Here is a 262,728-nt window from a genome sequence, read left to right as displayed (position 1 = left end):
GATACACAGCACTGCCCAGAGTCTTCCCAAAACATGCCCTTTATAAGGAAGTCCTTTAAAGAAACTGCTCACATTCTGACATTGTCTTACTCCTTCTGAAGTGTGATTGATTTTCCTCAATCTGTCAGTTCAATTTAATAGTCTCCGCTGATTACAACCAAGATGTTAGGGGTCCCCTTTATTCTCTGGGTGGTATCAGGCCCAGGGGATGCTCCTGTTTCCCAGTGATGGCTGGTAGGGTGCTCACACAGGGCTCCCTCTGCCATCCTCCTGCCACCTTGTCAAGAAGGCCATCATACCCTGGCCAAGACCACCAGGCTTTGTTCTCACTGACTCCACTGCAGAATGTTTAAGACAGAATTCAATGTTACTCTCTCTGCTTGCGTCAGGCACAGATACCCCTCAGGGGGCTGTTCCCTCTGATGCTCTACTGATGAGCCCCTACCTCACTTCTCTTGGCCCTGCTACCCCACTCCCTTTCACAGGTCCCTCCCCTCAACCCCTCAGGCATGGGGTTGTTAACCTCATCCCAGACAGTTCCCCACTCACCAGCCATGGGAGGCTAGCTCTGTAATTTGCCACACAGCTATTGTCACAGCTGCAAGTGGGCCAGGCATTGTTTCTCCCTTTCTTTGACCATCTACACTGTTTCCAAGGCCTGACCTGGCAAAGGGCCAAGGATGTACAACAGTGAGGCCTAGGGAGCCCCCTTCACCCCAGTTTTCTACCATCCCCTCTCAGGGGTCATTCTCACTGATCCCCCATCCTCCTGTCTTGCTCTGAGGCTCATGTGAAACCTGGAATCTCTCTGTGAAAAGAAGCCTAGGGACTGGGGAACAATTAAAAAGCTGAGCTTTGAATAAGAGGCCTCTCTCGAACTTAGGAGAGCCAGCCTGGCTCCTCCAGTCTTGGCGGGCTGGCAGGACTGCTTTGTTCTGGATGGTGCTGCCATTCCCCAGAGCCTCAAGGCTGGATCCAGGGCTCCCTGAGCCTATGAGCTTAGTGCTTGCACAGAACCATTTCTGGGGACAGACCTGTGGTATGACAGCCACACACATAGGAGTGCTTGCTCTAAGGGTCCCTGGGCTCTGGCAGGATGGGCTTCTAGCTTGAATAACACATTATTTGGGAGGCAACTTAAAGCACAGTTCAGCTTTGTGCTCATGGAGCATGTAGAGACGTGCTGCATGGGGCATAGCAGAGTCTGCCTATTCTCAGATGGCATTCACTGCACACAGGAAGTTTTTCACTTCAAGATATTTAAAACAGGCATCACAGTAGAGCCTGCTAGTTGTCCGTTGATATTTGTCTTACCCTCCTTTCTTCGCCTGTCAGAAGACAAAGTCAATTAAGACTCCATACACTTCCCAAGCCCCTCACAGTGAGCTGTGCCTAAACCACTAAAATCTAGCCACTGCTGTGCAAGAGTAGGTAACAACTGCAGCTTTGGAAAACAATCCTGAATGAGAAGTGGGCCCTTCTTCCTCTCACCCTGCTAGCGGTGTTCTGCTTCAAGATTGCCCACCTGTTGCTCCAGGGTCCATTCATAGGACGAAAGGGTGTTTTTCTGTATACCCTTGTGTACCTTTTGAATTTTGAAACATGAATGAATTGCCTACCCAAAATAGCTGAAAATAAACACAAAGAAAAATGGAAGATAAATGCTAATTTATGAGAGAAATTTTGTCAGAATTTAAAGAACAGGGGGGAGGGTGGGACTTGGGCTGGAGGAATAAGGGAACTTCATCTGTAACATTTTACGTGTTATAGTTAGAAAACTAGCAAATAAAGGAATAATTGTCACTTCTGGGTGATGGGCCCATGAGGGTTTGTCATGTTATTCTTTATACAGTTCTGTATGGTTTTATGTTTCTCAAAATAAAATTTGTTACTGAAAGAGCGGGCAAGTTTTAAAGCTGAAGCTGCAACTTGGGCTTCAGGCTACTGAAACAGAGGGAATCAGCCAGACAGGACCAGGAACTCCCAGGTTGGGGGACTGGCTTTGAGCATTCATTTCCTGTCATTTTGCTGGATGAGTCATAGAGCAATGGGGCATTCCCCAGCATGAACCCAGCCTCCCCACACCTCCCTTTGTCTCCTTCACCAGAGGCCCAAGAGTAGGTGGAAATAACAGGCTCCCCATTTGGCCTCTCTTTCCACCTGAATCCGGGACTCCTCATTACTGACACTTGTCCCAGACATGGCAAGCAGCGAGGATAAAAGTTCTGGGTCCCTACATAGCCTTTTCTGACACCACTCAGCAAGGATATTGGAGCCTGTGGCATCTAGGATCCGCACTTGGCCTTTGCCAGTGGGAGATAGGATCTGTGGTATCTGCCTAGAGTAGAGCAGTCATTGCCCAGGAATTTTCTGTTTGGTCTTTTGGCTAAGAGAGCAGGCTTTCTTGGGGCCTTTCTGTTTACTCCCATTGGCATTTCTAGGTTGCTGGCTGCTTCTCCAATTCTGGGACACATGAGGCAAGAAGAAAACCCAGAATCTCACGTCATATCATTCCTTGGGTTTCAAGGTCTCTCACTAGTCCATCTTCTTTTCTCTATCTTTTAGAAGATGATGATAGGTAGATAGATAACATATATGTTACATACATTGTATTATAAATAGGTGGATATTCTATCCAGATATATAAATATCTATATATTTCTATCTCTATATCTGTAAGATATCCAGGGTTTTTACATAGTAGTTAGCAGGAGAAATAGGGAAAACTATGTCTATTTCACATTCCCAAAAGCAGAAGTTGCTTCTCTAGAAGAATTTTATTTTAACCAAGATGCTTTTAGATATGGTTATTCTTAACCCAGGACACACACCAGCATTTCCTTTGATCATCTTAAGGGAGGCTCCCTGCTGAAGGACCTCAGGCAGTGTCTCGAGAAAGTTTTGATGTGAGGACAAAACAAGTCCTCAATGCTCTCACCTTCTGCCCAAAAACCTCAATTCAGACCGCGCCCTCTTAATGCTGAATATTTCTGACTTTCCCCAGCAAGAGGGAAAACAGATATACCTGACCCAGTGACATCTATTTGAGGGCCCAGGTGAGAAGCCGGACCTTTTCAGCTTGTTCAGGGGATCCACTTGTTGAAGGCCGTTATGAGCTGTATGTGGCTGGCTTTCCCTACATGGAGCTTGTTTTCCATTTAGGGCTTGGCCCACTGCAGGGCCTTGTCAGATGGAGTCAAAGACAGGAGTAGGCACCAAGCCAGGAAGTGGGGTCCTTTAGGCTCCTGCTTCAGCCCTGACTCTTCTCACATTCTTTTTTTTAAGATTTTAAAAATTCATTTATTTTTAGAGTGGAAGGGAAGGAGAGAGGGAGAGAAATATCAATGTATGGTTGCCTGTCGTGTGTCCCCCGCTGGGAACTGGCCTGCAACCCAGGCATGTGCCCTGACTGGGGACCGAACCACGATCGTCTGGTTCGCAGGCCTGTGCTCAATCCACTGAGCTACACCAACCAGGGCTCTTCTCACATTCTAATGGATCAGGAAAGAAGGTGCTCCTGTGGTGCCCCCACTACCCTCAGACCATTCCTCATATGCTCTCCTTTCACACTTGCCCTTGACCATCTGGCCTGAACTGGTGTGAAATTCTACTTCCAGCTCCTTCACATGCCAGTTTTGGGACAAAAATGCTTACTGTCCTTCAGTGTGTGTTTCTGCTGTAAAGGAGTGTTCTGATGAAATTTGAGATAAATAGGCTTTAGCTGTCTGGGCCACCCTGTGAGATGGTGTCTGTAGCTGGAGAATCAGTGGCTCCAGGATAGAAGAGGATAAGTATTCTGGGTTCTCAGAAGTATTGACTCCCAGTTGCCTAGTGAGACCTGCTGGATAAACCACCCTTCCTTGGCCTTCTCCACATCCTCATGTACATACTGGAACTTCCAGAATACCTTCCTGAATAGTCTGCTTGCAGTTGAATCCTTGCTCTGCATCTGTTTCTGAGGAAACATAAACCTAGAGACCCTGATTCCAGGGCAGCCACCAGGAGTCCTCTTCCCGTGATGCTTCTCCCTTGAAGGAGCCACAACAGGACTGAGGGGAGGCAAGCCAGCTTTCCTCATACACTCAGCCTGAGGGCCATGCCTGCAAAGCAGCCAGAGGTGGCACTGTCAATATGACCAACCAACAACGGCTCCAGGAGCTACTTCAGAATAGAGCCCTGTGAGTTCTCTCTGCTCATAGCCATATCACAAAAGCACCCCCTTCTGTAGTCCAGCTTATTCAGGCCAGGCCTCAAGGGGAAAATAAAGGTAGAGGGTGAAGAGTGGGGAAAAACAAGCCTAGTTATACCCACTAGAAAAAGCTATTTCTCCCTTAGGCTAGTCCACTGAAAGATGCACCTTGTAGAAGGGCAGACAATAGCCATGCACTCATGTTATGTGCACATGCTATATATGTCACATGCTTCATACCTCATATATTAAATGCTATGCATATTATGCGCTGTTGCATGGTACACATCTTAGATGCTGTGCATGTTATATGCCACACATGTGGCTGATGTGTTATGCCATAGGCTACACATGTTATATACTGTGTGTAGCTATAGTATGCACTATATTATATTAAATGCTATATGTATATGTTGCATGCTATACAAATTCCGTGAATAACGTGCTAATTTACTGCATGCATGCTGTATATTACATGCCATGTGTTGTGCCATTATGTTATATGTGTGTGCTGTGTCCACATGCTAAACATTGCATGTTGTGCATATTTTACACTATGTATTCCATTTGTGTGTGTTCCACTCTATAAATGTTATACACCATGTTTGTTACCTACAACTCCTCACAGACACTGGTCGGTTGAGTCTCCCAGGAGGAGGGGAGACTCCTCCTCTCTAGCTCTAAGTCCCCTTTACTCCCAGCTATGGTTGCTGCTAAAGATCCCAGGCCAGGCTCAGAGCCTCTTCGGAGGGCAGACTGTGCTACTTAGCACACAGCATACAGTGAGGGACCTTAGTGCTTTTTTATATCTGTGTCATATTAATGTATCATAATTTTGTTATCCATTCTCCCATTGTTTAACATTGAGTTGCTTTAAATTTTTAGCTATTCATAAATAGAGTTGCTATTAAATTATTTATGTGGATATATATTTTTATTTCTCTTGGGTAAATACCAAAGGGTGGAATTTCTGGTCCATATAAAAATATATTTTAACTTTATAACAAATTTCCAGTTTTTCAAAGTATCTGAACCCCCACAGGCAGTGGATGACCGTTTGTATTGCTCCACATCTTTGCCAACTTTTATTGATGTCAGTCTTCAATTTCAGTCATTCCAGTAGTTGAACAGAGGTACAGTAGTTCATTGAATAAAATAACTTTATTATAATATTGATAAGAAGAAAATTAATTCTTGTCTGGGACCACTGTCTATGTGGAATATACTTTGTTCTACACATGTCTGTATAGGTTTTCTCCAAGGACTCTGGTTTCCTCCCACATCTCAAAAATATGTATGTGAAGTGGACAGGTGGGTCTGCACTATCTCAAAAGAGTAAGTGTGTATGTATATGTGAGAGTTTGTGACTTTGTGTGTATATGCGTATGTATGTTTATGTGTTTGTGTGTATGGTTGTGTATGTATAGGTATTTGTAAGCATTATTTGTGTGGGTGTGCATGTGTAAGCATGTGAATGTGTATGAGTGTACATGTGTATGTAAATGTGTGTGGGTGTGTGCATATGTGTGTGTGTTTGCATTTGTGAGTGTGAGCAAGTATGTATGTGTGTATATGTGTGTGCCTTGCACCCTGAGCTGCTAGTACATCCTTTAGCCACCTGGGATCCTGAACTGGAAAGTCATTATACTTGTTTTTATTAATTTTTCTTAAATGTATATATAGCACACATTAATTTTGAGGTTTAATATTAGTAGTGTCATGCATCTTAATTTAGAAGCTCAATTTTTGTAACCAGAAATATGCCATTGGGAACTTAACTCTAATATTAATTAGCCTATGGGAGAATTGATTTTGTTAGACTTTGTTTAGTTCAAAGTTACAGTCTCCAAGAATCTATCAATGTTCAGTGAAGTCTTGCTATATCTCATGTGATTTTTAATTTTTATTACCCAGATAAGTAATGAAATTAAGTACCCTTTTGTATGCTTATGTGTATTTGGATATCTTTTTTTGTGAAATGTGTCATTTGCTCAATTTTTTAAAAATTGGGTTGTCTTTCTCTTACTAATTTGTAGGAATCCTTTATATAGTCTTGACAGGAACTCTGTCAGATGCATGTATTTTGAATACCTTCTCCTATTCTTTGGCTTGACTCCCTTGATAAATTCTTCTGATGAAAAGTTCTCAATTTTAATAAAACCTGTATTAGTAATTTTTGTTTGTTTTGTGGTTAGTTTTTATGTCTTTTTTGGACAAATAAATGAAACTATAACTGTTACATAAGACTTCCAGGAAGCCTCCTGAAAAGGATAGGAAATGCCCTTCACTTTTCTCTATCCTGCTGCCTAGAACACAAATACGATGGTTGGTACAAAGCACTCATCTTAGACAATGAGATGATCTTGGAAATGGAAGCCAAAAAATAAAAAGAGCCTGAGGCATCATGAGGACACCATACTAGCCCTAAAACTATCTACTTTTATAACAGGATGCAGCCAGGGCCCCCACAAGAGGGATTTGTAATGGGATCCAGAACTCGGGGTGTCCAGAAAATACAGGATGTCCTCACCACCACAAGTCTGAACTGGAGGACGGGACCATTGAGACTTATTTTGCATATCAACAGTTTTGAAAATAACTGTAAAAAAGGACATTTAACATATCTTTAACTTTTGACTGGTTTCATAGATATGTTAAATATCTGTGCCCAAGCTTTGAGCCAGAAAAACAGGAGTGACTTTAACCCAGGACATAACTGGGAGGCAATTCCCCTTGGTTACAGTCCCTGCATGAGAACTTGGAGATGGTTGGCTCCAGCACACGGGGCCACACCCACCCCAACCTACTATGGTGGCCCAGAAAAGCCGGAAAAATAGGGGAATGCTGGCAAGTGTAGCCAATTGTAGGAGTCAGAAATGGGAATGCAGAGGAAGATTTGTGCCAGAATTTAAAGCCAGATGTGTCGGCCATGCAGGAAAACCACAGAGTTTTGGTGGAACTACAGTTTTGGGGGCTAATCCCATGTTTTTGGGGTGCCCTTCACCACAGAGCTTAGGAAGCAGAAAGCAAGATGTAGCAGTGATGCAGAGCTCTCTCTTATCAGTTTGAAAGAATGCAGGAGGGGTGCTGAAGGAAGGACAGGGGTGAAAGGACTCTCGCTGGTGGGTCATGAGAAGGTGCCATGTGGTTTTGGATTAAGAACTGTAGGTAGTGGCAGAGACACAGCTGATGGTATTAGGAACCACAGAAGGCCTGCCAGCTGAGCACAGATTACTGGGAAGAACCCGGGGCTACCTGAGCCACAGAATTCTATTTCTTTTCCTGAGATATGGTACTCCTGACTGGGCAAAGGTGGGGAGGAAGGACTATGTGCTTGTGGGTGTTTTAAGAGACTTTGGGATTTTAACAAAGACATTAAGTCATTACTCTAAGTCTGTATTACTTTTGAATAAATAGTTCCTTTCCTTTTCACCAAACTCTAGCATTGAGAGCCATAATTCTCTGGCAGCGGGCAAGGTGAACCTAGTACACAAGGAGAGGGACCAGGGAGAAGTGGGATCCATTCAGTATGTTGTCCCCGCTGCCCCCACAGGTCCATTCTGTAACACTTTCAGACTTCTTTTATATGAGACAGAAATAAACTTCTATCTTATATAAGCCTCTATTTTTCTAGGACTTTCTTCCTCATAGCTGAATCATATCATAACTGATATATTAATAAAGATCAGTTAGCAGACTAATGACTCTGCTGTTTTCACTTCACTTTCAACATTTCCATAAGTCGGCAGATCTTAATTTTGATTTTCCATCACAGTCACTAGTAAGCTTATGAAAGTGAGAAGAATGCCCATGATTTAGGTTCGGCCTGAGTGGGAGGTCCAGGAAGCCCATTTCTCATATAGAATGCAATCTCCCCAGGGGGTGTTCCAAGGGCTGTCAAGTTTGAAAACTGGTGCATCAAGAATGACAAGACATATTCCAAGTAATAAGAACCAGAGGCCTGCAACTAAAGCTACCTTACCGAGCAAGGCTCTCAATCAAGATAGAAGGCCAAATAAAAAGCTTCCAAGACAAAAGAAGTCTAAAAGAATATGCCTCCACCAAACCAGTTCTGCAAGAGATGCTAAAATAACTGCTTTAAGGAAAAGAAGAAAAAGAGAGAAACAGAGGAACACAGGTATAAAAATTCCAATAAATAAGTACCTATCAATAATAACCTTAAATGTAAATGGATTAAACGCTCCAATCAAAAGACATAGAATAGCTGAATGGATAAGAAAGCATGACCCACACATTTGCTGCCTACAAGAGAACCACCTCAGGGCAAAAGACCAACACAGACTAAAAGTGAAGGGCTAGAAAAAATTTTCCAAGCAAATGGACAAAAAAAAAAAAAAAAGCCGGGGTAGCAATAATCGTATCAGACAAAATAGACTTCAAAAAAAGGGGCCATAAAGAGAGACCCAGAAGGTCACTTCATAATACTCAAGGGAGGAATCCACCAAGAATACATTAACATCATAAATATATATGCACCCAACATAGGAGCAACCAAATATATAAAGAAAATCTCCCTGGCTGGTATAGTTCAGTGGATTGAGTGCGGGCCTGCGAACCACACGATCGCGGTTCAATTCCCAGTCAGGGTACATGCCTGGGTTGCAGGTCAGTTTCCAGCAGGGGCGAGTTCCCAGCAGGGGATGCACGAGAAGCAACCATACACTGATGTTTCTCTTCCTCTCTCCTTCCCTTCCCCTCTAAAGATAAATAAATAAATTTAAGAAAAAAAAAAGAAAATCTTAGAGGACTTCAAGGAAGATATTGACAGCAACACAATTATAGTTGGGGATTTTAGGACCCCACTGTCAAAAGTGCACAGATCTTCCCAAGAAAATATCAACAAAGATATTGTGGCATCAAACAATGCCCTAGATGAAATGGACTTAACTAACATATATAGAGCCCTTCATACCAAAGAAGCTAAATACACATTCTTTTCAAATGTGAATGGAACATTTTCAAAGATAGACCACATGATAAGACACAAAATGAGCCTCAACACATTCAAGAAAACTGAAATCATACCAAGCATTTTCTCTGACCACAAGGAACTGAAATTGGAAACCAACCCCAAAGGAATAAAACCAAAACACCCAAAATCATGGAGACTGAATGGCATGCTATTAAAAAACGAATGGGTCGAGAATGAAATTAGGGAAGAAATCAAAAAGTTTCTGGAAACGAATTAAAATTAACTCACAACAACCCAAAACCTATGGGACACAGCAAAGGCAGTCCTGAGAGGGAAGTTCATAGCAATACATGCCTATCTAAAAAAAAGATAGAAATATTTCAAACAAACAACTAACCCTATGCCTACAAGAACTCGAGGAACAACAACAAAGACAGCCCAGAGCAAGTAGAAGGAAGGAAATAACCAAGATCAGAGCAGAATTAAATGACATAGAGACTAAAAGCACAATTCTAAGGATCAATGAATCCAGGAGTTGGTTTTTTGAAAAGATAAAAAAAATCGACAAGCCATTAAGTAAGCTCATCAAGAAGAGAGAGGACCCAAATAAACACAATCAGAAATGAAAGAGGAGATATTACAGCTGACATCACAGAAATAGAAGGGATTGTAAAAAATTACTATGAAGAATTATATGCCAAGAAATTTGAAAACCTACATGAAATGGACACATTTCTAGAAAAATATAATCTTCCAAAACTCAATGAAAAAGAAGCAGAAAACCTGAACAGGCCAATAACATCAGGTGAAATTAAAGCAGTAATCAAAAAAGTCCTGTCACACAAAAGCCCTGGACCAGATGGTTTCACAGGAGAATTCTACAAAGCATTTAAGGAAGAACTAACCCCTATTCTTCACAGACTATTCCAAAAAATCCAAAATGATGGAAGACTCCCAAACTTTTTACGAAGCCAACAGCATCCTAATTCCAAAACCAGATAAAGATACAACAAAGAAAGAAAACTTCAGACCAATATCGCTGATGAACATAAATGCTAAAATCCTCAACAAAATATTGGCAAATCGCATTTAACAATATATTAAAAAGATCATACACCACGAACAAGTGGGATTCATCACAGGGATGCAAGGATGGTTCAATATTTGAAAATCAGGGATTTGAGAGAAGATGGTGGCAGAGTAAGACAAAGGATTTCGCTTCCCCCCAAGTGCCAGAAAAAAAAAAAACAAGCTGATCTGTGGAGGAGCGCAGCAGATAGCCAGCAGGGATCCAGCATATAGGAAGGGAGGACTCCAGAAATTGTAGCAGGCAGTGAAGGACCAGATGGTGAGGAGAGGAGACGACTGCAGGTCAATAAGGTCCGAGGGAAAATTACAGAGGCTGTAGGCCCTCCACCTGGCTGCACCAAGGCCCAGGTGGTCCACCATGGTCTCTGGGAGACAAGGGCTGGCAACAAGGACTTTGGAAGAGAGCCAGTCACCAGCTCCCTCCCTACCCAGCCAGTGGAAGACTGAAAAATACCAGGAGAGATCAGTTTGCTTGGAGTGTCACAGAGAGGAGTGGGCATTAGGAAGCACACCAGAGAGCTCTGATCACCCGTGGAATCAGTTTGTGGTCGCCAGGGGAGAACTGATAGTTGCCCATGCGTTTCACCATAGCACTGGGAAAGGTTCATGCCCAAGCCTGCAAGACCAGGGAAGCCTGGCCGGGAGCACGCGCACCCACACCCTAGGCCAGGACTGTGGATCCTGGGGAAAATCTGCTCTCAGTGGGGTGCTGGGGAGAGGCGCCAGTCTGGATCTTGGGAGGGCACTGGTGAGACTGGCTGAGTTCACCGAGAAGGGAGGAAGGCCACACTAATTGTCTCTCAGACTGCTGCAGCCAGTGTGACCAGAAGAAAAGGTTTGACCAGTTGGAAACCAACAAGAGGTTTTTTTGTTTATTTGTTTGTTTGAAATAATCTTTTATTTCTTTAACTTTATTATTATTTTATCTTTCAATACTTTCCCCCTCTCTCTTCTTCTTTCTTGTTTTATTCCTTCTTCCTTTCTTTCCAAACGTACTGCTTTTTCCTCCCATCTGCTGCCTCTTTTCTTTCTTTTTTTTTTGCCCCCCTCCCCGGCAAGTGAGACAAAAGATGTGGAACAACAAAAAGACCACAGTTAGACTCAAAGAGGGGGCATCCCAACAGTAGACACAGAGAGATAAAATTCACTTTGCTATAACAGAAAATCAAGTTACTGCATATTTGTATTTTTTTCATCATTTTTATATCTTTTATTTTAATAGTATCTCTGTATTCCTCCTCTTTCTGTGTAGTCTTCTTTACCTTGGCTGGATATATTGTATCACGTGACAGGTTTCCTCTGTCCCCTTAATCATACTATATTGCTAATTTACTGTCCTTTACTCCCCCTTGCCCAGTTAGCACACTATTGAAGGTCCAATACTTCCCAATCTTGATACATCATAGATTCTGTCATATGTACATACTATTGTAAATACTACACAATACCGCCCTCCCCCAGATCTTAGCCCACTTCATTGTTGCCTGAACTCTATTACTGTAGTGGTTAATTCTATTCTCTCTCACACTACACCTACTTACCATCCTTTATTCTCACCTTACCTCAGAATCTGACCTCCCTCGACCTCACTCCTTTCTACATCCAAGCCACAAACATTCCCTCCCCAACAAGAGCCTTATCTTATTTCCATCCTTTCTAAAAAGTGACTAGTTGGATGGAAGACCATGGTTATCACTATACATAGTCAAGGGATGACCTGTCTCTTCTCTACCAGCTGCTACTGTAAATATCATAAAATACTCTCCTGCTGTCATAAACCAGTTTGCCTTACCCTCAAACTGACCACACAAAATAAGAGTAGGTGGAAAGGGTGAACATCAGGATACCCAAAGGAATAAAAAAGCCAACAACATTGAAACGACCAACAGATAACAACAGAAGGAGGTGAAGGACAGAGTAGAAACCACATAAACCTCAACCCAAGACCTATCTGTAAATACAACTGAACAGCAGAAAAACTACCCAGGGCAAACAACTGAAGAAGAGAAAAAGAGAATCCTCAAAACCCTATACACGCAGAAGAACTGGCCTCAACACAACCCATCCTCAACAGCAGAGCAAATTAAAACGGGTAGTAGACAAAGGGACCATCAGTTCATCAGCTGGTGGAAAAGACCCACACAAAAAACAAACAACAAAAACCCAGAAACAACAAAAACCCAAACACAAACTCAGAGCCAACATAAAGGATAGCCCAAGACCACCGACTGGGGAAATTAAGGACACTACAACACTGAATCTCACAGGTATTATACCACAGAAGTTCACACCATAAATCCAGGAAGCCAAAACGAATCAATTTAAGAAGCTGAAACTAACAAGAAGAGTCTCACGAACAATGGGAAGACAAACAAACAACCCCCCAATGAAAGGAAAGGAGGAAACCTCACAAAGAATGCTAGATGAAATGGAGGAAAGTCAGCTACCAGATATTGAATTCAAAGTGCTGGTTATCAGAAGTTCAAAGAGCTCACAATGAGCTACCAGAAACTACAGGGGAGCTACAATGAGCTCACTGCAAACTATATCAACATGAAAAAAAATAGAAATGATCAGCAAGGGCGAAAGGAAATGAAGAATACAATTTCAGAAATGAAGAACACAGTGAAAAGAATCAAAAGCATGATCGATGAGGCAGAATATCAGATCAACGAGTTGGAGGAAAAAGTAAAAAAAAAATTCACAGAAAGAGCAAGAAAAGAAAAAGAGGCCCAGAAAGAATGAAGAGGGATTAAGAGAAATGCAAGACAATATGAAATGTAATAATATCTGAATAATAGGATACCAGAAGGAGAAGAAGAACAAGGGATAGAAAACGTATCTGAAAAAGTAATGATGGAAAATGTCCCTAATTTAATGACAGAAAAAGTCACACAAATCCAGGAATCACAGAGAGTCCCAATCAAGAGGATCCCAAAGAGGCCTACTTCAAGACACATCATCATTAAAATGGCAAAATATCAAGACAAAGAGAGAATCTTACAGGCAGCAAGGGAGAAAAAGGAAGTAACATACAAGGGAGCCCCAAAAGGTTAGCTGCTGACTTCTCAATGGAAACACTCCAAGCAAGAAGAGAATGGCAAGAAATATTCCAAGTAATGAGAACCAGAGGCCTACAACCAAGGCTACTTTACCCAGCAATGCTCTCAATCAAGACAGAAGGCCAAATAAAGAGCTTCCAAGACAAAAGAAGTCTAAAACAATACACCTCCACCAAACCACCTCTGCATGAAATAATAAAGTCTGCTTTAAGGAAAAGAAGAAAAATATAGAGACAATGAGAAGCACAGGTATAAAAATGACAATAAGTACCTATCAATAATCTTCAATATAAATGGATTAAATGCTCCAATCAAAAGACACAGAATAGCTGAATGGATAAGAAAGCATGACCCACACATTTGCTGCCTACAAGAGAACCACCTCAGTTCAAAAGACATACACAGACTAAAAGTGAGGGGCTGGAAACAAATTTTCCAAGCAAACAGACAAGAAAAAAAAGCCGGGGCAGCAATTCTCATATCAAAGAAAAAAGACTTCAAAAAACAGCCATAAAGAGAGACCCAAAAGGTCACTTCATAATACTCAAGGGAAGAATCCACCAAGAATACATTAACATCATAAATATATATGCACCCAACATAGGAGCAACCAAATATATAAAAGAAAATCTAAGAGGACTTCAACGAAGATATTGACAGAAACACAATTATAGTTGGAGATTTTAGGACCCCACTGTCAAAAATGCACAGATCTTCCTAACAAAATATCAACAAAGATATTGTGCCATCGAACAATGCCCTAGATGAAATGCACTTAACAAACATATATGGAGCCCTTCATACCAAAGAAGCTAAGTACACACTCTTTTCACAAGAGTGAAACAAGGACACAAAACAAGTCTTAATAAATTGAGGAAAATAGAAATCATACCAAGCATTTCCTCTGATCACAAGGGACTGAAATTGGAAACCAACCCCATAGGAAAAACCCCAAAACACCCAAAATCATGGAGACTGAATGGGATGCTATTAAACAACAAACGGGTCAAGATTGAAATTAGGGAAGAAATCAGAAAGCTTCTGGAAACGAATTAAAATTAACTCACAACAACCCAAAACCTATGGAACACAGCAAAGGCAGTCCTGAGAGGGAAGTTCATAGCAATACAGGCTTACCTACAGAAGAGAGAGATATTTCAAACAAACAACCTCACCCTATGCCTGCAAGAAATTGAAGAACAACAACAAAGACAGCCCAGAGCAAGTAGAAGGAAGGAAATAACCAAGATCAGAGCAGAATTAAATGACATAGAGACTAAAAGCACAATTCTAAGGATCAATGAATCCAGGAGTTGGTTTTTTGAAAAGATAAAAATAATCGACAAGCCATTAAGTAAGCTCATCAAGAAGAGAGAGGACCCAAATAAACACAATCAGAAATGAAAGAGGAGATATTACAGCTGACTTCACAGAATTGGAGGGGATTGTAAGAAATTACTATGAAGAGCTGTATGCCAAAACACTTGAAAACTTATGTGAAATGGACAAATTTCTCAAAAAATATAATCTCCCAAAACTCAATGAAGAAGAAGAAAGCCTGAATAGACCAATAACACTAAATGAAATTGAAGCAGTAATCAAAAATCTCCCGTCACACAAAAGCCCTGGACCAGATGATATCACAGGAGAATTCTACAAAGCATTGAAGGAAGAGCTAACTTCTGTTCTTCACAGACTATTCCAAAAAATCCAAAATGATGGAAGACTCCCAAACTCTTTTTATGAAGCCAGGATCATTCTTATTCAAACCAGATAAAGACACAACAAAAAAAGAAAACTTCCGGCCAATATCGCTGATGAACATATACTCTAAAATCCTCAACAAAATACTGGCAAACCACATCCAACAATACATGAAAAAGATCACTGACCATGACCAAGTGGGATTCATCCCGCGGATGCAAGGATTGTTCAATACTTGCAAATTAGTAAATGTAATACATCACATAAACAAAAGCAAAGACAAAAATTACATAATCATATAAATAGATACAGAAAAAGCTTTTGATTAGGTACAACACCCATTCATGATAAAAACACTCAGCAAAGTAGGAATAGAGGGAGCATTCCTCAATATAATAAAGGCCATATATGAGAGACCTACACCCACCATCATCCTCAATGGACAAAAGCTAAAATCTTTTCTTTAATATATTTTATTGATTATACCATACAGTTGTTCTATTCCCCCCTCTTCATTCCCCTCCACCTGCACACTCCCTCCCCCACCATTCTCCTCCCCTTAGTATATAACAATGTGTCTCAAGTTCTTTAGATTCTATATTTCCCCTACTATTCCTGCCCTCCCCCCATCTATTTTCTACCTACCATCTATGCCATTTTCTGTACCTTCTCTCCCCTTCTCCTCCTCTCACTCCCCTGTTGCTAACCCTCCATGTCTTCCTCATTTCTATGGTTCCACTCCTGATCCAGCTGTCCTCTTGGTTTGCTTTTGTTTTAGGTGTGGTTGTTAATAACTGTGAGTTTGCTGTCCTTTCACCGTTCATATTTTTCATCTTCTTTTTCTTATATAAGTCCCTTTAGCATTTCATATAATAAGGGCTTGGTGATGATGAACTCCTTGAACTTGACCTTATCTGAGAAGCACTTTATCTGTCCTTCCATTCTAAATGAAAGTTTTGCTGGATAAAGCAATCTTGGCTGTAGGTCTTTGGATTTCATGACTTGGAATACTTCTTTCCAGCCCCTTCTTGCCTGTAAGGTCTCTTTTGAGAAATCCACTGACAGTCTGATGGGCACTCCTTTGTAGGTGACTGTCCCCTTATCTCTTGCTGCTTCTAGGATTCTCTCCTTCATTTTCATCATGAGTAATGTAATTATGATGTGCCTTGGTGTGTTCCTTCTTGGGTCCAACTTCTTTGGGACTCTCTGAGCTTCCTGGATTTCCTGGAAGTCTATTTCCTTTGCCAGACTGGGGAAGTTCTCCTTTGTTAATTGTTTAAATATGTTTTCCACTCGTGGCTGTTTCTTTCCCCCTTCTGGTACCCCTATAATTCGGATGTTGGAATGTTTAAAGATGTCCTGGAGGTTCCTAAGCCTCTCCTCATTTTTTTGAATTCTCACTTCTTCATTCCTTTCTGGTCGGATGTTTCGTTCTTCCTTCTGGTCCATTCCATTGATTTGAGTCCCCGTTTCCTTTCCATCACTATTTGTATCCCAGACATCTCCCTTCATTTCAATTAGTTTAGCCTTCATATGTTCCTCTAATTTGTGATAATAATCAGCGAGTTCTGTGAGCATCCTGATAAACAGTATCTTGAACTGTGCTTCTGAGAGGCTGGCAATCTCTCAGTCACTTAGAGTTATTGGCTCTAGGACTTTGAATTCTTTTTGAGCCATCTTTTGGCTCTTTGTGCCTGTTACGTAGCAGGATCGGAGCCCTAGGTGTTCACCAGAGCAGGGCAACTCAGTCGCTGGGTTGTGATGCTGTTTGTGGGAGCAGGGTCAAAGAGGAACAATGGCGTCCCACCTGCCGCCTCCCGCCGCGGCCCCCACAGCTGGCTGGTGCCACAGCTGCCACTGTCACCTGGGCCCACGCGTTTCATACCACTGCATGAGAGTGCGCCACTGCCATTAGCCCTCCACTGGGTTCGCCTCCTGGGGCCTGCGTGGTCCGTCTCACTATGCACAAATGTGCGACTGCAGTCAGTCTGCCCCACACCCTGACTGGGTCTGGGCTACTTGTGCACCTAGGTCTGGGGATCTTTTCTGCCCTACCCTGCTCCACTGCTGGCTCCACCCCTCTTACCATCCTGGTTGAACGGTTAGTTGTTGTCAGACTTCCATATAATTCAATTTTCTGTTCTTTGGCTGTGTCTTTGTTCTCCAAACCTTTGTTGTATTCAAACTTGGTTGTGGGAGAAGGCACAGTGTTTCCACCTATACCTCCATCTTGGCGGAAGTCCAAAAGCTAAAATCTTTTCCACTAAGATCAAGAACAAGACAAGGCTGTCCACTTTTACCACTTCTATTCAATATACTATTGGTAAATTTAGCCACAGCAATCAGACAAGAAAAAGAAATAAAAGGCATCCAAATCAGAAAGGAGGAAACAAAACTGTCACTGTTTGCAGATGACGTGATAGTGTACATGGAAAATTCTTTAGACTCTACCCAAAAGCTGCTCAACCTAATAAGTGAATCTGGCAAAGCAGCGGGATACAAAGTCAATATCCAGAAATCAAAGGCATTTTTGTATACCAACAATGAAACAGCAGATGCAGAAATCAAGAAAAAATCCCATTCAATATAACAAAAACAAAAATTAAAATATCTGGCAATAAACCTAACCAAGGACGTAAAAGACCTGTATGCAGAAAATTACACAACACTGAAGAAAGAAATCAAGCAAGATACAAACAAATGGAAACATATAAGATGCTCATGGATTGGAAGAATTAATATCATCAAAATGTCCATACTACCCAAAGCAATTTATAGATTCAATCCAATACCTATTAAGGTAAGAATGACATACTTCACAAACATAGAACAAACATTTCAAAAATTTATACGGAACCATAAATGACCCCGAATAGCTGCTTCAATAGTGAGAAAGAAGAACAAAGTCGGAAGGAACACAATAACTGATATCAAAGTATTACAAGGCCACTGTGACCAAACCAGCCAGGCACTGGCAAAAAAAAAAACAACAGGCACTAGACCAGTGGAACTAAACACAGAGCCCAGAAATAAACTCAAGTCTCTATGGTCAATTAAGGTTCAACAAAGGGGGCAGTAACATAAAATGGAATAAAAACAGCCTCTTCAATAAATGGTGTTGGGAGAACTGGACACCTATGTGCAAAAAAATGAAACTTCAGCACCAAATTACACCATACACCGAAATAAATTCAAGGTGAATAAAAGGCTTAAATATAAGCTGTGAAAACATTAAAATCCTAGAGAACATTGGTAGGAAAATCTCAGATATTTCACACAGCAACATTTTTACTGATATGTCCTCTAGAGCAAAGGACCATAAAGGAAAGAATAAACAAATGGGATCTCATCAAAATAAAACGATGCTGCACAGCTAAAGAAAACAGTATTAAGATAAAAAGAGAACCAACTGTTTGGGAAAACATATTTTCCACTGATACCTCCGACAAGGATTTAATCTCCAAAATATACAAAGAACTTACTGGACTCCACTACAAGAACACAAGCAACCCAATTAAAAAGTGGGCAAAGTAGTTGAGCAGACATTTCTCTGGGGAGGACATGAAGAGGATCCAGAGCAACATGAAAAGATGCTCAATGTTGCTAGCTATTAGAGAGATGCAAATTAAAACCACAATGAGATACCACCTTACAGCGGTTAGAATGGCCATCATAAAGCAACGAACAACAATTGTTGGAGAGGATGTGAAGAGGGGACCCTAATCCACGGTTGGTGGGATTGCAAACTGGAACAACCATATTGAAAAACAGTGAGGAATTTTCCAAGAAAACTAAAACTGAACCTGCCTTTTGACCCAGCAATTTCACTGCTAGGATTATATCCTAAGAACCCTAAAACACCAATCTAAAAGAACCTATGCACCCCAATGTTCATAGCAGCACAATTTACAATAACCAAGAGCTGGAAGCAACCTAGGTGTCCATCAGTAAATGAATGGATCAAAAAATTATGGTACATTTACACAATGGAATTGTATGCAGCAGAAAGAAAGAAGAAGCTCCTATACTTTGCAACAGCATGGATGGAACTGGAAAGCATTATATTGAGTGAAATAAGCCAGGGGATAAATACCATATGATCTCACCTTTAACAGGAACCTAAACAACAAAACAGACAAGCAAGCAAAATACAACCAAAGACACTCAAATACAGAACAGGCTGACAGGGACCATAGGGGAGAGAGGAGAGAATTTCAGGGGGGAAGGAGAAGGATTCACAGGAACAAGTATAGCGGACACATGGACAAAAACTAAGGCGGGGGCAGGGGAAATGGGAGGGAGGTGCGGAGCACTGAGGGGGTGCGCTGAGATGGAAGTTTAAGACAGAAAACTGTACTTGAACTATAATTAAATTAAGAAATTTTAAAAAAGAAAACTGGTGCTTCAAATCAATGTTTTATTTTGGGTCTGAAAGTGTGGGTGTAGGCCTGGAAAACATGGTAGAGAGGTAGGTGGAAGCGGAGCCCAGTTCCCCCTGTGCCCGACTGAAACACCTAGCTGGTCTTCTGAGAAATAGAGAGAACAACCAATGTAATCCCAGCTTATATAAAGTTTGGAGGCAAAAAAAATTGCAGAGGGCATTGAAAAACAGATGGTGAGGGGATTGTGCCGGGATGGTAACGTCCCTGGGATCCGTGCAAGGACCAAAGCTGCTATGACTCCAGGCCACAGGATATGGGGCCTCCCATTATTGTTGTTCTAGTACTACTGTGAATAATTATTATTCCATACAACTGTACATACTACACAGCAACCTTCTCTGATCTTAGTCCACTGCAATCCTGAGCATTATTATTATTGTGGTTAACACTATCTTACACTACGCCTACTTTCTATCCTTTCCTCTCATTATATCTCATCACCTAACCTTGTACAAGTGCTCTGTTTTCTGGATTCAGCTCACAATCCTCCTCCTCTATAACAAGAGTCTCATCTCTCTTTCACCTTTATAAAAAGTGGCTAGTTGGGTGAAATATTATGGTTATTGGCTATACTTATCCAAAGAACCACCTATCTCTCCTCTACTTGATGGTATTTTAAATCCCATAAATACTCTCCCACTATCTTAATCCACTTTGCCTACTTTCTGCCACTGATCACACACAAAAATAGGTGGGAGCTAGGAACATCAGTATACTTGCTGGAAGAGAAAAATCACTAACACAGAAACCACCAAAAGGTAAAAACCCAAGTAAAAAAGAGCCCACAGGACTTCCCACCAAGATGGGGGTGTAGGTGGAAACATTGTGCCTCCTACCACAACCAAGTTTAAAGACAACAAAGTTTTAGTAATAAAAATGCAACCAAAACACAGAAAATTGAACTGTACGGAAGTCCGACAACAACAAACCATTCAGCCAGACCGGTAAGACGGGCGGAGCCAGTGGCTGGTGGAGCAGAATCGCGCAGGAAAAGGTGGCTGGCAGACCCAGGTGCAAAGGTGGTGGTTGGCAGATCCCAGGTGTGGGGTGGTAACAGGTGAACCCAGTGAGGGCGCAAGGTGGCTGGCTGACCGTGGTCATACATTAGCATGCAGATAAACCAGGCAGAGGAGTAGTGACACAGACAGCGCAAACCAGGGTCCCAGTGCCAGGAAATAAAGCCTAAAAGCACCGATTGGAAAAACGTTTGGGGTCGAGGTGCTGGGATAAGTTTCCAGGCTCACAGAGAGTTTGTTGGAGAGACCCACAGGGTCCTGGAGGGTGCCCAAGCCCACACACACGAGAACCAACACCAGAAGGGCCCAATTTGCTTGCAGGAAGCAGCAGAGGGGATCAAAATCTGAGAGAGAAAAGAAAAAACACCATTACCCCTCTCTGACCACGCCCCTACATACAGTGTCACAACCCAGCAACCGGGGCACCCGGCCCTGGTGAACACCTAAGGCTCTGTCACTCATATATAACAGGTGCAAACAGACCAAAACATTATGACTCAAGAACAGCTCAAAGCCCCAGAGCCTATAATTCTAAGTGACAAGAAGTAGCCAACCTTTCACATGAACACTTCAAAATACTGGTGATCAGGATGCTCACAGAGCTGGTTGATTTTAGTCACAAATTAGAGGAACAAATGAAGGCTAAACTAAATGAAATGAAGAGAAATGCACAGGAAACCAATAGTGGTGGAAGGAAAACAAGGACTCAAATCAATGGAGTGGACCAGAAGGAAGGAAAAAATGACCAAACACAAAAGAATGAAGGAACAAGAATCCAAAAAAATATGGAGAGGCTTAGGAACCTCCGAGACATCTTTAAACATTCCAATATCCAGATAATAGGGGTACCAGAAGGGGAAAAGAAACAGCCACAAGTGGAAAACTTATTTGAACAAATAATAAAAGAGAACTTCCCCAGTCTGGCAAAGGCAATAAGACTTCCAAGAAGCCAGGAAGCTCAGAGAGTCCCAAAGAAGTTGGACCCAAGGAGGAACACACCAAGGCACATCATCATTACATTAGCCAAGATTAAAATGAAGGAGAGAATCCTAGAAGCAGCAAGAGATAGGCAACAGTCATCTAGAAAAAAATTCCTACCAGACTGTCAGGTGATTTCTCAAAAGAGACCTTACAGGCAAGAATGGGCCAGAAAGAAGTATTCCAAGTCATGAAATCCAAAGACCTACATCCAAGATTGCTCTATCCAGCAAAGCTTTCATTTAGAATGGGAGGGCAGATAAAGTGCTTCTCAGATAAGGTCAAATTCAAGGAATTCATCATCACAAGCCCTTATTATATGAAATATAATAAGAAAAACAAGATGAAAAATATAAACAGTGAAAGGACAGCAAACTCAGTTATTAACAACCACATCTAAAATGAAAGCAAACTAAAAGAACAGCCAGATCAGGAGCAGAACCATAGAAATGGAGATCACATAGAGGGTTAGCAAGAGGGGAGTGGGAGGAGGAGAAGGGGGGAGAAGGTACAGAGAATAAGTAGCATAGATGGTAGGAAGAAAATATACAGGGGGCAGGGGAAGAATAATATGGGAAATATAGAATCTAAAGAACTTGAGACACGTGGACATAAACTAAAGGGGGCAATGGTGGGGGACAGGGTGTGCTGGGTGGAGTGGAATGTAGGGGGGAAGTGGGACAACTGTAATGGCATAATCAATAAAATGTATTTTTTTAAAAAGAGCCCACAAACAGAAGAAAGGGCAAACCTAGAGCATCCACACACAGAGATCAAAGAGACCTCACTCCTGAACCTCATAGCATTCCTAACATAGAAGTGTACTCTACAAAGTCAGCCAGCAAAGTAAAACATGAAGAAGTGCAGAAACAAACAAAAAGTGTCTTCTAAAATGGGGAGACAAAAAAACATGCAATTAAAAGGAATGGAAGACACCCCATTAAAAAAGCTAAACAAAAAGGAGATACCCAAATTATCACATACAGAATTCAAATAATGCTTATAAAGATGCTCAGGGAACTCACAGACAACTACAACGAAAAGAGTGAGAACTACATCAGCATAAAAAGGAAATAGAAAATATAAACAAAAACCAGGAAGATATGAATAATAAAATCTCAGAAATAAAGAACACATTGGAAGAAATTACAAGCAGGTTGGATGAAGCAGAGGGTCAAATCAGTGAGCTGGAGGACAAGAAATAAAAAAACACCCAGAAGGAGCAAAAAAAGCAGAACAGAATCAGAAAAAAATGAAGAGGGATTAAGAGAAATGCAAGACAATATGAAATGTAATAATATCTGAATAATAGGGATACCAGAAGGAGAAGAGGAAGAGCAAGGGGTAGAAAACCTATTTGAAAGAGTAATTAATGGAAAATTTTCCTAATTTGATGAGAGAAAAAGTCACACAAATCCAGGAATCACAGAGAGTCCCAATCAAGAGGATCCCAAAGAGGCCCACTTCAAGACACATCATCATTAAAATGGCAAAATATCAAGACAAAGAGAGAATCTTAAAGACAGCAAGGGAGAAAAAGGAAGTAACATACAAGGGAGCCCCGATAAGGCTACCAGGTGACTTCTCAATAGAACCACTCCAAGCCAGAAGAGAAAGGCAAGAAATATTATCAGTAATGAGAACCAGAGCCCTACGACTAAGACCACTTTACCCAGCAAATCTCTCAATTAAGATGGAAGACCAAATAAGGACATTCCCAAATAAAAGAAGTCTAAAAAATACACCTCTGCCAAACCAGATGCTAAAAGTACTGTTTTAAGAAAAGGAAGGAAAAGAGTGAGAGAGAGAACAAGACAAGTACAAAAAATGGCAATGAATAAATGCATATCAATAATAACCTTAAACATAACTGGATAAAATGCTCCAATCAAAAGACATAGAAGATGGTGGCGAGATAGGTGGGAATATAGTTGAATTCCCCTGTGCACAGGTAAAACACCTAGCCAATTTGAGGCACAGAATGAACAGCCAAAGGTATCCCAGCATATATTGAGATTAGGGATGAAAAATTGTATGGGACATTGAAAAATCAGATGAGTAGGTCGGGGCTGTGAAAACCAAGATACCTGCTGGAAGAGGAAATCCACCAACAAAGGAACCACCAACAGAGAACAACAGAAGGTGAAGGAGGGAGTGGAAGCCACACAAACTCAACCCAGCACTGATCTGGAAATACAACTAAATGGTGGAGAAACTACTCAGAACACACAACAGAAGAAGAGCAAAAGAGAAGCCTCAAAACTTGTACATGTGGAAGAACCAACTTCAACACAACCTGGCCAAAGAATTCTACACAATAGAATACAAGTCATGGTGAATGGAGTGACCCTCAGTTAACCAGGTAGTGGGAAAGACTCATTGAAGAAAGACCTAACAACAATCAAAACCCAAAGACATACAGAGAGCCAACATAAATGACAGGCCAAGACAAACAAGCTCAAGAGATCAAGGAGACTGCACCACTGAATCTCACAGGTCTTCTACCATAGAAGTTCACACCATAAACCCAGGGAGTCAGAACAGATCAACTTAAGAAGCAGAGCCTAACAAGAAGAGTCTCACAAACAATGGGAAGAAAAAGAAACAATTCCCAAATGAAAGGAAAGGAGGAAGCCTCAGAAAGAATGCTAAATGAAATAAAGGTAAGTCTCCTATCAGATACTGAATTCAAAGCAATGGTTACAAGAAAGCTCAATGAGCTCAGAGAATTACCAAAAACTACAATGAAACAACAATGAACTCACTGTAAACTAAATCAACATGAAAAAGGAAACAGAAACGATCAACCAGGGCCAAGAGGAAATGAAGAATACAATTTCTGAACTGAAGAACACAGTAGAAGGAATCAAAATCACACTAGATGAAGCAGAAAATTGGATCAGGGAGTTGGAAGACAAGGAAGAAAAAACACCCGGAAAGAGCAAGAAAAGGAAAAGAGGCTCAGAAAGAAGGAAGAGGGGTTAAGGAACATGCAGGACAACATGAAACATAATAATATCCATATAATAGGAATACCAGATGGAGAAGAAGAGCAAGGGATAGAAAATCTCTTTAAAAAAGTAATGGTGGTAAACTTCCCTAATTTGATGAGAGAAAAGGTCACACATACCCACAAAACAAAGAGAGTCCCAAAGGAGAGGCCAATATTGCTGGTGAACATACATGCTAAAACCCTCAACAAAGTATTTGCAAACAGTACCCAGCAATACATCAAAAACACCATACACCATGATCAAGTGGGATTCATCCCATGGATGCAAAGAAGGTACAATATTCACAAATAAATAAACATAATACAACATAAACAAAAGACAAGCATTACATGATCATATGAATAGATGCAGAAAAAGCATTTGATAAGACACAGCACACATTTATGATAAAAAACATTCAGCAAAGTACAAGCAGAGAGTCATATATGTAATATACATAATAAAGGCCTTACATGAAATACTTACAGCCAACATCATACTCAATGAGAAAAAACTAAAAGGCTCACTAAGATCAGGAACAAGACAAGGATGTCCACTTTCACCACTCCTATTCAACATAGTACCAGAAGTCCTAGCGACAGGAATCAGATAAGAAAAAGTAATAAACGGCATCCAAATTGGAAAGGATGAAGTAAAACTGTTGTTGCACATGACATGATAGTATACATAGAAAATTCTATAGACTCCACAAAAAAACTACTCGACCTATAAATGAATTTGGCAAAACAGCAGGATACAAAGTCAATATCCAGAAATCAAAGGCATTTTTGTATACCAACAATGAAACAGCAGAAGCAGAAATCAAGAAAAAAAATCGCATTCGATATAGCAAAAACAAAAATAAAATATCTGGGAATAAACCTAATCAAGGAGGTTAAAGACCTGTATGCAGAAAACTACACAATACTGAAGAAAGAAATCAAGGAAGACACACAAAAAAATGAAAGCATATACCATGTTTATGGATTGGAAGAATTAACATCATCAAAATGTCCATACTATCCAAACCAATTTATAGATTCAACGCAATCTCTATTAAAGTACCAATGACATATTTTACAGATATAGAAAAAACATTTAAGAAATATATATAGAATCATAAATGACCCTGAATAGCTGCAGCAATTTTGAGAAAAAAGAACAAAGCAGGAGGGATCATATTACCTGATATCAAAATATATTACAAGGCCACTATTACAACAATAGACTGGTACTGACATAAAAACAGACACATAGACCAATGGAACAAAACAGAGAGCCCAGAAATAAACCCAAGTCTCTACGGTCAATTCATATTTGACAAAGGAGGAAGAAGCATAAAATGGAGAAAAAATAGCCTCTTCAACAAATGGTGTTGAAGGATATGTACAGCCACATGCAAAAAAATGAAACTCCACCAACAACTTATACTATACACAAAAATAAATTCGAGGTGGAGAGAAGCCCTAAATATAAGTCATGACACCATAAAAGTCCTAGAGGAAGATACAGGCAGAAAAATCTCAGACATTCCACGCAGCAACATCTTCACTGATATGTCCCCTAAAGCAAGGGACATAAAGAAAAGAATAAAAAAATGGGACCTTATCATAAAAAAAGATTCTGCATGGCCAAAGAAAACATTAAAATGGAAAGAGAACCAAACATATGGAAAAACAAATTTGCCAATGATACCTCAGACAAGGGTTTAATCTCCAAAATACATAAAGAACTCACAGGACTCTACTCCAGGAAGACAAGCAACCCAATTAAAAAATGGACAAGGGACCTGAGCAGACAGTTCTCCAAGAAGAGACATATGAAAAGATGCTCAGTATTGCTAGCCATTAGAGAGATGAAAATTGAAACCACAATGAGATACCACTTCACACAGGTCAGAATGGTCATCATAAACAAAGCAACAAACAACAAGTGTTGGAGAGGCTGTGGGGAAAAGAGAACCCTAGTGCAGTTGGTAAGATTGCAGACTGGGGCAACCATTATGGAAAACAGTACAGAATTTCCTCAGAAAACTAAACATGGAATTGCCTTTTGACCTAGCAATTCCACTGCTGGGATTATACCCTCAGAGCCCCAAAACACCAACCCAAAAGAACCTATGTACCCCAATGTTCATAGCAGCACAATTTACAGTAGCCAAGTGGTGGAAGCAACCTAGGTGCCCATCAGCAAATGAATGGTGTTGCAGACCCTGGCCCGCAGAGTCTGCCTGTTGTGGAATGCACAGGCAACAACAATCCTGTGTGGAAAAAGAGAACAGACATGACTACTCTCTCAAGGGAAGAAGGCCTATGGTGCCTCAGCCACTCTCTCAAGAGGGGAGCACCTCCACCCTTGCCTAGACAGGCTTTTACTGTTTTCCTGGGGTCTTACGTGAAAGAAAGATTTATTATCTATCACATAGAACATTATTGTCTACATTCTAGGTACAATCAAGGAAATGAAAATAACATGCAGAGGGGAATGGCCATGAGCTGATTAGCTCTGTCCTTGGAATAATTCACACAGGCTTTGGAAACTACCTTGAAGATAGACAATACACATTTATTGTTTTAGACCAGGGTGATGGGGTTTTAGCAAGAGCAAGCCATAACAATCTGTATGCATTTTCTAGGCCTGATTCCCACGGGAAAACCCAGTTTGGAGGTCTGGCTCCTGCCCACCATTTCGCATCTGTAGGTTTTCCATACAGAGCTGAGTCAAATTTGCCAGGCCAAGACAAACCAGTCCCCTACAGAATGGATCCAAAAACTATGGTACATTTACACAATGGAATTCTATGCAGCAGAAAAAAAGTAGTTCCTACCCTTTGGGACAGCATGGGTGGAACTGGAAAGCATTATGCTAAGCGCAATAAGCCAGGTGGTGAAAGACAAATATCATATCATCTCACCTTTAACAGGAACCTAATCAACAAAATGAACAAGCAAGCAAAATATAACCAAAGACACTGAAACTGAGAACAGGCTGACAGTGACTAGAGGGCAGATGGGAGGAGATAATGGGGGGAAAGGGTGAAGGGTTTACAGGAACAATAATAAAGAACATGTGGACGATAACAAGGGGAGGGGTAGAAACTAGTGAGCAAGGCAGAGAGGGCTAAGGCGTTGGGGAGGGGTGCAGAGGAAAGGCAGAAAACTGTTCTTGAACAACAATAAGAATTTTTTTAATAATAATAAATTTAAAAATAAAGAAAGTGTGTGCATAATGACTAGGTAGCTCAGCTTTGCCCTCTGGTGAGAATGGACCAACAGAAATAGGTTTGTGAGATACAAATAGAATGAAATATAAGCCAAACCTGCCAGCCAGGAAAGCAAACAAAGTAGTTTATTTAGATGTATATGCAATATAAGACATACAATCCCCAGGCCCAGGAGCCAGGTCTCAGGTCCAGGAAGAATTATCCTGGACTGTTACTCCTATGAGCCTCATTCCTCCTCTGAAATATGAGTCTATTAGAAAGAGCACCTGCCTGGCCCCAGATTACTGAGGATCAATAAAATACTAGAGTTTGAAGGGCCTTGTATGTCACTTCCAGGCAAGTTTTCAGCATCTCTATGACACAGGCATTAAAGGATTCTGTTCAGCTGTACAGCATTCTGGAGGGCCATGGGCACAGCCTTGCCATCTTCAGAGATTTGCATTGAGCCACCAGAGCAAGGCCCAGGCTCCCCCACCCCTAGAGGAGCCGTCTATATTGTCCTTTGGACATGGATGCCTCGGGGAATCAAGTGAAAATTGTTGACCTTCTCCCCGGAAAAAGAAAACAAAATATGTGTACAGTTTCAGGGTTCACTGCTACCAAGAAGTCCACCATGAACTTAAAGTGAACAGTCCTGTTCCACAGTATGTCACTTCCATTCAGGACCACAGAACCAGATAGCAGCTAGTCCAGGCAGTGGGACAACCTGTTAACTAGAGTATGACAGAGAATAAACCAGTAAGTGATAAATGCTCGGAACTGGGACTACTCATTGACACCTTGGAGCCTATGTCCTAGATCCTCAACTTTAACAGGAGGCAGCTCTCCACCTTTGATGCCTGTTACAGACAGAATTGTGTCCCCCCAAAATCCATATGTTGAAACCCTACCCCCTCAATATGACCACCATACTTGGACATAGGGTCTTTAAGGAGGTAATTAAGTTTAAATGAGTTCATAAAGCTGGGGGGCTAATCCAATATGACTGATGTCCCTATAAGAAGAGAAAGAGACCAGGCATGCATATACACAAAGGAAAGGCCATGTGAAGACACAGTGAGAAGGCATCCAACTACATACCAGGAGACAGGTCTCAGGAGAAACCAAACCGACCCACAACTTACCTTGGACTTTGTCTCCAGAGCTGTGAGAAATAAATTTCTGTCATTTAAGCCACCTAATCTCTGGCATTTTGCTATGGCAGCCTGCTCAGAGTGAAACAGTACCTGTATAGGCTGAGGTTCACTCCACACAGCTGGGGTGGGGCTGGAAGGCGGTGAGTGAGGTATACACAAAGTGCAGCCCCATCATACAGCTGGGCCGCCCCTCCTGCCCACTAGCCTGAAAGTATGGGATCCCTTCAGCACTGCCAGCCCCAAGTCAAGCCCCTTTTCTACAACACCCCACTCACAACATCTGTTCATGTTCTAGGACCCTTTGTTCAATTTTGGGACCACCATCTCTTCTGATATTTTTTTAAATTTTTATTTATTTATAGAGAGGAGAAGGGAGGGAGAAATAGAGGGAAAGAAACATCAGTGTGTGCTTACCTCTCATGCATGCCCTGCACTGGGGATCCAGCCTGCAACCCAGGCATGTGCAGTGAGTGGGAATTGAATTGGCAACCCTCTGGTTCACAGACCAGCACTTAAACCACTGAACCACACCAGCCAGGGCTCTTCTCTGATTTTAAAAGGTAGGCTTACTTAATTAATTTCACCAAGAAGGAGAGTAAATCCCATTACAGAAATAAATGAAGATAACCTAGAGGTGATGGAAGATGGCAGCAAGGTAGATGGGAGCTGAGTCCACTTGCTCATGTACCCAGCTGGGACGCCTGGCTGGTCTTCTGAGGAACGGGGTGAACCGCAAACAGAATCCCCACAGATGTGGAGTTTGGAAGGCAAAAGTTGCTGAGGATGTTTAAAAACTGACAATAAGGAAATTTTGTAGGACAAGGGGAAGGTCCCTGGGGCCTGAGCTGCCACAGGAGCTTTGCAGGGGAGGCAGGTCAGTGACTGTAGGTTGATGGTTCCCTCTACTCCCAGAGCAGGTAAGTCACAGACAAGCACCAGCAGAGACCTGGACGCTTAAAGTTGCTGGGGGATAAAGACACGGTAAGAGACACAGAGCTGGCTAGGAACTCAGGCTGGTACTGTGGTCCCCAGCTAGGAGAATTCCAGAGAAATTGGGGAATCAGGTGATACCTGGAAATGAGACAAGAGATGGGCTAAGACTGGCCATGACCCACATGGTCTCTGGACTGGTCAGAGAGTTGGTCTGTGTGTAAAGTCAGGCACTTGTTAGGAACGGTCAGCCAGAACCAAAGGGAATTCACTCAATAAAGGTTCTCAGCTGCTGTGCAAGGACCTCTGGTGTACAGCAGCTGGGCCAGCTTAGGGGCATTATTTGTTCCCACTCAGGGCACCCCACGAATTAATCAGGGACTTGGAGAGGCAGCTGCACCCAGAGAAACTTAATTCAATAGGGGAACTAAACTGCCCTGAAGGGACTTTGTATGCACACAGCACCCAGGCCAATGAGAGAGAGGAGGAGGGGTACGATTTGCTCCCACTCAGTGCACTGCAAGGACCGATCAAAGTGTTGCACAACAAGGATTGTAGTCACTGGCCTGGAACAAATGTTCTGAGTGGACAATGTGGGTCACACAGCACCCTGGGGTGTGGGCTGGAAACTGAGCACCTGTGAGTGTTGTGGCCCAGACCAAGCCCCCTTTTGTGCAGAACCACAGGAAAGGGAAAAAACAAAGACCAGCCCCCCCGCCCCCGCCCCCTTTGCCTGCTCCATCCAGGAAGACCAGCAGAACCCACTTGGCAGGTTTAAAGTAAGCAAAAAGATTTTTGTTGTTGTAGTTCGTTTTTCAAGTGTAAGACAATAAGACCTGAAGCCACAAGAAGACAAAATACAGAAAATATACAATACAAAATACAAAAAAAAATTTGCCAACGATACCTTGGACAAGGGTTTGATCTCCAAAATATATAAAGAACTCACATGACTCTACTCTAGGAAGACAAACAACCCAATTAAAAAATGGGCAAAAGACCTGAAGAAACATTTCTCCAAGTAAGACGCACAGAGGGCCTAGAGACACATGAAAAGATGCTCAACATCACTAGCCATCAGAGATGCACATTAAAACCACCATGAGACACCACTTCATACCACTAAGAATGGCCATCATAAACAAATCAACAAACAACAAATCTTGGAGAGGGTGTGCAGAAAAGGGAACCCTAGTGCACTGTTGGTGGGAATGCAGACTGCTGCAGCCACTGTGGAAAACAGTATGGAATTTCCTCATAAAACTAAAGATGGAACTGCCTTTTGATCTGGCAATTCCATTGCTGGGATTATATCCTAATACCCTGAAACACCAATCCAAAAGAACCTATGCACCCCAATGTTCATAGCAGCACAATTTACAGTAGCCAAGTGGTGGAAGCAACCTAGGTGCCCATCAGTAAATGAATGGATCCAAAATTTCCAGTACATTTACACAATGGAATTCTACGTAGCAGAGAGAAAGAAGGAGCTTATATCCTTTGCAACAGCATGGATAGAACTGGTGAGCATTATGCTAAGTGAAATAAGCCAGGTGGTAAAAGACAAATACCATATGATCTCACCTGTAAATGGAACCTATTCAACAAAACAAACAAGCAAGCAAAATATAATGAGAAACATTGAAATTAAGAACAATCTGACAGTAACCAGAGAGGTGGCAGGGGATAATGGGGAAAGTGTTTTCAGGAACAACTATAAAGGACACATGGAAAAAACCAAGGGGGGTTGGAATCAGGGGAAGGAGGTGGGGATGGCTGGGGTATGGGAGTAAATGCAGACAACTATAGTTGAACAACAATAAAATAATTTTAAAAAGAAAAAGAAACAAGCCCTGGCTGGTGTGGCTCAGTGGATTGAGTGTGGGCCTACGAACCACACGATCGCAGTTCGATTCCCAGTCAGGGCACATGCCTGGGTTGCAGGCCAGTTCCCAGCAGGGGTCGCACGAGAGGCAACCATACATTGATATTTCTCTCCTTCTCTCCTTCCCTTTCACTCTAAAGGATAAATAAATAAAATATTTTAAGAAAGAAACAGATACTTGGTTTGTGCATGCCACTCACTTACATAAGATGAGAAGCCTCTCCATTCATGAATCATTCCCCCTGATTGTTGTAAGTGTGCAAACATGTTCCCAAGGTCCCAAAATCATTGACTCCAGTTGCTCTTTCCAGCTTTGTGATTGACTTGGTGGAGTAAGTGACCCCAGATCTTCATAGTTGCCATTTTGCATGTTGTTACTCCTGCTGTGTATTTTTTTTTAATTTTTTAAAATTTATTTATAGAGGGGAAGGGAAGGAGAGAGGGAGAGAAATATCAATGTATGGTTGCCTCTCGTGCATCCCTTGCTGGGAAGTGGCCTGCAACCCAGGCATGTGCCCTGACTGGGAATCGAACCGGGATCCTCTGGTTCGCACGCCCGCACTCAATCCACTGAGCTACACCAGCCAGGGCTCCTGCTGTGTATTTTTAAATAATCATTAGATGCACATATATTTAGGACTGTCAATGCCTTCTTAATTGATTGACTTTTGTCATTATAGAATGTGCTTTTTCTTCTGGTTACACTTGTTGTCTTAAAGTTCACTCTGATAATAACATAGCCGCACCAGTTTTATTATTAGTGTTTATGTACTATATTTTAGTCTTAACCTATTTATTGTGCATCTCTTATAAATTGCTTTCTAAAATACATCTGAAAACCTTAGCCTTTTATTGAATGCTTGAAACCATTAATATATGAAATTATTTTCAATTTAAAGTCCATTATTTATCCATTTTTCACTGTTCATTTTGTGTACTTGTTTCTTTGTTCCTCCTTTCCTGTTTCTATTGAGTTGATGGAGTTTTACATTTTTTTAATTAAAAAATTTAAGCATTTACTAAGCAAAATAAGCCAGGTGGTAAAAGACAAATACCATATGATCTCACCTTTAACAGGAACCTAATCAACAGAACAAACAAATAAGCAAAACATAACCAAAGACACTGAAATAGAGAATGGGCTGACAGTGACCAGAGGGGAGAGGGGAGGGAATTTCAGGGGGGAAAGGGAAGAGTTTGCAGGAACTAGTATAAAGGACACACAGACAATAACAAGGGGGGGTAGAGACGGGAGGGAAGTGGGGAAGGCTGGGTGGGTGGGCTGGGATGGGAGTAAAAGGCAGAAAACTGTACTTGAACAACAATTTAAAAAAGACTAAAAAAAGAAAAAATTTAAGCATCCCTTTTCTCTTTATTTGTGGGGGCTATAACTGTATTTTTTAATGGTTGCTCTAAGGAAAACAATGCATTTCTTCAGGTCATCACAGTTTATTTTGCATTACCATCACACCAATTCACATGTGATACAGAACCTTATAACTTTTATCCTTGGTGCAACTAACATACATTTTGCTTTTACACATTATAAACTCCACAACATTATGTGTAGGTATTATTTTTGCATTATGCAATCAATAGTTACTTTAAGATAAAAAAAGAATATATGTACCTATATATTTACTATTTCCAGTAATCTTCCTTCCTGTAGATATCAATTTCTACCTGATATTTGCTTCCCTTTTAGCCTGAAGAACTTCCACCATTTTTTTTTTAGATTTTATTTATTTACTTCTTAGAGAGAAGGGAAGGGAGAAAGAGAAGCAGAGAAAGATAAATGTGTGAGAGATGTATCAATTGGTGCCTTTTGCATACCCCTAACTGGAGAACCTGCCTGCAACCCAGGTATGTGCCCTGACTGGGAATCAAACCTGTGATCTTTTGGTTGACAGGCCGGCACTCAATCCACTGAGCCACACTAGCCAGGGCCCTTTTATCATTTTTTAATAGTCCGGGTCTACATGCAATGAATTCTCACAGCATTCAGGTACTATAGATTGTTATTTCATTTTCACTTTTGAAGAATATGTTCCCTGCATATAGAATGTTAAGACAGTTTTTCCTTCTTTCAGAATTCTTAAAATGTTATTCTACTGTGATCTGTTCTCTTTTTTCCTACTGAAAACTTGGCATTTGACTACATGTACCTTTGTTTGGCCTTCTCTATATCTATCTTGTTCTCAGGAAGTGAGGTGGCATATGGTGAGGTCAGACAGGTGAAGAGAAAGAAAGCAGAAGAGTTTTATAGTTTCGTTATACTTATATTTTGAGGCCACCACATGGGACCACTCAGAAGCACAAGGGTTGGTCATGAGAAAATAGGCAAGGTAGAAACTGTGGGCAAGAGCCTTTCTTGTGGTTTTCCTAGGAATTAACAAGTGAGGCAGGGTAAGAAGGCTTAGGAGTGGCTAATTTGATTAATTCCAGTGGGCTCTGGGGCAGAAGAGCTGTCTCTGGTTGTCTGGTATCTGGCCTTGTGTGATTAGGGCAGGTGTACAAGGTCTGTCCAGAAGGTATCCAGCCATGTAATATGAACAACAGACATTTAATTGAAGAAGATACAAGATATAAGAAACATTGTAAATAGGACAATGATGCCTCAGTTGCCTTCAAAGTAGGCAGCTTGGGACCTCACACAATTATCCCAGTCACTATCACCTGCCCCATCCTATTTTCCTGAATCTCACTGATGGTCTAAAGTCTCTTTCCTTTCAAAGGTTATCTGAGTCTTGGGAAAAGCCAGAAGTCACAGGGTGCCAAATCTGGGATGTAGGGGGGTGAGTCACCTGGCTGATTTGATGTTTCACCAAAAAACTGCATGAGATGTGACGCATGAGTGGGCATGTTGCGATGAAGCTGCCAATCACCTATAGTTGCACCTATAGCTACAGCCTATAACTGCAGCCCTTTGAATCACCTGAATAGTTTCCATGGAGAAATGTTCAAGCTTAACACAAAATCTGTTGCAGATTTGTTGCTCTACTCACTCAGTCATTTTGAATGCAATGGTCACATAGTACACATGCTCACTCAATGGTGTCTACAGCTTCCACTGATTAGTACACTGAAGTCATCATTGTTCACAAATGAGCATTTCAGTCCACTCTCCTTGGCTGCCAGGTTATGTTGATGTCATGCAAACCATTCTCGCTATATTAACAATGGTGGAACTTTTTCTAAGCAGAACTCAATATAGTGGCACAAAGCAAGAGAGTCAAATAAGTGAGGTGGATGAGGGTGTGGATTTAATCAGATTCTCAGGATAACCAGGGCATGAAAGGGAGTGAAGACATCATTTTTAAGAAACCATATTACAGAATTGTAGGGGACCTGTTTGTTTTGGTCTGGCAAATGTGACTCAGCTCTGTATGGAAAACCTACAGAAGCAAAGTGGTGGGCAGCAGCCAGACCTTCAAACCAAGTTTTCCCATGGGAATCAGGCCTAGAAAATGCATACAGATTGTTATGGCTTGCTCTTGCTAAAACTCCATCACCCTGGTTTAAAACAACAAATATCTATTGTCTATCTTCAAGGTAATTTCCAAAGCCTGTATGAGTTCTCCCAAGGACAGAGCTAATCAGCTCATCATCATTCCCCTCTGCATCTTATTTTCATTTTCTTGATTATACCTAAAATATAGACAATAATATTCTATAGAGGAGGGGGGAAGATGGCAATGGAGTAGGATGGAGCAATTCCACTTCCTGTAAACATGGGAGAAAATCCTGGCAGATCTACTAAGGAATAGTGCAATCAACCAACAGTTCCCCAGCATTTATGAAATTAAGAGATCGGAAACTGTGACAGACACTGAAGGACCATACAGCTGCAGGTCAGTGGGGTCTCGGGGACCTGAGTAAAGACAAGAGCGGCGGCAGTGGCAGCAGCGGGGGCGGCCAGTGCCCTCGGCCAGTGCCTAGCGGCCTTGGTGCCACCCCGGAGGTCAGGGTCCAGAGGCCCCAGTCTGTAATCAGCGCCGGGAGCGTCTGCCACAGACTCTTCGGGAGCCGGAACCTGGCGGGGGTCTGCGGCAGACCCTTTCAGAGCCTTGGGCCTGCTGCAGGGTCCTTGGGAGAGAGCTGGGTCATCAGTTCCCTCCCTCCCCGTCTAAGCAAGGCTGGGCAACACCGGGCAGACACCTGTCTGCTTGAGTTTAAAGAGAGGGTAACAAGGACAAAGGTCCATGTTCAACTGAGGACTCTGTGGTCGCCAGCCCGGGAGAATTGAGAGGCGCATTGTTGTCACCAGTATGGCTGCGTATTGGGTTGGACTGAGGGGCAAGCTTTCTGGAGAAGTTTTATTTTTTTGGAAAGTGGACGGAGGTGTTCTCCTGCGACTGCAGCTTTGTTTGCTTCCCACACAGCCTGGCAGCCATCCAGAGGAGGGGCCAAAACACTTTGAGTTCTACCACAGAACTGGGAAGGACCGTGCCAGATCCTGCGGGACCCAGGCAGCCTGGCTGGCGCGTATGCACCTGCACCCCAACCCATAGAGAGAACCCCCAGGAAAGTTGCTCAGAAAAGAACCTAGATCCCCTTCGGGGAGCACTGGGGAGAAGCTAGCTCTTGGGAGAGCAGTCTCAGAAAGACGACAGCAATCGAGCAGAAGCATGCTACAACCAGAAAAGCCAGTCTGTACCGTTTGAAACCAACAAGGGATTTTTTTTCTTTAGTAACCTTTTCTCTTTTTTTTAATATTCTTGTATCTTTTTAATTTTATTATACTTTTATCTTTCAATACCTTTTTCCTCTCCATTCTTTTTTCCTGTTTCGGTCCCATCTTCCTTTCTTTCTAAACTTATCACTTTTTCCTCCCTTTTCCTGTTTTTCTTTTGTTTGTTGCTTGCTTTTCTTTTAACCACAAAGGACACAAACAACTAGGAACCTCAAAAAGACCAGAGTGGGACCCAAAGAGGGGGCATCCCAAAAGTAGAGACAGAGAGACAAATTTCACTTTGCTATAGCAGAGAAGCCACAAGTTGCTGCATATTCGTATAATTTTTTTTCATTATTCTCACTTCTTTTATATTTTAATAGTATGTTTGTATTCCTCTTCTTTCTGTATAGGCATCTTAGTCTTGCCTGGTTATACTGTATTATTTGACAGGTTTCCCCTGTTCTCTCCCGCACAGTGTACTGCTAACTTTCTATACTTCATGCCATTTGTTTTCCTTTAGCACACTACCCAAAGTTCTATACCCCCTATTCAGACAGGTCACATAGAGTCTGTCATATGATTGTTGCTCTAATATTATTGTAAATAATGGCTGTTCCATACAACTGTAAATATTTCACAACATATCTCCCGGATCTTAGCCCACTTTATAGGTTCCTGAATTCTATTACTGTAGTGATTAATTCTATTTGCTCACACACTACACATATTTACTATTCTTCACTCTCACTTTACCTAAAACTCTGACTGCCTGCAACCTCACTGCTTTCTAGATCCAACTCACAAGCCTTCCCTCACCAACAAGAGACTTATCTTTTCTCCATCCTTACTTAAAATTGGCAAGTTGGGTTGAAGATTACGGTTAACACTATATATAGCCTAAAGATGTCCTATATCTTCTCTACTGGCTGTGAATGTAAATATCATAAAATACTCTTCTGCTGTCATAAACCATTTTGCCTCCCCCTCCAACTGATCACACACACAAAAAGGAGTAGGTGGAAGCGGAGAACATCAAGATACCTGAAGGAGACTACACCACTGAACTTCACAGGTATTCTACCACAGAAGGTTCACACCATAAACCCAGGATGTCAGAAAAGATCAATTTAAGAAGCTGGAGCTAACAAGAAGAGTCTCACAAACAATGGGAAGACAAAGAAACAATCCCCAAATGAAAGAAAAGGTGGAAGTCTCAGAAAGAATGTTAGATGAAATAGAGGCAAGTCAACTATCAGATATTGAATTCAAAGCACTGGTTATCAGGAAATTCAAAGAGCTATATCAACCACAAACTATATCAACATGAAAAAGGAAACAGAAACTATCAGCAAAGGCTAGAGGAAATGAAGAATACAATTTCTGAACTGAAGAACACAGTAGAAGGAATCAAAAGCAGGATCAATGAAGCAGGAGATCAGATCAGTGAGTTAGAGGACAGAGTAGAAAGAATATCCCAGAAAGAGCAAGAAAAGGAAAAGAAGCTCAGAAAGAATGAAGAGGGATTAAGAGAAATGCAAAACAACATGAAACGTAATAATATCTGAATAATAGGGATACCAGAAGGAGAAGAAGAACAAGAGATAAAAAACCTACTTGAAAAAGTAATGATGAAAAATTCCCCTAATTTGATGAGAGAAAAAATGACACAAATGCAGGAATCACAGAGTCCCAATCAAGAGGATCCCAAAGAAGCCCACTTCAAGACACATCATCATTAAAATGGTAAAATTCCAAGACAAAGAGAGAATCTCAAAGGCAACAAGTGAGAAAAAGGAAGTAACATACAAGGGAGCCCCAAAAAGGTTAGCTACTGACTTCTCAATGCAAATTCCCCAAGCAAGAAGAGAATGGCAAGAACTATTCCAAGTAATGAGAGTCAGAGGCCTGCAACCAAGATTACTTTACCCAGCAAGGCTCTCAATCAAGATAGAAGGCCAAATAAAAAGCTTCCAAGATGAAGTCTAAAAGAATATGCCTCCACCAAACCATCTCTTCTATAAGAAATACGAAAAGGACTGTTTTAAGGAAAGGAAGGAAAGAGAGAGACAGGGAGAAACACAGGTACGAAAATGGCAATGAATAAGTACCTATCAATAATGACCTTAAATGTAAATGGATTAAATGCTCCAATAAAAAAAAATAGAATAGCTGAATGGATAAGAAAGCATGAACCACACATTTGCTGCCTACAAGAGACCCACCTCAGGACAAAAGATCATCACTGACTAAAAGTGAAGGGTTGGAAACAAATTTTCGAAACAAATGAACAAGAAAAAAAACCGGGGTAGCAATTCTCAAATCAGACAAAATAGACTTGAAAAAAAGGGCCATAAAGAGAGATCCAGAAGGTCACTTTCAAACGCGCAAGAAAAGAATCCACTACGAAGACATAAACATTGAAAATATATATGCACAAAACATAGGAGCACTCAAATACATAAAGATAATTGTAGGACTTCAAGAAAGGACTTTAGAGGACTTCCTTTAGAGGACTTCAAGAAAGATATTGACAGCAACACAATTATAGTCAGGGCTTTTAACACCCCACTGTCAAAAATGGACAGATCTTCCAAACAAAATATCAACAAAGATATTCTGACATTGAACAACACCCTAGATGAAATGCACTTAACTGATACATATACAGCCCCTCATCCCAAAGAAGGTAAATATACATTCTTTTCAAGTCCACATGAAACATTTTCAAAGATAGACCACATGATAGGACACAAAACAAGTCTCAACAAATTCAAAACTTTTGAATGTGGACTGAAATTGGAAACCAACCCCAAAGGAAAAAACCCAAAACACCAAAAATCATGGACACTGAATGGCATGCTATTAAAGAATGAATGGGTGAAGAATGAAATTAGGGAAGAAATCAAAAAGTTTCTGGAAACAAATGAAAATGAACTCACAACAAACCCCAAACCTATGGGACACAGCAAAGGCAGTCCTGAGAGGGAAGTTCATAGCAATACAGGCCTATCTAAAAAAGATAGAAACATTTCAAACAAACAACCTAACCCAATGCCTGCAGAAACTCGAGGAAGAACAACAAAGACAGCCCAGAGCAAGTAGAAGGAAGGAAATAACCAAGATCAGAGCAGAACTAAAAGACATAGAGACTAAAAGCACAATTCTAAAGATCAATGAATCCAGAAGCTGTTTTTTGAAAAGATAAACAAGATTGACAAGCCATTAAGTAGGCTCATCAAGAAGAGAGAGGACCCAAATAAACACAATCAGAAATGAAAGAGGAGAGATTATAACTGACACTACAGAAATAAAAGGAATTGTAAAAAATTACTATGAAGAACTGTATGCCAAAAATTTGAAAACCTAGGTGAAATGGACAAATTTCTAGAAAAATATAATCTCCCAAGACTCAATGAAGAAGAAGCAGAAAGCCTGAACAGACAAATAACAGCAGATGAAATTGAAGCAGTAATCAAAAAAGTCCTGTCACACAAAAGCCCTGGACCAGATGGTTTCACAGGACAATTCTACAAAGCATTTAAGGAAGAGCTAACCCCTATTCTTCACAGACTAATCCAAAAAATCCAAAATGATGGAAGACTCCCAAACACTTTTTATGAAGCCAGCATCATCCTAATTCCAAAACCAGATAAAGATACAACAATGAAAGAAAAATTCAGGCCAACATCACTGATGAACATAGACACTAAAATCCTCAACAAAATATTGGCAAACCACATCCAACAATACATTAAAATGATCATTCACATGACCAAGTGGGATTCATCCCAGGGATACAAGGATTGCTCAATATTTGCAAATCAGTAAATGTAAGACATCATATAAACAAAAGCAAAGCCAAAACCACATGATCATATTAATAGATGCAGAAAAAGCTTTTGATAAGGTACAACACCCATTCATGGTAAAAACACTCAGCAAAGTGGGACTAGAGGGAGCATTCCTCAATATAATAAAGGCCATATATGAGAGACCTACAGCCAACGTCATACTCAATGGGCAAAAGCTAAAAGCTTTTCCACTAAGATCAGAAACAAGACAAGGCTGTCCACTTTCACCACTTCTATTCAATATAGTATTGGAAGTTTTAGCCCCAGTGATCAGACAAGAAAAGGAAATAAAGGCATCCAAATGGAAAAGGAGGAAACAAAAATGTCACTATTTGCAGATGACATGATAGTGTGTATGGAAAATCCTATAGACTCTACCCAAAAGCTACTCAACCTAATAAATGAATTTGGCAAAACAGCGGGATACAAAGTCAATATCCAGAAATCAAAGGCATTTTTGTATACCAACAATGAAACAGCAAAAGCAGAAATCAAGAAAAAAAATCCTATTCGGTATAGCAAAAAGAAAAATAAAATACCTAGGGATAAACTTAACCAAGGAGGTAAAAGATCTGCATGCAGAAAACTACACAACACTGAAGAAAGAAATCAAGGAAAAGACAAACAAATGGAAACATACACCATGTTCATGGATTGGAAGAATTAACATCATCAAAATGTCCATACTACCCAAAGCAATTTACAGATTCAATGCAATGCCTACTAAAGTACCAATGACATACTTCACAGACATAGAACAAACACTTCAAAAATTTATATGGAACCATAAATGACCCCGAATAGCAGCTGCACTTTTAAAAAAGAAGAACGAAGTAGGAGGGATCACAATACCTGATGCCAAACAGTATTACAAGGCCACTGTAATCAAAACAACCTGGTACTGGTATAAAAACAGGCACATATATCAATGGAACAGAACAGAGAGCCAAGAAATAAACCCAAGTCTCTACAGGCAACTAATATTTGACAAAGGCGGCAGTAACATAAAATGGAGTAAAAATAGCCTCTTCAACAAACGGTGCTGGGAGAACTGGACAGGTACGTGGAAAAAATGAAACTTGAGCACCAACTTACACCATACACCAAAATTAATTCAAGGTGGATAAAAGACTTAAATATAAGCCGTATCACCATAAAAGTCCTAGAGGAGAACATTGGCAGGAAAATCTCAGACGTTTCACACAGAAACATTTTTACTGATACGTCCCCTAGAACAAGGGACATAAAGGAAAGAATAAACAAATGGGAGCTCATCAAAATTAAAAGCTTCTGCATGGGTAAAGAAAATAGTATTAAGATAAAAAGAGAACCAGCTGTATGGGAAAACATATTTGCCAATGATACCTCAGACAAAGGTGTAATCTCCAAAATATACAAAGAACTTAACATGACTCCACTCTAAGAAGACAAGCAACCTAATTAAAAAATGGGCAAAGGACTTGAATAGACACTTCTCCAAGGAGGACATACATTGGATCCAAAGACACATGAAAAGATGCTCAATATTGCTAGCTATCTGAGAGATGCAAATTAAATCCACAATGAGATACCACTTTACACCAGTCAGAATGGCCATCATAAACAAATCAACAAGCAATAAACAACACATGTTGGAGAGGTTGTGGGGAAAAGAGGACCCTAGTTCACTGTTGGTGGGATTGCAGACCGGTACAACCACTATGGAAAACAGTGTGGAATTTTCCAAGAAAACTAAAAATGGACCTGCCTTTTCACCCAGCATTTTCACTGCTAGGAGTATATCCTAAGAACCCTGAAACACCAATCCAAAAGAACCTATGCACCCCAATGTTCATAGCAACACAATTTACAATAGCCAAGATTTGGAAGCAATGTAGGTACCCATCAGTAAACGAATGGATCAAAAAACTATGGTACATTTACACAATGGAATTCTATGCAGCAGAAAGAAAGAAGGAGCTACTACCCTTTGCAACAGCATGGATGGAACTGGAAAGCATTATGCTGAGTGAAATAAGCCAGGGGATGAAAGACAAATAGCATATGATCTCACGTTTAACAGGAACCTAAACAACAAAACAAACAAGCAAGCAAAATACAACCAAAGACACTCAAATACAGGACAGACTGACGGGGACCATAGGGGAGAGGGGAGAGAATTTCAGGGGAAAAGGGGAAGGATTCCCAGGAGCAAGTATAAAGGACACATGGACAAAAACTAAGGCGGGGTCAGGGGAAATGTGAGGGAGGTGGGGAGCACTGGGGGCGTGCACTGGGATGGAAGTATAAGACACAAAACTGTACTTGAACAATAATTAAACAAATTAAAAAATATTCTATGTAGCCCTGGCTGGTGTAGCTCAGTGGATTGAGCACAGGCCTGCGAACCAGAGGATGGCGATTCGATTCCCAGTCAGGGCACATGCCTGGGTTGCAGGCCGGTTCCCTGCAGGCCAACTCCCAGCAGGGGACGCACGAAAGGCAACCATACATTGATGTTTCTCTTCCTCTTTCCTTCCCCTCTAAAGATAAATAAATAAATAAATCTAAAAATATATATATTCTATGTAATAGATAATAAATCTGTGTATGATGTAAGACCCCAGGAAAACAATAAAAGCCTGTCTAGGCAAGGGTCAGGGTGCTCCCCTCTTGAGGGAGTGGCCGAGGCACCCATAGGCATTCTCCCCTTGAGAGAGTAGTTGTGGCTGTTCCCTTTTTCTCCACAGATTGTTGTTGTTTGTGCAATCATTCTCTCCATCAGTCACAACAGGCACACTCTGCTGGCCAGGGTCCACCACATCTGGTGCCTGAACAGGAACTCAAAGGCTATCAGCCAGACAGAATGTCATGGACTTTGTTGGATCCAAGCTGATATTTTTCATCACACTGTGAAAAATTTTGGCCAGTATTTCTCCAAATACTTTTTCCTCCAAATATTGACTCCTTGAACATATTTGTTATGCTACTTGATACTCCCTCATAGTTTATTGCATCCCTTTTTTAAAATTATGTTTTACTGTTATTCAGTTACAGTTGTCCCCATTTTTCCCCATTGTTCTCCCTTGCCCCATCCAACCCCTGCTCCCAAAGACAATCCCCACCCCACTGTCCTTGTCCATGGGTTCTTTGTACACATTCCCATTCTTTCTGCCGTTATCACATTCCCTCCTCCCCTCCGGTCACTGTCAGTTTGCATGTTATTTTTTAAAATCTTTTTTCCCCTTTGTCCTTCAATTTTTATCTTTTAAATTGTCTGCAAGTTCATTGCTCCTTTCTTCTGCAGTGCTTAATCTTTTAAGCTCACCCATGAAGTTAGTTTTCAAAAATTTCATCTCTTTTAAATTACCCCATATATTTAGCCTCTGTAGCTATCATTTCCTATACATTCTTTAACATTTTTAAATTATTTTAATTTTTTTAAAAATAAAAGTAAGACTGCCACTTTTTGTTTTAGTGGAGAATTTTTATAAGTTTGAGAAAAATTGGCAATATATGCCAACCAGCAATATACTAAGTGCTCCCTTCTAATTCTTATTCAATTATTTCAACATCTTTGATTCTGTAGGTCTGTTTCTGTTGATTCTTTTCTTGGTTGTGTGCCATACATTCCTGTTTCTTTTTATGTCTCCTATGTCTGGTTGTCTGTTGAACACTTTGAATGACTCATTGTAGTGACTTTGGATTCAGTCATTTTTCCCCCATGAAACTTACTGGGTTTTTGCTTTAGTAGGCAGCTACTAGAAGATCATTTTGATTCTTTGAAGACTTGATTTTAGGCTTTATTAGACTGGATCTATTTTAGTTTTGCCCTTAGACCAAGGGCCTAGACCTGAGTTTTGAGATGTGGTTCTAATTCTAAGGTAGTATGGTCCTTTAGGTTTTCAATAGAACTCCCAAAATGTTTACCAAGACTCTCCAATTTGATGAGACATAAAATTTCAAATTTTCCCTCCCCAGCACCCGACATCTCTGCTGAGCTTTTCCAGCCTTCCAGTTGTTGCTTTCTGTCGGGCCTCCTGGAATCCTGTCCTGTTTATCCATAATTTAGAGTCAATCTGGATTTGAAGGAGTAAGTAAGGTATATTCAAGGCTTTGTGGCATCCTTCTTTCTGGGATTCCCCTTGTAATTTCCAGTTGTGCAGACAGCCACACACTCTGACTTAGCTCTTCAGCCCAGGAAGACTGCCACTTTTTGTTTGTTCCTGGTGGGCCACATAAGGAATAGTCACTTAACTGGTGATCTTATACAATGTGTTTCTCTTGAAGTGCTTTAGCCTCCTCCAGCTTTTGTGGGTCTTTGGTTACTTTCCAGAGCATTTCAACAGTGTGAATAATTATTGGGAGGAGGGTTAGTCTGATGTAAGGTGCTCCTGCCATTACTGGTTACAAGACTGTAACCAGGTGTCTGAAGGTTAAGATAAAATAAAATATAACTTCATTTCTTTATCTGGGTAATATACTAGTGTGTTGTTCACTTTAAAAATCTATCAAGGTGCATGCTTATGTACTTGTGTCTACATTTGCTATAAATCAATAAAAATGTTTATTACAAGAATAAAACAATTTCATGTTGACACCCAGGTAAAAAACCCTCAGGGGGGACTTCTGCCAAGATGGAGGCGTAGGTGGAAACACTGTGCCTTCTCCCACAACCAAGTTTGAATACAACAAAGGTTTAGTAAACAAAGATGCAGCCAAAAAATAGAAAATTGAACTATATGGAAGTCCAACAACAATGAACCGTTCAACCGGGACCGGTAAGAGTAGCGGAGCCAGCAGCGGAGCAGGGTGGAGCAGGAAGGATCCTCCGACCCAGGCGCTCAGGCAGCTGGTGAAGCAGCGCAGACCCAGTGAGGGTGTGGGGCAGGCTGACCGCAGTCACAAATTCGGTCACAAATTCCTGCGCAGATAAACCAGCAGAGGAGTGAGCAGTGAGATGGACCAAGCAGGCCCCAGCAGGCGAACTCAGTGAGTGTGCAAGGTGGTGGGCTGACCGCGGTCACACATTCTCGCTGGACCGCACAGCCCCAGTGGCGGGAGGTGGCAGAGGGGACCACCATTGCTTTCCTTTGACCCCGCCCCCACATACAGCATCACAACCTAGCAACTGAGTTGCCCTGCCCTGGTGAATACCTAGGGCTCTGCTCCTCATACCTAACAGGCACATATAGTCCAAAATATGGCTCAAGAAGAACTCAAAGCCTCAGAGCCAATAACTCTAAGCGACCAAGAAATAGCAACCTCTCAGATGCACAGTTCAAAACACTGGTGATCAGGATGCTCACAGAACTGGCTGATTATAGTCACAAATTAGAGGAACATATGAAGGCTAAACTAATTGAAATAAAGGGAAATGCACAGGAAATCAACAGTGATGAAAAGGAAACGGGGACTCAAATCAATGGAGTGGACCAGAAGGAAGAACGAAACATCCAACCAGAAAAGAATGAAGAAACAAGAATTCAAAAAATTACTGAGAGGCTTAGGAACCTCCAGGACATTTTTAAATGTTCCAACAACCGAATTATAGGGGTACCAGAAGGGGAAAAGAAACAGCCATGAGTGGAAAACTTATTTGAATAAATAAGAAAGGAGAACTTTCCCAGTCTGGCAAAGGAAATAGACTTCCAGGAAATCCAGGAAGCTCAGAGTCCCAAAGAAGTTGGACCCAAGAAGGAACACACCAAGGCACATCATAATTACGTTAGCCAAGACCAAAATGAAGGAGAGAATCCTAGAAGCATCAAGGGATAAGGGGACAGTCACCTACAAAGGACTTCCCATCAGACTGTCAGTGGATTTCTCAAAAGAGACCTTACAGGCAAGAAGGGGCTGGAAAGAAGTATTCCAAGTCATGAAATCCAAAGACCTACCTACAGCCAAGATTGCTCTATCCAGCAAAACTTTCATTTAGAATGGAAGGACAGATAAAGTGCTTCTCAGATAAGGGCAAGTTCAAGGAGTTCATCATCACCAAGCCCTTATTATATGAAATGCTAAAGGGACTTATATAAGAAAAAGAAGATGAAAAATATGAACAGTGAAAGGACAGCAAATTCACAGTTATTAACAACCATACCTAAAACAAAAGCAAACCAAGAGGACAGCTAGATCAGGAGTGGAACCATAGAAATGAAGATCACATGGAGGGTTAGCAAAGGGGAGTGGGAGGAGGAGAAGGGGGGAGAAGGCATAGAAAATAGCATAGACAGTAGGTAGAAAATAGATAGGGGGAGGGCAAGAATACTATGGGAAATATAGAATCTAAAGAACTTGAGACATGTGGTCATAAACTAAAGGGGGGGGAATGGTGGGGGAGGGGTGTGCAGGGTGGAGGGGAATGAAGGGGGGGAATAGAACAATTGTAATGGTATAATCAATAAAATATATTTTTTTAAAAACCCTCAGGGGCTTTCTTGTCACATGGGATCAAAACCAGACCTCCTCTTTGGAATCTCTCTCCTGGCCATGACTCGGTCACATAAACTCACTTACAACTCCTTAAATGAGGTACAATAGCTCTTGTTCCATCCTCTATCCTTATCTCCCTTACTCTACCTGGATAATGTCTAATTGTTTCCCAGGCTTCAATTTAACCATCATCTCCTTATACAAGCTTTTCCTGCCTACTAATTGCCTCTTCAACTACACCTTAGGTGCTCTTTGCTGTGTTCTCATAGCCAGAAGGTTCCCCTCCACAACCTTTACTTAAGCAAGAGCACGCATTACACTAGCTTGCAGTGTCCCATGAGAACCTGTCAGGAGAAACCACATCTCCAAATCTAGTCCCAGAGAAGGGGCTTGGAGAAAGTGCAAAATGAAGAAAGCCCAGACTATCCATCCTATTATGGTGCTGCTGAGGCAGCTTGCCTCCCAGACTCTGCCTGGGGCAGTTCTCCAAGGCTGGGGGCCTAGGAGAGGCCTGGCTGCAACTGGACCCAGATCCATCACCACGTAAGACATTCACATAAAGGTTTCCTGCCTGTCTGCAAGTGCTTCTTTTGTCAGATAAAGGGGTGAAACTTTGAGTTCTAACATTCTACTGTTCCTAAACTTAAAAGCTGAATGACCAGAAAGTTTTAGAGGAAAAAAAGTTTATTGTGTTGACCAGACCTTATTTTCATTACAGTAGCAGAAACTCATTCACAGTTCACTTTGGATGCCAAGGTCTCTGCAGACATTTGAGCTCCAATGCTTGTTCCCAAGCAAGGGCAGCACCTGGATCTATGTTACATTTAATAGAATTCAGTAAAATGGAATAATTTTTATCATGAAGGATTTTCCTTCTAGGTACATAATTCTTTTTAAATTCTAACATTTTCCTTTGTTTTTCCATGTTTATATTGTTATTACCAAGGATAACTGATTGGAAAACATGGAACTTGATAACCTTTTTCTCCAATTGTTGATCATAGGTTAATGTATTCTGACACTTTCTTTCTTAAGAGGAATTATACCCATTGCTTTGGAAACCTAAATCATGACAAGTAAGGCAATGACTTAGCTTATACTTTAATCTTTATCCTACTTAATTAAATCTTCCACATTTGGCTTTTACTGTTGCTAATTGGGAAAGACTCGAGAAATAGCCTCTAGCCTGCAAAATCATCACTAGAGAGTTTAAACTTTAGGAACTACTTCTGGAGAGCATGCAGTTGTTTAAAACTGATGTTGTGGTTGTTTTTGTAAATTGTCAGCATACTGATGGGGAGGGATCCTTACTTAGTACACTGTCTCATTGCCACCCTGAAGTGCCCTGTCTATATCAGATCAAGAGATCAAAGACCAAATAATAAAAGAGAAACTGGTATCCTGCAGAGATACTTTGGAATATCAATGACGTCTCTAGTTAATGAGTCTAATTGGCTTGAATTCAATCACATAATTACCAAAGTCCTGATGAAGATACCTCCTCACTACATCAGAACAGGGGTAACATGAATTTAAATTAAAAATGTTATCCCACCAAACTAGACACATGACAGCTATATTTAAGTTGATTAACTCTACTTATCCCCCAAATTTCCCCCTTTATTAAATCAAATATTTTTTAAAACTATAACAATTACCCAATGATACATAAATTTAAATAACTTGTACAATGCACTCTCTATTTGTGTTACCAAGTAAGTTTCCACTAGGTGGCTTTACCAAAACATTTACATTTCCCTGAAATCTGATACCATAGTACTAACAGTTTATTCTGAAAAATGGACTACATAGTCCCTTGAAACTCTTTAGTTGAATTATTTTTATTAATCATTCATAGCAATATTAGATAAGGACTATTTTCAAGTCCTTATAGGGGAAATGTTGGGGAAAAGGAATCATTTTATACTCATTGTTATGAGGGTGGTATCTGACCAATTCCAAATTATGATATCAGTAAAGTAGAATTCCCAGCTACAGAATACTGGGATTTCCTTCTCCCCTATCACTGGGTCTACTCTCTTCCAAAAACTACAATGCCATCCCTAGCTTTCCAGCCCTTCACCCAGGGACTTAGTCCCTGCAACCAGATTAAAGTTGTTCATCCAGGCAAAGCTTTTACAAGGTTCAGAATGTGAGGAATTAAAGGACAGTAGAGTAAATTAAGCTCTATTTTTGGAAACTATTTTTTAGTATATGAAAAATCTTTGTGTTCCTAAGAACTGTGCTCACATAATACATGGGCCTACCACAACGCATGCACATTCAGTGGGTAGGCAAACATCTACATCTGTTTGTTTCCATTTGAAATGCTATTTTGACAGATTCAACACTTTATCAATCTTATGGAAAATAAACATGCTATCATTCTCAGTGTGTCAGTATTGAGTACAATTTTAAAACACAACATAGGAATGCCCCTACAACCTTAGCAGCAGGCTATGTGCATGGGTTTTGATCTCAATTAAAAACCACTGTTCATGGGACATAAAAGTTCCCCTGTTCCATGGATATTCTAGCATGTCACATTATTTCACATTATTGTGACACTGATTCAGAAATACAATTTTCTATCACAGCATAATTAGAGAGGAGAAAATCCATTATATACAAATGGTGGTTTAAAACAATACATTGTGATCAGTTTCCAGAAGCTTGGATGTTTCATTGTAATCAATCATTGCATTTTGGAAAAAAAGTCTCTTCTACCTGTCTTTTCAGTCACAATTTGCTTTCACACAGTAGAGTCAACAGACAAAGCTGACCAAAGCCAAATTTTAGTGGTAACATCATTTCCTAGAGAGTAATTTTGAAAGATGCTTATGCCACATGAATCAAGAATTACTGGCAGGAGATGGAGGGCCCTAGGCCATTTCAGAAGCAAGCTGGGTCTTACATATTTAGATTACACTACTAACAAGACCTCGTTTGGGGTAGTTATAGATAACAGCAATGACACATACCACATAGAGAACAGATTTCACATTGTACCTTACATGAAATATGCATGAGACCTGGCAAAAAGACATAGAGAAAGGTGGTCTGCTTCATGTCCCAAGCGAACCAACATTTAAAAAGTAACTTTGGTATTTTCTGCTCAATCTCCCAGAAAATAAACTGGGAAAATGCATAATTCTGCCCATGGTTATAGACAGAAGTGGCAGCAGCAGAAGCCTTAGAAAAATTTAAATAACTCAAAGATGAAGCTGCATAAACATTTTTACTGTCATGATTCTATCCCTTTAATTGCTCTGATCCAGTGAGGACCTGGGCAGCAGAAACTCATGCAACAGCCTTCAATAGCAATTATTCTAAGTAACTTTTTCAGTTGTGGATCAATTTATTTTAAAATGTTCTGAGCTCTCTAATCAATTTTTAATGAAATTATGAAAGGAAAATCAACAGCTTCATCGGAGTGCTTGAGAGACTCCTAAGCTAATTTTTGCATGTGAATATGGAAAAAAATACACTACTTGAAATTTGTCATAAGACTGATTTTTTAAAGAAGATTGCAAATCAATGTTACCTGGTTTAGAAGACTGAGGATTTAGTTGTCCATTTGTACCCCTCCTATTTTTACAAAGTGGCAAACATGAGAGTTCACAGTTGCAGTCCTGCTGCTGCCTCTGGGAAGGTGAGTGGAGAACCTGGGACTTCACACCCCACAGGCCAGCCACACACCAGAACACTCCTCATGGGAGCCTCCCAGAATTGCCCATTCACCAAGACACACTGCTCCAGGCCATTCTGGGTAAAAATACCGAAAGTCATGACTAAAGGGCTAATGTGGTTTCAAGATGTAATCATGTAGAGTCAGGATTGGTGGAATGCTGAATTTCTGCAAGCCAAAGGCTACCCACAGCATGAAGCTAAAAGAAATATGGAACGATGTAAAAACCACATGAATTACTGTTCAAACTCCTGCTGCTCTCAGATCTCAGAGTCTTTCATAGAGAAAAGTCAAAGCCAACTTCTCTACATCTGAGAGAGAAAAATCCTTGGAGGAGGAGAGGGAACCCTGAGGCTCCACGATATGTCACTAGAGGGTTTATTATGGCTATATCCAGTAAAGAAATCAATAAGGACACTTCTTTAGAAAGTGGAAAGAAAAAGCAAATAACATAGAAAAATTTACAAAATAATTACCTAAAAGGTAAGTTGGGTGGGGAGTCAGAATAATGTTTTCATTTCAAATTAGTCACTATGGTGCTGATGGTTTATAAGAAAGAACAGCAAATTTCTGGTTTTCCTCAACTCTCCTGCAACAACCCAGAGCCCTCCTGCTCCTAATATTTCCCACACTCTCTCCCTAACCCACCCTCATCCTGCCCATAATTTACTTATCCTGAATCAACCCTAAAGACACAAACTGATGTCTGGGTCTCAGTTCAACAATGAACTAATGTAAGGGGAAGAATGCAGGAAGGGCACAGGAACACACTGGAGTAAACCTCAAGGTTTGTAGACAATGGACAAAGCTCCTGCCAGCCCAACTCAAAGTGGTACCTGCACACAATGCATGCTGCAGACTGACTCTGCTGCCAGTCAATGGAGGCGAGGAAGAATGTGGCGGCTCTGGCTGGTTGGTTCCCATGACAGTGTGGTATACAGTGTGCTCTTGGGTGGGGGTACACAGGACTTGTTTTGCTCCCACTGCCTTTGCCATTTTCCCTTTGGGTTAGAAGACTGCTCTTTACAGTGTCCCCAAAGATCAGCCACTCACTGTGCTCCGTTGTACAGATCCAAGAAAGCCTCAGTTTCAAAGACTCACACACAGCCTGCAAATGTGCAGGAGTCAAAAGTCAAATGCTCAGCATCAAAAGAATCTGGGCACACCTGCTCAGCCAATTCATCAGCAGTTGTATAGACAGATCAGAAAAAAACTAGCTTTTAATATAAAAAGTGTTTTTCAAACGGTGCAATTTCCTATCCTTCTGCAGAGATCATAATTCTTCATGTTCCTGAGGTCCTATAGAAAAAGAGAATAATTTAAAGAGTAAATGGGCTGTCCTCAAGTTGTAAAAATACAGACTTGGGATTTTCTAGTACTGTAACCTATTATTTGTGCCAATATCGGCATTTTATCTTTCTTTTAAAATTTTTACAAACTTTGGTTTGGTCTGCTCTAAAGCAAAAATAAAATAAAAAAGATATTTTTATTTTTACATGGAAATTACCTACATACCCCTAATTAATGTGAACTGTTTGCAAAGTACAGTACTCACTTCCAGTAAAACATACACTTTTAGCCAGGATTCTTCTTTTTTAAAATTTAATAACATATACACATATTCCTATGTAGCTCACTTACCATTCGCTATGCTTGGATGTTTAAATTGCTTTCAACACTTTTGGTTTATAAGTATCAGTAAAATAATTTCTTCATGTATATAACTTTTTCTCATCTGTTGAATTATTTCTTTAAGGTAAATTCACAAGAGAGAAAATTTTTAGGTATAAATATTTTAACTATGCCTGATGACTGACTGACAGCTTTTTAACAAGGAATGCTATAATACACAGGAAGACCCAGGCAGTTTTACCATTATTTCCCCAACAATGCCCTCATCAATATGAGTATTTTCCTGAGTAGTGCATATTAATGATGGGTTACTTCAATCTCATTACTATTTCCTCAAATTCATTTATTATTTATGCTTTCCTCTTATTTGAATAGTATGCTACATTCTCTGCTCAGCTATGGAAATCCTTAAAGTTTTACTAATGAATTTGAATTAATTATTTTTATGGTAAATATCCAAACTTTTAGGTGTGATATTTAATATCATGATACAGTCTTCAGAATATGTAAGTGAATCACTCAAGAGCCATGTTCTGTGATTGCTTTTTTAAAATTAGTTTTGAGCTGAATAAATGTTAAATAGAATCCAGCTTATTAATATAAAAGGTCACTGATTTTTTTCCAAATGGCTACCATTCAAAATATAGACACAGTAGTAAAAGCACTATATGCAGACTCAGTCCTCTCTATTCTTAGCCTAAATCAAATACAGACACATCTGTCAATCCTGAATGTGTTCATTTACTAGTACCTGGACAGATTTAATGAAAAACCAAGGAATCTGGCAAGAGATCCAAAAAAATGCCATGTTTGGTTTTTATCTATGTATCACAAAACTCATGAATCTAAAATAACAATAATCACAATGAAAGCACCCTTTCTCAAAAAAAAAAAAAAGGGGGGGAGGAACAAAAGAAAAGGGCAGTGCCCTGGCTGAGGGCTCAGTGGATTGAGAGCCAGCCTGTAAACAAGGGGTTGCTGGTTCAATTTCTAGTTGGAGCATATGCCTGGGTTGCTAGCCAGGTCCCCAGTACGGGGTGTGTGAGAGGCATCCCCTCTGTTTAAAAATATATAAGTAAAATCTTTAAAAAAAATTTAAATCAAAAAAAGAAAGGAGCAGCAACTACATTAATAAATATTATTGTTTATAGGCCAAACTAAAGAAGTGAAAAATATACACTGGATAATGTAAGGATGGAAGAATTATTACGTGATTCTTATTTTCCTTTTATTCATTATTATGTCATTTTTGCAACAAATAGCAATCAGTACTGCAAAGAAATACTTTCTCAAAGCAAAAAACTACCTTCTTGGTGTGGCTCTTTTGTTATCTTCTTGTACAGTACTCCTGCTTCTTTCTCCCTCTGAAAGCGAATCTGTAGTTGCTTGATCTCTTGATCATAGTCCTGCCACTCTGGAACAATGCGAACAGCTGCTTCTAGCTTGGGCTCCTTGGTCATGGGATTATTACACTGTGAAAACCAAAATGGCATACTTCAGCTGAGTTGAAGAAAGGGAACATTATATGGAATTCAAAGGTGTTTCTGTTTCAAGTTTTAACTGGACAAAAAGAATGCCACTGAGGAACCAAAAGATAGATTAGCAGAAGCAAAAGTAGTATTTCCACTGACTGTAAATAGTGAACACAGCCCCATCAGACACTACATGACTGGCTTTCTGCTGCAAGCACAGAGAGATATCTGCTTACTGTAAGATGTACAGTCCCTAGACTATACAAATGCAGAGAAAGACTACACAAGAATCTGTGTATAATAATTATCTAGTGACACGCCCCCCTGGACTAAGACACCAAGAAGCTCAGACAGCTCACCAAATCAATTGTTTTTGCCCTTTTCTTAGAGGCGTCATCACACCACGTTTCACACCAAAGCCATTCTTGAGGGAGTGATTTAATTGGCACCTGATGGATCATGTTATTGGGCAAATCCTATTTGGTAAAAATACATACATAGATAAATAAATGCATAGTAAGTTAATGATGTTAGCTGTTCATAACATAACATGTGCCTGTTACAAATTTTTAAAAATGTGAAAGTCCTTACCAAAAACCTTAAAGAAGCTAAAATATTTTGGTACTTTGAAAACCACAAAGTTTAGAGGACCCATAAAATAGCTACCCATAATAAGCACCTGAAAATCTTCAGGGGGGAACATCACTGAGAAGCCAGCATGGCTCAGAGCAAAGCCCCCTCATCAGGCCTTTGACATTTTCCACTGGCATGTCTTCTTTTGAGGACAGATAAAAATGTCACACACATTAATACAAAATTCTTTCCCATGAAGAAACAACACACTGTCCCAAGAGAGGAGTGAACAGACAAGAAAATAATACATCACTTTCTGACACAACATGGTATACCCATCACTAAAAGTGTTAACCAAAAAAAAAAAAAAAGTGCTTACTTGATCAAGATTTGAAAGGCTGTTAGGATCCTGACTCAGACCTTGGTACTGTCCTCTGAGTCTGTCACCAGCAGCTACTTTCCTAAACTTCTTCAGATCAACAACATACAGTGCACTGGATAGAGAAGACCCATCTGTTACAACTATGGTTTATGACATAAATAGGAAAACCACTTTATAATGGAACAGGTTACTAGGCAAACATTCTGGCTTTTCTTTGAAAAAGTGAGCTGAGGCCTGATGGTGGACCTGAGGGTCAGTACTATGCTACTTCAGAAATAACTAAGAAAATCACTACAAAACCCATTTTCTGCCACCACAAGCTCAGTTTGTCACTCTTCCTTATGTAATTGCCTTCCAAAAGAAATAATACAATCTCTTACAAGAGACTTCTAGTCAAATCAACAGATTAGGTATTAAAAGCTATAGTAATTGCTAAATAACCATTAGTCAAAAATATCCTAATAATGTTTTAACTGTTACAGGAGAAAAAACAAGTTATTTTTTGGATGATAAACATACAGCTTAATACTGATGTTATCTATATCTTAATGTTAATCTTTGTATATGTTGCTTCCTACAGGTCCCCAACCCTCCAAATCTACCAAATCACAACTGTCCCAGAGAGGATGATGTAGTGTTTGTTAGAAAACTATTACACACATACATTTGTTTTGACCTAGAAGTTATACTTCTAGAAATTTATCTTATAGGTATACTGAAATACACAGGATAATGTACTTAATTATTCAGTGCAACAATGTATGTTAGAGCAAAAAACTAAATATAATAACACTACTGGAATAATATGTAGATGTAGAAAGACATAAGGTCTCTCTGTACATATAATATTTACTAATGATATTAAGTAAAAAAGCAAGGAATAAAACTATAAATAGGATGGTATATTTTGTGTAAAAAATAATTCATATTTTGTGCAAAAAGGGAGTCATAGTTGTTTATGTAGGAATTAAAAACACTCTGTGGCCATACAGTAAATTAGCAGAAAAAGTTATCTGTGTGGTATGAAAACTAGGTGAAAGAGAGACAAGATTGAGATTTTTTTCACTGTATAATTTTTATGATGTTTTTAGTTTATGAGTTGTATTAATGTATAACCTATTTGTTTTAAATATACAATATTAATTTAAAGAAAAGAAAATAAAAATAAACAGTGTTAGGAGCAATTCCTTTTCAGTACCTGATATGGTACTTCCGCCCAGCTAAGTGACTGGCCCAGTATCCTGATTTCCAGAACCTGTAGCCATCCATTTCTTTTCGGCTATCACAGAAAGGAGTATAACCATAAGGAGCACCATCCAAATTGAAATCTCTTAACTCTTTCAGATCTGTTCGTACGATCTGGAGAAAAGACATTTGTTAAACAACTATGCAGATAGCAGTTTCATGAAAATAGAAAGTATCTCACTGAAGGAATCCTGAAGGGCAGCAAGGTGGTTAATGGCACAGGCTCCAGAAGGAGACCCAGTCTGAACGTGAATTCCTCCAGTGACTAGCTGATTGCCCTCACTAACAGATAAGACACTTAGCTTCATGCTTGGCACACAGTAGTCTTAGTAGTCAAAAAAACAGAAATAAATTTATTTTGCTTAGCCTCTCTGTGACCCAGTTTCCTCATCTGTAAAATGGGGATCTCACAGGGCTATTGGGAGGTTTATATGAGTTAAACATGGACATATGTGAAACAATGCCCATTTTAGTTTGTATATGAAATGAATTAAGAGAAAAAACTGCATACATGATATTGGGTTGGCCAAAAAGTCTGTTTAGATTTTTCTGTAAAATAAAAGACACATTTTTCACTTTCACCAATAATTTTATTTACTTGGATATATTTTTTTAAAGATTTTATTCATTTATTTTTAGAGGGGAAGGGAAGGAGAGAGGGAGAGAAATATCAATGTATGGTTGCCTCTTGTGTGTCCCCCATTGGGAACTGGCCTGCAACCCAGGCATGTGCCCTGACTGGGACTCGAACTGCGATCATCTGCTTCGCAGGCCCGTGCTCAATCCACTGAGCTACACCAGCCATGTCTACTTGGATATTTTTAGTATGTTGGCTATCTCCTATGTAGTATAATATTAAATGTTCTCAATTAATGCTTTGATTTGATCACTATCGATTTTAACTGGTCTACCTGACTATGGAGCATTGTCCAGGGAGAAATCTCCAGCATGAAAATTTGCAAACAAATTTTGACATGTTTGATCAGTCACAGAACCTTCTCCATACACTGCACAAATCATTTTTTGCATTTCAGTTGCATTTTCCCCTTTCTTGAAAAAATAGAGCATAATATGACAAAAATGTTGCTTATTTTCTTCCACCTTCAATATTAAAATGGCTACACAAAATTCACCAATTTTGATGTTCTCTTTTTATTTATTTCTATTTTTTTAAAGATTTTATTCATTTATCTTTAGAGGGAAATGGAAGGACAGAAGGAGAGAAATATCAATGTATGGTTGCCTCTCATGGGTCCCCTGCTGGGAACTGGCCCACAACCCAGGCATGTGCCCTGACTGGGAATTGAACCGCGATTGTGTGGTTTGCAGGCCCGCGCCCAATCCACTGAGCTACACCAGCCAGGGCTCTATTTCTTTTTTTTTTTTAAGATTTTATTTATTTATTTTTAGAGAGGGGAGAAGAGAAGGAGAAAGAATGGGAGAAAAACTTCAATGTATGGTTGCCTTTCACATGCCCCTACTGGTGTCCTGGATCAAAACCCAAGCATGTGCCCTGACTGGGAATCAAACCAGTGACCCTTTGGTTCACAGGTCGGCATTCAATCCACTGAACCACACCAGCCAGGGCTAATGTTTTTTTAAATACACAGCAATATGACAGCTGTCACAATGCAATCTAACAAAATTGTTTTGAATGAACTAAGTGCTACTAGAGCCATCTTGAGGAAAAAAAACATGAACTTTCTAGCCAACCCAACATAATGACAACTATGTCAAGAAACATAGAAGAAGCCCTGGCTGGTGTAGCTCAGTGGAGTGAGCATGGGCCTGCAAACCACACGATCGCGGTTCGATTCCCAGTCAGGGCACATGCCTGGGTTGCAGGCAAGTTCCCAGCAGGGGACTCATGAGAGGCAACCATACATTGATATTTCTCTCCCTTTCTCCTTCCCCTCTTAAGATAAATAAATACAATCTTTATAAAAAAAGAAACATAGAAGAAGATATGAATCAAATGCAAATTTTAAAGATGATCACATCTGGGTGATACCTTCCCACAGATTCTAAATAATGTAAAATAAGCATGTATTTTTCCATAACTGGAAAAATAAAATCATTCAAAAAGGGGAAAAAAGTCTAATGCCTTTAATACAAACTGTTTAAATATAGCCTTTAAAAGCTTACCTGATCAGCATCTACAAATAAGAATTTATCAACAACCAATGGGAAGAGCACATCCAGGAAAAGGATCTTGTAACCCCAGATGATGCGTTGTTTTTCAGTCTGTTGATGAAGCCATCGGGGCCATTTGTACTGAACAAGCTCATATTGGAAATTGTATTTGTTTGCCATGTAAGGTATAAACTCCTATTTTTAGATATAGGGAACAACAAACAATCATTTGCTTTGATAAGAAAGTGGACTTCATAATCATAAGACAATTATCATGATTATGGAACAAGTAAAACATTTACCATAACAATGGTCTAATAAAATTTGACCACTGACTCACTTGTGACTACATAAAAAAGTACATACAAACTTTTGCCAAATCCTCATTTCTCTATGACTTCTGAGCACTATACAAAATGACAGAAATCTTCTTTCTCTTTTCTTATTTTCTTTTTTTAAATATATATTTTTTCTTTTACAAATCCATGTGTTGAGAGGGCTGGCTTTCAATAGACTGCAGTGAGGGAGCTGCTCTGCTAAGTACGAATCCCTGACCCAGAAGCAGGTCCTCTATGAATAGTTTAGTGCCAGGTTCCCCACATGTGGTGTGTGGTGGGCAGCCTCCTTTCCAGCAGCAGTAATCTTTAGGTGAAGGCTTTTAGATAACTAACTTTCATTTGTGTATGTGCATTTAAGAGAAATAAACTTCATTTGTCTAAACTTGATCAGTAAAACATTTTTGAGCTTGACTTTGAAGCCTATCTCTCAGCTAGGTCTAACCCAAGGGATGACAGGGCAAACCCAAACTGAACAAGTCTTTACTATTCTAATACAAGTACCTTCAGGGGACCAGACATGAATTACTTATATAGAAGAGAAATTACCGAATACATTAGAAGTTGTTTAGTAAATTCTACAGAGTAACAACAATAAAAAAAGATGCAAATAAATCAATTTAGGTGACAAATACTAATATATATATAAAACAGAATACTTTCCAAGTATGTTTTTGTTTTATACAGATGAAGGATTACTTCTATGGATCACTGGGTAGTTGCTCATGATGGAATTAATCACCTTTCTTAGTGAAAACCAGAATCACATTTTCTAATTAAACTAAGACATGCGTGCTCAGAAGAATGTTATTTCATCAAAGCAAACGATATGGACTCTCTTCCTAGTCTTCCTAGGACATAATTTTGTGTTCAGTTTTACAATAACTGTTACCTCCCAAAATGGATTAGTCTGGAAGAGTAACTGACATAGAAATATGCAATTGAATCAGGATAATTTAATAAAAGGAAAATTTAAAAATTATACAGATAATACAGTAGTAAAAAGTACACTGTATAGCACATATGTCCTTAATCTAAGAATGTTTTCCTTTTCCCTAAGGAACAAACCTTAAATGTGGGGGACAAATAATTCTTCAAAAACCAAAATTTCACAGGAGTCTTGGTATTCTTCAGTACTGATAACATCATTATGCTGTCAGAGAAAAGCAAATAATACAAATAATCTCCCAATGTGTTTTTATTTCAACAAAATCAAGTAGTCAATTACAAGATTACTAAATGTCCTTTAAGGCAGAGCTAACTGATGGCTTAATTGGGGAAAGGGAGACCCTCAATTTTCCATCATTTAATGGAAAATTGCAGTTATTCCTTCTTGTAAATATATCACTGAATGAGAAAGGAGTATTTCTTACCTACAAAACTATACCTAACTGATAAAGGAAAATGTTTTAATTACGTTACATCTTCAAATAAACTGCTTCATGAACTGATACAGTAACTATGATACAAATTAATAATGGAGGTTCTGCTTTTCTGCCCAACATCATTGTTAACAAGAAAGTCTGTAAAGCTGTAGCAGTTTTGTGGAACTGGCCTGCCCCTCACAGCCTGTACTGGAGATCTCTGCCAAGGAGAAGGTAAAGAAATGGCAAATGGTTAGTTTCAGGAGTCCCTATCTTGAAAACAAACAAAAATACTTTTTAAGTAAAGGAATTTAATTAAATTCAGTTGTTACTAACATATGACATTACTATTTTAGGTCAGATATTATTCCTTGGAAACAGGAGGTCTAAAACATGAGTAAAATGACATTTCAATTATTTTCTATACTAGATTTGTAGTGGGAGATTAAGATAAAGATCTTGGCTTAGGAAAGTCATTCGCAGGCAAAGGCACCTTCCTGATCACTGACCACAGGCACTCCTGAGAGCCTTTCCCCTGGCAATCACTGCATCAACCAGCCCCAGCCAGTGGCCTCTCCTTGGCCCTGGCTGTGTGACCTCAAGCAAGTCCCTTCACCCTGAATCTCTGTCTATAAAACAGAGCTGATCCTATATTAGAACTAAGATCACCCCACCCCATCCCGGGTCTAAAATACTATGAATCTTTAAAAGGCACGTCCATGGTGCTGTTCCACTTTGATTCTCTATTAACCTCTTAATTTGTAGTAGTTTAAGCAATGCTTGGAGACCAATTAAACACCAGTACTTATAATGTGTGCAGAGTGATATTAAAAATTTATAGCCCTGTAATATTCACACATACGCATTTACTATATAGCTTGAGTTCATGCTGTTAGCCATATGAAAACAAATATAATTATTTATGGTAATCTAGTCATAACCCTCAGAGTGCTTAAAATACACAGAAGTATAATGGAAGAATCCATAAAATATTTACTCTCCAAAAAAGAACACAGTGACAAATTCATTTGTCAATATTGAAATAATCAACGTGACTAACCGAAGAAATCGTTCATAGAGATGGCCAGATGCCACAGAGAAAATATTAATGATGTCATCTTTGTCTTGCTTTGCTGCTTCGGTGCCCTGTCCTCCCGTGAAGCTCCTGTAACAACAAAGGGAAGACACACAGCCCTTGCAGGGGAGAGTTAAAGAGACAACATTTTCCCATCCCTGCTCCTTCCCTAGAAACCAGTATAAAGGACGAGGTGCCAGGTGTCCCATACACTGTGGAGGAAGAGAAAGCACACAGCCGAGATACCACCCCACAGGGGAATGGCTTTGGGAAAAGAGTGAACAAAGGCTTTTCCACAGAATGTAGGGGGTACAATGGAGAGTCAACAGAGTAATGATCAGTCAGGCCTCTAAAGAGTAGGCACAACCAACGAGAGTCAACAAATGGAGAAGGAGGCACTTCACTGTGCGGGGATATTAACTTCTTGTTATCAGTAGGAAATATTCATGCACACTAAATTTAAGTGCAATTTTTGGCTGCACAGAGCACCAAATCTGAAAGGCCCAAGACAAAATCATTATGCTCAAAAGAAGGGAGAGATTCTGCTTGTATTACAATGATTCCTAAAAAACAATACTTTTTTTATTATGCCAATATACCATTTGAAGGAGTTCCAAAATCCAGACTCATCCTCATTAGTTCCATCACTCAGCAAGTCTTCATTCACCATGTCTGTCTTCTTCTGAACCTGCAATCACATATGATGAATCTTATTCCTCCTATTAGGTTTAATAGGCATTAAAATGGTTTTCACTGTGGGTACTGCCAACAATAGGAAACTGATTCTCATGCAAGCAGGTACAATCTACTCAGAGGCCAAATATATTCAGCAGAAGTATCTTCATCATATCACACAAAACCTTAAGTAAGAACACAGCAACCTCTTTTAATTAAACAATAACTGTTTTCAGTTTGATGAATGTACAAAGAACCTCAAGCAATTGTATAGGAAATATAGTCTGAGTAAAAATACAAGTACAATTCACTAAGATAATACAGTAAGTTCTAGGGAGTAAGTGCAGCCTACATGAGTTCTGTCGTTAGGAAGAAGCCATTTCACATCAGTCTTTTTTTTCAGGATTTAATAGTACAGAGCCAGGAGAATCTTCTCTATGGCATAGGGACCATTTTTTCAGCTCAACCATGTGTGGTCTGTGTTAGGTTTTACTGTGTGTAAAAACTGTGGGCTCAGACCCTGACCACCACAATTAAGTGAGTAGCTCAATAAAGTGAGTCAAAATTTTTTTTACTGGTGGAGGATCTTCCTTCAATTTATAGAAAACACAATACCTGTGAAGTACGAGAAAGCAAAGTGCAATAAAACGAGGTATATCTGTATTTACTCTATAATACCTTTTGATAGCTTTTAAATTTAAGGCACTAAGACCTTTAAAATTCTGAGAACAGAAAGAAGTGAGAAGAAATTAAATGAGCTACCACTTATAACTGTTGGTGAAATTTTCATTGGCATTTTCCTCAATTTTCTGAGAAGAGTCATCAATAACAATGTAAATTGTGGTTACATAAGAACACAATATCTATGAAAACATGTTTTCTAAAATGAGACTTGTCTTGCTCATTGAGGTTACCCAAAAGATGCACTCTGAGCTGAAGTCACAAATGCATATTTAGAGAAGACATTTTGCATTTTAAACAATGTTTTTATATACACTACAGTGAAATTCCAAAGATGAATTAAAGTGTTGGGCTTCTTTTTCTTCCCCCCTCAGCTTTACTGAGATTTAATTGACAAATAACATTGTATAAATTTACGTACACAGTGTGATGATTCTGTATACTCATACATTGTGAAATGATTATCACAATAGCATTATTATTGGAGTTAACCAATCCATCCACTCACAAAGTTTGGGGCTGGTTTCAAGACACATATTTTTAGATAATAGCTACTGAACAACAAAATACTGCTACTTTTACCAACTATAAAAGAGTAGCTGCCTTATATACAAAACTCACCTTCACTTTAATAATTTTGCTCTTGAAGTTATTGAGCACAACAACAACTTCACCAGTATCGGGTGGAGAGTCTGTCCCATCATGGCTTAGGGAGAAAAGGGAGAAAGTTAAGATGGACGTTACATGTCACAGCTTTCCAATGCAGTAGGTGCTCTGACACCAATCCACTAAACTTTTCCATAATTTTTATCATAAAGGAGTTTCTCAGAAAAAATTAATGTTTCACAGGAAGCACCTTCAGGATACAGAGAAGCACATGCCAAAAATCTCTATCCTTTAAACATTGAGAATTCCAGTCAGTCACAGCCCAAACTTCCTTCTTGAGTTTCGTGAAATTACCTTTCACAGTGTGAGAGAGTGCCAGTGCTGACAAGTGCATCATGAATACTTAACCACCATCAACATGCAAAAGGTATGAGTGAAGTCCAGGACCTTCAGTGAAGGAGTGCCTGGGCCATGGGCCACTCTGCACAATCACCAGAAACACACTCCTTCTTTTCAGTGGGCAAGTAGCAAAGCATGGCTCTACCTCAGAGTTTCATAAAGGCATCTACTTTGTTCTGCCTGGAGGCACATGAGCCAGTCTAAGCCCTGCACTCAATCTGGTGCCCACACTATGGAGGAAGACCTATCACAAGCTCTATTTGCAAGCAGATGGTGCGGAGGAGGCAAAACATTTCCCTACTAATGAATTGTAATACCTATAATTTCTAACCACCGACTTCAAGGTGTTAACTGCAGAAAGCCATCATAAAACATAGATTCACTGTTATTCCACAGACAGCAGAATTCTCAGGTAAAGGTAAGATTCTGAAGGGAGCACAGGAGACACTCTAGAGGCTGGGAATATCCAATGGGAAGCACAGGAGGCGGGGAGCCTGATTCAGCAGGAAGAGAGGTTACCACACTCTTGGGAGTGAAGAGAGTGGCCAGAGAAAGGACACACAGAAAAAAAGGGTTTAGAAAAACAGATAAATTTCTTATAACAAATTAAAATTCTGCAAAACTCTACTGGGAATAACACCATTTGGAGGAAAATCTACTGTTTACAATGAAGATGTCATTATAAGACAAGTCTTCTATTTCCTGGGTAAGGAACATGTAAGAATTCCTTGGCTTTCACATGTCAGGTAAGACCTTATGGAGCTAAGATGAAGACATAGCAAGAGGGTGTTTAAACAACTCTAATGGAAATCATTCCCTAAATAAATTGACACAAAGTCTTTTCTCATAGCTTACAAGTAATTTAAACTGTGTTAAGCAGAATGTAGGCCATACTTTTAAATTTTATTTATTTATTTATTTTTAGAAGGGAAGGGAAGGAGAGAAGGAGAGAAATATCAATGTATGGTTGCTTCTGGTGCATCCCCTGCTGGGAACTGGCCTGCAACCCAGGCATGTGCCCTGATGGGAACTGAACCTTGATCTTTTGGTTCACAGGCCCATGCTCAATCCACTGAGCTACACCAGCCAGGGTTAGACCATATCTTTTTAAAGGTAGTATAATTTTTTAAAACTAAGAGTCATTTGTATTAAACCTTAAAGTGAAAACCTGGCTCTTAATAAAATGCTCTGGAAGTCCTTACTCTCAACCTACTACAGACCAGGAAGGACCAGTGTAAGCACCAAGGTTTCATGACTTAAGCGCACAAATACTGCCCACCTGCAACTCACTCAGGGTTGAGAAATAAACTATCTAGGCAGAAAAGTCTGACTCTTCATTTCCTTTCTCCTTTCTTAAAATGACTCAATTTCTCATCTGCCTATGGTTTTCGTCACAGTAACAGATGGTCTGATTGAGGAATACTGATAGCAGAAAGGAATGACTGAAAAATGAAACACAAAGGCCCCATTTTTCCTCTCCTTCTCCAGCCTGCACCAGGTATCCTGGAAGGTCATGCAGAGTGGCATGATGCAAGAGCTGGCAGTCACCATGGCTAAGTGGGAGCAAACAGGGGCCGAATGCAGGGGAGTCAACCCACTCATGAAGCTGGTTGTGCATTTGACCCAGGAGGAGGCACTTTGACAAGAGGGGTTAAAGCTTGGTCCCTGGACAAGAAGCCAAGCCTCTAAAATGGTATCTAAGGGTAGCCTCTGAAGTTGAGTTGGTGGGCAAATTCCTCCGGGATCAGATTGCACCACTTGTATCCCCTACCACTCAAACCTTCAAGGATGACATCTGGGCAGAGATGAGAGAGACAGAATAGTTAAGTTTCTGTGTGGCATCCCAGAGAGCCCCTGGTGTGGCAGATTTGGCCTTGTCTGAGAACTGGGCTGGGGGGTGAGGGTGCAGCTAGAGGTGTGGATGTAACTATTATGAGAATGACTGATCCCAAGATTTCATCTCTGAAGTGACAGACCCTTTGTCTGTGCCCCTGCCTGCTGGGCTAAAGACTCTCTGGAATAGTCAGAGAAGTGTGGCTGGGAGAAACTGCAGAAAACAGCTGCCACTGATGGCTGGTATGATGAACATCATCCTGAGGATCTGCAGCACAAAGTTACTTTGTGGCCAAGGTGTATAACCCCAAATTGCCTAACTCTGAGGGCACATTAGATGCCTGGATTGACTGGTTCACAAGACCCGTAAAGACATCTAATCTTGGTAAGGAGTTTGAACCAGCCGAGTTCAGCTACAGAGTTACAGGCAGAGCTGGAGGAGATGGCCCAATGGGATGCCAAGGCTCCCCCCTGGGTTTCTGACCATTGTCACCTCAGAGGTGACCATTGTCACCTCTGATGTGTCCTATGATAAGGGTGCCAAACTGAAGAGAAGCCCCTTCGTGACCACATCCAGCTCTTTGTGGAAGGGCTGCAGTGACTTCAGGAGGGTCCTGCCAGGTGCTGCTCTGCTTTCTGAGGTGGCTGTGCAGCAGGACCTTAAGCAGGATCTGGGTACCAGCCAGGCAGAGGATGAACAAGAACTATTAGCCATCAACACACTGAAGAAGTATCTGGAAGTAAAACCAGATAGCTGAACAGCACTGACTGCACTGGCTGCAGTAACAGGCCTGTGACAGCTTGCCAGATAGGCTGTGCTACACACAATGGCCAATGTCCATCTCGCGGTAACAGGAAAGGGGCTAGTGGAACAGGACTGGGCCTCAGCAAAAGCATTCTGGAATCTCTGTTGTCCGATTTCCTGTTTCTTGAGGTGAAAGAGCACTTCCTGGTGGTAGCTGAGTGCCTAGACCCTACATCCACTCACACTGATGTGCACTATGGGTTGGGGGTCCTTTCAAGCTGAGTGAGGAGTGTGACAAGTGGTGGACTCTTTCATAGCCACCCTCAACATTTGTCCCAATGACTATCTATTATGGAATAAACTAGGAGCCACCCTGGCCAACTGAAACCCATATTTGTAATGTCTGTTCTTCCCCCCTCTTTTGCTAGGAATTGATAACAGCATAGCTTCCTTGGGTAGCTGTGTGTGGAGATTCTACCATGTTCCTCTGTGATGACTACATCTAGTCTTGAGTGTGTCAGGACTAGCTGAGCAGCGGTAAATTTTGGTGGGATATTCACAATTCTGTCATGCTCAGACCTCTCCTAGCTGTCACTTCATTTCCCTGGGTCTGACCCTGCCTGCAGGAATGCTGGCATCATTATCTAGGGTCCTCATGAGCACCATGGTAAATTGCTACAGAGAGTATTTGGGCATGGAGTAGGAGGAAAGCTTATTTGTGGAATGAGCCTAGAAGGGACCAGATGTGATCAGATCAAGAGCCCTGTTCTGGAGCTTTTGGTGGAAGGACAAAGTAGTGGAACAATGGATGTGGTGAATACAACAGGCCCTCCCTCCTCTTAAAAAGACTGGGAAGTAGAAATTGACCTAAGTCTTTTAGGAAGTTGGTTTGGAAATTACTGTCTTGCCAAATTTCTAGCAAAGAGGGACTACGGTGTTATCTTTTAAGCCTTTTCTATATTCTTGAAATGTTTCTAGGGGAGAATGTCATAAAATCTTCTTCCTCTATAGTACCTCTGCAAGGTGAAGACTGAGGAAAGATGATGGGGCATTTTAGATTCTTCTCTATGGTTCCTTGCATGGGGGAGGTACACTAACCCCTAGNGCTTTCTGGTCAGATGTTTCCTTCTTCTTTCTGGTCCATTCCATTGATTTGAGTCCCAGTTTCCTTTCCATCACTATTGGTTTCCTGTGCATCTCCCTTCATTTCAATTAGTTTAGCCTTCATATGTTCCTCTAATTTATGACTATAATCAACCAGTTCTGTGAGCATCCTGCTAAACAGTATCTTGAACTGTGCTCCTAGAGGCTGGCAATGTCTTGGTCGCTTAGAGTTATCAGTTCTGGGACTTTGAGTTCTTCTTGCACCAACTTTTGGGCTGTTCATGCCTATTACGTAGCAGGATAGGAGCCCTAGGTGTTCACCAGAGCAGGGCAACTAAGTCGCTGGGTTGTGACGCTGTATATAGGGGCCGGGTCAAAGAGGACCAATGGCCTCCCGTCTGCCGCCCCGTCCCCCCCCCGCCCCCCGCTGCTGCCGCCGCCGCCACCGCTGCCGTGCCCACCGCCACCAGAGGTGCCGCAGCTGCCACTGTCACCAGAGTCCACAGTTTTCGTCCCACTGCATGCAAGTGTGCCACCGTCAGCCCTCCACCACCAGGTTCGCCCTCTGAGGCCTGTGTGGTCCATCCCAGTGTGCGCGAATGTGCGACCACTGTCAGTCTGCCCCAAACCATGACTGGGTCTGAGCTACTTGCACACTTAGGTCTGGGGATCTTTCCTGCCTGACCCTGCTCCAATACTGGCTCCGCCCCTCTTACTGCCCCCGGTTGAGCGGTTCCTTTTCGGACTTCCGTATAATTCAATTTTCTGTTCTTTGGCTCTGTCTTTGTACTCCAAACCTTTGTTGTATTCAAACTTGGTTGNTCTGTCTCACTGTGCGCAAATGTGCGACCGTGGTCAGTCTGCCCCACACCCCGACTGGTTCTGGGCTGCCTGCTCGCCTAGGTTGGGGGATCTGTCCTGCCCGACCCTGTTCCGCTGCTGGCTCCGCCCCTCTTACCACCCCCGTTGAACGGTTCCTTGTTGTCAGACTTCCGTATAATTCAATTTTCTGGTCTTTGGGTGTGTCTTTGTTCTCCAAACCTTTGTTGTATTCAAACTTGGCTGTGGGAGAAGGCACAGTGTTTCCACCTATGCCTCCATCTTGGCGGAAGTCCTGTCCATGTGTCCTTTATAGTAGTTCCTGAAAACCCTTCCTCCCATTTTTCCCTTCCATCTCCCCTCTGATTACTGTCAGATTGTTCTTAATTTCAATATCTCTGGTTACATTTTGTTTGCTTTTTTCTTTTGTTGATTATGATCCAGTTCAAGGTGAGATCATATGGTATTTGTCCCTCACTACCTGGCTTATTTCACTTAGCACAATGCTCTCTCCAGCTCCATCCAAGACTTCTCTTTTTAAACTACTATGGTCCGAATATTTTAATAAAACTGTAAAATATTTGTTTAAAGAATAAATGGAACTATCATTAGTCTTGAAACCTGACCATACTTATTATTATTGGATAGTATTACTATTTAATTATACTCTCATAATTCTTCCATGTTTAATTTCCAGGAAAAGCAATGTTTCATCACACATATGACTGTAAATTAAATTCTTATTCCCTGGCTAACTAAATGCCAGTATAGTATGCAACTCAAGCTGATTTTCAGAGCAAAATGCTCAGGAAAAAAAATGCACCTGCATCAATTAATCCTACCTATAGATTCTATAAATATCTTCAGAACGTCCCTTCCTTAGTCTGAGAATCCAAGCTCCTGGGTTGGCTTTTAACTGAAAGTAACCCTAGAACAAGAAGAAAAGACAAATTTTAGTTCTCTCTGAAACATCAAAATGTTATTTCTGACAGTTATTTCTTTTCTGAAATATCAGTTATCTGTATTTAAATAAGATAGCTAACAAATCAATACAACATAAAAGAAATCTACATATTAGAAACACTAGCAAAACACAAGCCAAAAACCTGCCCTTTAGCCATACGTTAGTGAAGAATCAACGTTAATGTGTGAGGAAGCTGCAAAACCTCTAATGAAAAGAAAAATGCTGTCACCTCATAAGCACTGCATTTTCAGGGGCCAATTTGGTTCAGAGAAGAAGATTCTAAAGTGTTTTCTTTTAAGGTGACATGTAATTACAATCTGTAAGTTTAACTAAATTTAGGATTTTTATCATAAGTTAATCATAAATTTTCATCTCATTCATGTTCAGAATGCTAACTGCTCCATCATAAATCATAGTACCCAAATTAACATGACTCAATATCACCATCTAATATACCAGTTATTTACCAGATTGGCCATAACAATAGTATCCACGATGACTGGGTTAGCTGAAGTTCCTAATGTAAACTGTAGTCCTCGTGGAGGCTGGCCTGTGGTGATATCATAGCAGTGACCTTCTAGTAAGAGGTACTCCAGTTCATACTCAGCAGCCACTATGCCATCCACCTGCAATGTCATAATTAAATCACTTGAAGACTACTTAGCAATAAAAAGAAACAAACTACATGCAACATCACGGATGAGTCCCAATTGCTTTATGCAAAGTAAATGAAGTGAATAAAGGGTGCCATGCCATATGATCACATTTATAAGAAATTTGAGAAAAAGTAAAACTATAGTGACAGAAAGTAGATCAATAGTTGACTGGAGAATGGACATTGCCTGCAAAGGGGCACAGGTGAACCTTTAGGGTGGATGAAATTCTCTGTAACTTGACTGTGCTTATAGTTAAAAACAGTATACAATTTTTAAAACTCAAGTGGGTTGAAAAGAGAGTAAAGAAAAAGGACATAAAAATAACAGGGAGGTTACTCCAAAATACAGCTGAGAAGATAAGACTCTAATGTAGAAAGATGGTATAGGAAAAACATGTAAAATAAGCTGTCAAAAAACAGCTCTAAAAGCAAAATAATAAAGAAAATAGAACAGACAATCTCACAAGGATTAATTTATATCAGATAACAGAGAAACAATGAGAAAAATCCAAGAAACATCAGAGAAAAATGCAAATTCATCTTGGCCTATAGAATATAGCTGAAACACTACTGTTCTAAAGGCAAATGTGTAAAATATACTAATGGCGCCACAATGGCATACAGTCATCCATGTTCTATGCCAATTGGAGTCATCCATGTTCTATGCCAATCAGTTCTCACTGATTCCTTGTAGAAAACTTAACCACAGTGTCTTGGGGCAGCTTGGATTTAGCTAATTAAAGAGTTTCTATTGCAGGCATGGCTTTATAACCCCAGCTAATGCTAATAATGTACTATTTGGTGCTTAAAAGGTTACTGCAATATTAGTCTAAAGTCCAAAAGTATAATAATAACAACTAAGAGGTAAATCTCGACCCACTCACAAAGTCTCAGGTGCAGTAGTTGTAGTGGAAAGCAGAGAGACTAAAGAAAGCCTAAAATAGAACAGCAAAAGCTCTGAAGTTATTAAAGAAGCCATGCTTTGCATATGAATTCTGTACTTCCTTATACTGTTCTTAGTGTTTTAAAACAAAAAATTTTAAAGATTTATTTAGTTTTAGAGAGGATAAAGGAGGGAGAGAAACATCAATGTGTGGTTGTTTCTCATGTGCCCTCTACTGGGGGCCTGGTCTGTAACCCAGGCACGTGCCCTGAATGGGAATGCAACCAGCGACCCTTTGGTTTGTAGGCAGGCACTCAACACACTAAGCCGTAACAGCCAGGGCTATATTTAGTGCTTTTTGTTGCTAGTTTATAATTTCTTCAGTAAAAGTTGGTTCCTTGAGGGCAAAGACTGTATTTCCTATTTCTTAAAAAGATGGCAGATGGGATTGGGGTGGGGAAAAAAGCAAGGTGTATACACACACTCTTCCCTAACATAGCACCTAAAGAATCCTTCTTAAAAAAAAAAAAAAAAAACTAGAGTTATTTAACCTAATTTTTTAAAAAAAGACCAAGAAAGACTTTGAAATTATTTTAAGTTCCTGGTCTCCCAATTCCCAATAAGACATAACCAGGAAATAGGCTTCAATTGTAGCGGGAGATATGAAGGATAGACACAGAGATAAATGCTCAAAGGGGACTCTGAGAAGCTTTAAGCTTCTTGAAAATAAAAGACCATGTCTTTTAACTACTTTTTTAAAAAAACTAGAGACAGATAATACGGGCTACGGGCTATGACATCAATGAGCTTTCTATCTTTGAAATTGGATTAGAGATAATGGATTACTAACCTTAGAGACTCAAAATACAGTTATATGAAAATAAATGAAAAAAAAAGAACTTTTAAAAAACAGAAAAATCAATGAAGCCAAAAGATGGTTCTTCAAACATATCAATAACTTGACAAACCTGTAGCTAGAATGACGAGGAAATAAAAAGAAGAGCCAACTTACTGAAACCAGCAAAAAAACAGGAGCATCACTACTAAAATTAAAGAGGCTATAAGAAAAAGTAATGATTGGTGCATGATGGCAGAAGAGTGAATGGAAGTCACACTAACGTCCACCCAGGGCCAATCTGGTATTACAACTAAATTGTGGAGAAATCAGCCAGAACAAACAACTGAACAATAGTGACAGAGAAGACCTTGGATAGACAGAAGAATCAGCTTCAGCACAACCCAACTAGTAAGGAGTGTAGTGGAGTCTTGAGAAGGTGGGCTGGGCACCCACAGGTAGTAGCACTGGTGGGAAAATTAAGTGACCACTGGATCCCCTTGACAAGAGGGGGGTCTAAACCCTAATCTGGGATCCCCAGCCTAGAGCACCAGAGACCAAAAAAGTATGCAGATAAAAACCAGCGGCATAAAGAGGCAGAGTTGCTCTCTGCCAGAGATGGGTAGCTGGAGACTCAAAGAGCCATTTAAAGGGCCAAAGCACAAATTTTCATTTCCAAACACATCCTAGGTTCCAGCAAAGGCAGGAACAGAGTGAAACAGAGACTCCTGAGGAGATACTAGAGATGTAAGGTTTGGGGAGACAACCAAGAGAGTAGATCCAGGGATCCCAGTGCTAAGTCGTCACACATACAGCAGCAGCCATCCTGCTCAGGCAGTCCAGTCCCATGGGCAGCATCAACCAGAGGGGAAACAACAGCCCAAACCCCAGGAGGTATTCTGCCCTACTCTATGGTGCTTAAGCCTTCTAAGTGCAGAGTAACTAGATTAACAACTGGAGACAGCTACAGACAGCAGATCCCCTGGAAGTCTCCTATAGGCTGCCTAAGGTCAGACAGGGCAACATCTGACATCACCCGAGGGGATCCAGAAAGAAAAAATAGTGGTAAATACTAGAGGCTCCTGAGACAAAATCCATTGTGGTCTTCTCCATGATTTCTGATATTTTCTTTCCTGCAGAGTTTCTAAAGATTCAGTTCTGGTCCATCAAGTTTGCACAAATTAAGACACTAAATTTTATACTATAGTTTATTTCAATTCACATATTTTGCTCCTCCCTTCTCCTACCCCATTTTACCTTCCTCTCTCCTCTCATTATTTTCATTTTAAATTTTGTTTTCTCTCTTGCTACAACTTGTTTCCATTCCACACTCTATTTCTCCCCCATCCATCCTCACAAAATCAATTTTCTTGTCAATGGTCATCTCACACCTTTTTCCTACTCTTAAAATACCTGCACTCTCTCCACCTTTAGCAATCTTTGCTAGTTGGCTGTGGGTAGAGTAGTTGTTATTGCCTTTTTTCAATTTTTTTCTTTTTAAGATAACTTTTTATTTTTCTACTTTTTTAAAAAATATATTTTATTGATTATACCATTACAATTGTTCTATTCCCCCCCTTCATTCCCCTCCACCCGCATACTCCCTCCACCACCATTCTCCACCCCTTAGTTTATAACCACGTGTCTCAAGTTCTTTAGATTCTATATTTCCCCCACTATTCTTGCCCTCCCCCCATCTATTTTCTACCTACTGTCTATGCTATTTTCTGTACCTTCTCCCCACTTATCCTCCTCCCACTCCCCTGTTGATAACCCTCCATGTGTTCTTCATTTCTATGGTTCCACTCCTGATCTAGCTGTCCTCTTGGTTTGCTTTTGTTTTAGGTGTGCTTGTTAAGAACTGTGAGTTTGCTGTCCTTTCACTGTTCATATTTTTCATCTTCTTTTTCTTATATAAGTCCCTTTAGCATTTCATATAATAAGGGCTTGGTGATGATGAACTCCTTGAACTTGATCTTATCTGAGAAGTACTTTATCTCTCCTTCCATTCTAAATGAAAGCTTTGCTGGATAAAGCAACCTTGGATGTAGGTCTTTGGATTTCGTGACTTGGAATACTTCTTTCCAGCCCCTTCTTGCCTGGAAGGTCTCTTTTGAGAAATCCACTGACAGTCTGATGGGCACTCCTTTGTAGGTGACTGTCCCCTTATCTCTTGCTGCTTCTAGGATTCTTGCCTTCATTTTAATCTTGGCTAATGTAATGATGATGTGCCTTGGTGTGTTCCTTCTTGGGTCCAACTTCTTTGGGACTCTGAGCTTCCTGGATTTCCTGGAAGTCCATTTCCTTTGCCAGACTGGGGAAGTTCTCCTTTATTATTTGTTCAAATAAGTTTTCCACTCATGGCTGTTTCTTTCCCCCTTCTGGTACCCCTATAATCCGGATATTGGAACATTTAAAGATGTCCTGGAGGTTCCTAAGCCTCTCCTCATTTTGTTGAATTCTCATTTCTTTATTCCTTTCTGGTGGGATGTTTCTTTCTTCCTTCTGGTACGTTCCATTGATTTGAGTCCCCGTTTCCTTTCCATCGCTATTGGTGTCCTGGACATCTCCCTTCATTTCAATTAGTTTAGCCTTCATATGTTCCTCTAATTTGTGACTATAATCAACCAGTTCTGTGAGCATCCTGATAAACAGTGTCTTGAACTGTGCTTCTGAGAGGCTGGCAATCTGTTGGTCACTTAGAGTTATTGGCTCTGGGACTTTGAGTTCTTCTTGTGCCATCTTTTGAGCTGTTTGTGCCTGTTATGTAGCAGGATCGGAGCCCTAGGTGTTCACCAGAGCAGGGCAACTCAGTAGCTGGGTTGTGACGCTATATGTGAGGGCGGGGTCAAAGAGGAGCAATGGCGTCCCGTCTGCGGCCTCCAGCCAAGGCCCCCACAGGTGTGGCAGCTGCCACTGTCACTGGGGCCCGAGCATTTCGTCCCACTGCATGTGAGTGTGCCACCGCCGTCAGCCCTCCACCACTGGGTTCGCCCCCTGGGGCCTGTGTGGTCCGTCTCACTGTACGCAAATGTGCGACCGTGGTCAGTCTGCCCCACACCCCGACTGGTTCTGGGCTGCCTGCTCGCCTAGGTTGGGGGATCTGTCCTGCCTGACCCTGTTCCGCTGCTGGCTCCGCCCCTCTTACCACCCCCGTTGAACGGTTCCTTGTTGTCAGACTTCCGTATAATTCAATTTTCTGGTCTTTGGGTGTGTCTTTGTTCTCCAAACCTTTGTTGTATTCAAACTTGGCTGTGGGAGAAGGCACAGTGTTTCCACCTATGCCTTCATCTTGGCGGAAGTCCCCTTTTTTCAATTTTATATCTAGATCTTCACTAGTTTTGTATTTCAAATCTTAAATTTTACCAATCACCTCTCCTACCCTTTTTTGCATTTCAGATTTTTAATTTTGCCCTGTCTTAGACTTTTTAATTTTTTCCTCTCCTTCATCCTGCCCTTTGAATTTTCTTTAGTATCCCTTTTTTTTCTTTTCCATTTCATCTCAAATTATAATTTTTTCATGTCTTACCTTGGTTTTCATTCTTCATTCTTAATATTCCCTCTCCCTCTATCATTTCAAAATCACTTCCCATCCCTCTAGACAACTCTTAAGCTTTTCTTTCTAGCTTTCTCCCCTCTTATTCCTATCCCACCTATATTAATTTTAGCTCATTAGTTGTTGGTAAAGCTGTGGTGGATCTTTCTCCCCAATTTGGCTCACATACTTAATTTTTTTAAAACAAATGATCACCTCCTAAAATTTCATTTTTTTAAAGACTTCATTTGTTTATTTTTAGAAAGAGGGAAAGAGAGGGAGAGAGGGAGAAAAACACAAATTTGTGGTTGGTTGCCTCTCGCATGCCTCCCAGTGGGGACCTGGTCTGCATCTCAGGCACATACCCCACTGGAAATCGAACCAGCAACCCTTTGGTTTTCAGGCTAACACTCAATCCACTGAGCCACAATAGCTGAGGCTGTATTTTTATTCTTTATTCACTTTTTTCCCTGTTCTTTTTCTTCCTTACTTTATCTTATTTTATTTCAATTTCTGTTTAAACCTAATAGTATATGCTTCCTTTCTCATACACTGAACCACCTTCTTCATTCCCTTTTTTATTCATGATATAAATTTTACTTTCTCTCTTAAAATTGCTCTGATGCCCAACACTTTATTAGTGCTTCTCCTTCTACTCTTTCAAAATCACTTAACTTTAGTAGGTCATTTCATAATCACTCTCCTTTCTTATAATAGTTGTAATCTCTTTATACCCTTATTAATACACGTGCATTTGCTCTTGGTAGTGGGATTGTGGGGAGGAGTTATTTTTGAAGTTGTAAGTTTTCTCCCCAGGATTTGTGGCTTTTCTTCTGGCAGCACCTGCACAACAGCATGAAAGATATGGTGGGCAGAGTGAACCTCAGTCAATCAGCTGGAGGGTAGGACCTACCAAAAAACAACCAAACAACAGTGAAAACCCAATTACATAGAAACCCAGAGAGCCAACATAAATGGCATCCAAAGAGTATCCAGTTTGACATCAAGGAGACTGCATGACTGACTCTCACAGGTTTCCTACCATACAAGTTCACACCACAAAGTCAGGGAGTCAAAACAGATCAATTTTAGAAGCAGAAGCAAACAAGAAGAGTCTCAAAAACAATGGGAAGACAAAGACAAAACCCCCAGTTGAAAGGAAAGGAGAAATCCTCAAAAAGAGTGCTAAATGATATAGAGTAAAAGAAACTGTCAGATATTGAGTTCTAAGCAATGCTTATAAAGAACCTCAATGAGTTCAGTGCAAATTCATGGAGAATGAATAGCACGCCATTAAACAATGAATGGGTTAATAATGACATCAAGGAATAAATCAAAAACTTTATGGGAACAAATCAAAATGAACACATTACAGTCCACAAGCGATGGGGCACAGCAAAGACAGTTCTGAGTGGGAACTTCATTGTGATACAGGCCTACCTAAAAAAGATAGAAATATTTCAAAAAAAAAAAACTTAACCGTACATCTACAAGAACTGGAAGATCAACAACAAAGAAAGCCCAGAGCTAGTAGAGTGAAGGAAAAAAGCAAGATCAGAGCAGAATTAAAAGACATAGAGAGTAAAAGAAAATTACTAAGGATCAATAAATCAGGAGCTACTTTTCTGAAAAGATAAACAAGATCAACAAGCCTTTATGCATATACATCAAAAGAAAAAGAGGACCGAAATGTAAAAAAAAAAAAAAATGAAAGAGGAGAGGTCATTTGAACATTTTTAATTGAGTTGTTTCTCTTCCTAGAGTGAAGTCATGTGAGTTCTTTATATATTTTGGAGATCAAACCCTGGTCCATTGGTATCATTTGGAAATATATTTTCCCATACAGTTGGTTCCCTTTTCATTTTGTTGATGTTTTCCTTAGATGTGCAGAAGCTTTTCATTTGATGAAGTCCTTTAACTACACTCATCAAGGAAAAAAAAGAAAGGACCCAAGTAAAAAAAAAAAATGAAAGAGGAGACATACAACTTACACCGCAGAAATACAAGGGACAGTAGGAAATTACTACGAACAAATATATGCTAAGTAATTTGAAAAAATTGGTAAAATAAACAAATTTCTATAAAAACATAATCTTCTAAAACTGAATGAAGAAGTAGAAAGCCTGAACAGTCCTATAACCACTGGTAAAACTGAAGCTATAATAAAAAAAATTCCCAGCACACAAAAACCCTGGATGGACAGTTTTTGCAAAACATTTAAGAAAGAGCTAACTCCTATTCTTTACAGACTTTTCCAAAAAATCCAACAAGAGGCAAAACTCCCAAACTCCAGAAAGACTTAACTCAGTGGAGGAGAACTGCCCTGAAGAGACTCTGAGAGTCCCTAGCACCTAGGACAGCAAAGACCGAGAAGGTGGTATGTGAGTTAATCCTAATTGGTACACCTAAAAGAAAGTGCAACTGGTGGACTGAAAGTGTAGACCAGGTTCATAAGGGCAAGGGGGCCTGGTAGCGAACTGAGGAACTAGGATGGAGGCTGGGCAACTACAAACAGTGCACCTCAGACATGCCCCCATCCCCACAAAACCACAACAAAAAAAAAAGTGAAACCAATCCCCCTTTAGCCTGTTGTAGCCAGGAAGACCAGAAGACTTGGCTTGGCCAGTTGACAGCCAGCAGGAGGCTTTTTTCCCCCTTCTTCCTTCTTTTTTTTTTTTGTATTCCGACAAGTGAGGACTTCCAGCCAAGATGGAGGCTTAAGTAGACACACTGTGCCTCCTCGCACAACAAATTTAAAACCCAAAAACAACCAGAGTGACAGAAAATCAAACTGTGTGGAAGTCCGACAACCAAAGAGTTAAAGAAGACACGTTCTTCAAGACTGGTAGGAGGGGGAGGGAGGACTCCTGACAAGATGGTGGCTGGTGACCAAGTGAGGCAGTGTCAGGCAGACTAACTGGTCCACATTCACATGCAGATAAACCTGGAGGAACAAGTGGGAAGGAAGATAGACTGTGCAACCCAGGGTTCTAGTACATAAAAATAAAGCCTCAAAACTTCTATAGTAAAAGCCAAGGACGATTGTGGCAGCAGGAGAAACACCCAGCCTCACAGGAGAGTTTGTTGGAGGGAACCACAGGGTCCTAGAATGTACACAAACCCACCCAAGTGGGAATCAGCACCACAAAAGCCCAATATGATTGTGGGTTGCAAGGGAAGTGAATGAAAGCCAGCAGAGAGCGGGACAAGAGGCACTGTTCCCTCTTGGAACCCTTCCCCATGTATGGTGTTACAACACAGCGATGTGGTTTGCCCTGCTCTGGTGAAAAGCTAAGGTTCCACCCCTTACTATGTAACAGAAGCACCAATACAAAGTAAAAACTGGCCCAAAGGAAAAAACAAATCAACCCTCCAGAAAAAATACAACTAAGCAACGAAGAGATAGCCAACGTATCACAAGCACAGTTTAAAACACTGTAATCAGGATGCTCACAGAACTGGTTGAATATGGTCACAAATTATAGGAAAAATGAAGGCTATGAAAAGTGAAATAAAGAAAAATGTACAAGGCACCTACAGTGACGGGAAGGAAACCAGGACTCAAATCAACTGTTTGGAGGTGAAGGATCTTAAAAGCAGCAAAAGAAAAGAAGACAGTTACCTAAAAGGAGTTCCCACTAGACTATCAGCTGATTTCTCAGAAGAAACCTTACAGGCAAGAAGGGGCTGGAAAGAAGTATTCCAAGTCATGAAAGGCAACAACCTACATCCAAGATTGCTCTATTCAGCAAAGCCTTCATTTAGAATGGAAGGACAGATAAAGTGCTTCCCAGATGAGGTCAAGATAGGAGATCATTATCACCCAGCCCTTACTATATGAAATGTTAAAGGAACTTGTTTGAGGAAAAGAAGATCAAAACTATGAACAGTAAATAAAAACAAAATCACAAATATCAACAATGGAATCTAAAAAAACAAAAAAACAGAACAAAACTAAGCAAACAACTACAACAGGAACAGAATCACAGAATGGAGATCACATGGAGAGTTACCAGGGGGGGAATGAAAGAGTGAGAGAGGGGAAAAAGGTACAGAGTATAAATGGTAGGTAGAAAACAAACCGGGGGAAATTAAGAATAGTATATGAAATGTAGCAGCCAAAGAATTTATATCTACGACCCATGGACATGAACTAAAGGAAGGGAATGTGGATTGGAGGGCATGGGCAGGATGGAGGGGAATAAAGGAGAGAAAATGGACAGCTGTAATAGCATAATTAATTAATTATATCAAAAAATAAAAATAAATAAATAAATATAAATTCCTACAAGTGAGACAAGAAAACCTGGAGCTGTGAAAGGACCAGAGTTAGACCCAAGGAGGGGCCATCCCAACAACTGAGACAGTGAAACAAATTTCACTTTGCTATTCCAGAGAACCTGCAAGTTACTGTATATTTGTATTATTATTATTTCTTCAGTATTTTTACATCTTTTATTTTATTAGTATTTTTTTTTCACTTCTTTCCATTCAGTTTTCTTAATTTTGTTTGTTTAACTGCATTGTTTGACTGGTTTTCCTTGTTCTCTCTTTCATAGTGTATTTTTAATTTTCCTTCTTTCACTTCACTTGTATTCCAATAACACACTACTCATATACTTCCTATTCTGCTTATTCAGGTAACATAGATTCTGTCATATGATTCTTGTTCCAGTATTCTGGTAAATAACTGTTATTACATGCAATTGCAAATACTGCACAGCACCCCTTCTGGATCTTAGCCAACTTCACTGTCTTCCAGAACTTTATCAGTATTGTGGTTAACTATATTCTCTCACACACTATGCCTAATTTCTATCATGTATTCTCACTGTATCTCATAATATGACCTCCAACAAGCTCACTACTTTCTGGACCCAACTCACAATCCTTCCTCCCACCACCCAAAACAAGAGTCTTATCTTTTTTCCACCCTTTCTAAAAAGTGGCTAGTGGGGTGAAATATCATGGTTAATACTATACACATCCAAAGGATCTCCTATCTTTTCTCTACATGTTGGTACTTTAAATATCATAGAATACACTCCCGCTGTCTTAAACCATTTTCCCTTTCCCTTCCAAATGATCATATAAAAGAGTAGATGGGAGCTGTAAACACAGTATACCTGCTAGAAGACCGAACCCACCAACAAAGTAACTACCAATAGGTAATAGGAGTGAGTGGAAGCAACACAAACCTCCACCAGGAGGCGAATCTCCTCCAGGAAGATCTGGAAATACAACTAAATGGTGAAATTGCCCAGAACAAACAACTGAACAATAGTGAGAGAGAAACCAGCTTCAACACAACCTGTCCACACTTCCACAACAGAATACAAGAGGTGGTGGATGGAGTGACCTTCACTTAACCAGCTGGAGGGAAGGACCCACCAAACAAAGACCCAAAAACTATGAAAACCCAAGACATACAGAGCGCCAACATAAATGACAGGCCAAGACAAACAAGCCCAAGAGATGAAGGAAACTGCACTACTGAATCTCACAGTTCTTCCACCATAGAAGTTTACATCATAAACCCAGGGAGTCAGAACACATCAGTTTGAGAAGCAGAGCCTAACAAGAATAGTCTCACAAACAGTGAGAAAACAAACAAACAATCCCCAAATAAAAGGAAAGGAGGAAGCCTCAGAAAGAATGCTAAATGAAATAGAAGTAAGTCAACTATCAGATATGAAGTTCAAAGCAATGGTTATAAGAAAGCTCAATGAGCTCACTAAGAATTACCAAAAACTACAAGGAAACAAAATAAACTCATTGCAAACTAAATCCACATGAAAAAGGAAATAGAAACTATCAACAAAGCCCAAGAGGAAATGAAGAATACAATTTCTGAATTGAAGAACACAGTAGAAAAAATCAAAAGCAGGATTGATGAGGCAGAGGACTGGATGAGCAAGCTGGAGGAGAAGGGAGAAAAAACATCCAGAAAAGAGCAAGAAAAGGAAAAGAGGCTCAGAAAGGACGAGGGGTTAAGGGAAATGCAGAACAATATGAAATGTAATAATAACCATATAATAGAGATACCAGAAGAAAAAGAGCAAGGAGTACAAAACCTGTTTGAAAGAGTAATGATGAAAAACGTCCCTAACTGGATGAGAAAAAAAGTCACACAAATCCAGGAAACACAGAGAGTCCCAATCCAGAGGAACCCAAAGAGGCCCACTTCAAGACACATCATCATTAAATTGGCAAAACTCCAACACAAAGAGAGAATCTTGAAGGTAGCAAGGGAGAAACAGGAAGTATTATAGAAGAGAGTCCGAATAAGACTAGCAGCTAACTTCTTAATGAAGATGCTCCAAGCCACAAAGGATTGGCAAGAAATATTCCAAGTAATGAAAACCAAAGGCCTCAAATTAAGACTACTCTATTCAACAAGGCTCTCAAGAAAAATGGAAGGCCTAATAAGGTGCTACCCAGACAAAAGAAGCCTCAAAGAATACACACCCCTTCCAACCAGATGCTAAAGAGTCTGATTTAACAACAGGAAGAAAAACAGTGAGAGAGAGGAACACAGGTATGAAAAAAGGGCAATGAATAAGTACCTATCAATAATAACCTGAAATGTAAATGGATTAAATGCTCCAATCAAAAGACACAGAATAGCTGAATAGATAAGAAAGCATGACCCACACATATACTGCCTACTAGAGACCCACCTAAGAAAAAAAGACCTACACAGATGGAAAGTGAAGGTCGGGAAACAAATATTCCAAGCAAATGGGCAGGTGAAAAAAGCCAGGGTAGCAATACTCACATCGGACAAAACACACTTCAAAAAAAGACCCATAAAAACAGACCCAGAAGGTCACTTCATAATACTGATGGGAAGAATCCATCAAGAAGACACAAAATTATAAATAGATATGCACCTAACACAGAAACATCCAAATACATGAAGAAAATCTTGGAAAACATCAAGAAAGATATAGACAGCAACACACTTATACGAAGGGATTTCAACAGCCTACTGTCAAAAATGGACTGATCTTCCAAAGAAAATATCAACAAAGATATTACAGCATAGAACAATGCCCTAGATTAAAAGGATTTAACTGATATATATAGACCTTCCATCCCAAAGAAGCAAAATACATGGTCTTTTCAAATGCACATGGAACATTTCCAAAATTAGACTATATAATAGCACACAAAACAAGCCTCAACAAATTCAAGCATATTGAAATTATATCAAACATTTTTTCCGACCACAAGGGACTGAAACTAGAAACCAAACTCAAGGAAATAAACCCAAATTCATAGTGATTGAATAGCATGCTATTAAGCAATTAATAGGTCAAGAATGAGATCATGAAAAAAATCAAAAAGTTTCTGCAAACAAATGAAAATGAACTTACAACAATCCAAAATGTATGGGACACAGAGAACACAGTCCTGAGAGGGAAGTTCATAGCGATACAGCCTACCTAAAACAGATAGAAATATTTCAAATAAACAACCTAACCCTACATCTACAAGAACTCAAGGAACAACAACAAAGACAGCCCAGAGCAAGTAGAAGGATGAAAATAACCAAAACCAAAGCAGAATTAAACAACATAGACAAAAACCACAATTCTAAGGACCAATAAATCCAGGAGCTGGTTCTTTGAAAAGATAAAATTGACAAGCCTTTAAGCAGACTCATCAGGAAAAAAAAAGAGAGGGGACCCAAATAAACACAATCAGAAATCAAAGAGGACAAACCACAGCTTATACAACAGAAACAGAAAGGATTGTAAGAAATTAGTATTTTTTAAGAAATTAGTACAAAGAAATATGACAAAAAATTTGAAAACCTAGGTGAAATGGACAAATTTCTAGAAAAATACAATCTTCCAAAACTCGATGAAGAACAAGCAGAAAGCCTAAACAGACCCATAACAGATGATGAAATTGAAGAACTAGAAAAAAACTCCTGACACACAAGAGCCCTAGACTGGACGGTTTCACAGAAGAATTTCACAAAGTATTTAAGGAAGAGCTAACCTTAAATACTATCCTTTGAAGATTATTCCAAAATATCCAAGAAGATGGAAGACTCCCAAACTCTTTTTATGAAGCCAGCATCATCCTAGTCCCTAAACCAGGTAAAGCAACAACAAAGAAAGAATACAATAGGCTGATATCTCTGATGAACATAGATGCCAAAATCCTCAACAAAATATTGGCAAACTGCATCCAGAAATACAGTGAAAAGACCATACACCATGACCAACTGAGATTCATCCCAGGGATGCAAGGATGGTACAATATTTGCAAATCAATAAACGTAATACATCACATAAACAAAATCAAAGACAAAAATCACATGATCGTATCAATAGATATGGAAAAAACCACTTGATAAGCTGCAGCACCCATTAATGATAAATAAAAACACTTAGCAAAGTGAGAATAGAGGGAGCATTCCTCAACATAAGTAAGACCATATAAGAGACCTACAGCCAACATCATACTCAATGGGCAAAAATTTAGAGCTTTCCCACTAAGATCAGGAATAAGACAAGGATATCCGCTTTCACCACTCCTGTTCAACACAGTATTTGAAGCCCTAGCCACAGCAATCAGGCAAGAAAAAGAAATAATAGGCATCTAAATTGGAAAGGAGGAAGGAAAACTCTCATTGATGCAGATGACATGACAGTATACACAAAAAATCCTATAGACTCCACCAAAAAACTATTTGACCTAATGAGTTCATTTGACAAAACAGTGGGATATAAAGTCAATATCCAGAAATAAAAGGCATTCTGGTACACCAACAATGAAATATCAAAAATAGACATTCAAGAAAAAAATCCCATTCAATATAGCAAAAAGAAAAATAAAATACCTAGGAATAAACTTAACCAAGGATGTAAAAGACCTGTAGGCAGAAAACTACACAACACTGAAGAAAGTTATCAAGGAAGACACAAATGGAAACATATACCATGTTCATGGAATGGAAGAATTAACATCATCAAAATATCCATACTACCCAAAGCTATCTATAGATTCAATGCAATACCTGTTAAAGTACCAATGACATAGCTGCTGCAACTGTGACAAAGAAGAACAAAGTAGGAGGGATCACAATACCTGATACTAACCTGTGTTACAAGGCCACTGTAATCAAAACAGCATGGTACTGGCATAAAAACAGGCACATAGACCAATGGAACACAACAGAGAGCCCAGAAATAAACCCAAATCTCTATGGCCAATTAATATTCAACAAAGGGGGCAGTAATATAAAATGGAATAAAAATAGCCTCTTCAACAAATGGTGTTGGGAGAACTAGACAGCTACATGCAAAAAAATGAGACTTGACCACCATCTTACACCATACACAAAAAGAAATTCAAGGTTGAGAAAAGACTTAAATATAAGTCATAACACCATAAAAGTCCTAGAGGAGAACATCAGCAGGATGTTCTCAGATATTATCAGCAGAACTCAGATATTCCACGCAACAACATTTTCACTGATATGTCCCCTAGAGCAAGGGACATAAAGGAAAGAATAAAGAAACAGGACCTCACCAAAATAAAAAGCTTCTGCACAGCTAAAGAAAACAGCATTAAAGTGAAAAGAGAACCAACTATATGGGAAAACATATTGCCAATGATACCTAAGACAAGGGTTTGGTCTCAAAAATACATAAAGAACTCACATGACTCCACTCTAGGAAGACAAACAACCCAATTAAAAATTGGCAAAGGAGTTAAACAGACACTTCTCCAAGGAGAATATACAGAGGGTCCAGAGACATATGAAACGATGCTCAATATTGCCAGGCATCAGAGAGATGCAAATGAAAACCACAACGAGATGCCACTTCACACAGGTCAGAATGGTCATCATAAACAAAGCAACAAACAAGTGTTGGAGAGGTTGTGGAGAAAAGGGAACCCTAGTACTCTGTTGGTGGGATTGAGAACTGGTGAAACCAGTATGGAATTTCCTCAGAAAATTAAAAATGGAAATGCCTTTTGACCCGGCAATTCCATTGCTGGGATTATATCCTAAAAACCCTGAAACACCAATCCATAAGAACCTAAGCACCCCAATATTTGTAGCAGCACAATTTACAATAGCCAAATGCTGGAAGCACCTAAGTGCCCATCAGTAAATGAATGGATCAAAAAACTATGGTACATTTACACAGTGGAATACTATGCACAGAGAGACAGAAAGAGCTCCTACCCTTTGCAACAGCATGAATGGAACTGGAAAGCATTATGCTAAGTGAAATAAACCAGGTGGTGAGGGACAAATACCATGTGATCTCACCTTTAACTGGGACCTAATCAACAATAACAATAAAGAAAAAACAAGCAAAATATAACCAGAGACACTGAAATGAAGAACAATTTGACAGTAACTAGAGGGGAGGTGGGAGGGGATAATCGGGGGTAGGGGGGAAGAGTTTTCAGGAACAACTATAAAGGACACATGGACAAAACCAAGGGGGCATCTAAGCGAGGGAGGGAGGTGGGTTTGGCTGGGGTGCGGGGGGAGTAGAGGGGAGTAAATGCAGACAACTCTAATTGAACCACAATAAAATAATTTGAAAAAATAAATAATGTTTATACAAGGCTATAAATATGCAAAAAAAGACCTAAATATAAAAGTTTAAAACTTTCAAAGTCTTAGAAGAAAAGATAGGAGCAAATCATTGTGACATGGAATTATACAATGATTTATTAGGTAAAACAGCAAAATTACATTCAAGAAAAGAAAAAAGAGGTACATTAGACTCCATCAAATTTGAAAAATTTGTGCTTCAAAGGACATTATCCAAAAAGTGAAAAGACAACCCATGGAATGAACAAAACTTTTTTGCCAGTAATATATTTGATAAGGGACTCATATCTAGACTATATAAAGAAGTCTTACAACAAAAAGACAAGCAAATTTTAAAAATAGTAAAAAAATTTAAATAGACACTTCTCCAAGGATAGTATACATATGGCCAATAAACACATAAAAAATATCCTTAACATGGAAAATGGTCAGTCACTTTTGAAAAAAGCTCAGCAATCCCTCAAGACGTCAAACATAGAATTATCATATGATCTAACAATTTCACTCCTAAGTTCTACTCAGGAGAAATAAAAGCATATCTACAAAAATTTGTACATGAATGTTCACAGCAGCATTAATCAGAAAAAAAGTAGAAATACCAAAATGTCTATCAAATGAATGGATAAATGATGTAGTATAGCTATACTATGGAACATATATCTGGCAATAAAAAGGAAAAAAGTACAAATGCATGTTACAACAAAGATGAATTCTGAAAATATTTTAAGTGAAAGAAGGCAGTCATAAAAATATATGATTCTATTTAGATGAAATGCCAGAACAGCAAATCTATAGAGACAGAAACTAGATTGGAGGTGGCCAGGAAGAATGGGGAATGACTACGTGTGGGGGTCTTTGAAAAACAATATTGTTTCTAGTTCTCTGCAGTCTTGCTTTAGGCATTAACAGTTTGTATTTAAGACAGCTGTTGCTTGAATAAAGTTGCCATATGCCAGCAGAGCTATGGTCCTCTCCATTATTTTAGTCCCTCGCCTCACTTCGTGATTCCTGTCTGCCGCAGCGGGCTGCGGCAACTACGAATGGGTGTGGAGTTTCTTTAAGGGGTATGGAAACATTCTAAAATTAGACATTGATGATGGTTGTACAACTTTGTGAATTTATTAAAACTACTGAACTGTACACTTTAAAAGGGTAAATTTTACAATATATGAATTAGATCTCAATATAGCTATTATCTTTAAAAATAAAATTATGTCTGAATATTGATGTTGCAAAGACTTGTCTAGACTGTGATCTTAGTCTGTTTAATCAGAGACTATGACCACTATATCTAAAGCAAGTTCTACACATGATTAGATACTCGGAAGCAGTGATATTCTTACCTCTTCTAAATAAATATTATCCAGATCATATGGTGTTCTGACAGACTCTACCATCCAACTCTCAGGTGTGTTTAAGTTTAGAGTGAACAAAGGAGACTGAGGCATATCCAAAAATTTGGCTATTGGACCCTTTGCAAAACTATTATCTGAAGTGAAAGAAATCTCCGGTTCTAAAACATAACGGTAAAAGCTGAAATTAAAAAGAAAAATGTTAGTTTTTGGTTTTTTTTAACACAATCACAGTCCTTCAGACTACAGGCCTCCATACAGGTAAACAACTGGCGTATAACAAAATAGATTTGGAAGGATTTTCTTCCATACTGGGAAAGTGTTTCTAAAACCGTCTCTTGATTTAACTAAACCTCTGTGGTAGTTGCAGATGCAAGAGAAGAGCCAGAGGGATGGGAATGGGAGGAAGGTCACCCCTTCCTGTACTGTTACGGGTGCCTGGGTGCTATTGGGGGTCTCAGGCACTTCCTGAGTATTTGCCTCCCTTCAGTAAGAAAAACTCCTTTTTCTCCTACAAAGTCCTATATGGCAATTGGGTCCTTAGACGAGTCCTGAAAACACTATATGTAATAGTTTAAACATTTCTCCTGTATAAGGACAATGGTGGAAGCTGGGAACCCTTTTGTCCCTTTCAAAACTGTTTCAATTCACTGAGAATCTAACCTATGGAACACAGCACATTTGTAAATGAGTAATTTTCCATAGCTCCAACATGTGCTATGCTATCACTATTAACTGCTTTTTATATCTTTTTTCATAAATGACCATTTCAAAGCTTAGAGAGCAAGCCTATCCTCCTGTTCAAGATACATGCTAATGGGCCTCAGCAAGTTTCGTATGACATACACATTCCCACTTGAAATAACTGCTATTTTTTTAGATAAGAAAGAACAGACAAGTCTTTCCACACCATAGCACATTTTAACTAACATGGTAATTTTAATAGCTACACTGAATCAAATGCTCTAGTATTGGGGAACTACATAATTCTGACCCAAAAGAAAGAAAAGTACAAGTGTAAGGAGCTTGGGTTAATGCCACCTAAACACTTCCATGCTCACAGTAAGCTCTCAGAACTTCTGATTAGAGCAAAGATTTAGCAAAATTACACATTCAGCAAATGATCTTTTCAAATATTACAACCCTTCTATAAACCCAGCTTTTAGATTTTTTCCAACTATTGATTTCTTACAGTTTATTTTACCTTTTCAAAGGCATGTCAGAAAGTTTAGATTGACAGTTCATAAATACTCTTAAATTCATGTTGATCAGCTGAGTTAATACCTAAAGGAGTAAACCAGATGAAAAAACATAAATTAATCACTTGATACTGAGTTTAGAGAGAAAACATTTCTTAATATCAAGAAAAGGTATATATTCTAATGCACAATCTAAATCACATATATATCACTTGGCCAAAACATAGTAAGTACACTATTGGAGATAACTGCCCTTCACACATGTGGTGAAGCAGCAGATAGATAACAGGGGGCTGTCTACACAAGGAAAAGTTTGAAGCTTCAACAGTGCAGCTTACATACTGTGGTATGAAAACAAACACACATAAAATATGCACAAAAAAGCTAGTTAACATACTTCCTTAAAGCTTTTGTCAAAAAAATACAATGCAAAACCAAAAGTTGAAGCAACTGTGTTTCAGGCACAGCTCTTTTCAAGTTCCTCAAAATTCTAATATCTTACACATTATCTAGAAGATATGCTGTTTATATAAGAAAGTGATAAAGCAAAATTCTTTTACCTTTTTTATCTATTCACCATTATAAGTTAAAATATGGCATAAATCAACTTAATTCAAAGGCATTCTACTTTAAATAAGGGTAATTTTTTTCATTACATGAGCTAACCAAGAAAACCTATACCAACTAAGGTTATAAAGCTGTTTTCAGAGCCATTACCAATCTTTATGAAGACATTAGCTCTCCCAAGATGCCTTACAGGGCTTTTCAAAGCCCTTTGAAGATAACTAAGGGAATATTGGCCATCTCAGAATCACAGGACATGTGATCACAGCTGTCCCTACCAAGAGCAATGGGGCAAGTCTCTGTGATTCTCTGGTGACAGGGTCAATAACAGCCACGACATCAAAGTATGTCTCTCCTTCTTTCGGTGTCAGTTTAATTGCACTACAGAGAACAAAAGATAAAACATTAATCTGGAGGAAAACAAGAAACAAACTTAATTTGTTTTTGTGGCAGTGGGGGGAAGAGTACAGTCCAGTGTAACCTATCGGCCCACTTAGAATTTAAAAATAAACTTTAGCTCTAGAACAATAAGGCTACATGGTGTTCAAATATGTGATTATGTCTATCTCACAGCTCACAAAACCCTCTAAAGACTCAGGTTCACTGAAAATGGATTGAAAGATGTGTGTTCAGAGGAAAACCAACTTCACATTGTATTCAGCCAAAAACTGCTAAAAGCTTGTGATGTTTGTTTTTGACATTTACAGATTATGTCAATTTCTATTTCTTGGCAAAAAAGGTATGAGGAGAGAAAAAATAAAGTCATTTTTACATAATAAAAGGAATTTAAGAATATTACAGAATCCTTGCAAGAGACAGAAAAGGAAAGTAAACAATCATAATATCTCCCATCCCAAAGCAACTACTTTGGGGCATATCCTATGTAGTCCTTCTTACCAGCTGTACCTACAGAGTATTCAACTTTCTTCCTACCCCCACCACTTTATCATAAATATTTTTCCATCTTATTACACATTAAACACCCCAAATAAGAAGTAATCATCTATTTACCAAGTAAATTTGCCATAGTTTACTTAAGCTATTCCTTATTGTTAGGCATGTATATGACTTTCAATCTCAAATAACTTGGTACATCAGTTGTTTTCATACTTGGAAATTTCTTAAGAGTCAATAAAATCCTAGACATGAGATTACCGAGTCACAGAATACAAATATGTCTGTGTCTAATAGTAATGTCAACCATGTTTCCTGAAGAACTAAACAAATTTATAAGGTCAAAAAATGAACTTCATATCTTGTTACCATTAAGTTACACACATTTTATCTCTTCTTAATATGAGAAGAGCAAGAGCAGTTAGGTTTCAGTGTGCGTTTATACATGTTCGTAAAAACCCTTCCCCTTTTACCCTTGTTACCCCCTCCCAACTCCCCTCTGGTTACTGTCAGTTTGTTCTTAATTTCAATGTCTTTGGTTATATTTTGCTTGCTCGTTTGTTTGGTTGATTAGGTTCCACTTATAGGTGAGATCATATGGTATTTGTCTTTCACCACCTGGCTTATTTCACTTAGTGTAATGCTCTCCAGATCCATCCTTGCTGTCTCCTAATTTCTTATGTTACTGATGAGTGAAAACTTCTATGGCTGCTTCTTCTCATTACTCTGTATACTTTCAGGAAATAACTCATTATCTAGTTATTGCCACAGGAAACATATTTCCTAATTGACCAGACATCTTGTGTTCCTTTCATGGCCAAGAGAGTGAATCCTGAGCAAGAACTCTTCCCTTTCTAGAATACCCCTTTCTCCACGAGTCTTATATAATCAAAATACTCTAATTACAAATTCTATTATGATACAAATTATGATTAGAGAAGCTCTTCTTATTGGCATTGTGTTAGGTTACATGAGTATTTACTTGATTTATATCAGAAATTACTTATTTTTAATTACTTATTTCAGAAAACCCTCTAGGATTTCTGAAGAGAGATGCATTTTCCTATGTGTAGTACATTTTAAAAAGGAATACATTTTAAAAGGACTTTAAAATATACCAAATTTTCTAAGAACATTATAGCTTAATTCAATGTTTACCACTCTGAACAATATATCAATGTATTTTCAATGCTAACCACTACTTTTCTGCAAGTAAAAAAGAATATAACTGATAAAAACTAGGTAATTATCATTTAAATGGTGATGAGGTGCTTTGGGAATAACCATCAGAGTGGCTTTGTGATGACACTACAGTAAATGCTTTCACTCTGATATTTACTGCAATATAACAAAATGTTTTTATTCTAATACAATTGTCTCAAAGTGTGTATCCAAACCAGCAGCATCAGCTTCACCTGGGAATTTATAAAACAAACTGTTGGGCCCCAATCCAGACTAACTGAATCAGAAACTCTGGAGTAAGTCTGGCCAATTGCATTTTAACAAACTCTCCAAGTAAAACTATGAGAACCACGGCCCTCAGATAATTTGGACTTCCCTGTGACTGTAGAATTCTAGAAGGGAAAGCACATAAGAAAATAGCATGGTACAAAGTCTCACAAAGAGAACAAGAAGCAGAACCTCAAAGAGTCCTCTAAGTCAGGCCTGCCTAGGCCAACAACTGGAACCCTGGTACTATGGGGTATGGTTCTGTTTGATATGTTCACATTCTAGATGATACCCAACTGGCATACTCAGAAACTGACAATGGAAGTCTTTTAATCACCTCCAATTTCTATGGAAAAAAAAAGCAAGACAAAAATCAAGAAAAGGAGAATATTGGTGTGGAAATGGAGAGCAATATAAATGAACATTATCATGTTTAAATATACTCGCTGCATTTGGTCAAAAAAAAAAAAAGACCAGAATAAGGCCAACAGTGACAGAGAAAGGAATGATATTTCGGATTCACACACATTTTTGTGAGGTGAGTATAGCAAATGTCAAAGAATACAGCACTTCAGCAATCTTAACGTACACAGGAATCACCTGGGGTAACCTTGTTACAATGGAGATGCTGATTCAGGAAGTCTGGGTTAGGGCCAGAGACAGAATTTCCACAATCTCCCGAATGATACCCTGCTGCTGTTCCAAGAACCACAGTTTAAGGGCAAGGGTATGCATACCAATAATTCATACTAGAAAAAAATAAGTAATTTCTGATATAAATCAAGTAAATACTCATGTAACCTAACACAATGCCAATAAGAAGAGCTTCTCTAATCATAATTTGTATCATAATAGAATTTGTAATTAGAGTATTTTGATTATATAAGACTCGTGGAGAAAGGGGTATTCTAGAAAGGGAAGAGTTCTTGCTCAGGATTCACTCTCTTGGCCATGAAAGGAACACAAGATGTCTGGTCAATTAGGAAATATGTTTCCTGTGGCAATAACTAGATAATGAGTTATTTCCTGAAAGTATACAGAGTAATGAGAAGAAGCAGCCATAGAAGTTTTCACTCATCAGTAACATAAGAAATTAGGAGACAGCAAGGATGGATCTGGAGAGCATTACACTAAGTGAAATAAGCCAGGTGGTGAAAGACAAATACCATATGATCTCACCTATAAGTGGAACCTAATCAACCAAACAAACGAGCAAGCAAAATATAACCAAAGACATTGAAATTAAGAACAAACTGACAGTAACCAGAGGGGAGTTGGGAGGGGGTAACAAGGGTAAAAGGGGAAGGGTTTTTACGAACATGTATAAAGGACACATGGACAAAACCAAAGAAAGGTAGGATCAAGGGTAGGAAGTGATAGCTGGGGTGGAAGGGAGTGTCGCTGGGGGTGGTGGGGATGGAAACAACTGTACTTGAACAACAATAAAAAATATTCAAAAGAAATTAGGAGACATGGCCAAAGAGAAAGAAGAGGGTCTCCATTCTAGCTTGGAACTGTCAAACAGTCTATTCAAATCTGATCTCCACAAGGACGGGCATGAGAAAGTACAGGTCAACTGAATTAAAGTTCAATCTACCCCAGACTTATTAAATCACAATTATACAGGGGCATGATGCAGGCTTCTATATCTAAAGCTTCCCTCGTGATTCTAAGGTGTAAGTAAAGTGTATACATGCTCAGTAAGCCAAGGGCTACATAGATTAACACAGGGCTTTTTCCTAAAGACAAGTTAATATTAAGGCTAATCATGAGGAAACAACCCAGACTGTGAAATATTCCACAAGACAACTGCTGTGGACTCTTGAAAAAGTCAATGTCATAAAAGATAGACAGACAGAAAGAAAGGAAGGAAGGAAAGCAGGTAACTGTTCCAGATCAGAGACTGACCACCACACATAACAAAAGAGCTGTAAAAGGTCACTACTAAGGCAATAGAGAAATTTGAATATTAACATGTATTATTTAATATTACTATGTTACGATTAAATTGCTGAAGTATGCAAATAAGTACTGTGGAGAAACTCCTAATACTTAGGAGACATATGCTGAAGAATTTAGGCAAAATGTATAAATATGTCTGCCATATAGTTTCAAATGTTTCTGAAAATATGTGAGTACATGTATGTTTGTATGCAAATGTACAAATATACATTATATGTACTATACATATATACACACACAGTTCTCAGATAAAATGACATTTGTTAACAACTGGTGAATCTAGGTTAAACATATTTAGGTGTTCATTATAATAGGCTTTCAACTATTCTCTAGGTTTGAAACTTTTCAAAATAAAAATCTGGAAATAAAAGGCAAAGACTTCATAATGCTACATTTATTTTTATTTTATTGAAAACAAAAACAGTTTTCAATTAAAGATGAACAAGTCAAGTGTTCTCATAACCTCTCTTTATTCTTGAGTATCAGAAAATTATCAGTATTCATTAAATGCTTTTTGGGTTTTAAAAAATATTTTATTTAACTTTAGACAGAGAAGAAGGGAAGGAGAAAGAGAGGGAGAAAAACATCAATGTGTGGTTGCCTCTCCTACACTACAGAACATGGCAGGCAACCCAGGCATGTGCCCGGACTGGGAATCAAACCAGCAACCCTCTGGTTCACAGGCCAGCACTCAATCCACTGAGCCACACCAACCAGGGCAAAATGCTTTCTGTTTTCTAAAAGTATGCATTCAAAACTACTGTAGATGTACTCAGAGCTATTTCAGATGTATTTAGAAATAAATGTCAACTTTTACAAAACTGAGATCTGTATGAGTTTTACTTTTTTTTTATTTTTTAAGATTTTCTTTATTTCTTTTTAGAGAATGAAGAAGGGAGGGAGAAAATGAGGAAGAGAAACATCAATTCATGGTTGGTTGTCTCTTGCATGCCCCCCACTGGGGACCTGGTCTGCAGCTTAGGCATGTGCCCCAACTGGGAATTGAACCAGTGACCCTTTGGTTCTCAGGCTGGCACTCAATCCATTGAGCCACACCGGCCAGGACTGTATGAGTTTTAAATAAAAATATGAATATATATAAAAACCACACGCCAGACAAATTTTCCATATAAGAATTTATAAACACACTTTATATCACAGGTAACAAACACTAGGCCAAATCTGGCCCTCCATCTTATTTTACCCAGCCTGGTACCTTATTTCTCCCCAGCAGCAGTGCCGAGCTCCTTGCCGCTATTTAAGAAGTAGTTACATTTATACAGCCCTAAAATTACATTTGGCCCTTTGAAGGCAATCATGAGGCTGATGTGGCCCCTGGTAAAAATGAGTTTGACACCCCTGCTTTATATGAAAAAATAAGCAATCTGAGGTGAAGGCAGCTTGAAGATTTACTATACAAGATGGCGTGCTGGCAGCTGCACCCAGCGCACTGCCTCAGTGCCACCCAGACGCTGTGCACTGGCCCTCGGCTGCTCTCTATACATAAACTCAGAGAAACACAAGTGGATAACAACAGAAAATGGTACTAGTACAGTGGGAATCAGCAATTTTGCACAGGAAGCTTTGAGGAATATTTTTTACTTCAGTTTGCCTGAAGTTGAAACAAAATTGAACAAACAAGAGGAGTTTGATGCTTTGCAAAGTGTGAAAGTTGCTCATGAACCCTATTATTCTCTGTCAGGAAAAGTTACTGAAATTAATGAAGCTCTTGCAGAAAATCCAAGCCCTGTCAAAAAATCTTGTTATGAAGATGGTTGACTGATCAAGATTACACTGAGTGGCTCATCAGAACCAGAGGAACTAATGAGTGAAGAAACATGATAAACACATACAATCTATTAAGGAGTGAAAAATGGAACACCCTAAATAAAGTAGTCTGAAACAAGTTAATCTAGCATAAATTGCCAAATCAGTGGTGAACAGAAGATTTAAAATAGCAATTTTTAGCAATAATGATGGAAAAAGAAACTACTTAGAACAATGCTACTGGAGAAAAATACCCCTTACATTTCTAATAATTGCAAATAAACACATCATGCATTTTTTTTCTTAAGACCCTATGGTTTTTAGGCTAGGCTTCAGTTACAACATTCAGAACTCCTGAAATTATCCATGGCAAAATCTAGTTATAAAAATTATGTAATCCAAGGATAATATTGTTATCTTAAGCCTTATAGAACATTGTAACTTGCCTAGATACATCTCTGGATTTGGGTCAAAATACTTAATGACCTTTCCATTGTAAATAACTGGCAGTGGAGTAAAGGTTTTTGTTAGCTGTACAATGTCCTAATGAACAAAACTATGTCAATTTTATAATATACCATATTTGCTGGTACTATTTTTATACAGGAAAGCAACGGCCTTATAGGAAAACAATTTAATAATAAAACATTCAACTTCTTCATTAAAAGAGTTTAATATTTAAGAATACACAACAAATTCAACATTATTTCTATACCTGTGTCTGTCTTCAAAAAACTGGTACTCAATTCTTGCATCTCCTTTTGGTTGAGCTGACAGAAGAGCATCCACTTTCATTACCAAGTCACTTGCCCTAAAAGACACGGTTGGTGACAATTCAGCATCTCTTTAATCTGAAGGTTTTTCCAATTATTGCTGAACATAATATAATCAGCCAAAGCACTGGATGCTTACAAGATAGTTTAAAGAAACCATGAACTTGTTACCAACAGACATGAGAAAATTAAAATGATTTTAAGAATGATTAGTTTTATAAGTTTGGGAAAGGTGCTGATTTTTCCATATGTGAAATGAGGATGATGCCAACTTCACATGACTCTTGTAAATACTGCACTACCCAAACATAAAGCATCCAGCTCAGGGTCTGCCCCACAGCAGTCAGTCAGTCAGTGTTACTTACATTCTCTCACCTCTTCTTAATAACTTTAGTACTTTTTATGATTGTTAAAGTAATAATTTATTGGAAAAATTTCAGGGAAAAAACATAAGGAGAATTCTGACACACAAACAATACCACAAATAATGAACCAAATAATAAACATTTGGTTCATTATTTGTATATTTAAAAAAATACATATGAGGTCTGTTCAGAAGGTATCCAGCTATGTAATATGAAAAATAGAGACATTTATTGAAGAAAATACAAGAAACATTTACACAGGACAATGATGCCTCAGTCCCCTTCAAAGTAGGCAGTTTGGGACCTCACACAGTTCTCCCAATCACCATCAGCTGCCCCACCATATTTTTCTTAATCTTATCATCAGCATGAAGTCTCTTCCCTTTCAAAGGTGATTTGACTTTGGGGAAAAGCCAGAAGTTGCAAGGCACCAAATCTGGGCTGAAAGGGGTTTAAATCACCTGGGCGATTTGATGTTTTGCCAAAAAACTCTGTATGAGTTGTGATGCATGAGCAGGTGCACTGTTGTGATGAAGCTGCCAATCACCAGTTGCCCATAGCTCTGGCCTTCCGAATCATCCAAATAGTTTCCACAGAGGAATGTTCAAAATTAATGTAAAATTTGATGCAGATTTGTTGCTCTACCTACTCAGTCATTTTTAATGTGATGGCCACATAGTACAGTGCTCACTTAATGATGTCTACTGCCCCCATGGACTAGTACAGTGAAGTCGTGATTGTTCTTGCATGCACATTCCAGTCCATTCTCCTTGGTTGCCAGGTTACACTGATGTCACACAAACCATTCTCATTAGCAATGGCTGGACATTTTCCAGACATACCTCATACACACATATGTATTTGCACACACACATATGTGTATTCATATGTATGTGCACACACATACATACACACAAAAGTGGGATTATACTATGTGGTAGCCAGTTTTCTCATTTAACAATATATTATAAACATCCTTTTGTTGGTAAATATGTATAGGAGCCTATCAATATTATCAATGACTACATAATATTAGGTTTTGTGGTACATCATAATCTATTAAACCAAACAGCTAATGAACATCTCAACTGTTTCCTATTTCACCATTACAATCAACACTTTGATAAACAACCAAGAAAAGCATTTCTGCTTTCCCTGCCCATTCTAAACTTGATTTCTAAACAAGGAAGACCTTGAACTAAATCATGTGATATTAAATAAGGTCTTAATCTGCTGAACCAAGGACTAAATTCTAAGAATTCTGAGAACATTTGCACTAGAATCAAGCCTATACATTTTCTATTAAACTAAACATGTACAACAAATTAGCTCTGTTTGAACATCTCAATACTAACTCTAAATACATACACACTCTAAATACATACTCTAAATACTAATTTTAATATTAACTCAAAGTACAGGCCACTCGTTTCCTGGGATGTGTCAGCATAGTCACAAACATGTGAAGGGTCATTTGGTTCTGTGAACTGGGCCAAGCAGACCAACAAGAAATTTCATAAAGGCTCATAGCTTGGCCTCTCTTAGATACCTCCAAACCCAGCACAAGTTGCAGCCATCTACAGATCACTTTGTAATTCATGCCAGGTGGCCCTGGACAGGGTACAGGTGGCAGCTGATCTTAGCATACACCTCTAGGTACGCCCCAGAGCCAGAGCACTCAGTGCTCAGTTTCAGATCATGCAGGAGCACACCAAAATACTACCACAAGTGACACACTCAAAGGTTGAACTCATTGGGCATTAGAGTCCCACTGAAGTGAGTACTGCTCAACTGGGTCAGCTCCTGTACAGCAACTCCTCTAGTGTGACTGCAACCAGTCCCTGAAGCCAATCAGCATAAGGATAAATCCCTCCCATTTACTGATCAACAGCAATCAAGGTTCAATTTTAACAAGAGGGTCAACACAGCTCTGACCAGGGGTACACCTGAGTACCCAATGCAGGCGACCACAGAGCTCCATCACTGGGTTCTACAGGGTTCCAACTACATAAAGCCATTCTACCAAGACCAGGAGATGTAGCAGCTCTTTCTGATACATAGAAACAAACACAGGGGCACATCCAAAGTGAGGAGACAAAGAAACATGCCCAAATGGACATAACAGAACAATGTTCCAGAAAAAAAAGACTAAAAAAAAGGAGACAAGTAATCTACCAGATACAGTGCTCAAAACACTGGTTATGAGGATACTCAGTGATCTCAGTGAGAACTTCAATGAAAAGAAAATGTAAAAATGAAGACAGAAATCATAAAAAGGATCCAGCCAGAAACAAAAAATACAATAACTGAAATGAAGAACATACTATAGGGAATTAAGAGAAGAATAGAAAAAGAAGAGAAGCAAATCAGCGATTTGGAAGATAAGGAAGTCAAAAACACCCAATTAAAACAGGAAAAAAGCCTAAAAGAAAGATTATAGTTTAAGGAGCCTATGGGACAACCTCAAGTGTGACAACATTCACATCGTGGGCGTAAGAGAAGCAAAAGAAAGAAATCAAGAAAATGAAAACCTATTTGAAAAAATAATGACTGAAAATGTCTCAAATCTGGTGAAGGAAAAAGACACACAAGCAAGCACAAAGTCCCAAATGACATGAACCTACATAAGCCCATACCAAGACAGACCATAATAAAAATGACAAAAATAAATGACAGAGAATCTTAAAAGCAACAAGAGAAAAGCAGTTAGTTACATCCAAACAAACTACCATGAGACTATTGGCTGATTATGCAACAAACTTTGCAGAAGGGATTAGCACAAATTATTCAAAATGATGAAAAGCAAGGAACTACAACCAAGGTTACTCTCCCCAGAAAAGCTATCACTTAAAACTAAAGGAAAGATCAAAAACTTTCCAGAGAAGAAAAAGATAAAGGAGTTCATCACCACCAAACCACTATTACAAGAAATATTAAAATGACTTCTTTAAGAGGAAGGAAAAATACATAAATGTAAATACCATAATGAAAGTAACTGCACATCTATCAATAATCACTTTAATGTAAATGGAATAAATTCTCCAATCAAAGAGACAGAGGGTGGCTGAAGAGATTAAAAAACATGACCCATATATGCACTGTCTATAAGAGACATGCTTCAGATCAAAAGACATAAAGAGAGTGATAGTAAAGGAATAATAAAACATATTTCAAGCAAATAGAAATTTAAAAAGCTGGGCAGCAATTCATCTATCATATAAAGTAGACTTTATCACAATAAGAGCCAAAGAGGGATATTACAAAATGATAAAGGAATCAATCCAACAATAGCATACAACTCGTATAAACATTTATGCACCCAATATAGGAGCATGTAAATATGTGAAGTAATTCTTGATGAATATAAAGAGAGAGACTGACGGTAATACTATCCAAGTAAGGAATTTACACACCAGTGACACCAGAGGAGAGATCTTCTGGAAAGTACATCAACAATAAAATAGTAGACTTATATGACATATGAGCTTAGATGTACTTAACTGATATTTTTAAAAGTACTTTACCCTAACAGAGTAGAATACACACTTTTTTCTACCTTTGAAAAGGTAGATTTTCTAGAACAAACAACATATTAGGCCACAAAGAAGTCTCAGGAAATTTAAGAAGGCTAAAAACATATCAAAATCTTCTCCAGCCACAATGATATGATAGTAGAAATCAAAAACCACAGAAACACATGGAGTTAAATAACACATTACTAAAAAATAAATGAGTCAATAGTACAATAAAAAAAATTAAAAAGATACACAGAGAAAAATTAAAATGAACTCACAACAACTCAGAAACTATCAAACACAGCAAAAGTACTCCTCAGAGGGCAGTTTATAACAATACAGCCCTATTTCAAGAACCAACAAAGAGCAAAAATAAACAATCTAACCTTCCACCTAAAAGAACTAGAAAAGGAACAAAAAACAAAGCCCAAAAGGAATAAAGGAGGGAAATAATGAAGATCAGAGTGGAAATAATAAACAAAATAAAGTCTGAAAAAACAACAATACAAAAGTTCTTTAACATAATTGAAAAAATGTTAACCAAACTCATCAAGATTAAGGAAAACAGAAACCAGAGTTCCAGCCAAGATGGGGGCATATAAAGAAACCCTTCACTTCCTTGCACAACCAAAAGTAGGATAACAACCAATCTAAAAACAATAAACACCCAGAAGTCCTAGAAAATGAAACTGCATGGAACTCTGACAACCAAGGAACTAAAGAAACAGTCAACCAGACCAACCAGACCAGCAGGAGGGAGACAAGAGAGATGAAGCATATAGGCGGACAGGGAGAACCCCCAGTACTGCAGCTGACCACGTACGTGGCCAGGGCTGGGTGAACAGGAAACTGAGACACAGAGCTGACTGTGGACTATGGCAGGGTTTGTCATGGTGGGAGAAACTCCCAGTCTTGCATGAGAGTTTGCTGGAAAGTGGAGCTACAGCCCAGCAGGCAAGCTGCATTTTTCCCTCTCTGGCCCCTCCACCACAGACAGTGCCAGAGCCCAGCAACGAGGTTTGCCCTGCCCTGGAGAATACCTAAGGTCCCACTTCCTTACAACTTAACAGATGCCCCGAGACAAAGAAATAGGGCCCAAATGAAAGAACAGAGCAAAATTGCAGAGAAAGAACTAAGCAATGAGGAGATAGCCAACCTATCTGATGGAGAGTTCAAAATATTGGTTATCAAGATGCTCACAGAAGTGATTGAACTTGGTCGAAAATGAAAAAACAAATGAAGGGTACCCAAAGAGAAATAAAGTAAAATATTCAGGGAACCAACAGTGACAGGAAATAAAACAGGACTCAAAACAATAATTTGGAACAAAAGGAAGAAATAAACATCCAACTGGAATAGCATGAAGAAACAAGAATTTTAAAAAATGAAGAGAGACTTAGGAAACTCTGTGACAAATTTAAGCATTACAATATCTTAACTATAGGGGTGCCAGAAGGAGAAGAACAGCAAGAAATTAAAAAATTATTTGAAAAAATAATGAAGGAAAACTTCCCCAATCTGGCAAAGGAAATAGACTTCCAGGAAGTCCAGGAGGCCCAGAGAGTCCCAAAGAAGTTGGACCCAAAGAGGAACACACCAAGACACATCACTAAGTTGGTACAGTGATTAAAGAGATGGAAAGAATCTTAAAAGCAACAAGAGGAAAGGAGAGTTACCTACAAAGGAGTGTCCATAGGACAATCAGCTGATTTTTCGGAAGAAACCTTACAGGCAAGGGGCTGGACAGAAGTATTCAAAGTCATGAAAGTCAATGGCCTACAAGCTAGATTACTCCACCCAGTAAAGCTATCATTTAGAATGGAAGGGCAGATAAAGTGCTTCCCAGATAAGGTCAAGTTAAAGGAGTTCATCATCACCCAGCCCTTCTTATATGAAATGTTAAACGGACTTATCTAAGAAATTGAAGAAGACCAAAAACTATGAACAGGAAGATGAGAACAAACTCACAACTATCAACAACTGAACCTAAAAAATAACAAAAAACAAAACTAAGCAAAAACTAGAACAGGAACAGAATCAGAAATGGACATCACACTGAGGATTTCAGTGGGGAGTAGAATGGGAAGAATGGAGCAGGGAAAGTAAAGGGAATAAGAACCACAATTGGTTCCACAATTGGAACCACAATTGGTAGGCATAAAATAGACAGGGAGAGGTTAAGCATGGTATAAGAAATAGAGAAATCAAAGAACTTATATGTATAATCTTTGGACATGAACTTAGTGGGGGGAATGCTGGAGTGTTGGGGGGTGCAGGGTAGGAGGGGATAAGGAGGTAAATGGGAAAACTGTAATAGCATAATTAATAAAATATACTTTAAAAAAGAAATGAAAGATAAGTAGCACCTGACACCAAGAAGCACAGGATTATATTATGAACAACTACACATTAACAAATGTGACATTGTGGATGAAATGAATAAATTCCTAGAAATATACAATCTTCCAAAACTAAATCAGGAAGAATCAGAGAATCTGAGTAGACAGATTACATCTCATGAAATTGAGCAGTAATCAAAAACTCCCAACAAAATAAAGCTCTGGACTAGATGGCTTCACAGATAAATTTTACCAATCCTTTTCATACTATTCTAAATTATTCATGGGAGAGAAGACTCCCAAACTCATTTTATGAGGCCAGCATTATACTAATTCCAAAACCAGATAAACAGGTTACAAAAAAATGTATAGGCCACCATCACTGATAAATATAGATGCTATAATAATCAACAAAATATCAGTAAAATGAATACAGCAATACATCAAACAGATCATATGCCAGGAATAAGTGGAATTTATTCCAGGGATTCAAGGTTGGTGCAACAATGACAAATCAATAAACATGATACACTACATAAACAAAAGGAAGGATAAAAACCACATGATCATATACACACATGCAAACAAAAAGCTTTATAAACTCCAGCACCGATTTATGATAACAACTCTCAGCCAATGGGCATTGAGGGAACATACTTTATATAATAAAGGCCATATATGACAAACTCATTGCCAGCATCATACTCAATGGGTAAAAACTACAAATGTTTTAAGATTAGGAACAAGACAAGGATTCCTGCTTTCACCTCTCTTATCAACATAGTTTATGCAACCCTAGCCATATAATCAGACAAGGAGACAAAATAAAAGGCACCAAAGGGAAAGAAGCAAAACTGCCATTTTTTCCAGATGACATGATACTGTACATGCAGAATCCTAAAGATTCCTCCAAAACACTACTAGAACTGAAAAATGAATTTAGTACAGTATACAAAATTAATATCCAGAAATCAAGAGCATTTTATATGTCAATAAGGAACTATCAGAAAGGAAAATTAAGAAAACATTCCCACTCACAATTGCTTTGAAAAGAAAAAAAAGCTAGGAATAAATTTAACCAAGAATGTGCCCTGGCTGGCATAGCTCAGTGGGTTGAGCGTGGGCATTCGAACCACACAATCGTGGTTCAATTCCCAGTCAGGGCACATGCCTGGGTTGCAGGCCAGTTCCCAGCAGGGGACTCACGAGAGGCAACCATACATTGATATTTCTCTCCCTCTATCCTTCCCTTCCCCTCTAAAGATAAATAAATAAAAATAAAAAAAAAATTTAACCAAGAATGTAACAGACCCATACACAAACAAATTACATGACGCAGAAGAAATCGAAAAGATACAAATAACTGGAAGCATATCCTGTGCTCATGAATAGAAGAAAGATAATATCATGAGAATTCCCATACTACCTCAAGTAATCCACAGATTCAATGCAATTCTTATCAAAATACCAATGGTGTATTTCACGAATCTAGAACAAATTTCAAAAAATTTACATGGAACCACAAAAGACCATGCCACAAAAGACCATGAATAGTAACAGCTATCTTGAAAAAGAAGAACAAAGTTGTAAGAATCACGGTACTTGATATCAAACTACACTACAAGGCCATAGTAATCAAAACAGCATGGTACTGGAATAAAAACAGACACAGAGATCAATGCAACAAAATAGAGATCCCAGAAATAAACTCACACCATTATAGTTAATTTAATTTTTGATAGAGGAGGTAAAAACATATAATAGGCTAAAGATAGCTTCTTCAATAAATTATGTTGGTAAAATTGGACAGATGTGTACAGGAAAATGAAACCAGACCACCTTATTATTCCACACACAAGAATAAGTCAAAATGAATTAAAGACTCAAATGTTAGACTGGAAACCATAAAAATCCTAGATGAAAACATAGGCAGTAAAATCTCAGATACTGCTCATAGCAATATTTTTTCTGATATTGCTCTGCAGGCAAGAGAAATGAAACAATAAGCAAATGGAACTGCATCAAACTAAAAAGTTTTTGAATAGCAAAGGAAATCATCAACAAAATAAATGGCACAATATACTCACTGATATATCAGATAAGAGCTTAATAAACAAAATTTATAAAGAACTTATAAAACTCAATACCAAAAAAACACAAACAATCCAATTTAAAAAATGAGTAAAAGACCTGAATAGACACTTCTCAAAACAGGACATACAGATGGACAAGAGATATATGAAAAGATGCTTACCATCACTAATCGTCTGAGAAATACAAATTGAAAGAATAATGAGATATCACCTCACACCAGCCAAAATAGCTATCATCAATAAATCAACAAACAAGTGCTGGAGAGGATGTGGGGAAAAGAGAAGCCTTATGAGACTTCTGGCCAAGATGAAGGCATAGTTAGATACACTTTGCCACCTCACACAACCAAAAGAAGGACAACAGATTTACAAACAAAAAATAACCAGAACTTCCAGAATATTGAAATGTTTCGAAGTCCGACAACCAAGAAGTTAAAGAACAAACATTCATTCAGACTGGTAGGAGGGGTGGAGAGGACACACGGCAAGACTGGCTGGTGGACTGGCAATCCCACATTTGCATGCAGATTAACCAATAAGAACAACTGGGGAGGAAGGCTGACCACATAACTGAGGATTCCAGCATGAAAGAAAAAGAGCCTCAAAACCTCTGGTAGTAAAAATCTGTGAGGGTTGCAATAGCGGGAGAAACTCCCAGTCTCAAAGGAGAATTTGTTGGAGAGACCCACAGGGTACTAGAATATAAACAAACCCACCCATCCAGGAATTAGCAACAGCAGGGCCCAATCTGCTTTATGGGTAGCAGGGAAAGTGACTGAAAGCCAGCCCACAGCCCAGCAACCCGCATTGTTCTCTTTCTGACCCCTCCCCCATACACAGCCAAGCACTTGGCCACAATGTAGCCAAGTAGGTTGCCCACTCCCCGCCCCCGGCAAATACCTAAGGCTCTGCCCCTCACAATGTAACAGGTGTGCTGAGACAAAGAAATATGGCCCAAATGAAAGAACAGATCAAAACTCCAAAAATGGAACTAAGTGACGAAGAGATAGCCAATGTATCTGAGGCAGACTTCAAAACACTGGTAATCAGAATACTTACAGAAATGGGTGAGTATCATCGCAAAATAGAGGAAAAGTGAAGGCTATGCAAAGCAAAATAAAAAAATATATACAGGGAACCGACCGTGAAGGGAAGGAAACCAGGACCTAAATAAACGATTTACAGCAGAAGGAAGAAACAAACATTCAACCAGAACAGAGTAAAGAAACAAGAATTCAAAAAAATGAGGAGAGGATTAGGAACCTCTAGAACATCTTTAAATGCTCCAACATCCAAAAATTATAGGGGTACCAGAAGGAGAAGAGGAAGAGCAACAAGTGGAAAAGTTCTTTCAACAAATAATAAAGAAGAACTTCCCCATTCTGGCTAAGGAAATAAACTTCCAGGAAGTCCAGGAAGCTCAGAGAGTCCCAAAGAAGTTGGACCCAAGGAGGAACACACCAAGGCACATCATAATTACATTACCCAAGATGAAAGATAAGGAGAGAATCTTAAAAGCAGCAAGGCAAACTAAGAGAGTTACCTACAGAGGAGTGCCCATAAGACTGTCAGCTGATTTCTCAAAAAAGCCCTTACAGGCAAGAAGGGGCTGGAAAGAAGTATTCCAAGTCATGAAGAGCAAGGACCTACATACAAGATGGCTCTATCCAGCAAAGCTTTCATTTAGAATGGAAGGGCAGATAAAGTGTTTCTCAGATAAGGTCAAGTTCAAGGAGTTCATCATCACAAAGCCCTTATTATATGAAAAGTTAAAGGGACTTATCTAAGAAAAGGAAGATGAAAAACTTGTACAGTAAAATGACCACAAACTCCCAATTATTAATACACACCTAAAACAAAACAAAAACAAACTAAGGAAACAACTTGAACAGGAATAGAACCATAGAAATGGAGAACACATGAAAGGTTATCAACAGGGGAATGGGAGGACCAGAGAGGGGGAAAAGGTACAGAGAATAAGTAGCATAGACGGTAGATAGAAAATAGACGGGAAGGGTAAGAGTAGTATGGGAACTGTAGAAGCCAAGAACTTATAATTATGACACATGGACATGAACTAAAACAGGGGAATGTGGGTGGGAGAGGGTGTGCAGGGTGGAAGGGAGTGAAGGGGAAAATAGGACAACTGTAATAGCCTAATCAATAAAATATTTTTGAGCTCTGGCTGGCGTAGATCAGTGGATTGAGCAAGGGCCTGCGAACCAAAGGATCGAGGCTCGATTCCCAGTCAGGGAACATGCCTAGGTTGTGGGCCAGTTCCCAACAGGGGACACACGAGAGGCAACCATACATTGGTATTTCTCTCCCTCTTTCCTCCCTTTCCCCTCTAAAAGATAAATAAAATTTTTTTAAAAACTTTTAAAAAATAAAATAAAATATATTTGAAAAAGGAAAAAAATTAATAATTTTAAAAAACTCATGGACACAGAGAACAATGTGATGACTGGGGTGGGTGGCTAGGTGGATATGGAAGAAGGCAAAAGTAGGATAAATGGTAATTGAAAAAATATAATGAAAAATAAAGTATAAAAAAGAAATTGATTGAATTTGTATATGCAAATAAGTAACTACCAGAAAGAGAAATTAAGAAAACAATCCAATTTACAAATGCATAAAGAATATGAAGAAATAAATTTAACCAAGGAAGTAAAATTCCTGTACTCAAAAAATTATAAGACTTTGAAGAAAAGAATTAAAGATAGAAATAAATGGACACATATACTTTGCTCATGAATAGAAAGAACTCACATAATTAAAATGTCTCTACTACCCAAAGCAATTTATAAAGTTAACACTTCTCCTATTGAGATAACAATGGTATATGGCATATTTCACAGAACCAGAACAAATATTCCAAAAATTTACATGGAATCAGAAATGACCTCAAATAGCCACTGCAATTTTGAGAAGGAAAAACAAAGTTGGAGAAATCACACTACCTAATATGAAACTATACTATAAGGCCATAGTAATCAAAACAGTATGAGAATCAAACAGCATAAGAAACAGAAATACAAATCAAGGAAACAAAGCCCAGAAATAAACACATACCCTTATGGTCAATTAGTATTTGACAAAGGAGGTAAGAACACAGAATGGAATAAAGACAGCCTATTTGAAAAATGCTGTTGGGAAAATTGGACAGATAACATGCAAAAAAATAAAACTAAACCACCTACCAACACCATATACAAGAATAATCTCAAAATAATTTAAAGACTTATGTGTAAGACAAAAAGCATAAAAGTAGAAAAAAACATAGGCAGTAATGTCTGTCACACTGTCCTCAGTATGCTTCTTTTTACTGATGTATCTCCTTTGGCAATAAAAAAATAAATAAATAGGAGTACATCAAACTAAAAAACTTTGCACAGCAAAAGAATCCGTCAACGAACAAAAAGGCAACCTACAGAACAAGATATTCATCAATGATACAACTGATAAGGGATTAATGCCCCAAATTTATAAAGAATTCAAAAAACTGAATATAAAAAAACTAACAATCTGATTAAAAAATGGGCAGGGGACCTGAATACATACTTCTCCAGAAAGGTCACCCACATGATGACTAGACATATGAACAGATGCTCAATGTCACTAATCATCAGAGACATGCAAATTAAAACCACAATGAGACATCACCTCACACTTGTGAGAATGGCTATCATCAATAAATCAACAAATAAGAAGTACTGACAAGAATATGGAGAAAAGGGAACCCTCGTGCATTGTTGGTGGAAATACAGTTTGGTGCAGCCACTATTAAATTAAAAGTAGATCTACTGTATGATCCAGCAATTTCACTTCTGGGTACAAACACAAAGAAACCTGAAACACTAATTTGAACAGACAAATGCACTTCTATGTTCATTGCAGCATTATTTACGATAATGATAAAGAAGGTATGATAAAGAAGATTTGGTAAATAATAATATTATAATAACTATGTATGGTACAGGTAGAAAACACAAGGCCCGTGGGCTGAATCTGGCCCTCCACCTTGTTTTATCTAGGCCGGCACCTTGTTTCTACCCATGGGCAGCACTGAGCTCTCGCTTAACTGTTAAGGAGCAGTTACATTTATGCAGTCCTAAAATTACATTCGGCCCTTTGAAGGCAACTGCAAGGCTGTTGTGGTCCCCGGTGAAAATGAGCTTGACACCTGTGATATATGGTGTCAGCTAGGTACTAGACTAAACAGAAAGATCACTTCATAAGTTATATAAATGTCTAATCACTATGCTGTCCATCTGAAACTAATATACAATAATACTGAATGTCAATGGCAACTGAAAAATTAAATTTAAAAACTAAATTAAAAGAATACAGATTAAAAATATATACAGCCCTGCCCTGGCTGGTGTAGCTCAGTGGATTGAGCACGGGCCTGCGAACCACACGATTGCGGTTCGATTCCCAGTCAGGGCACATGCCTGGGTTGCAGGCCAGTTCCCAGCAGGGGACTCACATGAGGCAACCACACACTGATATTTCTCTCCTTCTCTCCTTTCCTTCCCTTCCCCTCTAAAGACAAATAAATAAAATCTTTAAATATATATATATATATATATATACACACACACACACACACACACACACATATATATGTATATGTATATATATATACATATACATACAGCCCTTATGACATGAACAAATTTCTTCTATGTGTAACTTACATGTCTTCTTCTATACGAAGCTGTTGAATATGAGATTTAATTTTCTGTCCTGAAGTTTTTAAGATAATATTTTCTAGGAGGTGAAAATCATCCTGATTAAAGACTTCATTATCCTCCAGTGGCCCAATGATCTATAAAGAAGAGTAGGTTGGTCAGTAGGTTGGAAATCTGCAAGCTGTGAAGTTCTTTGTAGTCCTCAGGCTAGCTTATGAACCAAATCAAGTTGAAGACTCAAGACATGTTTAAGTCTGAACAGTCAATAAAAATGTAAAAATAAGCCCCCAGTGAACTCATAGCTATTAATTTACTTATCAATTCCTTAACTACACAGAATGTAGACTTGTATACTTCACACTATTTTTACAGTAACCAAAGGCTGAAGTAAAATAATATAATTTTCATTAAGTCTCACTCAATACAAATAATAAAGTCAAAATAGAAATATAGCAACTGATAACAAAGATTTTACACTATGTGCTAAGTTTTTAAAGTTTGGAATGTCCACCACAGTCTTATTTCAAGATCTTATAAAATAGTGTAAACCTAACCTAATTGAATACATGCAGAATGAACAAACTATAAGCATGGACCCTGCAGGGAATGAATGCTTCATGTGTTATAGGCCTCACTGACATGTTCTGAGAGCCATCACATTCTCACCATCTTACACAATAGCAGGACAAAACTAAACACAGAACACATGTCAAAATGAGCACCTTTCTTTAAAATAATAGAGCAGAAACAATCATCACCACCACATAAGCCTAATCACCTCTGGAAAGAGTGGCTTTGTTCAAAGAGCTTACTACCTTCAGAGGAGAATGCTGCCAAGACTATTCACTGATCTAATTTGAAGTCAACCTTGTGTCAGGACAAGACCTCACCCTTCCATTGCTGATCACTGCCCTCTGTCCCTTCTTCAGCTTCAGGACATCCCTGCAGTACATGGCATGAGACAAAATGAAATCCATTTTGGAAGACTCAAAGACCTCTTTAAAAAGACTGAAATCCATGCCCTAGGAAAGTAATTGTTATTAAGGAAAAGTAATTGTTATTAGATCATAAAAATGAATAATCATAATAAATAAATTATAAAATACTTTTAGTGGAAAGTAATAACTAATTTTAATAATTAACATTATGATGTCTCCATTCTCCTTCCCATTTCCCTATCTCCTCAAGTAATGTTTAGTTTCAAAAATAATACTTACTATCAAGTAATACTTATTTCCTTTTCCTGTTCTTTTTTGTGATTCTTCAACTGACAAACTAGTATTCATGATACCTTTATTCTGCATTTAAAAATCTGCCCTGGCTCGTGTACCTCAGTGGACTGAGCAAGGGCTGAGAACCAAAGGGTTGCTGGTTTGATTCCCAGTCAGGGCACATGCCTGGGTTGCAGGCCAAGTCCCCAGTGGGGGCCACGTGAGAGGCAACCACACATTGATGTTTCTCTCCCTCTCTTTCTCCCTCCCTTCCCCTCTCTAAAAATAAATAAAAAAACATCTTTTTAACAACAAAAAAACATCTTTCTAATTCCAAGTGAGAACCTTTTTTCTAACTAAAACATCATTATATAATAAATTTTAAAACTAAAAAACAGTAAAAATATGTACAAATGAATAGATATGTGCTTACACTGAAAAAAAAAACAAAGAAGAAATCACCTTCTAACTCATTAACTGGCTTAAACCTCAGTTTTTTGCTTTATCAACATATAAATATTGTCTAATTTTAAAAACTATACTAAACAAATGGCTTGTGCTTAAAACATACATAAACTTTTATCGTCTACATCTTGAAACCTAGCAAGTTTAAAAGCAATCCAGGGAATATGGCAGAACTGTTATTTCTTAGAAAGATTCTTCCAACTAAAAAAAAAAAGAAAAGAAAACGAAAGAGAAAGAAATCCTGAGATTCAAAATGGAAATCACAAGTCCTGATCAAGAATAGGACACTTCAGCCCATGAAAGTGAATTTCTGTGGTAAATAACAGAAAGAAGCAGTTTCCTGCAGTGCTCAGAGACTTACCCCAACAGAGAACTCCCCAACATCAGTTCCTGCAGCCAGGGCCTCTGCAGTCTCCTCTTTGGCCATTTTTGTGATGAAGTTCTTAGCAGAGTTTGAGGTCTGCGTTTGGAGAGCTGCCCAGATTGCTCTGGAGATCTGAGTGTTCTCATAATTTATATCTTCACTAGGATTATTGATCATACTTATTCTAACATTGTTACTTGATTTCTATTTAGAAAATGGGAAATAAGGGTTATATGGCAGATGTTTTCAAGTTAAAAAGTGGCATTTATATCAGTCATATTCTATAAAGAGAAAATACTAACTCTCTTAAGCCTTTGGTAGTTCTCCCCTGCACACAGAATGAATAAAAAATGCTATAACCAGGCATTCAAACCCCTACATGAATCGTCCCCTAGCCTGCCTTTCCAATGTCATTCCTTATCCTGTAAATATAGCATACATTATAAACCATCAGATTCACATATTTTGTATTCTTCTAATACACATCATGCCTCATACTGGCAAGTAAACTCCAAGCATACTCATCTTTGCTTCCTTAAGTCTCAAGCATTCTTCAGGGCTCTGCTCAAACCCTTCTTCATTCACATGGCCTTTCTAGATTTCTAGTGAAAATTAATCTCTCTCTGAGTAAAAAGATAAGAATCCACGTGAAAAAAGATATCTGGGACCCATAAAACCAAAAAAGGGCTCATATTAAGAACACAGTAAACAGAAATTCATACTTATGTGTATCTAAAGACATGTATAAGAATACTCAAGGCAGTATTCTTCACAATAGCCTCAAACTAGAAACAACCCAATATCAGTCAAATACACTAAACAAACAAAATTTTGTGATATGATATAAAACTACAAAATGAAAAAGAACTATTACTACTTGTAATTTCATGGATCTCAAAAATGTTGAGGAAAGGAACCAAACATGAATACATATTATAAGATTCCATTTAAATAAGTAATAAATAGGCAAATCTTTCTATGATGTGAGAAGAGAGAAAGGCTAGGGGGTCCTGATGTGGCCACAAGCAGGCAAGAGATTTCAGCAATTTGCTTTTTCTTTTTTCCCTGGTGATGATCACATGGGAATGCTCACTTTGAAATACTGTGTATCCTATGATTTGTGCAGTTATTTCGAACCTATATTTTACTTCAATTAAAGCATTTATTTAAAATATTCAACTCTCCCTTCCTGTTCTAATCCATCACGATTTCAGCATTAATCAATTTGAGTTAGAGTGCCCTACACATATATCTATCGTCCTTTACCAGAACCACTCCTAATTCAACTTTGAATTAACCACAGCAACTAAGCTGTTCCCTTAGATAATAAGGCACTTGGTACATCAATGATGTTGAAATCACTTGGATATGACAGTAATTCGGTAAGCCTCCTGGAGACACAGGGTGCCAAGGAGACACATGAGGGGTATGAAATCTGGATGAAGATCCAATCTGAAAACTACTCAGGAAAAGAAAATGGAAGATCTTATTCTCCGACAATGACACTCTCCACCATCCCCCAGTGCCATTCACTGAAGTCCAGCGATGACGTGATGCACAGCTTTCAGACCATCTCATGTGCACCCTCTGCATGCCGAGACCTGTTTCTATCAAACTTACACTCATATGCCTGCACGGTACTCCCCCTGACACCTGGACCTGTCTCAGTGTAAAGACCCTGCTTCTACCATACAATCTTTGCAGCTTCTACTCAACACAATCTTTGCAGCTTCTCTGCAGCAAGAACAGGAGCAGTCATATAACAAAAACTTGTCTATGATAACCTCATTGTTTTTTCCTCTAAAAGAATCTATCCCCTTAAATAAAGCTAGTCTATTGCAGTCTTCTCTGTTTTCTTATTGGATGGCAAACATCTGAAGAAGCAATGCTCTTTTACCTCAAAGACTAAAAAAGCAGGACCTGGCCTCCCCACCAGAACAAGAGTATCAGCACACAGAGGCCCATAAGGACACAATGAAGTTTTAGACACTTGCCTGATGTTTAATAGCATCATATAATAATTGCCTTCCAGAAGGGCTATCAAAATCCCCAACAATCCAAAAAGTTACTGGCCTAATAAAAGAATCATCTGTAGAAAAATAAAACAACATATTGAACTGGAGAGAAAAAAGCACATTCTATATTTCAACACTGTTATTAAGCCAAATAATTTCTGAAAACCATGCAAAACAAATAAAATTATAAGTTAAATAAAGATACAAGGCAAAAGTAGCGAAACTTGGATAGTAGAATGAACGCGAGGTACATTCCATGTGGCTTAGTTATAAACTAGGGGCACACACTTACTAATTTTACTATGGTTTGGGCATCTGTTAGCATATAAAATGAAAAAGAGTCTTTGAACATGTGGGTTACATAGTCTTTAGTCATATTAATTTGTAGCTTTCTGAAATATACTTCTTTGCAAACATTTATATTCAATTTATCTGAATGAATAAATTATCCACTATTACCCACAGGTTCTAGAAACATCCCAATAAAGGATCAATAAATTCTGAATTACAACAGTGCCTGAAAAAAATAATTAAGAAAAGGAACAGAACATTCTGAAATTTAAAGTTACCATAGATTTCCTTGGAGGACATTCCTGGGCAAAGGTAAAAGAAAAAGAGTAGAAGAAAAGAAAATGTCATTTCTATAATTATTGCCAACTATCAAACTTTTAAATATTTTTACTGCATTTTTTCATTACCACTTTCATTTGTTCCCCTTATACTCCTTTCCCCACTGTTGTCTACTATGAGATTTTAAATAATGCCTAACATGGTCTATGCTTCTTTCTACTTCTTGGTTCCACTAGTGTTTAGCACTGTTCCAGTTCCCCTCAAAACCATTTTCTTGAATAATCAAATGACTGTACTTAAATATACTTGGGAAACCAGACATTCTCTGTGGGAGATTACAGTGGGGATAAAAACATATGCCTTAAATGACAGTCAGTACTTTGAAAGGGTGACCACAGGGGAAAAGCATCTGCCTGCCATTAAAAGGATATCATTTCACACAATCTTAGTCTAAATAAACAACTACATAAAAATTAATTTTGAAACTTACACAAGTATTTCTAGAACCAAGTTTATCTTTAAAAAATAAACCCAATGTTGTCACTGATGAGGCAAGTCAAACCAATTTCCAACCCATTAATCCATTAACGTCAAAAATGTTTTCCTATTTTGAACAATGAAAAAGTTTTCCTTTAATATTTCATTTAAAATTTATAAAGACAACATTTAAATTGTCAAAAACATATAAAGAATTAAATTATGAACAGGTATCTTCTATACTCAAATCATAAAAAGTAATTAATAAAATAAATTATAGTCTCTCTTTCCCAACAGATACTAATGATTGAACTTTTTGCAAATATTAAAATAAAATGTTGAATCCAAGATAAGCCGAGAGTGCATTACCTTTCTTTGCCAGATAGTTCATACTATTGACTATGGCAGCAGTCTTGCCTTGAGAATCCAAAGCAGTAAATCTAGGATAATCATCCACAAAAAAGTTATCTGAAAAATATTGAAGTCGATTTATAATTAATATGCCTACATTCAATCTAATATTAAAATTCAACTGATAATCTGGTATGACTATAATACAAGTTTTCTAAAAATGCATGAGTGACCTATATTGCTTCATGTTGATTCAACAATTTTACAATCCCACTGACCCCTACCTCATTAAACATATTTCAAGACACAGTTAATAAAAATGTACACATCTCACATAACTCTCATATATGTATGTGTCATTTTAATGGTTTATATTTATTCTATTTCCACTTCCATTACTTTACAACTGGAGAATAATCTCTTAAAAATATCCCCTTAACTTTATCTCTCTCTTCTATTGTCCATCCATCACAATAAGCTCTTCCTTATCTCATTTAGAGGTAGAAGGGGTCAAGGGTGTGAGAAAAAAATAAAACTCTAATTTTAATGTTTTTATGTGTCAGAAAATAGTATTATTTTTAGCCCTAACAGAAACAAAAGGTTATTATCAGATACATAGCTTTTCTGATTAAATGTCCATGGGCAATGCTCTCATTAATCATTTCCCCCTCAGACCACTCTTGCTAAAATTCTAGTTTCATCAAGTCATTCCTTTACTCTAAACTACCCAGTAATTTCTTCCTATCTAGAAAAGGTATGATACTAGACTCCAGCCTAGTATCATAAACCCTCTATCTCCAGCAATCTCCCCAATCTTATGCACTGTGACACCCCAACACTAACACCATTTTTCTCTAACTATCCTCCAAGCACACTCTGCTTGATCACCATCCCATCTATTTGTCTACTCACTCACCTACTTGATACTTTCATTTAACAAAACATACTAAGGGCCTATGATCCTTTCAGTCAATATTCTATGAAAGGAAAGAAAATAAGACAGGAATGGCCCATAACATCATGTAAAGTTGGGGGAAAAGCACTATAGCCTTAAACTTAGTATTCTCTAAAAAAAGTTTGGGACAGCACAGGCCACAAGCAACATATGTAATGAAGCTATGACCACTGGGTCAAGAGGATGCCAGCTGCTCCTTCACCGATACCTCCACACACTCACCCAACAGTCTGCAGCTTTGCCTCTGTGGACTATCACTGTTTCACAGCTGATTACTATAGTACCCAGTGGAGAAAGGTACTCAAAACACAGAACTATTTTTATCATCCTTAATGATGACTACTCCAAAGATAACTATTAACAGTTTAATTTAAAGTGATGAAAAAAACAAAAACGCATGATAAAGACTCATAATACTGTTTGCCTTGCTCTACTAAAACTTCTGGTGGAAAGCTAAAACCTAGTGCACAGAAACAATGTAGCTTACATTCTGACTACTCTCTTTTTCAAATATAAGCATATACATGCATTTTCCTCTGCCGAAAAGAAAAGATATTCAGTTTCAAGTTAGATTAGAAGATAGTTGCCATAAGTAACAACCATAACTAACCTAACAGTGTTGTGTTCCTTCTCAACACAAACAATATACTTGGTTTTGACCTCACCAGTACATGAATCTTTTCTCCTGCAGTGAGATTTCCTGTGGTGATGTCTCCTCCCTATTTCCAGGTGTTTGCTAATGCTCTTCAGAACCTCTCAGGAAGGTAAAAGGAACAAAATGCACCTGGGCTTAACCTATCTACCTCTTAAAAGATAGTCTCGTGGAAACAACCCAAACATTCATCAGCTGAAGCATAGATAATCAAAATGTGTACTATCCATACTATGGAATATTAATCAGCCATAAAAAGGAATGATGTACTACTGACACATTCTATATCATGGATGAACCTAAAAAACATTATGCTAAGTGAAAGAAGCCAGTCAAAAAAAACTTCCCATTATATGAAATATTCAGAACAGAAAAATCCACAGAAACAGGAATTAGATTAGTGGTTGTAGGAGGATAGGTGAAGGGAAAAATGGAAAGTGACTACAAATGGTTATAATTTCTTTTGGGGGTGATGATAATGTTCTAAAATTAGACAGTGGTAATGATCACACAACTTTGAAAATAAACTTGCACACTTTAAATTGTGCACTTTAAAAGATTTATTTTTATGGCATAACACTGTTTCTCAATGAAGTTTTATTATTTATTTATTTTTTTGTTTTGTTTTTAAGATTTTATTTATTTATCTTTAAAGGGGAAGGGAAGGAGAGAGGGAGAGAAATATCAATGTATGGTTGCCTCTTGTGCATCCCCTGATGGGAACTGGCCTGCAACCCAGGCTTGTGCCCTGACTGGGAATCGAACCGCTATCCTTTGGTTTGCAGGCCTGAAATCAATCCACTGAGCTACACCAGCCAGGGCAAGTTTTATTTTTTAGAACTTCATTTTTATGTTCTTAGAGAAAAACTACCTAAGGTATTTGTTGACATTCTTGCTGACTGATCCCAGAATGATGATGAAGAGAAGACAGCTGCTTAAGAGCTATACAACTAAGAAAGTCAACAATACAGGTTATTTTTTATCATCTAAGCTCATTAAGATGGCAATTAAAAGGCACTGAATATTTTTCAAACTTTGGAAGAATTTTTCTCCTTTTAGAGGATATTCTTTTGAATTTAGAAGCTTGTATTATGAACTCTAGATGCAATGAATTTAAACATAAAATTGTGTCACAATCTTGGGTTATCTTCTAAATATCACAATCTAGTAAATGCAAAGATTCTAAAGGACAAATCAAAAAAAAAGCTCAGAGTTGTTCCTGAAATGCTCCTTACTGGTTACTGTTAAATCCAGGTATTCTCGCTCAGCTGTCAAAATCCTAGAATTGATTCGTGGAACAACATTCGGCTGATTCATGATATACTCTACCACATCTTGATCATGGGACAGTTCACCCTATAGAAAAAAAAGACACAAGGTGTGTGGAGGATAAGTGCTAACCAAATCTGATCAATAATAATTTATTAGAAACTAACAAATCATTAACTTTATATTACATTATCTTTTCATGTATCACTAACAGCTAAAAACAGAAGTCCCCATATTATAGATTCCTGTCATTGCCAATCATAGCTTGGCGTATTATGCACAGTATCATGCTAACTCTTTCAACAATGTGAGGCAGACATTACTGAGATTCAGTTTAAACATGAGGAAGCTATGGCACAGAAGGTTAAACAGCTAACTCAAAGTCACAGAGCTAATGAAAAGTGAGTATAAAATACAAATTCATTTTTGATCTCTCCACATACTACTAAGCTTCCCCAGAAATAAGCAAGCTCTTCAAATTAGTTAAAACAATCAGAAATTTATTCTGAGATCTGCTTATTGTGAGCTTCTTTTTTAAAAAATAATTTTGGTAAATTTATTGGGGTGAGATTGGTTAACAGGATGATATAGGTTTCAAGTATACATTTCTATGATACCAGATCTGTATATTGCATTGTGTGCCCACCACCTACAGTCAAACCATCTTCAGTCACCATGTATTAGATTCGCTCCACCCCCTATCTCCCCAAGGGCCTTACCTCTGGAAACTACTCAGGCATAAGAAAAGAGGAAATACTGTCATTGTTAACGTCTCTTAAAGAAGAAAGGTACACGCATTCCCTCAAGCAGTTAATATACTTTGTAATAAAAATCATCCCAAGCTTTTTTTCAATTTCAGGCATGCAAGTAACCCAATATTTCCAGAGTCACAATTACAGTGGAGGAAAGAAAAGTCATTTATTATTTATTCTTCTCCTTTGTACCCTCATATTACAGAAATGCTTATACAGCTGGCCCTTGAAAAACATGGGTTTGAACTACATGGTCCAGGTTCCACGATATGTAATTTTTTTCACTAAATACTGAAATGTATCTTCTCTTCCTTATGATTTTATTAACATTTTTTCCTCTAGTTTATCATAAGGATACAGTATATAATACATATGACATACAAAGTATATATTAATCGACTTTTTATGTTATCAGTAAGGCTTCCGGTTAATAAAAGCAGGCTATTAGTAGGTAACTTTTGGGGAGTCAAAAGTTATATGCAAATTTCTGACTATATGGGGGTCAGTGGCCCAACCCCTAAATTGCTTAAGGGTCAACTGTAGTTTGTTAGGAAGGAAAGAAGGAAGGAAGGAAGGGAGGGAACGCCCATATTTCAAGTAGGAAAAACTCAAGTGTTCCACACTTAGACATAATTATGAAATGTCAAAAGTGAAACGGGATCCCAAAAGATCCTGAAACTAACCAAGAGAAGATGCTGAAAGGAGAAAGAGAGAAAAAACTCATCACATATACCCAATCCTGAATCAGAATGAAAAACCAGAGGTCAAAAGGCAATGGAAGAGTCACAGGTGGCAAGAAGTGGTACCTGCAGCAGTTTTCAAGATGGGGACCCCCCTAGACATTAAGATTAAAAGAGATGGGAGGGAGGTGGGGAGCACTGGGTGGAGGGGGCAGGGCTGGGAATACAAGAAAGAAAAATGTACTTGAACAAGAGTTAAATAAAAATTAAAAAAATTTAAAAAAAGATTAAAAGAGCAACCAAAGTTTATCAGGTTGGGGAAATGCTCCTGGATGTGGTAGTCACATGGGAAGGACTGTGTTCAGTACCAGGGCATCTTTTTAATGGTGGAAGGAATTGTTACTCAATGCCAAGACCATGGTGTACTGGAAGATTTTTATAACTCAGTTAAGCCCATCCAGATTATCGACAACACCATCACAATATGAAGCCAGGAAAGTTCTTAAGTGGCAAAACTGAAATTTCTTTGGATTTCCTCTGCACAAGAAAGGTAACAAAGTTCTGTATGAGACATCATGGCATGTTTGTCGACATTCAGTATACCTTGTGCTGTGACATGAAGTGGTCTCTGTTGGCTAAAGACTTGACAAAGACGTGTAAATTCATTATTCACTCTGCTCCTCAGAAGGAAAAACTGACTCCAAGTCCTGTGAGATTCACTATCACATCTGAAACCTTACAAAATGTCAAAGAGACAGCCTTGCTCCCCACATTTCTGATCAGAGGACATCTGAACTCAATCAACTATGTCATCACACAGCCAAACACAGGTGAGCTGGTGGGGAAGGCCACCCTCAGGAGCACAGAGCTGCAGCTGGCCCGAGTGGACCCATGTGGGTGTATACAAGGGCATTCCCATGACACCACAGACATTCAGACTATTCATATGGTGATAGGGATGTTTGTCAGAGCCTCTCAGTCCCCACATCCGTGGTCTTCCCCTGGCTGTTCACCTGTCCCACACTCAAGACCACCAACTTTCAAGTGGAATTTGAGATTAACACACTGAGGCTTCACAGCAATCACCTCGTGGAGAACTTCCCGCTGATGCTCTTCAGGATGCAGCCTGGGAGGGGAGCTTGACTGCTTTTCTCAATTATTCTGTATCAGAAATGAACCTGGCCCCTCAAATCAGTCAACTTCTTCCTCATTTCCTCAATGCTACTGCTCCCAGTGGGCACCTCAGACCTTTTCTTTGAAATTCATCAGGATTTCTTAATACCATTGGCAAGATCATTTCCGAAAGCAAAATTTCTTATGAGTCCTGACTTCCTTGCTACTCTTCAGGGGTGGAGGGCAGTGGTAAGAGCAGTATGAACTTTGATGGAAAGTGAAGTCCTGGGGACAGCAGGGAGCCCTCCACACCCAACTGACAATGTGGCTGAGACTGTGATGGCAGAGTCCCTGCAGAACAGGGACAGGCATGCCCTGACTGATATGACTCAGTGGGTTGGGCATTAGCCCACAAACCAAAGGGTTGCCAGTTAGATTCCCAGTCAGGCACATATTTGGGTTGAGGACAAGTTCCCTGGTGAGGGGCATGCGAGAGGCAACTGATCAGTGTTTCTTTCACACATCAATGTTTCTCTTCCTCTCTTTCTCCATTCTCCTCTCTCTAAAAACAAAGAAAAAAAGAAATCTAAAGAAAAAGAAAAGAAACAACAGGGACAGGGACAGGTATGCTCCTGGCTAGTGATGTCTGCAGATGTTCTCCAAGGAGGAGTACAGAGTAGCCTCCACTGCAAAGTGGGGCATTTATCCCACTCTGCTGAGTAGTTTTTCTATAACATTTTCGTTATAACTTAAAAACTTTTAGAGAGCTGGAAGAAAGTGTTTCTTGTTGTCATAGGAATGAGGGGATTTGGCCATAATGGCTAAAGTATTTCTGAAGTCTCAGGACCTGGTGTAATAGCGTGTGCCACCATATTCCCAGAATGTAGTTCAATGCCAGGTTATATAAAGAGGCACAAATGTGTGTGCCTAGTGATGGGTGAGTTCGGAACAGCAGGAGGCTGCTATTCCAGCAGTAGGTAAAGACCTGTCTACGTCGGCCGATTCTGGAACAGTGCACTGGACTTGATGAACTTGGCCTCTCTGATCCACAAGGGACCTGTGTTCCAGCCAGGGGTCTGGGCCTGAAGCAACTTTTTCCTTAGCCACACTTTGTGTTTCACAATATATGATGAGTCTGTCACAACCTATTTCTCCCTTCCAAACCTGCCATTCTTTCGACTGGTCTACAATTAAGCTCTCAGAAATAAGCCCTGGGCTTTGCTTGCCACCTGGCCTTCCCTGCCAGTCCTCTCCCGGACAGGCTTGGGCAAAGTGGACTCAGGCGGATGGTCTTGGTCCCCAGATAATGTCTGGTAACATGTAATGCTTAGGGTGAACAACCCTGACTCAGATATAGTTTTATCCCAGGGCCTCAATGGGGAGAGTGATACAACTTACTCACTCATTTAACAGTTGATTCCAACAGAATACATTTCTGGTTCATAAATTTCCTTTTATGTTCATATAACATTAATACTTTTCTATCTTTGATAAGGGATTTAAACTAAAGTAGCAGAAAACAAAGAGGTGAAACTTTTTGGAAAATGTCAAAGATAGAAATAATTATTAATTAAAAAAGCTAAATAAGAATTTTGAGAAATGGTTTCAGATGTATATTGCTATATAATTTCTTTAGTATACCCATTTTATGGATATAAATATGACAAGTACTCTCCTTAGGGAATAATTAGTACCTGAAGAGGAGCCACTGCTCAACTTATTTTATTATTTCCTTCAACCCAACCAACTTTATTATTTCCTTCAACCCTGAGGGACCCAGGCAAGGGCTACAAGCTGGACTTTCCCTCCCCTTTATTCACCAGACATCTCCACCAGTGTCTGTTAAGGGAAACTCAGATGTTTGGACGCCTTGAACAGCAACCACCCCATGACTGCCCTAGCTGCAGCTGGGGGTGTCTACTGTTAAAGGCTCAGGGTTGTCAGATTCTCCCATTTGAGAAAGGGGTGAGAAAGGGGAGAGAAAGGGGAGGTGAAGAAAAGAGTTTGACCTATGAGTGTTCTATTTTGGAAATGTCTATTCAGGCAGCAAAACATGGTGGCTGTCAGAGTTATAGCAGGGACCTGGCTCCAATTCTCAGCCATGTTGTGAATTCCAGAGAAGGTGGAAAGGCAAATCAGATATAAAAAGAAAATGGAATTACATATTCAAATTCAATGAATATGAAACTCATATTACATATTCAATGGAATTACATTATTCAATGCTAAAAAGAAAATGCTGTCAACCAAAAATTCCATATCCAGGTAAATTATCATTCAAAAATGAAGGGTAAATAAACACATTCCCAGATAAACAAAAATGGAGAGACTTTTTCACTGGCAGAACTAACCTAGAGTAAATGCTAAGGGGATTCCTTGCTAAAACAAAAGGACATAAGACAATAACTCAAATCCACCAAAAAAATTAAAAGCACAAGTAAAGGCAATCACATACATAAATATAAAGAATATAAATACATTCTTTGGTCACAACTCTTTTTTATTTTACTTCACTTAAAAGACAACTATAAAAGGGAACAGTTATTAATCAATGCCAATGGACATATAATATGGAAAGATGTAATCTGTACATCAATAACAACATAAAGGAGAGACTAAATAAAGCTACAGAAAAACAAAGATTTCCTACACTATTGAAATTAAGTTGGTATAAAAAATATAGCAACTATATAAATGCTATATTAAAAATTATATGCCATAACAAAGTAGGATTTATCCCAGGAATTCAAAGGCAGGTCAACATAATATTCCATATTAACAAATAAAGGACAAAAGCCACATGATCATCTTAATAAATACAGAAAAGGTATTTGACAAAATCCAACAAACTTTTATGATAAAAAAAACTCAACAAAGAATAGGAAAAATTTTTTATAAACCAATAAATGTAATCTGCAAAAAACTAACCGCTAATATATCATACTTACTGGTAAAAGACTGAAAGCTCCCCCCTTAAGATCAGGAACAAAGCAAGGATGATCACTCAATACTACTTCTATTCAGCATAGGACTAGAAGGCAGGCAATTAAGCAAGAGAAAAGAAAGAAGAGGTAAAAGATGCCAACTGAAAAAGAAGAATCAAAACTATCTCTACTTACAGATGACATACCGGCATGATGACAATATTTTCTACATAGGAAATGTTAAAGAATCCACAAAATACTATTAGAAGTAATCAACACGTAGTTGCTACATATAACATCAATATACAAAAGTCAAATGTATGCCTATTCACTAACAATGAATGATCCAAAACTTAAATTTAAAAACAATTCCATTTACACTAACTTCATTAAGAATACCAAGAAATAAATTTAAGGAAAAAAAGTGTAAAACTTCACTGAGAACAGCAAAACATCATGAAAGACATAACACCAAAATAAATGAAAACACATCCTGTGTTCATGGGTTGCAGGACTCAATATTGTTAACACATCAGTACTGCCCAAATTGATCTACAGATTCTATGAAATTCCTATCAAAATCCCAATTAGCCTTTCATTGCAGAAAGTGACAAGCTGCTCTTAAGATTCAAAAGTTTAGAAAGGAAGGAAGGAAGGAAGGAAGGGAGGAAGGAACCCAAAGTTGGAAAATCCACACTTGATTACAACAATAATCAAGTCAATCATTTCATAAAAAAATATATACTGGTCAATGGAAAACAACAGCCAATCCAACAGTGCCAAAACAATGTAATGAGTAAAGAGTATTATTTTCAATAAATGGTGCTGAGACAAATGATCATGCCAAAAGATATCCAGTTGTATGTCAAATCAGATACGGAAAAAACGGTGGACTCCTACCTCCATTGCATAGAAAAACTAACTAAAAATGGATCAAGAACTAAATGCTAAGAGAAAAAAACTATAAAGTACATAAGGAGCCCTGACCAGGTAGCTCAGTTGGTTAGAGCAGAGTCCCCAATCCCTAGCCAAGGAGTCACCACTCCCACTAGTTGTGGAGAATAATTGTCTTTCAAGAAACTGGTCCCAAGTGCTAAAAAGATTGGAGAACACTAGATTAGTGTCATCCCAATATGCAAATGTTGCAGGTTTGAGCACCAGTCAGGGCACATACAAGAATCAACTAATGAATGTACAAATAAGTGGAAGAACAAATCAATGCCTCTGTCTGTCTGTCTGTCTGTCTCTCTCCCTCCCTCTCTCCCAATATCAATAAATAAAATTTTTTTAAATGCTCAGAAGGAAACATAAATCGTCATGACCTAGGATTAAGCAATAGTTTCATACACACAATTCAAATAGCACAAGCAACAAAAGAAAAAAAGTAAATTGGACCTAATCAAAATTTACAACATTTGATCATTAAAGGACATCACCGAACAATGAAAAGACAGATCATAGCCCTGGCTGGCGTAGCTCAGTGAATTGAGCTCGGGCCTGTGAAAGGAAGGGTTGCTGGTCGATTCCCAGTCAGGGCACATGCCTGGGTTGCAGGCCAGGTCCCCAGTGGGGGACACATGAGAGGCAACCACACATTGATGCTTCTCTCCTACTCTTTCTCCTTCCTGTCCCCTCTCTCTAAAAATAAATAAATAAGCCCTGGCTGGTATAGCTCAGTGGATTGAGCACAGGCCAGCAAACCAGAGGATCATGGTTCGATTCCCAGTCAGGGCACATGCCTGGGTTGTGGGCCAGTTCCCGGCAGGGGATGCAGTTCCCAGCAGGGGGCACTCGAGAGGCAACCATACATTGATATTTCTCTCCCTCTCTCCTTCTCTTTCCCTCTAAAGAGAAATAAATTTAAAAAATGTTTAGCCCTGGCTAGTGTAGCTCAGTGGATTGAGCACGGGCCTGTGAAGCAAGGGGTTGCTGGTTTGATTCCCAGTCAGGGCACATGCCTGGGTTGCAGGCCAGTTCCCAGGAGGGGATGCCTGGGAGGCAACCACACATTGATGTTTCTCTCCCACTTTCTCCTTCCCTTCCCCTCTCTCTAAAAATAAATAAATAAAATATTTTTAAAAATGTTTAAAAAACTAAAATAAAAAATAAAAATAAATATTTTTAAAAAGACAGATCATAAAATGAGGCAAAAATATGTGAAAATGATACATATAAGTGATTCATATCCAAAATGCATAAACTCTTACAGCTCAAAAACAAAACAAATAACCCAATTAAACATGGGCAATTAATTTGAATAGACATTACTGCAAAGAAAATATAAATGGTCAGTAAGCCCAGAAAACAATGTACAACATCATTTATGCTAGAGTAATGCAAACCAAAACCACAAGAAGATGCCAACCACTAGGCTACATTTAGTGACACAGACAATACCAATCTTTGCCTAGAACGTGGAGAAAGCGGAACCTGGATACACTGCTGGCACAACTGTTTAAGGGTGCAGCTGCTTTGGAAACCAGTGCTAGTTCTTCAAACGGTTATAATAAAAAGGCAATTCTACTACTAGATATATACCCACGAAAATTTGTACATGACTATTTACAGCAGTATTATTCATAGTTGCCAAGCCATGTAAACAACTGCAAATATGCATCATATGATAAACGGATAAACAAAAGGCACTACATCCATTCAAGCAACTATTACTGGTCCAAAAAAGGAATGAAGTACTGATATATGCTCCAACCAGGATAAACCTTGAAAGCATTATGCTAAGTGAAAGCAATCAGTCACAAATGACCACAAATTGTATCAATCCATTTATATAAAATGTCCCAAACAAGCAAATCCACACAGGGAGAAAACAGATTCATGGTTGACAGAGATAAGGGAAAATGGAGAGTAGCTGCTACAAGGTATCAGGTTTTTTGGGGTGATGACAATGTTCTGAAATTAGACAGAAATGATAGTTTCATAACTTTTTTTATACACTAAAAAACAATGAATAGTACTCCACTTTAAAAGGTTGAATTTTATGGCATATGAGCTATAGCTCAACAATAATTATATAATGAAATATTTTAACCATATCCAAGTCAAAATCCTTATAAATAGAACAAATGTCTCCCAGAATGACTACCTTCCTAACAATCTTTAATATTTAATACTGAAACCAATAAAATTAGCTATTTAAAAAACAATATACAGAAAGTCTCATGAATATTTTCATTATAGTAAAACTTACTGAAAATCTGCAAACCAATTATGAGTAGTGTACAGAAAACAGTGATACTTCAATAATTTTACTGCCTACTACAAATATGTAAACAAACCATTCTCTTTCAAAATCAGCCTTCAAATACCACTCACCAAGTACACTGCTCTTTGGAAGAAGGTTGTAGTCTCCAGGATTTTGTGCATTGTGATGGTTTCCAACTCATCAGGATCTAGCTGTTCCTTTTCAAAGGGCATTCCATTGAACAGGACGACAGGCAACAGACCAACTCCAGTCTGTTCGTAGTAACCTCTTGCTTCCTAAAACAAATGGACCACAAACAGCACATTTTTGTTCTTTATAAGACAAATGAAACAAAGCATATTTTTCATACACACAAATTCTAACAAAAAATCAACAGAAATTTGGTCACCAAGAAATAACTAATGCAATTTATTTTTTAAAATATCACAGATGATTGCATAGTTAACATCCTACTGGGTAAATCTTAGATTGAATTACTGGGTTTTTACAAAAACACAAAACCTGGCAAATGAGTAAGCGGTTTGGTGGTTGGGGTTGGAGTAATTAATTTTAAGCAACCCAAGCTACTAAACCTGAATTACACATACTACAGTCAAAACTATACAACAAACCTTTCTGCCGTGATGGACATATTTTACTTTCCTGGTCCAATACAGTAGTTACTACATGTAACAACTTGAATTCTCTCAATTTCCATTTTAAGAGACACATGTGGCTAGAGACTATTATAATGGGCAATACGGCAACAAAATCACCTAAATTATTAGCACTCTTGGGCAGACAGCCTAAGAAGAAAAACACTTACACCCAATCATAAATTAAAAAGGGTTTACATATCACTAAAAAAGAAATTCCACAGACAGAAAAAACAAAGTCGGTGGAAAAACAGTGTTCAAAAACTTCTCTACAATATACTGAGCTCAGCCTTTCCCTTCTACAGGATAAAAGAGGTCCCTTAGAAGGGAAATATCAGGTCAACAAAATGGCAAATACAACTGATAACTATATTTTTCCCTATCAACATAGGTACATTCCCCAGATATCAACCATACACTCAAGACTAAGTTTTCAGAGTAAAAACTATATTACTATGCAAGATAATAAGAGTTCCTTACAACTTTCTTGTCAAACATCTTAACTGAAATTTTCTGAAAGCAGCAGATATCTTTTAAATGTAAACTTTTTAGACAGCACAGAGACATAACTTCAACTGGGTAACTAAAACTAACTGGCAGCAGAAGACTGCTTAATCAGATGGAGCCACAAGAACAACTAATGATACAGACCTATCTAAGGGACTAAAGATGGCACAGGCTTCTGGTTTAATTTCTGTCTTTAATTCATAGCATTGTTTAAAATTTTTAAATTTACTCCCAAAATTGTAACCATGTTAATTCTATTATTTGACATCTCAGCTGTTCAAAATAATTTGTAAAACCTCAATTTTAACATACTTTGAGCTTTGTAAACCATTCTCCCAACAAAATGAAACCCACTTTCTAATACTAAGTAACAACAAAAAGTAAGTAACATCGTTGGTCTCTGGAAATAGCAACTAAGTGAAAGTCAGGGAATAGGAGGGACAGATTTTGACTATTCACTTTCCCTCTCTACAGCTTGCAAGCAGTTTATCAGACGAACTAACAAAAATGCAGCCCAAACATCAAAGAATCAAGATTGTTTTTTATATATTTTTAAAATTTTTATTTATTAACTTTTAGAGAAAATGGAAGAAAGGGAGAGAGGGAGAGAATCATCAAGGTGTGGTTGCCTTTCATGTGTCCCACTGGGGACCTGGCCAAAAGCCAGGCATGCGCCCTGACTGGGAATTGAACCAGAAACTCTTTAGTTCACAGGTTGGCACTCAATCCACTGAGTCATGCCACACAAGGCTCAAAAATTCAAGTTTAACTTCCGCCAAGATGGAGGCATAGGTGGAAACGCTGTGCCTTCTCCCACAACCAAGTTTGGATACAACAAAAGTTTTGGAGAACTAAGACACACCCAGAGTCCAGAAAACCGAATTATACGGAAGTCCAACAGCTACGAACCGTTCAATGGGGACGGTAAGAGAGGCAGAGCCAGCAGCGGAGAAGGGTCGGGAAGGACAGACCTAGGAGCGCAGGCAGCCTGGACCTAGTTGGGGTGCGGGGCAGACTGACCAAGGTCCCACATTCGCGTGCAGTGAGACGGACCACGCAGGCCCCAGGGGGAGAAGCCAGTGGAGGAGGACTGACAGCGGTGGCACACTCGCGTGCAGTGGAGCGGGGCACGTGGCCCTGGTGATGGTGGTGGCTGCAGTGCTGGTGGGGGCCGCGGCAGCGGCGGGCGCCGGAGGGAAGCCATTGTCCCTCTTTGACCCCGCCCCCACATACGGTGTCACAACCCAGCAACTGAGTTGCCCTGCTCTGGTGAAAAACTAGGGCTCCAATCTTGCTACTTAACAGGCATGAACAGCCCAAAGATGGTGCAAGAACTCAAAGTCCCAGAGCCAATAACTCTAAGCGACCAACAGATTGACAGGCTCTCAGAAGCCCAATTTAAAACACTATTTATCAGGATGCTCACAGAACTGGTAGATTATAGTCACAAATTAGAGGATTATAGTCACAAATTAGAGGAACATATGAAGGCTAAACTAATTGAAATGAAGGGAGATGCACAGGAAACCAATAGTGATGGAAAGGAAACTGGGACTCAAATCAATGGAATGGACCAGAAGGAAGAACAAAACATCCCACCAGAAAGGAATGAAGAAATGAGAATTCAAAAAAATGAGGAGAGGCTTAGGAACCTCCAGGACATCTTTAAACGTTCCAACATCCGGATTATAGGGGTACCAGAAGGGGGAAAGAAACAGCCACGAGTGGAAAACGTATTTGAACAAATAATAAAGGAGAACTTCCCCAGTCTGGCAAAGGAAATAGACTTCCAGGAAATCCAGGAAGCTCAGAGAGTGCCAAAGAAGTTGGACCCAAGAAGGAACACACCAAGGCACATCATAATTACATTAGCCAAGACTAAAATGAAGGAGAGAATCCTAGAAGCAGCAAGGGATAAGGGGACAGTCACCTACAAAGGAGTACCCATCAGACTGTCAGCGGATTTCTCAAAAGAGACCTTACAGGCAAGAAGGGGCTGGAAAGAAGTATTCCAAGTCATGAAATCCAAAGACCTATAGCCAAGATTGCTTTATCCAGCAAAACTTTCATTTAGAATGGAAGGACAGATAAAGTGCTTCTCAGACAAGGTCAAGTTCAAGGAGTTCATCATCACCAAGCCCTTATTATATGAAATGCTAAAGGGACTTATATAAGAAAGAGATGATGAAAAATATCAACAGTGAAAGGACAGCAAACACACAGTTATTAACAAGCACACCTAAAACAAAAGCAAACCAAGAGGACAGCTAGATCAGGAGTGGAACCATAGAAATGAAGAACACATGGAGGGTTAGTAACTGGGGGGTGGGAGGAGAAGGGGGGAGAAGGCACAGAAAATAGCATAGATGGTAGGTAGAAAATAGATAGGGGGGAGGGCGAGAATAGTGGGGGAAATATAGAATCTAGAAAAGTTGAGACACGTGGTTATAAACTAAGGGGGGAGAATGGTGGGGGAGGGAGTGTGCGGGTGGAGGGGAATGAAGGGGGGAATAGAACAACTCTAATGGTATAATCAATAAACTATATTTTTAAAAAAATTCAAGTTTAAAAATTATACATGAGCCCTGGATGGTGTAGCTCAGTGGATTGAGCGCGGGCCTGTGAACCACACGATCACGGTTCGATTCGAAGTTGGGGAACATGCCTGGGTTGCAGGCCAGTTCCCAGCAGGGGACTCACGAGGGGCAATCATACATTGATATTTCTCTCCTTCTCTCCTTCCCTTTCTCTCTGAAGATACATAAATAAAATCTTTTAAAAAAATTATACATGAGAATTTCTATCAACTGATGAGAAAATATATTAATTATACACAATTTAAAAACATTAATTACAGGAAAAGATTTATTAATGAACCACTTGCAAATGATAACTGAGAATAACAAAGATTCAGGGTTAATATGCTAAATGCGAAATGTATGCATATGTAAGCTAGAACTTTTCTTAACTACTATTATCCTACTGGCTTTAAAAGATACATACCTATCAGAAGATATGCTCTTAAGTTTAAAAGTTCTACTTTAGAGACTTCCAGCCAAGATTGAGGTGTAAGTAAATACACTTTGACTCCTCCCACAATCAAAAGAAGGACAACAACAAATTTAAAACAAAACAAAAAGGACAGCAACAAATTTGAAAAACCAAACAAAAAAACAGAACTGCCAGAAAATCAAACTGTATGAAGTCGGACAATCAAGAAGTTAAACAAGAAACATTCATCCAGCCCGGTAGGAGAGGTGGAGACAGGAAGCTGGGTAGAGAGGAAGCACCACAAGGCAGTGGCTGACAGACCAGGCAGTCCCACATTTGCATCCAGATAAACCAAGAGGAACAACTGGGGAGCGGGACAGACTGTGCAACCCAGGGTGCCCGTGTGGGGAAATAAAAACTCAAACCTCTGGTGGTAAAAACCTACGGGGGTTGTAGTGGCAGGAGAAACTCCTAGCCTCACAGGAAAGTCCGTTGAAGAGATCTATAGGGTCCTAGAACATATACAAACAAACACACCCAGGAAAAGAGGACCACAGGATCCAATTTGCTTCTGGGTAGCAGGAAAAGTGACTGAAAGCTATCCAAGAGCAAGCAAGTAGCATGGTTCCCTCTCAGTCCCTTCCCCCACACAAAGCACCACAACACAGCAATGTGGGTTGCCCCACCCTGGTGAATACCTATGGCTCTGTCCCCTACAATGTAATAGATGTGCCCAAAGAAAAATAGCCCAAATGAAAGAATAGACCAAATCTCCAAAAATAGAACTAAGTGATGAACAGTAAGCCAACCTATCATGTGCATAGTTCAAAACACTGGTAATTAGGATACCCACAGAAATGCTTGAGTGTGGTCACAAAATAGAGGAAAAGTGAAGGCTATGCAAAGTAAAATAAAGAGAAATATACAGGGAACCAACATTGAAGGCAAGGAAACCAGGAATCAAATCAACAATTTGGAGCAGAAAGAAGAAACAAACATTCAAACAGAACAGAATAAAGAAACAAGAATTCAAAAATATGAGGAGAGGCTTAGGAACCTCCAGGGTCAACTTTAAACATTCCAACATGCAAATCATAACGGTTCTAGAAGAAGAGGAAGAGAAAGAAACTGAAAATTATTTGAAAAAATAATAGAGAATTTCCCCAATCTGGCAAAGAAAATAGACTTCCAGGAAGTCCAAGAAGCTCAGAGTGCCGAAGAAGTTGGACCCAAGAAAGCACACACCAAGGCACATCATAATTACATTTCTCAAGATGAAAGATAAGGAGAGAATCTTAAAAGCAGAAAGAAAAAAGGAGAGAGCTACATACAAAGGAGTTCCCATTAGACTATCAGCTGATTTCTCAAAAGAAACTTTGCAGTCAAAAAGGGGCTGGAAAAGAGTATCTGAAGTCATGAAAGGCAAGGACCTACATCCAAAATTACTCTATCCAGCAAAGCTATCATTTAGAATAGAAGGGCAGATAAAGTGGTTCCCAGATAAGGTCCAGTTAAAGGAGTTCATCATCACCCAGCCCTTATTACATGAAACCTTAAAGGGACTTATCTAAGAAAGAGAAAAAGGGCAACAACTATGAATAGTAAAATGACAACAAACCAACAACTATCAACAACTGAACCTAAAACAAACAAACAAACTAACTAAGCAAACAAGTAGAACAGGAACAGAATCACAGAAATGTAGATCACATGGAGGGTTATCAATGGAGAGGGAGAGGGAGAATGGGAGAAAAGGTACAGGGAATAAGAAGGATAAATGGTAGGTACAAAACACACAGAGGGAGGTTAAGAATAGTATAGGAAATGGAGAAGCCGAAAAACTTATATGTACAACCCACGGACATGAACTAAGGGTTGTGGTGGATGCCAGTGAGAGGGTACAGGGCAGAGGGGAATATAGGGCGGAAATGGGACAACCATATAGCATAATCAATATAAAATACTGAAAAATATAAATAAATAAAAGTTCTACTTTAATTGCACTGCCCATTTTTAAAATTTCTTCTTTCAAATGCCTGAGATAGATAATACCATAACTTTAGATTTATAAAAAGGTACAAATACTTAAGTGTAATAACATTTGCTAAATGCACTCAGTCCTCCTTGTCAAAAAAAATCTATTTTCTTGTACAGCTCCTGCAAGTTAAAAAAAAATCTTACTAAATTACTAGATTCTTAGACCTTCAAGGAATCTCATAATATCCTTCCCTTGAGAGTACATGTCAACTCAAATAGTTAGAAAATTAAGTAGAATATACAAATAATATGATCTCATATATGGGAATCAGTCACTAATCAGTACAAGTGAAGAAAATGCCCAAATCTAGGAAACCCCTAAATAGGTCTATATGTGATACACCCATCTGATTCTCCAGCAAAATAAAGATTTCAACACATAAAAGACAAAATGTAAAAATATCCTTTTTGCCAATTTGTCCACTGTATTCTATACTTTTTAAGCAAATACTTTTGATATAACAATTATCCCAATAAAAAGGCAACATTAATATTCTCTTCAATAGGATAGAGAAAACTAGAATTAAACATTTTCCAAAAGTAAAAGAGATAAAATTCTATTAATTCCCTTAAATCTTTTTTATTGCCAAAGCAGTCCTTCATTTCTTTTACTTCACCTTTTCTTTTTGCACATACTTTTATTCTTGCTGCTTGCAAAAATGTGAAAAAAAAACCACTAGGCACCCATATCAATATTATTTTATTCAAAAAACCATAAAAGGTAAGTGACTGAACAGAATGCTGCAATATGATAGAACCATTTTCAGTGTAAACTGAGTAGATCTCATAACCAGCTTCAACTCCAAACCTAACCTGATATATCATAACACAATAAGATACAGCACTAAAGTGAATTAATTATCATCATCATGACTGAATAAGATGTCTCTCCCACAACAACGGTTCGGCTCCATCCACACACAAAAGTGCCTTTGTGAGAGCTCTGGCATCCAGCACAATATTCCAAGCGACCCAAGCAGAGTTTGCCCACTAGTGCATCAAGTGATAAGCATACAGACTTCAGCCCTGGCTCTGGACCCTGCTTGGCCAGTGAAGTGGCTGCAACCCCTCTTGGCGACAGCCTGAAAACCCCTGAAAAAATATGTCTTAATCAATCACTCATGGACATGAGAGCCTTTGTGGAAGTCCAGTTTTCCAGAAGAGATGTTCCAGGATACCACTGAAACAAAAAAAATGCAAGTTTCGACACACTAAAGAGGGTAAGAAAAACAGTATGACTTTACCCATATCACTCCTCCCCCAAGGCAGTGCAGCTTAGGGCACAAAGAGATCTTCTGTGCCCATAATTTTCTTCTGCACGGGAAAATGAGAGCAAAAGAATATGTAACTAGCTTCCCTAGCTACAGGGGATAATTCCATAGAAGCTCATTTCTCTCTCACCCCATTCAGAGTACTGAATTGTGAGGTGCATAACTGCGTGGAAAGAGAAAAAAAGAGGCCCTGCCTGGCGTAGCTCAGTGGATTGAGCACGAGCCTGCGAACCAGAGGATTGCGGTTCGATTCCCAGTCAGGGCACATGCCTAGGTTGCAGGCTGGTTCCCTGCAGGCAAACTCCCAGCAGGGGACGCACAAAAGGCAACCATACATTGATGTTTCTCTCCCTCTCTCCTTCCCCTCTAAAGATAAATAAATAAAAAATCTAAAAAAAAAAAGAGAGAGAACCCAAATAAGCACAATCAGAAATGATGGAGGAGAGATCACAACTGATACCACAGAAATAGAAAGGATTGTAGGAAATTACTATGAAAAATTGTATGCCAAAAAATCTGAAAATCTATGTGAAAGACAAATTTCTAGCATAATCTTCCAAAACTCAATGAAGAAGAAGCAGAAGGCCTGAACAGACCGATAACATCAGATGAAACTGAAACAGTAATAAAAAAACTCTTGAAGCACAAAAGCCCTGGACCAGACAGTTTTACAGGAGAATTCTACAAAGCATTGGATGAAGAGCTAACTCCTATTTTTACAGGCTATTCCAAAAAATCCAAAATAATGGAAGAGTGCCAAAATCTTTTTATGAAGCCAGCACCAACCTAATCCCAAAACCAGATAAAGACACAACAAAAAAGAAAGATTTGACCTAATATCGCTGATGAACACAGACACTAAAATCCACAATTAAATATTGGCAAACTACATCCAACAATACAATAAAAAGATCACTCACCATGACCAAGTGGGATTCATCCCAGGGATGCAAGGATGGTTCAATATTCACAAATCAGTAAATGTAATACATCATATAAACAAAAAAGAAAAGACAAAAACACATGATCATATCAATAGATGCAGAAAAAGCATTTGATAAGGTACAGCACCCATTTATGATAAAAACACTCAGAAAAGTGAAAATGAAGGGAGCATTCCTCAATATAATAAAGAACATATATGAGAGACCTACAGCCAACATCATACTCAATGTTCAAAAACTAAAACTTTCCCACTAAGATCAGGAACAAGACAAGGTTGTCCACTTTCCCCACTTCTATTGTAGTATAGTATTATACTACAATATAGTATAATATTGTATTAGAAGTTTTAGCCACAGCGATCACACAAGAAAAGAAAATGAAAGGCATCCAAATCAGGAAGGAGGAAAAAAACTGCCACTGCTTGCAGATGACATGATAGTGTACATAGAAAATACTATAGACTCAGCCAAAAAACTGTTTGACCTAATAAATAAATTTGGCAAAACAGCAGGAGACAAATCAGTATCCAGAAATCAAAGAAATTTTTGTATACCAACAATGAAACAGCAGAAGTGAAAATCAAGAAAAAAAATCCCATTCAATATAGCCAAAAAAAATAATAAAATACCTAGGAATAAACTTAACCAAGGAGGCAAAAGACCTGTATGCAGAAAATTACACAACATTGAAGAAAGAAATCAAGAAAGACACAAACAAATGGAAACATATACCGTGTTCATGGATTAGAAGAATTAACATCATCAAAATGTCCATACTACCCAAAGCAATTTACAGATTTATTACAATACCTATTATAGTGCCAATGGCATCTTTCACAGACATAGAACAAACACTTCAAAAATTTATATGGAACCATAAATGACCCTAATAGCAGCTGCAATTTTAAAAAAGAAGAACAAAGTAGGAGGGATCACAAGACCTGATACCAAACAGTATTACAAGGCCACTGTAATCAAAACAGCCTGGTACTGGCATCAAAACAGGCACATAGACCAATGGAATAGAACAGAGAGCCCAGAAATAAACCCAACTCTCTATGGTCAATTAATATTCGACAAAGGGGGGCAGTAACATAAAATGGAGTAAAGATAGGCTCTTCAACAAATGGTATTGGGAGAACTGGACAGCTACATGTAAAAAAATGAAACTCGAGCACCAACTTACACCATACACCAAAATAAATTCATGGTGAATAAAAGACTTAAATATAAGCTGTGACATCATTAAAGTCCTAGAGCAGAACATTGGCAGAAAAATCTCAGATATTTCATGCAGCAACATTTTTACTGATATGTCCCGTAGAGCAAGGGACATAAAGTAAAGTATAAACAAATGGGATCTCATCAAAATTAAAAGCTTCTACACAGCTAAAGAAAACAGTATTAAAATACAAAGAGAAACAACCGAATGGGAAAACATATTTGCCAATGAAACCTGGGGCAAGGGTTTAATCTCCAAAATACACAAAGAACTTACATGACTCCACTCTAAGAAGACAAACAACCCAATTAAAAAGTGGGCAAAGGACTTGAACAGACACTTCTTTAAGGAGGACATAGAGAGGATCCAGAGACACATGAAAAGATGCTCAGTATCACTAGCTATCAGAGAGATGCAAATTAAAACCACAATGACCTGGCTGGTGTAGCTCAGTGGATTGAGCGCGGGCTGCAACTCAGACGATCGCGGTTTGATTCTCAGTCAGGGCACATGCCTGGGTTGCAGGCCAGTTCCCTGCAGGCCAACTCCCAGCAGGGGACGCAGGAAAGGCAACCATACATTGATGTTTCTCTCCCTCTCTCCTTCCCTTCCCCTCTAAAGATAAATAAATAAAATCTTTAAAAATAAATAAATAAAACCACAATGAGATACCACTTCACACCAGTGAGAACAGCCATCCTAAACAAAGCAACAAATAACAAATGTTGAAGAGGTTGTGGAGAAAAGGGATCCCTAGTGCAATTTTGGTGGGATTGCAGACTGGAAGCACTATGGAAAACAGTATGGAATTTCCTCAGAAAACTAAAAATGGATCTGCCTTTTGACGCAATTCCACTGTTAGGATTATATCCTAAGAACCCTTAAACACCAATCCAAAAGAACCTATGCACTCCAATGTTCATAGCAACACAATTTACAACAGCTGCTAGCGTAATATTGTAAATTACACCTGTAATCTGTTAATGAATACAAACTATAAGAAGAGGTAAACTCTGAAATCAAAAACAGAAAAAGGGATGGAATAAAAGGATAGAGTTTTTGTATGTGAGAAAAGTTAAGTTTTTATCAAAGTAAAACAGACTTACATAAGATGTTTTACATAGTCCTCAATAGGAACCACAAAGCAAAAATCAACTGTAGACTCCCAAAAGACAAAGGAATCAAAGCATACCACTAAAGAAAATTATCAATTCACCAAGGAAGATAAAAAAAAAAGGAAGAAAGGAACAACGGAACTATAAAACACCCACAATATAGCTAATAAGATGGCATCAGTACATCCCTTATCTAAGAGTAATTACTTTAAATGTAACTGTATTAAATACTTCAAACAAAGGTAAAGAATGAATAGATAGATTTTTAAAAAATAAAAACCAAGTATATGAGCCTATAAGAGATTCACTGCAGTTCTAAGGACACACACAGGCTCAAAGTGAAGGGATGAAAAAAGTTTCTGTGGAAGTGGAAACCAAAAGAGAGCAGGTGTAGTTATACCTATATCAGGCAAAATGAGAGTTTAAGTCAAAAAGTATAACAAGAGTAAAAAGAGTATCATTATACAATGATACAGAGTTCAATTCATTTAAGAAAATATAAAATTGTAAATATACATGCCGCCAACATCAAAGAACCTAAATATATTAAGCAAATACTAATAGATCTCAAAAAAGGAAAAGACAACAACATTAGGAGGGGAGTTCAACATCTCACAGTCAACAAAGGATAAATAATCCTGACAGAACATCAATAAGGAAACAGTGGGATTGAACCATATTTAAGACCAACGGACTTAACAGACATTACTTAGTTTATCCAACAGAAGCAGAATACACATTCTACCCACGCACACAAGAAACATTCTAGAAATCAACAGCAGGAAGATGGAAAATTCACAAATATATAAAAATTAAATGACCAATGAGTCAAAAAGAACTTTAAAAAGATATAAAATATATTGAAACAAAAATAGAAACACCACATACTAAAACTTACAGGATTCAGCAAAATCAGTTCTAAGAGGGAAGTTTATAAGGATAAATGCTTACATTAAGAAAAGATAAAGATTTCAAACAACCTATCTTTACATGTCCAGGAACTAGACAAAGAAGAACAAACTGAGCCCACAGTTGGCAGAAAGAAAAATCAGAAAATCATCAGGAAATAAAGATCAGAGCAAAAATAAAAGAAATGGACCCAGAAAAACAGTAAGGAAGATCAACAAAACTATATGCGGGTTTCCCGAAAAGATAAACAAAACGGACAAACCTTTAGCTAAATTTAACTTAAAATAAAAAAGGAAAAAGTCAGACAAATAAAATAAAAAATGAAAGAAAAAACATTACAACTGATGCTAAAGAAATACAAAGTATCATAAGAGACTACTATAAACAAATAATGCAAAACTGGACAACCTAGAAGATACAGAGAAAGTCCTACAAACATACAACCTACTGAATCATGAAAAAATAGAAAAGCTTAATAGACCAATGAGTAAGGAAAAAATAGAAAAGCTTAATAAACCAATGAGTAAGGAGTTTTGATTACTGATTTTTGAATCAGTAATCAAAAATCTCCCAACAAAGAAAAGGATCACACGATTTCCCTGTAGAATTCTACCAAATATCTTAAAAAGTATTTATAAATACTTTATAAAAATACTTTATAAGGTCAGGGTAATATTTTATTACCCTGACACCAAAGACAGATAAGCGCACTACAAAAAAGAATACCACAGGCTGATATCCCTGATGAATATTGATGCAAACGTTCTCAACAAAATATTAGCAAACTATATTCAACAGTACATTAAAAGGATCATACACTAAGATCAACTGAAATTTATCCCAAAGATGTCAGGATGACTCAACATATGCAAATCCATAAATGTGATGTACCATATTAATAGAATGAAAGATAAGAATCATACGATCGTCTCAACAGATCAAAAAAAAGAATTTGACAAAAAGCAATGAAAAAATGAGTATAGAAGTAACCTAACATAATAAAGGCTATATATAACAAGCCCACAGATAAGGCACAAGACTAAAAGTTTTTCCTCTAAAATCAGGATAAATGCAAAAGTACCCACTCTCACCACTACTACTCAATGTAGTTCTGGAACTCCTAGCAAAAGCAATCAAGCAAGAAAAAGAAATAGAAGGAATCCACATCAGTAAGAAAGAAGTAAAAATTAACTGCCTTTGTGTGCAGATGATATGATCTTATATGTAGAATATCCTAAAGACTCCCCCCCAAAAATACCTATTCAAAATAATCAACCAATTCAGTAAACTTGCAGGAAAAATCAACATTCAAATCATTTGCGTTTTCATACACCAACAACAAAATATCTAGGGGGAAAAAATCCCTACTCACAATAGCATCAAAGACAATAAAATAATTGGGAATAAATATAACCAAGGAATAAAAGAACTTTTACAGAAGTAAAAGTTCTGTACACTGAAAACTATACGATTTTGATTTAAAATAAAGAGGGGGAGATGGCGGCAAGGTAGGTGGGAGCTGAATCCACTTGCTCCCAGTTGAGAGGTGCACCCAACTGGGACACCTAGCCAATCTTCCAAGGAAGACAACGAACAGCCAACAGAATTCCTGCTGATGTGAAGTTCAGAAGCCAAAGGTTGCAGAGCATGTTTAAAATTTGGTGGGCCCATGGGACACTTCCCCAGTCCTGCCCCACAGACTGCAGCTCCTGCAGAAGCTTTGGCAGAGAGCTGGGTCAGTGATTGTGACTTTCCAGCTCCCTACCCTCCCAAACCTGCAAGTTCATGGACCCGCTTTGGGAGAGACCTGTACCCTTAAAGTCGCTGAGTGGATTAAGACAAAGTAAGAGATACACAGCTGGCCGCATATCCTGGCTGGGATAGTGAATGACAGCTGGGACAGTACCAGAGAAACTGGGGAGCCAGATGACACCTGGAGATAGGAAAAGAGAAGGAGCATGGCTGTCCATGACCCAGACAGTCTCTGGACTGGTAAGAGAGTAGGTCTCTGTGGAAAGTGGGGAGCTTGATAGGAACAGCCTGCTGCAAATGAGGGGAATTAGTCAGGGGGTGGGGGGAAAGAGGCCTTCAGCCTCTGTGCAAGGACCTCTAGCACTAAGTTGTTGGGCTAGGTAAGTGTGTGTGGGGGAGGGGGGAGGTGCAGGGGGCGTGATTTGCTCCCACACAAGGCACCTCGCCGACTGATCACAGGGGGAAACCAGGGGCTCAGAGAGGTAGCAGTGCCAGAGAAACTTAATTCAATAGGGCAACGTAACTGCCCTGAAGGGACTTTGGGCATGGGCAGACCCAGGTCAACAAAGAGGGAGAAGGAGGGGTGCGATTTGCTCCCACTTGGTGCACTCACGGACTAATCAAAGGGTTGAGCAATGAAGTGGATCAGATGCGCCGGCCTGGTGCATATATGCAGTGGACAATGTGAGCCACACAACTATCTAAGGCCATGGGCTTAAAACTGAGCACCCGTGAATACTGTACCAGTCCAGACCCAGCCCTACCCTTGCAGAAACACAGGAATGGGGGTGGGGAGTAGCCCAGGTACCCCTGCCTGTAGCAAGCATCCAGGAAAAAAGGAAAATTCTCTTGAAAGGTCAACAAGAGGCACTTTTTTTTTCTTTTCTTTTTTTTCCCTAAGCATAAGACAAAAAGACCTGGAGTTCTGAGAAGACCTTTTGGGAACTGCCCTGCCTGGTTTCAGGAGCTGTAACCTGCCCCATGGCTAAGGCTGAGTGAGTGACCTTGGGACCATAAGACACTGAGGAGACAAAGCTTATCTCCCTGGCAGGAGCACTGGTTCTGCTCCTTTTTTCCTAACTGGCCTCCAATGCTCAATCAGTTAGCCAATGACGGGTAAGATTCTCCAAGGGGGAAATGACCTAAGACAGGCATGATCACGTGGAGGCCCCAAGAAAGGACTTGAGGGGCTATGGAGAAAGGGAGTGATGGACCCTTGCCCCTTAGCTTTGATGAAGCCTGACTCCCCTGAGTCTGAGAGAAGTCTCTGAAAATTCCTTGACTATCTGCCTCCTCTGCCTGACTTAAGCCTGAAACAGTGACAGAGGGTGGTGCAGCCCTGTGCTGGAAAGGGTAGGTTCCCCAGGTGATCAGGCCTGAGAAAGGATATGTAAAATCCTGTGAAGCCTACTTTGAATGCTCTTAGTTAAATTATAAAGGTCAGAGCAGGAAATGAGTTTGCTTCCCAAAGTTTTGTAGCCTTTTAGCTGATACACTCTGACTCAGAAGAAGCCCTAATAGTTCTTTCTATGCTATCTACTGTTTGATCCTTACTGCCTGACAATGATTAATGAGCTGTACCAGTATTCCTGCGCAAATTAAATCCAATAAAAGCCTGTCTAGGCAAGGGTCAGCGTGCTCTCCCCTTGACAGGGTGGCCAAGCCACTCTGAGGTGCTCCCCCCTTGAGGGAGTAGCCATGTGGTCCCTTTTCCTCCACAGATCTTGGTAATCCATGTGACTCTGTCTCATACCTCATCCATGATGCCAAGGGCATTGAGAACCGGTGCTGGCATCAGCCAAAGACAGATCCAGAAGGAAGTAAGAAGGCTAAAACTAAAACCTGAGACAAATGTCACTTCACTATCCCTCAGAAACTCCATTTTATTATTTTTTAATTTTTAATTTTAATTTTTACTTGATTTGTCTACTTTCTGTTTAGTTTTGTTCGTTTCTTTAATTTCATTGTTTGATTGGTTTTCTTTACTTTCTCCTTCATATTGCATTTTAATTTTTCTTCTTTCACTTCACTCATATTCCAATAGCACACTGCTCTTGATCTCTTACTTTTTATTCTTTTTATTCCAATTATATATTTCTAAACATATTATTGTTATTCCATATCTAACACAGCACTCTACTTTGGTCTTAATCCATTTTGCCATCTTCCGGAGCTTTATAACTGTTGTGGTTAAGTCTATTATCTCACAAACTACATCAAGTTTCTATCCCTTACTCTCACTATATCTCACCATCTAACCTCACATAATTGCTCTGCTTTCTAAAGTCAGCTCCTTCTTTTTCCCTTCTAATAAGAGTCTTACTTATTTTTCACAGTAAAATGTCTTACTTTTCTTTTTATAAAAAGTGGCTGCTTGGGTGAAATATCACGGTTATTGCTGTACTTCTTGAAAGGACCTCCTATCTGTTCCCTACCTGTTAGTACTTTAAATCCCATGGAATACTCTCCCACTTTCTTCCCCTGTTTTACCTTCGACCTGATGCTAATCACATGTACGACAAGGAGTGAGTTGTGAATATTGCTAATTCCACTGAAGGGGAGAATCCACCAAAAAAGAAACCGTCAACAGGTAAAGACCAAGTACAACAACAGAGTCCAGGTGGAAGAAAGGATCACCCTACAGCATCCAGAGAAGGAGATCAAAGAGATCATACCACTGAGTCCCACAGAACACCTACCACAGAGATCCGCCCTACTAATATAGCTAACAAAGCAGAGCATCAGGAATTGTAGAAACAAACTAAAAAAGTCACCTACAATGGAGACAAAAAAAAGAAGCCTCAATCAAAAGGAATGGAAGACTCTTAGTAAAAGACCTAAATGAGACTTCCAGCCAAGATGGAGGCGTAGGTGGAAACACTTTACCTCCTCGCACAACCAAGTTTATGAACAACAAATATTTAAAAACCAGAATGCAACCAAAACAGAGAGAAAATTAAACTGTACCGAACTCTGACAACAATGAACCATTCATCCAGACAGGTAAGAAGGGCGGAGTCAGTGGTTGGCAGAGATGGGTCGGGCAGGAAAGAGCGGCCAGACCAACCCAGACGCAGAGGCTGTGGCTGGCAGATCCCAGGCATGGGGTGGCAATGGGCAGACCCAGTGAGGGCGCAAGATGGCTGGCTGACCAGAGTCACACATTCACACACAGACAGACCAGGCAAAGGAGCGAGCAGGGAGATAGACCACGCAACCCAGGGCCCAAGCACCAGGAAATAAAGCCTAAAAGCACCAATTAGAGAAATTCCATGGGTCGAAGTACAGGGACAGGCTCCCAGGCTCACAGAGACCCACAGGGTTTGGGAGGGTACACAAGCCCCCAGCACCAGAAGGGCCTAAGTTGTTGTGGGAAGCAGCAGAGGGGACCAAAATCCAAGAGAGAGCAGAAAAACGCCATTGCTCCTCTCTGACCCTGACCCCACATACAGCATCAAACCCAGTAACTAGGTTGCCCCATCCTGGTGAACACCTAAGGCTCCACCCGTCATACATAACAGATGCGAACAGACCAAAACATTATGGCTCAAGCAGAAGAACAGCTCAAATCTTCAGAGCCAATACTTCTAAGTGACCAAGAGATAGCCAACCTATCAGGTGCACAGTTCAAAATGCTGGTGATCAGAATGCTCACAGAACTGGTTGATTTTAGTCACAAATTACATGAAAAAATGAAGGCTAACCTAAGTGAAATGAAGCAAAATGCACAGGGAACCAATGGTGATGGAAAGAAAACTGGGACTCAAATCAATGAAGTGGACCAGAAGGAAGAAAGAAACAACCAAACAGGAAAGAAGGAAGAAACAAGAATTCAAAAAAAGGAGGAGAGGCTTAGGAACCTCCAGGACATCCTTAAACGTTCCAACATCCAAATTATAGGGGTTCCAGAAGGCAAAGAGGAACAGCAACAAGTGGAAAACTTATTTGAACAAATAAGAAAGGAGAACTTCCCCAGTCTGGCAAAGGAAATAGACTTCCAGGAAGTCCAGGAAGCTCAGAGAGTCCCAAAAAAGTTGGACCCAAGAAGGAACACACCAAGGCACATCATCATTACATTAGCCAAGATGAAAATGAAGGAGAGAATTCTAGAAGCAGCAAGAGATAAGGGGACAGTCACCTACAAAGGAGCTTACATCAGACTGTCAGCAGATTTCTCAAAAGAGACCTTACAGGCAAGAAGGGGCTGGAAAGAAGTATTCCAAGTCATGAAATCCAAAGACCTACAGCCAAGATTGCTCTATCCAGCTAAGCTTTCATTTAGAATGGAAGGGCAGGTAAAGTGCTTCTCAGATAAGATCAAGTTCAAGGAGTTCATCATGACCAAGCCCTTGTTATATGAAATGTTAAAGGGACTTATCTAAGAAAAACAAGATAAAAAATATGAACAGTGAAAGGACAGCAAACTCACAGTTCTTAACAAGCACACCTAAAACAAAGGCAAACTAAGAGGACAGCTAGATCAGGAGCGGAACCATAGAAATGGAGATGACGTGGAGGGTTAGCAACAGGGGAGTGGGAGGAGGAGAAGGGGGAGAAGGTATAGAGAATAAGTACCATAGACAGTAGGTAGAAAATAGACAGGGGGCAGGGCAAGAATAGTATGGGAAATATAGAATCTAAAGAACTTGAGACATGTGGACATGAACTAAATAAAGGGGGGAATGGGGAGAGTCAGTGTGCAGGGTGGAGGGGAATGAAAGGGGGGAATGGGACAACTGTAATGGCATAATCAATAAAACATATTTTAAAAAAAGAGCTGAATGAAATGGAAGCAAGCAAACTGTCAGATATAGAATTCAAAAGAATGGTAATGACGCTCGAAGAACTCAAAGATAACTACAAGGAACTGAGTGGGAAGTACAACAGTATGAAAAAAATAGAAACAAAACAAGAACAAGGGAGAAATCGAAATTACAATTTCTGAAATAAAAAATATACTAGAAAAAAATTACAAGCAGGTTGGATAAAGCAGAGCACAGAATTAGTGAGGGGGAAGACAAAGCAAAAAGAAATACTCAGGTAGAGCCACTGCATGAAAATAGACTAAAAAAATATGAATATAGCTTCAGAGAACTGCAAGACAACATGAAAGGCAACAGCATTCGAGTCATGGAAATAACAGAAGAAGAAGAAAAGGAGCAAGGGACATAAACTCTCTTTGAAGAAAAATGACAGAAAACTTCCCAAACCTAGAGAGGGGGAAAGCCATCCAAGTTCAGGAAGCAAAGATGGTACCAATCAAATGAACCCAAAGAGGACAACTCCAAGACAAATTAAATTAAAATGCCAAGTTTTAACGACACAGAGACTCTTAAAAACAACAAAGGAGAAACAAGAAGTAACATAAAAGGGAACTCTGATAAGGCTAAGAGCCAATTTCTCAACAAAAACACTGCAAGCCATAAGGGAATGGCAAGAAATATTCCAAGTAATGAAAAGCAAAGACCTGCAAGACTTTGCAGACTACTTGCAAAGACTGCTCTATCCAACAAGGTTCTCAATGGAAACAGAAGGTGAAATAAGGAGTTTCACAGGCAAAAGAAGGCTGAAAGAATACACCTCCACCAAACCAGCACTGCAAGACATGCTAAAGGGACTGCTATCAGAAGAAGAAGAAAAAGACAGAGAGAGGAAAACAGGTACAAAGGGGGGAAATGAATAAATACCTATCAATAATAATGTTAAATATAAATTAATTAAATACAGCCATCAAAAGACATAGGGCAGCTGAAAGGATAAGCTAAAGCTATCTGCCCATATGCTGCCTACAAGAGGGCCACCTCAGAACAAAAGACCTACAGAGTCTGAAAGTAAAGGATTGAAAAAAATATTCTAACCAAAGGGGCAGGGGGAAAAAGCTGGTGTAGGAATACTCACATCAGCCAAAACAGACTTCAAAACAAGGGCCATAACAAGAGACCCAGAAGGACACTTCATTATAAACATAATGCACCCAACATAGGAGCAGCCAAATACATAAGGAAAAATCTTGGAGGACTTCAAGAAAGATATAGACAGCAACACAGTTATAGAAGAGGATTTTAACACTGCACTGTCAAAAATGGATAGGTCTTCTAAATGAAATATCAACTAAGATATTGCAGCACTGAACAATGTCCTGTATCAAAGGGACCTGACTGATATATATAATCTTTCATTGCAAAGAAGCAAAATACACATTCTTTTCAAATGTACATGGAATATTTTCAAAGATAGACCACATGATAGGACACAAAACAAGCCTCATCAAATTCAAGAAAATTGAAATCATATCAAGCAATCTGTCTGACCACAAGGGACTGAAACTAGAAACCACCCTCAAGTAAAAAACTCAAAAATATTCAAATGCATGGAAATTGAGTAGCATGCTATTAAACAATGAATGGGTTAAGAATGAGATTAAGAAAGAAACCGAAAAGTTTGTGGAAACAAATGAAAATGAACTCATAACAATCCAAAACTTATGGGACACAGCAAAGGCAGTCCTGAGAGGGAAGTTCACAGCAATACAGGCCTACCTAAAAAAGAAACATTTCAAATAAACAACCTAACCCTACATCTGCAAGAATGGGAGGAACAACAACAAACAAAGCCCAGACAATGAGGAGCTGAGCAGTGGGCAACATGTCTCATGTTTCGGAGAGAAAGGGTGGCCAAACTGGCTCTAGGTGCAGTGCGGGCATGGGTGAGGGCATGGCCAGCAGGGAGACCTCACAGAGCCACAGCTTCAGCTTCCACATCAGAGGGATGGGCAGACAAGTGGATGTGCTCCCACACCCGCCAGTATCTCGGCTGAGGGCTGGAGAGCCATGACACCTCTGGGAAGAGTATCAAGCAATCTTTTCGGAAGTCCAGAAGGTGTTCCTTCAAGCTGACCCAACAGGATAGCTTTGAATATTTTTGGACCCACTGAAGAACTTCAAACATTTCTAAGAGAACCAACCCCTCAGGGGAAAAGGAAGTGGTGTCTTTGAGGAATCAACACCTGTGTACACTCCACAGGGTCTGAACCTACCAGGTGGAAAGACTAGTAACTTTTTTGGGTCACCAATGACTGCCACTTTACCCTTAGCATACCCAAACAAACCCAAGGATCATGTACTCTTTTGTGAGGAAGACCCAAAATTGGATCTTAAAGCCACAACAAGCACCTTGCCCAGAGAAGAGCTGGGTGAGAAAGGTGGCCAGAGAAGCAGACCATGCTCAGGAGCCCCGGCCTACGCCCACCCACCAGTGACAGTCATGAGCTCAGTTTGGGCCCATGGCCTCAGTCTCGCAACTAAGTCCTGAATCCACCTGGAGGCAAATCCAGCATCTCCTTCTACTAGAGAAGCTATTGCTTCCCCTGTAGCCAGATAAGAAACTCTAAAGATAGGATTTCAAATGGTTTCCTTTAGTCCAAAGGAATGGGGGGTGGGGAGAAGGGTCTGTTGGGAATCTGAAGCTGATGCTCAGGTTCCACTGCCATCGTAAGAGCCACAGGGGACCACGCCTTCCAGACTGCTGAGAAACCTATCTTTGTGGGGGAAATGTAACTCCTTGGTGAACATTCTAATTATGGATGTGAGGAGCCCTCCGATGGGCTAGGTGGGGAGCTGGTGCAAATCCATGGGAGCCTGATGAAGTGGGATATTCCATGTCCTTGTAGCTTCAGTAGTCTGCCATCCAGTGCTATCTAGAAATCACTTAACATAGTAGCAGAGTTTAAAGCCTTAGAAATCTAGAAACAACACTGAATATAAACCAAAAAGTTGTTTGAATTCTTATGCTTTATAGAGAAACTTTTACTCCAATCCTTTGTGGTGATCTGACAGAAATCTGCCTTTCACTCACGAGGGACAGATCTTGGTCTATTCAGAGACTGGTTTTGCTTGTGAATTGTTTCTTTTTTTCTCTCATCCCTAAGTCTTGGCCTTTGCCCTTTACCAGCAATGTGGACAATTCCTCTATCTGCAAGGCCCACCGACTTCTGCAAGATTAAAACTGTCCAGATACATCCAGGTAATTGGGATATTTAAATCCTTCGTGTGTCTTATTTTATTCCTGTTGACACTGGGTGGGAGAGATGCTTGAGAACCTTGGATTCTCAGGTTTGAATTTAATAATAATACCTAAAGAACTATTCTTAAACAGCAGCTTTACATAAGTGACAATTGACTGGTGTATTTGTGACACCTTTCTAGGAAAAAGTTAGTCAGGTATACCAAAGAAGAAAAGTTTGCTTAGGCCACCCTTTATAAAGCTCTGCAGAATCTCTGGACTATATTCCTTTTCCAGAAGAAACTTGGAAACCTTAGGCTAGGAGATTTACTAGTTTGGCAGCAAAGCCTAGTTGGCTTTACTTGGTCAGGAAGAAGTTTCTCACATTCAGCCCCCTAACGGTATAGTCCCCTTTTACTCATGCTGGACCAATAGTTAACAGGAGAAAGGGTTTGTGTCATAGTCACTTTTGTTATGAGTGCCTACAGAGCAAATGCCAGGTGGTAGAAATGTCTTTATCACTCTTAAAATTGAGGAAAGAAACATCTGTGTTTAATTATAATCACAGTGACTGAGACACTAAGTGACTGAGACACTAAGTGCCTGCAGGAGCTGCCTACCAAACCCCACTTCTCATACCTGGCACATTGAAGGGATCTGCATGTGGCTTTGTCAACCAAAGAATTTCCCTTCTTTTAGTTGTCATGCTGACTTTGCAGTGAAGAAATACTCATTCCATGTGACTTCATCAAGTACTTCCTGTCTCCATGCTTCAAATAGTCACTTTCTAAGAAACTTGTTTGGAACTCAGCTTTCTTCCCACATGAAAAAATGTCATTAGCTTTGAAGGCCAAATACACAAATTTGTTTAACTCAAAATGAAATGTGCTAATGGTGGAATGAGCTGCCACTCATCACTACATTTTTTTTCATATACAAGAAAATGATTAGTGAGTTCCGAATTGGGTTGCTAGGAAGAACCCTGATGTTGTGCTGGCCCTTGTGGTTTCACCCTCACCGTCAGCCGAATGACAGGAAGAACTGTAGCTCTGTCCACTGGCAGGGATTTCTGGGATGGAGATGGGGAAACCAAAGATGGGAAGAGAGGCCTGGGAGTATAAGGAAAACATGAGCTATATCAAGAGCCTCTGGGCAGCAGTGACAACTCCCGTCTTTTCTCCTCATCTTTATTACCTTTTCCTCACTGGGGCTAAAGGACTGGATTTCCAGTGTCTCCACAGTCTGGTCACTAAGAGAAGCAGAAGAGGAGTTTCTCCTTCCATGGGCCTAATGGGGATGGTCATCTGTATTTGGAAAATGCTCTAGACATTAGAGCTCTCTGTATCTGGAATACTGATTAACTATTAGCATCCTGTTCTCAACCTCTAAGCTGCATTGAGAAATTACCAGTGTGCATTTTTATTAAGCCTTAAAACTTTATGTGCATTTGGTGCCAACTTTATTCTAGAGCTATATCAAAAACAACAACAAAACTGTACTTACATGACAATGTAATTTTGATAAGAACATTCTGTTATTTTCACAAGGCAGAATTGGGTACAGAGGCTGAATTAAACTTAGTAATCATGTTAAAAAACAAACAAATAAACAAAGCAGAGAAACGAAAAGGAAGGAAATAGAGAAATGGACATCACATGGAGGAATTTAAGTGAGAAGGGAGGAATATGTGGGAAAAGGTCAGGAAAGAAGAAGCATAATTAGTAGGCATAAAATAGTTGGGGAGAGATAAAAATGGTATAGGAAACAGGACTCAAAGAACTTGTATGTACAACCCATGGACATGTACAACTCATGTACAACCCATGAACTAAGGGGGGGAATGCTGGAGGGTTGAGGACAAGTTGGAAGGGGGATAAAGTGTGAAAAAATTGGGAAAACTGTAATAGTATAATCAATAAAAATACTTAAAATAAAGAAAATAGAAGAAAAAAAGAATTCAGAAATAAAACCATGCATATACTGTCAATTAATGTTTGCTAGGGAACCAAGAATACTCAATGGGGAAAGGATAGTCTCTTCATTAAATGATACTGGAAAAATTGCTTCAAAACACACACAGGAAAATGAAAATGGACCCCTATAATATGCCACTCACAAAAATTAACATAAAATAGATTAAATATGAAACATAAGGCTTGGAGTTATAGTCCAAGGGTGGAAAGTAAGGGTGGCAGCATAGATAAACACAGTTTACCTCCTTGCACTTCAAAATTACAACAAAATTATATAACAACCATCACTCAGAACTGGGAGAAATCGAGTTGAAAGGAAGTATGACAACTATGGAATTAAAGAAAACACATCCATCCAGACAGGTAGGAGGGGTGGACATACAAAACATACTGCTACCACATACGTGCGGGTGGATAAAAATTCAGGAGGGATATCTTGGGAGTGAGGAGTCCCAGCCCCACATCAGACCTGAAGCCCAGGTTACCAGTACAAGAAGATAAGTCTCCATAACAAGCGGCTGCAAAAAGCAGCACAGATTGACTTGGTGGGAGAAACTTCTGGAGTCCCAAGTAGGTCCTCTTGAAGAACCCACACAAGAAGCTACCCAGACTCATTCCCTCTGAGCTCCAGGACCAGGGTAACAGCGTCAAAGTTACCAGTGGCATACAGGGAGAAACTGAAGTGTCTGGCATCAAGGAGAGAGCTGAGGAACTACTTTCTACCAGACAGAAAGGCAAGCAGAGCTGCAGGTGGGTGTTATATCTGAGACTCCATCAACCTGGCTCACACTATACCACACTGAAGATCCCAGGACTCTATCCCACCCATCTTACACCTGTTAACAGAAGTTTTTCCATATGAATGGCTGGTCTTGGCTCATGCTTCACAATTTCTTAAATCCTTTTAAACAAGCAACAGCTGGCCTCAGTGAGTCCCCAGACCCCAAACCTCCTAGTAAGTGGCCCCAGGCACTGCACTAGGAACAGAAAGCCTAGAATCACAGCATGGCTTCACCTGGGAATCTGCAAGCCCAGCACATGTAGCAGCAATCACAGATTTCTCTATAGCTCAGGCAGGGTAGCCTTGGGCAAAAAAAGGTGGAGGCTGACCTTGGCATGCACCATCCAGGAAACCTCATGACCTGTGCACAAGTAGACAGCTACAGGTCACATCAAAGCACCACCACCCTGTCCTTGCACAGCTGATCCTCCCCAGATGGTGATCAATGGTCACAGCCAATCCTTTCCTCTGAATGGCCTGGGTAAATCCCTCCCATTGATCTGGCAAAAGCAAACAAGACTCAACTACAAGAGGAGAATGTGTATACCCCACACGAAGGACACACCTTAAATACCTAGCTGAGATGATAGGGGGGACTGTGTCACAATTTACAGGGGAAAAAAACAGTAGAGTGAATAAAGCTGAGAATCAAATCAATGATTTGGAACATAAGGAGGCAAAAAAAAATCAGAAGAAAAAATATCAAAACAAGAAAGGATAGTATAAGCAGCCTCTGCGGCAACTTCAAGTGTTCCAACTTTCACATCACAGGGGTGCCAGAGGGGAAGAAAAACAAAAAAAAATGGAAATCTATTTGAAAAATAATGAAAGAAAACTTACCTAACTTCATGAAGGAAATAGATATGCAAGTCTAGGAAGCACAGAGAGTCCCAAACAAGATGGATGCAAAGAGGCCCACTCCAAGACACATTATAATTCAAATGTCAAACATTAAAGATAAAGAGAGAATCTTAAAAGCAGCAAGAGAAAAGCAGATAATTACCTACAAAGGAGTTCTCATAAGACTGTCAGCTGATTTCTCAAAGGAAACTTTGCAGGCTAGGAAAGACTGGAAAGAAATATTTAAAGTCATGAATAGCAGGGACCTACAGCCAAGATTGCTCTACACAGCAAAGATATAATTTAGAACACAAGGGAAGATAAACAGCTTCCCAGACAAGAAAAAGCTAAATGAGTTCACCATCACCAAACCATTGTATGAAATGTTAAAGGGACTTATTTAAGAAAAAGATCAAAACTATGAACTATAAAATGGTCAGAGAGGGAACAATCTGCTTGGTTGGCTCTCACCCCAATTCCAGTCACTTCCCCTACTTCCCACATACGACTGGCGCCCTTCTATCTGCTGTCCTGTTACTGAATCCCAGAGTTGGTGTGTTTGTGTATATTCTAGGACCACATGGGTCTTTTAAACAGACTATCCCAAGAGACCAGCAGTTTCTTCCACTAACTTAACCTCCACTGGTTTTTACAGCCAGAAATTATGAGGCTTAATTCTTCTGGTGCTAAAACCCTGGGCTAAGCAGTCTGGCCTGGGGTTGGTATCACTAGTTCCCCAGGTGTCCCTCACAGTCAACCACACATGGATGTGGGACTACCTGTTCCACCAGCCAACAACACAGCCTTACCACTGCCTAAATGCTGCCTCCTTGTCACTGCCACACCATGTCCTCTCCACCCCAGCTCCACCCCTCCACCCCTCACCTCACCCATCCCGTCTGGATGAATATTTCTTCTTTAAATCCTTGGTTGCCAGACTTCCATATGGTTTGATTTTCTGACAGTGTAGTTGTCTTTAGTTTTGAAGTTAGCTGTGATCTTTATTATGGTTGTGCAAGTAGGAGAAGTGTGTCTACCTATACCTCCATCTTGGCCTGAAGTCCAATACATCAAAGACTTTCTATAAGCATGCTCAGTTCCTACACTGGTGAGCTACTCTCTAGAATGCACATACATTTTCTCCGTTCATTTGAGCTGTATGTTTACCAAATATCAGCATGGCTATCCCCAACCATTTTTCTTAGTAAAACAACATAATTTAATATTAGCCAATAAAATGTGAATGGAAACAGGAAAAGTTGGGTTCCACAAGAAAACATATTGAAAGCCTAGAAAAACTGAAAAAGGTAGAAACCTAAAAACAGCTGATGTTGTATTAGATGTGGACATCTACAAAAAAAGAAAGAGAGGTTAAGAAAATCCCAAAGGATTCTGTACCCAGATGAAAGAGAAATTAGAAACAATTCATTTTGAGTATGATTTCTAAAGAAATGATAGCTAATTTCTTTATGAATAGAAGAGCCAAAGGCCTTGTCCTTCACTTAGAAAAAGGAATAAAGTTGTTAAACAAATACCCTTTTATTGTTTTATTTAATAAATTTTCTTGATTATGCCATTACAGTTGTCCCATTTCCCCCCTTCATTCACCTCCACCCTGCACACCCACTCTCTCCATTTTCCTCCTTTATTTAAGTTCATGTCCACATGTCTCAAGTTCTTTAGATTCTGTATTTCCCATACTATTATTGCCCTGCCCCCTATTTTCTACCTACCATCTATGCTACTTATTCTCTGTACCTTCTCCCCCCTTCTACTCCTCCCACTCCCCTGTTGCTACCCTTCCATGTGATCTCCATTTCTGTGACTCCACTGCTGTTTTAGTTGTCCACTCAATTTGCTTTTGTTTTAGGTGTGGTTGTTCATAACTGTGAGTTTGGTGTCCTTTCGCTGTTCATATTCTTTATCTTGTTTCTCTCAGCTAAGTTCCTTTAACATTTCATATAATAAGGGCTTGGTGATGATAAACTCCTTGAACTTGACCTTATCTGAGAAGTGCTTTATTTGCCCTTCCATTCTAAATGAAAGTTTTGCTGGATAGAGCAATCTTGGATGTAGATCCTTGCCTTTCATGACTTGGAATACTTTTTCCTAGCCCCTTCTTGACTGTAAGGTCTCTTTTGAGAAATCCGCTGACAGTCTGATGGGAACTCCTTTGTAGGTGACTGTCCCCTTATCTCTTGCTGCTTCTAGAATTCTCTCCTTCATTTTCATCTTGGGCAATGTAATTATGCTGTGCCTTGGTGTGTTCCTCTTTGTTCTTCTTTGGGACTCTCTGAGCTTCCTTGACTTCTTAGAAGTCTATTTCCTTTGCCAGATTGAGGAAGTTTTCCTTTATTATTTATTCAAGTAAGCTTTCCATTTGTTGCTGTCCCTCTTCCCCTTCTGGTACCCTTATAATTTGGATGTTGGAACATTTAAAGATGTCCTGGAGGTTCCTAAGCCTCTCCTCCTTTTTTTGAATTCTTGTTTCTTCCTTCTTTCCTGTTTGGTTGTTTCTTTCTTCCTTCTGGTCCACTTCATTGATTTGAGTCCCAGTTTTCTTTCCATCACCATTGGTTCCCTGTGCATTTTCCTTCATTTCACTTAGTGTAGCCTTCATTTTCTTCATCTAATTTGCGACCAAAATCAACCAGTTCTGTGAGCATCCTCATCACCAGTGTTTTGAACTTTAGATCTGATAGGTTGGCTGTTGGTTGCTTCAAAGTATTGGCTCTGGGGCTTTGATTTGTTCTTCTGTTTGAGCCATTTTTGGTCAGGTCACACCTGTTACATGAGTGGCAGAGCCTTAGGTGTTCACCAGGGCGGGGCAACCCAGTTACTGTGTTGTGACGCTGTATGTGGGGGCGGGGTCAGAGAGGGAACAATGGCGCTTGTTCCACTCTCCCTCAGATTTCAGTTCCCTCTGCCACTTCCCATAAGCAAATTGGGCTCTTCTGATGCTGGTCCTCAGGTGGGTGGGCTTGTGTACATTCTAGGACCCTGTGGGTTCCCCCAATGAACTCTGCTGTGAGGCTGGGAGTCTCTCCTGGCACCTTTTCAATAAGTGCTTTTAGGCTTTACTTCCCGGTGCTGTGGCTCTGGGTTGCATGGTCTGTCTCACTGACCATCTTTCCCTAGTTTATCTGCGCGTGAATGTGAGCCCTTTACTATACTTAATATAACTCAAGGAACCCTACTATCTTTAAATAAAATTTTAAAAATCTTTCTCTAAATCCACATTTTGTCATTCTGTTCATTACAGTTCTCAAGATATTTCCACCTTGATCCTGAACAACTACAAACAATACACATTAAGCTATACCTCATATTCTGGCAATCATTTATCACACTTCCAATAGATTGTAACCAGAACATATTAGGTCTGTCCAGAAGGTATCCAGCCATGTACTACGAAAAAGAGACATTTAGTGAAGAAACTACAAGAAACACTGTACACAGGACAATTGTACCTCTGTTCCCCTCAAAGTAGGCACTCTGGGATGTCACACAGATTTCCCAGTTACCATCAGATGTCTCATCAAATTTTCCTGAATCACATTGATGGTATAAAATCTCTTCCATTTCAAAGCTGATTTGAGTTTTGGGAAAAGCCAGAAGTCACAGGGTGCCAAATCTGGGCTGGGTTGGAGGGCTGAGTTGGAGGGCTGAGTCACCTGGGTGATTTGTTGTTTCTCCAAAACTCTCTGCATGAGACATGATGCATGAGTGATGCACTGTCGTGATGAACCTGCCAATCATCAGTTGCTCATAGTTGTAGCCTTCTGAATCATCCAAATAGTTTGTGTGGAAGAACATTCAGGCTTAATGCAAAGTCTGATGCTGATTCATTGCTCTACTCATTCAGTCATTTTTAATGTGACAGCCACACAGTACACATGCTCACTCAACAGCATCTACCACCCCCAATGACTAGTACAGTGAAGTCATCATTTTTCACACATACACATTTACAGTCCACTCTCCTCAGCTGCCAGGTAACATTGATGTCATGCATCCCGTCCTTGTTATATTAACAATGGCTGGACCTTTTCTGGACATACCTCATGTATCACACAGGTACTACCATTGCACTATGCAAAAAGAAATGGCTTTTCAAGTTAATGCTTAATATGCGAGTTAGAAATCAATGATATCTTCACAAAACTGAAATATAAACTACATTTGCAAACACATAAAAGTGATCTGGTTTCTAAAATTTTAAATGCTAAGTACCTAAATATCAATACCTTAACTACCACCACCAATAACAACAACCTCAAAAAACAAAAAGAGATAAGAAAAGTACAGTGTTGCAGTGAAATGAGAAGTGTGAAAGAATGTTTACCTTCCGATTCTGATCATAAGCAGAATCAATCCCCAAAATACTGTTCACTTCTATGTATGGATATTTTTTCTCCAGGACATTGACCACATGTTCAACTTTTACCTTTTCTCCAGTCCTTACTTTGTTATATATCTGAAGAAAGAAAAGTCAGTTAACAACACTTTTAAATTCAAACACCAGAGTGTTTATTACAAAAGATTTCTAAATATAAAGGAAAACATGACCATTTTTCTTTAAAGGTCAAATGGGGTCAAATGGAAATAGCAATTCTCTCTTTTCCATATATTTCAAGATGCCTTTTTATGTTAGAAACTACATATTGCTAAAACGACCCAGCCAGTTCATACTCATATTAAGTCCCAACTGAAAAACTGTGTTAAATTTTTAAAAATCTTAACATTTATTAGTATTCCTTGAAATAAAATCTCACGTCCTTGATGTTTAGAGGAAACAAGTTGCAAAATATATAGGGCATAATCCCTGTTTTAAAAAAGCAGACTAAAAACAAACCACAAAACTGTGTCTATAATGTGTGGTTAAATAACTACAAGGATACAATGTGATCTTTTAATAGTGGTTAACTTTAAGACACAGGATTAAGGAAGAGAGAAAAAATTTTTAATTGATACAGTTTGAAAAAAAATTATAACAAAATTTTATTTTACTTTGGCAATTAAAACAAACAAAAAGAAATGAAAATCCATATTATCCTTTCCTTCACATATCTATGAGAAGGGAAAACTTTTAAAAGCAGACTTTAAAATGCTATCCTCGGCAACTTCTTTTGAACTTATTTCATTCTCCATAGTCTTACTGCTAACTCCCATCATTATCACTGCTCACCAGATCACAGCAATGGCTCATAGACTGGTATCCCTGCCACTTTCTTTAACTTTCATCAGAGTCATTTCTATATGTACTTCAGAATGATGTTTTTTATTGGAGTTTAAATTCTGTGATCTGGACATCTGTTACCTAGCCTAATGGCTTGAATGATCAATCAGGGTCCCCTCTCCACTCTGCTCTCACTCAAGTCATACTAATAGCTTAGAATCACTACCTCTGATTTGTAGCCATTTTTCAACTGATTCCAGTTTTTCCTCCTACATTCAGCTTGGACAACTTCCCACTCCATAAAACATGCCCACAGCCATCCATAGTGATCTGAGATCCTAGTGCCGCCATAGCCAGTTGTGCTTCCTCCACTATATTAAAACATGTCTTTGGAGGTGTTCCCAATAGACTGTAAGGTCTCTAAAAACGCAGGTGATATCTTACTCTTCTTTGTATCCCACACATCTAATACCAGGTCTGGTAAATGGTGGGTCTTTGGTAAATGTTAGCCAAATAAATAATACATTTTAACTATTAAAAAATACCCCTGACTGAATTCTAAACAATAAACACAACAAACATAATAAACAGCACAATGACTTCACATTTAGAGGTAAAATAAAAGTGGTGAAAATCAATTCCTTCAAAGATAGCTTTTCAATAATTATCACTAATCTGTAAACGAAAGAATTGTTACTTCTTCTGAATATAATTTTAAATGTATTGAATATGAAGTATTTTATAATAAAAATAAATAAAATAAGGACAGTTATTTGTTTGAATTTGAGCAAGTATCTTAAAGATACATAAAAATTAAGCATTTTAAAATTTTCAGTTAAAATGGAGAAAACATACAATAAGAATTTTATGACTTCAATAGTAAACTGAATCCTAATGAAAATATAAAGATGGTCTTAAAGGAGAGAAAAAGCAAACATTTTTTGAACAAGTAGAGAACACAACACTTATCAAAAGACATTACTTAGTGATTTCAAATCACCAGAAGGCAGAAGACTAATTAATATACATCAGTAGGGCTCCTAAGGAAGATTATCTTAGCTAAAATCACAGCAATCTATTATTAACATCAGTGACTCAATAAAAGCAACTTTTGAAATATAAAACACAAAGTTTGTATTAATAATTTCTTACTTTTTTCTCTTTACAGAACTATTGAATCCCTTTACCACATATTGATTCTTAAAGTAAGTGAGATTTAAAAAATTATTTGCCATTTTGAATGAAAACATACATGTGTCAGAGTTTGGAAGGCGTGATAACCATCCACTTCTTGGGCAACATAATTATATGCTCTCATAATAGCCACACCAGCATCTTTCATCCCATCCACATCTTCAGAATCATTAACCACAAAAATTAAACCAATTCTGAGGGAAAGAAGAAAAAATAAAGAAACATTTCAAAGAATGCAACAGGTTAATGAATGTCTATGTTCACTGCAGTGCTATTTACAATAGCTAAGCTATGGAAACAACTCAAGTGCCCATCAATAGACAAGTGGATAAAAGAACCCTGTTACATTTACACAATGGAATACTACTCTGCCACAAAAAATAAATGAATTACCATTTACAACAGTCCATAAATGGACCTATAGAATACACATGAAGTCAGTCATACAGAGAAGGACAAATACCCTATGATTTCAATTATATAAGTACAACCTAAAGAACAAAATAAATGAAAAAACAAAATTGAAAAGACTGACAGCTGCCAGAGGGGAAGAGGTTGGGGAACTAGGTTAAAAAAAAAAAAAAGGTGAAGGGATTCAGAAGTATAGATTGGTAGTTACAGAACAGTCATGGAGATGTTTTAAAGTACAGCACAGGAAACATAGTGAATAATATTGTAATAACTATGTATGGTGCTAGGTGAGACTGAAAACAGAAAGGGAACATGTCATGAAGTATATGACTGTCTAACCACTATGCTGTACAACTGAAACTAATACAAATACTGAATGTAAACTGTGATTGAAAAGATTTTTTAAAAAGAATGCCACCAGTTAAAAGGTACCCCACACAAATATTATAGCCAACAAAGAGAAATTATTCACAATTGAAAAGACAGTTCACAACCTCCTCTAATATGGTTGGCAAACGCATTCATCACATATAGAATAAAAAAGCAGGTTCGCAAAGGTGGCTTAGACTTTCAACTGTTAAAGCAAGCTGTTTCCACATTGTGGAATGAGACCTTTACTGACATAATGTGTATTACTACAGTTTTACATAAAGATTTTGTTCTCTTATAAGCAAAAATTAGGAAAAATGAAAATTTTCAGAATGTGAAAATACATAGAAGAGGGAGACATATCTTCAGATGTAACATATGAAATATAAGAATGAGTAAATAAGAAAAGCATAAAAACATTTCACCAAAAAAACTACAAATAAGGTTAGAGTTTATTACATTTTAAATTTTAAATACAGGAATAAAGCACAAAGATGTACCAAAACACACTGAAAGGCTGGGGGAAAGAAAACTTGCACTGCCAACACAGGCCAGTAGCCTCCATATTGGATCAAAAGCTATTAAATAGAGAAAGGACAGTCTTTTCAATAAATAGTGCTAAAATAACTGAACATCCACATACAAAATAATATTTCTAAGCAGAGATCTTGTAACCTTCACAAAAATGAAATCAAAATGGACCATATACAAAAATGCAAAATACAAAAAAATCTAATTCCTAGAAAATAAAATAGGAGAAAAATCAGGTGATCTGGAGTTTGTCAATGATTTATCAGATTTAAGAAAAAGAGCACGACCCATGACAAAAAAATAATTGCTAATGTGGACTTCATTTAAATTAAGAACTTCTGATCTGCAAAAGAAACTGTTAAGAGAATAAAGATAAGTCAAAGACTGGCAGAAAATCTGTATAAAAGAACAAATTTTTCAGATATCAGAACATATCTGATAAAGAACTAATGTCCACATTATACAAAGAACTCTTAAAACTCACAATAAAAAATAGTTACAAAACGGCAAAAAGTCTGAATAGGCACCTCACCAAACAAAACATACAGTTGGCAGATAAATATGTAAAAAGATGCTCGACATGACATATTATTAAGCAATTTCAAATTAAAGTCATAATGAGACATAACTATTAAAATGGCTAAAATAGAAAACACGGACAACACCAAATGCTGGTGAGGGTGTGGAGCAACAAGAACTCTCATTCACTGCAGGTAGGAATGCAGAATGACACTTTGGAAGATAGTTGGGCAGTTTCTCATAAAACTAATTTTACAATTAGATAAAGCAATCGTGCTCCTGTATATTTACCCCAATGAATGGAAGACTATCATACCAAAAGCTACAGACAGATGTTTATAGCAGTTTTACTGCCCAAACTTGTAAGCAACCAAGATGTCTATCAACAGATAAATGGATTTTTAAAAAAACCCATGGTACATCCACATAACTGAGCATTATTTAGTCAGAAAAAGAAATACCTGTTAAGCACAAAAAGACACGAACAAACCCTAAACGCAAACTAAGTGAAAAAAGAAAATCTGACTTCCGCCAAGATGGAGGCATAGGTGGAAACACTGTGCCTTCTCCCACAACCAAGTTTGAATACAACAAAGGTTTGGAGAACGAAGACACAGCCAAAGAAGAGAAAACTGAATTATACAGAAGTCCGAGAACAACTAACCGTTCTACCGGGAGGGTAAGAGGGTCGGGCAGGACAGATGCCCCAACCTAGGCGAGCAAGTGGCCTGGACACAGTCAGGGTGTGAGGCAGACTGACCATGGTCACACATTCACGCATAGTGAGATGGACCACGCAGAACCCAGGGGGCGAGGGCTGACGGCGGTGGCACACTCACATGCAGTGGGACGAAACGCGCGGGCCCCGGTGACAGTGGCAGCTGCCCACCTGTGGGGGCCTCGGTGGGAGGCGGCAGACGGGACGCCATTGCTCCTCTTTGACCCCGCCCCCACATACAGCATCACAACCCAGCAACTGAGTTGCCCTGCTCTAGTCAACACCTAGGGCTCCGATCCTGCTACATAACAGGCACAAAGACCAAAAGATGGCTCAAAAAGAATTCAAAGTCCCAGAGCCAATAACTCTAAGTGACCGAGAGATTGCCAGCCTCTCAGAAGCACAGTTCAAGATACTGTTTATCAGGATGCTCACAGAACTGGCTGATTATTATCACAAATTAGAGGAACATATGAAGGCTAAACTAATTGAAATGAAGGGAGATGTCCGGGATACAAATAGTGATGGAAAGGAAACTGGGACTCAAATCAATGGAATGGACCAGAAGGAAGAACGAAACATCCGACCAGAAAGGAATGAAGAAGTGAGAATTCAAAAAAATGAGGAGAGGCTTAGGAACCTCCAGGACATCTTTAAACATTCCAACATCCGGATTATAGGGGTACCAGAAGGGGGAAAGAAACAGCCACAAGTGGAAAACTTATTTGAACAAATAAGAAAGGAGAACTTCCCCAGTCTGGCAAAGGAAATAGACTTCCAGGAAGTCCAGGAAGCTCAGAGAGTGCCAAAGAAGTTGGACCCAAGAAGGAACACACCAAGGCACATCATAATTACATTAGCCAAGACTAAAATGAAGGAGAGAATCCTAGAAGCAGCAAGGGATAAGGGGACAGTCACCTACAAAGGAGTTCCCATCAGACTGTCAGCAGATTTCTCAAAAGAGACCTTACAGGCAAGAAGGGGCTGGAAAGAAGTATTCCAAGTCATGAAATCCAAAGACCTACAGCCAAGATTGCTTTATCCAGCAAAACTTTCATTTAGAATGGAAGGGTAGATAAAGTGCTTCTCAGATAAGGTCAAGTTCAAGGAGTTCATCATCATCAAGCCCTTATTATATGAAATGCTAAAGGGACTTATATAAGAAAAAGAAGATAAAAAATATGAAAAGTGAAAGGACAGCAAACTCACAGTTCTTAACAAGCACACTTAAAACAAAAGCAAACCAAGAGGACAGCTAGATCAGGAGTGGAACCATAGAAATGAAGAACACATGGAAGGTTAGCAACAGGGGAGTAGGAGGAAGAGAAGGGAGGGAGAAGGTACAGAAAATAGCATAGACAGTAGATAAAAAATAGATAGGGGCAGGGCAAGAATAGTGGGGGAAATATAGAATCTAAAGAACTTGAGACACATGGTTATAAACTAAGAGGGGGAGAATGGTGGGGGAGGGAGTGTGCAGGTGGGGGGGAATGAAGGGGGGGAACTGTAATGGTATACTCAATAAAATATATTTTAAAAAAAAGAAAATCTGAAGAAGTAATATAGGAGAGGGAACACCCCCCAAAAACAGGAATTAATTTATTAAAAATTGTGTATTTATTCTTACATGTTTAAACTTTAGTCACCTTCAAAGTGCTCTCCATTTGATGTAATACACACCTATCAAGACATTTTTTCCCACGGCTCAAAACAGTTTTTGAACTCATCAATTTTTATGCCTTTTAGTGCTTCTGCCTTAGTGCTTTATTTCACCTCTTCCACATTGGCAGAGTTTCCCTTTGAGGACTTTTTTTCATTCAGGGAAACCAAAGTAATGTCACTTGCAGCAGAGATCAGGTGAATAGGGAGGGTGGGGCACATAGGTCATGCTGTTTTTGGTCTGCTGAACACTCAACACAATGTGGGCACAGGTGCACTCCTAAATCACCTGTTATGAAATGTCAAATGCACTGAGTCTTAAAAAAAAAATTCACTGAAGCCAAACTCAGCCTCTCACAACAATGCCAACTGGTACACTGATACAGATAGGCTACTAGAACACTGACCTAATGGGGAAGTCTATACTACAAGGGGCCTGGCCTCCAGAAGATAATTCTGTTTTGGGGGGTACCCCCTTGTATGCTATAATTCTGAAAAAAGACAAAACCACAGAAACAGTGAAAAGATCTGTGGTTGCCAGGCGATTATAGGGAATAAGGGTGGGAGGGACAAATAGGTGAAGAAGAAGGGATTTTTAGGGCAATGAAACTGATCTGTATGAATCTGTAATGGTGGAAGTATGCCCTTATACATTTATCAGGACCTATATAATTCAAACAATGAACCCCCATGAAAACTATGGACTTCTACTAATAATGTTATCAATACAGGTTACTTAATTTTTAAAAAGCTATGGCCTAAAAGTAGAAGAAAATTAAAACATGTATCAAACATCAAGCTCTCAGGAGGTTTATGCATAATGTGTGTATATGTGGATGGGGTTGGCGAGAGGGTTTGTTTTTAGATGATAACTCTTTGTTCTTTAAAATCCCACTACGACAGAAATCATGAGTAGACTCTAGACAGAGACAACCTAAGCACTATTTCTCATGAAAACAAAAATAAGGACTAGAGCCTAATTATCTCCTCATGAATTATCTCCCCTCCCCAGGTTTCCAATTTCTGTAAAGAGTATGAGGTTTTGTTAGCTACACTGTTTTTCCCAGTCCCTCATCAAGTATCACTATGGAGTCTCTCAGATTTGTCCCCTCCTCTCCTTGACCCTATCAACAGCTCACTGTACGTGCCATATCAACTCAGAGTAAAGCAACAGCCTGTCTGTTTTGAGGCTCTCCACCAACTGTGAACAGCATGCCTCTCAACTGCCTGTGAGTTAAGTGTCTTCCTATTACTTACCACTGCAATCTGAAGACCACATTCCTTCTTTTTGTCCCTCAGTGCAATTCAATAAATTAGTGCCCACTATGTACCAAGAGCCAACTTCTTCTGTGTTCTTTTATTTCCCTTTTAATCAAAACATAGCTCTGGCTGTAATCTGGTAGTTTATTTCTCCATCTAACCAGTATAAATGTGTAAATGAAAAATTTCATTAAACTCAATGCCCTGGCTGGTATGGCTCAGTGAATTAAGTGCAGGCCTGCAAAACCAAAGGACCGCCAGTTCTATTCCCAGTCAGGGCACATGCCTGGGTCATGGGCGAGGTCCCCAGTTGGGAACACATGAGAGGCAACCCCACATAAATATTTCTCTCCCTCTTTTTCTCCCTCCCTTCCTTACTCTAAAAATAAATAAATAAAATATTTTAAAAACTTTTATTAAACTCAAACCTCTGCTATTCTATCAATGAAAACCCTCTATTTTCTTTGAAGCCTATCTGAAATCCAACTTTTCCATGAAACCTTCATCATCCCCAAATATCTCAGTCTAAAACCTTTTCTTTCCTTATAATTCTGAAGAACTTATAACTAATCTCCACTGAAAATGATAATAGGCTTTGTGATACAGACATTCACTTAGGAAAACTCCCTTTCACTGGAAAGCAAGCTCAGACCATAAACTATTTTTGTACAACTTCTTTATTAATAATTCAGTGGCAGTAAGCTTCTATTTCTGAGAATCAAATTCTTTACCCCCAAAGAAATTGGCTTTGTACTGAGCAAAAGATAAAGCTGACATTAACAATCCCCACTATTAATTATCCTACAAATCAGTAGCACTATACTTGAGTTTAAGAATGACAAACAAAACTGCAGCTTACTTAGATATCTCATCAAACCAATACCAGTATTACCTTAGTGGTATATGATTACTAAGGAACATCTCAGCTGTACTAATCAACTCTGCTGTGGTCTCATGAACAGGATCAACTATGAAAACCTGTAGGGGAAAGGGAAAGGAACACATGAAATGGCATTTATTAAAATGTTCTACAAACAGGCCCATCTTTCCCACCTCTGGACCTTTGCTGATGTCCTTCCTTTTGCCTGGAATGCCTATCCTCTTCTGCCTAGACAGTTTTTACACATCCTTTAATACCCCACCCAAATGTCACCTGCTCTCTCTACCATCCCCTGCCAGCCATATCCTGCCTGTTCCTCATCCAGTGGCTCTGTGCATGCTGGCAGTACAGCCCTGAGCAACCTGCAGCTTATTTATCAGTGGTTACCCAGCTAACTTGCAGGATCAGCACATCACTCATGTACCATTCGGTCCTTACCACGGGTTACTCTGCAGATGCTGTTAGAATTATTTTTGTTCTATAAATGAGGAGCCCAAGGCTCAGAGGGGTTAGCAGCTTACCAAGAATAAAGTCAGAAGTCAACTCAGGCTTATGTGAAGCCCAAACACCATCCTCCTGTTCCCCCCCCCCATCTCTCAGATGTGACCCTTTGCTGGGTCAGGGACCCTGTCTCATTTACTTTTCTGTGTTTGGGACCCAGCACATAATAAATGCTATAAAACTGAAAAAATTAAAATTAAATAAATAAATAAAATGTCCCTGAACCAATAGAAATATCCCTAATTTTTACACTTGAAGGCCATATTTTTCCAGCTATTTTTGAACCACATAAGACAAAAATCACACTAATAGCAGTCATCCTCCTTTTAGTTCAAAGAATGTGGCATTAAAAGGATACAGAGTTTTCTTATGGCCTATGCTAGTGAAATGGGAGTTATAGTCCAGACTGCTAACTCCTACTCTGTTACCATACCTTAAAACCCAAGTTTTATTAACACTCCCACACTAAAAGTTCACATTAGATTTCTAAGGATTTCTGAATTCAAAATTCATTTAGAATTCAATTTCTTTTTATTTTTCCAAGTCAAAATTTTATTGTTTTTAAAGTATATTTTATTAATTATGCTACTACAGTTTTCCCCATTTTTACTCCTTTGTACCCCCTCCCCCCAACACCCTCCAACCCTCCAGCATGCCCCCTCCCTTAGTTCATATACAAGGGTTGTACATGTAAGTTCTTTGAGTTTTCTATTTCCTATACCATTTTTGAGCTCTCCCCATCTATTTTATGCCTATCAATTATTCTTCTTCTTCCCTGTACCTCTTCCCACCTATTCCTCTCGTCCCCTCCCCACTAAAAGCCCTCCACATGACGTCCATTTCCCTGATTCTGTTTCTGTTCTAATTGTTTGCTTAGTCTTTGTTTTCTTTCTTTTTCTTTTTTTTAGGTTCATTTGTTGATAGTTGTGAGTTTGTTGTCATTTTACTGTTCATAATTTTGACTTTCTTTTTCTTAGATAAGTCCCTTTAACATTTCATAAAATAAGGGCTTGGTGATGATGAACTCCTTTAACTTGACTTTATCTGGAAAGCATTTTATCTGCCCTTCTGTTCTAAGTGATAGCTTTGCTGGATAGAGTAATCTTGGATGTAGGTCCTTGCCTTTCATAACTTCAAATACTTCTTTACAGCACCTTCTTGCCTGCAAGGTTTCTTTTAAGAAATCAGTTGACAATCTTATGGGCACTCCTTTAAAGTTAATGCTTTCCTTTCCTCTCCTCTTGCTGCATTTAAGATTCTCTCTTTATCTTTAATCTTGGGTAACTTAATGATGATGTGCCTTGGTGTGTTCCTCTTTGGGTCCAACTTCTTGAGACTCTAAGCTTCCTGGACTTCCTAAGAAGTCTATTTCCTTCACCAGATTGGGGAAGTCTTCCTTCATTATTTGTTCAAATGAGTTTTCAGTTTCTTGCTGCTGTTCTTCTCCTCTGGTACCGCTATAATTCGGGTATTAGAACGTTTCAAGTTGTTCCAGAGCTTCCTAGGTCTCTCTTCACTTTTTTTTTAATTCTTGCTTCTTCATTCTGTTCTAGATGGTTGTTTATTTCTTCCTTTTATTCCAAATCATTGCTTTGAGTCCTGGTTTCCTATCTGTAACTGTTGGTTCCCTGAATATTTTGCTTTATTTTACTTTGGGTATCTTTCCTTTGTTCTTTCATTTTTCAACCAAGCTCAATCAGTTCTGTGAGCATTTTGATTACCAGGGCTTTAAATACTCCATCAGATAGGTTGGCTATCTCCTTATGGCTTAGTTCTCTTTCTGAAGCTTTGCTTTGTTCTTTCATTTGGGCCCTATTTCTTTGTCTTGGGGCACCTGTTAAGTTATGAGGGGGAGGGGCCTTAGGTTTTCACCATAGCAGGGCCACCCTCCTTGCTGTGCTGCAGCGCTACCTGTGCAGGAGGGGCCAGAGAGGGAACAATGCCGCTTGTTTGCTCCACTTTAGCCTCCCCTGTGAGACTGGGAGTTTCTCCCATTGCAGCAAACTGGGAGTTTCTCCCATCGCAGCAACCACTGTTGTCCACAATCAGCTCTCAGTCTCAGTTTCCCATTTAGCCAGCCCCACCTGCATAGTCCACCACCTTGCCATGAGTTCTCTCCGTCCACCGCCTTACTGTCTGGTTGTTCTGGTTGACTGTTTCTCTAATTCCTTGGTTGTCAGAGTTCTATGCGGTTTGATTTTCTGGTGCTTCTTGTGTTTAGTGATTTTAAATTGGTTATTATCCTCCTTTAGGTTGTGTGAGGAATTGAAGGGTTTCTACTTATGCCTCCATCCTGGCTAGAACTTAGAATTCAATTTTTAAACAATAATAGCTATCATTAAGTTCTCATGTGCTTTAAAAAATATCATCTTACTTAACAAAGTTCAGATATATGGTAAAGAGAAACATTGAAATTTTAACTGGGGAAAAAAGAGGTTTCAAGAGTGAAGAAAGTATAGATGACAGTGTCCCTTGAAAGTACTGTAGAATCCAGCCTTGGCACTAACCTGCCCTTTATCTCTTTAGGAGCTAATAAGACAAGAAAAAGAAATGAGAGGGAAACAGAGGGCCAACTAAGAACCTTCTTCCAACTATCTACCTAAAGCCATGAAATAAGGAATAACAAGTAGAAGCTGACAGAAAGACTTACTTAAAGGAATAAATTGAACTATTAAATTTTAGGGATTAGATATTTAAGAAAAACAGTAGCAGCATACTCATCTTCTTAGTAAAAAAAAGAGAACTATCTTAAAGCTAAAATAACACCATCTAAATCTTCAGGTTAAGGATGAGGAGCATTTGCTAATACACTAACATCTCACAGCCCTACAAATGATTAATACATTTCAAACTCCTCCAAGTGTGAATATGGTGCTAGAAATAGAGTGTATTTAGTAGTGGTAGTTATGGGGAGAAGTTGTTGGTAAAGCAGAGAAGCAAACATTCTGGATCTGACAAAAAGCTAGGATAGAAGGCAGACACAGCACTCACTTCCACACAATAAGGAGTTTTACTTACCATGTTATGCAAGTTTTTTCTGATCTGCCGGATAACACCAGGAAAGGTGGGTCGAAGCAACTCTTGTAGACTGGAAGGCCATGAATTATATCTGGCATCAACCTCCAGATTGTTGATCCACTAGAAAAACAAAACAACATGGTACATACATTTTAGTCACCATTAATGAGGTTTGCAGAAATAAATGAGAAGACTTTAAATTATTTTGAGAAGAATTGAACTGGAAAAGACCGTTTAAAAAAATATGAACATCAAAAAAAAAAAAATGAACATCAAGCAGAAAAATGAGTGACTAAAACATAAGCCAAGAATAAAATATACTTGCAACCTATAAAAGCAATAAAGGACTAGTGTCAAGAACACGTATAGAAATGTTAACATATAAATACAAAAGGCAAGCAATATATAAGAAATGAAAATTAGTGACAAATATGAATAAGAAATTTACAGAAGAAATAAAAAATGGGCAATTAACACAAGGAAAGATGTACATTGGCACTAGTCATCTGAGAAATATAAACTGAAGGCACAGTAAAATTTCACACTCATTAAACTGAAAATAATTTTAAAGTTTGTCAAGATTCAAGTGTAGGCAAGGATACAGAGCACTGAGAATTCTCAACCAATGCCAGTGTCTGGAACAGTCCCTTTAGAGAAGACCTAATAATGTTGAAGAATTTATTACTATTCTACTATTAAATACTCCAGCTCTAGTTCTACCCCATGTAAAGTCTACATGCATGCACAAAGAGAGAGGTATAAAAACAGCCATTATAGTACTGCTTCTAACAGCAAAAATTACAAACCACTTAATGCCCACAGAGCTATGGATAATGAAATGATATGTACCATTCATACTAAAAGGGCAGGATGGAATAGTATGAGTATATTACCTTGCTCATGTAAATGGAGTATTTCTGGAAGGATATAGAAATAACTGAAAATACCTGTTGCTTCTGGGGAGAAAAACTGAACAGCTGGGTGATGAGACGTCAATATAAACTCCTTTGTGTGTCTTAAATTTTAAATTTTGAATATGTAAAAGATTTTTAAAAAATCAATAGCATATAAAACTTCATCTGACAAAGCTAGCTCTATATGTATCAACCTACATAAGTCTTTAAAAAATTGTTGAATAATGAAGGAAACTGATGAAGGATAGAGATAATGCATTTTTCAAAATTTTAAAACATATAAGAGGGAATAAAATGATAAAATAAGGGACAAAACTCCCCTATGTGGAGTTGGTAAAAACTCCAACTTTGGAAAAGGAATTACCTGCAGAGAGCAGGGAGTGGAACTGGGAGAGATACAGAGAGGGTTTTGAAACATTATTTTCTTCCAAGTAGACAATACATCTGACACAAAATAAATGTTAACATTTAGTAAGTGTGATGATGGGTTGTTAATTATGTTAATCTGGTTAAACATTATTGTTAAGATGTTAATCTATGTTAAACATGGTTGTCAGTTATGTTAATCTCTTTACTCCTTGTAATTAAAAACATTTTTAACAGAACAGTAAATAACATAAGTATTCAACAAAATAGCAGTTACATCACCAGGTAACAACTCAAATAAGGACCATCTAGGTTCTATATTATTTCTCATTCAAAAAAATGTCCCTAAAATAAGTACAGAATGGAAACAAAAGACAAAAAAGGACCAGAGTGCCAAGGATGTATAAGCATATCTCCAACACTGATCTCATTTTCACCATGACTGCCCTAACTTGCTCAATTCCCACCACTCTCTTTTACATATGTGAAGAAAAGGCCCACAGGCATCTTTTTTAAAAATATATTTTGATTATATCATTACAGTTGTTCTATTCCCCGCCTTCATTCCCCTCCATCCTGCACACCCCCTTCCCCACCATCCCCCCTTTAGTTTATGACCACGTGTCTCAAGTTCTTTAGATTCTGTATTTCCCATACTATTCTTGCCCTCCCCTCTATTTTCTACCTACCATCTACGCTACTTATTTTCTGTACTTTCTCCTCCTCCCACTCCCCTGCTGCTAACCCTCCCTGTGTTCTTCATTTCTGTGGTTCTGCTCCTGATCTAGCTGTCCTCTTGGTTTGCTTTTGTTTTAGGTGTGGTTGTTAGTAACTGTGAGTTTGCTGTCCTTTCACTGTTCATATTTTTTATCTTCCTTTTCTTATATAAGTCCCTTTAGCATTTCATATAATAAGGGCTTGGTCATGATGAACTCCTTGAATTTGATCTTATATGAGAAGCACTTTATCTACCCTTCCATTCTAAATGAAAGCTTTGCTGGATAGAGCAATTTTGGATGTAGGTCTTTGGATTTCATGACTTGGAATACTTCTTTCCAGCCCCTTCTTGCCTGTAAGGTCTCTTTTGAGAAATCCGCTGACGGTCTGATGGGAACTCCTTTGTAGGTGACTGTCCCCTTATCTCTTGCTGCTTCTAGGATTCTCTCCATTTTTTTAAATCTTGGCTAATGTAATTAGGATGTGCCTTGGTGTGTTCCTTCTTGGGTCCAGCTTCTTTGGGACCCTCTGAGCTTCCTGGACTTCCTGGAAGTCTATTTCCTTTGCCAGACTGGGGAAGTTCTCCTTTATTATTTGTTCAAATAAGTTTTCCACTCGTGACTGTTCCTTTTCCCCTTTCTGGTACCCCTATAATTTGGATGTTGGAATGTTTAAAGATGTCCTGGAGGTTCCTAAGCCTCTCCTCATTTTTTGGAATTCTTGTTACTTCACATTTTTCTTTTTGGTCATTTCTTCCTTCCTTCTGGTCCACTCCCTTGATTTGAGTCCCAGTTTCCTTTCCATCACTATTGGTTTCCTGTGCATTTCCCTTCATTTCAATTAGTTTAGCCTTCATATGTTCCTCTAATTTGTTACTCAAATCAACCAGTTCTGTGAGCATCCTGATCACCAGTGTTTTGAACTGTGCATCTGATAGGTTGGCTATCTCTTGGTCACTTAGAAGTACTGGCTCTGGGGCTTTGAGCTGTTCTTCTTGAGTCATAATGTTTTGTTCTGTTTGTGCCTGTTAGGTATGAGTGGTGGAGCCTTAGGTGTTTACCAGGGCAGGGCGACCCAGGTCCCTGGGTTGTGACACTATATGTGGGGGCAGGGTCAAAGAGGAGCAATGGAGGTCCCCTCTGCTGCTTCCCGCCACTGGGGCCTGCACGGTCTGTGTCACTGGGAGCGAATCTGTGACTGTGGTCAGCCTGCCGCCTTGCACCCTCACTGGGTCTGCCGCTGGGGTCTGAGCAGTCTGACTCACTGCTCACTCCTTTGCTGGTTTATCTACGTGCAAATGTGTGACCGCAGTCAGCCTGCTGCCTTACGCCCTCACTCGGTCTTCCCAATGCTACCCCACACGTGGGATCCATTCACGGCTGCCTGGGCGCCTGGGGTCGGGGGATCCTTCCTGCCCAACCCTGCTCTGCTGCTGGCTCCGCCCCTCTCACCGGTCCAGTTGAACGGTTCATTGTTGTCAGACTTCTGACAACAAGGAAGTTGTTCCTTCCACCACAAAGAACTATACATTAAAAAACTTTTCAGAGAATGGGAAATATTATCCATACCTGAATATATCCTGTGTATCTAAATCAACATGAAGTCCATTGATGAACAGTGCTGAATCTCCAGGCTGTAATCCTAAAGTTCCCTTGATAGTTCAATTTTCTGTTCTCTGGCTGCATCTTTGTTTACTAAACCTTTGTTGTATTCAAACTTGGTTGTGGGAGGAGGCACAGTGTTTCCACCTACGCCTCCATCTTGGCGGAAGTCCCCACAGACATCATATAGAAGATATTAACGTACATAAATTCTTCCCAATATAAAATATTAAATTTCACTTAAGGAAATTTATTAGCTAAAAAATATTTCTAAGCAAAATCATCCAAGACTTGTATGCAACTGAGAAAATACAAACTACATACTCTTTCCTAAGACATGCTCTACTGAATCACAGGGAGATATAAAAGTAGAAAAATCACTGTCTTAACCATTTTAACATAATCACTGAACTGTCTGGAGGATTTCAGAGCCTAATTTATTATACACACATAGTCCCATATAAGCAACCGTGGTAAATCTTTGATGCGAACAAAACAGATGGCAGTAATAACTTACCTCTTATAAAAGACAAGTGAGAAAACCCTAACAAAATACCTGGCCAGATGCTCTAACAGAATACCTACCAAAATAGCAGGACTCCTGATATCTACAGCATAGTTAGCCTCAGAGGGCTGGATATTCAGTTTCAAAATGTTATGCAGAGAAAGACCTTCTATTCCCAATCTATGTAGACCTTCCATGACTCGAGCTTCATTTCTCAATACATCAAACAGACTGAAAAAAAATAATAGGTATTTAGCAGAAAAAGATTTTTTTAAAAAATCATTTCCATTAAGAAAAAGTTGTCAGCTGAAACTCAATTTCCTATCAAACTAGTTGAGAAATCAAAAAAAGGGCACTCTTTCCTTTGCTTCATCTTGTCAAAGTAAGTAGAACAAAGTAGATAGGACTAACTTCTTGGTTCGAATTTATTTATACTTATCAACACATACATTTGTATAGAAATTATCTCTAATATAAACATATAATTTGAAGGTGATAATAATACTAAATTTGGATTTTACATTGTACATTTTTTAAAACACTACGGTAATCTCTCCATGTTACTGCTTACAACTAACTGCACATGAATCTACACTTATTTCCAAAGGACTTATGAGAAAAAGACCAAAAAAAGAAATACTAGATTACATATATTTAACATATGTTTCAATATGAGTGCCAATTTCCACAGGCACACACACATATGACCACAGAAAAAGGTCTGGAAGAAGTCGCACCCAACACACCCTGGCTTGTGTGGCTCAGTAGACTGAGCACAGGCCTGTGAATGTATCAAAGGGTCGCTGATTCGATTCCCAGTCATAGCACATGCCAGGTTGCAGGCTAGGTCCCCCCATTAGTGGACACATGAGAGGCAACCACACATTGATGTTTCTGTCCCTCTCTCCCTCTCTCCCTCCCTTCCCCTCTCTAAAAGTAAATAAAGAAAGTCTTTAAAAAAAAAAGAAAAAGAAGTCACACCCAATAGTGGTTTGCGAGGGCTATGGGGGGAGGTGAAGAAGTAAGAATACAGGATAAAGACTTTTCTTTTTAGTTCCTTTATTTCTCTGTATTACTTGATATTGTTTTTAACAAGCCAGTACTCAGTTTTTAATACTCTAAAAAAATTAAAACATATAAATTTTTAATAAAAAAAGAAAAATATATAGGAAATCTTTTAAAGTGTCCTTTACTAATTATTTGCTAGGTCTGTTTTAAAGCAGTATGTGAACAAAAAGCTCAATATCATATTGGGGGAACTATTTCTGCTGAAACACCAGCAATAGCTTCTGTCTGTAATATTATGAAGCTACAGTGTCAACTTCATCAATTTTAATTCCAAGTATAAAACTTGAATTCCACCTGACTGTCCAACCTCTCCAAAAAATCATGAGAACTATTTAGAGCAATATAACCCTAAATCACATCTTAACAAAACAAAAAAGTATATATTCAAAATATATATGTAAGACAGAACACCTTCTAAAACAGCAGAGGCTACAATTGGAATAACCCTACTTTACCCCATTCCCAGAGCAAAAAAGCTGCTCTTTTCTGTTTTCCTAGTTAACGGGAAAACTACAGCTTCTACAAGGGCATTCTTGAAACACACTTGAGCCTTAAATGACCAGGGCCTTAAATGAACATTATAATTTAAAAAATGGCAAAGTGTCATCCTATTCATTCCAGTCACAACACAGACCTTACTTAAATGCACCTCCCCTGAGCCTCGTGAGCCATCAGGCTTGGCAACATGCCACATCAAGGAGAACAATCTGAATGCACCACAAGGAACTATACATTAAAAAACTTTTCAGAGAATGGGAAATATTATCCATACCTGAATATATCCTGTGTATCTAAATCAACATGAAGTCCATTGATGAACAGTGCTGAATCTCCAGGCTGTAATCCTAAAGTTCCCTTGAAATACTAAAATATTTTTAAAATTATTAAGGAGCAGGAACAGAATGCTTAACTGAAATTTGCATGTTTCTGGCTTTATTATGTGTACAAATGTTGGTATCCTATAATGTACCAGAGTAAACCCTAAGGCTGGACAGAGATTTCCTTTCATGAACTCCCATTCGGATTTACTACACTCTCTAGTAACACTGCTGGTTTATGTGGTATCCGCCCCTCTTCCCTTCTACCTCCCTCCCTCCTTTTAACATTAATTAATACAACTGTTTCCTATCATAAAGGTGGGAAGCAGTAAATTAGCCAAGTGCTGAGAGTCACTTTTCATAATAGAGAACTTCTGTTACTTTTCTCTGCATGTGATGCCAAACAAGGTAGTGACAGAATCAGTAACAGCTAAGCCTTCTTGATAAAGTCCAGGGATTTATCACAAGGGTTTCAAAACCCCATACCTCCCTTCAACTTTCAAACTAAGGCACACCAAGGAACTTTGAATCGCTGTGCTAAGAATAGCACCTACACACAATCTACCCCCTCAAGACCTGGCCTCCATGGGGGAAAGGGAAGCACTTTCCTCACCTACTCCTCCCTGAGGCTGTTGGCCAGGTTCTCAAAGGGCTGGGGGTAGGAAGGACAGGGACTTCTGAGCTCTTTCCTTTTCCCCAGCAGTCAGTAGACTGAGAGAAATAAACTTCAAGATCTAATACTGCATGGAAGAAACACAAAACAAAACAAAACAATGAGGAAGCCATGGCTTGTGCTTCTCTGCACCACCTTATTTCCAAAGGACTTATGAGAAAAAGACCAAAAAAAGAAATACTAGATTAAATGGTCAAGCAAGGTTAAGGGGATAATGAAGATCTGTATCAATTAGAATGAAAATTTCTTATATGGAACAGAAAAACTCCATGTCTACTAACTCCCAGGCAGCAAGTACAAAACCCTTTGACTATAAGAATAGTGGATTCTGACCTGTTAAATAGAGGTCACATTTATTTGTAGATTGGGATGTTGGTAACATAGGTGGGTTCACTTTCTGAAAATTCATCACACTAAAATTTTGTGCATTTTTGTATGTGTTTTATATTATATTTTATACTTTAATAAAATATTTTACTCAAAAAAACAAAAAATTCAGGATGTACTGCCCTGACTGGTGTGGCTCAGTTGGTTGGGTGTCATTCCACAAACCAAAAGGTTGCTGGTTCAATTACAAGTCAGGGCATGTGCCTGAGTTGCAAGCCAGGACCCCAGCTGGAGGCATGTGAGAGGTGACCAATTGATGTTTCTCTCTCACATTGATGTTTTTCCCTCTCTGTCTCCCTCCCTTCCCCGCTCTCTAAAAAATAAATAAGTAAACTATTTTTTAAAAGTTCAAGATATACCAAGATATGACCTGTATAATTTAATGTTTTATCTTCCTGGGGGTGAGGGAGCCCTAATAGTAGATTGAACATAAGCACTTTTTCTTTCCTTTTCTAACTTTCTTGAAATGTCTGTTGTATTTTTTAATAGGGACTATCTTAAAGTTATAAATCCACAGTGACAAATAGAACAGAAAATAAAAAGGGCAACTAATTTTGGAAGCTGAAAAGAGGTATGTGAATAGCAGTGTCCTAGTAATCCTGAGAAATCTGAATGCTAGGTTGACAGTGGGAAAAGCCAACAGAAACACCAGGAATTGAGAGCACAAAGAATGCATGTGTGAGGGGTAATCATTAGGCTAAAAATGAGCTCTGACAGAAAGCCTTTTTAAGATAACAACACTTAGATTTCCCTGATTCCACATAGTAGGTGACTGGTGTCATGAATCCCTCTACTCCAAAAAAATGGGAGGCTCTTCCTGGAAAGAGTAAAACAGAGAATCTGGGAACTATAAGAAATGAAACACTATTAAGGTTGGGAAACCCACACTGAAAATAGGGTACTAAGTAGAAGAACTGAGTGCTCTTCCACACTACACTCTCTACCATTCCAGCAGCCTGACTTCATCCTTTAGACAGAAGACTAGAAAATCCTTTTCTGGAGACTATACAGCTCAAAGGAAAAGGTTTAAAGATACTGTCGCTGGGGCCCCAGCCAGGCAGCTAAGTTAGTTGGAGCATCGTCCCATACACCAAAAGGCTGCAGATTTGACCCCCCGGGCAGGGTGCATACCTAGGTTGAGGGTTCAAATCTCAGTCAGGGTGCATACGGGAGGCAAGTGATCAATGTTGCTCTCTCTCTCTACCCGGGTGCATACGGGAGGCAAGTGATCAATGTTGCTCTCTCTCTCTACCCACACCCTCTCTCTAAAGTCTGTAAACCTATCCTTGGGTGAAGCTTTAACAAAAGATATTGTCACCAGCATTCCATTCTGAGGGGCCATTCCAGGATAGCTTACAGGCAAAAACCCTTATCCTTAGGGTTTCCAATCAGCTCTTGACTACCTCATTCTTCAATATAAGCAACCTGTCACCAATCACCAGAGATCCTGAGAGCCTCTAACACTAAAGATGAGATCAAAACTAAAAGAAAGGATGCTTAAGAGCAAACAGACTATGCAAAAACAGACTAAAGAAAAGAAAATATAAACATGCACCACTGCTATCTTCAGAAAGACATGAGAACCCCTTAAAAAAGAATACAAGAACAACAATAACCCTTGGGCATCAAAAATGTGACAATTACAGAAAAAATCTCAAACAACCAGTTGAAAATCCTTCCCACAATATTTAAAGGTAAAAGACAAAAGAACTGGAAAATAGGAAACAATGTCCCCAAACTAAAGAAAATGATTTTCCAGGCACTCTCCCAGCTAGGAGCACACCCACACCTCTCTTCCTTCTCAAGCACGCATCTTGTAAACTCTAAAGGTCCACACAAGACTTGCAAGCAGGGGAGCAATGGGCAGGTGCTCATTAACCTCTCAGGTTAATCTCTTGTACCTGTCTCTAAAGTCCCCTTTTATGGACTTTCCAGTGAGCCAAAGCAGCCTCACCTGGCTGTCTTTCCTATAATATTTGCAGAGTCAAAGTAGCCTCTGCTAGGTTTTCTCCTATTGCTTTCTCTATCCTAAGTCCTTCTTTGTTTCACTGTCCCCAGCTTTAATAAACATGCTCTCAAAAAAAAGGAATGATTTTTCAGATTTAAAGGATCTACCAACCACCCAACAGTAGAGACTTTTTAAAAAGACATATAATTGTGAAATTTCAGATTAATAGGGTAAAAGGAAAGATCCTAAATGATTCTAGAAAGAAAAACAAGATCCCATACAAAGGCTTCACCTCTTGATAGCCACAATGGAAATCAAAATTATAAGTAGCAATGACTTCAAACTTCTAAATTACTTCCCATCTAAAATTCTATACTCAGCCAAACTATTAATTTAAAAAATGGAAAACTGATTTCTCAGAGTCTGAAATTCACCTTGCATGCAACTTTTCTCATGAAGAATGATGATTTGGAGTCAAGACCCAAGATGGCAGAGGATGAAGTGGAAGCTACACAAACGTTCAACCAGGATCAATCTGGAATCACAACTAAATTGTAAAGAAATCATCCAAATGTACTAACTGAACAACAGTTGGAGAGAAGCCTTATAAACAAAGACACATGGAAAAAAAAAACAGTTCACCACAACTAGACTAGGAGGGAGTGCAGAGGAGGCGTGATCGGATTGGCTGGGCTCCCACAGGCAGCAGCTGAAGTGCCAGAGGGATGTTTCAGCATCCAGGGGTTTCCCCAGAAGAATGTGGGGTCTAAAGCCCAACCTGGGCTCTCCAGCCTAAAGCACGAGAGCCTGGAAAAGAACCCAAATCACATATGGCTGTGAAAAGCAGCAGGGTTTCTGTCCTCTAGAAAGAGATGGCTGGAGATGCAGAAAACCTCTTAAAGTGCCAACACAGAAAATCTGGTTTGCAGCCACTTATCCTGGGCTCTGGCAGAGTGGACTACAAAAGTGTGAGGAGAGTCTGGGGTTGGTGGTTCAACGGAGAGAACTAAATTAACAGCCACCAGGATCTCTGTGCTGAGTCATACCCCATAAGCACTCCCCTCAAAGTGACATCAGCCTAAAGAGAAACAACAGCCCCATGAACAAAAATTACTATGCCCCACCCTGTAGAGATTAAGCTAGGCTGCTATGTACACCTTGAGACTATATCACGGATTAAGTTTAACAACTAAGCTGGAACTCTGGGAGCTCTGAGACTTTAGCTGATGGTACCCTGCACTGGTAAAAGCCAGACTTGGTGTACAGCTTGGTTCTTTCTACACACACAAAAAAAGGCCCATCAGAGGGAACCACACTCTGTGGATCACTGATGGCTTGAAACAGGTTGCCTAGGACCAGTCACAAGCAACACATGACAAAGGCCTACACCAGAATCTTTAGAGATTTATTTAATACATAAAAACAAATACAAAGAAGCAGCCAAAATGGGAAAACAAATAAACAGATCCCAAATGAAAGAACAAGAAAATTCTCCATAAGAAGAACTAGATGGGCCTGGCTGATGTGGCTCAGTGGATTGAGTGCCAGAATGTGAACCAAGTGGTCGCTAGTTCGATTAACAGTCAGAACACATGCCTGGATTGCTGGCCAGGTACCCAGTAGAGGGTGTGCCAGAGGCAGCCACACATTAATGTTTCTCTCCCTCTCTAACTCCCTCCCTTCCCCTCTCTCTAAAAATAAATAAACTCAAAAAGAAAAAGAAAAAGAACTAGATGAATGGAGGCATGCAATTTATCAGATAAATAGTTTAGAGTAATGATTATAAGGATACTCAACAGAATGGAAAACACACATAGAAGCATAGAAAAGGACCAGTCAGAAAGAAAGAATGCAATATCTGAAATAAATGATACATTGAAAAGAAGAAAGAGTAGATTAGATGAAGCAGAGGATTGATTCAGCAATTTGGAAGACAAAGCAGAAAAAAACAACCAGGCAGAGCAGCAAAAAGAAAAAAGAATTTTACGAAATGAGGAGAGCTTAAGAAACACTTTGAACAAAATGAAGTTTAACAACATCCACATCATGGGAATACCAGGAAAAAAGAGCAAGCAAGAAGTTGAAAAACTATTTGAAGAAATAATGACCAAAAACTTCCTTACTCTGGTGAAGAAAAAGACACATTTTCCAGGAAGTGAAGAGCCCCAAACAAGTTGGATCCTAAGAAGGCTACACCAACACATCATAATTTAAATGGTAAGGCTTAAAGAAAAGGAGAGAATCCTAAAACCCACAAGAGACAAGGAAACACCAATTAGACTGTCACCTGATTTCTCAACAAAAACATGTCACGCAAGGTATGAGTGATGTGAAATATTCAAGGTGATAAAAAGCAAGTATCTACAACCAGGGCTACTTTAACTAGTAAGGCTATCATTTAAAATCAAACGAGTGACTTCTGGCCAAGATGCAGGCATAGGTTTACCTCTTCGCACAACCAAAAGAAGGACAACAACAAATTTAAAAACAAAAAACAAACAACTGCCAGAAAACCGAACTGTATGGAAGTCCAACAACCACGGAGTTAAAGAAGAAACATTCATCCAGACGAGTAGGAGGGGCAGAGATGGGCAGCTGGGGTGGAGAGGACTCGCAGCAAGGCAGCAGGTGGAGGACCAGGGTAAGCAAACGGCAACTTGAGGAGCGGGTGGCCCCACATTTGCGTATGGATAAACCAGAAGGAACAACTGGGGAGCAAGACAGACCATGCAACCCAGGGTTCCAGCACGGAGAAATAGAGCCTCAAAATCTCTGACTGAAAAAACCTGTGGGGGTTGCAGCAGCGGGAGAAACTCCCAGCCACACAAGAGTTTGTTGAAGAAACACACAGGCTCCTAGAATGTACACAAAACCACCCACTGGGGAATCAGCACCAGAAGAACCCAATGTGCTTGTGGGTAGCAGGGGAAGAGACTGAAAGCCTCCAGGAACTGAGCAAGCAGCATTGTTACCTCTAGGCCATCTCCCCCACATACAGTGCCACAACACAGCTGACATGAGTTTCCCTGCCCTGACAAACACTTAAGGCTCTACATTATGGTGCACCGAGACAAAAAAAAAAATGTCCCAAATGAAAGAATAGACCAAAGCTCCAGAAAAAAATATAACTAAGAGATGATGAGATAGCCAACCCATCAGATACACAGTTCAAATCACTGGTAATCAGGATGTTCACAGAACTGGTTGAGTATGGTCACAAAATAGAGGAAATAGTTAAGGCTATGAAAAGTGAATTAAAGGAAAATGCAGAGGGAACCAACAGTGATGGGAGGGAAACCAGGACTCAGAACAATGGTTTGGAGAAGGAAGAAATAAACATTCAACCAGAACAGAATGAAGAAACAGGAATTCAAAAAATTGAGGAGAGGCTTAGGAGCCTATGGGACAACTTTAAATATTCCAACGTCCAAATCATAGGGGTGCAAGAAGGAGAAGAGGAAGAGTAAGAAATTGAAAACTTATTTGAAAAAATAATGAAGGAGAATTTCCCCAATCTGGCAAAGTAAATAGACTTCTAGGAAGTCCAGGAAGCTCAGTGCCAAAGAAGTTGGACCCAAGGATCCACAAACCAAGGCAAATCATAATTATATTACCCAATATTAAAGATAAAGAGAGAATATTAAAAGCAGCAAGAGATAAGGAGATGGTCACCTAAAAAGGAGTTCCCATAAAACAATCAGCTGATTTCTCAAAACAAACCTTACAGGCAAGAAGGCTCTGGAAACGAAGTATTTCAAGTCATGAAAGTCAATTACATACAAGCTAGATTACTTCACCCAGCAAAGCTATCATTTAGAACAGAAGGGCAGATAAAGTGCTTCCCAGATAAGGTCAAGTTAAAGGAGTTAATCAGCATCAAGATCTTATTATATGAAATGTTAAAGTGACTTAACTAAGGAAAAGAAGAATATAAAGAACTAAGCCCTGGCTGGTGTAGCTCAGTGGAATGAGCACAGGCCTGCGAACCAAAGGATCGCAATTCGATTCCCTGTCAGGGCACATGCCTGGGTTGCAGGCCAGTTCCCAGCAGGGGCCAGTTCCCAGCAGGGGATGCACCAAAAGCAACCATACATTGATATTTCTCTCCTTCTCTTCTAAAAGATAAATAAATAAAATTTAAAAAAAAGAATATGAAGAACTATGAATAGGTAAAATGACAACAAACCAACAACTATCAACAAGTGAACCTAAAAAACAAAAACCAAGGAAATAACTAAAACAGCAACAGAATCACAAATGGAGATCACATGGATGGTTATCAGCAGAGAGGGGCAGGAGAGAGAATGGGGGGAAAGGTACAGTGAATAAGAAGAATAAATAGTAAGTACAAAATAGACAGGGGAAGGTTAAGAATAGTATAGGAAATGGAGAAGCCAAAGAACTTATATGTATGAGCAAAGGACAGGAACTAAGGGAGGGGTGAATACAGGTGGGAGGAGGGGGTGTAGGGTGAAGGGGTATAAAGGGGGGAGAAATGGAACAACTGTAATAGCATACTCAATAAAATATATTTTTAAAAATTAATAAATAAAAGGAGAAATAAGGAGCTTCCCAGACAAGAAAAAGCTACAGGAGTCTGTTAACACCAAAACAGTACTGCAACAAATGTTACAGGGCTCAGTTTAAAAGGAAGAAGAAAAAGACAAAGAAAAAATAAAAATGGAGGAAAATAGACTAACAATAAAATGGCACTAAATACACATGTATAATAATCACCTTAAATATAAATGGCTTAAATGCTCCAACCAAAAAACAAAGCATAGCTGATGGATAAGAAAATAGGACCCATATGTATGTTGCCTACAAGACACTCTACTGCAGATGGAAAGACACATGCAGATTAAAGTAATTGGAAGGAAAAGATATTTCATACAAACAGAAAGACAAGAAAAGCTGGGGTAGCAGTACTTATATCCAACAAAATAGACTTTAAAACCAAGGTTACTGTAAGAGACAAAGAAGAGCACTACATATTGATAAAGGTAATACTCCAACAAGAAATATAACCCTGGTAAACATTTATGCACCAAACATAGTAGAACCTAAATTTATAAAGCAAATCTTCATGGACATAAAGGGAGAGATCAACAGACATGCAGTCATAGTCAGGGATTTGAATACCCCATTGACTTTGAAGCATGCATGTTCCTGACAGAAAATCAACAAGGAGATAGTGGCCTTCAACAACACACTACATCAAACAGTTTAATTGATTATCCTCAGAGCATTTCACACCAAAGCACCTGAATATATATACTTTTCAAGTACACAAAGAATGTTTTCTAGGATAGACCACATCCTAGGATATAAAACAAGTCTCAATAATGCTAAGAAAACTTAAGTCATATCAAGGATCTTCTCTAACCACAATGCTATGAATCTAGAAATCAATCACAAGAAGAACAGGGAAAAACACCTAAAGACATAGAAGCTAAAGAATTTGTTATTAAACAATGAATAGGTCAATAAAAAGAACAAGGAAGAAATCAAAAGATACCTGGAAACTAAAGAAAATGAGGACACTCCAAAATCCATGGGACATAGGGAGAGCAACTGTAAGAGAGACAGGCCTATCTGAAAAAACAAGAAAGCTTAACTAAACAATCTAACCTCACACTTACAAGAACCTGAAAAAGAACAACAAACAAAACCCATAGTGTGCAAAAGGAAGGAAATAAGAAAGAACAGAACAGAAATAAACAAAATAAAGTCTTAGACAAAGATACAAAAGATCAATAAATCCCAGAGCTAGTTATTTGAAAACATAAACAAGACGGACAAACCTTCAACCAGATTCATCAAGAAAAAAAGAGAGGGGACTCAAATACGCAAAGTCAGAAATGGAATAGGAGAAATAATGACTGACACCAAAGAAATACAAAGTACTGTAGACAAACTGGACCAAATGGATAAATTCCTGGAAACATATAATCTTCCAAAACTAAATCAAGAAGAATCAGAAAATCTGAATAGACAGATTACACCTAGTGAAATTGAAGCAGTAATCAAAAACTCCCAAGAGACTTGGAGGGAAAGATGGAGACGCAGGACTGAATGGATTCCACTTCACTCTACACATGGGAGAAAAACCTGGCCGATCTACAGAGGAACAGAGCAAACAGCCAACAGTACGCCAGAATACATGAAAATAAGAGACCAGAAACTGTAGTGGACACTGAAAAATGAGACGGTAAGGAGATAGCTGCAGGACAGTAGGGTCCCAGGGACCAGCGGGGAGACAGGGGCAGCAGCCTCGGCCTGCACCCGGCACCCAGTGCCAGGTCTACCATGGACTCTTAGGGGGCCTCTTAGGGAGTCTCAGGCCCACCACAGGGTTTTTGGGAAAGAACCAGGTCACCAGCTCCCTCCCTCCCCAGCCAAGGAGGGTTTGGGCAACATTGGGAGAGACCTGGTTGCTTGAGGTTACAGAGAGAGGAATAAGGACAAAGAGGCAAACACAAGGGCCGAGAGCATCCTCAGAGTCTGTGGTCACTGGCTTGAGAGAATTGAGAGTCGCAGTGACCCCAATAGTGACCCCGATAGTGACCAGTCTGGCTGGAGAATTGGGCTGTATTGAGCAGCAGGCTTGAGTAGGAGGAATTTCACAAAAAAAGAAACTGTTTGGGGGATTCTCTTGCAATAGCCACTTGGCCTACTCCCCACCCAGCCTGGCAGTGATCCTGAGGTTGGGCAGAAGGCCTTGCTTTCCCCCATAGCACTGGGAAGAATTTGCGCCCCAACCCACAGGATGCAGGCAGCATGGCTGGGCATGAACACCCACACCCCAGCCAACAGCGATGATGCCTGGGGAAAGAGTGCTCTAAAGAGGACTTGGATCCCCTGTGTGGGGCACTGGGGAGAGGTGCCAGACTAGCTCTTAGGAGAGTCCTCACAGAACTGGCTGAGTACACATCAGGAAGGGAGAAAGGACACACCAATCACCCCTCAGCCTGCTGCACCAGAGAGACCAGAAAAAAACAGTTTGGCCAGTTTGAAACCAGCAAGGGATTTTTTATTTTAAATAATCTTTTTTTAAATTTTATTATTCTTTTATCTTTCAATACCTTTTTCCTCTCTATCCTTCTTTCTCGTTTTATTCTTTCTTCCTTTCTTTCGAAACTTATCACTTCTTCCTCCCTTCTCCCACCCTTTTTCCCCCCACAAGTGACACAAACAACTTGAAATTGTGAAAAGACCAGAGTTGGACCCAAAGAGGGTGAATCCCAACAGTAGAGATAGAGACAAATTCCACTTTGATATAGCAGAGAAGCCACAAGTTGCTGCATGTTTGTATTATTATTTTTTCATTATTCTTACATTTTTATTTTAATAGTATCTTTGCATTCCTACTCTTTCCTTATACTCTTCTTTGCCTTCACTGTTATATTCTATCATTTGACAGGTTTCCCTGTTCTCCCTCCCCGAGTGTATTGCTAATTTACTATCCTTCACATCACTTGCATTCCTTTAGAACATTATTCAAAGTTCTATACCCCCATGAACATTATGCATATCACATAGAGCCTGTAATATGGTTGTTGCTCTAATATAATTGTAAATAATAGCTGTTCCATACAACTGTAAATACTTCACAACAACCCTCCTGGATCTTAGCCCACTTCACAGTTTCCCAAACTCTATTACTAGTGATTAACTAGTAGTGATTAACTCTATTTGCTCACATGCTACACCTATTTGCTCTCCTTTACTCTCATTTTACCTCAGAATCTGACCTACCACAACCTCACTGCTTTCTAGGTCCAACTCACAAGCCTTCTCAAAAGCCTTCCCTCCCCAACAAGAGTCTTATCTTCTGTCCATCCTTTCTTAAAAGTGGCAAGTTGGGTTGAAGATATGGTTAACACTATACATAGCCTAAAGATCTCCTATCTCTTCTCTACCTGCTGCTACTGTAAATATCATAGAATACTATCCTGCTGTCATAAACCATCTTGCCTTCCCCTCCAACTGATCACACACACACACACACACACGCACAAATAGGTGGAAGCAGTGAACACCAGGATACCCACTGGAAGAGGAAACCCAACAACAAAGGAACCACCAACAGATAACAACAGAAAAAAGGAGAAGGAGGGAGTGGAAACCACACAGACCACAATCTAAGACCTATATGGAAATACAACTAAATAGTGGAGAAACTACCCAGTACAAACAACTGAACAAGAGCAAAAGAGAATCCTCAAAACCTTCTACACATGGAAGAACTGGCTTCAACACAACTTGCCCTCACCAGTACAACAGATTAAAACAGGTGGTGGACAGAGGGACCATCACTTCACCAGCTGGTGGGAACAACCCACAAAAGAAAAAACCAAAACCAACCAAAATCCAAAGACAAACTCAGAGCCAATGTAAAGGACAGCCCAAGACCAGTGAGCTGGGTTGACCAGGGAGACTACACCATTGAATCTCACAGGTATTATACCACAGAAGTTCACATCATAAACCCAGTAAGCCAGAACAAATCAATTTAAGAAGCTGAAGCTAACAAGAAGAGTCTAACAAACAATGGAAACAAAAAGAAACAATCCCCAAATGAAAGCAAAGAAGAAAGCCTTAGAAAAAATGCTAGATGAAGTAAAGGCAAGTCAACTATCAGATACTGAATTCAAAGTACTGGTTATCAGGAAGTTCAAAGAGCACAAAATGAGCTACCAGAAACTACAGGGGAATTACAATGAACTCACTACAAACTATATCAACATGAAAAAGAAAATAGAAACTATCAGCAGGAGCCAGGAGGAAATGAAGAATACAATTTCAGAACTGAAGAACACAGTAGAAAGAATCAAAAGCAAGACCGATGAAGGAGAAGATTGGATCAGCGAGCAGGAGGAAAAAGTGGGAAAAAACACCCAGAAAGAGCAAGAAAAGAAAAAGAGACTCAAAAAGAATAAAGAGAGATTAAGAGAAATGCAAGACAATATGAAATGTAATAATATCTGAATAATAGAGATACCAGAAGGAGAAAAAGAAGAGAAAGACATAGAAAATGTATTTGAAAAAGTAATTATGGAAAACTTTTTTATTTGATGAGAGAAAAAGTCACACAAATCCAGGAAACACAGAGAGTCCCAATCAAGAGGAACCCAAAGAGCCTGGCTGGTGTAGCTCAGTGGATTGAGCACGGGCCTGCGAACCACACAATCGCGGTTTGATTCTCAGCTAGGGCACATGCTTGGGTTGCAGGCCAGTTCCCAGCAGGGGACTCATGAGAGGCAACCATACATTGATATTTCTCTCCCTCTCTCCTTCCCTTCCCCTCTAAAGATAAATAAATAAAATCTTGAAAATAAATAAAAGCTTAAAATTTTTTTCAAAAAAGAGGAACCCAAAGAGGCCCACATCAAGACACATCATCATTAAAATAGCCAAATTCCAAAGCAAAGAGAGAATCTTAAAAGTAGCAAGGGAGAAAAGGGAAGTAACATACAAGGGAGCCCCAATGAGGTTACCTGCTGACATCTCAATGTAAACGCTCCAAGCCAGAAGAGAATGGCAAGAAATATTTTAAGTAATGAGAACCAGAGGCCTGCAACCAAGGCTACTTTACCCAGTAAGGCTCTCAATTAAGATAGAAGGACAGATAAAGAGCTTCTGAGAAAAAAGAAGTCTAAAAGAATATGCCTCCACCAAACCAGCTCTGCAAGAGATGCTAAAAGGACTGCTTTAACAAAAGGAAGGAAAAGAGAGAGACAGAGAGGAACACAGGTACAAAAATAGCAATGAATAAGTACCTATCAATAATAACCATAAACATAAATGGATTGAATCCTCCAATCAAAAGACATAGAATAGCTGAATGGATAAGAAAGCAGGACTCACACATATGCTGCCTACAAGAGACCGACCTCAGGACAAAAGACTTACACAGACTAAAAGTGAAGGGCTGGAAACAAATTTTCCAAGCAAAAAAAACCAACAACAACAACAACAACAACAACAAAAAACAGGAAAAAAAGCTGGGATAAAATACTCGTATCAGCAAAAATAGTCTTTAAAAAAAGGGGTCCATAAAAACAGACCCAGAGGGTCACTTCATAATACTCAAGAGAAGAATCCACCATGAAGACATAAACATTGTAAATATATATGCACCCAACATTGGAGCACCCAAATACATAAAGAAAATTATAGGACTTCAAGAAAGGACTTTAGAGGACTTCCTTTAAGGGCTTCCAAAAGATATTGACAGCAACACAATTTGAGTAGGGGATTTTAATACCCCACTGTCAAAAATGGACAGATCTTCCAAACAAAATATCAACAAAGATATTGTGGCATATAACAACACCCTAGATGAAATAAACTTAACTGATACATATAGAGCCCTTCATCACAAAGAAGCTACGCACACATTGTTTTCAAATGCACATGGAACATTTCCAAAGATAGACCACATGATAGGACACAAAACAAGCCTCAACAAATTTAAAAAACTTGAAATCATACCAAGAATTTTGTCTGACCACAAGGGACTGAAATTGGAAACCAACCCCAAGAGAAATGGCCACAAGCACCCAAAATTATGCAGATTGAAAAGCATGCTATTAAACAATGAATGGGTCAAGAATGAAATTAAGGAAGATATAAAAAAGTTTCTGGAAACAAATGAAAATGAACTCACAACAACCCCAAAGTTATGCGACACAGTGAAGGCAGTCCTGAGAGGGAACTTCATAGCAATACAGGCCTACCTAAAAAAGATAGAAACATTTCAAGCAAACAACCAACCCTACACCTACAAGAACTCAAGAACAACAAAAAAGGGCCCAGAGCAAGTAGAAGGAAAGAAATAACCAAGATCAGAGCAGAATTAAATGACATAGAGACTAAAATCACAATTCTAAGGATCAATGAATCCAGGAGCTGGTTTTTTTAACAGATAAACAAAATAGACAAACCTTTAAGTAGGCTCATCAAGAAAAGAAGAGAGAGGACCCAAATAACCACAATCGGAAATGAAAGAGGAGAGATTACAACTGATACCACAGAAATAGAAGGGATTGTAAGAAATTACTATGAAGAACTGTATGCCATGAAATTTGAAAACCTAGGTGAAATGGACAAATTTCTAGAAAAATATAATCTTCCAAAATTCAATAAAGAAGCAGCAGAAAGCCTGAACACACCAGTAACAGCAGATGAAATTGAAGTAGTAATCAAAAAAATCCCATCACACAAAAGCCTTGGACCACATGGGTTCACAGGAGACCTCTACAAAGCATTTAAGGAAGAGCTTAGCCCTATTCTTCACAGACTATTCAAAAAAATCCAAAATGATGGAAGACTCCCACAATCCTTTTATAAAGCCAGCATCAACCAAATCCCAAAACCAGGTAAAGATACAACAAAGAAAGAAAACTTCAGGCAAATATCGCTAATGAACATAGATGCTAAAATCCTCAACAAAATATCAGAAAACGGCATCCAACAATACATCAAAAAGATCATACACCATGACCAAGTGGGATTCATCCCAGGGATGCAAGGATGGTTCAATATTCGTAAATAAGTAAATGTAATACATCATATAAACGAATCCAGAGACAAAAATTGCATGATCATATCAATAGATGGGGAAAAACTTTTGATAAGACACAACACGCATTCATGATAAAAACACTCAGCAAAGTGGGAATACATGGAACATTCCTCAATATAATAAACGACATATATGACAAACCTACACCCAACATCACACTCAATGGGCAAAAACTAAAATCCTTTCTACGAAGATCAGGAACAAGACAAGGTTGTCCACTTTCACCACTTCTATTCAATACAGCATTGGAAGTTTTAGCCACAGCAATCAGACAAGAAAAGAAAATGAAAGGCATCCAAATAGGAAACAAACAAGGAAACAAAACTGTCACTGTTTGCAGATGACATGATAGTGTACATAGAAAATCCTATAGACTCCACCCCAAAACTGCTCAACCTAATAAATGAACTTGGCAAAACAGCGGGAGACAGTACCAATATCGAGAAATCAAAGGCATGTTTGTATACCAACAATGAAACAGAAGAAGCAGAAATCAAGAAGAAAATCCCACTCAACAGAACAAAAAAGTAATACAGTACCCAGGAATAAACTTAACCAAGGAGGCAAAAGACCTGTATGCAGAAAATTACACAACACTGAAGAAAGAAATCAAGGAAGACACAAACAAATGGAAAGATATACCATGTTCATGGATTGGAAGAATTAACATCATCAAAATGTCCGTACTACCCAAAGCAATTTACAGATTCATTACAATACCTATTATAGTACCAATGGCATGTTTCACAGACATAAAACAAACACTTCAAAAATTTATATGGAACCATAAATGACCCCGAATAGCTGCTGCAATTGTGAGAAAGAAGAACAAAGTAGGAGGGATCACAATACCTGATACTAAACTGTGTTACAAGGCCACTGTAATCAAAACAGCATGGTACTGGCATAAAAATAGGCACATAGACCAATGGAACAGAACAGAGAGCCCAGAAATAAACCCAACTGTCTATGGTCAATTAATATTTGACAAAGGGGGCAGTAACATCAAATGGAGTAAAGATAGCCTCTTCAACAAATGGTGTTGGGAGAACTGGACACCTACATGCAAAAAAATGAAACTCGAGCACCAACTTATACCATTCACCAAAATAAATTCAAGGGGGATAAAAGACTTAAATATAATCCATGACACCATTAAAGTCCAGGAGGAGAACATTGGCAGGAAAATCTCAGATATTTCATGCAGCAACATTTTTACTGATATGTCCCCTAGAGCAAGAGACATAAAGGAAAGAATAAACATATGGGATTTCATGAAAATTAAAAGCTTCTACACGGCTAAGGAAAACAGTATTAAAATACAAAGAGAATCAAACATATGGGAAAACATATTTGCCAATGATACGTCAGACAAGGGGTTAATCTCCAAAATATACAAAGAACTTACACAACTCAACTCTAAGAAGACAAGCAACCCAAATAAAAAGTGGGCAAAGGACTTGAACAGACATTTTTCCAAGGAGAACATACAGAGGATCGAAAGACACATGAAAAGATGCTCAATATCGCTAGCTATCAGAGAGATGCAAATTAAAACCACAATGAGATACCACTTTACACCAGTGAGAATGGCTATCATAAACAAAGCAATACACAACAAATGTTGGAGAGGTTTTGGAGAAAAGGGAACCCTGGTTCACCGTTGGTGGGATTGCAGACTGGTACAATCATAATGGAAAACAGTACAGAATTTTCCAAGAAAACTAAAAATGGACCTGCCTTTTGCCCCAGCAATTCCACTGCTAGGATTATATCCTAAGAACCCTGAAGCACCAATCCAAAAGACCCTATGTACCCCTATGTTCATAGCAGCACAATTTACAATAAACCAAGTGTTGGAAGCAACCTAGGTGCCCATCAGTAAATGAATGGATCAAAAAACTATGGTACATTTACACAATCGAATTCTAAGCAGCAGAAAGAAGGAAGCAGCTCCTACCCTTTGCAACAGCATGGATGGAACTGGAAAGCATTATGCTGAGTGAAATAAGCCAGGCATTGAAAAACAAATACCATATGATCTCACCTTTAACAGGAACCTAAACAACCACACAAAATATAACCAAAGACACTCAAATAGAGAACTGGCTGACAGTAACCTGAGGGGAGAAGGGGGAATATTTCAGGGGAAAAGGGGAAGGATTTACAGGAACAGGTAAAAAGGACACATGGACAAAAACTATGGTGAGTAGAAATGGGAGGGAGGTTGGGAGCACTGGGTGGGTGGTCTGGGATGGGAGTAAAAGACAGAAAACTGTACTTGAACAACAATTAAATTACTAAATTAAAAAAAAAACTCCCAAGAAACAAAGCCTGGGACCTGGTGGCTTCACAGGCAAGTTTGACTGAACATTAAGAACATCTGAGGGCAGGGCTTGGAATCTAAGACAGAAAACTGTACTTGAACAAGAATTAAATTAAAAAAATTAAGAACATTTGAACCCGTATTCTTCTTAAACTCTTTCCAAAAATTCAAGAGGAGGAATAGCTCCCCAACTCATTTCCAAAGCCAGCATTATTCTAATTACAAAACCAGCTAAAGATACTGTAAAAAATGAAAATTAAAGGCCAATATCTCTGATGAACATAGATGCTAAAATCTTCAACAAAGTATTAGCAAACCAAATACACCAATGCATCAAAACAATCATACAACATGATCGAGTAGGATTTATTCCAGGAATGTGAGGTTGGTACAACATTCACAAATTAATAAATGTGATTCTCAGAAAACTAAAAATGGACCTGCCTTTTGCCCCAGCAATTCCACTGCTAGGATTATATCCTAAGAACCCTGAAACACCAATCCAAAAGAACCTATGTACCCCAATGTTCATAGCAGCACAATTTACAATAACCAAGTGTTGGAAGCAACCTAAGTACCTATCAGTAAATGAATGGATCAAAAAAATTATGCTACATATACACAATGGGATTTTATGCAGCAGAAAGAAAGAAGGAGCTCCTACCCTTTGCAACAGCATGGATGGAACTGGAAAACATTATGCTGAGTGAAATAAGCCAGGCATTGAAAGACAAATACCATATGATCTCACCTAGAACAGGAAGCTAAACAACAAAACAAACAAGCAAGCAAAATATAACCAAAAACTGAGATAGAGAACAGGAGGACAGTGACCCAAAGACAGAGGGGAGGAAATTTCAGGGGAAGAAGGGGAAGGATTTACAGGAACTAGTATAAAGGACACATGGACAACAACTAAGGGGGGGGTGGAAATGGTAGAGAGGTGGGGAGCTCTGGGGGGGTGGGCTGGGATGCGAGTAAAAGACAAAAACTGTACTTGAACAACAATTAAATTTTAAAAATGTGATTCTCCACATAAGCAAAAGGAAGAATAAAAGACACATGGTCATATCAATAGATGCAGAAAAAGCATCTGACAAAATCCAGCACCCATTTATGATGAGAACTCTCAACAAAGTGGGAATACACCTAAAAATAATTAGGCCATTTACGACAAACTTCACTGCCAGCATCATACTCAATGGGCTAAAAATACAAGAGCTTCCCTTAAGATTGGGTACATGACAGGGATATCTGTTTTCACTTCTCATTAAACACACGACTAGAAGCCCTAGCCAGGCAAGAACAAGAAATAAAAGTCATCATAATTGGAAAGGAAAAAGTAAAACTGTCTCTATTTGCAGATGACATGATACTGTATATACAGAGCTCCAAAGATTCCACCAAAACACTGCTAGAATTTATAAATAAGTTCAGCAAAGTGGCAGGATACAAAATTAATATTCAGAAATCAACTGTTATTTTTATGCCAGTAACTAACTGAAAGGGAAATTAAGAAAACAATTTCATTCACAATTGCTTCAAAAAGAAATAAAATACCTAGGAATAAACCTACCCAAAGATGCAAAAGACCTATACTCAGAAAATTATAAGACACTGAAGCAAGAAAGTAAAGAAGAGACAAATAAGTGGAAGGAAATACTGTGTTCATGGATAGAAAGAATTAACATCATTAAAATGTGCATACTACCCAAAGCAATATATAGATTCAACACAATTCCTATTAAGATTTCAATTACATCTTTCATAGAACTAGAACAAATATTCCAAAAATTTATATGGAATGAAAAAAACACCCTTAATAGTAAAAGTGATCTAGAAAAAGAAGAACAAAGTTGGAAGAATGATGCTGCCTAATGTCAAACTATACTATGAGGCCATAGTAATCAAAACAGCACAGTACTGGCATAAAAACAGACACATAGATCACTGGAACAGAATAAAGACCCCCAAAATAAACCCACACCTTTACAGTCAATTAATATTCAGCAGAGGAAGCAAGCACTTACAATGGGCTAAAAATATTTGATTCAATACACAGGTATTGGGAAAACTGGACAGATTACATGCAGAAAAATGAAACTAGACTACCTTCTTACACCGTACACAAAAATAAATTCAAAATGGATTAGAGACTTAAATATTAGACCCAAACCCATAAAAATCCTAGAAGAAGACATAAGCAGCAAAATCTCAGACAGATCATACCAACATTTTATCAGATACATCTCCCCAGGCAAGGGAAACAAAAGAAAAAGTAAACAAATAGGACTATATCAAAATAAAAAGTTTTTGCACAGCAAAGGAAATCATCAAAAAATAAAAAGACAACCCATGGAAAGGGATAACACATTCACTGATACATCTAACAAGACATAATAGCCAAAATTCATAAAGAATTTACAAAACTCAATACCAAAAAAATGAACAACCCAATTAAAAATGGGCAGAGGACTTGAATACGTACTTCTCCAAAGAGGATATACAGATGGCCAATAGACATATGACAAGATGCTCAATGTCACTAATGATCACAGAAATGCAAATTAAACCTACAATTAGATATCACCTCACCCCTGTCAGAATGGCTATCATCAATAAATCAACGAACAAGTGCTGGTGGGGATGTGGAATAAGGGGAACCCTTTTGCACTGTTGGTGGGAATGCAGACTGGTACAGCTACAATGGATAGCAGTGTGGAGATACCTCAAAATAGTAAAGATGAATCTGCCTTTTAACCAGTCCTCCCACTTCTGGGAATATGTCCAAAGGAACACAAAATACTAACCCAAAAGAACATAAAGATCCAAATGTTCACTGCATCATTATTTACAACTGCCAAGATATAGTCCAAGTGTCCATCAGTAGATAAGTAGATAAAACAACTATGGAACATTTACACAATGGAATACTACTCAGCCATAACAAACAAGAAAATTTGACCTTTGTGACACTATGGATGAACATGGAGAACATTATAATAACTGAAGTAAACCGATCAGAGAAAGACAAATACCATTTGATGTCACTCATATGTGCCATCTAATCTACAAACTGAAACAACATGGAAAATAGAGACAGACTCATAGATGAAGAACAGGATGGCAGCTAAGAAGGGGGTGGGCAGGTTAAGGGGTGGAGGGATTAAGCAAAAAGAAAAAAGACCGATGGACAGGGACAAGAATTTGGTGATTGCAGGGGGAGGGGAGCAGGTGGTATAAAGGGACTAAAAGGTAATGAAAAAAAAACAATAATTTTTTTAAAAGAATGATTTGCTTTACCAAAATAGGAAAATAAACCAAAAACAAAGACCTAAAATTCAAGGCATCAGAGATCCAACAAAAGAGGCTAAAGAGAGGTCCCCAGGATACTTGCTATGCACTAGATATAGACAACCAGTCCATAAAGGAGAAGATCAAAACCTGATAAAATCAATACATAACAATAGAGGAAAAGTAAAGAGTTTGAGAAAGTGCCAACATGGAGTTGTCTTAGACATGCATGGGAGGTGGCAGTGACAGTTAAACCTCATCTTTATAATAGGAAGTCAATAAACAAGGTTTGAAGCTCAAAAATAAAGTACCATTTTAAGCAAGTCTGAAGAATCAGCTAAGTGTTGGGGAGCAGATGTTTCTGGGAAAAGGGATGCAAGATGTAGTAACATAGGCTAGGGGGAGCTATTTTTGTTAATAAACAGGTGGCACCATTGGGTGCTTTAAATTATATTCATATTCTACTTTGATCAAAAACTAAAAACATAAAAAAGATCAGAAAAACGAATAAAATAGCACCATCTTTGATCAAACAAGATTAAATCTACTAATGTCACTGACTTAACTCAGATTTACTCATCTTTAAAGATATAATACAAAATAGAAAGGCCACTATTTTCCATTGGTTATTACCTTCTGATTTTCTTCCACTTCGGTTCTAAGTTCTGAACTCACAGCAGTTTTTGTTATAGCTCTAAGGAAATAAAAACATCATCAGTGCTTGGGTTAATATTTGACATCAACGTCTTCAATTTCCCTATTTTTAAGTATGAAATAATGAATTTCATACTTAAATAAGTATGACTAATAAATTAATACTTAAATAAGTATGATTAATAAATTACAAAAACCCAATAAAAAACTTAAATTTTATAATTGATAAATATATTTCTACTCTCTGATGTGTATTTTCTTCATGATTATAAGATACAATACCAAGGAAAAGTAGTAGTAATGGAAGTACTTTAGTGCAAGTGCAGTTATTTCCATGATCTTAGGTAAATATATGTAACTCTATTCCTGTATATGATCTCTACAGCTCACAGGTTAGATGATAATGTTAAATAAATTAAGGCAACAGAGTGCTCATTTTATTTAAGAACTTGTGATGAAGATGGAATAAAGAAGAACACACTACATGATTTATATGTCCTGTGTGAGAAGTATTTTCAAGACTAATCAAATAAAGAAATTCTAAAAATTTGGCTTTTAAAACAATGTTGCCTTGCATTGGAGATGTAGAGGACAATTACACAATTGAAAGCAATACCAGAAAACTGTATTCAAAATCTTACTCTGTCATTATGAACAAGTCAGCCTCTATAAACCATTTTCTTTTTTTTCTTCTTTTTAAAAAAATTGTATTTATTTTAATTGTCATTCAAGTACAGTTTTCTGTCTTTTACTCCCATCCCAACTCATCCCCCTATAAACCATTTTCTTCATCAATTAAATAAGATTATATATATGAAACTCTTCAGAAAAAAAAACATTACCATCTATGTGAGACCATAGAATGGTTATGCCCAATATGTCAGATTTTGTTAACCCATCTAATCCAGAAATGCAGGTATTGTTATTTCCATTTCACTGCTTAGGAAAGCATTTATTTACAAAGTTCATACAACTAGGAAGTGTGGTGCCAGGTATACAATCAATATGGGTCTCATCAACTACACAATGCAAAATCTTACCACCTTCTCAAGAGAGTACCATTAGCAGTATGGTGTTAGTAGTAAGAAAACTTTCCTTTTTTAAGCACTTGTGTATTTTAATTGCTTCACTTTGGATACAAATGTGAAGCTAATTAGGAATATTTTCAGGAGATGAATGCCTCAAAACCTTATTTTTCTATATTACCTGGCTTTGGTAGGAAAATTTTGACTAAGATCCTTCATAACCACCAAAGCTAATTCAGTAGGAGCAGCCAATATTCGGGCAGCAGTCTGGAAACTTAGATCTGTAACAATGTCAAATACAATATAAAGTATATTAATATAACACAATAAGAAATAGGAAAAAACACATTTATCTCCCATTATTTTCTTGGTAACTAAGAATGCCTTAGAATGAAACCTTTCCAAAGAGTGACCATCATATAATTTCAGGTTTTATTGACTTCCTCGGACCCTATGGTGCTTATTATAACCATTTTTGATCCATCTGCATAAAACAACAGGGCACATATGAAAACATTTAGCACAGAATAAATCCATCTCAAATTCTTTTCCTTCTGAATTTACAACAAACCTCAAAGTATAAACAAAGTCTTTAGTAAAGTATCTTGAGAAAAAATACTTGATAAATGGTTATTTGTACAAGAAATGCAGCCCTGGCTGGCATGGCTCAGTGGATTGAGCATGGGCCTGCAAACCACATGATCGAGGTTCGATTTCCAGTCAGGGCACGTGCCTGGGTTGCAGGCCAGTTCCCAGCAGGGGACACACCAGAGGCAACCATACATTGATGTTTCTCTCTCTCTCTCCTTCCCTTCCCCTCTGAAGATAAATAAATAAAATCTTATAAAAAAAAAGAAAGAAAACTAAAATTAAAAAAAAGAAATGCAAACATTCTCCCATACTAACAGGACTCTGACATTTGATAGATATATTGTTTAGTAAATGTATAGAGATAAACAAAGAACAAGACAAATATGTTTGTATACTATAAGCTTATTCATTCAAAGGTCTGGCTCTCATTTACATGTATTACTTCTCCATTCTGTTATCTGTCTGTAAAAGGAGTTTTGTTTTATTTCTTAGTTAATTTTCTTATATTTTATACTAAACAGATGTCCCATTATTTCCCCCAACTCCCCCCTCCATCCAGCCCACCACCCTCATCCCTAGTCAATGTCCACACTGTTGTTCATGTCCATGGGTCCTTCATGAATGTTCGATGACTAATAACCTTTACCCTCTTTCAATCAGTCCCCACTTCCCCCTTCCCCTCTTACAGCTGTCCATCTATTCCATGATTCCATGCCTCTGGTTCCATTTTGCTCACTAGTTTATTTTCTTTATCAGATTCCTTTTGTGAGATCATGATATGTCTTTCATCTACTGACTTATTTCACTCAGCATAATAGTTTGCAGTTCCATCCATGCCGTAGCAAAATGCAGGAATTCCTTCTTTTTCTGCTGCATAGTATTTCATTGTGTAAATGTACCATGATTTTTTTTTTTAATCCACTCCTCTACTGATGGGCACTTGGGCTGTTTCCAAGTGCTTGGCTAATGTTCATAGCAGTGCTTAATTCTTTCATATTGGTGATTAGAATTCTCAGCATATAGTCCCACAGTGGGATTGCTGGATCAACAGGCAGTCCCATTTTTAATTTTTGAGGAAACTTCATACTGTTTTCCACAGTGGCTATACCAGTCTGCATTCCCACCAACAGTGCATAAGGGTTCCCTTTTCTCCACATCCTCGCCAGTTTTTGTTGTTTGTTGATTCATTAACAATAGCTATTTTACCAGGTGTGAGGTGATCTCTTTGTGGTTTTGATTTGCATCTCTTGGATTGCTAATGATGTTGAGCATCTTATTATATGTCTACGTGCCATTTCTATGTTCCCTTTGGAGAAGTATCTATTCAGGTTCTCTGCCCATTTATTAATTGGATTAATTGTCTTCCTGGTGTTGAGACATATGGGTTTGTTATATATTCTGGAGATTAAACCCTTGTCCAAAGTATCATCGGCAAATATGTTCTCAAATAGTTGGTTCCCTTTTTATTTTCATAATGGTTTATGAAATCAAAAAGCCATGCAAAAGCTTTTGATTTCAGGTATAACCATTTGTTTATTTATTCTTTTAGTTCCCTTGCCCTAGGAAATACATCAGCAAAAATACTGCTATGTGAGATATCTGAAATTATACTGCCTATGTTTTCCACTAGGATTTTTATGATATCCCAATTTATATTTAAGTTTTTTTATCCACTTTGAGTTTATTCTAGTGTGTGCTGTAAGTTGGTGGTCTAGTATCTTTCTTTTTTGGGGGGGCGGGGGGTATGTACTAGGTCCAATTCCCCCAATAGCATTTAATGATGAGACTAACCTCCACTGTATGCTCTTGCACCCTTTGTCAAATATTAATTGACTCTAAAGACATGAGTTTATTTCCATGCTCTCTATTCTGGTTCATTGATCTATGTGTCTCTTCCATTGATCTATGTGTCTGTTTTTATGCCAGTACTAGACTGTTTTGATTATAAGGGTCTCACAGTGTAGCTTGGTATCAGGAATTGTGATCTCGCCAACTTTGTTCTTCTTTCTCAATACTGTTGAGGCTATATGGGGTCTTTTTTGGTTCCATATACATTTTAGAATATTTATTCTACATCTGTGAAATATGCCATTGGTATTTTACTAGGAATTCCACTGAATCTATAGATTGCTTTGGGCAGTATGTACATTTTAATGATGTTAATTCTTCCAATACATTAACATGGTCTATGCTTCCATTTATTAGTATCTTCCTCAACTTCTTGTTATTCAGTGTTCTATAGTTTTTAGAGTACAGATCTCTTAACACTTTGGTTAAATTTATTCCTAGGTACTTTATTCTGTTGTTGTTGCTATAGATCTTTTTCTTTCTCTGACTGTTCATTGCTGGCATACACAAAGAACATCAATTTCTGAATATTGACTTTGCATCCTGCTATTTTGCCAAATTGACTTATTAGGTCAAATAGTTTTTTGGTGGAACTTATAGGGTTTTCTATGTACACTATCTTGTTGCCTGCAAATAATGACAGTTTTACTTCTTCCTTTCCAATTTGGATGCTTTTTCTTTCTTCTTCTTGTGTGATCACTGTAGCCAGGACTTCCAGTACTACGCTGAATAAGAATGGTGAAAGTGGACACCCTTGTCTTGTTTCTGATCTTAAGACAAATGCTTTTACTTTTTGCCCATGAATCTGTTGTTGGCAGTAGTTTTTTCTATGACCTTTATTATGTTGAGGTACTCTGCCTCTATTCCCACCTTGCTGAGAGTTTTTATCATAAATGGGTGCTGGATTTTAACAAATATTTTTTCTGCATCTATAGATAAGATCATGTGGTTTTTGTCTTTCATTTTGTTTATGTGATGTATTACATTTATTGATTTGCAAATATTGTACCATCTTTACATTCCCAGGATAAATCACACTTGATCATGGCATACGATCTTTTTAAGGTATTGCTAGATCCACTTTGCTAGTATTTTGTTGAGGATTTTAGTGTCTATGTTCATCAGGTAGTTTTGGGATTAGGATAATATTGGCCTCACAAAAAGAGTTTGTCAGGATTCCCTCTTCTTCAAATTTTTGTAATGTTTTGAAAAGGATAGGTGTTAGTTCTTCTTTGAATGTTTGGTAAATTTTGCCTGTAAAGACATCTGGCCCAGGGTTTTTGCGTGCCAGGATTTTTTTGATGACTGCTTCAATTTCCCTAGTTGTTAAAGGTCTATTCGGGTTTTCTACTTCTTCCCGATTCTGTCTGTAAGACTGTATGCTTCTAGAATTTCCCCATTTCACCTAGGCTTTTCAATTTCTTAGCATATAGTTGTTCTTACTAATTTCTTACAATCCTTTGTATTTCTGTGGTATCATTTGCTACTTCTCTTTCATTTCTGATTTTATTTGGGTCTTCTTTTTTTTCTTGATGAGTCTGGTAAGGGATTATCATTTTTGTTTATCTTTTCAAAGAACCAGGTCCTGGATTCATTGATCCTTTGAAATGTTTTTTTAGTCTCTATGTCATTTAATTCTGCTCTGATCTTCATAATTTCCTTCCTTCTGCTAACTCTGAGCTTTGTTGGTCATTTTTCCTCTAATTCTTTTAGATATTAGGGTTCATCTTAATTGGGATTCTCTGTGCCTACTGAACCTGTGACTCTCTCCCTTACCAAATATGGATAATTCCTGTTATTATTCTTTTAATCATTTTTTAAAAATATATTTTGATTATGCCATTACAGTTGTCCCATTCCCCCTTTCACTCCACTCCACCCTGCACACCCCTCCCCCACCATTCCCAACCTTTCATTCATGTCCATGTGTCACAAGTTCTTTAGATTCTGCATTTCCCATACTATTCCTGCCCTCACCCCTATCTATTTTCTACCTACCTTCTATGCTACTTATTCTCTGCACCTTCTCCCCCCTTCTCCTCCTCCCACTCCCCTGTTGCTAACCCTCCATGTGTTCTTCATTTCTGTGGTTCTGCTCCTGATCTAGCTGTCCTCTTAACTTGCTTTTGTTTTAGGTGTGCTTGTTAAGAACTGTGAGTTTGCTGTCCTTTCATTGTTCATATTTTTTATCTTCTCTTTCTTAGATAAGTCCCTTTAACATTTTATATAATAAGGGCTTAGTGATGATGAACTCCTTGAGCTTGACCCTATCTGAGAAGCACTTTACCTGCCCTTCCATTCTAAATGAAAGCTTTGCTGGACAGAGCAATCTTGGATGTAGGTCTTTGGATTTCATGACTTGGTATACTTCTTTCCAGCCCCTTCTTGCCTGTAAGGTCTCTTTTGAGAAATCCGCTGACAGTCTGATGGGTACTCCTTTGTAGGTGACTGTCCCCTTATCCCTTGCTGCTTCTAGGATTCTCTCCTTCATTTTGGTCTTGGCTAATGTAATTATGATGTGCCTTGGTGTGTTCCTTCTTGGGTCCAACTTCTTTGGCACTCTCTGAGCTTCCTGGATTTCTTGGAAGTCTATTTCCTTTGCCAGATTGGGGAAGTTCTCCTTTCTTATTTGTTCAAATAAGTTTTCCACTCGTGGCTGTTCCTCTTCCACTTCCGGTGCCCCTATAATTCGGATGTTGGAACATTTGGAGATGTCCTGGGGGTTCCTAAGCCTCTCCTCCTTTTTTTGAATTCTTGTTTCTTCCTTCTTTTCTGTTTGGTTGTTTCTTTCTTCCTTCTAGTCCACTCCATTGATCTGAGTCCCAGTTTCCTTTCCATCACTATTGGTTTCCTGTGCACTTCCCTTCATTTCAATCAGTTTAGCCTCCATATGTTCCTCTAACTTGTGGCTAAAATCAACCAATTCTGTGAGCATCCTGATCACCAGTATTTTGAACTGTGCATCTGAAAGGTTGGCTATTTCTTGGTCACTTAGAATTATAGGCTCTGGGGCTTTGAGCTGTTCTTGAGTCATAATGTTTGGTCTGTTTGCACCTGTTATGTATGAGGGGTGGAGCCTTAGGTGTTCACCAGGGCTGGAAGACCTAGTCTTTGGGTTGTGACACTGTATGTGGGGGCGGGGTCAGAGAGGGGGAAAAAATGGCACTTTGCTCTACTCGGCTCTCTCTCAGATTTCTGTCCCCTCTGCGGCTTCCCACAAGCAAATTGGGCCGCTCTGGTGCCAGTTCCAGGGTGTGTGGGCCCTTGTACTCTCCAGGACCCTGTGGGTCTCTCCAACAAACTCTCTGTGAGCCTGGAAGCCTCTCCTGGCACCTTGACCCCAAGGAAGTCTTTCCAGTTGGTGCTTTCAGGCTCTAATTCCCATTGCTGGGGCCCTAGCCTGAGCGGTCTGTCTCACTGTTTGCTCCTTCGCTTGGTTTATCTGCATGCAAATGTGTGACCACCATCAGCCAGACTCCCTGCACCCTCATTGGGTCTGCCCATCTGGAATCCACCAACCGCCTGCACCTCTGCCTCCTCCTCCGCTCCTGAGTCAGTAGGACCAAACAGTCTTTCCAGCCCGACCCTACTCTGCTGCTGCCTCCACCCCTCTTACCTGTCTCACTGAGTGGTTCGTTGTTGTCAGACTTCCGTATAGTTCAATTTTCACTGTTTTGGCTGCATTTTTGTTTCTAAAACTTTGCTGTCTTTAAGTTTGGTTGTGGAAGGAGGCACAGTGTTTCCACCCACGCCTCCATCTTGGCCGGAAGTGGTGTTATTATTTCTTTAAACAAGTTTTCTATCCCTTGTTCCCTTTGTTCTCCTTGTATCTGTATGGTGTGATATTATATTTCATGGTGCCCCAATGCCCCCTTAAACTATCCTCATTCTTCTTGAGGTTTTTTTCATTTTGTTGTTCTGACTGGGTGTTTTTTCCCCTACCTTGTCTTCCAACTTGCCAGTTCAATACTCTGCTTCATCTAGCCTGCTTTTAATTCCTTCTAGTGTATTCTTCATTTCAGGTATCATATTCTTTATTTCCAAATGGTTCTTATTCTAGGTTTCTATGTCCTTTCTCCCCATTTTAGTTTTTGTCTGTTTGTGTTTGTTTCTATGTATCAGATTGGTCTGCTTTGACTCTCTGTCTTGTAGAGTGGCCTTATATGTTAGGAGTCCCACTGTTGGGACCCAGTGGTGCAGACTCCTTGATCTCCTAATCTGGATACTCAAGGAATGTCTTTTGTGTGTGGGTTATGTGGACTCTCCTGCCATATTTGAGCCCTGACTGTTACTGTATCATTTGTTCATTGGGAACTCCCTTCTAGCTGGCTCACTGAGAGGCTCAAGCCCTACCGCATTTTGTATGCTGCTGTATAGGTGCTGGCAGATCAAAGTAAAACAGCACAAAGACACCACCAAAACATGCAAGAGCTTCCCTGAACCACAACAGTAATATCAGGGACCAGAGAGCAAAGAATAAAAGCAGGAAGAGAAACAGAATAGTACATAAAGGGAGAAAGGAAAAAGAATATGAAAAAAACGAGAGAAAGAAAAGTAATTTTGAGAGGAGACAGGATAAGAAAATACTAATTAATGAATTGAAAGAGGAAAACAGGGAAAAGGAACACAGAGAAAGTAACATAAATAATAAAAGTAGAGAGGAACAGGACAATGGAGTCATGAAAGCTAAGAGTAAAATAAGAGACAGGAAAGAAAAAATAGAGAGCAAAAATAAAAGAAAGAGAAAAATAAATACAAAAATAATAAGAAGGCTCTGAAAAGGAAAAATAGCAAAAATAATGAAAAAGAACCAAGTGGATTGGTCTCAGCAGAGTTTGGTGCTCATTTTCTCATTTTTCCCTTTCAATGCCAATCTAATGTCTGAGTCTAATGTGAGCCAACATTACATGCTCTCCACATATGGCCCTTGGCAGCCTTTCAAAAGCTGCAAGCCATCCGGTTTTGTGGCTGTTCCCAGGATGGGCCGACTTGCTCTACAAAGCTGTTTTGTATCAGCATTAGGCCCCAGGGTATATCAGTAAACGTCCCAAGTCACCTCAGGACCTGCCTCAGCCATGACAGAGCTTCTATGTGTCAGTTGCATCCATAGTCAGAGTACCCAGAGGAGGCAACTGATGGATATTTCTCTCTCACACCGACGATTCTCTCTCTCTCTCTCTCTCTGTCTTACAAACATACAAATCAATAGAATATATCCTATATGCATCCTCTTTTCAAGTCTCATAGCAACCTGATGGGATGGGGGAAGAGGACAAGAGCCCAGCAGGAAAACTATAATAACATGGGATGAGGGTGTAGCACCTGCACCATTCCTTCAGGTGAGTTTCAGACTCAGGCTCCTACTGCTGCACTCCCAGGAAGGCCTCCACACCCAATGCCACCCTTGCCTCTCTGCCTCAACACTCCTGGCTCCTCAACTATTCCACAGCCTCCTCAGTCGGACTCTGTCCAACTCCTAGTTCCAGCAGTGCCCAGGACTGAGGAGGCAACGGCTCCCTCCCCAGCAAATATTGCAGTCCCCCAACCCTGGCTCCCCAGCAAATACTGTAGTCCCTAGATCCTGGCTCCCAAGAGGGCCCATGGCCCAGTTTGGCACAAAGGGCACAGTGGCAAGGCTAGTCACTAAGGTGCAGCCACTCCTTTGGCTTCTTTCTGAGGATTTTTAAAATTTCACAACAAGGCACGAGCTCCAAACCTGTTGCACTCAGAACCACCAGCCAGGCATGGTGGTGGCAGCTCCTCCAGGATAGCCCAGACCACCTACCTGCCCCTGAGTGCTCACATACATGGATAGACACTTGCACACTACAAATGCATGCACACACCAGCACACATGCTCACTCACACATGCTCTCACACACACTCAAATGGTTTTTCAAGTTGATTGCTCTGCAGTTTAACTGCAATTCCAATCCAGTGCTGGGAGCAAGTAGACCGAGTTTACAGCTACTCTGTGGCTATCTTGGATCCCCAGGATGGACTTCTTTTCTGATTAATCAGAATTAGTCACTATCTTTAAAATCTGTGATAACTTTTGAATCATGTGAATCAATACAATCACATTCAAATTCTACCTTTTTGTAATACCACAAAATTTAGTCAAAAAGTAGGTCAGTGATTACATTTTTATTTTTATTACCTTGCAATTGCCAAACTTTTAAAGGTGCCATTTCATTCGTGCTCTCCACAAGATGTTTTCGAAGTTCTTTCAACTGTCCCTTCAGGTCAGGATGCAGGTCTCTGTAAGAAACATAAAATCAGTCCTTTACATGTATCTTTTCTTTCTCAAAGCCACTCAGAAGTTGACTCCAATTTTATCTTCATGATTTTCCTGTCTTACCATTAGGAAAATTCCTACAATATAGGGAAAAATTAAAGTATAATTATTTTTCTTAAAAAGTAAGTTGATATAGAAAAGTGTAAGTTAATTTTAAAAACCCTAAAATTTACTAAAGAAATCATATATCAGTACAACAGTGATTCTCTAGGTTCTAGGAGGGAGAGGCGTAGAAGTGAGAGTAGGGAACAAAGGGAACCTCTTCTCTGCCTGTAGTGTTTCACTTGCAATGTTCCTTCCTTCCTTCCTTTCTTTTTTTAAGTAAATGCACACATAGATTGGGGGAAAAAACCTTCATAAATAGTTCTTTGATACAGAAAAGCAAGTATGATAGCAACAATCAATTTTGGGTGCTAAGTACAGTCCATGGGTATGTTATATGAGGGGGACACTAAAAACCCAGAACTTATTTTTTATAAAATATGGTACATTTATTCTTACATGTTTAAACTTCAGTCACCTTCAAACTACTCTCTGTTTCATGCAATATACCTATCAAGACATTTTTTCCACTCCTCAAAACAGTTTTTAAATTTCTCAATTTTAATGCCTTTTAGTGCTTCTTCCACTTTTTGTTTCACCTCTTCCACATCAACAAAACATTTCCCTTTGGGGACTTTTTTTCATCCAAGGAAACAGACAATAAAGTTGCTCAGGGTGAGATGTGAATAGGGAAGGTGGTGCACAGGGGTCATGCTGTTTTTGGTCAAAATTGGTCAAAATGCTGTTTTTGGTCATGCTGTTTTCGGTGTGGGTAAGTGCACTCTGAAGTCACCCACATAAAATGGGCAAATGTACTGAGTGTTCAAAAAAAATTCACTGAAGCCAAACGCAGCCTTGCACAACAACGCCAGCTGGTACACTAATACAGAAGGGTTCCTAGAACACACGCCTAGCAGGGAAAGCTTGTACCACAAAGGGCTTACCCTCCAGAGGACAATTCCTGTTTTGGGGGGGGGTGTCCTCTTGTATTATTTTCCATCCTTTTCTGAGTATTTATAATTTCTCAAAATAAAATTGGCTCTATATAACCACTGGTTCTCAAATGAATTTCTTTCCACTACATGCTCATAAATCCTTTGGTCACATGAATACAATTCAAGCTAACCAAGACTGTTTTGTTTAGTCTCATCTTGAAATATAGTATACTCTTTAAAGCTAGTATAACAGAAGTTGTAAGAAGAAGAGATAAATCATTTAGACAGAGACAGATGGCTGGTAGAATCATTCTATTCTTTTAAATGCTAGAATCTCAAAATTTTGTTTTATATATTTTTAATTTTTCAACCTCAATTTACATTCAGCACTATTGTTCACCAGTTTCAGTTGTACAGCATCAAAATTTCTTAAATACAACATGGAGAAAGTATAATATTTACTCAGGTCCTTTACCAACCAACAAATCCACTTCCAATCAGTCACTACAAACTCTTCTTCATGAAAAAAATATCAAAAAATGGTCCAATTACTTTAGGTAGCTAAATAACTATTCCGAATGTACAAAAAGGATAAATGTCTTCAATATCCTACATACTACCTTATGCTATAAATACAAGAGATCATAATGCTATCCAAAAATCAAACTTAAACACATGAGTATTTAAAGGAATTCTGGAATCCTGAGGCCAAAAAAAAAAAAGGAATCTGTTCACATACTGCTGAAGCCAAATCTGATGTTAAGCAAAAAGAAATGTACATATGCACATGAGGAACACAACATTTAACATGAACTAAGTCATCTCTGTTAAAATGTCAGTCTGGTTAAGGCATTTCACTCAGCCAAACATTAAAGCAAGTATATGAGGCTCAGACTACACATATTATTTCTAAACGATCCCTTCCTTAAAAAAAAAAAAAGCACACTGTAGATGTCTTAATACTTTCAGACAAAGCAGAATTCAGGGTTCTGAACCATTATCAAGTCATATCAAAAGTAACTGCAACTTTTAAAAGAAGAGCTAAGAAGACTTCAACTGTAAAATCCCATGCTACTTTTTGTGAAATAGTTATAAAATTTTCTTCAAAAAAAACCATTTTTTATATTTTTTCATATAGAGTAAACACTAATAAAAGGTATAAAGTCTATATATTCTGCTATACCTCTTTTGCCTTTTTTTCAGACTGTATTTAGCATGAGTAAATAAATGAAGCTATGATTGAAGACAGAGGCTATGACTTCTCTAACTTAAAATACATTTGATCTTCTCAGGAAAACACTTGACTGAAGCAGTTAGCTTTCTCCTTATTATGAGTCAAAAAAATGGCTTGTATTTTTTGTGCCATCAATTGCAAAGCCCAGAAAAGAAAATCAACTTAAGCCATGAACAGGTAGTCACTGTATCATTTAAAAATATGTGCTCAAAATGACTGGAGATCATAAACTGTCCTATAATTAAGTGGTTATTTCTTCATATCAGATGATACATATGAAATATTGTTGGGAGCTCTGTAACTTAAACAGCAATGAAAAAGATGATGTTCATAGTATGAGGAAGCCTGGAAGTTTAAATACAGTAAGACCATTTCTGAAAGGTATATACATACCTTAATTTTCCAAACAGAAATCCTTGAACTTCATCAATAGGATCATTTTCACCTATCACTGTGGTGTTCACTTCAGTACCTGTAAAAGCACAACAAACACATGTCTAATCACTCAAATTAGAAATAAAAACATTATTAATTTCACAAGTCTGAGTACTATTTTTTAAAAAATTAGAAACATATGAAATTATGATATCATTTAAAAGGCTGAATACCTTCCCTGGCTGCTATGGCTCAATGGATAAAGTGCTAGCCTGCAAACCAGGGAGTCACTGGTTCAATTCCCAGTCAGAGCACATCCCTGGGTTTTGGGGGGGAGATCCCCAATTGGGGACATGCAAAAGGTAACAACACATTGATGTTTCTCTCCCTCTCTTTCTCCTTCCCTTCCCCTCTTTCTAAAACTAAATGAATAAAATAAAATATATTTTTTTAAATGCTGAATACCTAATTTTGTAATGGTAATAAACAGAGAGAATAAATGTGTTTATAATACACCTGATGTTCCTGAATAAAGAATACATTTCCCCCCATAATCTTTGGAAAAGATTTTAATAACATGTTAATCTTATTAAACATATAAGATGTGAAAAATAACATGTTATTTGAAAAATAACATGTTAAAACTTTCAAAGATAATACCTTTAATATTATGAACAATGAATTTTTCAACATCAAAATTCTAAAGAATGTGTACCTAGACAACTTAACCCTAAAAAGAATTATTGAGTACTATAATGCATTACTAGGCTATCTTCCATGTACCCAAGCCAATCCTTTTTATCATTAAAATGAGCTCAAAAGAAATATAAAAGACTGTACATAAAAGCTGTGGTTGAAATAATAAATTTTCAACCTTAGAGTATGATAACAAATATCTATAGAAAACTCTTCCCAGTATAGAAAATAATAAAAAGTATTAAATTGTTCATTAATTATAGGATAGTTTAAGATTTCATGTTGGGACACAATGGCTATCTGTGAACAACATATCATCGACAACAATAGCTACTTAATTTATTAAACATTTTTGTGCAAAAAACTGTGCTAATTTCTTTACCTATACATTTATTTTCTCCTCAAAAATAATTCAGAGATTTTATTTATTTAATTTTTCGAGAGTGGAAGGAGGGGGAAAGAGAGGGAGAGAAATATCAATGTGTGGTTGCTTCCCATGTGCCTTATACTAGGGACCAGGCCAAAAACTCGGGCATGTGCCCCAGGCCGGGAATCAAACCGGCACTCTTCTGATTCACAGGCCACCACTCAATGACTGAGTTGCATCACCAGGGCTCCTCACAAATACTTTAAAAGGCATATATCATTATCTGTACTCTACACAGAAAAATATTAGGACATAGAAAATTTGCTTAACGTCACCAACTCAGATGTAACAAAACAAGTATTCAAACACAAGCTCATCAGATTCCTAAATCAATTCTTTTTTTTAAATTGCCCTATCTGGTGTAAATAGAGCCTGGGCCGGAGAACCAAAGGGTCACCTATTCAATTTCCAGCCAGGGCACATGCCTGGGTTACAGGCCAGGTCCCCAGTAGGAGATGCATGAGAGGCAACCACACATTGATTTTTCTCTCCCATTCTTTCTCCCTCCTTTCCCTACTCTCTAAAAATAAATAAAATCTTTTTTAAAAATCTATTTGATTTTTTTAAGGAAACAAGTTCCCCTTTAACTCAATTTTTTTTTTAAAAAACCCACTTTGGTCTAATTTACAAATTCACCTTTCACCTGAGTATCATCCTTGGCCTTGTACTCAGTGCTCTTAATGGCCAGCTCCACACCATAGCCAGAGATATAAACAGGTTCTTTGCTGGGATTCTGCAAACAGAACAAGTATTGAAACATTACTACTGAGCTCTTTACATGTCATATTGTACAGAACATGACCATGTTAATGTCTTGTATCCAACACCTAGGATTTTTTAAGTGTTATTTTAACTGTTGTTCTATTACAGTTGTCCCAACTTACCCCATGGCTCTCCTCTACTCCACCCAACACCACTCCCAGTCAATACCCACCCTGTTGTCTACATCCAGGGGTCATTTATACTTGTTCTTTTTTAAAAAATATATTTTATTGATTAAATCATTACAGTTGTTCTATTCTCCCCCTTCATTCCCCTCCACCCTGCACACCCCCTCCCCCACCATTCCCCCCTTTTAGTTTATGACCACGTGTCTCAACTTCTTTAGATTCTATATTTTTCCAACTATTCTTGCCCTCCCCCCTATCTATTTTCTACCTACTGTCTATGCTATTTTCTGCACCTTCTCCCCCCTTCTCCTTCTCCTACTCCCCTGTTACTAACCCTCCATGTGTTCTTCATTTCTATGGTTCTACTCCTGATCTAGCTGTCCTCTTGGTTTGCTTTTGTTTTGGGTGTGGTTGTTAACAACTGTGAGTTTGCTGTCCTTTCACTGTTCATATTTTTTGTCTTCTTTTTCTTAGGTAAGTCCCTTTAACATTTCATATAATAAGGGCTTGGTGAGGATGAACTCCTTGAACTTGACCTTATCTGAGAAGCACTTTATCTACCCTTCCACTCTAAATGAAAGCTTTGCTGGATAGAGCAATCTTGGCTGTAGGTCTTTGGATTTCATGACTTGGAATACTTCTTTCCAGCCCCTTCTTGCCTGTAAGGTAAAGGCCCTTCCCCATCTTTTTTTTTCAGATTTTTTAATTGTTGTTCAATTACTCTTGTCCCCATTTTCCCCCATTACTCAACCCTACCTTCAACATTACATATTCCCTGTTGCTGTATCTTTATCCATGGGTCCTTTACACGTTCCTGGACAACCCTTCCTCTTCTTTCCGCTGTTATCTCCACAGACACACTGGTTACAGTTAGTTTGTTCTTTATTTCCATGTCTCTAGTTATATTTTGCTCAATTGTTTTATTGATTAGGTTTCATTTAAAGGTAAGATCATAGGATATTTATCTTTTGCCATCTGGCTTATTTCACTTAACACAATACCCTCCAGTTCCATCCATGCTGTCAGAAAAGGTAGGAAGTTCCTTCTTTCTTTCTTCAGTGTAGTACTCCATTGTGTGTTTACACAATTGAATACAACACCTAGAATTATGCACTCAAAGTACACTTAAAATTCCACGGGAATCCTACCCTCCTTTACATTTTATATACACATGTATGAGAATGGGAATTCCAAGTTAGAAGCAAAACTAGGTGAAGGGTCCTGGCCAAGTGGCTCAGCTGGTTAGGGTCTCCTCCCATGCACCAAAGGGTTGTGGATTTGATTCCTGGTCAGGGTGTGAATGTGAGGCAACTTATTAATGTCTCTCTCTCTCTCTCTCTCTCTCTCTCTCTCTCTCTCTCTCTCTCCCTCCCCCCCCCACCCCTTTCCTATCTCTCTAAAATCAATAATCATATCCTTGGGTTGAGGATTAAATCTCAATAATAATAATAATACTAAAAACAGATGAATGGAAATAGCTAAAAGAGCAAAAGTAACCAAACCATGTAACAAAATGGAGAAACAGAAAAAGAGTTCCAGAACCTACATAGCAGTGTTGAAAATTAGTGCAGTTTCAAACCCAGAAGTGCTTTGTTGGGACCATGGGTGTAAATTACGTGCGTGTTTATATTTTCTACCAAATTCAAATGTGTTACATCAGGGTTTGAGCTGATCAAATGTCACAGGCTTATCACCACCCTGAATGAGGGTGGCCCTATAGACATTTTAATCTTTGATAACAGAAACAGAGTCTGTGTATAGAGAAAAGGAAAGCAGTTGTCAAAAATTACATATTAATAAATTGTTTCCTGCTCATACAAGTTCTTATCCAAAATTTTTATTTTACTTGCATGAACTTAACACCCAACATTTATCTAGCTCATTAGGACACAGAACTTTCAGGCTAAAAATCTTTAAATACAAAAAATTTAAATGCTAAATGTTATACAAGATTATAAAAGCTTCATTTTCAATGAATTCTGCCTGATTTTACCTTTAGAAATCCTTTCCTTTCTATCTTACAAAAAGAAATAAGAAAAAAAATAAAGGTTTGGAACAGAATTAAACAATCAGTTACATATTATGTAACTATATTAAATCTGGACCAAATTTTTTCCTCACTAAAGGAAATGTTTATCAAATTTTTTGTTTTCATTTTTATTTTTCTACTGTTGTTCAGCTGCAGTTGTCCTGCATTTTCTCCATTACCCTCCCCTATCCCATCCTCCCCACTCTCACAGTCAATTCCCCATGGACAATTCATTGTCCATGCCCATTAGTCCTATTCACGTTCCTTTGTTTTGCCCTTCCCGTTCCTTCACCCATTATCCCCCTCATTCCCCAACACTGGTCACTGTCAGTTTGTTCTTTATTTCCAAGCCTCTGGTTCTATATTAGACTCCACTTAAAGGTAAGATCATATGGTCTTTGTCTTTCAATGCCTGGCTTATTTCACTTAGCATATGCTCTCCAGTTCCATTCATGCCGTTGTGAAGGGTAGGATTTTCTTCTTTCTTACCGCTGCGTAGTATTCCATTGTGTAAATGTAGCACAGTTTTTTGATCCATTCATTTACTGATGGGCACTTAGGCTGTTTCCGGCACTTAGCTATTATAAATAACATAAGGGTGCATAGATTCTTTCAAATTTGTGATTCAGGATTCTTAGTGTATAATCCCAACAGTAGAAGTGCCAGGTCAAAAGGCAATTACATCTTTAATTTTTGGAGGAAATTCCATACTGTTTTCCACAGTGGCTGCACCAATCTACATTCCCACCAACAGTGTAAGAGGGTTCTCTGTTCTCTACAATCTCACCAGCACTTCTTTGCTGATTTATTTGATGGCCATTCTGACTGGTGTGAAGTGGTATCTCACTGTGGTTTAAATCTGCATTTTCTAAAGGCTAGTGATGTTGAGCATTTTTTCATGTGTCTAGGGGACCTCTGTATATCCTCCTTGGAGAAGTGTCTGTTCAAGTCCTTTACCCATTTTTTAATTGGGTTGTTTGTCTTTGTAGTGTAGAGTCATGTGAGTTCTTTATATATTTTGGAGATCACACCCTTGTCTGAGAAATCACTAACAAATATGTTTTCCTGCACGGTTGGTTCCCTTTTCATCTTGTTGATGTTTTCTTTAGCCGTACAGCTTCAGCTTTTTAGCTTAATGTAGCACCATTTCTTTATTTTTTCCTTTATATCCCAAGTCCTGGGGCATGTATCAGAGAAAATGGTGCTGTGTGGAAAGTCTGCCTATGTTCTCCTCTAGGACTTTTATGAGGTCACAAATTTAAGTATTTAATTTTGGTGCATCATATACCTTGGTGATCTTGTTTCATTTTTTTTCCATGTACTTGTCCAGATCTCCGAACACCATTTATTGATGTGGGTCTCTTGTAAGCAGCATATATGTGGGTCATGTTTTCCAATCCATTCAGCTACCCTATGTCTTTTGATTGGAGCATTTAATCCATTTACATTTATGGTTAGTACTGATAGGTGCTTAGTCATTGGCATTATTCCCTTTCGTACCTGTGTTCCTCTGTCTCACTCTAAACATCATCTTCTTCAAGCAGTCCATTTAGCATTTCTTGCAACTCTAGTTTAGTGGAAGTGTAGTCTTTTAACCTCCTTTTGTCTGGGACCCTCCTTATTTGCCTTCGATTTTGAGAACCTTGCTGAGTAGAGCAGTCTTGCTTGCAGGCCTTTGCTTTTCATTCCTCAGTATATCTCTTGCCACTCCCTTCTGGCTTGTAGTGTTTTTGTTCAGAAATCAGCTGCTAGCCTTAAGAGACTTTCCTTGTATGTTACCATTTATTTCCTGCTTGCTTCATTTAAGATTCTCTCTGTCTTTAAAATTTTACATTTTCGCCCTGGCTGGTGTAGCTCAGTGGATTGAGTGCGGGCCTGCGAACCAGACGATCGCGGTTCGATTCCCAGTAAAGGCACATGCCTGGGTTGCAGGCCAGTTCCCCACAGGGGCCAATTGCCAGCAGGGGATGCACAAGAAGCAACCATACATTGATGTTTCTCTTCTTCTCTCCTTCCCTTCCCCTCTAAAGATAAATAAATACAACTTTTTTAAAAAATAAAATTTGACATTTTCATTATGATGTGTTATGGAATGAGCCTCTTCGGGTTCATCTTGATCGACACACTCTGCACTTCCTGAACTTGCATGGCTTTTCCCCTCTCCAGATTAGAGAATTTTTCTGTCATTACTTTTTCAAACAGGTTTTCTATCCCCTTGCTTGTTTTCTTCTCCTTCTGGTATCCCGATTATGTGAATGTTGTTACAATTCATATTGTCCTGCAGTTCGCTTAAGCTACCCTCATACTTTTTGAGTCGTTTTTTCCTGGTGTTGCTCTGCCTGGGTATTTCTTTCTACCTTGTCTTCCAGTTCGTTAATTCAGCCCTCTCCTTCATCCAGGCTGCTTGTAATTCCTTCTAGTGTATTTTTTATCAGATGCTGTATTCTTTGTTTCTTTCTGGATCTTGTTTATAGTTTCTATTTTTTTTCTTGCTGTTGCAGTTCCCACTCAATTCCTTGTAGTAGTCTGTGAGTTCCTTCAGCATCCCTGTCACCATTCTTTTGAATTCTATGTCTGTTAGATTGTTTGCCTTCAATTCATTAGCTCTTTTACTGGTGATTCTTCCATTCCTTTTGACTGAGGGTTCTTTCTTTATCTCCCCATTTTAAGTGAGTTTTTTTTTTGTTTCTGTGTCTCAGTGCTCTGCTTTGCCTGCCTATTTTCAGGAGGTGGACCTCTGTGGTACAAGTTCTGTGGGACTGAGTGGTGCAGTCTCTTTGAACTCCTTCTCTGGATGCTCTAGGGTTGCAATGAGACAAGGAGATCAAAGAGACTGTTTGTGTGAGCTCTCTTGTTGTACTTGAGCTTTATTTGTTTACAGCTTCTTTGTCAGTGCATTCTCTTCTCCAGTGGGCTTACTGGTAGTTACAACACCCACCTTGTCTTGTATGCTCTTGTATAGGTGTTGGTAAACGAAGCAATATTAGCAGACAATCAAACCTATGCCATCAAAAGAACCCCCCTATCACACCAGTGATCTCCATTGCAATCAAGCAAACATTATTAAAGGTGAAGAGAGATTACAAATATAATAAGATATGACAAAGGCAATATGAGATGACTACACAAGGGGGAAACATTATTGAGTGGAAAGAGAGAGGAGAATTGATAAGAGTAGGGATATAACTGAGGCAAAAAAAAGGAGAGAACAAAATTTAAAACAAGTAAAACATGGAAGGGTGATGGAAATAATCAGTAAGAAAATGAAAGATTATATTATGAGGTTGGAAGTAAAATTAAAAAGATATTGTACCAACAGGAAAAGAACCTCAAAAAAACCACAGCAGGGTCGATAGCAATGACAGCTTTAATCCCGGCCAAATTAAATATAATTTAAATGGTTCATTTTGAAATAAGATACAAACTGTATGAAACATTTTTAAACATTTTATTTATGTATTTTTAGAGAGGGGAAGGGAGGGAGAGAGAGAGGGAAATATCAACATGTGGTTGCCACCATTACCCCTCACTTGCGACCTGGCCCACAACCTATACATATGCTCTGACTGGGAATCAAACAGGTGACCCTTCGGTTTACAAGCTGGTTGGTGTTCAATTCACTGAGCTACACCAGCCAGGGCTATTAAATGCTTTTCAAGCATAATTGTTTCACATTTCTTCAGAATGGCAAGTAAAGTACCTCATATGTACAAATAACATTTTATGAAAAAGTACTTCACTTCTCAAGAAACTAGTTCAAATAATTCTAAACTAGCTCTATAAGAGAGACAAATTATTAGCTTATGTGTTATGAGCATGCTGGACAAAATGAAATTTAAGACAATCATAAAACAAATCAATACTTACAGATATATAATGCCTGAATACATAATTGAGTTTGCCTTCATTGCTTTTTGATATAAGCTGGCGGTGGAAATTATAAAATGCCTCATAACCGATCTCAGAGTAGAAAATCACCACTGGACTCTCAGGATTAGATGATGGGTATCTGTGATCGCCTTTAAACAATAAGGGTTTGGGTCTGAAAATGAATGCAGATGTTAATTAATAAGTGTTATCAATTCCTACAGAAGGGGGGAAAGCCAGAAAAAAAATATATATATATATCCAGATCTCATAGTACAAAACTTTAATAAATTATTCTACTGTATAGAATATAATTACCTTTTTATCTGAAAACATAGTACAAATGATGCAAAAAAAAGCAGAGGAATACTTCAAGCATATAACTTGCCATAACAGCATCTATCATCTTTACTACTTACTGTTATCTTCCTATTAGTAGATTTAACATTTATGTTTTCCTCATAAATTTTAAAATTTAACCCCCAAAACACTTCTCTAAGAACATCAAGATGTGAATAGATTTTAATACATAGACTTTATAACTTACCAATCTCTCTTAATGAGTTATACCTACATGTACTAAAGAAAAATTACTCCAGTAAAAACAAACCTATCTGTATAAATTTATAACCTTTGAAAGAAGTCTAAAATAATATAACCCAAACCATTAAAAATAGGTATCACCTCTCAGAAGATACACTGTCACTCTTCTCTTTATAAAATATGCATTATTATTATAGTAAATTAGACAATTTTCTTAATTAATCAAGTCTGTTGTCCCTAAAGGAGCACTTTATCACATAGTTACCTCAAGCATGATATGGCTAGAATGCACATTGGGTATTTTTGTTGTCACCTTGAGTAAGAAGCACTCACATCATTTGTTAAGCAGAGGACAAGTACAGGGCAGATAGTCTAACTAAAGAACCAGCCACAATGAAAACACCCTTAGCACTTCTGATACAACAGAACAACACCACAGAGAAAAATCATTGCTATCCTATTCATAAGGCCAGTAGACAGGGTACAAAGTGTAATGCCCTAGCCAGAGAGAAGGAGGTAGTTCTATTATATTGGGTTGTCCAAAAAGTGTGATTTTTTTTCTGTAAAATAAAAAACACATTTTATATTTTCACCAATAACTTTACTGATCTGGATATTTTGAGTATGTCAGCTATCTCCCATATGGTAGAATATTGATTGTCCTAATTAATGTCTCAATTTTATCGCTATAAACTTCAACTGACCTACCTGACCGTGGAGCATCATCCAGCAATAATCTACAGCATGAAATTTTGCAAACCACTTTTGACACATTCCATTTGTCACACTACTTACTCCACATACTGTACAAATCTTTTCTATTGCATTTCAGTTGTGTTTTTACCTTTCTTGAATGTGCCAAAAATACTGCATGTTTTCCACCATCTTCAATAAATGGTTCACAAAACTTCACCAATTTTGATGTTTTTTTTAATGCATGCTGATATAACAGTTGTCACAATACAATCTAACAAAACTCTTTTGTACGAAGTTAAAGACAACTAAGCATTACTAGAGCCTTCTTATTGAAAAAAACAAACAACTTTTTGGCCAACCCAGTATTTATCCACTAAAGTAAACAGATCCACTAGCAAAAAGCTAGCCTATTAATCACCAATTTAATATTCAAATTACCCTAAAATTATTATTTAAAAAGTTTTCTTTGTTTGAAACTAACACTATCCTGACAAATCATTATTATTAATATAATTACTTCAGGTACTGGCTTTAATACACAGAGTATTCCTTTTTTAAAATATACTTTATGACTATGCTACTACAGTTGTCCCATTTTCCCCCCTTTACACCCCTATGCCCTGCACATTCCCTCCCACCCCCATTTCCCCCCTTTTGTTCATATCCATGGGTCGTACATATAAGTTCTTCAGCTTCTACATTTCCTATACTATTATAAACCTACCCCTATTTTCTACCTACCATTTATGTTACCTATTTTCTATACTTTTTCCTCTACTCTCCCCCTCCCACTACCCCACTGATAATTTTCCACATGATCTCCACTTCCGTGATTCTGTTCCTGTTCTAGTTGTTTGCTTAGTTTGTTTTTGTGGTTTTTGTTGTTGTTGTTGTTGTAGGTTCGGTTGTTAACACCTGTGAGATTGTTTTCATTTTACTGTTCATAGTTTTGATCTTCTTTTTCTTAGATAAGTCCCTTTAACATTTCATATAATAAGAGTCTGGTAATGATGAACTCCTTTAATTTGACTTCACCAAAAGTGATTAAAGTGACTTTATCATTAAAGTGGAGATGATACTTTATGATCACTTTGATGATCACTTGATCATTAAAGTGCTGGGAAGCACTTTATCTGCCCTCCCATTCTAAATGATAGCTTTGCTGGATAGAGTAATCTTGAATGTAGGTTCTTGCCTCTCACGACTTCAAATACTTCTTTCCAGCACCTTCTTGCCTCCAAGGTTTCTTTTGAGAAATCAGCTGACAGTCTTATGAGCACTCCTTTGTAGGTAACTGTCTTCTTTTCTCCTGCTGCTTTTAAGATTCTCTCCTCATCTTTCATTTTGGGATATGTAATAATAATGTGCCTTGGTCTGTTCCTCCTTGGGCTCAACTTCTTTGAGATGCTCTGAGCTTCCTGGACTTCCTGAAAGTCTATTTCCTTTGCCAGATTGGGGAAGTTCTCTCTCATTAGTTTTTCAAATCAGTTTTCAATTTCTTGCTCTCCCTCTTCTCATTCTGGCACCCCTATGATTTGGGTTTTGGAACATTTAAAGATGTCTTAGAGATTCCTAAGCCTCTCTTCATTTTCTTGAATTCTTGTTTCTTCATTCTGTTCTGGTTCAATGTTTCTTCCTTCTGCTCTAAACCCTTGAATTGAGTAGTCCTGGTTTCCTTCCCATCACTGTTGCTTCCCTGTAGATTTTTCTTTATTTCACATAATGCAACCTTCATTGCTGCTTGGGTCTTTTTTATGCTGTTGAATTACCCAGTGAGTTCCTGGAGCATCCTGATAACCAGTGTTTTGAACTGTGCATCTGATAGTTTGGCTATTTCTTCATTGCTTAGTTGTATTTTTTCTAGAGCTCTGATATGCTCTTTCATTTCAGCCATTTTTTTTTTTTTTTTTTGGTCTGTGAAAGCCTGTTACATAGTAAGGGGCACAACCTTAGGTGTTTGCCAGGGCAGGGCAACCCTCACAGCTACACTGTGAGGTTGTATGTTGGGGAGGGGTCAGAGAGGGAACAGTGCTGCTTGCTCAGTTCTGCCAGTTTTCAGTCACTTCCTCCACTACCCACAATCAAATTGGGCCCTTCTGGTGCTGATTCCCAGTGGTTGGGTTTGTGTACATTCTAGGACCTGTGGGTCTCTCCAACGAACTGTCCTGTGAGGCTTGGAGTTTCTCCAGCTGCCACCTCAACCCCCAAAGGTGTTTTCAGTCAGAGGCTTTGAGGCTTTATTTCTCTGCAATGGAACCCTGGGTTGTGTGGTCTATCTCGCTCCCCAGTTGTTCCTCCTGGTTTATCTGCATGGGAATGTCCAGTGGAACTGTCCAGTCTGCAAGCCACTGCCTCACCCAACCTGCCAGCTGCCACCTTGCCCGCCTGGGTCCTCCAGCTGCTGCCTTGCTGTGAGTCCTCTCCACCCAGCTGCCCATCTCCACCCCTGCTACAGGTCTGGATGAATGTTTCTTCTTTAACTCCTTGGTTGTTGGACTTCCATACAGTTCAATTTTCTGTCAGTTCAGGTTGTTTTTTAGTTTTTAAATTTGTTGTTGTCCTTCTTTTCATTGTGTGAGGAGGCACAGTGTGTCTACCTATGCCTCCATCTTGGCCAGAAGTCTACACAGAGTATTCTTTACTCATCTGATGACAAAATCTATGTTATTTCTCAAATATAGTCATTAGCAAATAATAGTAACATTAAGTACTCTTATGTACATTTTAAAATAAGATGAGAATAGAAAGTTTAAGTAATATGCCTAAGTTCACAAAACATTTTAGGCAATGGAGGTGGAATTCAAATCTAGGAAGTCTAGGAAGTCTGGAACATACTCTATACTACTATACCTATAGGCTACAAAACCCATTAAAAATCAGAAAGTATACTTCATATAGAAGAAAGCCCAATAAACACATGATATTTATAGAGAGAAACACACAATCTACCTTTCAGGTGCTGTTAGTAGAAGAGTCTCAAGAGTATCAAAATCACAGGTCTTCCTTCCATGCACTGAAAAAAATGAATTACAGCCTTCTGGTGGAGGTTCATCAGTGGCTATCTGTCATTGAAGACAAGATTTTTTAAAAATAATTTCTAACCCTAACAAAATAGAGATATGAACATTCTAAGATGGTAATAAAATAACAAAACAACGTCAGTAAAAGAAAAATTATCACCTGCTGAACACCCATTATGTGACAGGAAGTAGGAGCTCTCCTTACATGATTTCATTTAGCTCCTCCAAATATCACCCTATGGGGAAGATGCTAATATCCCCAAAACAGAGCATTAAAATTCTATCCTAGAAGATACCAAAGGACATCCAGGCAATACAGTAGAAAACAAAGCTTACAAATGCCAACTTTAAGTGCCAAAGTATAAGAATGCAGTCCTAATTCAATATAATATGAAAATTAAGTATAATATGCAAATTAATATAAGGTGTTTATATTTATCTAAGCCACATACATACACTTTCAGTTTAAGGTATTAACTAAACTTCTGTGACAAATATGCTTTTTTTATACCAAGAACATTATAGAGCAAATGCAGAATCCTAAGGATAATCTAATAGTCACTAAAAGTTTTAAGTCTTTATGTTTTTAAAGATTTTATTATTTATTTTTTAGAGAAGGGGGATGGGAAGAAAAAAGGGACAGAAACATAGATGTGTGAGAGAACCGTCATCAACCAGTTGCCTCTTACATGCACCTAACTGGGGACCTCACCCACAACCCAGTCATGTGCCCTGAATAGAAACCAAACCAGCAACCCTTCAGTTTGCAGCCTGCACTCAATCCACTGAGCTACACCAGCCAGGGCTTAAGTCTTCACTTTAGATACTCTTATTTTCAGCATGGGTTAGTAGGCAGTCTTTCCTATGTTCAAACACTGGAAACTTTGGTTGTTACCAAACCAGTGGGTTTGCAAATAAGAAGCCAACAATTTTAAGAATGTTTTAAGTGAACAACTTATACCCCCCTCCCCAGGGATGAATAAAACCTAAGAATTCATTTACAACCATCACAACTATGGCTGAATACTGGTCATGACATTCTTCTGAAATGAGATCTCAAAGCAGTATAGTTCAAAGTAAAAGATTTTGGAAAATAATGGCATATGCACAATTTCTCCCCCAATTTGAATGTCAACCATTTAGTTAACTTTTCCATTTGCAAAAATGCAGTAGAAAACTGGACACCGTGTTTCACTATCTCAGTTAATAATATTCATAATTACAGCAGCTACAGCTCAAGAAAGAGGATCACCAATGCTGCCCAGAGCCAGTTTATACTGAAATTAAGTTCTTTACAACAAGAAATGGCTGTCTACAACCACTGGCTAGTATACAGATGAACTGAAATTTCTACATTTGGGGAGAAACAAATGCTGCTCTGATCATCTGCACTGCCTCTTCTGTTCCTCTATTCACGCTTATGAACCTGCTGGGGTTTAGGTCTGTTGACCCCACCCACTTCAAGCTATCTGCTATGCTGCCTGCTGCTTTAACATTGTCCAGTCAAATGTGTAGCCATACTGGTGGTTCAGGGTCCTGAAAAGAACAGCTCCCTAGTTACATGTAACCTGGGGCTTTCAAAAGCACAGCCCACAACAATAGCTTAAGTTCACGGCAAATTCTGCAAGAAACCCCTTACATAAAACTTCAATAGCAGTGGACATCTTTTCACTAATTATTTTCATACTTTCGTTTCCTTGTTGCAGCCTTTATCCTTGCCATAGCAGAGAGTAAACATATCAAAACATAACCTACTGATTCCACGTCAGCTCGCAACACTGTCCATTATCAAGATGTGAGCCAATGCTAACTTACCCAGCAGTGCCAGAGAGTTTTATCTTCTCTGTAATGGTACAGGTTGCCATGTCCTGTTGGTCTCTGTACTTTTGACCAAACCAAAACCAATAAGCCATAACTTATTACAGTTGATGCCCCATACCCATTAGGAAGTCATCTGATTTAATGTCTCTCTATATAAAATTATTTGTGTGCACATATTCAATTCTACTGATCTGCTCAGTTAACTTAAGCTCAGTTTTCATTGTGAACCTTATTGAACAGAAATTGAAGAAGGTCTTCCAGGCTGGCTCCAACAAGATCCATGACTAGCAACCACATTGTATGCTTTTTCCTGACCATACCAATATACATGGGGGATGCCAAGCCCACCTTGAAGAATCTTATAGAACTTGCTTTCCAACAACAACTGGGGATGCCTGGCCTTGAGACTCGGGCTTCACAGCCACTTCCTTGTCATTGGTGATGCTGATTACTAGATAAATGTCCCCAAAGGAGCCAGACCCAATTTTCCATACCAGTTTATATTTCATTCCAACAATGAATTATAAAGACAGAGGCTGAGGCCAAAGACCAATAGTTCCAAAGGGAGGAAGGAGCCTCTGGGACCATCCCCAGAGCAATGCTGGGAGGAAGGTAGCAGGAAATGGAAAACATTGGCTCTTGGCATTATGGGGCCCAGAATCAATCAAGGGGAGACTGATCACCACCAATCAGTCAGGTTTCTTTATGCCAGACCACAGTTTGTGAGGGATTCTTGCAGGATCCAGGCTGAGCCACTTCTTTCTGAGCAACTTCGAGGGCTGGAAAAGGGACGTGGTGAGTTAGAGCAGCTACACTGTGACATCACTGTACCAGTCTGGCCTGCAGGAACCCCTGACACTCTGTCAACTGGGCCATCTTGTTACTCTGGCTTCAGTCCAATACACCGTTATTCTCACAGATGATTTCTGCAGGTGCAATGCAGAAATCTACACCTGCACTGTCTAATATGGTAGCCACCTGAAATATGACTGATGCAGTTGAAGAGCTAATTTTTTTATTTCACTGAATTTTAATTAATTAAAACTAAGTACCCATATATAGCTAGTGGCTACTATATTGGACAGCATAGCTACAGTCCATAAAACCATGTCATAAACACATAGTCAGGTCCAGCCAAGATGGAGGCGTAGGTGGAAACACTGTGTCCCCCTGCAACAACTAAATTTAAATTTAAAGACAGCAAAGTTTTAGAAACAAAAACACAGCCAAAACAGTCCAACAATAACAAACCACTCAACCAGACCGGTAAGAGGGGCAGAGTCAGTGGTACAGCGGGATGGGACTGGAAAGATAGTTCCCTCCGACCAAACCAGGAGCAGAGGCGGAGGCGGTTGGTGGATCCCAGGCGTGGGGTGGCGACAGGAGGATCCAGTGAGGGCACAGGGCAGCTGGCTGACTGTGGTCACACATTCGCGTGCAGATAAACTGGGCGAAGGAGTGAACAGTGAGACAGACCACTCGGGCCAGGGCCTCAGCGGCGGGAATTAGAGCCTAAAAGCACCAACTGGAAAGACTTTCTCGGGGTCGAGGGGCCGGGAGAGGCTCCCAGGCTCACAGAGAGTTCGTTGGAGAGACCCACAGGGTCCTGGAGAGTACATGGGCCCACACACCCAGGAACCGGCACCAGAGGGGCCCAATTTGCTTGTGGGAAGCCGCAGAGGGGACAGAAATCTGAGAGAGAGCCGAGTAGAGCAGAGCGCCATTTTTTCCCCTCTCTGACCACACCCCCACATACAGTGTCACAACCCAAAGACTAGGTCTTCCAGCCCTGGTGAACACCTAAGGCTCCACCCCTCATACATAACAGGTGCGAACAGACCAAACATTATGACTCAAGAACAGCTCAAACCCCAGAGCCTATAATTCTAAGTGACCAAGAAATAGCCAACCTTTCAGATGCACAGTTCAAAATACTGGTGATCAGGATTCTCACAGAATTGGTTGATTTTAGCCACAAATTGGAGGAACATATGAAGGCTAAATTGATTGAAATGAAGGGAAATGCACAGGAAACCAATAGTGATGGAAAGGAAACTGGGACTCAGATCAATGGAGTGGACTAGAAGGAAGAAAGAAACAACCAAACAGAAAAGAAGGAAGAAACAAGAATTCAAAAAAAGGAGGAGAGGCTTAGGAATCTCCAGGTCATCCTTAAACTTTCCAACATCCAAATTATAGGGGTACCAGAAGGAGGAAAAAACAGCCACGAGTGGAAAACTTATTTGAACAAATAATAAAGGAGAACTTCCCCAGTCTGGCAAAGGAAATAGACTTCCAGGAAATCCAGGCAGCTCAGAGAGTGCCAAAGAAGTTGGACCCAAGAAGGAACACACCAAGGCACATTATAATTACACTAGCCAAGATTAAAATGAAGGAGAGAATCCTAGAAGCAGCAAGAGATAAGGGGACAGTCACCTACAAAGGACTTCCCATCAGACTGTCAGCAGATTTCTCAAAAGAGACCTTCCAGGCAAGAAGGGGCTGGAAAGAAGTATTCCAAGTCATGAAATCCAAAGACCTACATCCAAGATTGCTTTATCCAGCAAAGCTTTCATTTAGAATGGAAAGGCAGGTAAAGTGCTTCTCAGATAAGGTCAAGTTCAAGGAGTTCATCATCACCAAGCTCTTATTATATGAAATGTTAAAGGGACTTATCTAAGAAAAAGAAGATAAAAAATATGAAAAGTGAAAGGACAGCAAATTCACAGTTATTAATAACAACACCTAAAACAAAAGCAAACTAAGAGGACAGCTAGATCAGGAGCAGAACCACAGAAATGAAGAACACATGGAGGGTTGGCAACAGGGGAGTGGGAGGAGGAGAAGGGGAGAGAATGTGCAGAGAATAAGTATCCTAGATGGTAGGTAGAAAATAGACAGGGGGGGAGGGCAGGAATACTATGGGAAATACAGAATCTAAAGAACCTGTGACACATGGACATGAATGAAAGGTTGGGAATGGTGGGGGAGGGGTGTGCAGGGTGAAGGGGAGTGAAGGGGGGAATGGGACAACTGTAATGGCATAATCAATAAAATATATTTAAAAGAAAAAAAAGAAACACATAGTCAGGGACAGATAAAATTGTAACCTAGTATTTCAAGTAAGTAAAAATACATTAAGGGAATTATATAAGATGTTCAGAATAACCTAAGTCAAAATCAGAGAAACAGAAAAATGAGGTAACAAGCTCAACAAAAAATTATAAGAAAAATCATTTTAGAAATGAAGACTAAACTAGAATGAGCACAAAACAAACATAAGTAATCATTTAAGATAAATAGGAAAAAAGAAAAAATTTCAATCAATCAATCAATCAATAAATAAGTGATTCACATGAACAAGTATAAAGGACACATGGACAATAACTAAGGGTGGGGGGTGGAAAGGGGAGGGAGGCGGGGAGCATGGGGCGGGGGGCGGGCAGGGTTGGGAATATAAGACAGAAACCTGTACGTGAACAAGAATTAAATAAAAATTATATATAAAAAAAAAGAAATAAAGCAACATGTGATCAAATGGAAAAAAAAAAGATAAACAAGTGATTCAAGAGAAAATAAAAAGTAATAAAGCTAGGCAAAGAAAATTCAACATATAGATGATACCAACTCCAAAGTAAGGAAACAGAACAAATTTAGGTTTTTAAAGAAGCTTTTTGAAAATTAAAAAAAAAGATTTCAAACTCTATATTAAAAAAACATACTGTAGCCCTGGCCAGTATGACTCAGTTGGTTGAGTGTCATCCCATACACCAAAAGGTTGCGGGTTCTATTCCACATCAGATCACATGCCTGTGTTGGGGGTTTGGTCCCTGGTGGGAGCACATACAAAGTACAACCAATAAAGGCACTTACATCAATGTTTCTCTCCCTCTCTTTCTCCCTCCCTTCCCCTCTCTCTAAAATCAATAGCCATGTCCTTGGGTGAGGATTAAAAAAATACTGTATATCTAAAAATTTTGACCCAGAACAATTATTTCTATGCTATATTCTAGTAAAGTATGGCTTTAAATAAAAAGAAGAAAATTCATAAGGCTTCTAGACAAAAAGAACAAGAGACTTTCAAGGGAAAAAAATAATACTGTCATCTTTCTGCAAGAAAAGACTTATATACTGAAAGCAGCCCTGGCTGGTGTAGCTCAGTGGATTGAGCATGGGGCTGTGAAGAAAAGGGTCGCTGGTTCGATTCCCAGTCAGGGCACATGCCTGGGTTGCAGGCCAGGTCCCCAGTACGGGATACATGAGATGCAACTACACATTGATGTTTCTCTCCCACGCTTTCTCCTTCCCTTCCCCTCTCTCTAAAAATAAATAAGTAAATAAATAATATATTTTAAAAAAGACATATACTGAAAGCAAATGAAATAGTATGTTTAAGATAGTCAAACATATTGACTATCTTAATATGTTTAGATAGTCAAAAAAGAAAATTTGAACCAAGTATTTTATATCCGGACTGTTATATAAACATGCAGAACCTGAAGAAATATTGTTTCCATGAGTCCTTCCTGTGGAACCTACCTGTCGGCAGTATCAGAAAAGCCAACTGACTAGACACATTTGGCAAAAGGGCTGGTAGTGAGCATTAAAGATATAAATTATTTACAGAACCAAAACTAAATGAAGATTAAGAAGAATATAATATGAAATAAAGCATCTATGTTCTAGGTAAAATATACTCTAAAGGGGGGATGAATAGGGATCACTAAGTCAAAGAAAATTTTTTTACTGTTTTCAGTAAATGTTATTGTGGCAATAATATGACTACTGTTATTAATGCTACTGTGTATATAATATAGATAAAACAAATAAGTACTATTGAGATAGGCTAATTCTAATCATCCCTTTAAATCCATGAGAACTAAAATTCTCAATGTGGAAGAAAATTGACATACATGTAACAAAGAGCTCCTTATTTAAGTTGAAAATATTCGTATGAACTCATGAAGTATTTCATCTTTACATAGCTTTGTATATTTGGTCTTTAGATAGATATATACAGTTTTTTCCTATCTCTACCCACTTACAAGGCCTAAGAACAATTAACAATCCATTGGCAATGAATATCCCTACTGCCTAGATGTGTTCTTAAACTACCAACCCCCAACCCACCGCTTTAATGAGGCTCTTAGAACAGTGATTTTTAACCTTTTATATCTCATGGTACACATAAACTAATTACTAAAATTTTGTGGCACACCAAAATATATTTTTTGCCAATCTGACAAAAATAGGTATAATTTTGATTCATTCACATGGGACAGTTATTGCTGTGTTGGCTATTGTCATTTTTTTATTTGACAATCTAAGGGAAAAGAGGTCAGTGCCTTTGACTAAATAGTCAAGTATTGCATGTTTTAAAAATTGTTGCAGCACACCAGTGTGCCATGGCACACAGACTGAAAATTGCTAAGAACATAGTGGATCACTATCTAGGGCTAGAGATATACAAAATGAACCTGAAACCAGTTAGCAAAGAAGCAATGAAAACTACTAGGGTGGTATCAAAAGAACTCAGAAGTCTCACACTTCCTGATTTCCCAAACTAGTACTAAGTTAGCAATCAAAACAATATGATACTAACCTAAGTATTGTACAAACATGTAAACCAATGGAACACAATAGAGAGCACAGAAATAAATGCCCATTTATACAGTCAATTGATTTTCAACAACAATGTCAAAACCATTAAATGGAGAAAGGACCAACATTAAAAATGATGAAGGGAAAACTGATTATCTATATGTAAAAGAATGAAGTTGAACTCTAACTCTATACCTTAGTCAAAAATTAATCAAAATGGCCCAAAGACTTAATTTAAGAGCTAATACTACAGAATTCCTTGAAAAAACATAGGAGGAAAACTTCATGACATTGGATTGGGTTATGATTACTTAGATATAACACCAAAAGCACAGACAACAAAAGAATAAATTGGACTTCATCAAAATTAAAAACCTCTGTGTATAAATGGACACTATTAACAGAGTAAATGGGATGGGAGAAAATATTCAGAAAGTATATATCTGATAAGTGATTAATATCCAGAGTATATAAAGAATTCCTACAACTAAACAACAACAAAAACAAACAGTCCAGTTGAAAAACAGGCAAAGGTCTTATATAGACGTATCTCTGAAGAAGATATCAAGATGGCAAACAGGCATGTGAAAAGATGCTCCACATCACTTGTCATCAGGAAAAAGAAAATCAAAACCACAAGATACTAAATGTTCAAAAGCATGCTAGTGAATCAAATTCATTCAGAAGTGACTCACCCACTAGGATAGCCATTATTAAAAAAAATAAAATAACAAGTGTTGGCAAGAATGTGGAAAAACTGGAATCCTGGTGCATTACTGGTAAAGCTCCTTTGGAAAAGACTTTGGTAGTTCCTCAAAATGTTACAAAGAATTATTACATGATCCATGAATTATACTCCCATGTACATAACAAAAAGAATTGAAAGAAGGAATTAAACCAGATACATGTACACCAATGTTTCATAGCAGCATTAATCACAATAGCCAAAAGGCAAGAACCTATCCATATGTTCATCAGCTGAGAAATGGGTAATCAAAATGTGTTATATGCATACAACAGACTATTACTCAGCCATAAAAAGAAACGAAATTCTTATAAACACTACAGCACTCATGAACCTGAAAAACATTATGCTATAATAAGCCAGAAGAAAAAAGATAAACAATGTATGATTCCACTTTTAGTCAGTATCTAGGATGGGCAAATTCAGAGATAGAAAGTAGAATGGTGATTGCCAGGGACTGGAGGGAAGATGAAAGGAATAAGGAATTATTTAATGAGTACAGAATTTCAGTTTTACAAGATAAAAGTAGTTCTGGAGATGGAGGTGGTAATGACTGTGCAACAATATAAATGTATTACATACCAATGAACACTTAAAATGGATGTAATGATAAGTTTTATTTTACATATATTTTACCACAATAAAAAAAGTTAAAAACTAACTAGTCAAAAAAAGGATGATAGTGAATCAGTTGCATTTTTATATACCAATAATCAACTATTAGGAAGGGAAACTAAGAAAACAATCCCATTTACAATTGCACCAAAAAACATGGAATACTAAGAAATAAATTTAACCAAGGAGGTAAAAGACCTGTATCAGAAAATTATAAGACACAGAAAAAAGAAACTGAAGAAGACACAAATACATGGAAATACATATTGTATTGATGAGTAGGAAGAATTAACATTGTTAAAATGACCATACTACCTGAAGCAATCTATATAGTCAATGCAATTAACAAAATAACAATGATGTATTTCACAGAACTAGAAAAAAAATTCAAAAACTTACATGGAATCACAAAAGACCCTGAATAATCACAGTAATCTTGAGAAAGAAGCACAAAGTTGGAGAAATCACACTACCTGATATCAAACTATACTACAAGACCACAGTAATCAAAACACCATGGTACTGGCATAAAAACAGATATAGATCAGTGGAACAGAATAGAGAGCCCAGGAATAAACCCATGCCTATAGTCACTTGATACTAGACAAAGGAGGCAAGAACAAATGATGGGGTAAAGACAGTCTATGCAATAAATGGTGTTGGGAAAATTGGACAGATACATGCAAAAATAATTAAACTAGACCACCTTCTTATGCCATATACAAGAATAAACTCAAAATGGATTAAAGACTTAAATGTGAGACTCAATACCATAAAAATTATAGTAGAAAACATAGGCAGTAGAATATTGTTTCTCTTCATAATATTTTTTATTTATCTCCTCAGGCAAGGGGAAAAATAAAAAATAAAAATATGGACTACATCAAACTAAAAAGTCTTTGCACAGCAAAGGAAACCATCAACAAAATGAAAAGACAACCCACTGAATGGGAGAACACATTCACCAATAATACATCTAATAAGGTGCTAATATCCAGAATTTATGAAGAACTCATACAGCTCAACACCAAGAAAACAAACAATGCAATTAAAAAATGGGCAAAGGACCTGAATAGATACTTCTCCAAAGAGAACAAATGGCCAATAAATGTATGAAAAGATGCTCAATATCATTAATCATCAGATAAATGCATATTAAAACCACAATGCAATATCACCTTACACCTGTCAAAATGGCTATCATCAATAAATCAACAAACAAGTGTTGCTGAGGATGTGGAGAAAAGGGAACCTCTGTGCATCGTTGGTGGGAATGCAGACTGGTGCAGTCACTGTGGAAAACACAAAGGTTCCTCAAGAAATTGAAAATGGAACTGTCTCATGACCCACCAAGCCCACTTCTGGGAACATATCCTAAGAATCCTGAAACACCAACTCAAAACAATATGTGCACCTCTATATTCATAGCAGCATTATTTACAATAGTCAAGCTATGGAAGCAATGCAGGTACATCAATAAACAAGTGGATAAAAAAGCTGTGGTACTTATATACAATGGACTATCACTAAGCCGTTAAAAAGAACAAAATCTTACCATCTGTGACAGGGAGGATGGACCTACAGGGTATTAGGCTAAGTGAAACAGAGTCAGTCAGGGAAAGCAAATATCACATGATTTTACTTATATGTGGAGTCTAGAGAACAATATAAATAAACAAACAAAAGCAGAAAAGCAGAGATACAGAGAAGAGATTGATGGCTGCCTGAGGGGAAGGCTATTCAGAGGACTGGGTGAAAAAGGTGAAAGGATTGAGAAGTACAAATTGGTATTTACAAAATAGTCATGGGGATGTAAAGTACAGTATAGGAAACATAGTCAATAATATTGTCATAACTACATATGGTGTCAGGTGGGTACTGTACTGGAAACATAATGGGGAACAGTTTGTAAAGTGTCTAACTGGCTAATCACTATGCTATATACCTGAAACTAATACCAAATAATATTAAATGTAAACTGTAATTTTAAAATGTTTAAATAAAAAATAAAAATAATTCAAAGTAGAATACATGTTATATTGATCAAAGTCACCCAAACAAACTTAATTTTTAAAAACATATGTTCTTCCAAGAAAAACAAAAAGGATGCTAGTGAATCAAACTTGTTTAGAAACATGGGAAATAAAAGGAAAGAATCAAACATGTATTCTGCCTGCTCTACATGAACAGCACAACATCGTACTAGCTAAAGAGAGTATGTGCTTTTTTACATACATTTTCCAAGATCAAATGAAAAAGACAATATAATCAGAGATTCCCCACTTTATAATCCTCAAAAATTCATGGATTAAACATAGAGCAGCAATGACTGCTAAAATAAAGAAAGAAACCAGATATTCGGTACCTCCTCAGGGAATAACAGAACACCACCTGCAGACTTGCCAAACAAATAAAACATAGTTCTGATCAAACCTCTGGACCCAGCTACCAATTTGCAGGGAACAAATTGAATAAATTGTTCAACAATTTTAACTTAATTAACAATTTTAATTTTAATTCCAGGGAACAGAATAAATTGAACCACATCATGAATATATGATCAACAAAATGCAGATTGTGAAAAAATTTATAGGGCAAACAAGTCCAAGTTACTCAACAAAAAAGAATGGGAATAAGAAAGAGACTATAAATTATCAAAAAAAATTTAAATGGCCCTGGCTGGTGTAGCTCGGTAGATTGAGCACAGGCCTGTAAAGCAAAGGGTCGCTGGTTCAATTCCCAGGCAGGGCACATGCCTGGGTTGTGGGCCAGGTACCCAGTAGGAGACACATGAGAGGCAACCACACAATGATGTTTCTTTCCCACTCTTTCTCCTTCCCTTCCCCTCTCTGTAAAAAATAAATAAAATATTTATATAAAATATTTATTTAAAATTTTAAATGGACAAGATTAAACTCTATTTTGTGGAGATGCACTCTTAGGCAATAAAATGATAAACACGGCAAGTGATATGAACCAAAATCAAGAAAATGGTTCCTTTGGGAAGGCTAATGTCACCTATGATGGGGACAGAGCACATGAAGGCTTTACAGGGTGTCTAAGTTCTAGGTCTTTAACTGGGTAAAAATTACAAGAGGAATTTTGTAACTCTGTCACAATTCATTATTATAGTTTTTGTCCGGGATTTTCTATATCTGTATTACTTTATAATAAAAAATGGTTTTAAAATGAACATTTCCTTCCCAGTCAGGGCACATGCCTAGGTTGCAGGCCAGTTCCCAGTTCCTGGCGGGGGATGCACAAGAGGCAACCATACATTGATATTTCTCTCTCTCTCTCTCTCCTTCCCTTCCCCTCTAAGATAAATAAATTAAAATATTTTTTAAAAAATTAACATTTCTTTTACATCAAGTATACAATTGGTGTATACACCTTTGATTCTCTTGCTCTTTTTTACAATAGAAGTTTGTTCACCTCAAAATGCAACAAGATCCAAAATTGCATTAAGTTGGCCCAGTTTTAAAGTCTCTCTTGAAGTTTCTCCTTCCCTCTTTCATTTTCCTTTTAACTTATTTGTTGAAGAGATAAAATCATTTTACTATAAAATCTCTTCCATGCTGGATTTTCCTGACTACCCCTGCAATACTGCCTCACATTCCTCCCCCCATCTATTTCCTGTGCACTGCTTTGGGATCTACAGGCTCTGATGAAAGTCAGGGTCAATTGGTTTAGCAAAACTGTACCTTCTAGGCTGTGTTGTATATGTAGTCTGGTAGTCTCTTTCTTGTATGCATATTATTTTTTTATTTCTTAAATTAAAATAAGTACAAATTATAATTTTATAATCTATGGTTTGAAGACTGAATATTGATTTTGCTTGTTCTTTATAAACAAATCATAAATTCTACAAAATTTCATGCAGAAAAGTTACAGTTATGTAATACAATGCCAGGACAATTGTAATATATTCAATTATCATGTTATACAGCCCTTAAAAAATATTGTTATGTGTAAGCACTGAACTCACCTGCTGTAAGGCTTGAACTGTAGCAGAGTAGGAATGGAGAGACAGACTAAATTTCAACAAATTCTGCTGTAGAGGTGACAGAAACTGAAATGCAGCTTCCAATATTGCATGATAATAGGAATAGTCAGTATCTATCAAGGAAGAACATTAAGCAAAATAATCACTTATGGCTAGAGATATTCAAATAAGATAGTTTATAAAGTATAAAGCTATGGGTTACAAAGGCATATGATAGCAAAATTTTACCACCATACTGTCTTGAACTGTGTCAAATGTCTTGAATTCCCTAGAGTGTACAATGCTACTGGACTCTTCCTCCCTCTTTCCTCTGCCCACTACTCTTCCCTCCCCATGGACTGCTAGTAACCTACTCCAGGGAGGCACCCCCAATCTCCACTCCATGCTTCAATGGATCATCTACATCTCTTCTTTCCTCTTCATAATCCTTCTTGCTTACCTCTTTCACTCATCACATCATTTACTAAATCATTTCTTCACTATCTACTCCTCCCCAAATAGACTTTGAGCCCCCACAGAGAGAAACTATGACTTATTTATCTTTGTATCACCAAAGCCTGGCACATGTTATCTACTCAAATAGCCCAACACAACTGAGTAATGTGACAAGAAAGTGCCTGGTATTAAAGGACAATGATGAAACTGTACTTTGAGGTAAAGCAGTTAAACTAACAATTGGAACAAATTATCTAAGGGGAAAAAACACATGTATCAATATGAAAAAATTCCAGGGATATATTGTTAAATGAAAAGCATAAAGTACAAAACAATGTATATACTAAACTATCCTTTTTTGCTATAAGAAAGAAAGAGAAATAAGAATACATATGTATGTATCTGTTGTAAAAAAAACCACTGAAGGCTAAATAAATTAAATGGTTATAAAAAAAAAAACAAAACAAAGAAGGAAGGCAACAAAATTTTTCCCTGTAAGTACAGACTTGTATATAACTTTCTAAAGGAAACCACAGACATTTTAAAAAGCAAAATACAAAAGGTTCTATATTACATTACCATCTCCTAAGTTAAAAAAAAAGATCAGAAATACATACTGCAAAATTTTGCCAGAATGTTAATGGTAAATATCTTTGGGTAGTGGGACTACAGATTATATTCTAGTTCAAATATAATGGCTCACATACTTTTATGATCGCTTCCAAGAATTCATACTCACATAATTCTAAACAAGAGCACATTATCATTTATATTGAAGATATCCCATTTATATGTCAAAGTTAAAATTCATTATAAAGCCCATTTTAATAAATTTCTTTCTGGAAATCATAAACTAAAAGGATATTTTTGGATAACTCAAACAACTCTAGTTGACTCTAAATTACATAACTAAAACTTACAATGCTGTTCAAAACCTTTATGTACTCACATCACAAAAAATTCAGACATAACTTTTTTAATACATAGTATTAAAATCAAAGTTAAAAATCAATTCAGTTCAATATTAACATCAGTCACAAAATTTTCACAAATTCCCTCTTCAAAAAGGACTTATGCTTATATATCAAGGTTTTAGCTGTTCATGTATCATCATCTTTGACTATTAATATTTATACTCTATGTAGCTTACACTGAATTACAAAATGTTTATGAAAACACATCATAATCTATGAACAAATGAGAGACTACACCATAATTAAGCTGATTCCTTCACACTCAAGCTGATACCTGGCAGGCATAATAAAAAACACTTTGATGGCACTAACTTAAAAATAAAAAATTAAACAGATAACAGATCATCTAAGCAATTGATTCATAACACAAAAAGAGTGAATCAAATCTGATGGTTATTAATACTAAATGATTTTACATAAATCTAACTTCCACACAACATTCACATTTTTTATTTCTTTTTTTTAAAGATTTTATTTATCTATATTTTTAGAAGAGGGGAAGGGAGGGAGAAAAAGAGGGAGAAAAACACCAGTGTGAGAGAGAAACATTACTTGATTGCCTCTTGCTCGCCCTCAACCGGGACCTGGCCCACAACACAGACATGTGCCCTGACTGGAATCAAACCAGCAACCTTCCAGTTTGCAGGACAATGCCCAACACACTAAGCCGCACCAGTCAGGGCTATTTATACATTTTTAATAAAAGAACCCCCCAAAATATGCCCTGGCTGTTGTGGCTCCATGGATTGAGTGCTGGCCTGAGAACCAAAGGATTGCCAGTTCAATTCCAAGTCAGGGCATACCCCTGGGTTGCAAGCCAGGTCCCCAGTTAGGGGTGCACAAGAAGCAACCACACATTGATGTTTTTCTCCCTCTTCCCCTCTCTCCAAAAATAAATAAATACAAAAAAAGAGGTAAAAGTCAAGGATAGCGCTTATAGCCAAATTTATAAATTGCTTCAAAAATAATTATTAGCCAGTGTCGGCTTTGCTGGCTGCCATCATAACTCTAGTCATTAAAAAAGTGTATCCCACCCTGGCTGGTGTAGCTCAGTGGATTGAGCGCGGGCCTGCGAACCACACGATTGAGGTTCGATTCCCAGCCAGGGCACTGGTTGCAGGCCAGTTCCCAGTTCCTGGCGGGGGACACACACGAGGGGCAACCATACATTGATATTTCTCTCTCTCTCTCTCCTTCCCTTCCCCTCTAAGATAAATAAATAAAAATATTTTTTTAAAAAAAGTGTATCCCATTAACTGCCACGCCACACATGCTCTGAAAGACAACATTTTTTTACAGTATTTTCCCAGACAAAGAAGTATTGGCTTCAACTTACCATGATGATCTGATGATCCAATATTTTGACTGGCTTCTACAAAATTCCAAAACTTCTCTTGACTCTCTTCTGCTAAAAACTCACTGGGAGAAAAGGGGGAAATATCAGAAATAAAATAACAATAAAAATCTTCTAATGTAAGCTCTATTAGTAGGTTTTTAAGTTTCTAAATGTCCATAGTTTGATTTTCAATTTATAAAATATATCATACTAGCATGCATGGTATATATATTTATATATATACTTTTTAAATTCTCACCTAAGGACATGTTTATTAATTTTAAAGAGAGAAGTGAGAGAGAGAGAGAAACATCAATGTGAGAGAGAAAAATCTATTGGTTGTGTCCCATACACACTTTGATCAGGGACCAAACCAGCAACCTTTTGTTGTATAGGATGATGCTCCAACCAACTGAGCCAAGCCAAGTCTTATTAGCTAATTAGCTATTAATTACTTAATAGTTTAATGGATATTCCTTAAAAAACAAATGTTCGAACAACAGAGAAATCTCAATATAAAGAAGGCTAATGAAATCCCATTCATAAAATACTATCAGTAGCAGAAACAAAATTACAAATTGAAAATTCTAGCACTAGTTCTGCTCACTTCTTTCCTCAAAGACCTTAAAAAGAACAAAAAATATGTTTTACCTAATGGTTTCCCAAGGAAAACATAAATCCTAGAAAAATTTCTAAGAGACTAAAGGCAACATGGTATAATCTTTCAATATCTATTAACCAAAACTTTCAAGATCACCAAATTTTTGTTTAAAGTTAATAGTGACCTAATAAAATCAGGTCGTAGAACTTAATGCCATTTTCACTTTATTTCTTTTCATTTAACTTAACACTGCTGACCTAAAATAATGACTACATTAAATTTTCCTTCATTCGAGAGTCATTTATCCCTAAAAGAAAATGCATGTACTAATTGAATGATTCACATAAATTGGTTCTCTTCTCCTCAGCTTACCTAGCCAAAGGAAGACTTGCCCCTTATTTGTTAACACTAAGGTATACAAGTGTCACTCTGCTTCACAGGTAGATACAGAAATATGGAAGGAATAAGAAACATTTCCTGGTAATGCACAGCTTCTCTAAAATTAGGTTTCTGAAATACCCATTATCATAATGTATTAAATTATTTAGAGCACCCTTGTGTGTGGCATTTTTCTAGGCTTTCTAGTAACTTCATATCAACCTTATAGTTTATATGTCTACGAAAGCAGGTATACTAAGACAGATACTAAAATATTCAGATTATGATACACAAATAAACACTAAATTTCTATATTAACACTTCACTAACAAGATAAGCTAGCAGAGGGGGAAAGAAATACACTGATCAACTGTATGATGAGAACAAGGATTCAGTGAGGCTGGGACCGTCCTATAAATGCCAAACACAAATAAATATATACTGATCAGATAGTTACTGAAAAACTTCTTGAACCATATTCTTTTTCATTCCACGGCAAAAATAAGTCTTACAACATCTGAACTTAAAAACATCTTTAAAAAATTAATTATTAGCCCTCCTAATAATTAACTAACTCAGGGAAGAACAACGCAAGTTGTCAAAGAATGCTGCCATTTATTTACAGTATGCAAGTTTGTTTGATTTTTGTTCCAATTTGTTTTTTAGCTTCTAATACCTATTCCATTGAGTAAAGAAAAAAATCTATAGTTTTGCCGATGAAATTATATGATATCTGGGATCTGCTTTAAAATACTGTAGCAGAGGGAAAGAGGATAGTAGAGGTGGTGGTGATGGTTATTGAACCTGATCATTGTAAACACTGGGTGGCAGGCAGAAGGACAGCGATTATACCATTTATTTCACTTCTAAGCATTTTGAAAATATTATTCATAGACTTCTGGCCAAGATGGAGGCATAGGTGTAAACACTGTGCCCCCTCCCACAACTAAATTTAAACATAGTGAAGTTTTAGAAACAAAAGCACAGCCAAAACAGTGAAAATTGAACTGTACGGAAGTCCGACAACAACGAACCACTCAGCCAGACTGCATCACAACCCAGCCACTGGGTTGCCCTACCCTGGTAAACACCTAAGGCTTCGCCCCTCACACATAACAGGTGAGAACAGACTAAACATTATGATTCAAGAATAGCTCAAAGCCCCAGAGCCTATCATTCTAAGTGACCAAGAAATAGCCAACCTTTCAGATGCACAGTTCAAACCACTGGTGATCAGGATACTCACAGAATTGGTTGATTTTAGCCACAAATTAGAGGAACATATGGAGGCTAAACTTATTGAAATGAAGGGAAAAGCACAGGAAACCAATAGTGATGGAAAGGAAACTGGGACTCAAATCAAGGGAGTGGCCCAGAAGGAAGAAAGAAACGACCAAACAGAAAAGAAGGAAGAAACAAGAATACAGAAAAATGAGGAGAGGCTTAGGAACCCCCAGGATATCTTTAAACATTCCAACACCTGAATTATAGGGGTACCAGAAGGGGGAAAGAAACAGCCACGAGTGGAAAACTTATTTGAACAAATAATAAAGGAGAACTTCCTCAGTCTGGCAAAGGAAATAGACTTTCAGGAAATCCAGGAAGCTCAGAGAGTCCCAAAGAAGTTGAACCCAAGAAGGAACACACCAAGGCACATCATCATTACATTAGCCAAGATGAAAATGAAGGCAAGAATCCTAGAAGCAGCAAGAGATAAGGGGACAGTCACCTACAAAGGAGTGTCCATCAGACTGTCAGTGGATTTCTCAAAAGAGACCTTACAGGCAAGAAGGAGCTGGAAAGAAGTATTCCAAGTCATGAAATCCAAAGACCTACATCCAAGATTGCTCTATCCAGCAAAGCTTTCACTTAGAATGGAAGGGCAGATAAAGTGTTTCTCAGATAAGATCAAATTCAAGGAGTTCACCATCATCAAGCCCTTATTATATGAAATGTTTTTTTAAGAGGTTTTTTTTAAAGATTTTATTTATTTATCTTTAGAGCGGAAGGGAAGGAGAGGAGAGAAGTATCAATGTATGGTTGCCTCTTGTGAGTCCCCAGCCGGTAACTGGCCTGCAACCCAGGCATGTGCCCTGGCTGGTAATCGAAATGGGATCGTGTGGTTCGCAGGCCCGTGCTCAATCCACTGAGCTACGCCAGTCACGTATTATATGAAATCTTAAAGTTACTTATCTAAGAGAAAGAAGATAAAAAATATGAACAGTGAAAGGACAGCAAACTCACAGTTATTAACAACCACATCTAAAACAAAAGCAACCTAAGAGGACAGTTAGATCAGGAGTGGAACCATAAAAATGGAGATCACATGGAGGGTTAGCAACACGTGACTGGGAGGAGGAGAAGGGGGGAGAAGGTACAGAGAATAAGTAGCACAGATGGTAGGTAGAAAATAGACAGAGGGGAGGGCAGGAATACTATGGGAAATACAGAATCTAAAGAACTTGTGACACATGGACATGAATGAAAGGGGGAGAATGTTGGGGGAGGGGTGTGCATGGTGGAGGGGAATGAAGGGTGGGAATGGGACAACTGTAATGGCATAATCAATAAAAGATATTTTAAAAGAATAAAAAATAAAAGCAAAACATATTATTAACAAATAGATCTTAATCTTTGGCAAAGTAGAAAAAAGCTAGAAACAACTCAAATATCTACCAGACAGCATAAGTCTGCTGGTACTTGTTTTCTTAGATCTCCAAAGTTATTGCAAGAGATCAGAGTTGGTCTCTCTTCTATACAGAACTAGAAAGAAAAGGGAAATGAGTATTTAAGGTGGGTCTATTAGGTAACAGACACTATACTTAGCATATTCACCCATGTCTCAAATCCTCACAGCAACCCTGCAATTCAGAAGGGTTATTAACTTGCTTAAAGGAATAATTAACAAGTAGAAAATCTAGAATGTAAGCTCCTATCTCCTTGATTTATTTATATCTCTATTATGCTATATTCTTGAGCCATTATATTATCTAGCACTCAATAAATGATTATAAGTTTTTACTTTTAGTGGTACTTTATTTACATAATATTGTTAGTAACTATAGCTATTTAAAACATATCTGGAGATTTACTTCAATTAATATATATAGCTTCATGAATAACTACAAAGCATCATTGGTATCAAGCCTGCTCTTAAAATATACATAAAAATAGTTTTAGTCTCTAATGGCTGGATGCAAGGAAAGTAAAAGATCTATTGTGGCCACATGTATCAATACGTGGAGAAAGAATCTGTCCCTTTACCCTCAGCCACATGGACAGTGTTAAAACCCAGCACCAGTGCTTGCCATGGACCTAGGAGGGAAGAACCTGCTGTCAGCTAGCTCTGGAGGTGAATATGGAGTGGTTTCAAATAAGCACAGCTCATTTTTGAGTTGCCTACATGTCCCACTACTTCAGCAAACTGTCTGCAAATAGCTAAAGAAGAGGACGAAAAACAGTGAACCAAAATGGCAAATGACCAGGATACCATGAAAAGATGAGATGTTCATGATAGATAAGGTGATGAATTATCCAATACTCACTTCAGACATCAAAAAAAAACTAAAAAAAATAGATCAATTAAGGCTGATAATTTTAGCGTACTTCCTCTAAAGTCCACAGCTATACGCCATAAGAATCTTTAAAAACTGCACAAAAACCAAGGAATTAGTGTAAGAGTAATAGAATATAATTCAGTTAAGAATATTAAGCAGAATATCATAAAACATGTTAGAATTAAATGGACAACAGTATTTAGAAAGTGTTAGTAAATCTCAATAACCTATATTTACTTCAGATAAATCATCAAAAATAATTAGCAAAAAGAGGGTGGGGGAAAAGGTTAGTTATTAGAGTCCTGGCTCTGACAATCTAGAATATCAAAATACCTTTAGTGACTTCAGTTTAACAACTACCCTACATCTAATAATGTCCTTATATCTGAGGAATTAACTCCACTTATCAAATTAGTTATTGTAACATCAACATGAAATATGAGCAGCATTTTATTGATGAGAAAAGGGAGGCACAGAGAACAGACAGAAGACCGTCTGCTAGCAGAAAGTCTCTGAGGCTTCCCAGCAAGTTGAGATCACTTTCTCTCTCATCAGTGCCAAATGAGACTTCTTTCTCAGGTGATGCAATTATTCATATGTACAACGAACATAAAACTTTCCATTCACACTGTTTTAGGGCTGAAGGGGAAAAATGATAAAAGATGAAATTCTAATTTGAAGATCACAAAAGTAGACCACAAAGTTAACTAAAGTAATGCAACAGTTCAAATTTTTAGCACTAACGGATTCAGAGACTTACCAAGCACCTGCAATTCAACCTACCTAATTTACACTTCACAAAGACTCTTTGCAAGTCCTAGGAATACATCATCTGAGATACAATAAGTTTTGACCAACAAACATTTTAAAACTGATGAAAAGAGAGATATTTGGTTATATTTATAATAAGCACACTCGAAATACAAAATTTCCAAAGAAATCATTGACCGTATCATACTTGTTCATTTTTAGACACTATCCAAGATGCAAGATGTTGGGCAAGTGAATGGAAGTCGCACTAACCTCCTCCCAGGACCAATCTGGAATTACAACTAAATTGTGGAGAAATTACCCAAAACAAACAAGTGACTGATATCAAGAGAGAAGCCTTATAACCTCAGACAGTCAGAAGAATCAGCATCAGCTCAACCTGACTAGAAAGGACTGCAGTGGAGACTAGAGAAGGCTGGCTGGGTGCCCACGGACAGCAGGGTCAGCAGGATACTTAAATGGCCAGCTGGATCCACCTAAGAAGAGTGGGGTCTAAACCCTAAGCTGGGATCCCCAGCCTAGAGCACTAGAACCCAAAAAGTACACAGATAACAACCATCAGTGAAAACAGGTGCACACAGCCATTAAAAGGGTCAACACAAAATTTTCACTTCCAATCACTTAACACTGGGCTCCAGAAAAGGCAGGGGCAGAGTGGGACAGACTCATGAGGAGACACTGAGGATGTAAGCTTTGGGGAAAGAACTGAAAGAGTAGACCAGGGAATCCCAGTAATGAGTCATCACACATACAGGAGCAGCCATCCTGCTCAGGCACAACACTCCCCTCCAAGCAGCAGTAGTCTGAGGGGAAACAATAGCCCCCACCCCAGGAGGGAATCAGGCCCACCCTATGGTGCTTAAGCCTGACTGCTAAGTGCAGAGTGACTGGGCTAACAACCTAAGGAAACAGCCACAGATAGTAGATCCCCTGGAAGTCTCCAACAAGAGTTCGGAGTTCCACGCAGTTTGATTTTCTGGCACTTCTGGTTGTTTATTGATTTTGCATTGCTTGTTTTTCTCCTTTCGGTTGTACGAGGAAGCGAAGGGTTTCTACCTATACTTTCATCTTGGTCCACCCTGCTTTTATTTTATTTTATTTTCCTTTTAAACCTAATAGGACTAGGAGCCGAATTATCAACTATACACTTTCCTTCTCATACTATATTCCACCTTCTACATTCCCTTTTTCATTCATGATATAAATTTTACTTTCTCACTTTGAATTCTTCCAACTCCCAACTCTTCTTACTGCTCCCCATCTACCCTCTAAAACTCATTTGTCCTTCAGTAGGTTATCACATATTCACTATTCTTTCTTGTACTTTTCTTAATCTCTTTACAGCCTAATTAATACTGGTTCATTTCCTCTTGATAGTGGAATTTCAAGAGGAAGTTATTTTTGTTGGTGTGGGTTTGTTTCCTAGACTTTATGAGATTTCTTCTTGCAGCACTTCCACAACAGAATAAAAGACATGAAGGGCGGAGGGACCCTCAATCAACCAGCTAGAGGGAAGAACCCACCAAAGAAAGACCCAACAACAATCAAAACCCAACTGTACCTGGAGAGACAACATAATTGGCATAAAGGGCATCCCAAGAGCATCAAGTTCAGGAGATCAAGGAAACTGCACCACTGAATCTCACAGACCTCCTACCATAAAAGTTCATACCACAAAATCAGGGAGTTAAAACAGATCAATTTAAGAAGCAGAAGCAAACAAGAGTCTCTCCAAGAATGGGAAGACAAAGAAACAACCACCAAACTAAAGGAAAGAAGGAAACCTCAGAAAGAGTACAAAATAAAATAGAAGCAAGTCAACTATCAGATACTGAGTTCAAAATAATGGTAATAAGGAAGCTCAATGAGCACAGTGAAAATTACCAAAAACTTATCTGCCTGGTTGTTCTATATGACTGTTTCTTTAATTCTATGGTTGTTGGAGTCCCAAAAACTACACGGAAGCTCCAAAGTACTTACTGCAAACTATGTCAGCATGAAAAAAGGACATAGAAACTATCAACAACAGACTTCTGGCCAAGATAAAGGCATGGGTGGAAACACTGTACTTCCTGGCACAACCAAATTTAAAGACAACAAAGATTTAGAAATGAAAACACAACCAAAACAGACAGAAAATTGAACTGTACAGAATTCTGACAAAAATGAACCATTCATCCAGACCGGTAAGAGGGGCGAAGTAGGCAGATGGCAGAGTGGGGTTGCTACAGGGAAAAGCAGTGGCTGCCGGACCAACCCAGGCACACAGGAGGAGGATGGCAGATGGGGGTAGGGTGACAAGGGACAGATCCAGTGAGGGTGCAAGGCGGCTGGCTGACCGCGGTCACACATTCACAGGCAGATAAACCAGGTGAAAAACCAAGCACTAAGACAGTGCCAGGAAATGAACCCTAAAAGCACTGATTGAAAAAACTTTCAGGGGTTGAGGTGCTGGGAGAGGCTCCCAGCCTCATAGGAGAGTTCATGGAGAGACCCACAGAGTCGTAGAACATACACAAGAAAACCCACCAAGGAACCAGCACCAGAAGGGCCCAATTTGCTTCTGGGAAGGAGCACACAGAACCAAAATCTGAGAGAGCAGAACAAAAACCATTTCTCCCTCTCTGACCCCACCCCCACAAACAGCGTCACAACCCAGCAACTGGACTGACCCGCCCTGGTGAACACCTAAGCTTTCGCCCCTCACATATAACAGGCAAAAATAGACCAAAATGTTATGGTCTGAAGAACAGCTCAAAGCCCCAGAGCCAATATTTCTAAGCGACCAAGAGATAGCCAACCTATCAGATGCACAGTTCAAAATACTGGCGAACAGAATGCTCAAAGAACTGGTTGATTTTAGTCACAAATTAGATGAAAAAATGAAGGCTAAACTAGGTGAAAGGAAGGAAAATGCACAGGAAACCAGGAGTGATGGGAAGGAAACTGGGACTCAAATCAAGGGAGTGGACCAGAAGGAAGAAAGAAACAACCAAACAGAAAAGGAAGAAACAAGAATACAGAAAAATGAGGAGAGGCTTAGGAACCTCCAGGATATCTTTAAAGGTTCCAAAATCCGGATTATAGGGGTATCAGAAGGGGAAAAGGAATAGCCACTAGTGGAAATCTTATTTGAACAAATAATAAAGGAGACCTTCCCCAGTCTGGCAAAGGAAAATAGATTTCCAGGAAATCCAGGAAGCTCAGAGAGTCCCAAAGAAGTTGGACCCAAGAAGGAACACACCAAGGCACATCATAATTACATTAGCCAAGACCATAATGAAGGAGAGAATCCTAGAAACAGCAAGAGATAAGGGGACAGTCACCTACAAAGGAGTACCCATCAGACTGTCAGCTGATTTCTCAAAACAGACCTTACAAGCAAGAAGGGGCTGGAAAGAAGTATTCCAAGTCATGAAATCCAAAGACCTACATCCAAGATTGCTCTATCCAGCAAAGCTTTCACTTAGAATGGAAGGGCAGATAAAGTGCTTCTCAGATAAGATCAAATTCAAGGAGTTCATCATCATCAAGCCCTTATTATATGAAATGTTTTTTTAACAGGTTTTTTTTTAAGATTTTATTTATTTATCTTTAGAGCGGAAGGGAAGGAGAGGAGAGAAGTATCAATGTATGGTTGTCTCTTGTGAGTCCCCAGCCGGTAACTGGCCTGCAACCCAGGCATGTGCCCTGGCTGGTATTCGAAACGGGATCGTGTGGTTCGCAGGCCTGTGCTCAGTCCACTGAGCTACGCCAGTCACGTATTATATGAAATGTTAAAGGGACTTATCTAAGAAAGAGAAGATAAAAAATATGAACAGTGAAAGGACAGCAAACTCACAGTTATTAACAACCACATCTAAAACAAAAGCAAACTAAAAGGACAGTTAGATCGGGAGTGGAACCATAAAAATGGAGATCACATAGAGAGTTAGCAACAGGGGAGTGGGAGGAGGAGAAGGGGGGAGAAGTTACAGAGAATAAGTACCATAGATGGTAGGTAGAAAATAGACTGGGAGAGGGCAGGAATAGTATGGAAAATGTAGAAGCTAAAAAACCTGTGACACATGGACATGAACTAAAGGGGGGATTAGGGGAAAGGGGGTGTGCAGGGTGGGGGGGAATGAAGGGGCGAATAAGACAAGTGTAATGGCATAATCATTAAAATATATTTTAAAAAAGAAACTATAAACAACAGTGAAAAGGAAATGAAGAATACATGTTCTGAACTGAAGAACACTGCAGAAATAATCAAATGCACACCAGATGAAGCAGAGGATAAAATCAGGGAGCTGGAGGGCAAGGTAGCAAACAACTCCCAGAAAGACAAAGCAAAGGAAAAGACTCAAGAAGAACAAAGAGGGGTTAGGGAAACTGCAGGACAACATGAAATGTAATAATATCTGTATAACAGGAATACCAGAAGCAGAAGAAGAAGAGGAAGAAACAGAAAATCTGTTTCAAAAAGTAATGAAGCCGAAATTCCCTGATTTGATTAGAGAAAGAGACAAACAAATCCAGATGGTCCCAAACAAGAGGACCCAAAGAGGCCATTCGAAAATACATCATAAATAAAATGGGAAAATTCAAAGACAAAGTGAGAATCTTTAAAGGCAGCAAGGGAGAAACAGGAAGTAACATACAAGGAAGTACTGATAAGGCTAGCAGCTCACTTCTTAACATAAACAGCAAGCTAGAAGGGAATGGCAAACAATATTCCAAGGAATGAAAAGCAAAGGCCTGCAACAAAGACTACTCTACTAAACAAGAATCTCAATTAAAATGGAAGACAAAATAGGAAGTTTTGCAGACAAAATTAGTCTGGAAGAATTCATGTCCACCAAACCAGCACTGCAAGATATGCTTAAGGGACTGCTATAAGAAGATAAAGAAAAGAGTGAGAGAAAGGAACACAGGTAAAAGGGGGAAAATGGCAATGAATGAGTACCTATCAATAATAACCTTAAACATAAATGGATTAAATGCTCCAATCAAAAGACACAGAATAGCTGAATGGATAAGAAAACATGCCCTGCACATATGCTTCCTAAAACAGACCCACCTCCCATAAAAGGTCTACACAGAGTAAGAGTGAAGGGTTGGAAAAAAAATATTCCAACCAACTGGACAAGAAAAAAAACCAGTGTAGCAATACTCATACTAGACAAAACAGACATCAAAAAAAAGGCCATAAAAAGAAACACAGAAAGACACTTCATAACACTCAAGGGAAGAATCCACCACAAAGACATAAACATTATAAACATGTATGTACCCAAACTGGATAAAAGAAAAATCCTGGAGGAGTTCAAGAAAGATATAAACAGCAACACACTTATACTAAGGAATTTTAACATCTCACTTTCAAAAAATGGATAGCTCTTCAAAACAAAACATCAACAAGGATATTGTGCCACTGAATAATGTCCTAGATGAAATGGACTAAACTGATATATATAGAACATTTCATCCCAAAAAAGAAAAATATACATTCTTTTCAAATGTACATGGAATATTTTCAAAGATAGACCACATGATAGGACACAAAACAAACCTCATCAAATTCAAGAAAATTGAAATCATACCAAGCATTCTCTCTGACCACAAGGGACTGAAACTAGAAACCACCCTCAAGTAAAAAACTCAAAAATATTCAAATTGATGGAAATTGAGTAGCATGCTTTTAAACAATGAATGGGTTAAAAATGAGAGCAAGAAAGAAATCAAAAAGTTTCTGGAAGCAAATGAAAACGAACTCACAACAACCCAAAACTTATGGGACACAGTGAAGGCAGTCCAGAGAGGGAATTTCATAGCAATACCAGCCTACCTAAAAAAGATAGAAACATTTCAAATAAACAACCTAACCCTACACCTACAAGAATTTGAACAACAACAAAGACAGCCCAGAGCAAGTAGAAGGAAGAAAATAACCAAGATAAGAGCAGAATTAAACAACATAAAGACTAAAAGCACAACTCTAATAATCAATGAATCCAGGAGCTGGTTCTTTGAAAAGATAAACAAAATCATCAAGCCTTTATGCAGATGCATCAAGAAGAGATGAGAGAGGACCTGAATAAACACAACCAGAAATGAAAGAGGAGAGATTACAACTGATACCAGAGGAATACAAAGGATGGTGAAAGATTACTAAGAACTAACTATATGCCAAGAAATGTAAAAACCTGGGTGAAATGGACAAATTTCTAAAAAATATTATCTTCCAAACTGAACGAAATGAAAGCAGAAAGCCTAAATAGACTGGTAAAAGCTAATGAAATTGAAGCAGTAATCAAAAATACTCCCAGCACACAAAAGCCCTGACCAGACAGTTTCACAAGAGAATTTTACAAAACATTTAAAAAAGAACTAACCCCAACCTGGCTGGTGTGGCTCAGTGGATTGAGCACCAGCCTGTGAACCAAAGGGTCCCTGACTGGATTCCCAGTCAGGTCACATGCCTGGTTTGTGACTCAAGCTGTACCCCAAGTAGGGGGTGCGTGACAGGCAACCACACACTGATGTTTCTCTTCCTTTCTTTCTCCTTTCCTTCCCCTCTCTCTAAAAATAAATACAATATTTTAAAATAAAGAGTTAACCCCTATCCTTTTCAGACTATTCCAGAAAATACAAGAAGAGCGAAGACTCCTAAACTGTTCTTATGAAGCCAGCATCATCCTAACGCCAAAACCAGATAAAGACACAAAGAAAGAAAATCACCAAGCCAATGTTCACCCGTATGTTCATACAGGCCAGTATCGCTGATGAACATAGACTCTAAAATCCTCAATAAAATATTGGCAAATGCTTCCAGCAATACATTAAAAAGATCATACACCATGATCAAATAGAATTCATCCTAGGGATGCAAGGATGGTACAATATTCGCAAACCAATAAACATAATGTATCACAAACAAAAGGAAAGACAAAAATCACATGATCAGCCCTGGCTGGTGTAGCTCAGTGGATTGAGCGTGGGCCTGTGAACCACACAATCGCGGTTCAATTCCCAGTCAGGGCACATGCCTGGGTTGCAGGCCGGTTCCCAACAGGGGATGAATGAGAGGCAACCATACATTGATATTTCTCTCTCTCTCTCTCTGTCTCTGTCTCTCTCTCTCTCTCTTTCTTTCTCTCTCTCTCTCCTTCCCTTCCCCGCTAAGATAAATAAATAAAAAATCTTTTAAAATGTTTTTTTTAAATCACATGATCATAGCAATTGATGCAGAAAAAGCATTTGTTAAGGCACAGGACCATTTGTTATAAAAAACACTCAGCAACGTGGGATAACAGGGAATATACCTTAATATCATAAAGGCCATACACAAGAAACCAACAACCAACATCATACTCAATGTACAAAAACAATAAACTTTCCCACTAAGATCAGGAACAAATCAAGTTTGTTCACTTTCACCACTTCTATTCAATATAGTATTGGAAGTCCTAGCCACAGCAATCAGACAAGAAAGAGAAATAAAATGCATCCAAATTGTAAAGGACAAAGTAAAATGTCAGTTTGCAGATGACATGAGAGTGTATATAGAAAACCCTGTAGACGCCACCAAAAAACTATTTGACCTAATGAGTGAATTTTGCAAAGCAGTGGGATACAAACTCTATATTCAGAAATCAAACAAATTTTTGTACACCACCAACAAAACATCAGAAAAAATATCCCATATCTTATAGCAACAAGAAAAATAAAGTATCTAGTAATAAACCTAACCAAGGACATAAAAGACCAATAATCAGAAAACTACACAATGCTGAAGGAAGAAATTAAGGAAGACACAAACAAATGGAAGCATATATGTTGTTTACGGATTGGAACAATTAACATCATCAAAATATCCATACCACCCAAAGCAATATACAATTCTATGTAATCCCTATTAAAATACCAATGAAATAGTTCACAGATATAGAACCAACACTTCAAAAATTTATATGGAACCATAAAATGACCCCAAATAGCTGTAGCAATTTTGAGAAAAAAGAACAAGGTAGGAGAAATCACAGTACCAGATATCAAATTATATTACAAGGGCACTGTAATCAAAACAGTCTGGTACTGGCAAAAGAACAGACATACACATCAATGGAACAAAACAGAGAGCCCAGAAACAATCTAATTAAAAATGGGCAAGGGCCCTGGCTGATGTGGCTCAGTGGTTAAGTGCTGGCCAGCGAATCAAAGGGTTGCTGGTTCAATTCCCAGTCAGGGCACATGCCTGGGTTGCAGGCCAGGTCCCCAGTGGAGGGGCATAAGAGGCAACCACACACTGATGTTTCTTCCCCTCTCTTTCTCTCTCCCTTTTCTTCTCTAAAAAAATAAATAAAATCTTTTAAAAAAATCCTTATAATTAAAAAAAAATGGGCAAGGACCCAAACAGACACTTCTCCACGGAGGACATACAGAGGGCACAAAGACATATGAAAGGATACTCAGCATCACTAGCCATCAGAGAGATGCAAATTAAAAATACAATGAGATTCCACTTCACACTGGTCAGAATGGCCACCATGAACAACTCAACAAACAACAAGAGCTGGTGAGGGTGTAGAGAAAAGGGAACCCTAGTGCACTGTTGGTGGGCACACAGACTGGTGTAGCCACTGTGGAAAAGAGTAGGAAATTTCTGCAAAAAACTAAAAATAAAATTGCATTTTGACCCAGCAATTCCATTGCTGGGATTATACCCTAAGAATATTAAAATGCCAATTCAAAAGAACCTATGCACCCCAATGTTCATAGCAGCACAATTTACAATAGCCAAGTGCTGGAAGCAACCTAAGTGCCCATCAGTAAATGAGTGGATCAAAACACAGTGGTACATTTATACAATGTAATACTCTGCAACAGACAGAAAGGAGCTCCTACCCTTCACAACAGCATCGATGGAACTAGAGAGCATTATGCTAAATGAAATATGCCAGTCAGTGAAATACAAATACCATATGGTCTCACGTATAAGTGGAAACTAATCAACAAAGCAAAGAAGCAAGCAAAATATAACCAGAGACACCGAAATATGGAACAAAGTGACAGAGACCAGAGGGGAAGGAGAAGGTGGGGGTAATAGGGGAAAGAAGGGTAAGGATCATCAAGGAGTATGTATAAAGGACCCAAGGACAAAGCCAAAGCAGGGTTGGAATTGAGGGTGGGAGGTGGGGGGTGGGTGAGATAGGGGATAGTGGTGGCAGGAAAATTGAGACAATTTAACTTGAACAACAATAAAAATACATTAATTTTTAAAAAAAGAAACTATCAATTTGGAGACATGTCACTGTTTTCTGAAACACTAAAAATGAAAAGATGCTACCAATTCTGATTGTAAGATAACATCTTATTTTAATTAGAATATATCCTGCTCTTCAGAAAATGTTCAAATGTAGAATGAGTACATCTTAGAAGAGATAAAATCTAACCTTTTCCTCGGCTTTCCTTCTACACTCCCTTAGGTTCTCTCCCAAGTTTTTAGAAGGATAATGTGCTCTTCAATCACCCCTTTTCAAGCTCTTTCTCTTTCTTTTAAATAAGTAAATAGAAAATTTGGTTTAAGTGCATAACTCTTATGTACTTAAGAGGAAGTGACTCTCTCTTCCCCTATTACCACGTATACTTTTCCTGGAAGATAATACAATAATTAACCAATTCAATATACTTGTCTAAAGAAATCTTAAATATCACTATGAATCAATACAGTATGATCCTATGTTATTTAAGACAGAGTAAGAGGCTCTAACTAAATGCATTTGATGATGATAATCTCACTTCATAAAAACCTCCTGAATATTCATTAGTAGAGTGTGTATTTGCTAAAACATGTGAAAGAAAAAAATGTCTTCTTACCTGGCTTCTAACAGCAATGGAGTGGAAAACCATTTCGTCGTAAGAGAGGTTGTAATGGCTTTTGAATCTGCCTTTACTAAGGTAAACAGCCACAATCCAGTGAATAAAATCAAAAGTCTCATTTTATAGCAAACCCCTGAAAAAGAAAAAGAAAGTTTTGCTATAAGGAAATGTTTAAACCTGAATCTTAATGCTTAGATGCACAAAATAACATGACAGCACCTACTAGGTAGATAATTCAACAGATATTTCCTAAGTGATGGACACATACTAAGGTTGTATAGATCATTGTATACCCTCTCTCCTACATATCATTTCCTGAGGCATCTGTACTACACAGAAGTATCAAAGTCAGTTGGTGGCACAACAGGTGGCATACAACCATATTTTATGAAGCAAAAGAGTAAATAAAGCTGAGACAGATGAAAACGTAACTGATGGATGTTACAGATTGACTTGTGTCCCCCCAAAAAGGTATGTGGAAGTCATACTCCCCTGTAGCTTAGAATGTGAACTCATTTGGAAATAGTTTCCTTACAGAGGTAATCAACTTAAAATGAGGTCATTAGGGTACGCTCTAACCCAGTATGACTGGTGTTATAAAACAGGATATTTGGGCACAGAGGCAGACTATGTGAAGGCACAGGGAGAACACCAGGTAAAGACGGAAACAGACATTGGAATTACACCACAAGTCAAGAACACGTGGGGCTACCAGAAGCTGGAAGAAGCGAAAAAAGATCATGCCTATAGCCTTCAGGGTGAACATGGTCCTGAGACACAGTGATTATAATTTCTAGCCTGTAAAACCATAAGACAATAAATTTTTGTTGTTCTAAGCCACCTGCTTTGTAGTACTTTGTTATGGGAGCCCTAGAAGCTAATACGACGGGGTCTCAATGTAAATTCAAAATAAGTTCTGAAAGGAGGAAATATAAGAACTCACCTACAATATAAAGAAGTTGAGGTCACGGGAAAATTGGCATGGCCAAAAAATGCAGACCTCCTAAACTCTCAGCAGTAGCAGCAGCCTCCCCAAACACTCTGAGATCCTCGCAGTGTGCAGATCATTTCAGATAAAGGTCTCCAGCTGCAGACTTCTTTGATCTGATTTTCCCTCCCAGAATTCTGTCTAATAGAACCCTAATCAGACTTCCCCTGGGCTATATAAAACTCAACATCCAAGTTCCATCTATTTCAATGAGAACTCAAGGTAGATGTGAATATGTAGGAAACACTAAACCAAACTTGTGCTTCTGAACCTTAACATTTGGAAAGGCTCTCCCCAGTTCCTCAATACTAGCTACAAAATCTGTTGGAGTAGACAGTCCATATTGCAGGGAACCAGTCAGTATCTTCCTTTTAGAAAAAGTATTATCGTTTATTTTGGCACCCTGTTCATATAACACACTATCTCTAAAGGGCAATGGTCAAAAGCAAAATAAATTATACCAAATAGAAAAGTTACTTTCTTTTTTTTTTTTAACCCTGACGTAAGGACATTTTTTCATTCTTTTTAGAGAGAAAGGAAGGGAGAGAGACAAACATCAGTGTAAGAGGGAACTGACTGGTTGCCTCCCCTATGTGCCTGGACCAGGAACGACACAAGTCCAACCAGGGATGGAACCCCCAACTAAGGCATGTGCCCCAAATGAGAAACAAACCCTCAGTCTTTCAGTTACATGCCAATCAACTGAGCCACACTGCTCAGGGTTAGAGAAGTTGCTTTTATGTGAGTTTTAAGTTCAGGTTCCATCAGCCTCTTTGGAAACAGAAAATTAATATGAACATCCCATTTGTAAATAAGTATTTTTTTAAAAAATCAACACTTGCAAAGACCAGGGCTAACCAAATTAGACTTTTTTAAAATATATTTTATTGATTATACCATTACAGTTGTTCTATTCCCCCCCTTCATTCCCCTCCACCTGCACACGCCTCCCCTACCATTCTCCCTCCCTTAGTTTATAACCACGTGTCTCAAGTTCTTTAGATTCTATATTTCCCCCACTATTCTCGCCCTCCCCCTATCTATGTTCTACCTACCATCTATGCTATTTTCTGTGCCTTCTCCCCCCTTCTCCCCCTCCCACCCCCATTTCTAGCCCTCCATGTGTTCTTCATTTCTATGGTTCCACTCCTGATCTAGCTGTCCTCTTGGTTTGCTTTTGTTTTAGGTGTGGTTGTTAATAGCTGTGTGTTTGCTGTCCTTTCACTGTTAATATTTTTCATCTTCTTTTTCTTATATAAGTCCCTTTAGCATTTCATATAATAAGGGCTTGGTGATGATGAACTCCTTGAACTTGACCTTATCTGAGAAGCACTTTATCTGTCCTTCCATTCTAAATGAAAGTTTTGCTGGATAAAGCAATCTTGGCTGTAGGTCTTTGGATTTCATGACTTGGAATACTTCTTTCCAGCCCCTTCTTGCCTGTAAGGTCTCTTTTGAGAAATCCGCTGACAGTCTGATGGGTACTCCTTTGTAGGTGACTGTCCCCTTATCCCTTGATGCTTCTAGGATTCTCTCCTTCATTTTGGTCTTGGCTAATGTAATTATGATGTGCCTTGGTGTGTTCCTTCTTGGGTCCAACTTCTTGGGGACTCTCTGAGCTTCCTGGATTTCCTGGAAGTCTATTTCCTTTGCCAGACTGGGGAAGTTCTCCTTTATTATTTGTACAAATATGTTTTCCACTCGTGGCTGTTTCTTTCCCCCTTCTGGTACCCCTGTAATTCGGATGTTGGAACATTTAAAGGTGTCCTGGAGGTTCCTAAGCCTCTCCTCATTTTTCTGAATTCTCATTTCTTCATTCCTTTCTGGTGGGATGTTTTGTTCTTCCTTCTGGTCCATTCCATTGATTTGAGTCCCAGTTTCTTTTCCATCACAATTGGTTTCCTGTGCATCTCCCTTCATTTCAATTAGTTTAGCCTTCATATGTTCCTCTAATTTGTGACTTCGTTCCTCTAATTTGTGACTATAATCTACCAGTTCTGTGAGCATCCTGATAAATAGTGTCTTGAATTGTGCTTCTGAGAGGCTGGCAATTTCTCGGTCGCTTAGAGTTATTGGCTCTGGGACTTTGAGTTCTTCTTGCACCATCTTTTGGGCTGCTTGTGCCTATTCGGTAGCAGGAATAGAGCCCTAAAGTGTTCACTAGAACAGGGCAACTCAGTTGCTGGGTTGTGACGTTGTATGTGGGGGCGGGGTCAAAGAGGGACAACGGCTTCCCGTCTGCCGCCTGCCAGCGCGGCCCTGGCGCCGCAGCCACCACTGTCACCAGGCCCACGCGTTTCGTTCCACTGCACGCTAGTGTGCCACCGCTGTCAGCCCTTCACCACTGGGTTCGCCCCCTGGGGCCTGTGTGGTCCGTCTCACTGTGTGCGAATGTGCGACCACGGTCAGTCTGCCCCACACCCCGACTGGTTCCGGGCTGCCTGCGCGCCTAGCACATAGGTCAGGGGATCTGTCCTGCCCGACCCAGCTCCACTGCTGGCTCCGCCTCTCTTACCATCCCAGTTGAACGGTTCGTAGTTGTCGGACTTCCGTATAATTCCGTTTTGTGGTCTTTGGGTGTGTCCTAGTTCTCCAAACCTTTGTTGTGTTCAAACTTGGTTGGGGAGAAGGCACAGTGTTTGCACCTATGCCTCCATCTTGGCGGAAGTCCCAAATTAGACTTTTTGATAGTGAAATCTGCTAGTAGCAATGGGGACTGGGGGTGTGCAGAGTGGATGATGCGGGCCCTTTCTCACTCTAGCAGAAGTTACTAACACTTCCCATAGAGGTGCAAGGAAGAACCCAAACTTTCACATACCACCCAAGAACTCTCTTAGGACTATAAAAAGATACTCTCCCTGACAGGTCCACAGACTGCTACCTCAGAAATCTGCCTGTATGCTAGAACAAACATGGTTATGGAAATGAGAAAATATTTTAGAGTCAGGAACCTGTGATAAATTCCTGAGTTTGCTACTTACTAGCAGTTTAACCATAAGCATGTCCCCATAATAACTTCTCTGGCCCTTAGTCTCTCAGACTCTAAAATAGGAGTAACAGTAACTGCCACACAAGGCCACTGTGAAAATGAAAAGGCAATATGAAAATCACTTCATAAACTGCCAAGTACTACACCAGAATTGTTCTAGTAAAATACATCATAAGGGAAAAAAGATAAAAACTATATTCTCAATTATTTACTAATACATCACTGTTATTACATGTCCTCAAAAATATGCCTTGGAAACCTAAACTCTGTGGCTAGAGAAAAAAAGAATAAGAAAAAGAAATCCTCAAAGTCAGTAAGTTTCTAAACTGTCCAGAGTACATGAACTGTATTGCTTTCCCTGAAGAGGCCTAGATGGGTAATTCTGCCAAAGTAAATGATTCCAAATGAGAAATTGGATACCACTGCACAGTGGAGTTCCAGGGAACTGAGAGTGACAACCGGGCCCTGAGGAAACATTAGCATTTAATGAGCAATTACTCTAGGCAGAGTACTATGTCAGGTACTGTGCATACACATTACCTAGTTGTTCCACACAAGAAACTGCAGTTCCTTGAGAGTGGTTAGCAGGCATGTCTACTGCCTCCTTAGCAAAGAGCAGAACCTGAAAAACAGCAGATACTCTATGAGTATGTGGTATAATGGATCTACCACCATCATTCCTGCTTAAAAATAAACAACTGGAAACTCAGAGAGGCTAACTAACTTGTTCAACAAATCTACAGCAATGCTTTGAACTCACACTGGCCTGTTTTATAAGTTCTATAATATCATGCTCTCCTCCCTGGTTCCCTGGCTTTACAATGAGTAAAAATTCAAACTGTGCAAAGTCACACTGCACAAAATGCTTTCTTGTGAGAACCAAGGCAAGTCCAAGGATCTTCTAGGGACAGAGTCCTTGGGTACACAGGAGGCTGAGAGAAGAACAGTTTCAACCTGAAACCAAGGGTGCAGAGATGAAGTTGGAACCAAAGCAAACAATCAAACTAGCCTGACAGATCCATACTTACCCTGGCTTTAGAACACAGGAAATTCTCAAAATAAAATAAATAAATACAGGCTTCATTCATTAAGAGATATAAACAAAAGAAACTGGAAAGAAAGGAGTGTGGTACAAAAAGGAAAGACAAAAAAACACAGGGAAAGAGAGAGAGAGTTCCTGGGCATGTCATACACCAAGGAGAGAACAGAAAGACAGGAAAGCTATATATTAAAGAAGAGCTTGCTGCTCTGGCTGGTGTGGCTCATGGATTGAACACCAGCCTGAAAACCAAAGGGTCACCAGTAGCATTCCCACTCAAGGCACATGCCTGGGTTGCAGGCCAGGTTCCCAGAAGAGTCGTGTGAGTGGCAACCACACATTGATGTTTCTCTCCCTCTCTTTCTCCCTCCCTTCCCCTCTCTCTAAAAATAAATAAATAATATCTCTGAAAAAAAAAAAGAAAAAGAACTTTCCAACCTTCACCCCACTTCCTTGATTCCATAATATTTCCTCTGGTAATACCAGAGGAAAGGCTGTCCGGAGACCTTCACTGCGGGGGACTTTTTGAGGATGCCTTCAATTTACCAGGTCCCTTATCACTCTGACACTACTGGTCTTTAAATGTTGCCTATAAAAATGAATAGCCTGAAAAATAATACCTGTCAGAATCTGCGATGTGGCATTGAGGGACCACAGGCATAATGCTTATGGCATGACAGAAAAAAAAAAAACACTCTTAAAAAAAGGTATAGGCCAAGGACTTCCACCAAGACGGAGGCGTAAGTGGAAACACTGTGCCTTCTCCCACAACCAAGTTTGGGGACAACAAAGGTTTAGTAAACAAGAACACAGCCAGAACAAAGAAAATTGAACTATATGGAAGTTCAACAACAAAGAACCATTCAACCCGATGGGTAGGAGGGGCAGAGCCAGCAGCGGAGCAGGGTCGGGAAGGAAGGATCCGCCAACCCAGGCGCCCAGGTGCCCAGGTGTGGGGTAGCAACAGGCCAACCCAGTGTGGGCACAAGGCGACAGGCTGACCACAGTCGCACATTCACGTGCAAATAAACCAGCAAAGGAGGGAGCAGTGAGACAGACAGAGCAGGCCCCAGCAGCAGGAAGCAGCAGAGGGGACCGCCATTGCTCCTCTTTGACCCCACCCCCACATACAGCATCACAACCCAGCAACTGAGTTGCCCCGCCCTGGTGAACACCTACAGCTCCGCTCCTCATACGTAACAGGCACTAACAGTCCAAAACATGGCTCAAGGACTCAAAGCCCCAAAGCCAATAACTCTAAGGGACCAAGAAATAGCGAACCTATCAGATACACAGTTCAAAATATTGGTCATCAGGATGCTCACAGAACTGGTTGATTTTAGTAGCAAATTAGAAGAACATATGAAGGCTAAACTAATTGAAATGAAGGGAAATGCACAGGAAACCAATTGTGATGGAAAGGAAACTGGAACTCAAATCAAGGGAGTGGACCAGAAGGAAGAAAGAAACAACCAAACAGAAAAGAAGGAGAAACAAGAATTCAAAAAAAGGAGGAGAGACTTAGGAACCTCCAGGACATCTTTAAACATTACAACATCCGAATTATAGGGGTACCAGAAGGGGAAGGGGAACAGCCACGAGTGGAAAACTTATTTGAACAAATAATAAAGGAGAACTTCCCCAGTCTGGCAAAGGAAATAGACTTCCAGGAAATCCAGGAAGCTCAGAGAGTCCCAAAGAAGTTGGACTCAAGAAGAAACACACCAAGGCACATCCTAATTACATTAGCCAAGACCAAAATGAAGGAGAGAATCCTAGAAGCATCAAGAGATAAGGGGACAGTCACCTACAAAGGAGTGCCCATCAGACTGTCAGCTGATTTTTCAAAAGAGAACTTACAGGCATGAAGGGGCTGGAAAGAAGTATTCCAAGTCATGAAATCCAAAGACCTACAGCCAAGATTCCTCTATCCAGCAAAGCTTTCATTTAGAATGGAAGGGTAGATAAAGTGCTTCTCATATAAAATCAAATTCAAGGAGTTCATCATGACCAAGCCCTTACTATATGAAATGTTAAAGGGACTTATCTAAGAAAAAGAAGATGATCAAAAATATGAACAGTGAAAGGACAGCAAACTCACAGTTACTAACAACCACACCTAAAACAGAAGCAAACCAAGAAGACAGCTAGATCAGTAGTAGAACCACAGAAATGAAGATCACATGGAGGGTTAGCAACAGGGAAGTGTGAAGAGAAGGGGGGAAAAGGTACAGAAAATAAGTAGCATAGACAGTAGGTAGAAAATAGGTAGGGAGAGGGCAAGAATAGTGTGGGAAATATAGAATCTAAAGAACTTGAGACACGGAGTCTTAAACTAAAGGGGGGAATGGTGGGGGAGGGGGTGTGCAGGGTAGAGGGGAATGAAGGGGGGAATGTGACAACTGTAATGGCATAATCAATAAAATGTATTTTTTTTAAAAAGTTATAGGCCAACATTGTACTCAATGGGCAAAAACTAAAAGTTTTTCCACTAAGATCAGGAACAAGACAAGGTTGTCCACTTTCACCACTTCTATTCAATATAGTATTGGAAGTTTTAGCCAGAGCGATCAGAAAAGAAAAGAAAAGAAAGGCATCCAAATCAGAAAGGAGGAAACAAAATTGTCATTGTTTGCAGATGACATGATAGTGTACATAGAAAATCCTATAGACTCCACCCAAAAACTGCTCAACCTAATAAATGAACTTGGCAAAACAGCGGGAGACAACGTCAATATCCAGAAATCAAGGCATTTTTGTATACCAACAATGAAACAGAAGAAGCAGAAATCAAGAAAAAAATCCCACTCAATAGAGCAAAAATAAATAAATAAATAAAGTACCTAGGAATAAACCTAACCAAGGACGCAAAAGACCTGTATGCAGAAAAGTACATAACACTGAAGAAGGAAATCAAGGAAGACACAAACAAATGGAAACATATACTGTGTTCATGGATTGGAAGAATTAACATCATCAAAATGTCCATACTACCCAAAGCAATTTATAGATTCATTATAATACCTATTAAAGTACCAATGGCATGTTTCACAGACATAAAACAAACACTTCAAAAATTTATACGGAACCGCCCTGGCTAGCGTAGCTCAGTGGATTGAGCGTGGGCCTGCGAACCAGACGATCGAGGTTCAATTCCCAGTCAGGGCACATGCCTGGGTTGCAGGCTGGTTCCTTGCAGGCTAACTACCAGCAGGGGACGCACAAAGGCAACCATACATTGATGTTTCTCTCCCTCTCTCCTTCCCCTCTAAAGATAAATAAATAAATAAAATCTTTAAAAAAAAATTTATATGGAACCATAAATGACCCCGAATAGCTGCTGCAATTGTGAGAAAGAAGAACAAAGTAGGAGGGATCACAATACCTGATACTAAACTGTGTTACAAGGCCACTGTAATCAAAACAGCATGGTACTGGCATAAAAACAGGCACATAGACCAATGGAACAGAATAGAGAACCCAGAAATAAACCCAAATCTCTACAGTCAATTAATATTCGACAAAGGGGGCAGTATCATAAAATGGGGTAAAGATAGCCTCTTCAACAAATGGTGTTGGGAGAACTGGACAGCTACATGCAAAAAAATGAAACTCGAGCACCAACTTACATCATACACCAAAATAAATTCAAGGTGGATAAAAGACTTAAGTATAAGCCATGACACTATTAAAGTCCTAGAGGAGAACATTGGCAGGAAAATCTCAGATATTTTACAGTGCAATATTTTTACTGATATGTCCATCCCCTAGAGCAAGGGACATGAAGGAAAGAATAAATAAATGGGCTCTCATCAAAATAAAAAGCTTCTACATGGCTAAAAAAATTGTATTAAAATAAAAAGAGAACCTACTGTATGGGAAAACATATTTGCCAATGATACCTCAGACAAGGGGTTAATCTCCAAAATATACAAAGAACTTACACAACTCAACTCTAAGAAGACAAGCAACCCAATTAAAAAGTGGGCAAAAGACTTGAACAGACACTTGAACAGAGGATCCAAAGATGACACATGAAAAGATGCTCAGTATCACTAGCTATCAAAGAGATGCAAATTAAAACCACAATGAGATACCACTTTACACCAGTCAGAATGGACATCATAAACAAAGCAACAACCAACAAGTGTTAGAGGGGGTGTGGGGAAAAGGGGACCCTAGTTCACTGTTGGTGGGATTGCAGACTGGTACAACCACTATGAAAAACAGTGTGGAATTTTCAAAGAAAAGTAAAAATGGACCTGCCTTTTGACCCAGCAATTCCACTGTTAGGATTATATCCTAAGAACCCTGAAACACCAATCCAAAAGAACCTATGCACCCTGATGTTCATAGCAGCACAATTTACGATAGCCAAGAGTTGGAAGCAACCTAGATGCCCATCGGTAAATGACTGGATCAAAAAACGATGGTACATTTACACAATGGAATTCTATGCTGCAGAAAGAAAGAAGGAGCTCCTACCCTTTGCAACAGCATGGATGGAACTGGAAAACATTATGCTGAGTGAAATAAGACAGGCGGTGAAAGATAAATACCATATGATCTCACCTTTAACAGGAACCTAAACAACAAAACAAACAAGCAAGCAAAATATGACCAAAGACACTGAAGCAGAGAACAGGCTGACAGTGACCAGAGGGGAGAGGGGAGAGGGGAGAGAATTTCAGGGGAAAAAAAGGAAGGCTTTACAGGTACAAGTGTGGAGGACACATGGACAAGAACTACGGGGGGTGGAAATGGGAGGGTGGTGGGTAGCACTGGGGGGTTGGGCTGGGTTGGGAGTAAAAGACAGAAAACTGTACTTCAACAACAATTAAAATAAATTAAATTTTAAAAAATTTAAAAAGTTCTAGGCCCCAACGTATCATGTATAAAATCTAATCTGAGGCCCATTTTCCTCAGTTTAAATTAAAGACACTATCTCTAGGTCATTGATCTACAGTACGATATTAGAAATATTAAGGAATTATGACATGGAAAATGCTTTTCACTCTTTTGGAAAACAAAAAAGACATTAAATTCTAAGTCACTGTCAACTTTCTCTTCTTCCATTTTGAAAATGATGATACTTGCTAACAAACTACTAAGAGATAATGCACACCCTGCCCGGTAAGTTTATGGATGACCTCTGGGTTTCAGCATATATGATAATAGTGAGAAAAAATATTAGGAAGTACCCTTCTTTAGACGTAAACTTAATTCTCAAATAATTAAACTTAATATACATACATACCTATCACAAAACCATTTGTTGCAAACCATATAAATCTACTTTCTTTTATATATATTTATTTATTTATCCTGAGTGCTTCTTTTCCTTTGCTTTGAGGGGGGGGGGGGGCGGAGAGGGAGAGGAAGATACAGAAACATCAACTGGTTGCCTTCTTGCACATACCCAAACCAGGGATGGAACTCACAACCAGGGTATGTGCTTCGACAGGAAATCAAACTTGTGATCTTTCTGTACACGGGACAACTCTCCAACCAACTGAGCCATAATGGCCAGGGCTAAATCTACTTTCTACTCATCAGATATAAAAATGGTCACAGTAACTGCAAGGAAAAAAGTCTAACAGAATTTTCTCCACAGTTCAGTTTATTCCCAAGTTAAATATGTGTTGTAAAGGTGGCATGCCACTGTACAAAGCAATGTTCCTTTCCTTTAATAAAAATGAGTTTTAAGCTAAGTTTACCAAAAGCAAGCCAAATAGAAAGGCTACAATCATGCCGAATTTTGTGATGTTGTTAAATAGCTATTTTAAATGTTTTCAAGCCCCACACTAAAATTAGCTGGCAAATGCATTAGGAATGTTTCAAAAGTAGTGTAGCACAGTAACTCATGAGACCTTAGAACTTCAAATGAACAAAATATGCTATTTCTCAAATATGGCAAGAAATGTAAAGCAATCTAGAGATTCTGGCCAATACCAAGAACAGTTCACATCCATAACCTGTAGGCCGTTTCTACAGACCTTATTCTTCCGGCAGGTCACACACTGAAAGTGAAACCAGATCACCCAATTTTAAGCCAACGATCCTCGTATAAATGAAAACGGCAACCAATATGCATCCTCCAAACTCATTTTAGGAAAAATAAAAATCTATAAAAAGAGTAAGTTGTTCTCCAATCGGAGTCCTGCAAATTGCTGATTCTCAACCTACTTGAGGCCACACTTGGTCTACATTCATATTAGTGCGCTTGGACAAAAAAGTCGCGAAGCTCTTCACTAAAGGCTCTAAACGGCTAAAGAGATCCCTTGGCCACGCTAGCAGAAACTATACTTTGTACGGAAGATCACTGAGGGACAGCTCCGGACTCTAGCAAAAAGGATGAACGCTGACACACGGGAGGATAAACTGAGTCAAGGAAGAAGCAGCTCAGGTGACAGGGTCACAGGGTCGCCTCGTTCCAATCCACGAGACCTCCCCACGCCTCTCCAGGGGTACCTGTCACCAGCTGCGCAGCCGTCACACACGCTCAGCTCTCGTCCCCGTTCCTGCTCAAGCAGGGGAGGTGCTCAGTCCGCGACCGTGCTGGCGACGACGGGGCGGGGTTGGCGGCGGCGGTGGCGAAGACCGCGCCAGTGAGGAGCCGACACGCGCCTTTCCACGGTTACGCTCATCAACTGGCCTCGTTGAGCAATAGCACTGCTGCCAACCGCCCTTCACTTCCGCTTCCCATTGGCGGACCGGAGGACTTCCTGCTACTGAGTCAGGGCTGGCGAAGTCCAGAGCGTCACGCGGCCACCATCTTATACCCGAGGAGGCCCCGCCTCTCTCCTTGCTTCTGCTAGTTGAGTCTGGTGCTTGAAGGGGGGCGGGGGGCGGCGCGGCAGATGCTGAGACTCACAAGCGTTACCCGATGGTTAGGCCTAGTGGAAGTGTGTTTCAGCCCCGACTGGAAACTTAGCTGGTAAGAGCGTCCTCGGTAATCGAGTACCCTGGATACACCAAGACTGCTGGATCGATCCCCAGTCGTAGTATATATAAAAATCAACCAATGAATGCCTAAATTGAACAAACATATTGCGCGCGCTCTCTCTCTCAGCGAAGGGCCGCCACTTCAATTGCCTGTTATGGCACATCCCTGGGTTGAGGGTTTGATCACGGTGTGCTCCAGGTCGAATGAGAGGATGTTTCCCTCGCTCCCTTTTCAGGTGTCCCTTTTCTCTAAAAACAAGGAAAGGTAAGTGGGTTATGTTATCAGGAACACCTGCTTTAGGGGGCTCCTCCTCTCTTGTTTTCCTGGCAAGAGACAGAGTGTAGTGGAAATGTGGAAGCAACTTAATGAAATACACTTGAGCAGGAAGTCTGGAAACTGGCACCCAACTAGTCTGAGTGCCCTGCCTATTGAGGTTTTAGGGGATTTATGGTTGGAGCAAGCCTTTAGGCTCGCGTTCCTCCTCTCTACTCAAGACTTTGGAATTAACATACAGTTTCAAAGGCTTCCTTTCACCGATAACAAAAAGGATACGCGCAGAATTTCAAAGGCTCACTTCCCCCGGTGTTTATCCTGGTCACTTGTGATCTTCAGAACTCTGGTAGTCTTAATCTGACCCAGCTCAGGCCTGATGAATTAATGTCTCCCTTCCCCTCCCTGCCTTGGTTTGCTGTCTGTTCTGCCTAACAGGTTTCATTGTTCTTTCTGATTTGGACTGTGAGGCATCTCATACTCATTTACTTCCTTAAATCCTCCTATTAGAAGCACCACTGTGCGATAGAGAACAAAATGACGATGTTTCCCAAACCATAAATTTTGGTAGCTTGTCTCTGAGGGAAAGGAAGACTGTAAATTTTATGAAAAATCTTTTTAAATTTTTTATTTTATGCTATAGCTTATTTTTATGCTGGTAGTGGCAATTTAATCTGAAAGCATTACTTTGTCCTTTGAGTTGTTTATGTATTTGTTTATTTATTTGAAATTATAAATCACTATGTAAAATTATTTTTAGAATATGTGATACTGGACAGATCATTTTACCCTCCCCAAAATGAATATATCTTTAGAGTATGTATATTTAACTGTTAAGTCAAAGTGAAATAAAACCCAAAATTCATTAAAAAGTACATAAAAAGTGTAAAATTTCGACTGACTTTTGTTTTGGTAACAAACAGTCCATCCCCTGTGAATGCCAGAACAAGGACTAAAAACACTTTCCTTAACCTAGTAGCTGTATGCTTGTACTGTGTTTAAGAAGTTAAGAGGTATTGGTTTTTCTGTTCCTTGCCAGAACAAAAGGAGTTAAAATAATTTTAAGAAATGAAAATAAACATTTTAAATTCGTTTCTTGAGTCAACTTTGTGTTAGTAGCTTTCAACTATGTGTTTTCCACTGGTCTTTCAATAACTTCAGGTGTTGCCTCCAATAAAAAATTGTTTTTTAATTCACCACATTACAGAGTTGATTTTTTTTTACCTTTTTTTGGGGGGTTGGGGGCGCTTTAATTTGGTCTTCTGGTCTGCCATACAGGAACACCACTGCTGACCCTGAGAAAGAATGTACCCACTGAGAAAGACTCCTTGTAGTTAACTGGGCCCAAAATAAAAATCAGAATCTAGTACCAGTTGTTTTATGGGGGCCTCTCACAACTTCCCCATTTTAGGTAAACTACACACTGGGCTGCCGCGATGGCTGCCCCAATGGCTGCCCTGTGTTCCTAACCATCTGAGCAACCCTTGTAAAGGAGTTTCTGGAATCCTATTTTGACCGTGGGACTGTGACCTTCCTGATCCAATTGGAGCTGTGCATCCATGTCCTCACTTTCAATGACCAATCAGAGCAGCTCCATAAACAACCAATCAGAATACATGGAGCCAGTCAATCAGGACAGTGCTATTTAGATGAATCTGTATGACTTTGGAGTCATCTTTTGCATGGAAAGGGGCCCATAAAGGACTGGGGCAGTAAATTCTCTCTGTATAAGCCAGCCAGGCTCCCCTTTGTCTCAGTGGAATACACGTCCTGGACAGTTTCCCCAACCTGAAGTGTAACCCTAAAACAGCAACAATGGAGCAGGCAACACGTCAGCTACTTCACTAGAATAAGGTCTCACCCCTTCACCAAAAAACAGAATGGGAACTATTGGTGGCAGAAACCATTTGTTGACACCACCAATGTTTGCTTAGTTATCAATATTACATACAACTAAGAGCAGAGATCTCAAGGAACTTGGGTTTCTTTTTATAAACCTTTCTCAGAAACTGGTGCTATATTTTCCTTGAGTGCAGAGACATTTAGTATTTTAAACTTTTTATTTTGAAATAATTACAGAACCACAAGAAGTTAGAAACATAGTACAGAGAATACCCTTCAGTGCTTTCCCCTAATGATTTCATCTCATTTATAATACATCATCAAATCCAAAAATTGAAATTAGTACAATGTTTGTGTGTAGTTCTATCATTTTATCACAATTACATTTGTGTAACCACCACTAAAATCAAAGGACTATTCCATCAACACAAAGATCTCCATTGGGTTTACAAGGAAGAAGGGACAAGTAATCGAAGCACAGAAGATTTTTAGGATAGTGAAACTAATCTGATACACTAGGGTGGACACATTTGTCAAACCCAAGAGTGAACACAAATGTAAACTGGATTTTGGGTGATGATTTCTCCTTCAATTGTAACAAATGTACCACTCTGATAAAGGA

The 262,728-nt window shown here is 38.8% G+C and overlaps 1 protein-coding gene, 1 long non-coding RNA gene and 3 pseudogenes across 6 annotated transcripts; 2 read left to right on the top strand and 3 right to left on the bottom strand.

Annotated features, from left to right (window-relative positions):
* Positions 1-47,194: 47,194 nt before the first annotated feature.
* On the bottom strand, positions 47,195-259,768 carry UGGT1 (UDP-glucose glycoprotein glucosyltransferase 1). 5 transcript variants are annotated; one of them, XM_037070140.1, is made up of 42 exons: positions 259,520-259,768; positions 252,550-252,631; positions 248,030-248,165; positions 232,862-232,944; positions 230,099-230,229; positions 217,258-217,370; positions 213,070-213,244; positions 206,920-207,016; positions 205,179-205,257; positions 202,437-202,537; positions 194,019-194,118; positions 192,792-192,852; positions 171,895-171,986; positions 170,135-170,285; positions 165,952-166,071; positions 162,445-162,530; positions 156,144-156,279; positions 154,058-154,189; positions 124,845-125,009; positions 116,009-116,129; positions 113,185-113,283; positions 112,338-112,361; positions 111,748-111,842; positions 109,751-109,957; positions 108,604-108,735; positions 107,720-107,850; positions 94,650-94,745; positions 88,141-88,243; positions 87,304-87,383; positions 86,091-86,280; positions 68,713-68,871; positions 68,124-68,209; positions 62,397-62,481; positions 61,019-61,107; positions 60,405-60,509; positions 59,049-59,133; positions 57,658-57,840; positions 55,466-55,626; positions 54,265-54,379; positions 53,672-53,788; positions 53,147-53,312; positions 47,195-51,507 (listed from the first exon to the last, which is right to left on the bottom strand). In XM_037070140.1, exons 2-42 carry the CDS (start codon positions 252,599-252,601, stop codon positions 51,482-51,484), a joined length of 4,665 nt encoding a protein of 1,554 aa, XP_036926035.1. In that variant the 5' UTR covers positions 252,602-252,631; positions 259,520-259,768; the 3' UTR covers positions 47,195-51,481. The 5 variants fall into 5 exon arrangements, with proteins under 5 accessions (XP_036926035.1, XP_036926044.1, XP_036926052.1 ...); XM_037070149.1 differs by having other exon boundaries at positions 259,527-259,768; XM_037070157.1 differs by lacking the exon at positions 112,338-112,361.
* Positions 117,783-119,064, top strand: LOC119003681 (vacuolar protein sorting-associated protein 26C-like; annotated as a pseudogene).
* LOC119003686 (jupiter microtubule associated homolog 2-like) lies at positions 144,763-145,861 on the top strand (annotated as a pseudogene).
* Positions 218,322-219,676, bottom strand: LOC119003675 (casein kinase I-like; annotated as a pseudogene).
* Positions 222,923-228,971, bottom strand: LOC119003692 (uncharacterized). The gene is made up of 3 exons (XR_005070007.1): positions 228,937-228,971; positions 224,697-224,699; positions 222,923-223,050 (listed from the first exon to the last, which is right to left on the bottom strand). It is a non-coding gene; the product is annotated as an uncharacterized LOC119003692 (long non-coding RNA).
* Positions 259,769-262,728: the final 2,960 nt, after the last annotated feature.

Source organism: Sturnira hondurensis, unplaced genomic scaffold, assembly GCF_014824575.4.
Source record: "Sturnira hondurensis isolate 20B ecotype Veracruz unplaced genomic scaffold, ASM1482457v3 Scaffold0001304, whole genome shotgun sequence".
Lineage (NCBI taxonomy): Eukaryota > Metazoa > Chordata > Mammalia > Chiroptera > Phyllostomidae > Sturnira > Sturnira hondurensis.
Note: the sequence above shows the minus strand (reverse complement) of the source record. Positions and strands in the feature narration are given on the sequence as shown.

Bases quoted from the DNA above. Each gene is read 5' to 3' on its own strand.
- UGGT1 (XM_037070140.1), bottom strand. From the start codon at position 252,601: ATGCCTGCTAACCACTCTCAAGGAACTGCAGTTTCTTGTGTGGAACAA. The intron at 125,010-154,057 runs GTAAACATTCTT...CATTTGTTTTAG, and splicing joins CTTATGATCAGAATCGGAAG to GAAGCAAGAGGTTACTACGA. The intron at 57,841-59,048 runs GTTTGTTCCTTA...ATCTAAAAATAG, and splicing joins ATTTGTCCCCCACATTTAAG to GAGTTTATACCTTACATGGC.